Below are 236,857 nucleotides of genomic sequence, written 5' to 3'. Positions count from 1 at the left end.
TGAAAGCAGAAGTAATTTCGCAGGAAGAATTAACTCGTAAGGTGTTCGTGATTCCCCCTTCTCCCCGCGTTCGTGCCTCGCGTTCCCCACGTGAGCGTGGCCCCCTAAGTTTCTAGTAAGTCGTCGCACCGCGGTCTCCCAGGTTGAACAACATAATTCCCCCGTGAGCATCGATGTTACCAAAGGCCAGTTATTCCAGTTTCACAGGCGGAATCTGCAGACGTTCTCAGATTCGAAGCGAGAGGTGGCACGGGGAGGCAGCACCTCAAAGCTTCCCCGACTTGTGTTCCCCAAGCCAGAGAATCACACCCGTTATTAGAACCAAACGTGGACATTCAGTGTTGTGGAAGGATTTCGTGCACGCGATCAGCTCTTGTCGGTTCGTTTTCACGAAAACAAAGAACCATTCGTCAAAGGACCGGGCCCCGCCTTTCGCGTGCACGAGGATACAGATCGCGGTCTCAGGGTCCCTTGCGTGTAGCGATTTGTTTAAATGTAATAAAAGATCCATGCCGGGTATTTGAAATAGGAACAGGTGGAAACGGAATAAAGATCGGGAACACCAATCTCCCAGATCTTCCGATAGAGAATCGATAGGAAATCCTTTATTCTTTCAGCTACGTAATCGTACCGCGCACACTCCTCGCTGCGCCTCACTTTCTCGCCTTCTTTCCTCGACGCTCGCGCCATCTCGTACCTAGCACACCAGGATAATAGCTACATAGTGCATAGCTTTTCTATGTCCAGTGAGAAACCTCCAACGTTCACGGATACTGTCGATGCAATTTTTCATTCAATTCTACGTCCCTCGACCTTTCGAGTCTTTCAATAGCCACGCCTGAACTTTGACAGTCGATTGAGGTTATGTTTGAAACGACAACGCTGCCATTCTGTGGCTTTTATGTTCTGCCATAGCTGCCACTTACGGGGGTAGACGCGGGTAATGCAGCGCTCTGTATACCGACATAATCTGGCCCGAAACATGGGTTTGCGCGCTGACGTTGTTTGTCCATATATGAGCAAATTTTGGGCTGGGCGAGGTCTCATTCGAAAGATGAAGGTTGAATGCAGCCCGCTCTGCTCATGGTTCAAAGAGATTGTGTTGATATGTAATAATATGAGTGTCCAAAGTAGAGAAAAAGTGGGCGAAATTCACTCGCAGATTCCAAGCATTTGTACGTCACTAAAAGAGATTTGTGACTCAAACGATGAGCAGAGCTGGCTGTACTGAACCTTCCTCTTTCGAATGAGACCTCACCCAGCTCAAAATTTGCTCATATAACGACAAACAACGTAAGCCCGTGATTGCATTCCCAAATACGAGTTCCGCCATATTGGCGATTATACAGAGCAAGTCACGTGACAAATTTAGTTCAGATAGTGAATACGAGATGGCGCCTCCTCGGGAGGACTGCCAGCGTGGAATCATAGCAAAACTGGAGCGTTAGGTGGATAAATATGCCACAGTAAAAGCGCGATGCAGTCAATGTATGCATTTTCGTACGATTAGAGGTTAGGTTATATGCATTTTAGGCATACATTGACATAGGAACTGCTGGGAATTGTATACATTTACTAAATTAACGCTTTTATCGTTACACGTACATCACTTGAAATCGCTGTCGTATTTATGTATAGTAATTCAGGCAGTTAGAACAACAACGGACTAACCTACATTAAAAACAAATTTCCTATTGTACATCGATGGCTTACAATTAGTGCACACATATTATATGTCCACTTTTAGCGTTTTTGAGAAAAACAGGTTCAACCATTCAATGGTACTTTATAATTACATAAATACGCTGTAATCCCGACCTGCCGAATCGGCCAGGTCACGTGACGTGTCTACCCCCTTAATAAGGGAAAACTATACGCTTCAACAACGCGTCGGAATTATGAAAATTCATTATAAAAATTCGTGCTCTGTTCGCGTAACGTTTCAACAGCTACGTGGAATTTATGCCGAGAGCTCAGTTCAAAGAATTATCGCGGAATTCGAGGAAACCGGTTCAGTTGCTAATCCAGCAATACCTGTGCGTCTCCGCAACGCTAGGTCGAAGGAGAATATTGACGCAGTTGCTGGAAGTGTGCGTGAGAGCGGAAGCCTCTCAAAATCAGATATGATAACTGATTTTTTTACTCGAATTGGATGATATGGACGTAGACAACGTGTGGTTCCAACGAGACGGCGCCACGTGCCACACAGTGAATGCGACACTAACGTTATTAAGAGAAAAGTTTGGAGATTGTGTTATTTCGAGAAGAGGCGATGTCAACTGGTCGCCAAGATCATGCGATTTAATGCCCTTAGACTATTTTCTTTGAGGCTACGATAAGTCTCGGCCCTATGTCAATTATCCAGCAAGAAGTCACGGCCTGGAGAACAACGTTATTCAAGCCATTGCTGAAATTCAGCCCGATTTATGTGGAAGAGTCATTCAAAATTGGGTCTCTCGGATCGCCTCCTGAAATCGAAACCGTGGAGGCCATTTGAACGATATTATTTTTAAAACATAATGGCACTGAATGCACTTCAATGAGGAATAAAGATTTTCGTCATACCTCACGCACACCTCTTTTTATATTTTATTGTTCTTTCTGTGTTTTTAAGCAGGATGGGCGTTTCAAAAGCTTATTTTTGCTTATATTTTGCCGAACGAACTACTTCTACTATGTCCCCATTTTTTCCCTCCTCTCTCCTTCGGATTCCAGCAGCAGCGCACCGGGAGAAACATGGTCTCCCATCTTTCCCCAGTACACCGCCCCGTTATGCTTAACTTCGGTGATCTAACGAGAACCGGTGTCTGCCATCACGGCTACGGCCGCTGGTCACCTCTTTTTATTCAAGTTTAAACATCTAGCGCCCATATTGAAAGACCCTTACACCTATATAAAACCGTTTTTTTTTAATTTAAAAACCGGTTTTTGAATTTTACAAATGTATAAAAAACCTGTTGTTAAACCTGTTTTTAAACCTGCTTTTAAACCCGGTTTTTAAAAACCAACAAACCCTAGTGGAGACCATTGAAACCATATTATTTAAAACATAGTGGCATTGGATGTACTTCAATCTAGAATAAAGATTTTCGTTATACCTCAAGCACACCTCTTTTTATTCAATTTCAATGATCGAGTGTTCTTATTGAAAGTTAGAAAAAAGTTTAGTACGAACTGTTCAACGTTGCTTCTAACTTACTTTTCAATAATAATTATTTTACAGGTACAGATCTCCTGGAAATTATTCTCCGGATTTTTTTTATGTATGTTCAAAGTAAACTGCTACTACGTTTACAGTGTGAGAGTTTCCGTTACGAATAAGGTTCAAAGTACTTATGTAGAACGAAGGAACACCACCTTCATCGATATCAAAACTTGTACACCTACTCCAACACATTTCAAGTTTCAGATATAACAGTCTATTTTCAATCCAAATTTGTATTGAGACGAAAAATAGTATTCGGCCTTACATTTCCCTGTCTCAAACACTATTTGAAATATGCTTACTTGATCCTGAAATTCAGAATAAAACATTCTTTCAACGGAGAATATAAATCTACCGAAAACGGACATTCAATACCTCCAATAATTTTCGCATTCACCTCGGGTTCATGTTCCTCACCCGCAGCGGGCGGCACGAGTACGCGAGCCCAAACGTGTGTCCGCCGTTTCGCGATGAAAAATCCCTCTCCGCGGACGTACGTCCACGACCGGACGTGTGTCTGCAAGAGAAACAACAGCAGACAGAGAAAAAGGCGCGTCGATAATGACGGGTTGAGAAAAAAATAACAGATAGGAGTCAATCGGAGATCACCGATCGGAGATTACAAATACGCAATGAGTAGCAGTTCGAACGTTTGGAGGATGGGCCGAAAAAACCGGTTCCAGCTGATGATGGAGTACCTTCTTTACAGCCGAGCCCGGTAGATTGTAATGCAGTTTTCTGGTTTCAATAACCCCGCAACAGATTTTTCGCTGTGGCTTTTTTCAGACAGCCAGAGGGATTGGCTACTTCAATCACGGTGAGTATGCTCTTCCGTGTGACGAGCCTCTTTGCTGCAAAAATCGAGCATTCGGAGGACGGGTCGGTGATCGACGCCGAGATATCGGGCCTTGGCTAACGGACGCGTATGCATATATACCCGACGATTCTTCTCGTGGAATCGTCCAAGCGAATCGCTTCGTATTATCGCGAATTCGATTAACGGGAGGGCGACTAAACTCGGGATCGCGAAGTCCGCCGATCGCCACCTTACCCTCTCTGTCTGAGGAGGCGATTCGACTTTATTTGTCGATGCTCATTTACCGAGAGACCCGATTAGAGGGCGCGGCTTGTGTCTCGATTAACATTGACTCCGGCCCCGGGCTTGGTAATCTTAATAAATTTCGCGACATTATATTTGGCGCGGTCGTAAAACGTGGAATGTAAACGAGGGCGGGTGGCGTTTAGGACGCAAGGGAAGCCGAATCTGGCAAACATTGTGATATTATTCGCCGGCCGATCGTAAAGAGCGGAATGTAAAGAAAAGACTTGTCCTCAAGTGACCTGAGAACTTCGCCAAGAAGCTGCCGCGGGGAGTGTTCGCGGAGCGAACTGGGAATCGATGCTCCCGCGCCTCGGGGGACACGATTTTACTTATGTTGGAGCTGCTCGATTCGGCGGGCGCACGCGAGGCATCGCACCTTCTCCGACCGAGCCAGTGGTGAGAGAACTGTGGTTGGCTTTTACACAGTTGGGCCATGTATTCTTTACTGCGAGGTACACGTAACATTATTAAGGCGTGTATCGGGTGAAGTATTGTATTATGTGTGATCAGAATGGATGAAAGGCATGCAACGACTTAAGAAAATAAACAGTTATGGGCGCAAGATGTTGCGATCGCTGTGAGAGGCGGAAAGATGCACAGAAAATGAATCGTTGGGTGGTAAAGCTGTTGGAGTTTGAAATACTTCCTCAATTTTATTTTCATGTTTTATTAGTGGAGAATTCGTAGAATTTTTTTCAGCAAAGCTATGACAGTAGAGTCTACATACAGTGTTTTATCATTTTGACAGCTTTGCGTTAGCTACTGGGTAATGCACTGTGGCATTATTATGTGGTATCGTTATCTAGAAACTAGTGCATTAGACGTTTTAAAAAAGTACTGTGTGGTCAAATGTTATAGCAAGAAATTCTTTTTAAGTCTCACAGAAACAACCTTACTGGCAATTTTAGTGGAAGCATCTACTTATTTTCCACAGCGTATTTGTATTATAAGCTAAATATTGCCTGATGAAGAATAAAGTAATTCCCCTCCACCCTACATACTTCAATCTACAATATTCTTGTATTTACTAAACGATATGTTTCGCATTTTTGAACTTTCGGATGCAAGCAATATGCAAGCGCGCTCTACATGGCTTTTATTTGAACAGAGAGTTAAAATCAGTCGATACGTCTACAGCCAATATCAGCCACTGGAATATTTCATTGCAGTTCGTGTTGGCACAGTTGGTAATGTAGACCGCGGTACGAAATTCAAGATTGGGGCACCGACGAGGTATAGGGTCATCATTTAATCTTGCAACCCGCGCTCGCGCGAACAGGTAAAATGGCAACAGGCCTTCACAGACGCACTTCAGTACAACCATGCACCGGCGAGAGGGATAATTTCCCTCATTTTGCGGCGCAGATTGCATTCCGATATCTTTTATGGTTCAAAAGTTATACGAAAAATACCTCAAAATTCTTCAACCCGGGCCGGGAAATTCCGAATAGCTCTTTGCGACGTTAATTTTAAAGAGACCATCCCCAAATTTTCGAAGCTTTGGCATCATTGCTGTCCAGCTCTCCGAACGCTGGGGCGGTGCATAGTTGCAATGGGATGCGTCCGTGAGGCGCTGTTGCCATTTTACCTGTCGCGTGAGCGCGGGTTGCAACATTAAATGATGACCCTGTATAGGCATCGGCGAAATACCTGGTCCACAGGCGAGGTATAGGATAGACCTATCGCAGACGAGGTTTAGGATAGACCTATCAACCAATGCATTTTTCTGTCACCGGTTTGGGGGGTCCCAGGACCCCCTTACCATTTTAGTGTCGCATGCAACGTTACCGGTGAAGTCGCGAAACAGATTGTAACGCTACGCGTGGTAGCAATTAGAATTCAACACGTGTAAAACTGTGTCATCTGAAACCCGCGATTTACAAATGATTCTGTTAGAGTAACAATTTAAAGATCGTTTTATAAACGTATTCCGTGCAACGACCGAGAAAGAAGGATCACAACAAAAATAAGAACACATTCGCCTTTTAACCTTGCAGTCTTATTCGGGTTTATTAAGCGCAAAACAAATTTATTTAACATAAAAATTGATATAAACAACATAATTTGTGGAAGACATGCTTTTATGATGTAACGTGGAATACCTCGCCAAGGAATTGTAACTTGGCATATTTCAATAACGTGCTGAAGCAGAGAAGACTTAAAAAATTGTCAAAAACCGATCAGTTCCAGTATCTCGCTGAAATATTCCAACTTGCAGTTATTCTTTTATCTTAACACTGTACTCGTTTTCTTAGGTCTGGTAGGAACAATCGAACAACATTTCAAGTTACATATTTTATTCTTACACTCTACCATAAAGTTCCATCGATCTCCCTGTACATGAAACCCTTAGCCTACCAAACCAAAGAGATAGATGGGAACAAAGTTCAATCGATCTCTTCGGTTTAGATATAGAATCTAGAGAACTGCCCAGCAATCACTCGATTAAAAGAAATTCAGCAAAGAAGGAAAGACTACGGGTCAGCATGAAAGGAGTATTGAATGGCGCAGTTCCTACCACCCTAATACAAGAAGCACTTAATGTTTTTAAACGTCCTTCAGTTTCTGAAAAAGTCTTCTAGGTAACGGGTATATCTCAATGGAATCCTGTTAAAAGGCCTCCCACATGTTCCAGTAATCGATGAAATCGATGCGCGAATTTTGAAATCACGAGATAATATGCACTATGACGTGCACACACTTCACTCAACCGATGAATCTCTCAGGGCTAGACAAAATTTTATTTCCCAATGCGAGTTTCAGAAGTAACGCGATTTGCAGTTGCATCCATGCACCCCACGACACTCACGAGTCATGCAACTTTCTGCCAGGCTTTTAAGAATTAGATTTTACTACAAATTTCAGTCTTGCCGGTAAACTAATACTCGGGACAAATAGGATCCAATTATTATTACTTCACTAGAATGATTAAACAGTGCATTGGAAAGTTGCGGGGATGTCAGTAACAGCGTGAATTTTTAATACTTTTCGGCGTACGATACGTGAAAGGGTTCTACTACACGAAAAGTACTAATAAACAATGTCACCTTGCAATTTATATCTTGCATGGGCTTTGAAGAAATTCCATTTCTGAGCGCCATAGTGTCTTGATCCCCGAAGTGGATTTTCGGAGAGAAATCCGCGTGAGTCGTTGACAAACCTAGCCAAAGCATAGCGTAGCAAAAGCCTAACCTCTCTGTCAACCTCTCTCACTAAACAAGTCACACATATACAAGTACGCGAACACCTTTCAGCATTGCAACGCATTTCAGAGTAGTTGCTGAGTTGGACGCTGTTCATGAGCAGATGTCACTACCTTCAGACCTCAAATTATGGGTTGGTAATACAGTTTGGGTAGCGACACGAACATCCATAAGATGATAGGTCTATCCTATACCTCGTCTGTGCCACGTCGGTTCCCATGCTCGCGTATCGACTCCTCTGAACGAGGACCTGCAGACGAGGATCGGTGGCGGAACATTACTTGCCGCTGGTCAAACCAAATGCAGTAGAATGGCAACGCGCAACATGGCCCCTGAACGAATGCAAACCTCAAAAGTCCCTAGGAATCCCTCTGCTCCATCGATCCCGTAGAATTTACATTTATCGACGCGACAGTGGCTGGCAAGGAGTTTCGAGCACTCGACCCCAGGTTCGCTTTGAGAAAATACGAGGCACACTTGCGATATATTTGCGACACTCGAGTATTTTTCCGAGGGGGAATTCCATCCCTGTTTTCCTTTCGAGGAAGGGTGGCAGATGAGCTCGAAGGACCCCGAGGCCGTTGTCGACGAAGATGCGAGGCGGTCTGGCGTGAAAACGAGTTCATTGGTTATATATTTGCCGGGTCGTCGGGGCGTTAAAGTGTTGAAATTTCATTAGGGGTCTAATGAAGCGGACCGCGTAAGGTCTCGCTGCCTCTCTCTTCGTCTCGCTGGCCGTCTCTGCTCCGGCCGGATGTTTGTTCGAGGGTGGATGGCCCTTAGAGATGCGTAAGCGAATTTACATGCTTCAGGGTGGTTCTTCTGTACGCCGTCACACGGAAAATCGGAGCTGCCGCGCTCTCCCCGTGGGGGTTTTTCAGCCAGGATCGTTCTTTTCGCCCCCGCCGCGCCGGCTGCAAGCCGAGAAGGAGACCCTATTCATGTCCGTTTCATTTAACTTCGCGCCATTAACATATTCTCAAAATAACGATCTAAGATGTAGGTACTGCCGCTCTAATTACACTTTCACAAGTTTTCGTATTGAGCCTCACGCGCCGTTGCTCATGTAAAAGGGTGTAAAGCGCGCGCGAAAACACGTCCAATGGGGTGACGTTCCTCCACGCACCCTGGACGCGCTCGGGGCGTCGATTTAGCGGACTTAGCGACCGTTCTAAGCGGATTCCACCCCCGCGTCGCGTGCCCTCTCTCGCCGCCTACACCTGAAGCGAGGGTGAAAAATGGAAATTTAATTTCCGTCGAATTAACGCGACGTCGAATGGGCGCGGTGGAACTTAAGAACACCGCCGGCCACAGTGAATGGAAGAATACGGACTTCAACGCTAATGAACATTAATTGCTGCCGAGACCTGAATAAGATTGTAACGCGATCGTAGCGAATAAACGGCATTCCCTTTCCGGGGCTCGTCCCGCGAAACGTTGTCGAGGGTTTCCTTGGTTCCGTGGCTTCTATGTACCCACCTACTAACGATTCGTTCGTTTGTTGCACTCCGTGTTTCTGAAAAATCGCCATTTCGCTCGCCACGGATTTTTCAGTGTTCCATGCAGTTTTCAGCGGAGTGAATTAAAAAGATTAGTAGACAATGGAGCTCGGTTGTTGAAAAATTTTTAATTTTCCCGTCCTTCCGATGTTGGAGGGCTAACGTGTGCGAAGGGAATTACTAGGGGATACCGGGGTAAAATGAACCTCGGGGAAAAATGAGCTTTCTTAATTTATTCTTTAACAATAGAATATATTTACAAATTTTGGTGACGTAATAAATGTGTGTAATATCACAATGATAATTATGCACATTCAGATATCGATAAATGAAAATTCATTTAAAAAGTTAAAAATTAGGTTTTAGAGACTTTCGATTGGTTTTCATTTCAATTTAGCTTTTTGGATAAATGAGTCTTAAATGTGTTATTTTAACTCCAAATTTTTTCTGCGTGTTTGAAACAAGTTTGTAAATATACATGTACATGCGTTTGAGAAAACATTAATCCTACGATTATTAAATAATTAATTTTCCACTGAGTACATATTCGGGGTAAAGTGACCGGGGTAAACTGAGCTGCATAGAAAAGATGCGCGAGTGATGTGCACAATATCATAAAGCATCATTTTTATGTGAAACCTGTCTTCCAAAAATTATTGATGCCCATTTGAAAAAGAATGTGATAGAACATAAAATGTTTTTGATAAAAAATTTATTTAATTTTCAGAAGAAAATGTGTTTACACAAAGTACAAAGTTACAAAGTACAAATTATTAACGTTAAACGTGTATTAATGAAATATATTTTTTTAAAAATATTTTAAATAGTTTAAAAATTCTAATAAAGTTAATTTTATAATTATATCCTTCATTAAAACTCGTCTTTTATTTCAGCTCACTTTACCTCATATATGGTCGTTTTGGCTTTTTCTTTTTAAGTTAAATTTTAATATACTCTAAATTTATTTTAAGTATTGCTAGTCGTCATTTATCAATAGTAATGTTTAAATTATAGTATAAATCTATTTCCACACGTTTTTATAGAAAGGGAGAAATTTTATTCCACTTCAAACTTTTTTCGTCTCACTTTGCCCCGGTCTCCCCTACGTGGCTTGAACTTTCTCGAAAAATGTAATTAAATACTTACCCTCGAAACGTACCTAGTTATTTTCAAATAAAATAAGAACGATCGTCGTGCAATAAATTGTGAAATTGCAAACTTTGACGGATTGTATTTTTGCAATAAATTCGAAACCAGCAAAATGATGACTTAAGCTCCCCCTAATTTCACGCGGACTACATCATATTCCAAATTCATTAAAATCGGGGGTACCAACAATATTGAATGGCCCATGCGCCACTGAAAAAATTTAAAAAATACGAGGAGGAAGCAAAACTTGTTGTGTACATGCACACTCTAGGAAATATTAATTTCAATTTTAAAAAATGACTAAATTTTGCCCGTATGAATGTCAAGAATTTTTTCCATATCTCCTCATGTACATAAAAAAAATAGCAGAACTTCTAGTCCCCCGTAAATGAAAATAAACAAATATCGAGTGTCTTAAGATTAAAGGAAGGTATCGCTGGGATTCGGTGACGGGCAACAGACATATCGCATAATGTATTTTTTTATTATGTTTATTTTATATATCGACAACAACACGTCATACATTAGAAAACAGAAGGTTTCTTGAAGCAAACTCGAATGAAAAGTTTTGTGGAACAATCCGAGAGACACTATGTGAGTGTGCCGCGCCATCATCTATGGAGTCGTATATATATAATATTGCGTGTCCCTGTGTGTCGTAATATGTCCATGTGGATGTACGTTTTGGGGTGTCCGTGTCCTTGTGTATGTAATGTGTGTATGCATGTCATGTTACTTCCGAGTGTATGCAAACGCGTGTGTATGTATTGTATGTACTACGATACTCTTGTGTCTCCTCTTTCGTTTTCTTTCTTTCTCTCGTTCGCTCCCTTCTTCCTTACAAACTTTCTCTCCTCTCTTTTGCTCCATATCTTTCACTCTGTCACTCTCTGTCGCCCTTTCTCGCCGCTTTCTCTCCTATGCCCAGACATCCCGCGCGCCTCTCTCCCTCCGACCGATGTGAAACATTCTAACCCGCCCCGAGGAGGTTCAATCCTCCCTCGATCTCCATGGATCTCCAGGACACGACGGATCGCCAGGGGGAGGGCGACTCGTCGCGTGGATTTTCGAAAAGCCCGCCGAGGGTTCGAGACGGCGCGAAGTCGAACGGAACTCGCCCGGCTCGGTCGCGTCCCGTTCGAATCGAGACGCTCGCCCCCTATCCATGATCACGCGTTCCCCTTCCACTCGCGTGCTCCCCCCGCACGTTCACTCTTGCATTCGCTCTGCCGTTCTCTCCGCGTTCCAGACGCTCCCGCATGCGCTCCCACCTTTGACTCTCTTGTCGTGAATCGCCTCCGGAAATACGCCACGGTGATGCCGTGGTCGTTAAAACGGGAAATCAACAGTATACCTATGCCTGTGTCGCGTAATCTCTGGATTCCTTATCTGTTCCGTCGCGAGAAATTTCGCGGCGCTAGTCGCTCGGGACCGAACCGAAGGGGAAGAATAGAAATTAATGAAAACGGAATGCAGGCGTAAAAGAGAATGGAAGGCAGTCACGTGCTTCCGGCGAAAGTGATAAAACCTTGTCGAGAGTAAACGAAGGAGATACACGCACGAAGGCGCCCTCCGCGATTCAGCCAGCCGCGCGGCGGAATTTCGCACGATTTCCGTTCTGCCATTTTTGGTGCCTCTATCTATCTATCTATCTATATATATATATAATATATTTATATATTTATATATATTATTTTGTTTCTTCTTTTTTACTTCAAAAAGCGGCAGTGCATCGTCGTCGAATTCACTCTCGGGCTACGAGAAGGGAGGGCGATCGTTATCGTTACCTTTATTCACTTTTCTTCGCGCAAAAATTTTTCTCTCTTTTTTTTTGTTGTCTTCTTCTTCCTTCTGTATTTTTTCTTTGTTCACCTTCGTTTCGCGACGAGACAGCCTAAATGCACTCTCTGATTCTCTTTAAAATTTCGCAATTTCTCACACTCTCTCTCTTTCTCTCTCTCTCTCTCTCTCTCTCTCTCTCTCCCTCTCTATCTTTCACTCTTTTTCTCATCGTTTTCTCGTCCCTCTATCTCTCGTTCTCTCTTTCAATCTCTAGCTCCCGTTTCTCTTATCTTTTGTTTTGCGGTGCCGTGACACATCGTTAGGAACGTGCGAGGCCCTGGATCGGCGATGGCGCGCGCGACGGCGTGAAAGGGACGGGGGGCTGACGCGAATTTTGACTCCCGGTGCCGAAAGAGCTGAGCCCCTTAAACTAACCGCTCCCTCGCCCCCTTCTATTTTCTGTTACGTTTGTTATCTCGTCTTCGTTTTTCTATACAGCGCCAAAGATATACATACATACAATACATATATATATATATATGAGGAAAACTAGCCACGTGCCGCGGTGCCAGCGATGCGACCCCTCCGCGCCTCCTCTTGCAATAATTTATGTACAATTTTACAACCTACCACGCCGCCGACGATATAATTCTTCTTTTTTTTTATCCCCTTAATAGTTCGCCTTTAAATACACGAATAGGACCTAGACATCGTTAATTTTTTTATTTTCTTCATCATCATCATCATCTTTACATACTATACTAACGAAATCTAAACGTTCAATTTTCATTTTCACCACACTAGGAATAATAAATTTTGCCGTATCGTTAGTATACCTTTATAGAAATATGCTTACAAAAATAGAATTTCGCGAGGCGCCGAAAGCGCGTCGCTGCCGGGTGCGGGCGAGTTTATTTAGGAATTTTTCGTCACTTTTCAGCGTGTGTCCGTTTGACTTTTATTTTTCTCCCCCGTTTTGTTCTGCTTGTCTCGCGTCTCGTCTTATACATACATATACAATATAGCGTGTCCGAACGATACCGAAAGAATGTGTCTAAAAGCCCCCAACGGCGCGGCCCATCCCCTTGTCATTTTGCGTTTGGCCGAAAACGTGTCGCCGCGCCGTCTCTACCGGAATATCTCGATCTCGTCCCAACCTCCAACGACCCCCCCGTCCAGCTTTGCCCGCGAGGGATCGCGAATTTCTACCCCCGGTCCGCCGTCGCGCCGATCGCCTCTCGTTCTGTCCTCGCGCAAGTAAATTTAGAGTGTGAATTTCCTCCCTCGCTAATCCTAGTTCTCCTCACTCATCCCCTCCAACGGACTACAACCCTTTCGCGTTTCTTTCGTTCACGTATTTACCTACTTTCACAATAAACTCTCTCCACTTTCGTTCATCCTCGTTCGCTCTCGCTTACATCCCATCTCAATCGAGCAATCTCCTTTCGCTCGTTTGTCCCTTAAACATTCACGCCAGCCCCGTCCCCACACAGTCGTGCAATAAAATGTTCATCACCTTTAAACTCTCCAGTCAATCTCTCTCTTTCTCTCTCTCTCTTCGTTTTCCCTTTCCTCTTCCCCCTTTTCTCCTTGTAGAGTTTTCCCAAGAACGTATATATATATATAGATGTGTCTCAAAATTGTGAACAACTGATTCGGTTCCCGCTGCTGTTTACAATGCACGTACAATGGTAACGATAATAACGACAATCAGAATACCATTAATCGCCGTAGTTAGTAATTAATCGTAATGACAATAACAATAATGGTTAATGGTAATCATAATGATAACGGTCACAATCGTCGCAGAGTTCTCCGTGCGTTCCATTCGTGGGGATGGATGAATGATAAGACGCGAATCGTTATTAAGGTGGAGGACAAATATACTCTCTCTCCCGCTCTCTCTCTCTTTCTCTCTCTCTCTCTTTTTCTTTTTCAGCAATAATGACAAGCGACGGGTGACTGACAATCGTTAATCGCAATAATAATAGTAATCGTATCGATAATCGTTATAAAGATGCAATTTGTAATTCTTCATCTTCGTTATCGTTTTTACTCTTTTGTTTTTCGTATGCACAATAACCTCTTTTGTATTTTTTTTGTCCTCTCTCTCTCTCTCTGTCTCTTTCTCTCTCTCGCTCTCTCTCTGTCACTCTCTCACTCACTCACTCTCTCTCTCTCCCTGTCGGCTCTCACCCTCGCACACGCACTCTCCCTTTCTTGCTCGTCTTTGTCTTTTTGTTTCATATTCTTTCCACCTCTTAAATCATCCACGTGCACAATCTCTCAAGCGCGCTCCTAAAACTTCAAGTTAACATCATCATTTAGACTCGTCATTACAATATTACATTATTAGATATTACATTATATCATAATACGCTAGCGTTTATTCGATAAATTTTACATACTTTGATACGCAGTATGATGGCTTCCAAAAAACGGTCATCGGCCAACCAAATTTTTCTTCACACATCAATACACCTACGCTCAGTAGTCGAAGTTAATTTGTACTTGTAGCCATATATTATAAATATTTTTTTTTAGTAGTTTCCGGCCTCTATCATTTTTTCTCTCTCTCTCAATCTCTCTCTCTCTCTCTCTCGCGCTCTCTCTCTCTCTCTCTCTCTCGCTTTCTCTCTTCCCCGTCATTTTCGTCGCCTAAGTATTTCCTCCCGTTTTCGTTTCTCGTCTTTTTAGTTTCTTTTCGCGCACAACTTTCTCTCGTCTCCCTTGTCCCGTGTCGGTCGCCAGTGTATTTTCGAGGCCCTACAATACATTTTTTTTTTGTCTTCCTTTTGATACGAATATTTAAATATTACTTTACCACCGCGTCTCTCTTCTCCGTTGCGCTAGCATTCTCTCCCTATTCTCTCTCTTCGTCCGACTTTACCTAACACGCGCGCACGAAAACCTCCGTTTTCCGTCTTCCCATGCACTCATACACGCTCTCCGTCTCACTCTTACATTGCATCTTTGTCCTCTTCCGAAAAGTCTTTACAAAACACGACAGCGATGCGCCTTCGCCGTTCCTTCGTAGTCGCCAAACCCCTCGCCGCCTTTCCCCGCTCTTTCGTTAAGCTTAAACCCTTAAATAGTATCGAGATATCGTTGCCAAAAATATATAAAAAACCCATAATCGATTTTTCGAAATCGAAACAAGCGCGCTCCAGTTCGAAATAGGCAAGGACGCCGAATCCCGTGATCTTGGAAACGATTTCTCTTTTCTCTCTAAAAAACGTTCATTCTTTTTTGCTCCCCCGTTACTCTAGACTCGCCCCCATTTCGTTTCGTCTGTCTCTTTTAGTATCATTTTTCGTGTGTTTAGCCGAAACCGGTCGAAAATATATCTCTTCTCCTCTCCCCCTCTCTGTCAGGCGCATCTCGTTCGGGCCAGGGAGAAGAAGGAAAGTCAATTTCAATAATCGAACGCGGCACGAAGGAGGATATTTACAAAGAAGGGTCCTCGTAAGAGACAGGCCGACCGATCTATTTCCCTCGGTCTCGCGCGGATATCCCTCTCCGTGCGGCTCGCATCCGGCGCCCATGAAATTTCGAGCTCGCATCGAGATCGAGGCGCGGTCACCGGGCGACCGAATCACCCCCAAGAATTTACAATAAAATTTTGTCCTTCTCTCACCACTCTCACTCAAGCGCATTTACCTCGTGCCTCCTCTTAACATACATTCTACATCTCAAGTGCACGTAATTCGCTTCCTCACACAGGCTGCATGTCTCCGCGACGAGTCGACCTCGATACTTGTCATCCCTATACAATAGATCTTTCGGCTCTCTCACCTCTCATTCTGCCTTCGCCTCTCTCTTTTTTACAATAATTTCTTTAGAACATCCTAAAAACCACGAGAGGTTAAGGTAAAATTTGTATCTGTCCTCTTTCGTTTACTCTTTATACACCTAAAGTAACTTGCACCCGTTTCGGACGGGGCCGCCGGTGACCGAGCCGCCAATCGCGACACCGAGGGTCCAACCTCGATTTGGCGTATCATTTTTCATTTCCATCGCTACTCCCGCACCGCTCTTGCTCTTGCTCTTTCCACGTACTATCATTCCTGGTCTCGCGCACACTTATAACTTATTGTTCTCGCACGTTCACTCATACCGATCGCCCATCTGACGCACACTCTGTCGCACCCTTTAAACTCTCTGACGTCTTCTCGTTCACACACGCCGTTCCTCGTTCTCGTTTGTATCGAATTTATCATTATTATTATTATCGTGATTCCTCGCTAAAAATCTGCCGCCCCAAATATGGTTATCTTTCCATTTCATTTGCTCGTTTTATTTTGTTAAAGTTTTCTATTCCGTTCTCCAGTTTTTTTATTGCTCGCCGCATCGAACGTCTCCTCATCGAAATGCAAACCGCGACCTTTCATTTTTCTCTCGTTCTCTTTTGTTCACCGTAATGCTTATAAAAATGTACACTGACTACGCTTAAATTCCCGTCAATTGTTTTCCGTTCGTTTCGTTTTTGTTTCCCCATTTTAAGATACAACAACATACTATACGTATATGGCTCTACAGATGTTCGCTTGCACTGCAACTCAAACGTGTGTCATGAATGTCTCTTGGCCCGTCAGTGGCGGCGCAGGCGGATCGGTCCGTCACCGATTTAGTTCACGTCGTTTTAGGCCCATTCGACTGCCGTTGCTTCTCTCGTCCCTCGTTCCGTCTCGACCCGCGTTCTTCTCCGCCTCCGTCACGATGAAGTGGACGGAACCTACTGGCTCCCGATCAAGCTGCCCGCGACCGACGGGCCCAGAGTGCGGATTTAGCGTTTATTATTATTAATCTTTTTTATTTTCGAAAAATTAGGACCTTCCCGCGCGACCCGAGTCGCAGGGCCACTCGAGCGCCACGGGAATTCTTGTTTAGAAACTCCTACCCGCGTTATGCTTCTGTCGGGGTACCCGCAAGCAACACGTCCCCCCTCGTTGAAGAACGAACGTGAGAAACGCTCGTTCCCCCTGCGATCGTTCTCGCTGATCGCAGATCGACGACGGATCTGGGTGTTGTCACTCATCCTTTCTCGCTCACTTTCGTCCTTCGCTTTCCATTCGTTTTTGGGTTCGCTTTTTTGGACACGAGTTTTAATGAAGCTCGATGGGCATAACGGCCTAATGTGAAACACAGGATGTGAATTTCCACGGTGTTTAAAATGTACGGGTTCGTTCGCGAATTCGGTTGGCCAATTCATTTCGCCACCATCGTCGGCCTCTACTACCCATTTCTCTGGTCGATACGAGAGGCGTCTCGATCTCCCACGCGACTGTCTGGCCCCGACCGCCCTACCACTACTCCCGTTCAACGCGTCGAGCATCTCCTTCGGCCCGCGACGGACCGACGTGCGATCATTCCAGCTCGCTCGGCCGCGGGGCCCTCCAATCGCATGGGTATCGACCTCCCGAGGCTCGTACACCGACCGATAATCCGCGTCGTTGCGAGCGGGCAGCCCCGGTCTCGTTTTTCTTTTGACCATGGCGTGGTTCGTTTTAAAACCCCCCGTGTTGTGGTACCAGGCGGTATTACTGTATACAAATATCATTAAGTTTTACATTACAATATATCGGTCATTTGTTTCCTTTCATCATCATCTTCTTCTTTCATTCGGTTAAAGTTTATGTGGCATGTATATACGCATTGTATTCACTGTGGGAAATGAGAACCAGTCTTATGGCGCCTGACTGTAGCGCAGGCATATTCTGTAACGTAAAAATATATACATCATCTGTGTGGTATGTATAGTGCTGCTCTGTAACTCAAGATTTTACATTCAGTTTATGCATTCATCGTTAATCCTGTACAAAAAACGTTTAGCTACGCTTGAGGCAGATTCAGCCCCCTGTGGCGAGGGCCGAGCCGCGGCCTAGTACCCTCGCTCTAATCGTCGCCGGGTGTCGTCGAGCCCGTTCGCGACGTTCACGAGATGGCACGTCACGAGGGAACGGCGCGGACGGTGTGCCCGTCAGCGAAGATTAAGAGGAGGCCAGGTGGGTGACCGTGGCCCCACTCTTGCGGTTTTTTTTTCTCTTTTTCATTCATCCTCCGCGGTCGCGCGCAGGCGAGGGACTCGCGGCTCGGCCTCGGCGGGGCAAGAACGAAGCGGACCCGCGGGTAGGTCGGTTGGTTTATCATTACTGCATGTTTACGTTTTTTTTATTTTATCTGCTTACTTATTTTGTTCACAAACTGCACGGCAACTAGTGTTTCTGTTATCGTTTTTTTCATAATTTCTGTTTTTTTTTTTATTCAGTTATTCCTGTTACGTCTGTCTATTACTGCTGGTATCTGTAGATGTGCGTGGCCGTATGCGCGTTGTGTATACTGCGTGTACGTGGCGTATCCCTTGTCATCTGTGTGTACCGCGTGTGGCTTCGTAATATGGTCATGTGTGTGCGTGTCGATGTCATCTGTACGTCTCTCTCTCTCTCTGTGACTGTCTGTGTGTGTGTGTGCGTGACCGTGTTCGGAGTTTCGTGTCCTTACGTGTGTGGTTACCGGAATAATTACGAGTTTCGTCGCTGTGTCGATCAAAATAGTCGTGTGAGGATGGCGTAATCCGTGTAGTGTCCTACTTTTTTTTTCTGTTGTTCTTTCTGTGTGTGACCAAACGTCTCCCATACCTTATCGTCGTCGTATTATCATTAAATATCATTAGTATACTATATATAATATTATATCGAAAATAACGGATAATACAACACGTAGGGAATCGAGGGTTGCGGAGGCGTGGATATAGGGGTGAGTGGGTACGGCATTAGTGTCTTCTTCTCTTCTCTCGGGGGTCAATTGGGGGGTGGTGGGTGGTTACAGAATGGAGAGGATGTCGAGGGACACTGGTTACGGGGAATCGAAAGGGGCGCTAGCTGCTAATATCAGCTGTGTTTTGTTGTTTCGGGGGTTTCGCTCGTTCGCGTCCGCGATCGCTCGGCCAGGAGGGAGGAGGGTTGGCGAGGTCGGCGCGCGGCAACGGTCCCGATCGCGGTGTCGCTCTCGATCCTCGGTCCCTCGCCTGGGACCAGGAGCTGCGCTGGATCACCGTGACCGGGACCGGGCGGCGCGCGTCCGACCCGCGTTGTGGCCGACGCCGATCGAGACGCGCGAACGGCTCGAATGAGCGGCGGAGCTAAAGTTACATGGTCTCCCCACACGTGTGCGTATAATCGTAAAACGAAGTCTTTGTTTCCACTCTTTAATTACGTCGGTCTACGGAAAAAACACTAATGGGTATATATCGTGACTGTTTTTGCATTTTTTTTTTCCTCCTGCTTAACATCCGGCGGATCATTGTTTTATTACTGGCGGAGATATACTTGCACGGTACTTCTGCTCGGAGGATTACCGTGCAAGTGACGGGGGGGAGTTTGGTTGGGTTGGCTCGAGGGGTAAGGAGGGAGGGCGGCGGTTGCGGAGGATCGAAAGGAAGCTGGGGAGGAATGTCGTTGAAGGGGGACACCCTAGGGGTTACGTTCTGCCGGTTACTTACGTCGAAGGAGACGGATAGATTGGTAATTAGGTCGAGACGATTATCGGTGGAACGGGGTTAAGTAATTGGTTGATCCAGCGAAGGGTGTAAAAGGGATACAGAATCAGGTGTCGGGGTGGGGGTTGTCGTGGGACAGGTTGGTGGATGAAGACCGGTGGGGTGGTGGGATCATTAAAACCGGGCGTTGGGTTACTTTTAATCACTTGCTTATTAGAACTGGACTGGCTGATACAACTGGTAGAATACAAGTTTTTTTTTCATTCGTTTTACATACGGCTATTACTTCGATATACGGTAGGTAGTTAGTATGTAGTTGTCGACACACAATTCAATGGTTACTGGGCGTTTACTGTTTATACTGCTTTACTGCTTGTTTAATTGTTAATAATTAAGTAAGTTTAATTGTAGTTAGTTAGTTAGTTAGCTCTTACGTAGCTTCTCGTCATTCATAGTTAATGTGGTTAAATTCTACGCTTGTATTTTGGGGCTTGTGGGACGGGGGTGTGGTGGGTGGGTGAGGACTGTGGGGGTCGGGTGTCAGGGTGACGTCGGAGGGATCTCGGGGTGGAGTGACGCGCGCCGATCCGTGCTGCGGGCCCCCTCTCGCGGACCACGATCGTCGATCCCCGAGGATCGACGCGACTCCGTCGACCAGGGGCCGCGGGCGCGCTCGCGTGCCAACGGATCAGCCCGCGACTTACTTCGGGGGTAATATGACTTGGGGAGTGGGAGAGACCATAGTACACATATATATTATGTAAGTATACTTATCGCATAGTAATTGCATTTAATCAATATACGTGTGTGTTATCGGTGCATAGCAGCGTTCCGAACTCCTTGCATCAACCAAAACTGTATTTTCTTGGGGCGTGGATGGATATATCTGCGAGCGTGCGTGTATGTGTGCGTGTCTGTTTCACTCCCTGCGCACGGATGACCGTGTCTATGTGTGTGTCTGTGATCCCGCGTACGCGTGCGCCAGGGTGTCCCTTCGTTCACCGGAGACCGTGAGTGGCCTCAAGGAGACGCGTATTCGGACCTGCGTTCTCGGCGACGTCGATATCTCGTCCAGATAGGCGTGCGACGTAAGGTTCTTGGTCGTTGACGAAGAGGTCTTGGTCTCGGGGGGTTGCTTGTTAAGCGTACGCGCGCGGAACAAGGTGGAAAGCACCCCTCAGGGATATCAGTAACCGTGCCAGTAATCGCACCAAGACAGGGGGTATCCCTTCTCGCACCCCATCGTTCTCGCGCGTACACTCGACAACATGACCCCGTAAACGATAAATCTAAAGCTAGGGGAATATATAACGTCTTTTTGAACGTGGTCCCAGAATGCGAGTGTGCTGATCGTAGATCATTCGAAACGTGAAAAGGAATGGAATAGAACTCTACGAAGGCCTCCGTCTAGGATGGTCCGAGATCGTGTCTCCGAGGCAGTCGACGTGAATCCCGGAACAATGATCTCTTTGGCTAAACGAACGCGATCCTCCAGCTCGGGGTGTCATTAGGAAAGCAACGACCAAGACCGTGACGCAGCGCAGCGTCCACTGTGACACCAACGTCACCCAACACGCAAGTCCCGCCGACGACTCCTTCGAGGCTCTTATTCGTGTACGGTGTGCCTGTTCCTGTAAATGTATGCTTCAGATCAGTGACGGATGAGAAAAACGGGCAGCAGGCGAGCATCAGTCTGGCTTTGGGTGGGCGTTCGGTCTATGTCGGGCCCCTTTGTATAATTTTAGTATTTTTTTCGTATAAAATCAACACTGAAGGCACATTCTATCGGACGAGTCGGCCCAGTGTGTGCTGTGAGTGAGATTGGGCGCGGGACCCGATTCCACGCGTCCACGTTGCCGCGGCAAGCCTGGCGATTCCTTTTCGTTTTCATCCTTTCTTTTCTTTTATCGCGGACCCGAAGGGTGGCCTTATGCACCGCCCCCTCTAAACTAACGGGCTATCGCGCCTAATAAAATTATCTGGATATCCTCTCTGGGGTTCTCTGGAGAATCTGGGATGAGAATCTCGGGGAGCAGAAGACAGGCAAGGGAGCAGGAATCGCGGTGCAAGGATAACCTTAATTTCCCATCCTTCTAAAGCGGAAATATCTGGCGGCAGCCGCGGCCGGGCCCCGCGCGAGAAACTGTTGATTCGTGTGGCGGTTATTTTGATCCGGTTGCCTTCCTCTATTGCGTCGGGTTTTGGGGGTCTGTTCACTTTTTTCGCTTTTCGTCGAAATGGCTATTTCAAAATTGAGAGCCGGCCCGACGCTCGCCTGACCTTGCCCAGGGGCGAACTCAAACTCTCTTCGGGGCACGTTCGTGCTTCGAGTCGCATGCAGTACGGCCTAGGTCCGCGATTCAGCCGAAGACTACGCGTCGTCGAGAGGGTCTTTGCGACATGTCGAAATGAAAACCGGTCGCCGGGCACGCCCGACTTCTTGGCGCTCCTGGCTGCTGGCGTCTAGTGAGAAACTCGGGTTGAGTTCACCGAGGATCGACAGGCAGAAATAATGATCATAACGGAACGAGTATGTACACTGAATCGATCATAAAGTTGGTAAATTATTTAGTTCCGTTGCGAAACGCGACAAAGTATATCCTGCGGGCTTTGGAGAGTTGGCACGATCGATCGGAGTATCGACGACGATCGCGAGGTGATCGATGAAGAAGCGAAGCTATTCCTCGCGCGATCCTCGGTGCAGAGTGATTGAAAAATTAAAGCCGGATGGAATCGTTTAGCGTCGATTATCGGGGAACCAGTGAATGGAGCTGATCGCCCGGCGTGGTCTTCGTCGAATAGCAGGGACAGGCCATTCTAACATGGACTTGGAGCACAGGGATCATAACGAGAAGAGTCTGCGTGTTAATCTCGTGTTGCTCGAGCCTGTGATGAGCTCGTGTGTGTTTACGTGTGTTGCGCGTGCGCGTGTGTATTCCATCGTTCTCTGAACTTGGCAGAATTTCGTCGGAGAGGGAAACATTGCTCACTAGTGCGGAAGCACATAGAACCGACAGGAACCCTTCGATCGGTCTGGAATCGAGTTTACGTTACACCCGGTAACGTAAGGCACGGGACATCACCGTGATCAGGTATCGTTACCGCGACTCTGAGCGTCGCTCGTTCGCCACGGATCGATCGAGGGACGATCGATCGCCGAGAGACGTAGCCAGCCCGTCGAACGAAATCGTGAAAGTGTGAACGATCGACGCGCTTGCGAAACGGTCCCACGGATAACCTAGCGCGGCTCCTGGAGCTCCCTAACTTCAATTAATCCTCGAACTGTACGCGATCACCCTCTGATAACGGCAAAAATCTATATATAACATCCGGGTGGAGATCTCCGTGCGATGGCGGATTATTCCAAGCGGTGATCGGGCGCCATCTACGCCTCCCCCGATCTTCCCGTTCCCCGCGAGCGCAGCGCGCCGAGATCCAGCGAAAAGACCGGCTGAATTCGACCGTCGGGATCGAGCCTCGTCCCCATATCTGCTCAACGAGTCAACAGTCGAAATAATCAATCGAGGTAAACAGCGGAAAGTAACTATTTTATCACATACACAACCAAGGCTCGCCTCGACGTCAGCGCACCACTTTCGTCGGGGAAGGAAGAGAGGGCGCGCGATGGTGCACCGTCAAAAGACTTACTAGCAACAAAACGTTGTTAATAAGAAAAAACACGTGGCCGCTCGATCGGCCGTGAAGCGACGACGAACGTGCCTGCGAATGTACAAAGAATCGTGGCAACCGATCGGCGACTCGAGCGCCGCACACTGCAACGCGAACGATTCCTTATTTCCGCACCGGAGGCGCTAGAGATGGTTCGCGCGTGCCGAGAGGGCGCGCGAGTTCCGCGCCACGGTCGCCGTTGCACCAAGAAGTTACTTGCTAGGGGAAAAACGTAAACACAACAATATCGTATGGTTTGGGGACGTCGATCGAAGAGAATCGCTCGTTACGAACGGAACGCTCGCAATTTCGCCGCCGGTTCTCGTCGACGGACGTCGCGTGGCACACTTAGAAAACAGAGGCAGAGGGCTCGGAGGAGTGTTCTTCTCTTTTCTCACGCGGAACTTGTCGTCTAGGCCTCGGTTCCTTTCCTATTCTGCCCGCTAATGGACGATACGTGATCGCGCTGGAGGACATCCGCCTCGTCTATTAATTCTACTAATTTGCGCTAGCTGCTTCGTTTCCGCTTCGCTTTCACTGTACGCTGAACAAATTTACTAGAATGCCTTTCCGTTGTCGCGCCAAAATGTTCTCGCGTTCTTCGATTCGATCGTTTGACTGTCGGGTGTCAATCTGTCGTTTCCACGTGGAATGTGCTCTGTTCGAAGGCTTATCGGGGAGAGGGTGCTGGTCGCGACCCCCTCGATTCTATTGCTTGTCCGTGAACTATTTGCGTCGTCCTGTTCGATTCGAAACATAAAACCAGTTGTCCTCGAGTAATGCTGCTTCATCGTGGATCCCCGCGTGGCTCGAGCCACGCGCGGTGGGTGAAGAGAAATATGTGTCAGAACTGAAAGCCGGTTTTTAAAGAGCAAGAGCGCCTTCTGCGCATCCCTCCATGAAACATTCGCACCCTCAACGTGATCAATTCGAAAATGGTTGAACCGTTCCTGGAACTGTCAAAGGGTTCGTGTGCCGTTTCTTTTCCGTCGACGACAATTTGGTAGCCGGGAGGCCTACCTTCTGCGCGACAGGTAGCTCCCCTGGGGAGGATTAGATTCATCGTTAGCTCCCGAGTTTTTAGATTCCACGTTTTGCTTCCTCTTTGTTTTAATTTTATTCGTTCCTTTTGCTTTAGAAAAATTTCGCGGTTCAATTGGTTTCCATGGTAGCGTCCAATGGTACGTTTATTCCCGGAGTACAATGGGTACGAATCGGTCGACGATTGTTTCAAGTGATACGCGGTTCTTTTTCTTTCCTCTTTCTCTCTCTTTTTTTTGTCGTGATTTGCGTGGCGTTGGGACTGGGGGCGGGGGTTTGGATAGGTGGTTTAGGTAACACGGGATGGGTGGTTCGGGCGGCGGGGATGGACAGCAAAGCAGGGTGGTACGGGGGTGCTTCGTCGGGTAGCATAGAGTTCCAAACGCTCCGTGATCTACAGACATTCAATATTAAACAGATCAATCAACTATGTCGTCATATAATACCACTAGGATAGTTCATAATCGTAAGTTATATCAATAATATAATTATATCATTAGGTATCATTAATGCTTGTATGTGTGTTGTTTGTGTGTTCTCTTGAGTGTCTATCTCGCGAGTGTATGTCCCTTCCTTCTCTCTCGTCTCTTTTCCTCATCTTCTTCCCCCTATCTCGCTCTCGTTCTCACGCACCTTTCTCTCCCTCACTTTCTCTCGCTTTCTCTCTTTCTATTTCTCTTCACTAATTACTTAAGTCTCAAGTTACAAGCTAGCGTATAAATGATGGGTAAGAAACGACCACCTCGACGAGAGGGAGTCCGACGATTGGGAGGACGCGACGCCCGACGTCGGGGAATGCTGAGGGCGTCGCGGTATCGGCCTTGCCCCGAGTCAGAGATAAAAGAAATAGGAGTCGAACACTCGAACGAGGGAACTCGAGCGCGATCGTGTCGTAGGAAAAAGGAAAAATTAAAAATTTATCCAACGTCACGCTCGATCGGCACCGCCCCTTACTTCTCAGGCGGCCGATCTCTAGGCCCCGGCCGGACCGCTTCGTCTCGGTGGACAGTTTGTTAGCCGCCATATTTCACTTTCTCTCTTTCTCGCTTTCTCTCTAACCACTCTCTCTCTTTCTTTCTTCCTTTCTCTCTCTCTCTCTCTCACTTTCCGTCTCACTTTATCGTGGGCTGTCCTCGGTTCACCGTATTCTTTTTATACTATATATCATTATAATCGTATTATCGTTATAAGTTATTATTAGTCATTAATTACCTTTTAATTAATCGTTAGGTATAATTCAATTAATCAATACTCTTAACCCTTTTATCGTTTAATAATTATTGTTAGGTAGTTTATAGTTTTTTTTTATTTAATTAATCCTTATTAGGTTTTCGATAACGCGTACGGATTATTATTATTAGTATTATCATTATTCTTTATCATTATTCATTCTCTTTCTTTTCTTGGAAGCAAGCCTTAATTCCTTGTCGTTTTGGGAAGGATTTTACCGAGGGGGTGGAAGGTGGTTGGTGATAGTGGTGGTGGTGGTGGTGGTGGTGGTGGCGGCTCTCGTCTCTTATCCCGTTACAGCGGCGGTTACGAAGGGGGAGTGGGGGTGGAAGGGGGTCTGGGATGGGATCTCGGAGGGGACGCACCTGTTGTCCCGCGCGAAAATCTGCGAAAAATCAGAAAGTCGAATAGCGAATCTCCAACGATTCCGTGAATTTTCTTTTCGTTCCGTTTGTTTTTCCTCCGTTTTGCTTGTTTTAATTTTTCATTCCTTTCGCATTTTTTGTTATCTCTCCTATTCCTTTCAGAAATCACTCATTCCGTTCTCAACCTTTCTCTCGCACCCTTTCTGTCTACCACCTCGCTCTCTATCCACCTATCAAAAAACAGCTCTCCTTCCCGTACACTCAATCGTTCTCCTCTCCTTTCCTGTGTTTCTAAATTTTTCGCATTCTCTCTTTCTCTCCCTTACATGCACTCTCTCTCTCGCTCTCTCTCTCTCTCTTTCTTTCTAAAACACACATGCTCTGTGGTAGTATCGCGTCGTTTCCCTACGCGATGCGAATTGCTCGGAACGCGACGCGTTTTCAACGAATTGCAAGCGGCAAGGTATTATTCCTCGTTATAACATTATAGTTCCTGATCGACGGAGGAGGAGGTGGAGGAGGAGATGCGTGCCCCTCCTCGTCCAAACCGCGTGGTTGGACGCTTCTCCCCTGCCTAGTCGGCTCTCGAATCTGTCCTTTAGTGTGCTTATTTCCTGTAAATCGTTTCCGGTGTATATGCGCTGCTTTCATTGAGAGAATTCGATCGTGTCGGTCGGCATCTGCCGTGTCACTGGCCGTGTGTCATCCTCCACGTGGCTCCGCTCTTGGGCTCGATGATGATCCTGCTCCGCACAGGCGTCTCGTTCAGGCATGCCCGGCTTCGCGATCGCGGATCGATCGCCGGAAGTACGATGCTCTCTCGCCGCTTCGATTCGTAATGCTGTCCCGTCAGCGAGTCGTGAGACATATCATACATATCTTTCTATCTGTGCATTTGCGTATTTACCTAGAATTCTATTGGGGGAGGTGTCTGTGCTTGAATGATCAAGATCGTTCCAGCCGCGGCACATCGGTCGGCGGCCGCGCCGATCTTAATCCCTGTCTGTGGTAGATTCACCGATCGAACTTGTTGCCGCGCCTAATCCCGCGAAGAACCTCGCCAGCGATATCTCAGAAAGCGACGGTCGCAAGAACTGTGTCCAGTGCAATTGTAACTGTTAAGGGCCGACCACCTCTGCCCCGTATGAGGAGAGACAGAGGTAGCGGCGTTTGAGGTAGAAAAGTAAAACCGTGGCTGAGTGGCCTCTTGATGCCCGCACTGTAAACGAGCCTGTAGCTCCAGCGAGCCGAATAATGCTCGTCAACGATCAAGCGACTACTACTGACCGTAACCGCCGCCCGATCAGGCGTCGATATTACTACGCTCGGGGAGGAGCAGTGCCTCGAAACGAAAACCTGGCGCCGATGTCTGCTCGGCGCGTCTGCCTGTAAACTAGCGGTAAGAACTCTGCGCGGAACGCTGCCGAAATGAAACAAGTCCTCGATGAATCGTCCTGGTTAAGGTACCGGCGAAAATGTTAAGCTTCCTTCCTATCATCGATCGGCGTCGGGGTACGCCGTTATTATCGCTCCTCCGAACGACTTCTCCCCGTCCACGATTATCGACGAATCGGACGAACGAACAACAATTGTCCCTGCGATTATTGCCTGGCTGAATTATTATATCTATCTGTGATAATCGTTACTTATATGTACACTGAAGACTAATCAGCGAGGGCCAGGGTTACTGGCTCCCGTCTCTACTTTCCGTCTCTCTCATCTCATTCCCTCTCCTTGTCCCCGTCTTCCTCTGCTGTTCGTCGGAACGGAGATCCCGAGACGTTGCACGTTTCCGGGGCATTACGCCTCGCCGAGGCTGATCGCATTTTCCTACAACGTTCTCCATTGTCACGGCTGTCTGCTTGCGGGGGTGTTCCTGTGTCTGCTGTATGTGTGGTCGAGCCGCGGCGCGTCGCTTTCCGCGCTCGTTGCTGCGCTATATTGTCTCTTGTGTCCAGTCGTCGGATCTTTCGAACGGGTACTGTTCGCTTCTAACTGTCGGATTGGACCTGGTCAGTTGGATCGTCGCGTGCTGATACTTAGAGGGGCTTGGGGCGGATTTCCATTGGGATCCTGCTTCAAATTGCTACGTACGCGTGCGTACCTGTTCCGCATCCGTGACGAATTCGAAACGTCGTTGACCGGAAAGCTGCCGAAACGATCGCTCCTTTGACGACTGTTGTTTTTCTCTGGCCATTGGCGATTTCTCGCGAACAAGTCGGGTGTGCGAGGCTGGACGAGCTGGCCCAATCGCGCGGATACTAGTCACGGGATCGGCTGAGAGGATTGGAACCCAACATGGGGAACTCTGGATCATTCTAGGTTTACAGCGAATGGCAACGTACGAATAGTTCGTCAGCTTTGAGTATTCTACTTGGTAATAGTGGACATTTCGTAATTTCGGAGAGTAACTCAGGATATCTTCTTCCCTAGTTTCTTAAAGATGCGTTCGGATAAACAAAAGGACGTTTCGCCTAATGGAGTTGAGCTCAGATTCTTAATCCTCGTTTCCAGCGACTCCCCCAAGTCGCTCAGCCGTTCATCTATGCGCAGCATCGTATTTCGCGAATGATCCTCGCCTCTTCGCCTAAGTCATGAGTCGAGTCACTCCGTGATACATCGCACGTTCGGTAAAAAGAAACGGATGGCAAAGAATACCGCGGATCTACGCGACGAGATAATACGTGGTCGATCCCTCCTCAACACTTGAATTCGCCTCCTTTCGCTCGCTAATCTCTCGTCCTTCCTCCTTGGTATCTACCCTCTACGGTAAGCTTTTCGATTCTCTCGGATTTTCGGCGAATTTTCCGTCGCGCCGGCCGCGGGAAACAGCGAGTCGACAGTCGAACCCTGCGTCTACGTTTCCGATTACTCCACGTCGTCCGTCCGCGTTCCCTGCCTGCCCATCTGCTGTCAACAAGCGTCCTCGTCGAGTCCACCCGCTTTCTCCCGCCCGAAGACGAGCGTCCTTCGATTAATTCCGTGCGACCCGTCCGCTCGCGTCCTTGCCTCAGCTTCTACTAAATGCAGGAAGTGTTTTTCTTCTACGTCGTCGTTCACCTCTTCACCGACGCGAGAAAGGAAACGCCATCTCTCCCGTTCGCTTTCTCTCTCGCCCTGACGGATTGGCTGTTTTTTTTTTTTAAACGTATGTGCGCATGGTATACCACTTGAGAATTTCTTCTGCTGCTCTTCGTTCTGGAGCGGACTAAGGGTTCGTTTTCTTGGGGATGAGGGGAGGGTAGGTATGGGCGGGTGATGGGGTTGGAGGGACAAATTGCGAGGGGATATTGCGGGAGCGGGGCGTTCGGGCCGCGCGACCATCGACTGGCGACCTTCCAGCGATTCGAAAAACGGGGTGGCGGAGCAAGGGTGGCTGGTGAAGGGTTTTGAAAGACAGGCCCCGCGTCCAAGTCAGACACGGTCGCGGCGACTCCCGCGCACACTTCCGGCGCGACCCGTTTCCCTCGTCCGACATGGACGCGTACCGTAAGAATTTCGAATCCTGCCAGACGCGGCGGGAACTGAGAAGATTATTTTTTCACTCTCCATCTTCACTAAACGTCGTCATCCTCCTCTTCCCATCTCCTCCCGTTCATCTTAGTTGCCCATTCCCCTAAATCGTTCGATGGTTTGGTGGTTTGCTGAATTAGCTGCGAGGTTTCGAAACTCCCCGCCGCCGGCGGATATAATTCTATATGTATACATATATTTATAATATATCATTTATACAATCTAGAGAAAGAGATTTGGGGGGGGGCGAGGGACGTGGCAGAGGGTGTGGATGGGGAGTTTGAAGCGGGAAAGGTCGCGCGTCGTCTGTCGGCGTGCCTGGAAAAAGTATATACTAAGGCCGATTTTGGTTAAGAATACGCGTTCGCATTATCATCTTTTTTTTCACTTTCTCTCCCTCTCTTTCTCTCGCTCGCTCGCTCGCTCTCTTTCTCTCTCTCCCTATCTCTCTTTCGTCTTCCACTCTTTTGATCAACTTTTAATTTTAACATTAAGGCGCAACGTGATAAACTTGTACTTTTTTCCTTGATGTGTCTTTTTAGATTCTGGCCGAAACTGCGTGTACGTGTGGCGGGTGTCCGTGTGTATATCTGTGCCCGGGTGTACATTGGCCCGTCCGGCCATGTTGCGTATGTTGTTTGTGTCCCTCTACGTCCCGTGTGTCGTTGTACGCGTGTGTGTGGGGTGTGCTGCTAGGCGATTGATGGGACCCTCGCCTTGCCGAGCACTTAACTGTTGTGTGGTTCGCTGGCGAACGGGAACGAAGCCGCGCGCCGGTTGTCGCGCGACCACGTTCCCGCCCGCCATTCGAGCTGAGTTTTATCCTTTTCTTTTTGGTGTCTGCCGAAAAATGGAATTTTTTTCGCTCTACGTCGCGAGGAGGAACGCCCGGCTCCTGTCCACCTTCGAGGCTACTCGGGAACGTTCCCTGAACGAGGCTCCCCGTTCGGCGAAACGATTGGCGGACGTGCCCCCGCGCCACGTCTCTGTGTGTCGTCTTGTGCGCAACCTAGGACAGCAATGAATCGTATCCGAAACTTGTGTCGAAAGCGAACTGAGAAAAACGCCGGTAAAACGTACGAAAGGAATGTCCTCGTGTCGAAAGTGGTATAGTCGTTAAATATCGTAATGCGTGAAAAGTAGGCAGGTTGGCGGGCTGGGACACCACTGCCTCCGTGGTTGGTTCCGGGGGTTGCTGTGATCGAGCGAGGTCGGTGTGTGCACGACCGGCTCATCTATTGCGACGAAGAAACTGTTGCGGCGTTGTCGAGCGACGTGATCGGGGAATATTGTGGGTGTGAATCGAATGCCTGGGGTCGTGGACTTTCCGTGCTTGTCTATTGTAGAGCGCTGTTTCTTAACTGTTGATGAACATCGAGTTATCCCGCGATCGCGTCGCTCGAGGTTCATGAAACGTCCTGTGAACTGTAGGTTCTGGCGTCAGGACCTGTGGTGATCTGCGAAGTACTGTGTAACTGGATGAGGGTGAACGGAGGCAGAGGTTCCGAGCCTAAAATGTACATGCTTGTGGAGGTTGCCCCGACTCGGCTGGAAGAATCGAGCCGACCAGGGCGCAGAAAAACAATTCCCACAATATTCTTACAAGACGTTCCAGCTGACCGGCGCATAACGGCCGTCCATCTGTCGCCGATCCCGTGTCGCTCGCTACCCCCGTTTGTCGGCTTTCCTCGGTGCACCTTTCGAAAAAAATATTTACGCCCGAAACTTTGTTTCCCGCATTTAACGACGCGAAAGTTTAACGACTAACATTTAGCTTTATCAAAGTATTGTCTGGCTTTGGCGTGATATTTTTTTAAACACTATATAAACCCCCGACGCTCTGTCCACGGGACCGACAAAGATGGCCGACGCTATTGCGCCCAGGGTCACGTCCCATTTCTTTTTTTTTTTTTATTTAGTCTATAGTACCCCAATCAGCGGAGGGTCTGCGCTTCTATATTATCTCTGAGGACTTGATTGGACTCAACGCGGCGATCTAGCTCACATCCTCACACATCAACGTAGGTATTTTTTTTTTTTTTATTATTTTGGTTGTTTTATTTTGTCTGTTGCATGCTGCTTGACTGCTTGTCCTCGCTTCTTCGTTTACTAAATAAGATATCTCTCTTTCTCTATCTTCTCATCGCTTCTTCTCCGCGGTTCTTTTTGTTTTTATTTTTTTTTTTCGTCTCTCTTCCTCATCTTTGTATGTATCGTTAACCTTAATACACCTACGATTTCCTACACACGATAATACGTATTAACCTAACGCGACTTGCCGGCTGAGACGTATGCGCAAGTAAAACATACTCCAGGTATACACAGACATTTTTAACGCAAATCGCATTCTCATCATCACGTTGTGTGCTCGCCTCGGGGTACACGCACGTATGTATGTACATTCACCACCCCCCTACTTCCGGCTCCTCGACTCATTTAATGACGCAGGGATCGCAACGATAGAACAGAAGGATTCCCGGTCCACCTGTTTGTCGCGAGATCGCTAGATGAGAGTGATGAAAATTGGGGGAGCAAATCAACGGCGGAGATGAAGGAAGAATTGCAACCAGACTAAATCACCCAGTTAAGATTCATTCTCCCCTATAAAATCTAACAGTCGATGAGAACGAAGGGATGGCATCGTGACTATCGATGCGGAGGAAACACGAGATCCATCTCCACTTATCAGACAGCAGAACGTTATTCTTTGCCTCGCGTGGATACCGATGGTACAATTAATTGACGTCCAGCCGAGAAGTGCTCCTTCTTGCCTCAAAGGGACGAACGACAGACGAATCATCGTAAAATAGAAAATAGAGTGGTAGGAATACCAGGATCTCGTCAAGATTCACGCTTCTCCGCTAATCATTCGTTGCTCTAACACTCGGTGGCTGAAGGGTTGGATGGATAGCGACACCTTTTAGTACCTGCCGTTCTTGGTGCTCTGTGTGTATTGCCTGCTCCCTTTGCAATCGATTATATCCTCCTCGATAGCGCTACTGAGTCGGCCGACGGACCTGTACTGGGCCACTTAATCCCGTCCTCTCTGTCTATCCATTTCTTTAATTTTCCTCCCACTTCTCTGTTCCCGAAAACGGATCACTCTATCCCTCTCACAGTCGCTCACTTTCTATCACGCAAAACATATGACCGCACGTAACCGTCACGTATACACCACGCATATGTACTCGTATCATCGTTTTCTCCAGTGGACTCACGCTCGCGAAAGAATTGCCAAAAGTATCGTGCACGAAAAGGGTGTGGGGTGGGGAGAAAATTCCTCGTTAACTTACACTTACAACTGGTCTAATAATTTCTCCTCTCTCTTATTCTCGCCTCTTCCTCCTAATTTTCTCTCTTTTTTATCATTTACTAGCCTCGTCTCTTTACAATACATATATGCGGACCTCCCGGTAGGCAAGGAGGTCGGCGCTCTCTGTATAATTTTTTCACATTTTTTTTTCTTTTCAATTTTTCTTCAACGCACTCGCTCCGTCGTCCCGTTCGCCCCGCGCACTCGCTCGATTTCACTTTCACCCTTGTCCCCTGTCGCTCGTCGCCTATCACTCCCATTCGCTCCGGTCGTCATTCATCCTCAACTAGGATCGGTTTGCGCCGAACGTCTTTCGTCCGAACTCAGTTCCGAAATCGCGATTCGCCTGGATTTCACCTCGGCCGTGACTTCCTCCCTCGATCTTCCCTTCTTTCCGCGGCCGTTGACACTTTCTCGAACACGCGCGTTTGTAACTTTGGCCTCTCATAGAGAATAAAGCCAGCAATTTAATAGACGTTTAGATGTGAGTTCAATATTTTGTATTCATATATGAGATCGTGTGTTTTGAGTATTTATTTCTTATACAAGCCAGATGTTTCAGATTATTATTCTCATACTTTGTTAAATAAACAGTCGCTCACTGGTTTCCTAGTAAGAGTGACGCGTGAATGAATCCACCGAAGAATAAGTACAGAAGATAATTATAATAAATAAGTTGTCAAGATTCAGAAGGTAAACAAAATGAAGAAATTAATTGATAGTCGCATCGGATAATTAACAGCAACGTGGGCAAATAATAACTTCTACTGTCTACGCAAAAATTTAGAGATATACTAACACATCGCGCACGAAAAGTAATAGAGACACATAACCAACGTCCCTCGCTACTACCCCAAAAAATGCGAATTCCAATCCCCTTGAAGGATCGACATTAAATTCGAAAACTGTCGCGTCCTCGAGGTGCCCTGTGTCGCAGAAATGTCCGACAAAGTGCCAACATCCATACCGTCCCCGGACCGAGAGAAATCACCTGTTGAGATCGCGAGATTTCGTGGTTTCAACGACGGTCGCATCAAGGACACTTGGCTCCCTACACGCTTCTACACCATTCCCGATTTCGACGGTCTCCATCCTCTTGTAACCCCCGCCCCAGCATATCTGCCCACCCACCCGCCCCCCCCCCAGACCCCACCACGACTCGAACGGTTCCTCGTGGTCGCGGCTGACGGACTTCGAGAGGTATACCGTTTCTTCGAGACACTTCCAACCCCCGTGGATTGTCGGCGGAGCTCGAGGAAACCATTCGTCCATCGACAACGCTGGATTCGAGACACCGGGACCTGGGGTTAATCTTGGGAGCATTCAGTGTTACGAGAGCTGGAGTATCGACAGCCTCTCGTTTCGTGGCCTGCAGAACGAAAGATTCATTGGGAAGGTAGTCGACCCGTTGCAGGCCGTTTTACGTTGTTGAAAGGTAGTGCCGTTAGTGGTTTCTTTTTTTTTTTTCTAATTTCGAGGTAGTTGAACGGCGCTCGATGGGGTCGTGTCTGAACGAGAGGGGGTTTGTTCGTTTAAAGGCTGCCCGTCGAACGTTTCAGCTAGAAGGCGAAGCGATAGGAACTTTAATTTAGAATTTTTGCTACCTCTATTAACTTTTCTCATCACTCTCGCTCGCTCAATCTCTCGTTCACACACGCACTCTCTCTCTCTCTCTCTCTCTCTCTCTCTCTCTCTCTCTCCCTTTCTCCCCGCGGAATAGACCTCGAAAATGCTGCCAAAGATATTATACTTCAACTAATTCTCACGATCTTAGACCCTTCGTTCTGCGATATTACTGACTGAATAGTTTCTCACTCGCCTTTGAAACGAACAACCCCGCTCGAATGAAACGGAAGCGACTTCGCGGTGAACGCAATCTATCGTACGATTAATTTAATACCCATAAACGAAGGGATTTAAATGATGATGGCGACGGAAACGAATGTTCCATTGTAACATGGCGGCCTGCCCACGGGTCGAGTCTGTGATCGAGGCAGGAGTCGTCAACTGCCCCGTTTCCTGTCACGGAAAGCACAGAAAAATGTGTCTCGAATGCCGCGGTCGTGGACGAAGTTACATTCCAAGAACAACACTACTCCTCGGAAAGCAAAGAATTAATTCGCCTACGTTTAATCGACGGGCCGGAGTAATCGACAGCTCCGTCGAGTTCCCTGCAACGCAATTACAACACACGAATCGATATTTAAGATACACGCCCGTTGATATGTCGACTGCCGGTGGATGAACGGCTGACCCCCTCCCCCCCCCCTCATCGTCACCGATGAATTTCCCAAAGGGTTCGTAAAACATACACGCACACGCGACACCTCTCGAAATCCTCGACCAGAGGGTTCCGCGCTCTCGTCTCCCTACCCACCCCCCTGCAAATGGATCTCTCTCTCTCTCTCTCTCTCTCCCGTCATTTAAAAATGCTTTTAATCGCTCTCACCTAAAAATCCCCTAACCGAAACGTATTGTAGACTTAACGCGCTACGTGTACTACGAGATTATCACACAGAAAGTTTATTTTTTTTTATGCTCACTCGGTGTCAACAATCAGTAATTTACTTCTCCCCGCTATTTCATCTCCTGCCCCCCGTTAATTTTCTTTCCCTATCCTCTTCCCTTTCTCTTTAATCTTCCCCTTAATATTCCTCGCATACGCACGCGCGCCGTCACGCATAAAAACATTAGGCTTCCTCGGCCCGTTTTCCCTTCTCATTCGCACGATCCTGCCTTTCCCTTTCTCCCTGCCTCTTCTCACAGTCACACAACGAATCCGCGGAATCACTCGAATCTCTTCCCCCTTTACCCGTCCTAGACTATAAAGTTCGAACGTCGCGTGCGCCCGAAAAAACCGAAGCCCGCGATCGGCCTCCCTGCGGAGAAAACGGAGAACGGAAAACGTCTTATATATAATTTCTCATCTCTCTCTCTCTCTCTCTCTTTCTCTCTCTCTTTCTCTCTCACTTTCTCTCTCTCTCTTTGTCGCTCCCCTGTCTCTGTACCGCGCGCGTCGCGACGTCAATCGCCACGTTGTCCCCCGTAAACGCGTGCTTCGCCATAATAAATATACCCTAATTACGTCTCTAATAGTTTGAGGAATGATTATTTTCGATGAACATACTTCGAAGTATTTTCAGCCTCCGTTCACTATCTCTCCCGCACTCTCGCTCTCTATTCCCTTTCTCACGCATTCACGCCGTCCAGCTTTCTCTCCTCTACTACTTTTTTTAAATTTTTTACTCGAATTTCCCCATACATTCCGTGTATCACTTATTCGTACGGTTTATTAATTCTCCCTCTCTCTTTTATCACGACGATTCTCGAACTCGATAGTAATAATCGTAATAATAATATATAATCATACAATAATAATTAGTTTATTAGTGTGTGTGTGTGTTCTGTTTACTTTTTTGCTTTTTTTTGGTATCCCCCACCAGTCGGGTGGGTAAGTCCTCTCTCATCATCCGTTTACTGCAGCGTGATACGACCTTCCGCTCGGTTTTCTTTTAGCATTATCGTTATTATTATTATTATTATTATTATTATTATTTTTTGGTTTTAATTACCTTGAGTTAATCGTTTATATAATAATTAATAGCTTGCAAGTGTTAACGTTAAATACTATTACTTAATTCTGCTTACACGTGGTTTCCTTAACTGTTACGCGTTTAGGTATGTACGTATGCTTATTATTCCCCGTTCTGTTGCCGTCTCTGTCAGCACACTCTTTCCGCTGCCGTATATTTCTCCCTCCTCTCTGCTCGGACAAAACAAAAATTGGAACGTCGTCGTCGCGTTTCGTCTACTATGCCGAACGTTCGCCGTGCATCCCGCACGGCGAGCCGTCCGTCCTAACGGCGAGTCGATCGGCCTTCGTTCGTTCACCCTTTCTTTCGCGGTTTCATCGTCATCCACTTCCTCCGTTTCGTCTTCTTCGTCGTCGTCAAGATACATACATCGTCGGCGCAGGAAGTTATCCCTCTCGTTCCGTACGCCCGTTCCTTCGGTCACCATCCTTGCCCCCCGTTGGAACATCCACGACCAGGAAGGACCACGACGACGTCCGCGCCGTCCTCGGGGCCGACCGTCGAACGACCGCCCTTTCGGGGCCGCGCGTTCACCGGTACAGGGCGCACGGTGCCTCTGTCTCGACCACCGAAACTTCGTCTCGGCCGTCGACACCGCAGCAGATCCGTTCGCCGCTCGGAGGTAGAGGAAAGGGTGCGGGACGCGAGGGCTTCCTCGGCTACGTTTGCTCTGGTCGGGGAGTCGAGCGCGGGTTCGCGATTCGTTACCGTGATCCGTGGCGGTTCGTCCTTCGCGGCGGGACCCTCGATCCTCGGCCGACGTAGAATGAAATCGAAAAGCCTCCACCACCGTCTGCCTCGGGGCTGTGCCAGGGTCTCCGACGAAATGCCTTTCCCAAGGCTAACGGCGAGCTTCTGCTCTGTGGCGCCTCTCCCTCGCGAAGACGCTCGCCGAGCGATGCAGGCGAGCCTCCCCTGTCTCTGCGATGAGAAGGACGACTCGGGATTTTGCGGAACTATGAATTTCAATCGGACGTTCGTCGGTGCTCGAATCGATACGTCGGGTCTCCACAAACTGTCGGTCAACTGTTTGGCGTGCTCCTGCTATCGGGTTGTGCTCCAGCTGCGCGATTGAATCGAGATTCGGTTCGGCTTGAGATTGTACGGATCGGTGGCTATTGCTACTATTGTCGAGCGGTTTCCTTATTCCCAGCGATATCGCTGTGCTTCTGTCTGTTCGGTCCGCTCTTTTATGCTGCTCGTGTTTCTGTGATTGGTTATTCTTTGTCGCAAGTATGGCGGAGCAAGAGGGTGGCTGCTGTTCCGTGCTTCGTAATCGAATGTGAAATGAGAGCTTTGCCTGTTTATCTTTGATGCTTGTGGAATTGAAGCCTGTGTAACGGGTTGCGAAGAGGATGCTTCGTTCTGAGAAAGATGTTGACGCGTGAAGTGGTTCGAAATCAGTTTAATCCACGCATGCGTTCGCGAGTGTTTTTCCGTGAAATCAGAGGAAATGTAGCTTGATTCGTTGATCCGAGCACGCATAATGAAGGACGCGTTTAGCGGCACGTAATGTTCGAAAGTGTCGAAACGAATTCGCGAAAAATAATTTCATTATTCTATTTATACTAATTTCGTCCACCGTTTAAATAATTCATCAGTTACGCGCGTTCGTAACGATCAATTCGCCTAACATTAATAAATCTAATTTCCGTCTAATTAAAGGGTACTTTCATGTTTCTGTCGATCTGTTGTTCCAAGTGCTCGATAAGGTAAATGTTCCCATTATCCTTTTATTTCTCCCGTATTATTGAAGGTCGGAATTCGTATCTAATTCCTCTATTATTTAAGGCGTTTTATCCAATACCAGAATGCTCTCAAGTAATTAGCCAGCTTCAAGAGGATGAAACGGATGTATACTTTTCAACAGAATTTTCTTATATTTGAAGATAAATTTAACTTGAATATTAAAACCACAAATGTCCTGTTCAATTTATCTCGCGTGCCAGTAAAGACAGATTAATTTCCCAACACCAGCAATGGGGCCATTTACCTTAAACAAATCAGAAAGTAGCCAGAACTCTTTCCCCAGCAGCAGATTTCCGTGGGAAATAACAATCTGTGCCGATCGTTTCGCGCATTGGTAGATCAAATCTCCCACGAGATTAACTAACTAAATCATCCTCCTTACGAGCGGTGTTGTCACTGATTGTAGGTTGCGAAGTAACGTAGGAACTGAAACCGAATTGATTACGAGGAATCAGAGCGGGAACGACCCCTTGCAGCCGGGAATCGCGATCTCGAATCGTCGAGGCTCGACGCGACCGCAGGTACTTTATCATCGTTTTCGAAATTTCCTTCCCCTCTAGCTTCCCGCAACCCAATTTCTTCCCCGTTCCCTCCGCTCCTCCCCGTAAACGTTTTAGACCAAAATCTTAGGCCAGCGCCGAAGGAGATACTAATTTTAGGCCACTTCTTTCTAGTTGTCTAAGAATCGAAATATACGAATTTTCCCACCCCCTCCCCCTGTCCCGATACATCATTTTCGTTTTTGCCCCTTCTATTTGAACGAAACGCGGAGCCTCTCTATCCGTGCCAATTTCGTCGCGATTCGATTCGAGGATCGCAGGTTTCCGGCCAGCCAGCGGAAGTCGTCGCCCTGTTCCTCGCGAGGAGAGCTTATTCGCTCGGACACCAAGAAGAAGGTAGGCCGGGTCGGCAGTCGATAGTTCGAAAACGTCTCAGCCCGAGACTTCTCGTTCCTTTTATTCTTTTAATGCAATTTTGAAGCCAGGGGTTGGTGGACAGTTGGGGGTTGGGAGTGAAGGTGGCTAGGGGCTCGATGAACACGAGAACCAGAAGGCGGAACGAAAAAAATGAAGGACAACTCGGGTCCGATGTCTCGCTTTTATTTGTCGTAAATAATAAATAAAATAATAATCAATAAATCGATCGTTAAAATTAAAAAATAGTGACTCGTGACTAGGTTAAGACTCACCGCTTACAAAAAACCGTGTGTGTACGTGTGGTATAGTCGTGTGGGTATTACTCTTTTTTACTTTTCTCTTTGCTGTGTACACTGCATAATGCATGCTTAATAATAATAATAATAATAATAATAATAATAATAATAATAATACAATAACTAAATACAATGGTTAACTAAATGTCAGAACATAGACGAAACGTCGTTGAAGGGGTTCGAGGGGATATATACGGGGTGAATTAACCCTTAAAAATAAAAGGGGGAATATAAACGCAAAGTACAGGGTGTGGGATAGGACAGGGCAATCTAGAACAGGGAACAAGCGAGCTGCTCTTGTTCTCGCGACGCAAAAGGGACGTAGCTAAATAATATTTCGCGATCAACTGGAACCGAGTGACAACCAGCAATTACCACTGGCCACCGATGATAATTCGTCGAATGAAATTGTCACATATCCACATAATATTCATAACAGAACTAATAATAATAGTACTAATAATCGTAATATAATGGTAATGATCATCGTAGCAATAATAATAATAGTTATAATAATAGTGCACGTAATAGCGAGAATAATAGTGGTAGTAACAGTGGTGAAAATAATATTGGCGGTAAAGTTAGTTGGTTAAGTTACAAAGGACTCGCTACCACCCGAGATATATATATATATATAAACATATATATATATTAGTAATTGTAATTATTATACCGTCCGATTGAATTATCTACAAACCGTCTAGCGGGAAAGAAAGAAAAGAACTGCGGTAAGAACACATAGCCTGCCTCGGCACTGATTTCTCGCGACTTATCAGCGTTTGCTTCGTGTGCTTGTCACACCGTGTACGTGTACATGTATGTACGTGTGTGTGTGTGTGTGTTTGTGTAATGGGTGTAGGGTAGAAGAGGAATAAGGGGAGGCGTAGAGGCGTCTAACCCTCTGTAGCGCATCCTTCACGCAATTTAAATCGCGCCCACATCCGTCTTTCGTTCTCGTAAGTCTAATATATATACATATAATTTGATGCCAATTATATATATACATATACGTTTTTTTCTCTTTTCTTTTTAATAGAATCTACTCTGTTATATAGTTACGCACCGGCATCGCGATTTAATCATTAATTTTTTCTCTCCTTTAACGCGTGGATTTTTAATTTATCTTCCCGGCCCACTGTATCCCCCATTCTCTTATTTTACCACAATAACGCTTAAGAAAAACAGCCGGCGCTGGCTCGTTTCTAAATTATCGTTTACGCCCCCTTCCCTTTTTGTCGTCCCTGCTACTCGTACGCCCGTCGCTGCGACTAGCCTAACCTCGTTTAATATATCAATTAACCATTAATTAAAAAACATCTCTACGTAATGTTAGACGCGTAATATGATCGGTGCACCGTTTCTTTTTTTTTTTCGTTCGTTCGACGCAACGCGGTTCACTTATCTGTGCTCGTCTCCATTCTCCGTTTCGTCCCGCTCTTCCGTCGACGAGCGAACATCGAGTGAAGAAACAGAAGAAAATAGAACTCGCACAACGCAACGTAGCGGGCGTTCATACACATCTGGCGGGAAAGCACGCGTTCCGTCGATCACCGCGTTACGCTCGCCCGAGCGGCGAAATCCCAGGCTCACCAGCCTCCCTTCCGCGTCCTCGGGGCGGGGATGCGTTCTAGGAATCGTTTCTATCGAATTACCGTTCGATCGGGCCAAGCATCTTCGCGTACCGATCTCGAACCCGCCCGTTTCGACATTGCACGGTGCGATCATTGAAATAATTCTATGTACAACTTAAGAGAAAGGATCGAGATCCTGGTGGCGATGATTATCCATCGAACGATGCTTGCTTCCGCTCAAAGGGGGAAAAAGAATCGTGTCGTGTGGTCTGTCAGGGGCTCCGATTCCCGTCGATTCGGGCACGAACCGCCATCGTTGGGCTCGTTCGAGAAACTAGAAGGCCCGCGCTCGAGACCGCGTCTCCGAGCGGGCTACGTTGCAGCGATATGATCGTGCTTAGAAAAGGTGGCCGCCGGGGCGACGATCGACGGGCCGCGGGGTGGTGGCGGGCCCGACTCGAGCGAACACGAGGGGGAAAATAGGAAAAAGAAAAGGAAAGCCGACGAGGTACAGCGTGACGAATGCCGTGTGAAAACTGGCCATCGTTGTCATCCTCTGAGCGCGCGGAACGGCCCCGAACGGAGGCCAAACGCGTTCGTTCCGGGCCGTTCCTGAAGATCCACCGAGAAGGGCTCCTCTTCTGCCTCTCAGCCGGAAGCTGCGGAGGATCCGTCCAGCGGATCTCTCGCTCCACCAACGGACAATAGTAGTTATTTTATCGGCTCCTCTAAAATATGGACAAAATGGTACCCGTACACCTCGCCCCTTTCCCCCTCGCTCGAACGATTAAAAACAGCCGGGCGCCGCGCCGCCGCGCTCGCGTCGCCGCGTCGTCGTCGCTGCGGTGCGACCGTAGTCGTTCCTTACTTTTTATATCTCTCTAACCCCCGCGGAAACGAGTGTTCCTTACAAATTAGGCGGTAAATCCGTGAACAGTACGCAACAAATCGAAACAATACTCGACGCTCGAAGCTGTTGTCCGTTGTCCGTGTGTCTGTGTTGTCCGTGCATCCTTGCCGTCCGTTGACCACGCTCCTCGTTCTCAGTTTCGTCTTCGCTGCCTCCCAAGACCGTCGACTTCGATATCGGTGTCGGCCGTCGCGGCCGCGGCGGGTGGACACGGGTGGGGGCCGGTTCGTTGCCTCGCCAGAAGTAAACACGAGGGCTCCGTGGTTCGGGACGCTCGGTCGAAGGAATTTGAAAGGCACGAAGGCGCCGACCTGGTGTCGCGCGTATCCTCCACCCCCGTCACCCGCGACGGCCCCGTTGTCTCGTGATTAGGTCACAGCCTGATCCTCTGTCGGCACTCCTCATCGTCCGCATTGGTGATGATCGATGCCTCCGTACGTCGCCGTTGTTCGTTCGTTCCTCGACGCGCGCAGTATCACGCATCCGAACATTCCTCTCGTGATCCCCCGTTCTCTTCATCCTTTACAATCTCCCCCTAACATTCTTTCCTATCCCTATCTATCGTTCGCATCTTCTCCCCCCTAGCTAGCTGTCTCTCTCTTTCTCTCCCTCACGCTCGTTCTGCGATATGTTAGTTTTTAAGGATACCTGAACGCGCTTTACGCGAAGGACGTGTACCTCCTGGCGGATGCGATCCTTCCTCGCTGGCCGTTCCTTCGATCTCTTGTCTTTTCTTCCGTTTCCATGGTTTCGTTTTCTTTACCGGGAGCCGACGAGCGCTGACGAGCCCGCGCACCACGAAGAGCAAGAGCCACACGACCTCCTGATTCATTCGAGCTGCTCCAGGAAGTTCGGGGTCTTGAAGTACTCCGGAACCGGGTCGTCCAGCCTCGAGATCACCTTGTAGATCGACTTCTTCCAGCTCTGCTCGGTGTCTTTGCCGCCCTGAATCGCCTTGAAGAACTCTTTCAGCGTCTGTTCGACCACGTACCTGAAGTTGCTCGGTACCTGAAAACGCATCACCCTCGTTAGATTAAGCCTCTCAGCTGAAGGGAGTAGCTCTATACTAGGGAACAACTGGTAACTCGATAATACAGATTTTAATGACTCTATGTTGATTCGCAAAGGGGGGGCAGGTCTGATGCGTGTGCAAACTCATTGCTTCGTGTTGACTAAAAAGCGACTTTCGTTATGTTTTTCCAAAGCGACTCTCATCAATCTTGTGGAAATTCTCTCTATTGCATTCTTATAGCTTGATTGTAAAAAAAGTAACTGTTTAGTCAGAACGGGTAGCAGCATTGCCGTGATGGAATTAATTCTTAAGAGCGTCTGAGGCTAATACGCCTAAAACTAAACGGGATATGAAGCTTGGCGTAAAGGGAAATATCATGTGACCAAGTTAATTCTATTGTCTGTAAGCCCTACCAAAGTCCTCTAGATTTCTTTTAGGTGACAACATATGTTTTTAAATACCTGAATTTGCAGCCCATTTCTTGAGAAGTAAAGTGACCATACACCGTTAAGATCACACTGCAATCATAATAGAAAAATAGTGGAATTCGAAAAGCGTTCAATTCTTTTTACGAAAAGGAAGAAACAAGCTTTCAAGAATAGTAACGTTCTAGCATCAATATTAAAATCATCTATTTCACTTGCATTACATTCGCAACACCGGGCGGTAGAAGCGCGATGAGCAAGCTCAGGCGCGTCCACGGGCGCGAGCTACTGACGCGGGTCTGACCACATACTGTCCCCCTCTACTTGCCGCTGCCGCGCGTTTAAGATACCACAGCGCGCGGGCCGAGGAAACAATCTCTCCCACATTCTACCCATTTATTTCCCATTATGACCTTGGTGTGACCTTGAACGATGTGCATTCGAAAACACATATTACCAGAGAAAGGATTCTACATGGCTGTTTCATGATCTACGATGCCACCACCTAAGAAACGCCTCAACTCGATCACACGATCGTCCCCTCGCGACAAAGTGCTCTCTACAATACGGAACAAAACTCTCCTATCCCGTTGAATTTTAAAAACACTAGCCTTCGATGCTCACAAGTTTACATCCCTTAAAACAGAGAGAAGAGAAAACAGAGGGGAAAGAGAGAAACGAGAGCTCGCCAATAGAGTAAATTTGCGTTTCACGCGTAGCGGAACGTGAAAAGAGTCAATCGGCGTGTCGGTTTGCCTGACGCGAAACCCGCAGGAATCCCGACCGCGACGGTAGGGAGGAGGAGGGGGGGGGAGTGTAGAGGATCCGCGTCGCACCCGAGCCCAGAAAGATAATTTCCCGCGCGTTCATTACCGCCCGAAGGAGCCCGCGAATCCGAAGAATTAAAACGATGTTACGTATCGCTTAACGAGCGCGGCGTTGCGCGGCCGCGCCAAGAGTTTCCCACTTATAATTAGTACGTTTGGGTTATTAACGAACACGAGTAATTAATTACGCGTCAAGCGGGCACCCCGCGATTGTAAACGGGACCGGGAAGAATGGCGCCTCGAGGTTTCACCGGAGAACTCGTTAAATAATTATTAAATAGCTGCTTTAAGCGCGTGCACACACGGCTGCGTCGCGCGGCCGTTTCGAAATACAATCGGGCCAGTCGTTACCCGCCAGCGAAAGTAAATTGCTGGCGCACAATGGCCGCGCGCGGGGGATGCACGAGCGAATTCGCGGAGGAGCACGCGTAAACGGCCACCGACACCTCGCGAACGTCATAGTCTCGGATCTCGCGTCGCTGGAAAAGGCTTCGCAGTGTGGAAAGACGCGGTCGGTCGCGCCTGACCGCAGAATAATTACCACGGTTTTACAGCCCTCTCCCCCCACCCCCGGCCCCATTCTCTGTAAACTAGTGTTGTATAAAGCTCGAGTCTTCAAAGCGTTAAGCCTTCACCTTAATGACTCAGCCTTTAAGGATAATATCATATGAAGCTCGAGCTCTCGAAGTTCGAGGTTCAAGCATTGAGGCCCAAGCCTCGAAGCTGAAGGCTCTTGTGTTTAATAGTAATGAAGTTAACTCCAAGTCCTTGATATTATATCTTATTTTGTGCAACCACTATTATTGTAAAACGTTAAAATTAAACACAGAGAAAGATGCTTTTTGATGGTTCCACCAATTGGTTGGATCCGTGTTTTAATAATACAATTAAAGTACAAAACTATACAATAGTATTTTTTTTTGTAAGTGTAGTCATTTGTAACAAAACTCTTTGATAACATTATGATAAAACACAAAAAGAACAACACAATCACTATAATATAAATTTCAGTATATTATTTGGTCTTCTTATAACATTTGTAGCGTTCCTGCTCACTACATTCTTGGTTTGAACGTTTCGCGAAGTACATTGCGCTGACGATAACGGTCATTTTCATTTAGTTTTGTGCTGAGGAACGTTTAAAGAAAGAATATAGTGAGCAGAAACATTATAAATGTTATAAAAAAAAGCTCGTAATAAATTGAAATTAATATAATAGTGGTTGTGTCGTTATTTTTAAGTTGTATGACAAAGTTTTATCACAGCTTTATTGCAAATCAGTAATTGAATAGTATTATTAAGCTTGAGTTAAGACTTTAACAGCTTAGAGTGTGAGACTTAGAACTTCTACATTAAGTTTTAAGGCTTCCAAAACTCGAGCTTTGTACATATTCACTTCACTACATACAATTTATACGACTCGAGCCTTCGAGCTTGAAGACTCGGGCTTTAAAGGCTAGAGCTCTCACGGCTACAGGGTTCGAGCCTTAAAGGTTCGAGCCTTTAGAGTTTGAACCGCGACTCGAGCTCTTGAAGCTCACGGCTCGAAGCTCATTTTAACAACACTACTGTAAACGATCGAACTTTGCGATTTTGTAAAGTTTATCGGAACGCTACAGATTTGTTTGGTGTCGAGTAGGGTGCGGAGGGTGATTCTTAGGTGCATGTCAATGCTTCGATCTTATTTTGTTCTACTGATGTTTCGTCTTATTTCATTTTGAGTTATAGAGCTTGGGTAATGTGTAGAAGGGGGAAGAGGATCCGTGGAAATTTCCAATCCGTTTTGAAGCCTATGATAGGGTTAACTAGGACTTTACGTTTGACAGAATTATTCAAGTTTCTGTTCAAGTTACTCTGACATTCGAAAGTCCATCGATAAGCAGTCGGAGAACTGACATGCAATTGGGAATCACCTCGCGTACTTTGTTGAGAGTGTGCGAGATCTAGTCGTAGAAGCTCTGGACGCTATCGTTAATCATTGATCGCTCATGTGAAATGGAAGAAAGAGACATTGGCAAAGTAGTTACGAGGTACACTTAGGACGTAATTATAGAGCGTTCCTTACCTCGATGTGGTTATTTCGATTGTAGTGGAGGTTGAGAACCCGATAGATTTCCGAGTCACCCCCGACTCGAAGCTCATCCACGTTCTTCACACCCTCCGAAACCGCTTGCCTCGCGTATTTCTCCATTTGGATGTAGTAGAACTCCCTGGAAAATAAACACCAGGTTATCAGACCGCGTACAGAAACCAATTATATTAATACAGTACGTGACATTTTTCGGGAAACATTTTGCTCTTAAAAAGATTTCCTACATGCTAGTAATTCTACTTGCTCCATCTGCATACCAACGCACCACTATCTACATGGATTATTGATAGAGTTTACAATCACGCGCGAACGTTTACTGGTACCAGCAAAAAGAGAAACGAAGTATCATCCAAGGAGAGCACCCCTTATCGACACCTTGAAGCACAGTTCCATGGTGAATGATGGGAAGAGACATTCCCCGCCCTGTGGTCCCCCAAAAGCACAAGCACAATATTTCCTTGGAGGACCGAGCGACGTCACTTTTCTCGACGTTAATTCTCGCGTAACGGCGAATGCTAATGCGCTACCGATAATTAATTAAGGGGGGGTCGATACCAAAAGTGGTCTGACGCAAGCGTGAGAAGAAGGAAGAAGGGGAGAGACTCGCGAAGAGATGTGTACAACTCCTCGTCGGCTGGCAAGCGACGCGGTTCAAAGAGACTATTAAGAACGTGTTACAGTGTATCGTCCAAGAAGATCTCGACACCCTCGTCGAGGCAGCCCGCCAACTTTCACAGAGACAGCAGCCCCCCATGTACGCGCGCGCGCGCGCGCTCTAGTTCAGGCTCGAACGTAGCGGGATCGCGTGATACGCTTTTTCTTCGTTCCTTGCAGCGGCAGAGGAAAAAATCGAGCCAACGGCAAGTTTCCCGTTTACGTTCATTAATTAACGCAGTTCAAACAGGCACCAGCCACTAATTGGCGGGTAATTTGTATAGTAATAGTGACCTGCGACTTGGCGCAGAGAGTAGAAAGGGGGCAGCGCGAAGGGGTGGCTCCCGCTTCGGTGGATCTAACCGAAAAAATAAACGGGGAAAGGAACGCGTCGTGCCGCCAGAGAAACGAATATGTACTTTGAACGACACGCCCCCCCCCCCTCCCCCTTTGTGCTCAAGTCTTTGGGCGCATGCCTTCAATGCGACCTTCCACTGATTAAGAAATTAATTATTTTCTTTCGACTGAAACGCCTGGCAGATTTCGCTTCCGCGCAGAGAGCTCGCTCGTATCGTTCCAGCGGGGGCGAAACCAACTGCATTTTCGCGTTTCTCGATTTTAATCCACGGGCCATCTGTTATAAAAAATTGTATTTTACCCGTTGGATGTTACACGGAAGAAGTTCTCGAAACGTACCACAAACTGTGTAAAGTCTATAGGAGAAGTTTTAGTCAAAAGACATCCAGAAAGAAGACAAATCAGGATATCTTTCACCGATTGCTACTTCACTCTGATCCATGTATCACACTGTTAGATATACCAGAAAAGGGTAAAAAAAATTCCTTTCGATGTTTTGACATTACTGTCTCATGATAATTTAAGTGTAATCTCAGACAGTTCACATTCTTCCTCTGAATTGTCGGATTTGGAACCAGAATAAAAATATACACGGTGAAATTGTTATCTAAAGATCGTTTTTTTCATTTTGATTTTTGATAATAACTTTAAGTTCATTCCTTAGAACCACGTGACCTATTTTAACACATTGTTGACCGGCAATTTTACGTTAGGGCATGAAAACACAAGTTAACTCGTGACTGGTCAACAGTGAGTTAATAGTAGAAATGCTTATTTTCCAAAACAAGGTGAAGGAAATCAAATTTGTATGCAAACTATTTTCAAAAATCTTCTAAAATGAAATTATACTTAATTCATTATTTTGAATGCTTCTTTTTTGAGTGAAAACAGAGAAATCATCACGTTTTACGAAAAAAATACGTAAAAGACAATATTTATGCAAGCGGTATTACATCCTCCATTATGAATTTTATATTATATTTTCGATGACCAGGAAAACTCTAAAGTACTAGGTGTCTGTTAAATTTGATATTTTTTTCAGGTACTCGACCACCATTTGTTTTCGTTTTGCAATTTTGAATCCGCCCAATAAGCAACAAGTTTATTTTCTCCACCGACTCTGTTACCCCTCCATCGAAAGGATCTTATGAAGGTTTGTAGGAAGCGGGTATGGGTAGTCTCTTTCGAACACCCAACAACTAACCACCCCGTTTAGATGTAATATTTTTTTTGTACCTGTTTGTAGTGTAAGATATATGTTATTTTTATAAAAAATTGACTAAGACTTTCTATCCTACATCACCGAACCGGTCTTACATCATTAAATTGCCGTAAGACATCCGGACGTGTAGTGTCGTGGTCGCCAGCAACGGAAGTTACACCCGTTAATGGGATCAAATCCAGATACACGCGTCGGAACAAGCTCGGCTATTTCGGCTCGATACTGCACCAAATCGGTTCGCAAGACATTGGACGTAGGTACTTGATCATTTCGTGGAGTCTGAGGGTGAAAAGTGGAGACGTTTGTTCGATTCGTTTACAGCCCCACCCTCGAATTTCAAATATCACCCACTTCCAGCAGAATCTTCGCCCAAACTTGGATACCCCGGCATTGAAACCAATTTTTCAAGAGGAAATGCCTCGGCTCTCCCGAGCAGGAAATGCAGAAGGCAAGGTGGACGGGGAAGAAAACGGTCCTTCGTATTCTGCCAGTATCGCGGTACGAGCAAGTCGAACGAGGCAAACGCGCGAATGACTTGAGAGGTCGGTGAACGGGCGAGCAGGGTGAGGTCGCTGCTACTTGCCCGGATATTTTTCCATTCTTCTCTCGATCTTTCTTTCCGAGAGGGCGGTAGGAGCGGTAGGGGAGGAGTGTCCCTATCCTCCTCACCCTTAAACGCACACAGAAGTCAGCCGCCCCAGCGGTGGAAGTATCCTAGAGTAGCAGGCCAGAATGGCAGCGAGAATGGCAGTCAGGTTGATCTTGCACTTTGGATCCCGAGAGGATGCAAAGAAGTACGGTTGAGCGGGAAACCAACGAGTCGTCGTCGCCGCTGTCGCGGCTTGTATAACTCGAGGTCCCTGAATGCTTGACAATGTGAGCCAACCGGTTCGCAACCTTCGGCTGTTGCTTGGGTCTTCGCTCGGTGCCGTTGGGAGCAATTTTTAAGATTGCTTCCGGCTGGCAGGCTCGCGCGCGACTCGTCAAACAGAAAATCGACGAACGTTTTCCATATCCGTCGAGGTAGCCCGAGTGAAGCCAGCCGCACCGTGGACGTAGGAACATCCCCGTTCAGCTGGCTTTACCTCTCTGCTTCGAAAGATGTCCTCCCTCTTGGAGCCTCTCTACTTGAACCTCGCCTCTTTGGGATTAATCTTGCTGAGAATTTGTACTAGTTACGCACGCAATTGCGAATGGCACGAGAGGGTGTTCGTCGAGGGATCATTTGTAATAAAAACAGATGTTATCGGGGCACTGTTAGACGCGAATCCGGAGCAAGCCTGCGATTCGACAGGACCGATGACTCTAGGAGTCACTTGGCACAGCGGATAACGAACAAGACCGCGGCGATCGAGAGCCAGGGGGGAGAAGATCACCGGCGGGATGGCACTCGTCGATCGAATCCCACTCGACGCAAACGGAAGGAAACACAATGGGATCTTTCGTGCGTCGCGTCGCGATCTATAGGCAGCGAGCAGAAGAAAGGGCGAGAGGAGGAGTCAGGTGGCAGAGACGCGAGAGGCTCTTCTCATTCGATCACTCCAGATTGGCTCTCTCGCCAATTAAGACAATTTCGCGTGCTCTTATCAGCAGTCAGTCAGAGAAGGTTGTGCACACGAGAGGAGAATTGAAAGAGGAGTGTGTCTCTGCAGAATCCCGCGTGTCCCGCGCCCTTTCTCACTCCCTCCCTCTCTCTTGCTCGTTCGCGTTCACTTTCTCTCCTCTCGGCTGCTCTCCCTTTTGCTCGCGCCCGATGCCCTCTCCCTCCCTCCTCCGCCCTTTCTCTCTTCGTCTCTCTATTTGAACCGTCTCCTTGAACCGTCACCGGCACCCACCCATCAGGGCCGAGCCACCCCCGACTTCAGGCTCTCGGAGGTAACGTGTATGTGTCACCTGCGTCTATAATCCTTACTCAACCACCCATCAACCGCATTCAAGCTCGTCGGATCGCCGAGTATAGGCGGAATATGGTAGGCAGAGACTGGGCTAGGTCTCGGCTGGGCTGGGCTCTCGGTATGGCTTATGTACCTACGTAATACCGCATGGTAGATACGTATATATATCCGCGAAGTGCCTAATTAAAACAGACACCAGGAGACAGAGAGAAAACGGGACGAGAGACGCGGCTGGTTGCATAATAGGGTGTAAGGGCGCGAGGGAGACGGCGCTAGTTCCGTAGTCGGTTTGACAAAAAGCCCGAGTGCTAGAATTGCCACTCTTCGACCACCAAGTGCAGAGGAGAAGAGCAACCGCGAGCGAGAAGAAAGAAGGAGGAGGGAGAGGGAAGGAATCGGGAACGTGGGCGGGATAGAGGGAGAGAGAGTGAGGGACCAGGAGGAAGATAGTGAGAGTAAGAGCTAGAGGGTGAGCCACGGAGTCATTCATTATAGTATTGTATAATTAGGATAATAATAAGCTCTTCAGGGGGCCTCGGTTTTCTTGCGCCCCGTTGCAACGGGGTGACGTCGACGGAAAGAGAAAGAGAAGGAGACAGAGAAAGAGAAAGAGAGAAAGAGAGAGAGAGAGGGTGGGCTGGGGGGAGGGAAAGGAACGAGAGAGACAGAGGGAGAGAGCGTGATCCTCCTGGAGGGTGCCGATTATTAGCATCTAATTATGAGCTGCCTTTGCCACCGAAAAAAAAAGAGAGACAAAGAGAGAGGTGGTGGTTAGAAAGGAGACGAAGATGGGGGGGGGGGAGTGTCTTCGAGGAGGGAATAATTAGCCCTTGCCGCGAACGGAAATCGTTACCTCGCGTTATTCGCGATCCTTAGCTCCGCGAGAGATCTTTCTCTCTCTTGAAACGTAGAGAGACGGAGATAGATGAAGGGGCAGAGGAGGTTTAGAAGTATCCTTCATTCCCACGATTTGTTTCGCCTCGGCAGGGGTTGCAGTCCACGGTTTAATGGACTTCGAAGTTGAAACATTCAGTATTCCTTTGCGTACAGTGGAGAACGAAAGTATTCTTGCTGATGAAGAAATTCTAGTTAAAGAAGTTGCAATTGATAGACGAATATATTTACTTCGGAATGTTTTAGGAGGACAGGATGCCGAGGCTAACGAGTCTCAGTAAGAATTCACGTTGAACTTTTTTTAAAGAGCAGTAGGTACATATTTCATGCAAGCAATTTGATTAAACTTTTCTTTAAACTAACTCCTCGAATTCTGAGGTATATCAATCACTATATTTATTGTCCAACTTTAAATACACGCCCCTTCCCAATTCTATTCCAACTCTATTTGTCATAATTCAATCCAGACTTTATTGCTCTATATCTTTATTCGATTTAAGAAATGTCAGAAACAGAAAACCCGTAACACGTAGCGGTCCAGTCTTCTTACTAGACAAATACCTAGCTACTTATATTTTCCACTCCGTTTCATTCGATCACCGACCGAAATTTCAACGCCTCTCCTCGATACTCGTATATTATCCGCAAACACGTGTCACGTTGAGTAGAACGGTTTCAAGGCACTCTCTAATCTCAGCCAATTCTTCCACCTGCCCTCCTCAGCAGAAAAAGCTGCGCATTGTCACGCGACAGCCACGGATTCGTGAATTCCTTCTCCGTGACGGCGGGTCCGCATTGTGGAGCGGGCAATGCGACAATGCGAGCTTTAGAGGTGCCGCGTATTGAAGCGTTTAATGGCGATGATGGTTGTCGAGGTGACGCCTCCTTCATACGTGATCTTTATCGTCGCGGGTTGCTGTTTCGACGCGTCGCTTTTGTAACCGGTCGCGCGCCGTATAGGCGAGAGTACCAATTAAAAGGGGGAACGTCAGCACTTGGCAGCATTTTTTTTTTCAATTTTGCGCCACTCCGTGCCCACTCTCTGGTCGATTCGTGGAAAAAAGAAACGCGCGCGCGTACGATCTTCGCGGAATGCAATCGACCCCATCGAGACGTCTTCTGGGTGCAACCGACGTACGTAAGCCAAAAGTACATTAACATCTAACTTTCTGTCTCTACTCAGGACAGTGAAATGTCAGTGACTCTGGAATAGAAGCCATTCACATTCTGACTCCACAGGCAAGGGACGAGGACAACAGGGGTGGCTTAAAAGAAACCGAGAGATATCCAATTTTCGTCAGAGACGTTTTCTGGATGCAACTAATGTACACAGGCTAAAGATATAATATATTAATCCCCCAACGCGCGGTGTGTCTCTGTTCAAAGTTTAACCTGTCAGTGTCTTCGGAAGAAAAGCCATTTGCATTCTGACTCCTCAAACAAGGGGTAAGAAATGCAGAGGAGGGTGGGGAAATGCGCGCGCGGTTTTCATACTGCAAAGTGACTTTGGGGCGTAACGACGACCAGCGTCTTCTCGCCTTACGCATCCCCCGTTCCCTACCCCTATTCAAAGATCCACGATCGTGCTTCTTAAGCCAACCAGCCGGCTCCCTTTTAACGGTTATGCCAAGTCGACCGACCTTCGACAATGCTGAACACCTCAGCTCCCCAAGACCGGAGCTGACCCTTAAAGTCTCAACCCCTCGCGCGCGAGCGGCTTTCTTGGCGGAACTTTCCCACGGACGACTCCCTCGAAGGGGAGAAGACAGCTTCAAGGAACGTACCCGACAATCTGCCAAGATTCGCAAAGTGTCGATCACCTTGAAAGCCTCGTCCCCCTCCCGGAGAAACAGCTGTGCACGAACGAACCTCTGCATGCTTCAAATGTGCCCCTCTGGGGTGGGCAGGCATCGATCCTTCGGGATTACAATCGATTTACGAGATCGTTTTCAGCGTCGATTTGCTAACGGCAAGGGCACGCAATGGGAGAAGCTCATCTGTTGCACGCGGCTGTGTTTCGAACACTTTATCGACCGATTATTTTGGAGCAGGAATCCTGTGTACGTAGATAATAATTTTTTCCTGGTTTTTCCACTGTATGTGTTTTTTGTTCATAAAATAATAAGCAAACTGTATTAATTTATCCTTTTACGATATTATATTTATATTTGATTATTTTCCGTAATTTTCATGTCATCTAGTAAAATATTTTTTCTTATTTGTATAATATATGATTTTGTTACATTTTATTTGTAATAGTTATACCTAAAACATATATTTCTAGTTTTTAACATAAATGAATACATTTTAAATCATAAAAATAAAGATTCGTGTTCCGTTTTACCCTACCACTTGAGCGAGGCGAAGATTTCAATACCTCCGGTAAATTTCATTTTCCGTCGTTCCCAAAGATATTTCTTAACACTGGCTTTGATTTTCTTATAGCCTAAGCAGTCTAAGGTCCACTGAAGACTCCTGTTCAAACCCCGCGTCTTTTCCTCCTTCCGATTTCATGTTATCACCCACCAAAGTTAAGCGTTCCGTTATACCCTACTCTCCCCTACTTCTAATGAGGACTACTATCCATGATATGTTTTAAGAGGAATCTGTTGAATTCAAGAAATTTACGACTGCTCATCCTATCTGATAATAAGCTGATCCTTTAATGACGGATTCCGCCAAACACAAGTTTGCACAATATAAAGGAACACACCTCTAGAATCACAACCTACGTGTCTTAAACAGGGAGCGCGACGTGCCAGAGTATCCTACCCAGGAGCGTTAAAAGCGGCCAGAGTATCCTACCCAGGAGCGTTAAAAGGAGCATTTAATTTGCACTAGAAGGAAGGCTAACAACGGGTGGCCGGGCGATTCCTTATTACCACGGCAGCCTCCTTTCACCTTGTAATTATCAGCGGGCAGAAACGGGTCCATTTACAGAACGCCGGGCGCGTTCAGCACAATTAACAGAGAGACATCGCGGGCGACGCTTACTGGCGCATTCAGCCACCATCAGCGGAGATAAATTCACGCGTAGCCGCTTTGTGCAGCCGTCGGTGGCGGCCGATGCCGTCACAGCCAGCTGGAAAAACCGTCGGCGGCCGCGGCGAGGGTGCGGAAGAAGAAGCTCGCAAAGAATTCGAGAGGAACGTCGTGCCACGCTCTACTTTATCCTCACGGGTAACGGGCACGAGGCGTGAAAGTGCATATAACGAGAGAACATTAAGCATCTGTGGTCGCGCGCGCGCCAGCGCACGGCCATGCCCGCGCGTGTGCGCGCGTCTGGTCCTCCTCGCGTCTCGTCTGGCCGCGTCGCATCGCACCGTGTCTCGCGTCTCGCGCGCGTGCAACCGAGCTGCAGACGCCTCCACAGACACGTCTCCTCGCTCTTTTCACTGCGGCCAGATCGCGGCGCTCCCGTGTGTGCGTGCGCCCGCGCGAGTGTGCGTGGCTGCGTGGCTCATGAGCGCGCGGATGGATGGGTGAGTACACGCGTTTGCCCGTCAGGGCGTAAACGTCCATTCAGAGGGCGCGTTCAAAAAGGTGTCGCGCAGGGTCTTGATGCTGCACCCTGTGCACCCTTCTTAATTAGTAATTAACACTTTAACGCCATCTGCACTCAGACTTGCAGCGGCAAACGCGACGACGCTCGCGGCTGCCCCCGGCTGGTCCACCCGGCTATGCACTGTCGCCGTTGCCGACAACGGCAACGCCTGGCGCGACCGTCGCCCGGAAAATCAAGTAATTAAAATACAAGTTAGCAAGTGATTACTCCATTCTGCCCCGCCACGGCCACTCAGCCAAGCACGGATGGTGTTCCGCGCGCCGCAGCTTCCACAGGCGGGCTTAAGGGTCGCCGCGCCGACGGTGTTGTTGATTGTGACCGTCGGAGCGATGGGCGGACTCACCCAAGGGTGCCGGGGGGGGCGAACATCGGCGATACATCCGGTATACTGGCTTTCGGAAGGGGTCGGCTTGCGGAACGATCAAGTTTTCCGCGGAACCCGCCGGAGCCGTTCGGAGCACGCGAATCAGAGCGTTCCCCAGGGGCTGCGCGTGCAGCGTTTAAATTACCGTCGAGCTACGTAATTGCAGTTTCTTTCAGGCAACTGAGGAACTTGGAGGACAGCTGCGACACGATGTGCACCTTTTGTCGCGGCCACGAGGCCGTTGACGGGATTTAGAGATTCTCCGAGTTTTCGGCGTGGAACAGAATGGAACGCTCTGGTTTTAGTTGCGGGGGGTTAAACCAGGGTTTTGAACTCGGCAAACTTGCAATTAGAGGAATTCTACTTTGGTCCTTCCTCGTTGCTAGCGTCTAGGCTCAAGCGTCCGCCTCTAATTCGTAGAGTTTCCTGCCTGCCGATCACGCGGCTGAACAATGGTACAGATAAAGTAGGGTAAACGATACAGTTATTGACCACTCGTAATTTTCGCGCAGAAAGGCCGCGATGAAAATTGATTTAGATCTTTGGAGGCGCGGGGCAATATGCCCTGCTTTTATATAGTTTCCGGTATGAACCTCTGATGACTTCTGATTTTTCATTGGTCAGTACGATAATTCGGAGGTCAAAGGCACTTGACGAAAGAAAAAAAAGCAAAAGAAGAAAAAGAAAGAGGCTAAGAGATGCAAAGAGAAGAAGAAGAAAAAGGAGAAGAAAAGAAAGAGCAGGTGAGAGAGAAATCTAAAAATAAAAAAAAGCAAATGAAGCGAATGAGACCACTGCAAAATGTACGGCATACGTCGTGAAGGGTGCACATGAAACTCACCCTGCCCCAAGACAATATGTCTTTGATTTAATGACAGATGGATTTAATAAAAATGATTTTACAGTAAGAAATATGCGTTTTCTTTTGGGACATTCAATGCGAACTCGGACAGATTTCGGAGTAAATTTTCGTAGATTGCTGAAATTTGAATTTGTTGTAGCCTTTAGTGATATTTAAACGTACCTCAAAGGATTTTTCGAAATTTTGAAAAATGTCGATTATACAGCTGTTTCAAGTTAAGTGCTACCTTTTTTTCAATACATTATAGCTATGGAAGTAGTAAACGGATGAAGATGAGATTTACGGTGCTTATAGAGAAGACATTGAAGTTTAAAGAAAAAATTATTTCAGTTTAAAACAAAAAAATTGAACCATTTTTGTGCAATTATTTTAAACAAATGCAGGTTTTTAACATCGAGCGCGATTTTAAAAATCTGAAAAGAAGAATAAAGTTCTATCCTTGAAAGTCATAGTGTACCATATGAAATATATAGCATTCCATTTAAAAAACTCTTAGGTGGTCAACTATTGTATCGTTTACCCTGACTCCGTGAAAGATCCAAAGGCAGCGGTAATAATCAAAGCTCCGCAGACATCTTGCCAAGGAAGCCAGGGTCCGAATAATCAGCACAGAGATATGCATCGTGCAGAAGTTACGCGCTCGCGTTCGAAAACACCCGTCCCCTTGGTCATCCCTACAAAGGGTAGGGGGGGGGCACACGCCCGTCCGTGTCTCGACCGCGTGCTTGGTTGCCCCGCCGCTAAGCCACCTTTTTTCCAACGAGCAAGTTTCCTAAGCTTGCGAGACAATCGTTGGACGATCGCGCAGCAGATGTGCCCCCGACAATGAGCTCCTGGGCCCTCGCCCTTCATAAAGGAGGGAACTCGAGGAACGGTGGCACGAAAAGGCAGAAGGGCGAGCGGGGGCCCCATCGCCTGAAACACGAGGGGGGTTCCACGCTCAGGGCACAGACTTAGCTCGGGCGAAGGCTCCGCGTGCCGCACGCGCCGATCTTACAATGCGAGCGTACTCTTCGTATGCCCCTTGCTTTTCGACTCCCCTTCCCCTCCATTCTCCTCTGTCTCTCTCTTTTTTTTTGTCTCTTCTACATCTGGCTGCCTTAGACCCGCGTCCCCCTTATTCTACCCCTCGTCGATCCTCTCTCTCTCTCTCTCTCTCTCTCTCTCTCTCTCCCCGCTAACTCGTTTTCATTCTCTTGGCCATCGGACGGGTAGCATCCCGGTGCCCGTAGACAGATAGGCGAATAATTTCGCCACACGCTCGACCGATGCAAATCACTTTGAATTTATTATGCAAAGAGTATTAGCACCGGGACACGACGCTGGAAGAACTTGTTCGCGCTCGGGCTGGTGCTTATTGAAATCGAGCAGCATTTGCATATTTGCCCGGCGCGGTGTTCTCGTAACCGATAGCGCGCGCGTGCGCTTCTTTTTATGCCGTTCACCCTTTTCAGCTCAAGAAAAGCGCGCTGTGAAAGCGAGTCGCTTCGGATACGTCAAATATGAACGCTGCCGCGCGCACTTCCTTTCAGTTTCGATTGTTCCATCATCAATTACGGGTAAAGAGTTGAATCAGCTATCGATGGACGCGACCGATCATTGGTTTTCCGTGTTCACGGGGCGGGGAACGCATAAAGAGAAGACTTAGGGGAGGGTTGCCTATTTTGGAACACTTTTTTATTTTTCACTCCTACACGGGCATAACACATTGCAGAAAGCAAACAGAAACGGGAAAAAGATCTACATTTTATGTAGATTTTATCACGTGTTTAGTGTGTTGATAAAATATGCGATTAAAATAATATCTCAAAGAAACTAAACCAATGACTTCGGTTCATTCCAGGCAACCGGTTTCGTAATTTGTACCACCGGTTTCCTACGTTGGACCGCTTCTTAAAACCAATGAATTTAAATATTTAATCTAAAAACCAATGAATTTAAATATACAACCTAAAAAACACTGATCAGGGCATTGCAAAAAATAGAAATGGAAAGAAACAAGTAAGGTAAATGTCCCAATTAGCGACCCAGTTCCAATTATTTACACTTTATCCTTTATATTTAAATATGAATTTTTTCAATTCGGAACGGGCGGTAAAAGTATTGAATTCGATTCGTGAATATTCAAAGTATCTTGCTGATGGTTTCGCTAATGCATATCATAACATATAATTAAGTAACTAATAAATGTTTTCACGTGTGTCAGCTACAAATCGGTGAAAAAGTAGTTTCTTGTTACCGAACTTAAGAACGGCCAAATTTTAGGTATTAAGTATTTCTTACATGAGTATATTAATGTAAGAAATCTATCAATCTAGAAGCCGGTCCAATAAAGGCAACTCTCCTCTATGTAATAGAAGGAACTAATCAGGGAATTTAGAATTTAGTCTTCTGGATTCTTGGCCTAATATCGAAAAAGTACTTGGAAACCTAGTGCTTCAACCTAATATTTCGTAAAAACGGATCACCGTTGACGGGTCAGTATTTTAGGCGCCAATTCCTTCATCTCACTCCCAGTTCGAACTACGAGAAGGTCTAAGAAGCCCACCCTCACCGACCCCCCTAAAGACGTCGGGATCACCGCAGACGTCGCCGTTTCCGCACGGGACGGAGGATGAATCCGTGGATACATAACCCGGTTTCTTGCGCTCCGCATGGAAAACTCTTGCCGCGCGGTTTTCGGGCTCCCTTAAGGGTGATGGCGAGCGAGAAGGAGCGAAAGAAAGCCGAGAGGGGGCCAGTGCAGGGCTGCACGATCCGTCCAAGCGGAGAGGGGTGGTTTTCAAAGCTACGAGAGGAGCAAGAGAGAGTGGAGGTTCTGGGGTCGGTGGGCGCACAGCCCGAAGCGAGCCGAGGATCAGGGGCGAGGAGGTGGCTGAAAGGTTGGACGAGAGACAGAGAAATGGGGGACGAGCGAGAAGGAGAGTGATAGGGGAGGTGGGGGGCAGCTGCTTTGAGCGGTTTCACTCTTCAATGGTCCCGGACTATCCCTCCTTCTGCCAGCGTACTAAGCCCCCGTCCGCCTTCCACCCCTCCTTTAAACCTCCGCTACACCCCCTGCCATACACCCCACTCGCCTCCCTTCCTCCGCCCCCCCAACACACGCCGTCATCGTCCTCGTCCTCCTCCGCCTCCGCCTATCGGCCGCGATTCGCGTCCTCGTCACACGTCGACATCGGCCAAGCATTTTTTTATCCGATCGATTTTCCCTGACGGCCGTGCCACCGCCACCGGTGCACCGGCCGTTGTTGCACTATGCATGTGCAGCCTCGTGTGCATAAGGTGCGAAAGCCGGACTAGACTATTCGGGTGTGCGCCGCACCAAAAAGACCGAGGCTCTAACGTGGATGCACTTTCAGCGGGGAACGCCGGCAGGCTGGCTCTGTCGCTGCTGCAACGCCGGCGGGGGGATGTCAGACGCGGGGCCAAAGTGCCCCACGGGTCACTTTGCCTTTAAAAGTATTCTTTGATTACGGCCGGAGCCGCTGGATCGAGCGAATTTTTAATGGTTCAATTAACGGGTTCCGCTACGGTGAATCCACGAGCGTCTTACTTGACCGTGGCATCGGGCTTTACGTATTTGGCCAGCGTTTCGAGGCCTCGGGGATCAGACGTTGCTCGGTTGAATTATTCGATGGTAATTGTGTTTGGCTTGCAATGCTTCTGGAGTACGCTTTCAGTTCGACGTATTGGGAAACGACGAACGAATAAAATCGGCAATGATTTTAATGAAGAGCCGGAGGTGCACCTTTTGAACGATGTTAAGATGAGGAAAGATTTGAACTGGTTGCGTCTTTGTAACACGTTTTTCCACAGAATGTGTCCCACGAAAACTGAAATGACGCGAGGACCTTGAACACGCGATTGCTTGTCACAACGCACAGTGGGGAAATTTTGCGATTTTATGGCCAAAACCACAGAAATGAAATTTTGGAATTTTACAAATTTAATACAAATGTCAATTGAAGAACTATATCCATTTTCGTGGTTAAATCCTCAAAACTTATTTTTAATATATAAAATTCGGCACTTTCACGTTCTAAGATATGAGAAACTAAATTATCCGAAAAACAGCACTTACAAAAATTACGAACGATATAGATTTTTTTATTATTTACATTTATACACTGTTTTCTTTGTTAGAGCATGCAGCAGTGCAGCAGGGCATAGCAGAAGGGTTATCGCTTCTGACGACAAACAAACATACAGAATACAAACAATCAAACAGAGGATCGAAGCTGAATAAAATCGTTTAAAAAAGAATAAAAAGGTTTGTAATGTATAACAGGTGAACCAGTCTCGGTCAGAGTTATGTCGTATGTTAGAAAAGACACACTGGGTCGTGTTTAAAAAAAATGCATATAATTACAAGATTAGCAACTATTAGCAATTAATAATTGCATTTATAGAATCAAAATAGTCGAACGTAAAATAGGAATGAAAATCATTACAAGATATTATGGGATTGATAACTATTTTATGTATTGAAAATTGATTCTTATATGAAAAGGGTATTTCTAAAACGCTACTTTAAAAATTGTATAAATTACGTATTAAAAACTGAAACAATTATTTTGAGGACAAAAAGATATCTTACGCACCACCAGGAATTGAATCCATTGCCTTGAAATTATTTTCAGATCTTTGGATAACACAATATAAGTGTTTGAAGCAACTTGAAAATCTGGATTAATTCTTTGCGATCAGTCTAATCTCGCATGAACATAAACATTTGCTAGTCTATACGAGCAGTGTATTAAAATATTTAACAGTAAAATTTTATTGGTGGCATTTGATACTCATATTAGTTCTTCAATTGACATTTGCATTTATTTTGTCGAATTGAAAAATTTATTTTTGTGGTTTTGGCCATAAAATCGCGAAATTTCCACACTGTGCAACGTCAGATGACTACTTAAGTGCCAATATGTTAAACTGTCCAAGCTATTCAATCGCAGAGGCGGTATAGCATGGACATAGACAGATCCTCCACCTTCGTTGCCCTTTTATCAGACCGTCTAGCTTCTTGTTCTAGTTGCACCACGTATCCCCAAGGTGTCCGAGTATTACCTCAGCGGCAGGGTGGCGCGAAAGACGCAGCTGACAAATACCTCAGCGTGTTTGCGAATCGAGACCGAGGAGACGCGTCGGTCATCGGCCCTCCATTCACGCGAGGAGCAAAGGGGGCTGGGGGAGAGAACGTCACTGTGAGAATCATGAAAGAGGTTGAACGAACGAGTGTGGCCGGGGTCTCGACGTCACCGACGATTTCTCTGGTATTCTAACCTTAAATTTTGCACATCTGTCCCGAAGCTCCGATGACTGCTGGGACGACAATGAGGCAGTTAAGTCCTCGGTGCATCGGCTGAGTACACACGGCGTGCGGGCAGCGAGAGACGAAAAAGGGGGGAAGAGGACAAGCGGAAAAGGGAGCAGGAGAGACAGAGAGAGTAGGATGAACCCCTGGCACACACACACACACATGCGCGCCCGCGCTCACGCACCACGCATACAGGAGCGTCGGCTCAGGGGCAAGTACGCCCACGGTGTACGGGCACCACATGGAGACACGTACACACACTCGAAGCGTAGGAGAAGGGTTACCTAGGTTAGGGACTCGGAAAACATCCTTTGTCGAATACCCTACCGGGACCGCTCAACCGCCCAGCAACTCGTTCAACCCGCTCAGAAAAAAATCAATAATTCTTTGTCGTCAAGTTTACCTCCTGTCATGCCACGCTAAACCACATTACGAGCGCGGCTCCGCAGCCTGAAAGAGCTGCAAGGCGGAATAGAGACGCAGGTCTAGGTCGCGTTTTTCGACGGGGACCCCTGTCAGGTCTACCACTCCTCCCACGATACTTCCTGGCTCGCGGTTTATATTTCACCGACGTTCCCAGAGAAAGCATTGACAGAGGTCCTTGGTGACGTTAAAATTGGGAAGCTTTCTTCGCTACGTGGCTGGAGAATTTGCCATTACCACTGGAAGCTTAGGAAGGCCGAAAATCGGGGGTGAATTTTTATACACGTGCTCTTGAGTATAAATTCTTTTTCTCCAGCTTGGTGGGTGCCTCAGGTCCGTGGGAATCGAGGGACTGCTTCGGTACCTCGACACTTAACGAATTAGATAACTCGAGCTCGCAGTCGTTCAAGAGGGAACGTCGATCGATGCTGCCTATTCGTTGCCGTGGTGTTCGGGCCGATTACCAGCAGAATCGAAATGGGGGTGCATCGGGAAGAGGCGACAGCAGGGGGACGGTTTCCGTGGCACGAGAAACCTCGGAAAACATAATCGCCCTTCGTCGGTCCCACAGAGCGCGGAGGGTATCGTGAGATCGTCGCGTGATCCGATCTATGAAGGACCGTTACGCGTGCGATGAAAGATGGCGACGGACAGAATGGTGCTTTAGAAGGGGGGCTAAGCGAAAAAAAGCAAGAGACCGTGTGCGGCTGGAGAGAGCAGGAGGGAGACGTAGAACGTGCGAATGCCCTGGCGAAAGAAAGAAAGGAAAGATACGAGAGACTCTTTCAGGGGGTGAGACTCATGGCAGTGGGGCAGTAGGTTAGCTAGGGGCGATAGGCACCCTCCCAGCATCTCTAGTGCGCATAGGCCGTTGGGTAACAGTAAATAGGATTTGCTAGACAACTGTCGACCACCAGGGATGGGGGCTGAAGCTACCGTAAATATTCGACCGGCTTACGTTTATGGCTCCTAAGTGATCCCCGTTCTGTCGAGGCCAGGTACACGGGGCCCCTTGTCGCGGCCGAGAAAAGAACGCTCGAATGGAATTGTTCCGAGGTACCACACGGCTGTATTCGATTTCACGCATTCGGAACTCTCGATTAATTGGCCTTGAATGATTTGGCGCGCCACTCTCTGCGAGTGGAAACTCAGAACCACCGAGAAACCCACCACCCAGTATTTCTTAACACTATTCCTACCGACACTTCACGTATACCTGTAATTCCTACCGTTGTCTTTAGCACAACTTATATTTTTTAATATAGAATGAAAATAATAGCCAATTTGACAGTGTAAAAATATAGTTTCTGATATTCAGAAGTATATTATGTACATATAGTGTTCCTGATTTCTCCATATTTTTTGTTTCTCGAGAAATCAGAAATGAGATCATATTTCTTGAGAATTCTCGAGAAATTGAAAAAATATTGCAAACATTATATTTTTGGAATAATGTTGATAATATTTATCAAAAACACAAGAAAACTTTAACTAAATGATTATTCCTGTCTAATTTACATCAAATTTGTGTAAATGAAAAAATAGATATTAAATATAATTGGTAAATTTATTTATTTAATACAAAATTTGTACAAAGCGAAACATTACTTTTTGGTTTTAAAATTTATCTTTAAATAGCGCAATGTGTCTAATGTAGTGTTAGCGTATCTATTTTTTTTGTTGCGGCAAAATCTGTTACTCTTATATTTTGACGTTTTATATATAGCTATCTGGACTGTGAAAAAATGCGTCTGTTGACCATTTTGGAAGAAATTCTGGATCATGCAAAAATACTAGCTTCTGATGAGAAATATCTTTGTTTCTTTACGTGAATTCCACAACCCACCAGCATAGATTTGTATAAACTAAATTCCTAAAGCAACAATGCTTCTTACATACCCCAACATTCACCGATTCCTCTCAATCATGATTCTTCGAGCATCGATGTCACCCAAATGGATCAAGAACACCTCCAAATAATTTCTACCAAAGCCACGAGCTTTCCCTCCATTCACCCACATGATCGAGTCCCCATCAGGCCAAGACGCGGCCCCCAGCGCGGCCTGCAACGTTTTTCTCCGCAGACACGTTCGAGGTTGCTACTCCTTTAACGATGTCGGCCTACTTGTCGCCCGTATGCCGTGTCGTAAGATAGCCGTGCTTTGCGTACTTCGTTTGCCCGCATGCTTGCCGTGTGCTTAAGAGTCGACTCGGCATATGGGCGATTTACATACGACGCCAACAAGAGTCCCGTTTGGCGACCATTGCCCAGAGTCCGCGGCCTCTGTCGTCCCGATCGGCTCTTATGCAGGGCCGACGACTTAAAAGTGCCGCCAGACCCGTGCTGAACCTTTCAGGCGAGTTTACTAGCAGCTCCAATGCAAAGTTCCTGTGATGCAACTGGTGGTATGGACATTCGTAGAATGCCCAGTAGTAGGGGAGACCGGGGTAGGTTGTAACACGGGGTAAATTGTAACATAAGTAAAATCTGGTAACCCACAGCATGCGAGAGCTGCTTGACGATATTAGGAGTCATGAAGCGGACGGTTTCGAACGCGAAAACGAAGTGGATCATTCGATAAATCCTATCCTTCGAGCGTCTCTAAATTTATACCCCGCTCAGGAGCGGCGTTCCTAGCGTCGAAAGGCACTCGATCGACGCCCGACTGCCGGATAGGAACGAGAAAGCGCAATGTGGTAGCAGACGACGCTGAGGGAAGAGTAATATCCAGGGACGAATACCGTTTGATCTGGCTCGGAGCCACGGAGTAAAGGACAGATGCAATTTGCCTGATATCGTTTTACTGACAAAAATATCGAATGACGTGGCGCCGGGGACCAGTGATATCAGCCCTCTCTGGCCACGTCTTTGAATGGACAAGGGATATTATCGGGCCAGGGGACCGATCGTTGTTGGATTTCCTATAAATTCTCCTTCCCTTTCTTTCTCGTTTGTTTTTTCACCACCCGGCCCTTTCATTTAACCTCTCGCCCGAGCTCGACGATCGCCCCGGTTTTATTTTGCTCCTGGGCGGCATCATCGAGTCATTCGCGTTCATTGATCTCTTTGGCTCGCTCAAGGTTCATTGATCAACCGGAGCCTATCGGCGGGGCTCGTTGAATTTTGAACTAACCGCGTTGCTCAATTATTCTGCAATTCCCTCTTTTGATGTACCGCGAGCTGTAACGTTTCGCGTTCTATCGCTGACCGACGGCTTCTCACTTCTCGATGAGATCTTTGGCTGGATGCATCACGGGGTGCATCTCTGCGCTTCGTGATAAAGTTCCGCGTACCGGGGCAATTATGCAGAGCTCCGTGTGAGGTGATTCAGAAACGAGTGATTAATCTTTAGAGCAGGGTTGCCTCTGCTGGACTTAAGAAATTACAGAGTGCTGTTCGATCACATTCCTATAACGAGGCATCTTGTACTTGGATGAATTACCTCGATAGTTCATTATGCGTGTATATGTTTTGGATTATTAAAACTACCATTACAAATGGGACATTCCATCGTCTTGACAGTCGCTTTCAGATTGGGTAGTCAAATATATCCTAATTCCTAAATATATCCTGCATTTGTTTAAAATAATTCCACAAAAATGGTTAAAAAAAAATTTTTTAAACTGAAATAATTTTTTCTTAAAACCTCAATGTCTTCTCTGTAAGCACCGTAAAGATCATCTCCATCCGTCTACTACTTCCATAGCTATAATGTATTGGAAAAAAGTTAGCACTTAACTTCAAACAGCTGTAAAATCGACATTTTTCAAAATTTCGAAAAATCCTTTGAGGTACGTTTGAATATCACTAAAGACTACAACATGTTCAAATTCAGCAATCTACGAAAATTTACTCCGAAGTCTGTCCGAGTTCGCATGGAATGTCCCAAATGCCTTACAGACTTCCACGATTCATAGCAATTCGAAAAGCAAGCATCTCTAGCCCCACGGTTCCCCGAACTTCCTCGTTTCTTTCGCGCATGGAACTCATACCCAAAGCTTCGACCGACCAGCGCGAAACACCCTCATTCACCACCTGGTAATTTCGAAACGGAGTCGGAGATGAGATTCTACGTGGGCAGAATCGTTTCGCGATCGCCCGTCGAAATTGCAGAAATTTCGAAAGGGGCGCGCACAGTGTAGCCCCGTTATTGATTGCAGGTATCACTTTCTCCGCTCGTGTGTCGGGTTGCCCCGACTAATGAGTCTCCTTCCTCTCCTCGTTTTTTCGTCGCCGTTGCGGAGCGCGGACACGCAGATGCGACCGATAGAAAGTGGCGCGGATCGAAATGCATTTTGCCCGGCCTGTACGTAGGCGTCGCGGACCCCCGAACGAGATTTCAGCGCGGAGGGAGGGCGAGAAAGGGGTGCGGCGGAGCGGCGGGAGGGAGAGAAAGCGCGAGAGTGGGACACGCAGGTAGGACAAACGGGAGGAGAGTGGACAGGGAACGTTGATGCAGAAGGGAGAAAGGGAAAGAGGAGAAAATCGAGGGTGGCGAACAACGATCCGTTGAGAGAGCGAAACGAGGGGATGGGGAGGTGGGAGGGCGGTGGGTGAGCGACGGACGCAGAAAAGGTAGGAGGCAGGGAGGGCGGCGGGAGGGAGGAGAGGGGGATGGGATTTCAAACGAAATCAATTCAGAGTCGCTGTCCAGTCGAACGTTACCCCCGCGAGCCACGGGGTAAATGTTGGCCGAAACAGTAATTTTACGCTCGGTCCGCGCCGATTTCGAATCCCGACGCATTGCCGCGAAACGTCACAAGAGGCATCGGACCGATTCCCCGCGGGATTAGCGGGAAATTTAAAGTCACGCTCAACGAGCAGCCCCTGTGAGTGAGGCGTTTCACGCGTCGGGGGTCACGAGTAGTGTTCCTTCTCGAGAATGCTTGCTCGAGAATTTCTCGAGAAATTTTATAATTGCTAATTTCTTATTTCTCGAGAAATACTATAATTTCTCGAGAAACTTAAGTCTAGGAAAAATATTATAAATGTCATTTATTTTCGTAAATGAATGTATTACTAGTTAATCGCGAACGTATAACCACATCTACAATTTATAATACAGCGAATTAATGACATTAGAACCTATATGAATTTCCAATAGAAAATCACAGTACAGAAGATTCGATATTATTAACTGCTGAAGGTGCTCTTAAATTCTTATTAAAAATTTAGAAAAATTGTATGCTGAATTTTGTATCTAATGAGTTTCTTGTGGCTATTAAAGAAGAAATATAGAAAAGAGGAGATAAGACTATTGTATCCCGTGTACAATTTTTGCATGATCCAGAATTTCTTCCAAAATGGTCAAAAGACGCATTTTTACACAAGTTTTGTATAAATTAGACAGGAATAATCATTTAGTCAAACTTTTCTTGTGTTTCTGATAAATATTATCAACATTATTCCAAAAATATAATTTTTGTAATATTTTTTTCAATTTCTCGAGAATTCTCGAGAATTCTCAAGAAATATGATCTCATTTCTGATTTCTCGAGAAACAAAAAATATGGAGAAATCAGGAACACTAGTCACGAGCGTGACCGTCGCCCCTCTTTCGGCCGAGCTTTCCGTCCTCTCCCCGATAATTCATTGAAACGTCGGCCGCGATGGCGGTACATCGCTCCGGAGGAACGCCAAGCTTCGGGAAGCAAAAGATGTTAGAAGATGGCGCGATCTGCGATTCAGGCAACGAGAACGTTTCGCGGACGTCGCCGAAGGAACGGAGAGTCAGTGGGGGGTGGTCGGATAGTGAGTGTATATGGAACGAAGTCGGTGTTTATCGGGGGAGTAGTAAAGGGACCCGACAGAGGGTGGGGGAAAGTCGCGGCGCGATAAATGGCAGAGATATGAAGTACTCGCACGAGCTAAGAGGTTTTATTAAAATATACTTAAGCATCGTTTTAGGAGCGGTGAATAAATGATGCACCGCCCGATAGAGAGGTGGAAGAATGGACATGCAGAGCCGAGGGAAAGAGGGCGGCTGGCGGGCGAAGGGGAGAGACTAATTCGAGGGTATAACGAAGTCGACGGTAATCCATGCACGGACAATTTCATTTCTGCCGTCGTGAACCCTCTTTCTATCCCGCACCCCCTTTTCCTCCAGCATCTCTGCCTCCTCCGCCTCTCGTTCCCCCGCCGCCTGCCCCGTACTCTACGCTTCTCTCTCGTTTTAGCTGCCTCTCCGCTGTCGGAGCCTGCGCGGTAACTTTTTTGATAAACTGTTTTCCGCGTTTTTCGCCGGTGGATGTAAATTAAATCCTCCATGGAGGCCGTAGGAGGCTTGCATCTCCCAGCTGCCCCCAGGATCCCACCGCCACCCTCGTCATCCACCCGCCCCGCTTGCAGTCTCGCCTGGTCCACCAGCCATCACGGCGGATACAAAGCCGATTAGGCCGGGATACGGGGTACATTATCATTTCACAGTTTCTTTTTTTTTTCCTCTCTCTTTTTTCCTTTTCCCGTGCAGAGGCTGCAGAGCGCCCAGTATTTCGCCCGGCGACGATCGCCGGGTCGCTCCTGTATGCGCGGATGCACGGGATCCTGCGCACCTGTCGGCGGGGAGGGTGGCAAAAGGGTTTGGTGGATGGATGCGCTCGGTTAGGCGCACGCTTTTCCACGGATATCCTTACCAACGGCGTGGATGGAAAATGATGCTCGACGGCTGGACTGCGGCTGCTGGGCGAGACACGGCGGAATAATGGATTGCCCGACGCGATTATAGGATTCATTTAGAGCTCCTTTGACTATTTCGCTGTGTGCGTGCGCGTACTACGACTGCGCTGCGAGCAAAAATCCAGGGAATGCTGAACGAAGTGCCAGGCACGGAGGTGGCTGATTCCCAGCTCTTGGTTAGATGATTAAAGGTATTGCTTGGAGGGTTTGATGAATGAGGGTGAACGTGTTATTAGAAACCTACTGGAAACTACCGATTTGTAAATTCGATTGTCAGACCTGATTGCGGGTTGTTCTGCGGAGGGTTCTTGCGAGGCTAGTCAGCCTCGATGTAATTCTTTAGTTAACTTCAGGAGATGGTGGGTAATCGAGGAACAGAGATTTTATGCTTCCGTTAAACTCGGAAATTTACCATTGACAGAACAATCTGACGTGCACTGTTTAAGGGGTTATACCTAGTCAGGCGGCCGAAAAGAGGCGAATGTTTGTGAATTTTTTTTTAAAAAGCGGAAGCATATATTCTTACAGAACTTTTTACGTTTCAAAGAGCAACATTTAAAGAACATTTGGTAATTTTTTCGTGGAAAAATATTGAGGTTTATAATAAAGTAACAACCGACATCCAAGAAGCATTTTTGCAAAAAATCAGGATTTCAACTTTAAATAGCCACCATTTTATTTCAAATTAATATTTCGGAAAATTCCCTCCGTCAACCTGAGGATACATTAATATACTAACGAAATCTTTCTTGTTTTTTGATTTTAGATAATCTGGTTCCGAATGGCAGTGCTCACCGCAAAACTAAATTTTTAAAAATGCTTCTTGGATGTCGGTTGTTACTTTATTATAAACGTAATTATTTTTCTACGAAAAAAATACCAAATGTTCTTTAAATGTTGCTCTTTTAAGCGCAACAAATTGTGTAAAAATATACGCTTCCGCTTCTTAAAAAAAAATTCACAAATATTCGCCTCTGTTCGGTCGCCTGACTAGGTATAACCCCTTAAGTGCTGTAGCTAAACAATATTACTAATGACGGGAGATGTGATAGAATTCTGCAACATGCCTCTTAACCCAAAATTCATCCAAGTTATCGCTTTCCACGGTATAAATTATTCAAAGATTAAGTATCTGCATCAGATCACTCATCACTTATCGGAACCACTTGATTGCACGAAAATAAGAAAAATAAACGCTCTACAAGTTCCAAGTTTCCTCGGACAATACTATCGCAACTAGACTAACTAACGTACACCCCATTCTTCAAGACATCCATCCTGCGTGTTGCACCTAGCCCACTACGACACGTCTCAAACAATTCCCCCGCTTTAATAACTAAATGCTGCAGCGATGACGCGGCAGCATCCCCGTGGCTGGAGTTAATTTGCTTAAAACGCACGTCGCTAAGACCTCCTATCCAGAGAACTAGTCTACGGTCTTATAGTTCCGGAACTTCCTCTGCCTGCTGCGGCTGGAAAAAAGAGCGCTCCGTCTCCCTGTGCCGCGGAAAACAATTACGGAAGCAGAGCCGACGAGTCCGCGTGTACTTAACGACGAGGTGGAGGGGCGTTAGGGGGCGGGAAAGGGGTTCAAGGAGTAGAATCAGTGTCGCGGGAAAACCGAGCCCGTCCCGTTAATAACCCGCTCGGGTCTCTCGTCTTAAGGCAGCAAAGAAGATATTCGTGTCAGTTGGCCTCTCCCGTTGCAGATGAAACAAAAGGGATCGCAAAGGAGAACGATCAATATTTAGTTACTCCGAGACGCGGTCAATATCGCATTTTAATACCCCCGCGGCGGAACAGCGTTCCTTTTGTGCCCGCGGCCAAGGCGATCGCGTTGCACGGGGTTATAAAAAAAAAAGAGGAGAAAAAGAAAGAGGGGCAAAAGGAAAATGGAGAGGAAAAAAAGGAGGGAAGAAAAGAGGGAAAGCGCCGAGCTGGAGACGGGTGCATTCATCGGACGATGAATTTTCCGGGTCTACTTGGTGCTTGCACTTGCCCGCTAAGTAATGCATCGCAAGTAGCGCGCATCCAGGGCATAGCCGCCGAGAGGGAACTAGGCAGCGTGCCAAGTGTTTCCTTCGCGGATCGGCCAACTATTTCCAATATTTCTTAGGGACCACCTGATACCGTGCTACCGGCCGGGAGATGTTTCGGAGTAATTTGCGCCCGGCAGGAATGCATTCGTCGAACAATAGGGGGACGGATAACGAGCCCTCGGACTCCGTTGCGACGTGCAACGGAGCCTGGGACAATGAAATTCTTTATAACCAGTCACCAGCATTTTTCTCGAGATATTAAATACCCGCGGAAATGACGAGGAACGCGGAGGCTTCCGCGTAATCAGGCCACTGTGCAATATCCGTAGCCCTGTCGCGATCTGATCTATCAGTCCCGCTACCCTTCTTGGGTACGCGTAATCGACCCTGCCGATTTCATTCCGACGAGAAGAATCTCATTGGCTTGCCGAGATATCCTCCAACGGCTAAGTTCGTATTTTCGGCGTTGACATTATTCACTGTTTATAGTGACCGAAATCACTTACCTACGGTGCTTAGGTTCAGTGTGACGTAAGAATATCTGATCCCCATAAAGAAACTTAAAAAAAAGTAAAAAAATTACGCCAAGTACATGAAATCAAATAAATCACAAAAGAATAGAAGAGAATAATAATTAGAATATAAAAAAAGATGTGAAGTCAAAATGAGCTGCAAGTACATAAAGGTGATTTCTAACTGCGCTGAAGATGACGCAACTACATATACACAGCTAAAATGCTGTGTTCATACATTTCATTACCCATATCGCGGACATTTTAATTATGTGAAGATAAAACGTAACATCTAGACATTTGCCTAGATGTCCGCGGCCTGGAAGTCAAGTACTTGGCGTGGCCAGGCAAGGTCAAGGTGTCGATGAATAAGAATTATTTAAAACCGCAAAATAATGAGCTCTAGATACGCAAATATGTGTCTCTAGCATGATCTTCAAGTGTTCCTTGCGAAAAGAGTTTTCTGATTCTTTTTCCTGATCTGTTATCCTCGCTCCTAGTCGGTTGCATTCGTCGATGTTCGCGTTAAAGAAGATGAAGCTTCTCGTCGGAAGCTGCCTTCGGCGTTACCCATCCATTCTTAATCCTTCTTATCCATCGTGAGAGAAGCAACGAGGAAGCAATATCGTCTTTCGTCCTTCGACGTGCTTTCTTTCCTGGCAGGGTCAACGAACCGTTCCGTTCGACCAGCAGGAAGACCCGGAAAGAAGACTCCCTCAGAGGGCGGGGAGAGAGGGACAGGAGGCGGCCGAGGGGGTGGGCAGGGAGAAGAGTCTTTGGCAGGGAGTGTACCGTACTCATGCTGCAAGTAGCAGCTCATAGTAGCGGATTAGCCTTGCAGTGGCGATGCTTACATCCCCTATAAAGTCCCCTGGCATCACCCTCCGCCGCCCCTTCTCCCACCCGCACCCTTCCTCCTTTTCTCTCCCCGCGCGCTGAGGCTCGCTCCCATCGAAACCCTGTCAGCCAGCCCCCGCCTCCTTCGTTGTTTCTCCCGCGATAACCCTGCGGCCACCGCATTGTCTGCCGCCCAGCCAATACCCTTCGTGTTTCTCCTACTTGTGTTCATTATCAAAAAATTCGAAAAGGAACGATGCTGCTGCTGCCTGGCTGCCTGCTGCAACGCCAGCATAAACCCCTTATGTTGCGGCACTGACATTTCGCGAGGGTTGGTAAGCTAGCTCGTTCGCTCTCTTACTCATCTGCCTGATCAGGACTCCTATTCTATCCGATCGTTCGCGGGGCGAATTGCACGGCTGAGGTGTTGAACGAGGAATCCTCGTTCCAGCTGGGGATCCTTTCGAGTTTCCCTACCGGAGCAGGCACCTTGATCGGCCGCGGAGGCGCTTGATCGCTGGGGACAATCGGTGCATGGATGAAGGATTCGAGGTAGATCGGTTTTAATCACGAAGACGATGATGAAAATGGGTCTAATAGTAGAAGCAGCTCGATTCGATACGGTAAATGGCCCGAGTCAACCCCCTCGAGCTATCTCTGAAGGGGGTAGAGAGAACGGAGCCGACCGCCTCGAGAGCAGAGGTATTCCGAGATTCTCAAAGATGACTCCGCGGTTCGTGTGCCCGTCGACAAAAGATTAATCCCGGCGGAAGCCGGGTCACGGAGGAACGCAGAGGCAGGGGTGGGTCGTCGTTGCGTGAAAACCGGGGAAGAAAACCGAATAAAAAAGAGGAATAACGTTAACCGGAAGTTTACGGCGCTTCGGGTAACTCGTTGCTAGTCTGACTTCCGGCGTGCAACGGAAAGAAAATGGGGAGAAGGGGGAGCAGCGTCGGCGGTTGGATTGTTGGTCGGTGGTGAGAGGAGAAGGTGGAGGTGGAGGTGGAGGCGGAGGAGGAGGAGGAGAAAGAGGAGGAGGAGGAAGAGGAGGCGAAGGCCTGGGGGTAGCTGGTTGCGGCGGAAAAGAGAAGAAGAATGCGAACCAAGACAGAGATTTCGCTGCCGGCTGGCTGTGAACGGAGTGCAGAAGCGAAGGAGGGTGTAAGAGGAGATGGAGGAGGCAGCTAACGGACGAGAGGAGGAAGGGCGAGAGAGAGAGAGGGTTGAAGGAGGCCGTGGTGTGGGCGGACCGAGAGAGAAAGAGGGAGGTGGCAGCGGTGCCTAGGCAGCCGCGGTGCACGAGCGAGAAAGAGCCAAGCGCCACTAATTAGTGCCAAGAACGTAATTAAGTAATTTTTAATTAAGTGACTGCCGTTTACGCGCACAACCACCACGCACGGGGGTAAGCTGGCTCGATGCAGGGTGCTTCATCCCGGCTGCACCGCCGTAAGCCGGATTACCCTTCTTCCGAAAAATTCACTTTCTCGTCGCGCGCGCGCGTCACACTCTTTCGAGTCGCTCCAAGATATTCTCTCAAGAAATGCTCGATGAGCCATGGTAGGGGGATGGTATCGATTCAGCGTCCAACGTGCAATATTGACAATTGATACGCTGGAGTCGGAAAAGTGAACCCCCACTAGCGAGCGAATCGCTCCGGGTGCCAGCCGGTCCAGGTGCCTAGGAGGGGTGTGCGCTTGGTGCATGCGTTACGTGCATGGGCTATATAGCATTCTATTGTGCAGCTCGGAAGAAGTCTCCGGTCTCGTAGGTGTATCGTTGAGAGTTGGATGAAACTTCAAATATCGCGGGTTCACCTCGAGCGGCTTGTTAGAATGACGCACCCTGACTACCCTCGAAGAGGCGGCACACAGTGGGCTGGAGAGGAAAAAGTCTTAAAATGAAATTTGTATTTTTGTATATCCATCACTGTATCTTGATAGCCAATCGACCAACGTATCTAACCTATATGACAGAGATGTCATATTCATGTTAATTGCGAAGAAAAATTGATCTGAAGTTGACCTTTCGTATTCTAACGGGAAACGTGTCAATATTCGTACCAGATTGTCGATTTTTTTCTGAATTCCCCTAGATATTTTCATTTTTGTACCTCATGTATTTCGATTGTGTATAGTCTCAGCTTATTTGTGACATGAATACTTTTCGAAAACTCTTCACCGTAATCCCACTGTACACCTTCAAATGAAGCTACCTAGTATTCCAAGTTCTCAATAACTCCTTTAGGTTTATAAAAAAAGCTCCGCCTTCCTGCGGGCTCTAGATAGTATTAATTCAAAGCAGATACCATCTACTAACGGCCCTCCAAAAATTTGTTGCGTTTATTTGCGACTTTGGCTGATACTAATTCATAATCACTGTGCATGCGATTTCGCAGAAACTCATCATATCAGCATTTCTCGCTATTTTTGCATAGTTTCTATTTTATATTACTTTTTGATAGCTTTAGTTTCAATGAACAGGAATATTGACAACATTAAATAAATAATATTAACAACATTAAAAAACAATAAAAATAACAATAAAAATTATAAATAAAGTATTGTTACCATAATCGATACAGAGAAAAGATATTTCATAATTATTTACTAATACTTATGTAACATTCTTTTTTTCATTATAAATTAACATTTTAAGATTTTAAGATTTTAGGTTTATAACCACGGATAGGAACCCTAACCCGTACTCGGTTCGGTACTCACAAGGGAAGATCACGAACCCGAAAATTCGAAAGATTCTGAAACTTTGTGAATATGTAGGGAATTTCCTCCTGATTACAACGCAATCTTTTTTGCTGCCCAAAATCGCACTAAGGGGGTGAAGCTAACCTCTGAAGATTCTGCTATTTTTCGATTTTATTTTCTAACTCACAATCTGTAAGAGATAGAAAAGAAATTTCAAGACAAAAGTTACTTTTTCAATTAGATCTATCAAATGGTCAATGTTTTATCATTTGTTTAAACAATTAGAAAAAGTTATAAACAAAAATATTAATGTTTTCTAAAATTCGTTGTTTCACGTGAAACCTGACCTGGATGTTTAAATAATTATGAAGCACAATGTTTACGGGGTTTATTACTATTTCATTTGTTAAAAATGCTTCAATTTTATTAATGTTCCTGTCCATATAACCGTTGGATATTAACAAACAATATAAAAAAAAGTATTAAAAAATATTTGTTAACACCGAAGTTATGAGATTTTTTCCGCGAATCCTATGTTACGTGCCCCAGTGTGCGGCAGAGGTCTGCTGGTGTGGGGTAGGTCGGTACTGCAGGCACCTGTCTACAGAAGGCAATCGTCAGCAACGACGGTGGTAGCAGCGGTAACAGCGAGTTGCGGTGCCCAAAGAGTTGCCACTCCATTGTGCCGTGCACTGAGTTTTTAATTAAGGAGCTGGCGCGAATTCCTCGAGATCTCGCTCGGCTGCCTATACAGAGGTTCGACTCTCGCCGTTTACGTCCACGCTTGTGCAAGTCTTTGCACGCACACACGCGCCCGTGCAGGACAACCCCCGCGCGCGCGCGGGCACGTATATACAGTCACGGGAGAGGAACACGAGGATCGTTAGGGGGTGTAGGGAGAGGGCTATCCTTTGTGGACTTCAAGGGCCTCGCGGCGGCTGAAGAGATCACCGGCGTCTTCTTCTTTTCCATTCCTTCTCGTTCCCTTCGAGAGGCAGGTATAGCCGTCAGCAAGGCCGCAGCCCGAAAGTCAAAGACCAAAGTTTCTTTCTTTCTATTAGAGGGTCCTGGCTACGGGAGCCATGCCCGCTATATACCCCTGTCTCTCTACCCCTTTCTTTTACTGCTGCTCACCCCCTCGTCGTCATCGTCTTCTCCTTTCCGTCCCTCTTCCGCTCTCTCCGCTTCTTGCTACCGTATTCCTGCCATCCCCGACTCTCCTCCATGTTCGATGTATTACCTCTGGCCCTGCCACCGCCTCCTTCCTACCCTCTCCATCTCTCTCTCTCTCTCTCTCTCATTCTTTGGCGGCTTTTGTTTCAAAGAACTCGTACTTGCTCATTTTGCCCAGGATCCTTTCTTTTCATTCGGGGGCCGGACTGATCCGCGCAGCAGGAGAAGAAAATCGAAAAGAGAACTTTTCTCAGACACGGGCACGGATCCTCGGGGGAGAGAGGACGCCGTTGGTACACGATGTCAACGATCCCGAGAGGATGTGCCACCGTCCCTCCCGTCCTTCCTCGCGGGACGAGCATCGGCTGGGACGCGGGGTGAGAAGAGAATTGCGAGCTCGAAAAGAAAAATAAGAGACCACGATCCGGAAGTCGCTGTGGGATGGAAGATTTATCTATCGTTCGACGATCCAGTTCCCTGAGAAAATATCCCCTCCGAAATTTCAGAGTTTCATAAAGTTCCCTGGACCTCGGTGGTATGCTGTTGCGCTGCTTATCGCCAGAACGAAACGAAAGGGGCATCCCCAAGTTTCTGAAGAACCAACCCTCGCGTCCAGGAGCCGCGTGTATAGCAAAACGAGCCCAATTACAGTTGCACGGGCGCGTGGCACAGTGGGGAAATTTTGCGATTTTATGGCCAATACTACAGAAATGAAAATTTTGAATTTTGCAAATTTAATACAAATGTCAATTGAAGAACTATATCCATTTTCGTGGTGAAAACCTTAAAACTTATTTTTAATATATAAAATTCGGCACTGTTACGCTCTAATATATGAGAAACTAAATAATTCGAAAAACAGCACTTACAAAAATTACGAACGATATAGATTTTTTTATTATTTACATTTATACACTGTTTTCTTCGTTAGAGCATGCAGCAGTGCAGCAGGGTATAGCAGAAGGGTTATCGCTTCTGACGACAAACAAACATACGTAATTTTTAAATCGTTTAAAAAAGAATAAGAAGGTTTTTAATGTATAACACGTGAACCAGTCTCAGTCACAGTTATGTCGTATGTTAGACAAGACACACTGGATCGTGTTTTAAAAAATGCATATAATGACAAGATTAGCAACTATTAGCAATTAATAATTGCATTTATAGAATCAAAACAGTCCAACGTAAAATAGGAATGAAAATCATTGCAGGATATTATGGGATTGATAACTATTTTATGTATCGAAAATGGATTCTTATATGAAAAGGTTATTTCTAAAACGCTACTTTAAAAATTCTATAAATTACGTATTAAAAACTGAAACAATTATTTTGAGGACAAAAAGATATCTTACGCACCACCAGGAATTCAATCCATGCCTTGAAATTATTTTCAGATCTTTGGATAACACAATATAAGTGTTTGAAGCAACTTGCAAATCTGGATTAATTCTTTGCGATCGATCTAACCTCACATGAACATAAACATTTGCGAGTCTCTCCGAGCTTTGTATTAAAACATTTAACATATAAAATTGGTGGCATTTGATACTCATATGAGTTCTTCAATTGACATTTGCAATTATTTTGTCGAATTCAAAAAATTATTTTTGTGCTTTTGGCCATAAAATCGCGAAATTTCCCCACTGTGCGTCGTCCGAAAAAAGCGCAGCGACGCGCGCGAGAAGACAAGCCGGAGGGCCGAAAGGCCCGATAAAACAACGGAACAGGGACCGGAGAACCGGGCGGTAAAGCTGAAAGAGGAACACGCCGGAAGAACCGAAGCGCGGGACGGGCGGGGCAGTGGGTGGGCCGGGCGAGAGCGGTGGTAGAAAAGATTACGAGGAGCATAGTAATTACAAGGCTCGCGGTTCTTCCGGCTCTACCCCCGGAAGCTCACATACTCCACGGGAGAACGGTCCACTACCTGCGAACGTAAGCACGCGTTCACGTCTCCTCCAGCCTACCTGCCGAGCGTCTGCATACGAGCGCGAGACGCGTGGTAAACGCGGCCGTGTGCGCTACCTCAAGGCTCGAATTTTCTCCTGGCTACCCTCCCCCTTTTCTTTTCCCTCGGTTCGCGAGCCAGCTTATTCCTCACAATAAGAGGGAACCGCGGGCACGGCCGTCATCGTTACGCGTATGCGGTGGCACGCGACGTGTACGCCCGCATACGCGTGCATAGCAGGCACGCGTGATGCGTGCGAGCGAGTAGGTAGACCGGTCTCTCTAGCCTTTCTCGCTAAATGGTCCTCGCCGGCACGCTGTTTACCACGCAGTCGCCCACGCACGCCTTCCACTGCCAACCTGTCTCCCGTCTCCCTCACCCCCCTCCGCGAATCTTGTGGGATTAAAACGCGAGCCGCCGTCGTCGAGGAGTGAACACACGCGGCGGTCCCGTGCGTGGAGATTGCCTGCAGGCCTCCACGGCCCGTTTGCAGTCAAGATTTTTGGTGAACCCTGGGCGACCGGCTCTCTGCACCTCTAATTTCACTTTTTGATTCCGCGCTGCTTCTTTTTTCTTCACTTATTTCGGCTCACCCTTTTCATGACTAGTATTGCGTTGGCTCTGAGTCGTTGGACTCAACTGACGCGGAGTGGCCGATATAGGCTTCCCATTTCTTGAGAAGACTGTAGAGAATTTCCCTTCAATTGCTTGGAACGTGTCGGGGAATTGAAGATCAACCCCGTGCAAGTATACTTGTCAATTCATTTTAATAAACTACCCCGATGAAATTATACGTCTGCCGCAAACATTCGATCATCGCGCTAAGAATTCTTTCGTTTAGTAGGGAAGACCGGGGCTAGTTGACTAACGAGGTTAGTTGACTAATTCCCTTTAATTGTTGTGTTATGTTATAAATTATGCTGCGATTCGCGATATTTAAGCATATGGATGACCAGCTTGCCTTTTAATGTGTCACCGTGACAAAAACTTGCGTGTTCTATCAGTGAGAATGAAAAATCTAACAAGGTCGGCGGGAAGTAAATATTTCAGTTTCGACTATTTACGAATTTTTGTCCACTAAGTGGCTTGATGATTTTTCATGAATGTTTTGTGGAAACGTGATAAATTGACTATAATTTAGGGAATTTTATTTTATCCGGTGCGCGGGTTTTTGTAAGTACGATCCTTAACATGTTGACAATGTCGGGCGGGGTTACTTGACTAAACATAGGAATACCACTAAAAATTGCACTTTTTATCCTCAAGATGCAGTCGAGGCAAAGAGTTTAGCTGCTCACATCCACTTCCCCCACCACAAATCCCTCCAAACTCACCCCTACTAGTTTTACACCCTATCCTCACTTCAAACTCTCAGGCCTTCCAAATAGACCATAACAAACAAGTAGGAAATAATTACAGTATCTAAAACCATGATACTCAATAAAAAAAATAACTGTGTGAAGGAGTGAACAAAAATAAAAAAATTGCTGCGTACATATACGCGTTTCGCAGGCAAAGGTTGAAAACTGAAAAGTAAATATCAAGTCAACTAACCCCATCATATTTGTTAACTAACCCCACAACCGGGGTTTGTTGACTTATTCGTCGCACTGCTCTAAATATAATAAAAACTACGACCTAGACTCAATTAAAACAATTTTAAAAATTATGCCTATATACCTAATGAAATTTGTAAACTTTTCGTGTGCAACAAGTCAGCAAAATACCAATGGTCTATTTAGAAAAACTAGAAATGTTAAAAATTAGTCAACTAGCCCCGGTTTCCCCTACTTATTTTCCCAGAGTCGAAGTGAATATTCCATGAAACCGTCCCCGATAGCAGCGGAGTGGTCAAGGACTTCGAAGGAAGCCAGTACACTATGTAGAAATGGCAAGGAGACGAAGAAAAGTAGACGCTAACGACTAGTCACGTGCTCGATCGGGCAGCCAGGGGTTGGAAAAGGAAATTCCAGTTTAGAAAATTGCCGCGTCATTACCCTAACCAGCGAGGGGTCGGGGCGACGAGCCGCCTGGTAATGTCCAGCGCGATAGAGATCGTGGATTGATAGGGGCGAAGGCGAAGAAGGAATTAGAAAGAGAGACGGCGTGCCCCCGTTGGAGAATTATCGGGGATCCCGAGACGATAAGCAACCCCTCCAAAGCGTGACTGGGTAAATTCATCGCCGACTTCATTATTCGACCGCTCGAGAGCTTTCGATTCTTCGTTTATATCGCGCACCTCCTCTTATTATTACTTCGCCCGCGCTCTAGACACACTCCAGGCGAAGCCGTTAACACGCGTTTACTTTTTTTCCCATCGAGCCACGCTTCTCGACCTTTTCTCGCCGAGCGCGCCGCTGCCCTTTTCCACGTCTTTGTTTCTTTGGGTTACGGGGTTTCGGCGGAATAGCCGGAGAGGGTGAAATACACACCGCGTTATCAAGTGTCCGTTTAAGCAATCTCGAGCGGGAACAATCGAATGTGACAACAGCGCATTGCGAAATTACGCGACCATGCCATAAAGTCGGACATTAATATCGTCCCGGTTTGTCGATGGCTCTGTCGCAGCGAAAAGGAAGTTTAGAAGGCCGATGATAACGAAAATATCAAGCTGTCGAGACGGATTTCTATTCTCCGGAGTAGGCTAGCGATAGAGCATGATTAATGGCTACAGTACACTATTTAAATTCTCTCTCAATCATCACTTCGCGTGTTACTACTTAGCTTCTTATTATCCATCCGAATACCTTCTCTCAAACTAAATTAACAAATCCCCGTGGTATGTCCGGAGTAATTTCGAACCGTTCCCTTCCACCGTTCCCTATCTTCGAACAACCAGGCACGAGAGAAACTGGGAAAGAATCGCGGCTGGATCTTCGTTAGCCATCGAGGAACCGTGGCGGCTAGGCGCGAATCCATCGTCTAGCCTGGTCTGTGTCGTGCACAGCCGCTGTCCATTATACGACATAAAATTCCTTCCATCCGGAGAGATAAGATCGCTCGCTCCGTGTCGCGTGTCCTACCGTAGGATCTGATAACGCGGTAGTCCGCGCGGATCTCACCCTTTCCTTCTATCCGTGTCTCCCTTTCTCCCTGCCCGCCCCCCCTTATTTCGCGCACAAACAGACAGACGGAGGTGGAGATGCAGGCAGATAGAGAGACGACACGTACAGCCGCGCGAACGTGAAGAGTGCGGCGCACGGACGCACACAGGCGCGCGGAGGCGTCGTCGCAACCCTGTCATCGACGACCCCAATCATCCCCCCCGGGCAAGCTTCATCGAACGAAGGCTGTCAATATCGTCGTCGGTATAAGCAGATCCGATGATGTACGCTCGACGTCAACGAGTCTCCGTAAGATATCGGACGCGCTTTCGATTCGACGTGCGCGTGAGAAAATAGGGTGCGAAGAATCGCTTTGTGAAACCTCGCCACACACCCCCCTCCCCTTCTGCTGCGCGTTCCCCGCTTCGCACCCCCTGCCGACGCTCGTCCACGTCCCTTTCCCGTCGCGCCTTTTCGCTTCGCGACCGATTTCCTCGACGCGGAGGAAACTGGCGATGGATAACGTCGAACGGATTCTCTGCCTGACTTTTGGGGCTGAATGTTGCTGGTTTTTTAGGGGGGCTATTTTAAGATAGGCGATACGAAAGGTGGGGAGTATTGGAGGGTAATATGATTGGTAATCGAATGGTACCACTTTCCTTTGTTTTCTGAAAATTAGATCGTTAAGGTGAACGTCCCAATTTCTGCTCATTTAAGAGGTAACTCGTCATAAAGAAGGTGTAAAAAAATTGTTTGTGATTGCATACAGGATAGGAATTCTTCAGATGATAATGATTGTCTATGACTGGTTTGATTGGACCTTTTTAGTGAAAGCTGGTCGAGAGAGAATCATCCCAAATGTCTAGATTTTAAGGGTTAGACCCAGGAAGACTGCAGCATGGTTGATCTTCACTACATATGTCATACTTTTAATTCGGATTAGGTGAAATTTAATACCTATCATTTAACTAAATACACAATATCAAAGAAATGTTCAAAGCTAGTTATGCTTTTTACCTTTCGTTATTTAAAATTTATTTGTTTTTATCTTTACATAAAATATATTTATTTAAATGTTTCCTTCTAGGGTAAACCAACCAGTGAATGATCGAATTGTTGAATCTATGGAACTTTGAGATTAATACTTGAATATATTTATGTATAACAACAAAGCAACTGTTGAAATTGCATTTAAATTTATTTTTCTTGAAATTCCTATAAAAATAATTACTTATTCTTATCGTAATTAAAAAAAAAAACAATTATAAAATGCAAAACGTGTAGAAGGCCAAATGACAGCATACTTTTAATAAGAATTGTACTTATTAATGTTTGCTTAATACGCGTAACTAAAAATATAGGATATGAAAAGTGCAACTACACTCCGTTTATAAACATATAATAATGTTTAAATTTATAATTGACATTTCTTTGCCTAATGGTCATTCACTCGTATGCGGTCAATTACTGGTTGGTTTACCCTATCGTTTTTTTATAATAAAAAATCCTATTTTGCGACAAAGTGTTTTTACTTAATTCTCCTGAAAATAATTAGTGTTATTTTCGTCCCCACGGTATGTTACTTTCGTCCTATCCCTGCAGGACAAAAGTAACAATGACAGTCACTGTGGAAAACTGCCATAACTTTTTAACTACTTATCACTTAAGGCTGAATGTGGGCTCAAATGATAGACCAAGAAACATAGTATCTTAAGGCATAATTTTCATTTTTGTATCTTCAAAAGATAATTGTAGGCTAGGCCAAATGTAAAAAGTGTTACTTTTGTCCCCGCTCTACCCTACGATATGGGAAAGTTACATCTGAGTGGAAGGGATATTATGAAGACGATATAATAGATAATTAGGGGCACGATTTCGAGTTTATAATCTCAGTAGCGATAGTAGTATTGTCAAAGGTTAGATTTCCGTTTCACTACTGAATACGAAAGATAAATATCAACTCCTAAGAGCTCAATAGATTAGAAGGACTTGGGAAAATTCCAGAGGGAAATAACGCGGGTGACGCGTCTTCGCAGGCTTTACATCAACCATCGATATTTACCCAATCAATCCAGAAATTCAGTTGTCCGACAGTTCCTTATCTGAATCTTCACTATAATTCACTTCGTTGGAGGCGATTTGACGGTTAAAACGTGAGGGAGCAGGCAGGAGATCGATCGATCGATCGAACAAGGGCGTATTTGCGTTACTGATTAATAGTTCGACTAGGCATATGTACATACAGTGTCCGATTATCGAACTGTGCAAAGAAAAAGAAGAAAGTGTACGAAAATCAAGACAGTAGAAACATCTTCTCCCATTACAATCACCTACTAATAATATCCAAAACTACAATAAGGTCATACACAACTTAACTCATAAACGGAGGCCAGAGAGCCTTACCAAATATTCAAAGAGACTTAAAATTATGACAACACATATTATTAAGTTAGCAGAACATATTAAAAGTGTCACTGATGAGGATGTTCTTCAACAACCCTTTCTCACCCTGACAAGCACCCCTCGTTACTTGTACCTACCCCGACACAACAAAATCTGCCAGTTCCTGTCGAATTACACACGACCCCCAAACCCCATTGCCAGTTTAGGCCCCGACGCAAAGTTAATACACCATTCTCCGCCTAAAACCGACAAACGCCACGGAGGATCGGGAAAGAGCGCAGCGGACGCGGCAGCACGACCGTTCTCGTGACAAAAGTACAACGTCGGCGCAGGGAGTCGGGAAGAAGGGGTGAAGGGTGGCTGGTACAACGTAGAATAATGTGGCGAGGCATTTCCGCATAGGAAGCCGTGCATTAGGCTATCAGATCGGGCACGCTCGGTAACGACTGGCAGCGCCGAGCCACGAGGAAAAAGTGTCCGGCGTCGGGGGTAAACCCTTACGTGATTAGTCGTCAAAGGAGAGGGTCCGTGGGGTGAAAGTGTGGCTAATGAGCCGGGAGATTGGCACCTTCGTGGCGTCCTTTAATCGCCGTTTCACGGGAAAACTTGTACGAAACTAATAATGCAAGGATTATCCGGAGGAAAGTTTCAATTTCTCCCTTTCAACCGCTAGGGGTGCCCGCGCGGCCGGGGGTTAGACGTACGGGAATTATTTATGGACGCTGCGGCTAGAAACATTGAGATTATAACCGGCACGGTTCGAAGGGAGATCTCCTCTTTTTTTCCCTCCTCGTCGGTTAATTCTCCTCGAACAACAACGGTTTATCTGTTCGCGAACGGTCCAACGTGGTAATTATATCTCTCGGTCGCGCCCGGTTACATTCCTCCGCATCGTTCCAAGGAGCGATCCGAACCTTCTCCCGGTGTGCACGGGAACGTTCGCGAATAGGGCCGACCCGCTACTGGTTACGATCCATGAAGGAGAGAACCGATCGTACGTCCCCGTTCGTGGCTCGATTTACTTTGATTCCGCGGGACGAAATTCGAGGAACGCCAAGGGTGGACAGGGGTGCTCTCGGCTCTCGGTTTCGATCGTCGTTGAAAAGAGATTACCGGAGAACCCTCGACGTGTTTCGTTCGTTCCGTCTGGTTCGTCATCGGGAGCACCGGGAGCACGGGCAGAAGGAGAAGAGAAGAATGAGGGGGTTGGGGGTGGGTCGAGGGAGACAGAGAGAACGCGCGCGCGCGCGCGAGAGAGACAGGGAGAGAGACCAAAGACCCCTCCGGCCGACATGACAAAATGTAGCGAAATGTATATATATATTCCAGCCGGTAATTAGCTTTGTGCTTAACGCCGGAAGCCGGCTCCCGATGCAATTTTCGCTGGACGTTTGAAACTTTCGGTAACACAATCCGTGCCCTCTCTTGTCAACCACTCTAACCGATTCTCTTTCTCGCTGACTGCCGTGGAAATGTTTCGGGCGAACGGCGCGGAGGGGGCTGACGCGGGTGGACGGGGTCGAGGGGCGGAACACGAGGAACAAGTTCCACGAAACTGGCTCTCGTACCCTTTGCTTTCCAGCCGGGGACACGCATCCCCAGATTTTTTCCTCCTTAAGCCACGCACAGTTTCGTCCGAATCAAAATCTCGATTGAAAATGCTGGGGGCGGCAGAGGGGGTTGTTGCGCGTACGAGGCTGACTCGATGTCGTTACGCCGGGTGGGACAAAATTTTTTGAACGGCGCTTACTGCTCATTTCTCGCTGGCGGAATTTTATGTGTGCCCTTTCCACATTCCCATGGGACCGTTTTTAATGGACCTTTTTCTGCGTTAATTAAATTTCGTGGCCGATGTACCTGGGTTCGCTCGAGTGCCTCGAATATTTCGGATGAGATCGGCGGAACGGCCCGCTGTGACGGACGTATCCAAAGTCGATGATACCTACAGAGAATGCACCACGGTATTTCAGAGTGTCAGGTTTGCGAGGGATTCTGCTGCTCCTAACGTGCGCGTTTTCAATGGGGGAGGCGATTAACGCGAACGCGCGACGCGTGCTTCAGCGATCGTTCAGAGAGGCTTCTTTTCTGGGTGGAATCGGGCTTGGAAAATGGGGGGAACTTTGATATTTGTTGATAATGGTTAACAGTTATTGTAAGAAAACAAAGTTTATGTGTACAAGTCGCCCTAAGGATTTTGATAGAATAATGTGGAGCAATTTCTTGTGCAGATTTTTTCTTCTATATTCCAATAATCGACTCCATTTCTTATAAGAACCCTTAATCATTAATACTCATCGACTCCCGCGTGACAACCTCAATTTCACCCACAACTTGCCCCTTCTAACATCAAACACCCAGGTCTCGTAAGAATCCTATTTTAAGCACACTCTACACCCCAATTTTAATCTAACGTACCTTCCGATTGCCCACCCCAATACTGCTGTATCTCCCTTCACATCATCTTACAAAAATTAAACTTCCAATTAATCAAAGCTTTCCTCCCCTCGCCACGACAGATTCGTTTATCCGAAATTTCCCCTGTACGCGCGAATGAATAAAGAGGAACCCGAGGCGAGAATGGAGACGTCGTCGACGTGGCTAATGCCGGGGCCCCAGGTGAAAACTTATGGTCTCGAGGAGCACGGGGCGATAAGAAAGCGGCAATAACGCAGCGAAGCGTGGCCACGCGTGCCCTCTTCGACCGCCTTATATCTCGGATCTGTACTGTACTCAGGCTAATTATAATCAGGCTAATGCCTCCTGGCCGGTACGTGTCGGTACCTATGGCCTCCTACGCTATCCACCTGCCGCAATGTAGCCACGTTACTTATCCCCCGGCCTGAAGAGCGGGTAATTAAGATTCGGACACACCCATCGTGACTCTCGTCTCTTGGGCTCTGACCATTTCTACGTAGGGAGTGGTCGATCCCTTGGAAAGCTCGTTCTCGTTTGCATACACGGAAAGGGATCGCTGGTACCAGAAACGTCTTCCACGATCGCGCCACTTCTTTTTCACCGTTTCCACGGGGAACCGTATGCAAGGGAGTGGCGACACGTCGATCGAGGGGGGCGTAACAATTGGAAAATTTACAAAGTCCACCGCGATCTCTCTCGTATCTATCTTGGAGTTTGGACACGAGCCCTTGGATTCCCGTTCGGAATCAGATGTTATGCAAATCGTCGTGCATTTACACGGCGGGACAATTGCTTTTCTAGCTAGCATGCAGTTGATGAAAGAAGACCAAGGGTTGTTTCGGTTCTCAGCGATCGAGTTACTGAATTTTGTAATTGGAGGTAGCAAAGTGCCGGGCCATTTCTTGGGGCCAGAGGGAAGTTTGAAAGTTCGGAACATCCCTTGGTCGACTTGGTAGTCGTCAATAGTCGTTGTATCGTGCTACTCACCGGAAGTTGGAGAACCACTTGACCAGCTGCGCTGTGTTGTTCTTATTGAACTTGATGTCGGGGAAGTACATCTTGAGGATGGACGAGGACGGGTACCTGACCCAGAAGAACATTAGCTTCGCCTTCCTCAGATGCATCGGCGTCAGCGTCGACGAGTTCACCGTGGTTAAGGAAATACTCTTTTGCTAGATGATGGTTAATAAGTGTTAAAAGTACATTTCACGGGCCAACTTTCCGCAGACTGCCTTTACTATCGGCGAGTGGCGCGGGCTGGAATAAGTGAACGGCGGCCGTCTAGAAGAAGGGCGTTTCGTATCGCAATCTGTTTCGGTCTGTACGCAAATATCTCAAACTTAATCGTGTTTCCTTCGTATCAAATTGGATTAGAAATCGTACAAGCTGTGGATGTCGCGAGGGTAGTAGGGGTCTAACGATCTCGCCGAGGTTGATCCACGATTGGCCGTATCCTCAGCGGAAGCCTTACCGACTCCTTATCGGTAATAGGATCTCTTCATGTGGTTTCATCGCATTCTTATTCGGCGGATTCGTGTGTTCAATCTCTGGGGGATCGTCTGTGCCTTCGACCGGCTCTCAAGTAACCCCGTGTCATCCCTAAGAGTCCCACCTTTTCCCGCACGAAGACGCAACTTTCCAACACCTATCTACAGATAGTTTCGTCACCAAACGTCTATTCCCTAATTCAGCACTTTATCAATCATTATTGCCTATGCAGAATTCCTTTCATCGCATCCAAATCTAGTAATTCAACCTTATCTATGTCGAAAAAGTCTGTACAAGAACCAACAGAAACCTCAACTTCGCGAGACGTCGACATTAGACACTTCCTCCAAAACCTGCCACTGATAAAGTGTTAGAAAATTGATGCCAGAAGTTCCGGCAAAGGGATACTTCCGACGATCGTTCGAAATTCACGCGAACAGCTTTCCACGCGCTATTCGAGTCGTTCTCGGTGATTTAACCGGCACGGCGGCGAATGATGGGGGAAAATCGGCGCGCAGCGTTTCACGCGGACACTCGATCCGCTGAAAGCCATCTAATTCCGTCGGGGCAAAGAGAAAAATGCGGGCCGTTTGCAATTTTCACGAACGCCAGTCGCCGTGTCGGCGTTACTGCTGGCGCGAGAACTCTCTGAGGCAAGTCGTCGTTCACGAGCGAGCGGATCGACGAGTGTAGATCGTTCCCGTCAAACACGTGCGCGTCGCATTTTGCGTTCGCGGGCAACGTCGATGGGCGATAACGAGATGCCAGACTACTGTAATAAGGGTTATTCCGTCCCCGTAGTCACCCCTCGCATTATCGAGCCGTGGTCCTTCCTCGTACCCTCTTGATGCCACGGCCCACGCGTCTCGAGCTTATTATGGCGCGTAAGCGGCGTGCAGGTTAAAAAAGAAGCAATGCTCTTTAGGGGCTGTCGTGATCATTATATCACGTGATAATTAACGTGCGACGATTCTTCAAGGAAGGCAGCAAGAAGACTTTCTGTCGCTGAGAGCGAATTCTTAGTGTAACGGAGAAAGGGGTGGTTTCTTGTACAGAAATAAGCCGAAGGTGAAGAATAAATGGGGCTTGATTGAACATCGTGTATAGCATGTATAGGATTTTTTGTATTTTAGTAGAATGGTAAGAAAGTTATCGAACATCGGTGCTGAATTAATTACGATGAAGAGATAAATGAAGCTGCAACATGAAGAGACTGGATTTTCTTAATTTCTACTTGTGGAGCTATGTTATAGCTACAGTGTTTTACGAAGACGATTAATAAGAGTCGACAGATTCAGTAATTACTTAGATATTGAAATCCTTTTAATGAGTAACAAACATCCCTTCCTCAGTTACACTACAAATTTACTCCCATTTTGAATAAATATAATTTGAATTCTTTGAATTTCTTCCGAGAAACAAACCTAGTCCATAGCAATTGCCCAACATTGACCTATGCATCGGAATTATTCCCTGTCCCCTCGCGTAGTGACCAAACCCCTGCTTTAGCGTTCAGCGCGTATAGCAACCCCGTCCGTGGCGAACGTAGAGCCGGGAAGGAAACTCGGACAGCGTGAAAAGCATATTCGGATACGTCGAAGGCACGACGAGTGACAGGCAAGGGTGAATCCAGAGGAGAGCGGTGAACAGCAGCAGGTTGTGCCACGGCCATGCGCTCGACCTATCCCAAGAGGGAGGGAGTGAAAAAATGCGCCATTGATTTTACATCAAAGGCCGGCTAAAAAGGTGGCAAAGAACGCCGCGCTGCCGATCGAACGACCCGAACCAACACACCACCGGTGCAGTTTCCGACGTTCTATCGTTGTCGACGCGTTTGCATACCCCCGCGCAGACACACGTCCCTTAACCCAAGCTCGATACCTTTTACGAGTGCTTTCGATTTTGATAAGTGGGAACAACGACGTCGCGAGCTGCTGGGGGTTACGTGTGATAATCGAGCTACCCAGGGATCACCGTATGATAATTAAGCTGCTTGGAGTCACGTGTGATAATCGAGCTACTCGGCTTTCTGTGTTCACTGATTACATATGAAGATAATTGAAAAGGGCTGCCTTTAGTTGAGAAGCTAAAGGACATTATAGGATCGAAAACACTAATGTTTCTTTCTCTAGAACTTGTGAGACGAGGCAGTGCTGCCTGAGAATATTTGATCAACACTGTTCCCCGAAGAATCTCCAGTGCCTCCAAGGGGATAGAGGCAGCGGATGGAAGTGGAGAGCGAGGAGGTACGAGAAGTGCAACATCGATATGGACCGTGAAGTATAAGGAATCCAGTTGGCGGGAAGTTAACCCCCGTAGAAACGGAGTTCCGTGGATTCTCATACGGCTGGAGAAGTAGTAGAAGTGGCTTATCTACGATAAGTCGAGGAGACGCTCGTGATGGAAAGTTCACGGGCTGGCTGTACTCCCTTTCTATCTCCCTCCCTCTTGTTTCCGCGGTTGAATTCCGAAATTGCGGGACAGATTATTGGCTTCCGAAGTTGGGTGAGACTCGAAGCCGAGGGTGGGCACCGAGTAGGCAAAGAACTTTCGACCTCGCGCGTTGTTGCCGGACAAACTCTACTCGTAGGTGCAGCCAACATTAGCCTAACTCCCGTGGCAAACTAATCTAACATTCGTCCGAGCTTCCCGCCCTCCCCATTTCCCACCCACCTGCCACCCTCCCTCGCCCTATTCGCCCGCTGCCATTCTCTCGACTTCCTTCTTCTTGCTGGCGGGTCGGCCTTTTTCTCCCGCGAAACTCGCCGTTGTTTTTTCGAAGTTGCACGGGTCTCGCGCTCCCCTCCGCGGCGGGGGAAAAAACATTCCTAAGCATCGTTCGTTTTTCGCCCGTCGCTTCTACCATCCCTTCTCCAGACCTATCCCAGCCGCCGCAACGCTCTTCTCCGCTTTAATACCGAAAGTTGGCCGTGGCACTTTCTTTCGGAGAACGTTCAGACGCGTGTCCATCGTCGCGATATTGCCCTCCCCCTCCGAAACGGTATCGAAGTCAACAGGCACCCGTTGCACTTTGCTGCGGCGGTAACAAAAGCCACCGTCACCCCTCCCTGTCCACCGGAGCTCGGGAAACTTGGACAATCCCGGGGCGGGCGCACGGTTCTGGACATTCCACAGTGGGGAAATTTCGCGATTTTATGGCCAACACCACAAACATCAATTTTTGAATTCGACAAAATAAATGCAAATGTCAATTGAAGAACTAATATGAGTATCAATTGCCACCAATTTTACTGTTAAATGATTTAATACAAAGCTTGTACAGACTCGCAAATGTTTATGTTCATGCGAGGTTAGACCGATCGCAAATAATTAATCCAGATTTTCAAGTTGCTTCAAACACTTATATTGTGTTATCCAAAAAGCATGGATTCAATTTCTGGTGGTGCGTAAGATATCTTTTTGTCCTCAACATAATTATGTTTCTGTTTTTAATACGTAAAGTAGCGTTTTAGAAATAACCTTTTCATATAAGAATCAATTTTCAATATGTAAAATATTTATCAATCCCATAATATCCTGCAATGATTTTCGTTCCTGTTTTACGTTGGATTGTTTTGATTCTATAAATGCAATTATTATGCTGCACTGTAGCAGAGGCATGCTCTAACAAAGAAAAAAGTGTATACATGTAAATAATAAAAAAATCTTTATCGTTCGTAATTTTTGAAAGTGCTGTTTTTCGGATAATTTAGTTTCTCATATCTTAGATCGTAAAAGTGCCGAATTTTATATATTAAAAAAAAATTTTTAGGTTTTGACCACGAAAATGGATATAGTTCTTCAATTGACATTTGCATTAAATTTGTAAAATTAAAAATTTTCGTTTCTGTAGTTTTGGCCATAAAATCGCTAAATTTCCCCACTGTGCGTTCTCCAACTATCCCGCTGAACGACAGTAGTTTTTCTACGCTCTAGTATTAGAAAAGGATATTGTAGGCTGAACTCCGTCGTAGCTAATGTCACCAGAATTGCAATCGCTGACCCGGTCGTTGCTGTCCATCCTGAGGTGCCCGTAGTCAGGGCTGCCGTGCTGGGCAGCCGCCAATAAGGCGGGATGCAGCATGGCTGGCGGATGGGGCAGTGGAGGGGAATCCCTGAGTTCTACACCACCGCCCGGAGGACTGGCGGGCAGGTGATGCGGACCCGGGGGTGGCACCTGGCCTGGATGGCCCGTGTGAGGGTTGAAGAACGGCGAGTACGGCGAGAACACTTGACTCTCGTGGAGGCTTGGATTCGGTATCGCTACGCTGGTTGGCAGAGACACTGGCAGCATCGGTGGTGGCGCGTGATACGGTCTCGGCGGTGGCGGGGGAGGTGGACTCTCGCAGCCACCCTGGGAACCGCCACCCTCCTGCGCCAGGATTCTGGACACTGTCCTAGGCGTGATCCTCGTGTCCGTCACCTGTGAAGGGAAATACTAATTGATACCTTGACTTACGATTGTGAAATTCAGAGTTTTACTATATTAAATAGAGGCAGGCGCAACGATAGATATTTAATCGACGATCACAAGCGCACCACGATTATTCGCGAATTGTTCCCCTCTGATTAATCATTGGACGAAAACTATCCGGAACGGATAGTGATCAGGAAAGTGAATTTTTCATGGCACTTGCAACCAGGGCCTGAAACGGCTGCGAAAACAACTGTTTAAAACTGTTATATAAAGGTTCTGATTAAAACGGTTATGGAGAACTTTTATTCCAAACAACTGTTATGAAGAACCGAAATTTTCAACTATTATCTGTTTCGGTTAAGGTTCCTATTTCCCTGTTCATATCAGTTCCATAACCGTTATTTTTTCGGTTCTATATCGGTTCCGAAACGGTTCCAGAATGAATTCTTATATCGACTTTTCCCTAATTGATATCATTCATTATCGTAGCTATAGATTGCTGTAGATGTTCATATTTTTTACAAAATAGGGAGAAACTTTTAACTTCCTATTCTGAATGATATAGTGTGTGTGAATGTAAAAAATATGTAGCTGATTTATTTATTTTACAGTTTTATTATACATTATATGTATACATGTTTCTTCTTTTTCTATAAGGATTTTGTAAAGAATATGCACATGTACAGTAATCTGCAGCTACAATAATTAATGATATCGATTAGGGAAAAGTCGATACAAGAATTGATTCTAGAACCGTTTCGGAACCGATATAGAACCGAAAAACTAACGGTTATGGAACCGATACGAGGAAGGAAATAGGAACCGTAACTGAAACAGATAATAGTTGAAAATTTCGATTCTTCATAACAGTTATTCAGAATAAAGGTTCTTCATAACCGTTTGGAGAACCGAAATCGATATTATAACAGTTTTCAAGCCCTGCTTGCAACAGGTTTCGCTCCCATTTCACGAGTAAATATCTATGATGGACTACTCGCGTTTATTATGCAGATCGGATAATTACCTTATGGCGTTTCTTCTTGGGGGTCATGACGAGCGAGAGGGCCTCGTTCTGCTCCGAGTCTCTGGCTTCCCTCTCGTCGTTCCTCATGTTGCAATATTGGTCGCGTTGCTGCTGTTCTCTCTGCTGGTGCTCGCGTTGCTGTTGGTGTTGCTGCTGTTGCTGTGCCTGCATAGAGGCCATAGCGTATATCGTCGGCGGTTTCGGCGTCTGAAATATACCGCCAGCCCTCACGTGCTGGGGCAGCTGGTTCATTTGATTAAGGTTGTTTTCCGTGGGGCCAGTATGTGGACCATGGGGCCCACCACCCATGGGCCCGATTTGAGGGTAACCCGTAGACTGTGGAGGAGGGGGCCCGCCATTGTGGGGCCCCCGTGGCCCGTTTGGGCCAACCGGTGGTTGTGGTGCTCCTCTGTCTACTACTTTCGTCCTCGGTGACTTCCTCTCGAGTATCTGATTCGCCAACAGAAGATCCTTGTTCAACTGTTCCGCGGCCGCCTGCGCAGCCTCGCTCTGTTTCCCAATAAACCTCCTCTGTTGCACGAACCTGGTCACTATGCTGTCGATCAGATTCGTCAGCGACGAGGTGATCTCCGTTTTCAGGATATCGGCCAGGCCTTCCAGGTCCGCGCCAGTGATATGGGAGCCCGACGAGCCGACCGCGGCAGCGGCACCTCGAAACACATTTAACCTCTCTTGGAAGTCTTTATGCTGAAGAGGCGTGCTCGCGGTCAGCATTTGTGGCGTTTGCGGCGTGGACGGGCCGGTGTTGCTTTGACTCTGTTGCTGAGCTTGACTCGGAGGTGGTGGAGGTGGTGGTGGAGAAGTTTGTCGTTGGTGTTGCTGCTGTTGCTGTTGCTGTTGCTGCTGCTGCTGCTGCTGTTGCTGCTGCTGATGTTGCTGCTGCTGTTGTTGTTGTTGCTGCTGTTGTTGTTGCTGCTGTTGCTGCTGCTGCTGTTGCTGCTGCTGCTGTTGCTGTTGCCTCGCCGCGGCCTCCTGGTGTTGTTTCATTCTTCCGAGCGCAGCATGTTGCTGTTCGAGGTAGGCTTTGTGTCCCATGTGGTATATAGCTGCCGTGGCATGCGTGTGTTCAGGAGGGATGGCCGGGAGGCCGTTGTACGGTGGTGGATGAGGTCGTGGTGGTCTGGGTGGCGGTGGTTGAGGTTGATGCTGAGGACTCGCGGGCGCGTCTCCGCTCTCGCTCGTGTCCGGCTCCATTCTGCTGGAAAGCTCCATGTACTTTTGCTGCATCACCGCCAGCTGTTCGTGCAGCAACTTCAGCTGACTCTTCAGGTTGTCCTTCTCCTCGCGTTTTTGCCTGATCGTGGAGGGGTCCTCTTCCTCCTCGCTCTCCTCCTCATCGTCTAGCATGGTGTCGTTGACACCGTGCTGGAGAATATGATGCACGGTCTGCTGCTGTGGCTGGTAGAGCTTGCGTTTCTTGCAGCCGTTGACCGTGGTGGTCTGAAGGGCTGGACTACTGCGCATCGTGCTCACGATATTCTCGACACGGGCACGCTTGATCTCTGTGGTTGGCGAGCTGGTCTCAGTTTTGGGCACTATCGGACAAGGCGAATGACTAGGGCTACGCTTGATATTCAACGAGTCCTGTATCTCCTCCTTGACGGACACGGACCCTGACCTTGGGTGCGTGGGACTGGGCGGTAAGCTCTGCTCGCAATCCGATCCGTCGAGATTGGCCCCAGGCTCCATACCAGCTTCGGCGAACGCCTCCTCCATGGCACGTGCGGCCGCAGCTGCGTCCTCGGCGCTATCCTCAGCGTCGCCCGGCATCACCGTATCACGATCACTGTGATTCGCGTTATTCACGACGTTATTCCCATCACCACTGTCTTCCTCGCCACTCTGCACTGTTCCACTACGCGCACTATCACTGTTCTGTTGCTGATGCTGCTGTGGGCTCTGTTGATGCTGCTGCTGTGACTTAAGTAAATCCGCTGTGGTGTTGTTGTTGTTACTGTGTATGCTGTTGTTGTTGTTCGGCTGCTCCTGTACCGCGAGCGCCGAGAGCTTGCGCCCCTGAAGTATGTCGCGGAGCATGTGCTGCGTGAGCTCGGCGGTGGCGGGATCGTCGCAATTAACCACTGCGCCCGATTGCAAATTCGCAGCTGGGTCCATGCCGGCGCCAGTCATCCCGTGGCCGCCCTCTGGCGGTGAGCCACCGGCGTCACTGGCCTGTTTGACCTGTCGTCCGAGCAGCTCGTTCAACATCTTGGCGGGCCCGTAACCCGGTGCCCCGAAGAAGCCGAATGCCGCGTGGGCGGAATGCTGCTGAGCGGTAGGACCCGTCGTAGCTGTACCTATGTGACCTTGACTTCCTGTCGCTCCAGCCTGTTGTTGCTGGAGCTGTTGTTGCTGCTGTTGCGACTGCGACTGCGGCTGCTGTTGCTGTGGCGGGAGCGTCGGCCCGTTTGCACCGAAGATCGAACCGTACAGACCACCGCCGTGAAAGGATGGCCGGGAGGTGAAATGCGGTATACTCGAGTAGTTGTTGCGCGGCTCGCCGGCGTCCACGCGCTGTCTGGTGCGCTTCTGCTTCTTCTGGAGTTGCTGTTGCTTGCTTTCCGTGGTTGCTCCGTAGGGGGCGAAATACTCGGTCTCCTCCCCCGATGACATCATCGGCCGTCTGGTTGGTCGGCCCCCCGAAGGCCTCCGCGTCCCCTCCCCGCCAGGTTTCCTTCTCACCCCTCCCCTTCTCGCTCAAATAGCCCCTCGTGGTTCGGCGGCGCTGCCGCTGCCGCTGCCTCTGCTTCTCTACTCGGTACTCTCACCGTTTCCCCTACCACAGCCGCCTTTTCTCCTCGTTCCTTCTACCTTGTCCTCCCCACTCTGACCTCCGACACTCGCCCCACTCCACTTTCTTCGTCTTCGGCGTCACCGTCTCCTTCTCCTTCTCTTCCTTTTCCTCCTCCGCCTCCGTCGCCTTCTCCTCCTCCTACGCAGTGGCCTCCTCTTCTTCCTCTCCTTCTCCTTCTCCTCCGCTGCCGCCGCCGCGGCCTCTTCCTTCTCCTCTTCTTCCGCCTCCTCCTCCGCCGCTGCCGACGACGACGACAACGTCGGCACCCTTCTACTTCCCAACGAGCGCCTGCTTCCTCTTCTTCGTCTTCTTCGTCTTCTCGCGCACCACCCACCACTTCCTATTTTCCCGTCGTCCCTCGACTTCTCTGCGCTTTCTTTTCACTATTCCTCGCCCCGATCCTTTCGCCGTGGAGCTGACGGCAACAGCTGGGGCTTCTCGATCACACGCTGGCGGCGGTTCGTCCTCGTCACGGGATCACGATTTCTCTTCGCGGGACGCGGCACGTTGTCGGGGCTGTTTCCGCTGCTACCACTTTTCCTTACGTTCCTGCTACGATGACAATCCGCGCCGCCGCTTCCGTTACACTTTCTACCGTTGTTACGCTCGTTCGCGACAGTCGATGCGATGCTGCCCCCGTTAATGGTTACGAGATGTGAGGCCGGTGCTCTCGCGGGTGGAATTCTCGTGCTCCCGCCTGGGAGCTGCATCCTTCGAGCTCACCAAAGGGCTGGCTGCCCCTCGTTCCCTCGTCTCGATTCTCGTCGTCGCGATTCCTCTTATTTCCCTGCAACAGAAATACCGCCGTGCGAACCTTTAGTTACAAATCGAAAACTGCCCACTCCAGGCTTCGAGGCCGCGCGCGACCAACGAAGCGGAGATCTAGAGACGCGGTAGCGTCTCGACGCCAAGTACATGAAAGACACCCTCTATATATATATATATCGACTGTCGCTACCGCTATCATTTACTCGTCGCACGGCTATTCCAACCTAACCTGAAACTTATTTCATTAATATCTCATCACGTCTGCAATATTTTCTAAATTTAAAGGAATTTTTCTCATGTAAACCGCAAATGAGCTTTTGAATAAGACCAAATTCAATAAAATCGATCCACGCATGACAGAGATATCATAATATCGTCTCATAGATCAGTCGGAAATGGTAAGATTTTTCTTGTAATTCTGATTCTTCAAGCCAGATTTTCGTCAAACATAATACGTATACGCGTTACACGCACACCTTCAGCCAAAAGAAAGACTAACACATGTCTCTTTCGTTGATTCGTCGACTCTCGGGACCATTCGGCAGGGATCGTCGTCAGTCATTGTACATATATACCTAAGTATATACCGAGTGTCAATCCATATTAACCTGTCAAGTGTCAAATAATGTAAGTTGTCCAAATTTGAAATGGCACGAGTTTTTACACTACATAGGAGACTGAATTATTGTCTCAATTAACAAGGTAAGTCGCCAAAATTGTTTTAATAGATTTCTTATGTAGAGTCACAGACTTGGAAGCCGTCCGGAGAAGGTTCAACAGAGAAGCATCTCCTTTCGCGCAAGTTTCTGGTAATTTGTCAAATAAGGTAAATCAACAAAATTTGTCAAAAGACATAGCATTAAGAATTATTAAAAAAATAGATTATATGGTGGACTGCTTGCAGTGTAGAGCAAGTCACATTAGTGAAGAAAGTACGCTGAAAACACATCTCCCTTGATGCTTTTCAATCTTTTGTGAAAGACATTCGTAATACTTTAATAAAATCCACAGTAGTTGCCACGCTATTCATTATTAAATCATTAATTTTTTAGATTCCCATTGACAATATTTCAATTCACCAATAAACATACTAAATTAATTTTATTCCAACACCAATAAATTACCTTTTTTTCGGTTTCGCAGCGCCAAGTATTTTGAATAAAATATTTATTCGTATTAAAATATTTATTTGTATAAAAATATATGTGGTTAATATTATTTAATAAATTTTTTTCTTTGTATAAATAGCCATTGTGATAATTGGCGCCATTTTTGCATATCATTAGTTTTGTGAAGATTCTTTTTGATTTCACATTTTTTTTTATATTGTAATTATTATTACCTTCTATTTATTTGTGATACTGTTTTTCGTCCTCGACTTTTTCATGTACTTGGCGTAATTTTTTTACTTTTTTGAAGTTTTTTATGCGGATCGATATCTGGCGTAAAGTTAAACCGTCCACCGTATTTTATTTTAGACGTGCCTATCTACATATATAGAGTTGCTCGTACACTTCCGTATATAGAAACGTCTGCGGTCTTGTACAACTGTCGTTGACTCCAATCTATGACATAACTATACGCGGGGTAATTTAATTATACCCCGGTGAAACGGTTCGATTTCATATCAAGAATGAACACTTTTACCGCCAGACACAAAGAACGAGTACTTATATTAAACCACAGTTCTTAGTCAGAGGGAAATACGCGACAGCATATTTTTACTGTCACCAATTTTCCTTCTCCAAGTATTTACTTTTCCGAGAGAAAATTTTGAAATATTCACCTCCCTCTGCTTTATACCGTCACGATCGCCGATCCTATAAAATTTCGCGATCAAACATAGGCGCTTCTTTCTTCGCGGGTTTCTCGGTAAAAGTGGATCGAGGAAGTGTATCGGTTCATTGCTCGATGGTGTAATAGGTACAATGCCAGGAAACGCGGAGGGAGATGGCACTTGTTATCGGTTAAAAATACAGTAATCGACCAACGGCGACAAGGCGAATGATAGGCCACGGGGCTAACGCGGGTAACATGTTTTAACTTGGTCCGATGTCTTGTCCGTGAGTTCAAGTGATGTGTACCTGAAAGTATAGTGAACTCCGTGACGGTGGGATTGGGTGGAAAAACGGGGGCTGGCCTGCTGTCGCGTAGTGGCCATAAGAAAATTACTTGCGTTGAATTTCTTATTCAAAACGCAGCCAGAGCACCGCCAAGTCGACTCCTCGCCGAGGGATTACACTTCGTCAGTGGTCGATAGTCGGGGGAGACGAAGGGGACACAAAAAAGTAATTGATAGAAAATCCATGGTCGCTAACCGGCGCGCCATCTGGCCTGGTCAAACTCAGAGGGGTGAAATAGTCTAGGTTGTATCAGCCTTCGCAATACGTCTTCCTCAATTCGACATCTGATCGTCACTGCACGTGCTCATAAATATCGTCTAAATTTACCGAAATTCAAGAATTATCGCGAATTTAAAACCACATCTGTACTACTCGTTGATTTCGATGGCCTTCGTCTCAACCCTTCCACCTTCCAGCATACATTCCACTCCGAGGACTATAAAACACCCTAACGAGAACAAATCTACACAATACGGGGACTTATTAATTAATTACGCAACATCTAATCTTCCAAACAAACTACTTTACCGTAATTACAAAAACGAGGTCAAGCCTGAGACGATCCTTAAATAATTCTCCCACGTACTTTCGCACGCATAGAACGAAGCACAAGTTGTAAATCTGTTATTAAAGCCCATCAGTGCGCTCGCAGAATTAACTTTCCTCCCCTGGAGACTCGTCTTTGCTATGTCGTTCCTCGCGATCGGCCTGCAGGGCCATAGATCGCGATCAGCGGTCCTTGGGCGAACTTATTAAGCGTCGGTAGGGCTCGATCGTTTCGTGATTCAATTGTCGGCGCGCATAAGTGCACGGGAGTACACGTGACTCGGCGTTTGCACGCAGCCAGGCCCTATACGCCGTTGCTTAGCCGTGCACCAACATAAACGGCTTGGGCTTCGTGTGTCTGCGTGAATGTGCACGGGATTCGAAGCAACAGCTGAGCAGCTTAAAGCACCTGCGCTCAATAGGCCGACATATTCCATAGTTTGCCTACGCACGAGCCTGCCTGCGTTCGAGGACACGAGTAGTACTCGTCCCTATATATCGGCGGAGCGACTAGACGCGCGTATGTATACGGCTCATGAAGCAACAAGGAGGCTCAAAGAGAAACGGCGTATATAGCAACACGTGGCAAAAGCAGCGAATTGGCGGAAGCACAGGGATCGTTGTACACCCCCTTCTTTTTTATCTCTCTTCCCCCTCCCCTCACTCTCTCTCTCTCTCTCTCTCTCTCTCTCTCTCTCTCTCTCTTCACCCGTTACCGCGATCGCGCAAGGAACACACTGGGAGAGCACGAAATGGTCCTCTGGAGGATGCAGCTAATGGAACATCGGTCACACTTCTGTGCATAGATCCAAGTGCACTGTGAAGTTTAACGACAGCGGGACGAAGTTCAGTGGGAGATTCGATCAGTTTTCTGTGAAGGTAGTGTTATGTTGGGCCGTATGCATGAAAATAAGAAAATGCTTGAAAGTAATAAGTATAAGTAACAGCAAATACTAGATTTCGTATGCACAATCTTCTACTGGTGCTAGATAGTAAATGATGGAAAATTTTAAGTAAATACTACTAGCATTTGCTTACAAGGGAGCACCGCGAACTCGCGCTCACTGATTGGAACGCAACTTTGTGGGTTTATAGAGTGACTCAAGACAAGAACAAGGGTGTGCTTCATTCGGGTCATATCGCCATTTAAGGGGGTGAAAACTAATCTCAAAGTCAAATAGGCACTTGCACTTTTTTCCCGTATAACTCCCAAAGTACAACAGAAAGAAAAAAATTTCCAAACAAAAGTTTAATGGTGCAATAAGCGCTGCAAACTTCCGTTAACAAATTTTTTTAAAAAGCTTTTTTCTTAAAACAAAATTTTTACCTCGCGTTATTTACAATTCCGCTCTACTTGTGGATATTTTCTGTAACATGCGGCAACGTCTCGCACGGGAACGTTACACGTGTGTACAGTCTAAAGCTTCTGTGCACCACGAAAAATTGAATTTTGTCTGCCAATCTCTTTTGACTTTTTCTACTTCATTTGTATTTTTTGGAAATCTAATCCAGTTTTGGCGTTTTCACCTTGGGGCACAAATTTGCATGAACAACGCCATGATTGCGATTGAGCAGACAATTTAAGACAGACGACTGACATAAAATAACACTAGCATTTACTTGCAGTTTTCAGCAGGGCTTGAAACCGTTGTTATAAAGATTTCGGTTCTTGAAAGAGTTATGAAGAACCTTTATTCGGAATAACCGTTATAAAGAACCTGAATATCAGACTATATAAGTATAAGTTACGGTTCCTATATAGCTCTATAACTTTTATTTTTTAGGTTCTATAACTTTTATTTTTTAGGTTCTATAACTTTTATTTTTTAGGTTCTATAACTTTTATTTTTTAGGTTCTATAACTTTTATTTTTTAGGTTCTATATAAGTTTCACATATTTACTGAAAAATAGTAAAAACTATTTCTAATAAATACTTCATCCTTTATTGCATACGGAACTGAGTATTTCCTTGAAAAATCACTAGTAAAAGCTTACACTTGCTTTTATGCATACGGCCCGTCATAGAGTTGCTTTATTCCAGTCCAAATTTTCTGTTCCTTAATCAATGGTGAGGTATTCTTGTTCGAATTGAATATATCGAATAATATTTTTCGAAGGTTTGGTCTAAAAGGGAAGATTTCGTTCCGAGATACTGCCCCCTGGCAATTATTTGAGTTGAGGGGAATGTACTCGTTTGCTGGAAAGGGTGACATATGGTCTCGGGCTCGATAACGTCTACGATCGTACCTGCCTCGAAGAGCGTGCGTTCTTCGAGGGGGGTCGGGGACTTCTGTCTTTCGTACTTTTCATCGGCACACACTTCCCTTCTGTGCCGTCATGCGTGGGACAGGGAGAATAAAAAGCTGCCCCACCGGAAATGGTTTTAGGAACTCTCCCACTGTTACCTCGACTCGGAAGTAGACACACGTCGGGCTAATTACACACGGTAGGAACGCGTTCGAGAATGCTTCGTGGCTTTATCGTCGATGCCCCCCTGCCAGATGCATCGCTGAATTTTTTCACGAAACGACATTTCGTTGTTGTAAAGCTGAATTTGGGAAATCTGACTCGGCAATCAAATTCGAATTTTTCTTATTCAAATGTCCTGTTGGTTCTTCTTCCCCTTGCACAGTGAAATTGCAGGAGAATTTTCCTCCCAATCTTAAACATTTATCAATTTATTTTTAGTAAAGTCATAGCGTGTGTTTGTATTAATTTCCATCGGTGATGAAATTTCGGAGATTCCCCCAATTATATTCCTATCCAATGCTAGTTGGAGTAAAGTAAGGGGACAGCTAGTGGAAATGGTTATCAATGAAGTTTAGTCAAAGTAGTACTATTGTTATAAACTTACATTTATGTATTATATATGCTTATGGCACATACATTATTTAGTCAATAATTGAAATTAATATTTACATTTCTGTAGAAGTAAATTGTGTATACTGAATAGGTACGCGAATTGCAGAGGGAGAAAGGTAAGTGGACACGTAATAAAATACGTACTAAATAAAATACATAATAAAATTAATACTTGGTATTGCCGCTTCTTGTTCGAATTACTGCTTACAAACGTCGTAGATTACTGTTTATTAAATTTTCAACATAATCTTCACTAATATTTTGGAATGCCGACTGTAAATGGTTGAAGAATGTTTGATTACAGATTACAAGGCTCCGATGAAGAATGCAGCATGATATTTGCATAATTCAAGACTACATTGGTCTGGGAATAATAAACGTAACCTGGGCGTTACTGACGACACATTTCGTAGTGTAATGACATTCGCATCGATCATTTTCGAGCGAAGCGAAAACAGCCTGATGAACCACCAACAGCCATTTCCTGTGCGTCATACGATATTTGCCGTTTAAGCAGGTGACTTGATTTGAGGGGGTGATTACAGGTCACGTCGGTGGGGTTGCGTTACGAGATTAGAAAATCGCCGGTTGAAACCGACTCGTGGAGCGTCGGGCGTTCAATATCATAATCAGGAATCCAGCCGAACCCAATAAAGGCCTGGAGGAAAGGCAGCCTCGCGCTCGACGAACGTCGATGAAAGAGAATCCAAGGGCGGCACAGAGGAACGAAAGAAAGAGAATTAAGATCGAAGGGTGGGTGGTGCTGCCAGATAAATTAACTGTCGATTTACGAGTGGAAATGAAACGGGAAGCTGGCTCGTAATTCCGTCGACTTCTCCCGAAGACTTACGCCGTGAAGGGGTTAGGATCCAAGGTAGCCATTGTTTCGAGCTATCGGCGCTGATAACTCCCACCTATAGTTTGGGTAATTAAGGAAGAGACCTGACCGCGAAAGAGCCCTCGGGCGAGGAAGGCGTTCGTTAATCTCTTGCCATCGATCGCGTTGCTTTCTATCGGTTGAACCGACCTTGCGTGATATTCCAAAGGGGCGAAGCCAACGGGCGAGATTTTTTAATGAACCCCATGAGTGAAAAGAAGGAACCCTGTCCGCTGTCCCTCCGCGACTGGACAGTATAAAAATCGATATAGAAGGGACAGAATTACTATCGGTGCTATCTATAGCCAGCAAACTTTCTTACCTCTAGTCTTCATCGCGGGAAGAGCTTCGACCCTCCGCAGCGATATAAAACCACTCGCGCCGAAAACGGAAGTCACCGTGAAGAACTAATAAATTCGCCTGCATTCGATCGTCAAGTTTCCCATCGACCGGCAAGCAACCACCGCCGCTAGCAGTCGCGGGCGAATACGAAACAATACTTCTACTTTGCGGGCCCTAACGACTTCCTTCCGGCGGCGAGGCGTACAAGTAGACAGGGCAGGTTTCTACGACGGACGTATCACATGGTGCGCGTACCCCACATGGCGTAATCGAGGTAACGGCATGTGCATCGGAATTCCACCCCCTGTAGGTGTCATGTGGCGAGGAGTGTTCGCAGGGGGTTGCATGGGAACCCGACTATGGTCATCAGCCCATGTCCATCGCCACGAGAGCTGCACGCATAGCTATGCGGCCGTCCTCCCCTCGATATAAAATTATTCTAACATTCGTTTCATTATTATCAGCGGACAGGCACGACCCACCCTCCGCTGCGACGCGAGCACGGGAGAAAGGTGAGGTTGTGCGCGAGAGGGTTGTAGCTCGCTCTGACGCCAAGACGGAGGATATCGGCGGTGGGAAGCGTTGCGATCAGTGAGCTCTATATTTCTACGACTATTTCCCTTTAAAGGCAGTTCAAACCTTCCGAGGAGTCTAAGATTTGTTATCGCTATAATAGCGCATCTACATTCGAACCGTAATTTTCTCACATACATGAGCCGTTTATTTTGAAACTGGCGTAAGTCCATTTTCCAAAAAAATCGAGTTAGCTATCTTAATAGTTACATTTTTACATGATCCTTTTCATTCTGAAGCAAATTGTTACTAGTATATTTAAAATCATTAAAATTTTGTAAAACGAAAATATGCTGGTTAATGAAGCGATGAGAAAGTTTATTTTGAAAGTGGCGTAAGTCCCATTGTGAAAGTTTCAAATGGACACGCAGTAAATTTTTTTGAGATCGCAGCTTTATGTTTAATTATCAAGGTAGCAGTTTCATTATCAATGTGCAATGAAGTTGTTATAAACAATTTAATCTCAAATTTCACTTTCGATCCGCTGACGGATTCATACGGATCTCCGGATATGCCCTTGTAATTTTCAGCAATTTGTTAATAATTCGTTTACAACAATTTAATTGCATATTACAAAGCAGATGTCTGCGGGACATAATACAGTCAGAACTAAAACTACAGCAATTAGACGAAAAGACACACAGACACTACAGAAATGTACGAAAAATGTATTGAAATACGCGACTTGGACGCAAAAAAACGAGACCGATCACACACCTAAAATATAAGGACTTAATGGATTTATTATATTATATACCACCTGCACACCATAATTATTTTAAATCACTCCCGCATACAAAAACTGGAGCAGACCGAATAAAAATTAATAAAATATTATTAATTTTAATGTAAAAATTACTTAACAAAGAATAAAAGTTGAATATTTTTTTTGATTTTATACCAAAAGTGTATACATTTATTTTTATTTCAAGGGAAACTTACTTTTCCTATGGACTTGTACTATCTTAATTGGGGTGATAAATTCGACACTCTTGGAAACCGAGAAACATTATACTACTATGTTATCTGTTACCCATATTTTTAAATTTAATCCAACGCAAACCCTTCGATATCTCGATTCGAACATAAATCGACTTCCGCCAATTTCAAAATAAACGGCTCACATCATGAAATACTCCCTGACGTACTCATTTTTCGACATGACTCGAATTTCACGAAGAACGACGCGCAGTTCGATCGGCGAAGAATATCGCAACAGCACCGCTGCGTCTTATAGAAGGCACCGGTGCAACGCACCCTTCCATCGAATCGTCTCCGGCCCCGCATACCGCAGAGCTACAGGCCGTCCCAGTTTCTAGAATCAGCCTGTAAACACAATAGTACACGCACACACCAATGCAGAGGCACGGCGAGCGGTGTGTGCGATACACACACACAGGGTTCACACGCGTTCCGCATATTACCGGGCCGCTGCGATGCAACAAGTTGACCGGGTGTCAATTGATGTGTTATTAATTGGAGGTTAATTGCGTTAATGCGCTCCCGACCCCGACACCCCTCCCCCCTCCCACCTCCTTCTTCCCACACACCCCTCCCACCCCCCCGTGACCTCCCCCCGCAACCCGTCGTCGCCGCCGCCCCCGCGACCAGCCTCACCGACTGTTTTATTATTATTTTGCATTCGAATCGTTTCGATTCACTGGCACGCGCCCAAACCAAACTTCGACGAGTGCAACAGAGCCGGGACGCGCGCGGCGCGGAGGGGAGGTATCATTTAAAAGCGGGCCGCCTGTCACCGATTTTCATAATTCACAGCTCGTTAAATTTGTTTCGCTTTTTACCTCGTTCCCCGCGATTACGCGAGCCAGGCCCCATTAATCTGCGTTCGGTCGTTTTCAATGAGCTTAATCGCGTTTCAAAAACAATGTGGGTCAACGCCACCGCGGCTGTGTTATTCATGGCACGCGAGCGCCATGACCTTTCCTCCCGGTTTTCATTTCGATTTCGGTCGCCATTCATGCCTCGGCGTTACAGATAACACGCGGCCTCGATATAATGAGCGACGTCACTTTTACGAGTCCCCCCCCCTCTCCTCCTGTCCTCACCCTGTTTCCCGATCGTGTGTGTACACACGCCGGGGTTTTTCGGTCCGACAGGATGAATGGAGGTGGCCCGATCTGGCCGTTACACTGGCGAATCCTCCAGGCATCGTTGGAAACTTTCGTAGGATTTAAGGTCGATTTAAATTATCCGTTCAGACGCGGAACGTTTCCATTCAGACAGCAACGATGTAGTGTTTATACCATCAGTTCACATTCGGCGACGACAGGCGACAGGCGTCAGAATAATATATCTCTTGCACAGGGGTCATCGTTTCAGATTCTGCCTGAACTAAATACATATCATACCAGTCTCCGTTCAAACCACGGTTCGAAACACGTTCCGACGACTTCAGTCACGTATCGTTTCAGTCGAAACATTCTTCTCGAGAATGTCGATCGTCGTATGCCCGAAGCGCAAAGTACTGTCACTGATCGCGACGCTGCGTATAAACATTCGTGTCCATTAACCCGCAACAATATTTGTATGAACCGAAACGTTCCGTGTCTGAACGGATAATATAAATCGACCTTTAAAAGGGGTTGGTACGTTGGACTCGAGATTGTTTGAGATACGAGACGCTCCTTTCCTCGGAGTGGAAACGGCGGAGCCTTTGGGAACGTCTCCGAAATGCTCGACAGCGGGACGTTCTGGGGTGGTGTTTCGTGTGTGGCGGGAAGAAGGGAGCACGCGAGGTCGATCGTTTGGGGAAGAAAGAGGATTCCGAGGTACCTCCTTTATATGGAAACGACGGCTGAACGGGAAACTTCCCAAGGTGCGATCGCAAATCTCCGAGGAGAGTTTTCACGGGACGCTTTCTCTCTCTCTCTTTCTCTCTCTGTCTCTCCCTCTCTCTGAGGGCTGCATGTGTTCCCATGACTTCTCGCTGTGGGAAACGCTAACGTCTAATATTGAAGGCTACAAAAAATCCTGCGGCGCCCTTCGTCCTCCTTCTGGAAAGGAAGTAGGAACAACGGTCTTTGCCCTCAGCGGCGTAGAAGTCGCCTTGGCCAGGGGGCTGTCGTTCGAGTCCCGTGGGGTATTTAAACCCGAGACTTTCAGCGCGCTTTTGGGCGTTTCGCGAAGTGTTAGCGTGCGAAAACGATTGTGATTACTCATTCTTGTGTCTGACGCGTTATTCGTGGTAGGTATGTACATGATATGTTATCTTCAAAGTTTCACTGTTCGAGGAAGCTTTTAGAGTGCAGGCGAATATACCTTATGGAAATTAATAATTTTAGGATGTGTAATATTATGTGGAAGAATGTCACAGTTTTTACGTATGATTTATAGGACACGTTCGGACATATTGGGTATTATAATGTGAGTTGAAATTGTCTGAATGAGCAGCCGTCTATTAGTTTGTTTGCAGCATAGGTAGGGGGGACGGGGACAGATTGTAACAAAAAAGTTTTCACAGTTTTTTCTCTAAAGTGTTTTCCTCGATCAGGAAATAATTTGCATGACTTGCTGCTTACATATTTGGTGAACTAATTGCGCGAAAGTACGTGACAAAATCTTGGACACTTAGACATCTAGCTTCATCTTAAACAAATCTGAACCTTTGTTACAATGTGCCCCAGTCCGGGGTAAATTGTAACACATCTGTTTCACTTATTTAAATACAGATATGAACGCAAATAAACATTTCTAAAAAATATAAATGAAAACACAGATCATTATTAAACATTTGATATAGGTACATGAGTTAAACAATCATTGATTATTCATCTGATTCTATCAAAATCATCAAATGAAAGTGCTAAGACAACATTTACTTACGTGCACTAAATACTAAAATTCTGGGCTATAACCACAAAATGAACATATAACGCTCGTTTGTGTCACTAAAACCGACGGTGCTAATATCGTCAAGCAGCTCTAGCATGCTGTGGATTACCAGATTTGTCGTTCAAGAGATTTTACTTATGTTACAATTATTTATCCCGTGTTACAACCTACCCCGGTCTCCCCTACTAATAAAATATACATCTATGATAGAAATCACGTGGTAAAAATTTTTCCCACATTTAAAACTTCATTAGCCTTTCTATCCTTGAAAACACCATACTGAAGGAAACCCTCATACCTTTTTCCAATCTATATTAGCGAGCATAGAAAAAACGCAATTTGAATCACTCCAAGACACTTCCCAGAATCTATCACGCATCTTTCATCCAGAAATCTGCAAATTCATCGATATCCTGGGATCAGAATCGAAGGCCAATGCGGTCCCCCGCGTTCGCCGCTGCTGGCAAGATCAAGAAGGCCCCCCTCGCTAGTATTCAGGTGGTTTTGCCGTGCGGTGTTCCCCGATTTAAATGTCCAGGTATCCCCTCGGCTAGGATTCAGGTAAGGTAACTTCTCGAGACTGGTTGTGCTCCCCCTATCTGCCTCCTTCGTCCCCCTTTGGCACAAGACGGCGGAGAAGGGCGAAGAAGGCAAAGGAAAGGTCTCCTCGGGGCCGTGAGGAGCGCGTGCCAGCTGCCGTTGGCAAGGCGTAACCGACGTTTCGGCTTCTTGTTGCCATTGTTGGCGGCCCCACCGAGGTCGCCCCAACGTCTTGGGGCACAAACGAACCCCTGCATTTCCAACGTCTTAAGAATGACGCGAGACGGCCGGTTGACTCGTGCCACCGGCTGGAGTAACGGTCTTCGCATTTCCTTCTCCGACGTATGACGGTATACTGGATCGCCCAGATCCGCTCTAGATAAGGGTGGCACAGGCCACTGTAGCGTCTTTCGGGTTGACGGTATAATTGCGTTGCGTGGAACGAAAGAGACTTTGGCTCGGGGACGTTCTCGGGTAGAAAGGGAGAGATTTCGAGCGCGAAAGTGGATTTAAGTGCTCTACGCAGAATGCCCCTTCTGCGATGGTGTGCAGATTAGTGGCCGTTGAATGGAGATGAACTATTTTCAGAACTCATGTACAGGCCTTTTTACTGAGTGGTCGAGTCTGTGCTTTTTATTGAAGAGCTTGTAATGTTTTAACCGTAGAATCATGGATAATTTGGTGTATTATCGCCTCAGTATCGGAGGATTCATCGGGATTGAGTTATGAAGATTGAGAAACGAGACATAATCTGCAGGAAGCATAGATAGGTGGATGAAGGAAATGGTAAGGTAGACTGGGGGCGATAGTAACAGGGCGATTGTAGCACGCTAAATATCTCAAAATATATGATAGACATTAACACAAATTTTGGATATATGATGAAAAATGACATTTCGAATACACACATCCATGTCCTAGCAGTAAAGATACACAATAGACATGCATAGTGAAGAAAATAACTTTTCGATATCCTGAAGTAACTTTTCCTTACTGATTTAAAATTGTAATATAAATACTCCATTTGCAAGTACGTGTTCTCTCTATTTTTCAATATTTAATCTGGCCATTTTTAAAGTAATACTGATCGTTACTTATCACTTTTAAGTGTCTCGTTAATAAAAATTTATAATTTAAGTTCAAAAACCTGGACGGAATAAACGGAATAATAACCGGAATCTAGAGACGTTGTAGCGTCTCGACGCCAAGTACATGAAAGACACCCTGTATATTTCGGCTGTCGCTACAAATTATCTTTTACAAATTATCTTTGTAAAAAGAAGTGAGATCCCCATAAAAAACTTAAAAAAAGTAAAAAAAAATAAGCCAAGTACACGAAATCAAATAAATCACAAAAGAATAGAAGAGAATAATAATTAGAATATAAAAAAAAGATGTGAAATCAAAATGAGCTGCAAGTACATAAAGGTGTTTTCCAACTGCGCTTAAGATGACACGACCACATATACACAGCTAAAATGCTGTGTTCATACATTCCATTACCCATATCGCGGACATTTTAATAATGCGAAGATAAAATGTAACATCAAGACATTTACCTAGATATCCGCGGCCTGGAAGTTAAATACTTGGCGCGGCAGATAAGTAAGTAACATTTTCGTAAAAAAAGACTGTTGTTGTAACTGTAATAGTTTTGCGTGAGCGTATTCCAAAGTCAAAGTGTTACTACCGCCCCCGGTCTATCCTACTTACGATTAAAGAACAACTTAGAACGAACTTCGAAGGTGCTCCAAAAGACTTCACTTAAAATTCACCTCGTCCCCGAATCAGACACGCATTCTGCCTCGCGATTCAACAGAAATGAAACAAACACGCACTAATTTCCAAATCATCCCCCAGCGGAACGAACGTAATAAAATCGAAGGTAACAAACTTCTCTCATACAAGCATACTTTATATCGCATTCCGCGCGATGGATCCTGTGCGAACCATGCATTATTTATCCGGAAACACTTAAAAGTTTCTGCGCGGCTACCTAATATCAGGAAAGCAATAGGGAAACTAATTCCAATAGCCGCGTCGAGTTTTAATTAAAATGTACAATAAATAATCGAACTCGCCCGTCGCGAGGCCCCGGCAGCGTCACCCTATTTTTAACTTATCCACTAGTCGCGGAAGATCCTGCCTTCCCATCGATCACGCCGCTGGCTGACGCTTCGACACTGCTGAGCATCCAGTTTTTAGTATAAGAGGCCACTCCTCCTTTATACCGTGCCAAGCAAGAGTCCCAGATTCGCGCAGTAATCAGCGGAGAAGCAGATCGAGGAGGCTCGACGACAGCCTCCCTTGGTCTTTCTCTGTTTGCTTTTTTATTGGCCGGCGGGCTACTTTTCCGTGGCAGTTATGTAGATACGTCCGCAGCATATTGGCAGCCAGGAGCGGTCCAGAATTATCGGCATTATTGTCGCTGGCATTTCGAGGAGAGGTCTCCTTATGGCAGCCGGCCAACCTGCTCCCGACGCTTTTCTGCCGTGCTTTTTCCCTTTTCACCGGTGGCCAGGCTATCCGCGCGGTCGTACCGAGATTGCTTAATTATATTCAATTGCCAAAGTTCCCTTTGGTCGCGCGTTTTGGCACACGACCGGCGTCTGGAGTCCCGCGGCCCCGAGAAAGTATGCCAGAAGCCAGAGAGCGACACTTTCGGCTCCTACCAGCTACATTATTTACGAATATATCGTTCCGGGGGACCGAAGTGTGCCCCGATCGCGGAAAGAGACATAAAGGGAAGACGCATTGCAACCAGGCTGACGCGGAAGCGTGGATATACGTGCGGCCGTCGTTCAGGGCACACGGATATATATTATACGTGCATATATGTGGCGGGTCGCCGCATTGTCCATCGAGGAAAAACGTGGAAAACGAACGGCGGACGGTTTCCACGTCATTAAGGTGTCCGTGTGTCGGTGAGCCTCGATCGCAGATACGAGTCACGAACGCGGGACCAGCGTCGTTTCCTGATAATCTGTTTCGAATGGGCGGAATAAAAAAAAAAAGAAGAGGAGAGATCCAGGCTGGAGATGGAAAGTCATCTTCTGGATCTGGCGGAACAGATGCGAGGATAGATAGACACGAAATGGGGTCTGCGCTGCGGAGAGCGCGCCCGTGGCTTTTGTTGCAGCTGGACCTTGGTCTACATTCGAGCTCCTGGAAACGGGATGCACGGGACACACCTTTGATCCTTCTCGAAGCTAGAGACACACCTGGTTACCGCGAATTAATTCGGAGGCTGGCGATTCGGGGAATCCGTGCGCGGCGTTTTTATTTGATTGATTTGACTCTTAATTAGCGTATGGTCTGCGGCGCAAATATGAGGCAGGGATATAATGTTTTCCTGGCTCAGAGAGCTGTGTGGGAGTTTTGTGTCAAAGTGGTTTAGTTGCTACTTTCATGGCTATACAGTTATGGTTTTCTTAAGACGTTCCGGGTGATTGTTAGAATTTTATTGATGATGTGAAATTATTAATACTTTAACTGCTAAACTAGGTTAATTAAAAGTGGCACAGAAAGGAACACGAGGTTCTTGGATATATCGAGAAGAAGCGTTGAATTTTCGATGTGCCTATGTTTAGGCGCACACGGAGCAATGCCACGTACATGTAGCCGGCAATAGCAGTTCCATTTACACTTATTGCAAATGAAACCTAAGCTTCTCCCAACTGTTCGATACAAAGCGAACCCAGGGCATCCTGTACTCTCCCTATAAGCAACCGAAAACCCAATGTACCAATTGCCTAGATCTCGCAACCAGCTCCAGGTTTGCCAAAGGAGGCTCCAGGAAGGAGGAGGTTGGTTTGCCAAGAAAAGCATCCCAGGGTAGAGCGGGATCTCTCCTTTCTTGACGCGACGAGGCCCGTACGCGGCACGTCCGCGCGCGAATCTCCGTGGAACGGCGCGCGGCAAGCGGTGGTCTGATCGTTTGAGCCAATCACGCCGTGATTGAGTATAATGGACTTGCGTCTTGTCCCCCAGGCCAGCGGTTCTCGCCTGCGTCGGAACGATCCATGGTCCGCCGGACCGACCGGCCGACAAGTCGAGTGGCCGGCACTTGGGTTGGCCACCCGCGATCCGTAAGTGACTAGGGCACAGGATGAAGGCTGTGCCCGAGTGAGCGAGCCAGCCTGTTGGTATGATAATGAGGAAGGTGACTTCCGACGATCCATATATCGCGGAGAGCGAACGCGACAGAGAGAAAGACAGATCTGCCGGTCGGGTGCAACGAATAATAAGGGACGAGGATCGGCTATGGGGGCCAGGAGGAACAGAGACGCGGCTAGGTGGATGGGAGTGCGATAGGATACGCGTGTGGACGCGTGTGCGTGGTGCGCGCGTCATACAGATGCACGAGGGAGCACGGGTCAGCCAAGGAACGGACACTCCAATCCACGCAGCACTCCCCCGATCCTACGATTTAACGTAAGCCTCTCGGGGGCCACTCTCCTCTTCGGCCTGTTCCTCCTCGCGTCGCCACCGCCGGCCCGCCTCCTCCTCCTCGCCCGCCGTCTCTTCCTTCCGCGGGCCCTCGGCCGCAAATTGACATGAGAGACAGGACAGAGGAGGACGATGTGCGTCACCCGCGTCACGTGTGCTCCGCGAAACTGGCTCGAGGAGCGGAAGACACTTCGTTCTCCGCGAATCATGGCGAAAGAGGCTGGACGCGCGAGGGACGGCGTGGGTGGAACGCGACGCTCGATGGGTTATCGGAAAGAGATGGCCAGGGGGGTGGTTGGAGAGGAATAGCGGCAGGAGACGGGAGGTGAGGCGGGCGAGGAAAACGGCTGACGGAATAGGGAAGACAAAAGGGGGTTCTCCTTGTGAGAGCGGGCCTCTGATGGAGCCGTAGCGCGAACGGGCTGGTGGACGAGGCAATTTTCCCAAACGCCGTCAATTTAGCTAACCAGCTAAATTCGCGAACGAGGCAACCGGGGCCCGGGGGCAGGGGGGGGCGGGCTGAGAATAGGAGGAAAAAAAAGTAGCAGGAAAGAAGGCGAGAGGGAGAGACGGGACTGGAATAACGCGACTCGTATTTGCATGAGAAGCAAAGGACTGGCTCTCTCGCGGATACGGTGACGCCGGAACAGGCCGGTTCCCAAGTGTCGGGTGAGCCACGGCGCGGTTAATCCAATTGAGTCAATTTGGGTTAACTTGAAGTCGTCTAAACAGCTTGTTTAGACGACCCATGATGCATGCGTAACCGCCGTGTATCCGGGCCCCTCTTCCTTCCTATTTTAAACGAGACCTTTACAGCCGCGAGACATCGACACTCGGCACTCCGAAACGCTCCTCCTGGCAGGGGGAGGGCTCGCGCGAAGGGAAAAACGTTTCGCTGAATGCGAAATGAGAGCCTCGCCTACGTCCTTGCCTTCGTCGATTTTTCTGTGTTTCTTCTTTTTGGCCTTTGGTTGTTGATTGTTGTTTGATATCGATGGAACGGTAGGGTGTCAGGGATGGTGACATTTTGGAAATTGCAGGAACTTGAATGTTGAGCGAAGTGACTGTTTTAGGAGAACATATTTTTAGCATTGCTTGAGATGGATGTGAACACCTCACGCGATATTAATTCTGGTACACACCAGAAAGAATTTCAGGCAGGATATATTTCGGAGCGATATTTAACGGAATGTTGGGTGTGTTGATTAAAAGGTTGAATAGGAGGCAAGACAGTTTAGGCTTTCCTCAATATCATACATTCTGTCAAAAGAGTACCGGGAATCGATCATTTAAAAAGCTCGCTTAAAGGGATTGTTGAAATTCTTTTTGTCGCTAAGTTGGCACAACTGTCCTCTATACTCACGCGGTGTTTGAGCCTCACTTGTCATTTAGTTTGTTTACAGTGCGCCATTACATCAGTTCATCTCAAGTGTGCTTTGCGATTTTTACAATGGATAAAAATATCGAACAAAGAATCTGTCTGAAATTTTGCTTTGCAAATGGAATGTACATCTATTGTAAGAAATATTCTTGAATTATCCTGAGATAAAAGACGGATAAAATATACAATCACCAAAAAGTATAGGTACCAATTTATCAAGCAACTCACGATATTTCGTGAGTTCTATAGATGATATGCGTGACGATTCGAAAGCTCCGCGTCTTTGCAGCATCCGCAGCGTGCGATTTGAGGAAGAGCCGGTCGGGCGCGTATATTTACTACAATACCGTCCAGTATTTGCAAGCCGGCCGTTTATTTCACGAGAAAGAATCGATTTCGATGACTGTCTGCCCGGATGGGGCAAAGGCGCGTCTAGCTAACCACCACCTTCGTGGATGATGTAGTCATTGAGCTCTATGCTGCTCTAGTGCCGAGCACGCGAGTATTTGCTCAGGGTACACACTAGACTCGCCTCCCCAGCTGACGTTGATTGAAGGAATAAGGGAAACGGTGAGCTCTCTCAAGTACCCCACCACTACCACCATCGTCATCACCACCACCGCCGCTCACCACCACACCATCGTCAACGTTACGACCACCGGTATTACCGTCCTCTCCCTGTTGCAACCCCTGCAGACCGACCTCTAACCATTTACTCCTCCGCCGTCTCGACTGTGCGCCTCCCATCACCGACGTAGGATCATCGCAATGCGCGCTCGTACCTTATGCACCCGCCGGTGCAATGCGCCGCTTACATCGAAAATTCCTCCTCTTTCAGTCCACGCGTTAATTAAACAGAGTTTACGTGGTTATAAAACGAAACCTTGCGGCAGGACATGAAAGAAAGGGAGCCACGGGGCGGACGGCGGTGGCCAGAGGGTGGGAGGGTTCGGTCGGAGGTGGGTGGTCGGTGCGGGTAGCGAAAGGGTGGACGCGCAGAAAAGAACAGGAAAAAAGTTTCCGTACAACGTGGCGGATGCATGGCCAGGAGATATCGTCGCTCGTGTCTCAGGGGATCGTGTCCCAGGGAGAGAGAGAAAAAAAAAAAGCGTTCCGGCAGAGGAATCTGTCGAGTGTCGTCTAGACGGGATCCAGCGCCGAACCCGCGGATGAGAAGCGAGGCGTTGGCGTATCGAGTGGCGATGTTAATGAGGTTACAATGCGAACACCCCGGGCGTGAGAATAACAGGGAAATAAAAATATTGTCAAACCGCGGATGTTAGCGCGATGACAAAGGGGCGTGCACGAGACAGCCGGGATAGAGAGATCCAGAGAGAGAAGGCCAGAGGGGTTGCCAGAACGAAATGCAAGGAGTGGAGTGCAATAAACCTCATTAAGAAATTGAATGCACACGCTCGCGGTGCCGCTGGAAAATGAATTGATAGCGGACTCGCACGGCGGAGGTTCGACAAAAGAGCGCCGCTGTATCTACGACGGCGTGCAGGCGGGTATCTCAGATCCGGAACTTGTTGACAATGCTACGGAAGGCGATACACCTGGATGATCGCGTGAATCGGGCATTTATTGACCCGTCACACCTGCTGGACGCCGCTTACGCGCCGCGACTATACTTTCCCATGCGGGCGCGCGGGTGTGCGCGTGTGCCTCTGTGTGGTCAGTGAAGCTCGTCTCCTGAAAGAGACAGAGGGCCCAGCCATGGCTATTCGTGCCGTGATTGCCGTCCGGCCGTGATGGCGCGATTATTTACATTACTTCCGAATTGGTAAATAAGCAGACTCGGTGTCGGGGACTCGGAAACACGACGTGACCGCCTCTTTCCGCAGGCGTCCGCTCGCGCTGCACCCTTTTGTGCCTGGGTTCTTCTTCTTCTCCCTTTTCTTTCCTTTCCTTTTCTTTTTTCGAGGCCCGCGTATCCCCGCATACCGCGGCAGAGCTAAGGACTAGCCAGCGTAGGAGGAAAAGCCGTTTTTTCAATGAGAATGCTAATTAGCGGGCTGCACGGCCGCGCTTGCACGTATATCATACGAGAAAGAGTATTTTTCGAGGCTTCCGCTCGCTACGCGAGGGTGCTGGCTTTCAGCTGTAATTCCACGGATTTAGTAGCTCTTCTGGACGTTGTAGCGAAGGAGTGCTGAGTAATTCAGATCTCTTATCGATACGTGATATGAAGGCTGTGATTTTGGTTTGCTGGGGAGAAGTTTAACGCTGCAGACGTTTCGGAGCGGATCTAGGCACTTTTAAATACATTTAGAATTCTTACTGGAAACTATGACCATCTGTCAAGGATTTACTGATGCAAGTACCTAATAATTTATGACCCTACTGTTTTTGCAAACGAGTAACAGATTACCACTAAAAATGGGGTAGGTACTTTATCCAGCCCAGAATCTATCCAGTCCATTGTTTATTCGAAGAAGAATATTAAAAGGTTTATTCTCTTTTTCTCGAAGAGTAAAAACATTTAGATAATCGACTCACCCCCCCCCCCCAATTGTTTTAAAACTAATTTCCAACCAAATACTGTACAAAATTTTACCATCAACTTCAAGCAGGGGGAACCGCGGCAGATTGTAACAAAAAAAGTTTTCACAGCTTTTTCTCGAAAGTGTTCTCCTGAATTAGGAATTAATTCGCGTGGTTTACTACTTACATATGTGGTGAACTGATTGCGTGAAAGTACGTGACAAAAGCTTCATCTTAAGGGGGTATTCTAGTCTAGACACTCGTTTTTTGAAGGTGATATTTGAAAATTAATTCTGGAAAATAAACATTTCTAAAAAATATAAATGAAAGCACAGATCATTATTAAACATTTGATATACATGAGTTAAACAATCATTGCTCATTCATCTGATTCTATCAAAAGCTTCTTCTTCGATTTCTTTACTTTTGTCTTTATACTTTTTTTCTACTTTTTCCATTCTCGATTGTTCTGTCGCTCGTCTAGAGCATCTTTTTCCGAGGTGTCAGCAAATAGCTTGCTTTATCACCATTTAGAGCAGAGTAAGTAGTAACCTGTTACAATTTACCCCGAGCTTGAATTTTTGCGTTTTATCTCAGCAGACGAGAAGCTAAACATCAAATTACTAAAATGCGTACACGCATTTTAAAAAAATTCAAACGGTTTCTAATGACGGTTAATTGAAATGAAAGTGCTAAGACAACATTTGCTTACGTGCACTAAATACTAAAATTCTGGGCTATAACCACAAAATGAACACATAACGCTCGTTTGTGTCACTAAAACCGACGGTGCTAATATCGTCAAGCAGCTCTAGCATGCTGTGGGTTACCAGATTTGTCGTTCAAAAGATTTTACTTGTGTTACAATTTACCCCGCGTTACAACTTACCCCGGTCTCCCCTACACCGACCCCATTAAGGATCACTTTAGCGACACATGCTTGCCAGCAACTGTTTCCAAAATTCGTACCATCGAGGGGAGTGGACTCAACGCTTGCGCGACTCCTCAAAAGGTTCAACCATGTCTGAAAGTTAGGTGGAATGCAGGATATCAACCTAAAACGGGGGTGTTTAAATCTAAGGGCGTATAATAGCGGTGTCGTGATAATAGGCCAGCACGATTTGACAAGCAAAGTGGCTACGAAGACAAATCACTCCTTTAGTCCGTGCCTCCGCGGTCATCGATCGTCGTACGACCTTAAGCTCGATCCCCTCCTCCCTCGTCATCCCCTCAAACTGATACCTTCGACGTCATTAAGCGCGTCGGTGTAGGAACTTACCGCCTGGCTCTCATTAACGTTTAAGTCGAACATAAGTAAGACGCGGCAAATGGTGGTGGGTCGGTGTTAATGACACGACGTTTTTATAAATTCAAATTACGAATATATATATTATCGTCGCGCGATTAAATGGAGGAGGGTGGCGCTCCCTCCGGACCGATATAAAATCGATTCAACAATTGTCATCGTGGGCACGGTTGAACCACATAGTCTGTGAAATGTGGCCTGGGTAAGATACTGGTTGAAATATCGCGATACTCAGTGGGAAAATTTTACGGAGTTCGTCACGGAGCGGCGCGTGCAGCAGAATTCTTACGGAAGCTGGTCACATGGCCAAGTTAATTATCTGGCGACGCCAAGGTTGCTAGGAGGCGTAGGAGGCGTTATATCATCACTTCGTGATTCGTCGTGTCGTGTAATTTTCCTGCTGTGCTTGCGCGTACGCCGACTGTGTACGCTTTTAATGAAACTCATGGGACACAAGAATCAGCAGAATGAACTCTGGAGAATTAGAAAATAACGCTTGTTACGTCTGCGTAACTCGAGCACCGCGAGCATCATGAATTACGATGAATTTCTTTGAATAATCATGAATCATCATCCATTTCTACCAATTCCATTTCTCTACCTCCCGACATCAGCCTTACTCCCAGGAACCGGGCAAATCTCTCTCGCGAAAATTCCTGAAGAAATATCGAATGCAACGCTATACGGCAGAAAAATATCAGAGTCACCGGAATCCACAGAGTACTGCCTGCAAGTAGCCGGGTTCAAGCCGCTTGACAGCAAAGGAATGCCAGAAATAACTTTTGGCCGACACAGAGGCTAGATAGACACCGCAGAGCTCCGCCGATCACACGGTCGCTGTGCACGGAACGAGGTTCCATTCGGTAACGGCATTCATCTTCCCATCCCTAATAGCCCCGGCCCTCGGCGATTCACCTCGTGACCACAACAGCCGAAACTCTTCGGCATCATGCAAACCGCTTATGCCGAATTGACCGCATACTGGCTCACCTATCGTCGCGCGTGCGTACCCCATTACGAATCTCCGATTTACGAAATAAGCCATTACGGGCGGCCACGGCCAGCCGAACGTAGCCCGACCGGCGATGTTGTGACACGTCGGACGACGCTGCGTGTCTGTGTTCCCCACATATATGCGCAACACATATCCGGGGGTCGGGTCAGTTCTCAGGGCTATCATTGCCTGTCGGCCGGAAGACTCACTTAGACCCGTCTTGAGTTACCCCCCTTCGTCCCTGGCTATCGTCCCTCGACAAACTCACGATCATAATCCCTCCTTCCCTTTCCCCCGTCTCTGGCCCGCGTCTCTTTCTATCCTCGCGTCCTCTCTCACCCCTATATCGTTTCTCTCCTCCCGGAGAGCCCGCTGGTCGGATACCGCGCGACCCTTCGCACCTTCTTTTCGCCTCTGGTCAAGACACTTGCCCTGTGGGCTACCGCGAGAATCGGGACAAAGGGAGCTGCAGGGAGGAGCTTCCTCTGGCGCGTCTTCGCAGGGACACGGTCGGCTGTTGCGCGGGCAGGCAGGATGGATCGCCGAACGTTTCCAGCGAGGAAGCTGCTGCGGCAGACAGCGGGGGTGCGCGCGTGTTTTAGGTCTGATGGTAATTAGGAAGTACAAGTGTGCAACGATTAATTTGACGCGCTCTGTGCATCGGTCAGGCCCCCAAGAGGCCGCGCCAGAAGCTGCATCCGCTGAGAGGTCTTCTTGTTAACCGGCCTCCCCCTCGATCTTGATTGATTCAAATTCGATCCGCGCCCAGCTAGCCGCACCAGCGACTCTCCTAATTATTTTTATTCCCGTCTTGTGTCTGTAATTACGCTGCCAGGGATGATCAAGGGACAGCCAGCGCCTGTTTATTAATACGCATGCTGCTCCTTGTTATTTAATTTCCCGCTGCCTGCGCCTCAACATTCATCTTAATTTGTATTTCATTAGCGGCCGCGTGACTTACGCTTCGATATCTTCATTATTATTACGCGGGCGATCAAACGATCGTTGCTGGTTCACAGATTTTCTTCATTCTCTTTTTTTTTTTTTTTGATTATATCGGCGTAGCCAACTGGTAACGTCGACTCGTTTCCTATTGATTTCCGCGAAACGCGTCGAACAATCGCGCGTCAACCGTTCTCCCCGACGCGATGTATCGATAATTGAACGATCCAAGGGCTGTCGTACATAGCACGGTTTTATCACACGCCTTTTGCGCCGTTCCTTTGATGACGCTGTCGCTTCCGCGGCTTATTTATGTTAAAAGCGTACGCCAGCTTAATTAGCGCGGCCGACGCGCGAATAATTGGTTTCGAGCCGATCCTGCGCGTGTCACTGCTGCGCGATGCTGGTGAGAACAAATATTTCCTGGACAACGACCAATGGAGCAGCTTTTTGGCCATTCGACAAGTGCTGGATCGGCTGAAAGCTGGATCGTGCAACAGAAGGCGCTTCCTATTTCCTTTTAAATACCCTGGACCGTATTTGAGGCTCACCGATGCTCTCAAACTTTCATATACGCACCTCTTTTTATTTTGCGCTGGTGTATCCGAGAATTCAATACGTGAAATTAAGTCTCGCGAAATTCTCGCGAGAATAAAATAATGGTAACAAAAGATGTTCCACAATTTTTTCACTGCAATTCGCAGTGCTACAGGTTGCAATGCTCGCCGTAGGAAACGCGGTATGGGAATACGTTTTTAAATCAAACTTGCACGGTCGTATTACCAATGGGTTTAACAAACTTTCGGAGTATACAATCGTCCATCAAACTCTGCTAAGTATGATAATGTATCATATTTATGAAAAGTAACTCCCAAAGGAAAAGAGCCCCCGAAACGCTTTCCCGTGCTACCCGGAATTTTAAATTAATCCCCAATTTTTAATTAAAATCAGCAGCGAAAAACCCTCTCCTCCTCTGTCCATACGTTGAAACTCGGCGAAAATATATACCGAGACAAAGGAGAGCCGAAAACTGCGAGGACGGTCCTCGAAAAATTCGCGACTCCCCTTGACGAGGCGGGGGGAGAAAAAAGAGCCGTGGAGCAGAAGATAATGCGAAGGAATCGCGACATTTTCACATGCTCCGCTCACATGTCAAGCGACGCGATGACTGTCCCAGAGAATTCTCCCGAGCGCTTTGTCGCTCTAAATACGTAATCACGATACATTAGACCCACCCAGTGAGCGATACGCGGAGCGTCCGTCGCGCAGCAAACTTGTTGCGGATTCATGGGGCACGACGACGACGGCGAAGGAGACGATGAACAGAGAAAAAGCGACGAGCAGCGTGTGGGAGGCGTACGCGGGATCCGCGCCCGAACGCACGTACGTGCACGCGGGCACACGCGTGACTCAGCCCAGCGCTGGCTGGTAATTGCACGAGCGGGACGCGTGTGCGCGTGAGCCATTGTGCGTTTCCGTCGCGGATACTGCTCCGTTTACCCTTTGTTGGGTATTCGCGCGGGTATCTGCCGTGCTGAGTACCGTTCCGCGCGCGAATCCCGCGTCGAGACGCGGCAATTCGGCGCAGATTACGGAAATTACCGAGGGCCGAGCGGATTAAAATGGATAGAAAATTCGGGGAAATTAGGGGGATCCGTGTTGAATCGGATGATTCAGAAATTATCTCACGAGGCCAATGTGCAGGCAGTTGAAAGAAGGATGCATTGTGGTAGAATATGATTAATTAAAGGGCTGTCGAAGAAGGTTTATAAGATAGTAGTGTAACTTTTTCCAATATATCAACGCAAATGGGAAATTTCTTTTATAATTGAAGTTCTTGCAATAGAGCGGAAAAATCGATTCCTCTAATGAGTGAGTTAATCTTTTCTGTAGTCTATAATTTCCTGAATTTCCTCATATTAGGATTCTCCCTTGAGGGTGACACTAAACAAGAACAAAGTGTTTTTGTGATACCTTTCGTTTTGGAAGAAATCGTCAGCCTCGACTCGAGTCAATAAAATTTTCCCACCCCTCGATTCATCTCAAACAGCAACAGTTAGGAGTTCCTCCAATTACAGCTCCTGCGCGACTCCCCCGCTGAAAATTTCAAACGCGAAGTTTCGAATAACTGTCTGACCAGTCGGGGAAGTAAAACGAACACCGGTGTGTGTTAAAGCACAGTCGTATCCGACCGAACGATTCCTGTAAAAGGGGAAGAAAGCAACATCCATGCGAGTCTGTCCCAAGTATGCTGCAACCCCTGACGGGAGAAGCGTCGTCACGTCGGAAGGAGGCGCGTAAAAATTCGCTGGCTGACACGTTTTCCCGCGGACAATAAAATGCTTTTATAATACTTTGTTACGTAGCCGGCTCGTTATGTTTCTCGCGAGTATTACGACCGCCCTTTACTGCCTTCGAGTTTCACGGTGGACAGTTTACGTTCCGTGTTCTCGCGGTCTTCGGAGCGTGCAACCAGCTCCGGGGTGGTAAAATTTTTCGCCCGGGTCGTAAAGGCACGGCTTGAGGAAGAGTCGCGCGACGAACCGAAGAAAGCGCGCGCGAATTGTGGGCGCAATAAATGGATTATGATCGATGGAATGTAAATCTCAGGGGTAATTAATTTCTGCCCAGGGAAAACGGGGGATGTTTGTTTGGAAATCGATGGGTCACAGAGCGATGGCGTTTCTTTTTTTACCGTTGAACAGTGTACCTAATATAATTCAATTTCGATGACAGTCCATCGCGGAATATCGAATGAAACCGCGACCAATTTGTTAATCGAAGCGAAGTGTACATTACACGAGCGATAAGCTGAAACGAGGATTTACTTGGTCGTATGGTTCGTATCGGTTATTTATGGTAAACTCTTTCGAGCATTCCCCTTTCCCGCTGCTTACTGTACTCGTCTGGCCCCTTTTTTTTCCAAGGAGAGAAGAACCGCGACCAAGAACGGGTTAATATTTCATCCACTCGCTACCCCTTTAACGTCCTCCGTCGCATCAATTAGATGAGGTAAACGCAAAGGTCGCTGGTGCTCGTTTGAAATAATAAACAGAATTGTACTTTGTAGCGAGGGGACCGCGCAACTCGCATATTTTGTTGGAGACATTCTTTCCTTTGCACGCGTAATTGCTGTTCCGAACTTGATACGGTAATTTAGGAATTTACTGTTTAGTTTTAACAGCGAATAGGGCTGTACATAAAAGGGGCTGTAAAGTTCTCTGAAAATTAGACTTGCTGCTGTGATCTTCGCGAGTCCTCTGTTATATAACGGGGAAGTTACGGATGGTCCGTAATAGTAAGAGAAAGTTTCTTGGATTTATTTGTGTTTGAAGTTGTGTATCTCTAAATATTTAGAGTGATGATCGAAAGGGAGTTTGATACAGGCTATGTTTTATAGTTTCCCCTTGCCAAGTAATAGCAGAATAGTCACATTACAAACATTAGTTTAAAGCGGCTCCAACACGATGAGGTTTGCTTCGAGACATGTCTCGACACAGGTCTCCCTCTCTCTCCTTCCCTCCACCCTACTAGCACGAGACATGAGACCCCGTCTCGAGGCATGCTTCAAGACAAGTTATTATCCTCCGCGATAATAACTGTGGAATGAAATTTCCTTTAAGGGGGTAGTGGACTATTTCAGCCTCAAAAAATCGATTATTTCTTTCTATTGATTTTGACAGTATTATCCTTTATGAACATTTTAAACAAAATTTCATTAATAAATAATTGCAGAAGTTATAGCAGCGAACGTAATTGAGTACACCGTCGAGTAGCGTCCCCGAAGAACGCTATTGGCATAGGGTACTTAACTTTGAACGTTTTTCTCGAAACACCATATTCAGACGCGGTGTACCTACATCATAACTCTTGAACCAATGAATATTTTCACTTGAAATTTTTACTGGACGTGTAGACTTCCTTCCTTTACAGGGAATTCCCGCATCAATATTGGATGCTTCTAAAACATTTTATAACTGATTAAAGACGATTTTCTTCCGTAAAAATGTGGGGGGAAAATTGATTCGTGTGTAACTTCCACAATTCTTGTTCAAATTCATTGGCAAAGTTCCACGCTGTAGATTTTGGTGTATAAACCACATCTCTATGTATTTATGTATATATCTCTTTCTTTTTTGTTTAAGGCAGTTATTATATATATATATATATCTTATTATATGTTCCACTCTTGTCCCGTAAAATAAATAAACAAAAATAAACAAATAAGACGTCAAAGTTTGAGCCTCCAACGTCATCAGGTACACCGAGCCATTCACCCTCAATCTCCCTACAATCTTCCCGTCGCTTCCGTCTCGAAATCGCGACGCGGACCAAAAAGAGCAGCGCGTCATTTTCCATTTCGAGCGTCCACCTCTCTCTCGAAACTGGCTCTCCGTGTAATCTGATAACGAGGCCCCGATGAAGCCTGCTCGAATCGAGTCAATCTGCGATCGGGCCAATTCGAGGCGAAAGCGTCCCAGCGCTACCCCGGCCCTGTCGCGCTCGCGTCCACGTCGAGGAGAGGGAACCGGCTCAATTAAGACATCATTTCCGGGGGCCCGCGTACAATGATGCGCCCACGGAGGCCGAAACACCGGGGTTCCGCACCTTTCCAGCGATCGCGAGGCTGCGTCCACTCGAGCCGAACTCCTCTTCCACCCTCTCCCGCCGCCGCGCCGGTCACGACTCACATCCTGCATCGGTTCCTCCTCGTGTCGGTATGCCACGTTACAACGCGTGCCGATACCGCGCAGAAGCCCACGGATACGTGATTGCAACAAAACAACGGACGTCCGGACGGCAGACAGTCGCACAGGTATCGTTCCACGTCCCCTTACGTACGGCACTCCTCTCACGGGGCCCGCTCGTTCCCTTTCCCTTCCTCTTTCCGGCTTTCTCCAGCCGTCCCTCCGTCTCTTTCGCTCGAGCCATGTCCCTCCCTTTGTCCGCCGATACCACCCTTCCACGTTCGTGTTCTTTCCACCGGTCACTGATCAGATCTCCCACTCTCTTTCTCTCTCTCTCTCTCTCTCTCCGCGACGTTTTTCTATGCGCCTTCGACATCAGCGTCCCTCCTCCTCGCGCCGCCTGTTGCAGGGAACGACGCGCTACGGCCCCAGTTTCCTCTGGAAAAGTGGAAGCTTCCAGGCTTGAACCGGGGCTGGAGGGGGTTACCTGGTCCAGCGCACACGGGCTTCCGGTCACGTTTCGTAATTTGCCGCGCCGCCAGCGTCTCGCCCGCCGGACCCGGAGGGGCTGGTCGGAGGGGATTTTCGGAGATGGCTCGTCGATAATTGGCGGCTGTTATAATTAGGCGCGGTTAGGGGCAAGGGGTTCCAAGGGTTACGATCGATTTTAATGAGAGCTCTGTCGTATTAGATCCGTGCACAGGCGGCGGCTTTTATTTGCTTAATTTTCCCTGGTCGCCGGCTCCTTTCCTCTTCGCGGCTCGCTGGCTCGCGAATTTCGCGATGAAATCCTTCCGATATTCCGTTATTATGCTCCGCCCCGCTATCAAGATTCATTTGTTCGTGAACATTCTGTTTTGATTAATGGATATTCGAAGCCGCTGCGCTACCAGCGTCGCGTGCGAGAGTCGGGCTCGATTTGGCGGTGGATGGAAAGTATACCGGGGATATTCATGTCTATTTTAGTGGACGATTGCGAATTTACGCGGAATCTTACAATGAGAAGGAAATTTCTTCGCCGACTTGAGTTTTCGAGAATATAATATTTATGTTTGTATATTTAGTCGAGATTGACGTATTATTCACCACATTCACTTTCGCTGTACCATTTCGTCACTACATAGAAAAACAATAGGTAAATTTTACATGGCAAATGACCAACCTTACACCTGCTCACTAGTGGAAGAAGAATTGCAACCCTTGCATCATCGACCAATATCCCTGTAACATCTTTCTTTCCTGCAATGTCCATCTCGTTCACCGAACCGAGTCGCTCTCCAAAATTTTTCCCAAGTTTAAGATCATCTTTGCTAAAAGCTTTCAGCCTCGCGAGCCATAAATCTGGACGTTCCGCGCCGCTACGTTATTAAATTACCACGCCCGCGTACGTCCAGTCGTGCGCGATTTTCACCCCCTCCGCCCACAGTGCCCGAGTAATGCTTTACAAACATTCGTGCGCTCCCTTTTACCGCCGCCCGCGACTTCCAATATCATTTTTCGTCTTTCCGCCGGCAGAGATCACGGCATAAATATTTTTTTTCCCGCTACTCTAGGCCCGCGCAACGTTCCCAGCGTGGCGCGGCGGCTTTGATTCTTTCAAAGTCCATTATCCAATGTTTTCCAGTCGGATCCCCGTGCCGCAGAAATTTGATCTAATGTAGCGTAATAAAAACTTACACGGCGGCTGAAAGATCGAACAGCCACGCGAGATAAAATTATTTTCCCGCTCGCGTTTTCGCGCAGCCCACCCTCTTGAAGGGGGGTGAACTGACCATCGTCCACTCGAGACCCCCCTCCCCAGTGGAGGTAATTATAAATATAGCGAAGGAAGAACAGGAGGGGGGAGAAGGAGTGAATTATTTCGTACACGTCGATGCTCCCCGCCGCGTTCATATCGAGACTTTATCGCGGCGAGAACGGAAGCAGCGAGAGGTCATTTCCTCCATGAAAGTGGAAGCTTCCAGTAAGGATACCTGGTCCAGTGGATACGCACTTCCTGCGCCTATTTGTCGCGCTTCGGGGGCTCGAAGTATCGCAGAAAATTATGTTGCCTTTTCGACGTTTGAACGCCGTTGGTGACACACCTCGTAATATATAACAGGCGGTAATATATACGGCCGGCTGCAATTAACCTTCGAATCACTTCCTTCCATGCCTCGAGCGCTTTTCACGCAGGTAGACGTTTGTCGCGGTGCCCTTTGTAAGCTGCGAGGATTTTAACGATGCTGTCGATGATTAGTTGCGGAATTTTTATGTAACTTCTTGCTTCGCAAAGTGATAGCAACGTTCGCTTTGAAATAATTATTATGGAAGGAAGAGCAACGATTGAATTGAAAGATAAGTATTCACTTTCATTTACTGCTCACTAACGTTAGAGGTAATGTTTATGTCAATGGAAAGTATTTTCAATCGTGTTCTATTTAATCTCGCTGTTAGGAATCTCAAACTTCTACCGTAAAATGGGGGATTGGCACATTCCGGGGTTACATTGGCACCTATTCGCATGAACATATAAAGTCGCATTCGAGATCGAGATTTTAGGTACTCAATTGTATCAACGTTTGCGGTTAGATATCCAATAATTTCCTTATTTTCTTACTACGGTGCATACGTAGGGAAGAAATATAATCTACTAATTTGTATATAATATAATTACATAATTTGTAAAGAGACTGTTCATAGGTCCCACTTGGTTAATTCCACTTAGAACACCAAGTAGAAAGAACAGAACGCATTCCCAGCACCGACGGATTGCAGCCATCTCCGTCGTCATTCGTCGTGTCGCTCCAGAGTCATTCACTGTCCGACATGAAAGTCCGCCAGGTAATTGCCCCGAGCACCCAGGACGACAGTTTCTTTAGGTGCGAAAAGACGTTTAAATAATGACACCTGAGCGTCGGGCAAGAAGTTCTTGAGGACGAGGCGGCGAGTGGAGTGGCTAATAAGCTTGTCGGCCCTGGCGACAGGATGAAGGTGGTAGCGCGGAGAAGAAAGAGACAATCTTCACTTCGCGCCACTCGAGCATATTAAGCTTTTCTTTGACTGGTGTGTCTTCTCCCTCCCTCTCTCTCTCTCTCTCTCTCCCCTTCTCTCTCTCTCTCTCTCGTAACCACCTCCTTGTACTTGGTCCGCGCCGTCGTCGTCTCGGGACCCTCGGGCGACAGGCAAAGGGGAAAAAAGGGAAGAAAAGAGAGACAGGGAAAATAAAGGAAAAAACGAAGAAAGAGGAAGGAAGCGGTAAAAAGCGTGCCTTCTCGACGCATTCAGCGTCGCAGCTTTCTTGAATTCCTGAAGGCGGCGCCCGTGAGCACCACCTCCCCCCTTTTCTTCCAGCCGCCTCGCGCCAAACGAGAACCCGGAGGAACTTCCGCGAATGCCGCATCTCTAACCGGCCTCGCGCTGCGTTACTTTTGTCCTTTCCGCGGGCGTTCCTCCTCCACCTACGCGTCTTTTCTTCCGCGTAGAAAAGGAGAAGGAGCCCCGGCGTAGGAAAGGAAGAAAGGCGAGAGTGGAGGACATTCAGGAGCCTCCTCTCTCCTGCCGGGGTCCTCTCATCCTCATCCTCCACTTTCTCCTCGTGTCATCGCGGAAGCCAACAGACGGAGTGGTAAAAGACCACTGAGGGGTTGCCGGAACGAGGAAACCCTGGCAGAGAGAGAGAGAGAGAGGGAGAGAGAGGGAGAGAGAGAGAGAGAAAGAGAGAGAGAGAGAGAAAGGGAAAGGAGCGGAGGGGGTAAAGAGCGAGAAGGTAGGAGAGTGTTTTTTTCGCCATTGTCCAACGCGCATCAAGAACAAGAAAAGCTCTTCTGACGACGAGTAAGCGTGCACTCGACATTACCGTCGGAGTTCGAGGCTTCCAACGGGCTGCCTCCTTCCACCGGATACCTCTTTTCTCTTGGTCTTCTTCTATTTACGACGTAAGTAGCACGAGGATCCGTATACCGAGCCGCGCTCTGATTTCTCTAAGTAGCACTCTGCCGATGGAGAACGACAAAGGAGAGAAGTACGACGACGACGACGACCGCGACGGCGTAGACGTAGACGACGGTGGACTTCTCTGTAAGCCCCGTCGACCGAAAGAGGCCGCCCTTATAAGCAGGAGATGAAGAAAGACGGGGAACGACGCAGGAAAGTGTTTCGATAGGAAGTACCTGCTGCATTCGACCGTCTCTCGCGACTCTGTTCTTTGCACAGCATCCAGAGAGAGAGAGAGAGAGAGAGCTTGCGCCGGAATTACTCGTATGCAGGAAGCCGAAGAAAAGCTTCTCTGCCCGGGGAAAGGCTATGAATGCGGTATTTTAGCTACCGACCGAACTAGACCCCGCGAAAGCATCAATTTGACGTTGCGATCAACTCGACGGACGAGAGGATGATGGAGAGGAGCTTTAATCGCGGGCTTCTTCGTCTTGTGGAGGGCTCTGAAAAGAAGATCGCTCTTCAAATGAAATCTGCTTATTTCTGTTGAATATTGTCGAATGGGAACAGCGCTAGAGATCGATCAGGCTATCTTTCTTTTATTTCGTCAGCGGGACTTGACCCCTCGCGCACAGTAGAGGAGATCGCACAAATGGGATGAAGAGACAAAGTGATCGGTAAATCTAGGTGAAAACGTCCATCTCCTATACGCAGTAATAATCAAAAGAAACTTTAAAAGATCGAGCACGGAAAGAATTCCTAGAGAAAATCAACCCGACTCCTTTTCTAACCACAAGTGTACGTCTCACTAACAATTATATCGTCGTTTCCTCCGAAAACAAGATCCACATCCAAGGGAAGCACTTCCGCGGCTCGAGGCTTTATCAAGCCACTCGAAAGGAAGCAACCCGCCTCCCCGGTCTGGGGCTCGGCTCTGTCCGCGTCGAGATGACCCAGTAAATCTTTGAAAATAATTCTCGACGACGGTCATCGCGCACCCGCCGGATGTAGCCGAGGCGAACTGGGTCGGAGACGGCTGAGAAACTTTACGGCCAGCGAAGTTCTCACCGCGCAACAAGGCTTGAGCGTCTAGCTCTCGTCTGAACGGGGTCTCGATCAAAGAACCAGCGGCCGTGGGTGGTGAGGGGCAGGGGCGGGGAAGACGTCGACGAAGAAGGATGGGAGGGACAGGGAATAATAACGCGATAAGGGAACGCGAGATGAGGGACCGTCCTCTCGAAAAGTTCGTCACCGTTACGGCGAAGGGATTCCACGTACACGGTGCCTGGCGAGAGTGCCCCTTCCGTGACTAACATCTTGGTGGTAAAGTGGCGTAAGAATAAGGTTTACGCCGCTCTCGTTGTAGACGACGCCTCGATGCTCGAGGATACGCCGCCGAGTCTTCTCCTACGGAACGGAGGACGGAGGGACGGTGGATTGGAGGAAGATGGCAGAGATGGAGGAGGAGGATGACGTTGGGCTTGTAAGCACTCTCGCAAACGATGACTCCACTTCAGCTCCAACCGCCCAGCCCCGAGAACGCGCAAGGAATGCTGGAGTGTCGCCGGTGTATCCACCTTACAAGGGGTGCTCAAATATCCCCTCGCCAAGGAAACCGAGTTACACACGGGCCCACGTATCGAGCAGGATGAAAAATCGAACTGTACGATTCGCGGAGGAGTCGCGCGGGCAGGCCCCGCAACACGAGCCCATCCCGCTGGCTCCGGACGGTGGTGCTCTCCTTTGCGGCACGTGTTGCGTTGATATTAGACGGGACACACGATCGGTTCGCTATTATTTCGGCATCAATGGGAGATCTCGTTTCCGTGGCGCGTCAATTACGCTTGTAACGTCGTAATTTCAAACGGTCAATTATGAGACGGAGAGACGGCGGCCGAGGACCGCCGCTAGAGCGGACGGCGGAGGGACAGCGGCTGCCGTGAATCGCAAAATGATCTATTAGAAACACAGTAGCCTGGTGGCCAAGCCACGGCAATTTAAACGGGCCGATAACGGAGAAACGAAACCACTCGCTAGGTAAAAGCAAACAGGCCACCGCGCTGGATGGTGACACGTCAAAGTCTCTCCCCCTCCTCTCGTTCTCGGTTACGCCGGGTTCCTTTGGAGGGCCCATTAAACGCAATTACGCGTCCCGGTGTCATCTCTGGCGATGCTCGATCGGGCTGGTTGCGCCGAGTTGCGGCCATAGACGCGATATTCGGGAGCGCGTAGGGTGCAAGGGTGATCAAGGGAGACAGATAGACAGGCTGATGGGACATTCCATGCGATCTCGGACAGATTTCGGAGTAAATTTTCGTAGATTGCTGAAATTTGAATATGTTGTAGTCCTTAGTGATATTTAAACGTATGTCAAAGGATTTTCCAAAATTTTGAAAAATGACGATTTTACAGCTGTTTGAAGTTAAGTGCTAACTTTTTTTCAATACATTATAGCTATGGAAGTAGTAAACGGATGGAGATGAGCTTTACGGTGCGTATAGAGAAGACATTGAAGTTTTTTTTCAAATACTTACCATTTTCGAGAATCCTGTATAAGAATATTAGGTATAGCCGCTTGGCGGCTGTGAGTACCGCGATGCTGGGCGACGCAGCGTCAACTTTCGACAATATTTACAGGGCCAATTTTAAAATGTCCACATTTTTGAAAATTTGTCCATCAAGGGGAAGGATAGAACAATATTCTCTTTTTTCAGATTTTTAAAATCTCGCCCGATGTTAAAAACCTGCATTTGTTTAAAATAATTGCACAAAAATGGTTGAAATTTTTTTTTTAAACTGAAATAATTTTTTCTTAAAACTTCAATGTCTTCTCTATACGCACCGTAAAGCTGATCTCCATCCGTTTACTACTTCCATAGCTATAATGTATTGAAAAAAAGTTAGCACTTAACTTCAAACAGCTGTAGAATCGTCATTTTTCAAAATTTTGGAAAATCCTTTGACATACGTTTAAATATCACTAAGGACTACAACATATTAAAATTTCAGCAATCTACGAAAACTTACTCCGAAATCTGTCCGAGTTCGCATGGAATGTCCCTGATGAGAAGGGACAGAGGGCGATGGAGCGAGGGAGAGGCGCATAGAGAGCGAATGAGCGAGCGAGAGCGCGGAAGGAAAGACGCAGTAAAAGAGGAGCAGGAGGAAAGAAAATACGAGGGTGAGCCGAAGCACGGACGTATTGAGCGGCCGAGTTTTCGGAATCTTCCCTCCGTACCCTTCATCCCTTCACGGGCATTGCTTGAGGAGCCTCGAGTGCGCCGAGGGTGCGTGCATTGTACGTCGCCCATCTTATATGCACCACCCACCCGTGCCACCCCCCGGAGCTAACCCACCCCTCCCCTCAACATCCTCCTGCCCCCCCCTGCCCGTCCACCTTATACTTGCACTCTTTGTTCTTCGCGGTTCCCCCTCGTCCTGGCCCTCGTCCTCCTCCAATTCCTACGCCGTGTACATGCTCATACGACTTCGCACCCCTTCGTGTATACGTCTACGATGGGAGAGACAAGCTTCAGAGGCCTGTCAGGGAGACGCTCGAAGGACAGGGAAGAAAGGAGTGCGCGTGGATTCTCGAGGACGAAGGGGGCTACCGTCTGCGCCAAGGGGGTAGAAGGATGTTTTTAAGGAAGGTGGATTCGGGGAGGGACACGTTATTCTTGCCGACGTCGCGCTCGCACGCTCGATTTACCTGCCCCCGCCACGGCTTCACCCGCCACCTCTTGGTTATTCAGAAGGCTCTGACCGAAGGGAGGATCGCAATCTGGGCGAACGCGCCTTTGGATGGACTTTGAAGATTGATTCTATGCAAAGAAACGCTTGTACAAAATGTCTATGTCGTGTACGAGTGAGATGTTACGAAGATAAAATGCAAACCTTGGTTAGTTAGGTTCACAATGGTACAGAATTTTGAGCTTCTATTAAATTTCTGTCATGTTCTATACAATTTATACCGTGTAGAGATCAAGTGAAATAATAACGTATATACATTTAAGGGAGGTCACTCAGGTGAAAATGAACTACCAGTTATTTTATAGATAAAAATTTGAAAATATGTATTTCCATATTATTTTTTACGCTGACATGAATTATGTAAGAGTTAATATGTCGGAACATGTCATTGATCGGGACATGCAATCTAATGTCCCAATTAATGACTGCATCGGAAAAGGATATTTATAAAATAATTAGTACAGAACAAAATAATTTGCAACAGTTTTAATGCTATTACCAGATTTGATATCTTCCAAAACATTTTCCAATTGTTGTTGCAAATAGATTTTACGTCGGTTATATTCTTTAGTCTTTACTAGCCATCTTTATTAATTACTTAATTATATGTTATGATATACATTAGCGAAACCATCAGCAAGGTACTTTGAATATTGACGAATCGAATTCAATACTTTTAACGCCCGTTCCGAACCGAAAAAAAATCATATTTAAATATAAAGTATAAAGTGTCAATAATTGGGACTGGGTCGCTAATTGGGACATTTATCTTACCAGCGCAGTACCGTGAGCTTATTTAGTCACCTTCGTAAGACAGCTGCAATCAATGTAATTTAACATTCCTTCGTGCGATTCTCATCGCTTGACTGGACTCATCCCTAAATTCGTACTCCCGTCCCTGAATAATACCTTCACCAGCATCCCGGCGTTCTCATCATCTCGTTAAAAGAAAGCAGAGCTCTCCGGCTACCGCGGAACCGGGTAGAATATTGCAGGCTCGCGGAGCGGATCGAGAATCCGACCTCGGGGGGATGATCTAAAAAAGCTCCGAGTGGCGGGCGCGTGGTGGGGAGGCATCTTAAAAGAATCTCATCCGGTGTCCTGATTTCAGCGCGTCAGAACTCACGGGGAAGAACGGCGCAGTCAGCGCGGCGAGGCGTGATTAAGAGGAATAATGAAAGAAATCTGCAACGCAAGAAGCGTTCTCGTCCCCACCCGTTCCTGAGCCCGCCACCTTGGTCCCCGGCGCCTGGGCGCAAAAATGAAATCTTTGTTCTCCGGAGCCGGCGGCCCAGGCTGGATGGATGGAAAAACGGGGTAAAACTCGGGCTGATGCTCGTGTCCCGAGCGAGCAGGAGCCCCGAGACGGATGAGGGAGGAAAGGTTGGGGCTGCGCTGAGAGGGAGGGGCGGTGGCGGAGCGGTAATCGGAATAGATAAAGACTTTCCTAGAGACAGGCCAAGGAGAATGGGCCATTCATGCACGGGAAACCGAGAGCGACTTGGTGGTTGGAGGAGCGCTGGATTGTAATACGTCTCCGGATCCGTCGTGGAGATTACGTCTCTGTGTGTCCCGCGGGGCTGCAATATCTTGCACCCTCCTACCCTGTCCTCCTCCCAACGAGCACCGTCGCCTGCACCCTTCTTCGTCTCCTCTTTCCGCTACGCCTTTTCCACCAACCTGTCCATTTCCACGTCCGTCTACGTCCTCTTACGCCGCCTCATCCTCGTCATCGACGACGATGGTCGCGGCCGTCGAGGATAAAAAGAGACGGGGTGAGGGAATATCCGGTGGTGCCGTGCTCGGAGCGGGGGATGAGAGCACGGAGGACAGCGGGGCGAGATGCAGGAAAAACTGCATCCGTCGAGTCACATCCGCGAACCCCATCGGGTCTTAAGAAATCAATTAAACGAAGAGGGAGGCACGGGAGGGTAACCTGCTAAGGGACGGTGGAGAAGGATAGACGAAAGGGCTAGAGAACGGGCGGAAGAGGGAAGGCAGAAGAAGTAGAAGAGAGCGTGAGAGAGAAGGAGAGAAGGAGAAGAAGCAAGGTAGTGGGGAGAGCAGGAGGGAGGCCGCTCTGTCAAGTGGATGAAGCGGGGAAAGACGAAAAGACAGACGGCGAAAGACGGAATTCGCAGTAATCAGGGGATCTCCAGATATATATGTATACATATATATACATACATATATATATATATACATATATATATATATACTCTTCTCTCCTCCCTCTACTACCCCGCTCGGTTTCTCCTCATCTATTCCGTCGCCTGCAATCCTATCCCTTCCACCCCTCGGTTCATCCGGTTTCTTTTAGCCCCCGTCCCCGTTCCTCTCATACTCAATGCCTCTCTCTCTCTCTCTGTATTCGTTTCTCCTCTCTGGAGCATTCATCAAGCGGAGGTTCGCTAAGGAGGATAACCGAAGTTCAGGCCCCGTGGCAGCGAAAGAATAATATTATTGCGGCAAGAAAAACCGAACACGTTCAAGTGCAAAAGCGCCGGGAAAGTTCCGGGCGCAAAGTTATCGCTTCCTGAATTAAATGGAAGGGGAGTGGGGTCGATACCAGGAGCTGAACTGATGTTTTTGTTTTTAAGAGCATTGTTAAACTCTACAAATTCAAAAGGTGAATCGAGAAAGTTGTTTTCGCCACAGGTTGGTAAATAATTTGGGTCGACGGGAACTCATGGAGGACTAATCTTGTTTAGTGCTTCCTTCATTTTGTTCTCTGACTGGTGATTCTCTGAAGTGTGAGAGGGTATTATTTTGGTTCATTTAGTCTTAAGGATTTTTCTGATATTCCAAATATATTTTTTACTAGTACTGAAGTTTATATTTTCAGCAAATTCTTTAAAATTATTTTTTTTCTTTTGTTCGAAAGTTTTCTTAGCTAGAGCCACAGATTTTTTGTAGTCAAAGTAATCTGCGAGGTTATTAGTGAATTGCCGTTTCTTGAAAGCTGTCCTTCTGAGCCTTTTAACACTCTCTCATTCAGGGTCCCACCACGGTACACGATTTCTATGTACACGATTGATCACAACTCTTTTTTTTTGGTGTGTTTGACAGCGTCCGGAAGTATGTTCGTAAAGAAGGAATATTTCTCACCAGCATTTAGTTGTTCAAATTCCGGGAGCATGAATTTGGAATAATTGTCATTTAATAATACCCCTGTTTTAGTTATCCCCTTGTAATGGTGGAAGGTGAGGTGCCGGAGTGTTAGTGTTACTGACGACTGTGCCAACACTATTCGTGTCTGTAGCATTGATTGCGGCTCTTTCTTCGGTGTAGTTGGGACATGCCTTCGCTATGTGCCCCTTTTGTTTACAAATGAAGCAGCATGTTGAATCGGTACTAAGGTAAATCCAGTATGTCTTGTCTTCGTAACTTATTTGAAAACAATAAGTTGCACATCTTCTTCTTTAACATATATTTGTCGACGAAATGACAGAATGTGTGGGCGACCAGTTAAATATAAATTAATACTCCTGGACATTTTCAATGAAATGTTTAATAGTAATATGTATCCAGCAGAATGGAAGAAATCGTACGTACACTTCATAGGTAAATCGGATGGGAAGGGTGTTAGGCCGATCTCCTTATCATCCTGCTCATGTAAACTTTTCGAAACAATGGTTAAAAGCAAATTGCAGTGGTGGATCGAACATAATAATTTTCTTTCCAAAATTTCAATCGGGGTTTCGAAAGGGCCAGTCTAGTATTGATAATTTGACTAACCTCGTATTAAGCGTTGATAAGGCTTTTAGCAATAAAAAAACACCTTCTGGCTGCATTTTTAGATATCAATAGTGCCTTTGACAATGTTAATATAAACATCACAGAGTCAATATGCAAACTAGCCTACATGTACCTAGATGAATGTAACCTGGCGATTTAAAAGATTACTATATTATAAATAAGGGTGTAAAAGAGCTTGTAATGGGTATGGAGTGTCTGGTAGAATAATCCCTTTGCGGAGATTGAAACTGCGTAATAAAAAAATAAAAAAAAGGGGGAGTGGGGCAGGTCTGAGGGCGAAGCTGTGATACAGTTAATTCCAAGGCTCGTTGGAACGCGAGTCATTTAATCAACAAGCAGATCCGTGCACGGGTTTCATTGTTCCGTTGGCGGCGAGTTCCTCAGTTACGGTCCAGGATTTATCGCGCGAGAGTTGTACTTGCACTAGGTACTTACAACTAGGTCGCATGGTACAGCTCCTCTTCTCCATCAAATATGGATCATCAGTAGAAAACGATGTTGCGACTCTAAGCTACGCAGAACCGAGAAATCGCGGCTTCCAACGACGATGCGTCGAGCAACCCGGGAAAAGAAGCCACGATTCATCCCCGTCAGCGCGCAATCAAAATTCAGTGCCGCGAAATCGAATCAGCTCGCTAACAAGCGGCATCATGAGTTCGACGATAACGCTTCATTAACCCCCGTCTCGGATCCCCCTGACCCTGACTGACTGATCGACGAGGACGATTCATGCAGCTTCTGGGTGACCGAAACGGATAGGACGGAACCGGGAAGAGAACGGGAAGAATACTGTGGGAAAAGGAAGAAGGAGTGAAGTAGAGCGGCGGGGAAAGGGGGTGCAGGGAAGACTAGCAAAAATAACCGAGTAAAATATCGCGAGAGGATCAGGAGAGAGCTGGCGGGGGCCAGGCGGGAGGGGGAAGGACGAGAACCGTGGTCGAAGCGCGTGCAGGGAAGTGAGGCGGAGGAAAAGGGATAAAAAGTAAGGGGTTGCCCACCCTAACCAACCGCGTCTAGTAAGAAGCATTGGAATCGATATCATTGCAACGTGGGCTCCTCCATCCAGTCTACTCCACCTCCCGACTACGCCACCCGCCGCCACCTCCACCACCCCCGTCCGACCCCTCGCCCTCTCCTTCTACTCCTCCGTTACGCCCGTCATCAAGCCGACTCTTAACTCTTTCCTTCTCCGTCTCTCTTTAAAGGGTTCTCATCGTCGGTGGAGGTCGTCGAGTCGGTAGCCGACTCCTCAGACCTTCTCGCTCCTCTCCTCCACCTTCGTTTCTCCGATTCTCTCGTCTCTCTCTCTCTCTCTCTCTCTACCTCCCTCCCACCGCCGGCCGTTCGAATCCATTTCTTCTCCGTCTTCCACCGTTTCTTTCGCTTCTTCCACCCTCCGTCAACGGCTGTTTCTCCGGCTCTTCTTGCAACTCGTTTTACTCGCATCTTCCACTACTTCTCCATCAGCCAACCCCCCACCCCCCTCATCTCCGGCTTCCTCGCCGCTTCGAGTCACCCCTTTCGAATCAGAGCTCGTTTTCGCTATTAAGAAAATTCCACGTCGCGGACCGATTTAATGCCCGACGGTGAATATCGGGGCGGCGCGGCGCTTCGTCATCCTCTTCGCCGATGCGTTCGAGGCGACCGCGATTGCGGCGCCGGGCGACGAGCGAGCTCTGTTGATTTTCTTGGCTCCGCAAGTCGAGATAGGAGAGGCCGCGCCGCGGATTTTTGCTCGAACGAGAAACCGTGAAGTTTGAACGATCCTTATTAAAGTTCCCGCCGCATGACCCCGGAGGGGGTTGGATTTCTCGGATCTGAACAACAGCCCATCGAGGGACGGGTTACATCTTGAATCGACGCCGACAGTTACAGTTCAAACTTGAAGCGGAACTATGGACACGAATCAAGGAGTAATGGTGGGATATTGAACAAAATATTATCACCGATGTAATAGAAAGTTTTGTCGAGGGGATTGCAAGCAGTGGTAAAAACCCTGAGTTTATAAAGTACTATAACGTTACAAAGGGAGGCGTCGATGTCCTCGATGAGATGGTTGGCACGTACCGATGTAAGCGTAAAACAAATAGATGGCCAATGGCAGTTTTTGCTAATATGTTAGACATATCAGCATCCAATGCTTTCGTAATATTTACCTCACTCAATGCAACATGGAATCAGAATAAAAAATCTCGTTGACGCCTTTTTTGCATTGACAATGGATATTCTCTGGTTACAATCCTATATTACGTCACGCACACATCTCCCGCTGGGATCTAATGCGGCAGCACTTGTTGAACAAATACAAGGTATGCCACAAGTGATTGTACCGACTTGTCGTAATAGTTTAACGTATACTCCACCCACAAAACACGAGCCCGAAATCATATGTGCGAGAAAAAAGCGAAATGCAAATGTACATAGTGCCCGTTGTGATTCTTGTAAACAAGAAGTATGTCCTGCGCATCTTTTTATTTTATGCGAAAATTGTGACAAATCTAATATGTAAATGTTAACTCACTTATTTGAATATAGAAATTTCGAAAAATAAGCGTTTACCTCGTCATTTCATCGATCTTTTACCACTGTGTCAATTTGACACCGAGGAACCGATTCAGTTCGTGAAACGAGGAGCGGATGAGGGTTAACGAAGATTCCACTGTATTACGTCAAGACGCTAATACAGAAAACTTTCTCAGCTATCACGAAACCTACTAGTTACATTCCACTCCATCCTGTATTCCTCGAGCTAGCCTAGTCTGTCTGCAAGAAGATCGCGATGCACAACCGAAGGAAACAACGGGCGAATAATCGACGGATAATGCGCCCGGCTGTACGCGTTTTAAAGCATTGAAGGGCCCCGATAAATTCGTCAGTCTAACGAGTTTCCAAGGAGGCGAGATCCCTTTCCCCAAAGCCGGGTAGCCACGGCTCGAGACGAAGTTAGAGGCTTGCAGGCAGTCGGCGAGCGAATCGTCGGAATCACCCACCCGCCCCCGCCACCCCCTCGTGCCCACCCATCGAAACCACCCCATTCGACTGAAGGACGGCGAGCTTTAAGTCATGTTCGCAAGGAGGGCAAAAGAGGGAGCCGGAAGGATTCGGTCGAGAGGGAAGAAAGACTGGAACCCTTCTTCTACTCCGGCTCACGAGGGCCGAACCAGCGTCGGAGGTAAGTAGGATAAAACTGAGTTTGAGCGAACGAAAAAGATTAAAGTGCGCATAAACGCGGCGAGGTTAAGGTAGGTACGATTCGGCTTCGTCGGGGGACTCGAGGAATCGGTTCCTTTGGGGGGAGCGGGACGGAAAGTCCCTCGCCCGCTTTCCAACTTCGATTTACATTCGCTAATTGAGGAGCGCCAGGTCAAATCCTCTCTATTAAGATTTTTTTTTGTAAACAAACCCCTCCCATTTCTTATTTGATCCTCGTCTGATCAAAGAACACCGGACCTCCGGCGACAGTTTTTTGTTATCGATGAGGGGTCTAACGAGGCGCCGAGACACCCGAAACGAGAGACTACGGAGGAAGCATCGGAGTGCATTAAGTTAGCACACTTAACGGAGTCGTCGAGGTTTCTTTCGAACGAGGAGAGAAAAGGGGGACGAAAATGCGCAATGGGCATCCGAGTCAGTCGCTCGCCGAGGGTGCTCCTTCGAATGACGAAAACACCGAAATTGCAGCGTAGCATGGGGCTGCATCAGCGATCGATAAACCCAACTTCGCGAGCGCTGAAGGGTCAGAAGGGTCCACGAAACTCCGAGGGCCGGCCGCGTATACGCGCGTTTAACCTAACATTCGGCAGATTGAGCGTGCCGTGTTAGCACACGCGTTTTCTATGTCCGGGAAACGACTAGAGGCGCGTTGGACGCGGAAGAGGGTGGCACGGCGGGGCGCGCAGAGGTGGACGGGTCAGATAGACCCGGGACCCCGTTTAAAAAGGGAACTTTTTCTACACGGCAATTTGGCAAACCTACGTGCACGCGAACACCGGTTTCGAGGACCTTCGAAACTTATGTTTAATCCCCGCGGCGGTGCCTTTTTTCTCTCGCGAGTGACGCTTGTAAGCGGCCCCGCTGAACGTAATATGGCCATGTTAAAAAACTTATTCCCGAGTTAATACGGTATTGCTGGCTATCCGGGCGCTTTCATCGTTCGCGAGAATTTTATTCCCCGCGCTCTTCTTTCCCTTTTTCCGGGCGTTGGAAATTTAAGGGGTGAAGATTAGTCGAAGAGCTTCGGGGACATTCAGAGGTTGGAAAGATGCGAGAGGTATCGACGAAATTCTCGTAAAATGAGACAGTGGTGAGTCGCAAACGCGAAAGTGGCAATCCATTATGGTATTCGAATTAACGCGCCGCTGAGCTCGCGAGTTGCCCCCTCTGGAAAAGGAATTTCTATGTGGTTGGGGCATGGGAGTGTCCTCCTTCAACGCGAGGAACAGAGCACCGAGGATCCTGGCGTCGTGTATGTAAGAACGAAGAAACGAACCGGGGCTCCGTAACGATGGAACAAGATAATAAAATTCAAATGGAGAAATAAATAAGCAGTAGGGACCCTCCTTGAAGCATCCTCTCCGGGAGGGAGTGCCGCCACCAGCCTCGGTTGGGGTGATATTCTGCCCTCTCTTGGTGCGCGCCTTACTTGCCCGATGCAACCCTTATTTTCAGCGTCGGGGATCGGCCCTACGATACCTCGGCGGAGAAGAACAGGGACCCCCAGAGACACGATCGGATAAAAAGTACGTAAGAAGTACACACCGAGGGAAAAGCTTGAGACTGTTCTCAGTCTGGGCGAAATTGTGACGATTGCAGTGGCACGATTTAAGTTTTTAATTATTTCAAATTTTGTAATTTTTAATTCCACATCGCTGTTGTATAACTGTTGAATGTTGGGTTTTAATGAGTCAAAGGTAATCCCCATAAAAAAACTTCAAAAAAGTAAAAAAATTGCGTCAAGTACATGAAATCAACTAAATCACAAAAGAATAGAAGATAATAATAATTAGAATATAAAAAAGATGTGAAATCAAAATGAGCTGCAAGTACATAAAGTAGCAGGCGGCTTTGATCAAAGGCTCTCGAGGCTCGCCCAAATGTATTTCAACTTCGAATAATTTTCGAAGGAAAATACGATTGAACCTGAGAGAATCATTCGAAGCTTAAAATGAATTTCCGTCGAATAAAAGAATCATGAGGTTGCCGTCGATTAAATTCCGTCGAATAAAAAAGTGATTTGAGGCGCTTCGAATAAAAGTAATCCAAATTATTTTTATTCGACGACTAATAAAAATAACCGAAATTATTTTTATTCGACGACTAATAAAAATAACCCAAATTATTTTTATTCGACGACTAATAAAAATAACCCAAATTATTTTTATTCGACGACTAATAAAAATAACCCAAATTATTTTTATTCGACGACTAATAAAAATAAAGTCCCTTTTATATGATACATTATTTAAATAACCTTTTATTTAAATAATGCCCATCTCTGATTGGAGGAAACAAATGTTTAGTATAAAGTGGCAGTTTAAAGATGGTGTGTATTCCTACTTTTCTAAACATTCCTTTTATATCATTTGAGATGTTGTTACTAAAAGGTATGACCACCGTGTTTTTCCAACTAACTGTTCCAATTTTTTTGGTTTTTGTCAAGTAACGGATGACAAATCCCAGTGAACATATAGGCAAACGTTTAAAGACCTACAATGCTGTCGTACCTAGGGCGTACGTGCTTCCAAAAACGCATAAAGAAACCTTGTCTTCGAGAATCATTTTTTCATCTATTGGCGGTCCTACTTACAAACTATCTAGTTTCTTGGCTAAACAAAGCAATTCAAATTTCGGCAACTTACTTTGTGTTTGAGACTGCATTTTGGTTGCAATTCAATGGTACATCGCTACATATTTGTAAAAACACGTTTATAACTTGGTTAGAACTTGACGGTAAGCTGTCAAAATTTGGAGTAGATTGCATAGTGAAGATAGCGACTACCGAACGAAACATGTGTTAGTGTCTGTTGGCTTTCAGGTGTGCGTGTAACGCGTATACGTATTATGTTGACGACAATTTTGACTGGAAAAGAAGAAGAAGAAGATGCAGGAGAAAAATCTAACCGTTTCCGACTGATCCATGAGACGATATTACGATATCTCTGTTATGTGTGGACCGATTTTATTGAATTTGGTCTTATTCGAAAGCTTATATGCGGCTTACATAAGAAAAATGCCTTTAAACTTAGAAAATATTGCAGGCGTGATGAGATATCAATAAAATTATTTTCACGTTAGGTTGGAATAGCCGTGCGACGAGTAAATGATAGCGATAGCGACAGTCGACATAGACACGGTGTCTTTCATGTACTTGGCGTCGAGACGCTACCACGTCTCTAGATATCCATGCGTCTGGAAAAATCATACCTATACTACATTCATAATGCTATAATTATTCATTGTAAGCGCACTCGAATTGAAGGAAGAAATAGCAAAGATATATAGATTTCCTCACGACCATTAAATGCGACACATTATTCACAACCACCCTTAAATGATTTAATTTCCCTTCAGAATATTAAATTACCCCCTAGACCGTCGGACAATCCGCAAATCAGTCTACGAAAACGCTCGCGCCATCGACTTCCCACCCAGCTTCGTACCGAGCTGGGTATCGCGTGCTCGTCATTAACGAGAGACTTTTTCTAGCAACAGTCTACGCACAACCGCGCAAAGACCCCGTTCCTTAGAATTCAGCGACAGTCGAATTTCCCAGGCTGGCCAGGCGGTTCATCGCTATCGAAGCCCCTGCCAAACCATCAATGCCCATCCACCGCTGAAGATCAGAGCCGGATCGTGGAAAACGGGTTCTTGCCGATCGCGCGAGCCAGACGCCGCGCATTATGTTCTTTTTCCGCAGGATGAAGGGGGTGGTGGTCTTTCTCATAACGCGGCCCCGTGGCGCTAAAAAGGAGCCCCGGTGAATCGCGCGGGCGTTCCGTAATATTATGCGAACCGCGAGGCGGGAGGCTCGAATGGCTCAGTACCATGTATATGTGCTCCCAAAGCTTATCAAAGCTTGCATGTGTTCCGTTCGGGGATTCGCACGCACGGCCCACCCCCGTTTCGACCCACGTGAGCCGTCGCTTGATATATCTTCCAAACCGCCTAACCATCCCCTCCGACCCTCCCGGCCCTTCGCCTGCCTCATTCCATCGGCGCAACTCGTGTCCCACCACCTCCACATAGATCAATTTAAACTTGGCCTCTGTCCTGCGCGTGCATTAAGATCCTTTTAAGGCTGCAACAGGATCCACCACCTTTTTACGCGTCGAGCTGAATTTCGACGACCCTCCGGTCACGATCCGCGTCACTTGCCGGCGAAACGTTAAACCTGGGGGGATAAAAATCGCTGTTCGACTCGACGTGTTCTTCCGTTTTTCCTCCTACAATTAGTGATCGAAACTGAATTTTGTTACGATTTCGTAGAAGATCTTTCGAGGGTTTCGGAGCATCGGGCGGAGTAGCATGGGAGGTTTTAATTCACTTGATGGCGAATGTACCTGCGTTTTCACTCGAGATACTTGATTTGGTATAACGAGAATTTGGAGTGGAATCCTCTCGACAGTAGTTGTGCCACGATTTTAGGCTCGACCTGTGCATCGGAGTCTCTTGCTTAGTGATAATTCTGGATGGGTGCTCGTGAAGGCGAAGAATATGGCCTGACGGAAGGATTCGCTGTTTTGGAAAAGATTCGGAAAATGGATATCGAGTGGGAACGATACAATTTCCTGGGCGATATATATCGCGAGATGTGCTTAAAGCAATACGCACGAATTCGTAATTCCCGTGGAGACGAAACTCGATTAACCAGAAACTCTCACCCTCGACCTGTGTTTTCCGTAGGAGAACCACCCTCCCTCTCCCTCTCCCTCCCCCGAACTCCGCGCACCCTCTCACCGTCACGCCTTAACCCAACCTACCCCAAACCCGTACGAGGGAAGTTTCAACTCCAATTTGCCATTTCGTGACTGCAGCGAATCTTGCATTTTTCTTTCCCGAACAAACGTCTATCATTCTATCACGAACCGCGAAACTTTTGTTCCCCGTGTCCCGTCCCACCTTCCACCTTGCAGCCCGCGCGGATCGGCCCCCGTATCATCCGATATTTCCTTCGGTCGAGATATATTCTTGCAGGGCCGAGAACCTAACCGTTTCAACGCCTATCATGTGCACTCCGGCGGAACTTTGGCTTTTTCGCCGATCGTTTACGTGTGAATAGTGTTCAGGCTTGCCCGGCGATATCATTCGAGAAGAATTTAATCGATCGTATGCAGCTCTATTAGTCAAACGACAGTAAGAATGTTCAAATTCCTCGGGTTGTAATTAATTCTTTTTCGTTCCCTCACGAAGTGCCATCTAAGTCCGCGCAATGTCGCGGAACCGTCCCCAAGTAAGGTGTGAGACTTATTACGTTCTCACTTGAACGTCGCCAGGGTAACGGGCGATAAGCTCGAACCGTTTCGTCATCCGATTGAAGCCTCCGGGTAATCCGGTGCCGCGAAATCGCGGGTGCAAGGACGATCGTGCCGCTGCCGGTGAGTTGGCGAAATAAAAACGCGAACATGGCCGACCGATCGAGCGACAGGGTGGAGGGCGCAAATTCAAGGGAGAGTGAACGATCGACAGTGGGCGCCGCGCGCGGGAGGGACAGAGACGGGGGGTCTCGCGGCGATGGACGGGAGAAAGAAGCAGCGGGAGGAGGACAGGCAGAGATTCAGAGACAAGAGGCGAGAGAGGCAGAGGGACGCGGAAGGGTGAAGGGAAAAGGCTCCTATTTGGTCGTTAGCCAGTTGGCTAATTTCCAGTAGAAATCATGAAAGCGGGGTCCACACGAGGGCGGCTGGGTAGAAGCAGGAAAGGGGTGGCCTCTGGTCATTCGATGATCCACTCTGCCAGCGTCGGGCCGCAGTCATCGCTTTTCAATGATTTTTACTCCCTTTTCCGTCCATTCAATGACCGCGCACCGGTAGCTCGTTCACCCTGCACCACCCGGCAAAGCGCCGGGCTTTTCGATGATTCTCCTGCCGTTCCCTACACCGTCCGCGCTGCCGTGCAAGCTTTCCAACGTAAGCCCTCGATTGGGGTAGGTTAGGCCGGGCTGGGAGTTCTTTCTCCTTCCCCTCCCCGACCCCCACCCCCTCTCGCTCGTTCCTTCGCGAGCGCGAATTTCACCCTCTCTATCTCTAACGCCCGCACTCCAGCTGCTTTATATCTGTATACTCTTTCCCTTGTCCTCCCTTGCTCCTACGCTGCTTTCTGAATTGATTCGCCTCGGTTAGGGCTCCCGGCATGCCGACTAAACAGATCGGCGGCCAAACGCGCTAGGACACCGTGTCGACTACTCGTGTCTAGACCCAAAATGTAGGATGGGTTAATTACTGCGCGGAACGGGGTGCATTATCGAGGAGTTTCTGTCGCCTACCGCGAGATAAGCACTTGGATCGGCACGCCCAGGTGCATCGGAATGCCAAGGATACACATTTGTGTGGGAGTTAAGGATGTATCGGACGTACAATATTAGACAAAAGTATACGAAATTTGAAATACAAGAATATCTACGTCTTACGCGTAGTAAATCTAGATGTAAGGAACTCGAACGACAGTTGCAGTCTTATTTTTACTCGCAGAGAGGGATTTTTCACTTTACAAATGCTTTTCAAGCATTATCTGTTGAACTTTTCGCAGTGAAAATGCCCTGAATTCACAATTTTCTCAAGTAATAAATTATTTCCTTAAAACGGTGTAGTGAAAACAATTGAAACTCGGCAGATATTTATGTAGGTCAGCAACCCGATGGTTTTTTTAATATAAGTAGCGCCAGTAGTGATGTTGTTTTACGTTTGATAAAGCCTATTTCAAAATCTGGTAGAAACATAACAATGGATGACTGGTTTTCTTCGATACCGCTCGCTAAGAAGCTTGTAAGGGAGCATAATTTGACTTCAGTTGCTACCCTGAGAAAAAATAAAAAGGAGATACCTCCTACATTTATTTCTGAAGGAACAGATGTTCATTCCAGTCAATCTGGATTTGCGAAAATATGTCTTCAGTTTCTTACACACCGAAAAGAGATACACGTGTATTACTTTTATCTACAATGCATCATGATTATCCCAGAAAACAATAACAAACCAGAAATTATTTGTTATTACAATTCAACGAAGGCAGGAGTTGATGTCGCAGACGAGATGAAAGGAACATACTCTGTTGCGAGAAAGTGTAATAGATGGTCACTAAGATTATTTTTCTCGGTTTTGAATATGGCTGGGATAAACGCACAAATAATTATTAAAACTAATAATAAAAAAGATACCTCGGTGCGACGTTACTTTTTAAAAGAACTAGCATTTAATTTAGTGGAAAAACATATATGTGCTGGGTCAAAAATCACAACATTACCGCTTAGTGTGAAATACGAAATACAAAATATTATTAAAAAAACAAATAATGACCGGGGATCGGTACATCCTGGAAGATGTTATTTTTGTAGTACCAAAAAAGAAAATAGAAAAACTGGAAAACAATGTACTAAATGTAACGCATTCATTTGTAATGAACATACATTATACTTTTGTAACGAATGTTGTAATGATACGAGCAACTTTGGTTTATCAAGCGAGGAATAATTAGTTACTTATTTCATTGACAGTTAATTATATTTATTTACTTTATATTTTATTTTATATTATATATTTTTATATTCTTTCATTTATTATTATGTATTTGCTTAACAGATTAATATTTATTTTATCATAACAAATTTAAATTATTTACGTATAACGATTCTGAAGTAAGTAAAATACTTAATTAATACAAAATGAATATTATTTTAGTCATTTTATTAAGTCATTTCTCATTACATTACCATCGGTCGAAATGACTGACGCGTGCCTACTCTCGGGTTAACGGTATTATTTTCTAATCGGAGACGTTAGGAATTTCCTTAATTTAAAATCGATAAAATTCAAGTACGAGAGTGTTGCAGAAGGGTCAGAAATCAAACTCAGCGAAAGTCACCCTAGAGTCGAGAATATCTACTGTTTTATTACCCCTTTTCTATAAGCTGCCCCTAACCCTAATTATAGTGGAGCATCGATCTGTTAAAATTGGCTGAGCTGACATTAAAAATAATATAGGTCCATCAGAGTCTCGGGAACCGTACGCGCTATATTTACCTTGAAACCGAATAAATTCACGAATCCCCTGTTCGACAGATTAGCTTCATTAAACAGTAAAATAGGCAGGCCTTGATCCACGTGCTTCTAATCTCTACATATTGTTATATAATTCACAAGCGGTACCTGTTCATAAAATGCCAGTCCGGTGTGCTCCACGTGGCAAGTCGACCTTTTCAAAACGAAACGCCCATTCTGAATACGCAGAATGGCAGTTTCGAGGGTTAAACGGCCAACGTGGACGGCTCTCCTTTCACCGCAGACCTGCCGCGCGACGACTCGAAAACGACTGCACGCGCAAGAGAATATCTTTGGGACGGTGGGCTGGGGGAGAGAAAAAAAAACGTGCTGCAGAAGACACCGTGCCTCTAAAGGCTGTCCGGGAACAAAGAGAAAATATCAAACCAGTAACATCCTCTCGCGGCGCGAAGAACCGATGAACATCTCCTTTCTACCCTCTCGCATGGAAAACTCGGCGCATAATGCCTGGCAGCGGCCGCCCAACCCCCCTTTTCCGTCGAGTCGTCACCTTAGCATAGACACGGGACGCGCGTAACCATTGACGCCAGCCGGCGTTTCGCAGGGGGTTGGTGGGCGAGGGCGGAGAGAAAGCTCGCGGGCTCGAAGGAGAAGCAACGGGAAAGGAGGAGGACGCGAGGAAGCGCTGCCGCGAAAGAAAGAAGAGACAAGAAACCTGGCGGATCTGGAGCGCGAAGTGCGAGGAATTTTCACCAGTCGCGTTTACCGTTACTTCAATAGACACGGCGGATATATACTACGAGGGGGGTTAGCTCGACGGGGAGGAAAGGGGGATGAGCGCGGGCTCCGGTACTTTCGTCCTGAGGACGGGGAATGTTTTGTCGCCCGGCCACGAGGCGCGGTGCGCTGCCGCGACCGGCGACATCCGGACGACAGTTGTTCGGCCGCGCTTAGAAACCCGTACACATTGTAAGGCTTTCTTAATGACGGAAGAAATTCTATCATACACACATCCGTTTAGGACGCCAACGGTGCAGGGGGAGCGTTTTGTCTCCCGGGGGGTGTGAAGCTAAGGATCGAGTCGAGTGTAGGCGGCGCTGACGCGCGGGGGGACCGGTGCATCATTAACGGCCGTGACGGCGTGTCATTGGCGTCGAACTTCGCCAGTTTGTGCGCGGAAAGCTCTTCGGGGTGTAAGGGTTACCGGCGATTGACTTTAGAGGGCTGGCTGCGCGGAGCATCGGCCGGGGATCGAAATTTCCAGAGGCTACGCGGGAGGGGGTGGCTTTGACCCCGCGACGCTTCCTTTTTTTCCGTCTCTTCTGCCCGTAGCGCGGAGGTGCGTGGTGGGAAATGTCGAGGGGATCTTTAAGATGGAACAACACGTTCCGGATTTTAAAGGATGTTGTCGAGGCGTGGTATGGTGGGCGCTGATCACTGGACTGTATGATAGGTGAGATGGTACAGTGGTAAGTGACACGTTGTCTGGTAGATGTTGGAATAACGTAAAATAACGTAAACGTGGTTGAAACGTAACGCGAACTTGGTGAAAGATCAAGAAAGAGAAAATTGAATTTTTAATAAAACTTTGGGTTGCACAGTGGTCTGGAGGGTTGCCAAAATTCAATTTCTCAACTTCAACTTTACAATGTCATTTTTTGTTGTTGTATCAATTGACAACTCTCCAGAGCTTCTAAATCCGCATACATTTCCCTTTTTCAGATGATTCTTTGATTAGATATAGGGGAGAGTCGTACAGTACTGACCAGCTTACAGTACCGACCACAGCTAGTTCCCGCTTCTTCGACCAGATATTAGCACTTTATTTGGATTCAACAAATGAAAATGACAATTCTCTGCAACCTATTTCGGGGTCATATTGTTTACTCCATTGCTCTTGATGGTCTGAGGCATTGTCTCGCAGAAAAATAAAGTAAATAAGGATATGTATGATAACCTAACAAACAGGAAGCTTGGATTTAATGAAGAAGTTATCCAGTGTGTTATTTGCAAGCACAGTTGGGAATTAACTAAATACAAAATTATGTAAATACGGTTCAACCAAAAGTTACTTTAACTTTAGATTATTCGACGAATAAAGTTAATTTTTTTATTCGATGAGAATTTTGGTCCCACCATTTGGAACTGAATTTTATGCGAAACGATACCTTATGACGAGACATCAATCACACGAAATTTTCAAGTTGTGGTGACAATTAGTTTCTGATACATGGGAGGTCAAAGAAGTGAAAATTTGTTAACGCGTCAGCCCATACGCTTCGATGTACGGACTTTTATGTCAGTCCAATAATTTAAATAATTATTTCCAGGGGTTTTGCTGACTGCTAACAACGAATTTAAACTTAGATTTTTTAAATTCACAATGGCCGATTCAACATGGTGGGCGATATATTAAGAAAAGCACCCACTACACAGACATTTATATTTCTTGCTTTTTATTATTTTTTTTTCGTGAATTTTGAAAATCTAAGTTCAAATACGTTGTTAGCAGTCAGTAACATCTCTGGAAATAATTGTTTAAATTATCGGAGTGACATAGAAGTTCGTACATCGAAGCGTATGCGTTGACGCGTTAACGAATTTTCACTTCTTCGACCTCCCATGTCTCAGAAACTAATTGTCACCTCAACTCGAAAATTTCGTGCGATTGATGTCTCATCGTAAGGTATCGTTTCGCATAAAATTCAGTTCCAAAATCGTGGGACGAAAACGAGGCTAAAAGAGGCCTCATTTTTGGGTCACTCTTTACCTATTCTTGTGACGCAACAGATGTTATCAGATATATAATTAGCAGACGTACAGTTCGAAGAATCTCTCCCTACGAGGTACAGATCAAGCGACCGGCAGTTTCCACAGTTCCAAGAGCAACGCCAGTAATCAGAAGCCTGAAATTCCCAGACAACTCATGGACCATCAGAACTTCATCCATCCACGCAAAGGAATCGCGTGCAAGCATACGGAGTGACGGATCAAACGTAGGAAAGTCCTCGAAGCTGCACCTGGCCGCCTTTACCTATGATCCTCCTCTGACAGATCGTGGCCCCGACAACCGCGTACGTCCTGCTGCAGAAGCACGTGAGCAAGAGTCGCGAGGAACGAAGCGTGGGGTAGAGCGTCGGCGTGGAATACGCGGAGGAAACGTCGGCTACCAATCGCGAGGCTACCGAACCCGCGAAAAGAGGGCAGAGCTGACCGGCGAACTAGTATACGTAAAATCATCCACCGTCATCGATTCCCTCCCGGCGTCCACCCTTTTGTAGGTGGACGAAAAGAGGGGTTGGGTCGGGGGTCGGTGTGCGTCGGGGGGTTATGGCGGGCGGAGGGTGTCGGTTTTCCGGCCGTTGGCCCTCGGGTGCACTACTCGTCCCCTTCCCCCGCCGTCGGTTGCACCCTGGCTCATAGTTGCACCCTTCACCTCCCGGGCCTCTCTTGCCGCCCCGAGGTCATCAAACACCCGACGTCAGCCTGGGCAGAGGCGGATGGGCTTCGAACCGGCCATTTTTTGTCTGGCCAGTCAGTGAGTCCCAGGGATCAGTGAATGTGCGCGCGGGAGGACGGTGGGTTGGGGCGGTGGGTGGTCGGAGGTGGTGTAGGGTAGCCGTCGGGGGTACGGGTACAGAGAGAGAGGTAGAGGGTAGTAGATGCAGGGGTGAGTGCAGCAACCATCGATCAGCCTCGAGGCTGGACCGCGCAATGATTTTTACCCCTTTGTCCCACCCCCCATCCCCCCGGTTGCCCCACGGGCCACGTTGGCTATAGTTAAACGCACACAGCGTCGTTCGTTACGTGCGTGCCAGCACATACGTGGCGTGGTGCACGTACGTACGAGCTATTCCACGTCAAAACGAATAGATGAAAAATTTAGTTTCACCGATTCTCTTAAAAATTACAGCATTTTTCGATAACCTTGCAAAAACAATGTATACCGGATTTCAACGGCCTATGTCAAATAGTTTTCGAAATATTTAATGTTAAAGTTTCGAAAATTCGAACAAAATCAGCCGACGCGTCGTCACTTAAACTGTAATATCTCGGTCATTTTAAAAGATAATGCCACCGTCTTATATTCATTTTAAAGCTGAAGGAATTCTTTCTCAAAGCGTATATAGAATATTTTGCTTATTGTTAATAAACTTAACAGTAATCGATGTCAAAGATTCAAATCACGATTTGACATCGTTCCCACCCACGCTCCGGCTTGAAAAAAATACCATTCGATTCGTTAAGTCTTCAACTAATAAATGCCTTTTTCAAAAAAGTGTAGAGATTTTGGGAACAGTTAACAAAAAAATAAAACTTACGATAGTGCACACCGCTTGGAACTGCACGGATCCCATGGTCAGTCCGCACGCACGCATTTTCAAAACAATAGCCTAGCGTAGGAAAGTAGTTACATACGATTGGTTAAAACAAATTTTTCTTTCAGTGTTTTCGGTATTCTCGAGAAAAAAATAGGAATATCTGCTCACCATACAAAAGATTAGGAATAGTAGGTAGCAGATATTCCTACTATTTTTCTCGAGAATGCCGAAAACACTGAAAGAAAAATTTGTATTAACCAATCGTATGTAACTACTTTCCTACGCGAGGCTATTGTTTTGAAAACGCGTGCGTGCGGACTGACCATGGGATCCGTGCAGTTCTAAGCGGTGTGCACTATCGTAAGTTTTATTTTTTTCTTAACTGTTCCCAAAATCTCTCCACTTTTTTGAAAAAGGCATTTATTAGTTGAAGACTTAACGAATCGAATGGTATTTTTTTCAAGCCGGAGCGTGGGTGGGAACGATGTCAAATCGCGATTTCAAACTTTGACATCGATTACTGTTAAATTTATTAACAATAAGCAAAATATTCTATATACGGTTTGAGAAAGAATTCCTTCAGCTTTAAAATGAACCGAAGACGGTGGCATTATCTTTAAAAATGACCGAGATATTACAGTTTAAGTGACGACGCGTCGGCCGATTTTGTTCGAATTTTCGAAACTTTAACATTAAATATTTCGAAAACTATTTGACATAGGTCGTTGAAATTCAGTGTACTTTGTTTTTGCAAGGTTATCGACAAATGCTGTAATTTTTAAGAGAATCGGTGAAACTAAATTTTTCATCTATTCGTTTCGACGTGGAATAGCTCGTACGTATGCACATGTCGCGTGTGCATCGGCACAGACACATACGAGGCCGTCTTGTCGGGCCACGTACGTGCACCACATGGATACGGTGCATCTATAACTTTTTCTCGTCGTTCCCTCTCTCTCCCTCTTTCGTCGTCCTCCTCTGTCTCTCTTTCCCTTCATCCGCGTTACCTCTCTCCTGCGTCCACATTCTCTTCGGCCTCTCCTTCTCCCCTGTCCCTCTGTCCCTCTTCCACCCCCGTAATCCGGCTTCTCTGTTTCACCTCGCCAGACCGTTCCTCTTTATCTGGCCTGCTCCCGCGAGTTCTGGTACCACGGAAACGCGCGGCTCCTCTTTCTCTTTCTCGTTCGAAAACCTGCCAGAGGCCGCCTGGCCACGCCCTCCACCCCCGACCCACCGGCAACCCTACCCCTCCCCCCTCACGTCGCTACCCGCCCCCGCTGCGCCTCCTGCCCTCCGTCCGTCACGAACCATCCTCGCCCATCCACCTCCTTTTTCCTCCACCTGCTTTTCTACTACGCAGCATCCGTACGAGCCAGCCCGGTCCGGCCAGCGCGCTTTTTTGCATTATCTCGTTTTTGCAAAAATATGCGGACACTAATTCGCTGCGGGCTAATTCGTCCTCCGCCGTCGTTCGGCCGTCCCTCGCTCCCGCCACCGCCTCCCGGCTCCCCGGCACCCTCTGCTCCATCCGTCCATCCGGTCGCACCCCGTCGTTTTCCCGCTCGTCGCTGTCCTTGAGCGTGGCTCGTCTCTCTCATTAGAATACCGGGACTAGGATAAATCCCGCACGCCACTCGTCAAAGCTTTGAGGATGTTCGAGCGTGATCGAGGATGATGCGTGTTTACTACGAGATCGCTTGTTCCGCGGTGATTCTTTTCTTACCACCCTACCGCCGCTCCAGCCGCGTATCCCGTTTCGGAAGGAAATTGGTTTCATTCCGGAGGGCGGAGAGGGCGGGTGTGCACCCGTAACGGGTTTCTGCCTTTCCCGTAGCAAATAGAGCGTTTGCTCGGGATCGTTTCCTCATTAGTTCTCTCTCGACTCGCCCGAATCGAGATTCATCTTCCAGCATTCCTTTTTTTAATGTCTCCTTTTTCGTTCGCCGACTTTCATTTTTAAATATGAAATCGTCTGGCAGCGCGGGAAGATTCGTGGATACGTTGAATTTTTTAAACGAGCCAGTCGTACCCGGGGTTTTTATGCACATTATGCGTGCACGTAACATACGGGGCTGCGCTTCAAGCATTCGCTATCCGTTATTTTTTTATTAATTTCTGGAAAATATGCGCTCGCCAGCGCATGGAGTTAATTTGTCTGCCGTCGTCATACAGCCCGTCCACCCTTCTCCCTCCCTTTGGCCCTCTATCTGTCTCGCTCTGTCTTTCTCCCTGTGTCTCTCTTTTACCTTGCTTGCTCGTAGTATCTTTCAGAATAGGTATTTGATTTTTGTTGGGAACCAGTAATTTCACTTTTTTTTGTATCTCGAGGAGGCGACCTTTCACGCGATAAGTTCCCTTTGCGCAGGAGTATTTTTAACCTCTCTAAATTCACTTATTTATTTCTGCGCTCTTTGTACTATTCGAATGAATCATAGGGTCAACAAACCAGTAATTGACCGCATATCAATGAATGATCATTAGGCAAAGAAATGTCAATTATAAATTTAAACATTATTATATGTCTATAAACGGAGTGTAGTTGCACTTTTAATATCCTATATTTTTAGTTACGCTTATTAAGCAAACATTAATAAGTACAATTCTTATTAAAGGTATGCGGTCAGTTACTGGGCTGCTACACGTTTTGCATTTTATAATTTTTTTTTAAATTACGATAAGAATAAGTAATTATTGTTACAGAAATTTCAAGAAAAATAAATTTAAGTGCAATTTCAACAGTTGTTTCGTTGTTATACATAAATATATTCAACTATTAATCTCAAAGCTCCAACAATTCAGTCATTCACTGGTTGGTTTACCCTAATCGTTTTTGACCGAACCCACCATGTGACTACCAATGGACTACCTCGGATTCTAATAGCTTCCAAATAACGCAACATTTCTTTGGTCTCACAGGTTTATTTCGTTGCCTAATATGGCGTATAAAATGCTTCGGCCTAGGTCGGCAATACTATATCGCTGGCAGCCAAAAGCTACAATCTGATAAGATCTTTTCGCACGCCGCAACTATTACCCGAGCCATCCTCAGCGTGGAAAAGAGCTCGATACTCGATGGTCGAATAACGAGCCGAGTTCCGTCGATTTTAATCACGAATGTCTGCATTTTTTACGGCGACAACGTGTACCGAATATCGCTAACCCGGGCTCAGGCGTGTCTTCGATCGCACGGGGAAAAATCGTTGTTACCATGCAGCGAAATGTCAACCGTTTCTGGAATTACATCATCGCCCCGCGTCGTCCCATTAATCCTATCCGCGCTGCATGGCGTCTGTTGTGTCCCTGCGTGCAAACAACGCATCATCCGTGTTACCACCGGTACGAAAGGACGCTGTGTCGCGCGCGTTGGTCAGACGTAACGAGTATTAATTAAAAAGCACCGCGCCACGCAGGCAACAAGGCATTAATGCCGACAGCCACCGGGCAAAAGTGATATCCGCTCCGCCCGTTCCTCTCGAGCGCCGGACAGGATCCACGGATTACACCTTCCCCCGAAGGCGGACCTGCAGCACCGTCCTTAATCCCTTAATATCCTTAGCGCAGCGTCATCGAGCTGGCTGGTCGTTGCGCGTCCTTACGATGGCACCAGTGATGGCGGGCCCTCCCCCGCCCTTCTCAGCCGTTCCACTCATCTTCGGCTAATAACGATAATAAACGTTGGTCCCGGAGCTTCCATGTCCCGCTCGAAATGATTTTTCAGCGCCACTCACGAATTCTCTCCATCCTGGCGTAATCCAGCGCCCTGTCACGCACATGCACGCACATCCACGGAGCGCTGCCACGGCGACTGGCCCCCTGCAACCACCCCCTAACCGTTCCCCCCCCTCTCTTTCTCTCTCACCTTCTCTATCCTTGCCCCCGGTCCTCTCCCCGCTCGCCTTGTCTACGTTCGTCGGCCCTACCCGATGACAACTGCGAAAAAGAGGGACGACGGATAGAAAATGCGGAGGGAGGAGGAAGAGGAGCAGTAGGAGGAAGGTTGCGGGGTGAATGGGCACGGAGAAGAGATAGAGCGATAGAGGCAGGGCACGCGAAAAGGAGAGGGCAGGGGGCTCGCCGGAAGGGCGGATGGGTCGGTGAAAAATACGCGGCAACGTGACATCTGCCACTCTTTCACTTGGCCGGCTTGGGCCGCGAATCGCGATCGCGGAAAGAGATTATTTTATGCAGGAAGCTCGGCCGAGCGTGGCCCGTGCATTATGCAGAATTCACGACGGCATTTCTCGATTCGACGATGGGTAGGACGACGACGACGAGAGAAATTCCTGGCTGGTTCCGCGGCCACGGGCTCGGCGTGCACTCCGCGCCCGCCTCTGTGTGGGAAGCGCGCCCGCGCGCGGACCGTGCGCCAGCGCGCGAACCTCGGCACACAGACGGGAGAGCGCACCGATGCGGTCGTTGGCACGCGTGTAGGTGGATATTCGGGCGAGGCGAGCGCGGTTCGGTGCGTGCGGATACGCGTTTCGGCGGGCGCGCGCTGCCTCGTCGGAACAGTCTGCCGGACACGCATCAGCGGACGCGAAATCAGGGGAAGAATGAGGCCTACGGCTCGCGGGAAAACGAAAGCGTTGCAGTTCAACTGGAGGCACTTTAAACGGTGCTCCTTAATCATGGAGAACGCGGCTCCCTCTTTAGGTATGCTTATAACTCCTTACGACTATAGCACCTGCTGATGGGTGGGATAAGTCCCAGTAGATGATGAGTAACTGTTATTTGGATATCGCCGTGCGAGATTCTGGAGCTGAGACATTGGAGGTGGTGTTAGAACGTTGGTAGTATGGGGAAGTGTATGGATATTCTGGAGGACCTCTCTGTCGATGTGTATGGGACGTACTTGGAAATGTGAGAGAGCCTCGTGCCCAACGCACATTTTGATTAATTCTTGTAGGTTTAGAGATCTGCGTGTAGTAAGGAATATGGGTCTTGCTGCAACTGTGGCAACTCGTATTTAAGGCTGGCGATATTAAATAGAAAAACGACGAGAACTGGCGAATCTTATTACAATGGAATTAGGCTTTGAATTACAAGTTGGTATCTATGAGTATTAGAAAATTCAACTGAGATGAAGGAAAAGATTGATGTGATCGAAGGAATAGGGTAAAGGCAGGTAGTATCGAACGGCACGTAATATGGAACTTCGTGAAATTTCGATAAAGAAATAACGAACTCTTCAGGCAATCCTGTATACTAGATTCCTAGACATAATAGACGATGATACTGACAACTGAGTATCAGTCGGGCATCCACTATTGAAAGAGAAACGTTTATATTTTTTGTGGGGCGTAAAAGTTTCTGAAAAGTGCATCAAACAGTTAGATATTGTAGTGAAGGTATGTTACAAAGTATTATTTTGATATAATTTATCATTAAATATGTGTGTTCTTGATTATTCAACAATAGTTTATCCATAAAGTTACTTTCTTCTTAGTATAATTGTTAATTTCTTGTCGGAACATGTGTGTACGTAATATGGAGCATACCGAGTAACGTAGATGAAGTTGATAATGACGATGACGACGATGATGCGAAATGCTTATTTTGCTATGGTAATTATAAAAATAATGACAATGAAAAGTGGACAAAATGTATTCGCTGCTTTCAGTGGGCACGCGAGGAATGTGGGGCTTCTGACGTATTATTCTACTTAATAAATCTTCATTTTTAGTAAAAAAAAGTAAAGATTTTTTACTTTTATTTACACATTTACTAAGTGTTCCATATTGGGACCCATTTTTTTCGAACGGCCAATTTTCACTCTTTTCAGTTTTTTTTTTACTATAATTACAAAACAAATGGATTTTCTAACATTTGGCGATGTAAATATGATTATGCATTAGTTCCTTCGTCCCTTCATGTCAGTTTTATTAAAAAAAAAAAATTCCCCTACTTTTGACAAACTTTTGAAATCAGATGTTCCATATTACCTGCCTTTACCCTACATATCCTCTTTCAGAGTTACTACAAACCTGCACTACGCTCGCACGTCTCTCACTAAACTGTAGTACTACAAATTACTAAATACTTGAAATTGATATAAAGAACAGAATAATCTCCTTTTCCTTTATAATATCCATCGAAATTCACGACACACCTATTACAAGTCCAAATGAAACAAAACCCCGATACTAACATCCTCGTGTTCACGTCAATCTTCACCTACAACCTTTTCTGCGAGCTAATTATGAATCTTCCAGAGCACCGCTCGCAACTATTCCGTAGTGAGCCGTATCCGCGAAAACATATAGGGGGCGCCGGATTTCAAACGTTCGCAAAGCGATGGAAGTCACGGGGCAACGGTTGCGAGAAACTGATTACCAGGTGAAGGAAGCTTTTGCGACCGGAGGAAAAACATTCGCGTGAAATATGAACGAGCACTTGACGGCGGATTCGATTTGCAAACGCGACAAAAGCGTTTTTTCGCCCGCCATAACGAAGAGAAGAGGAGACTTCCTGCGATGTGGCGCAGGCGAGCGCGCGCGGCCCCCTCCGCATGTAAAATTCACGACTCGATTCCGGGATCCGGCCGGCGAGAACGCGCGTCGACGCGTGTCGATCGTTTTTCGATCGAAACAAATGGAAAGAATCTGTCGGGCACGTCTGGTGCGCGTCCACCGAGCGTTGGATAAAAATCTGACAAAAATTAGGCGGCTGCCGCGAAGGGAAATGCATTACCGGCTTTTTGCATCATTCACGACGGCCTTGCGGCCACTTCATTGGCATTAAATCACTCCCGATTCCCCGCAGCTGTTGCACGTCCCTGTCGCCCGTGCAAAATAACTGTGTGCCCGTCTAATTTCGTAAGTTTCGATCCCACGGACGACAGCGCCGTGCTAGTTACGCTGTGCACGGTAGAATGCAACACACAGGACGTGAGAAGGAATGGGGAAATAGGTGGTGATAAATTTCAAACCAAGTGTCTCGTAAATGAGGGCTGCTATAACTAGTTAAATCCACCGGAATAAATTAGAGGAGCCTTGTCTCTAATTATTCTCCATTATTCTACGATGTCTCTCCATTCGTCGAATACCAAGGCAACACCTTGCATCTTCCGTTACCCCACCACCAACTGGTGCGGCTTGAAATTCGCAGAGCCAGAGCTGCTCCTCTGGCGAACGTTCTGAGAACACAGGCTCCTCCTTAAACGACGATGATCGTGGGGCTTGGCGCGAACCGCTACACTATAATTACTCCACATAGCACCTGCTATTATAGTTCCAGGAGGAAAGCGTGGCCCCTGCAGACCCTAACGGCGCGGCTCCATGGGGTGCGCGGAACGGGAGGCTCGCGTGGCGGCCACGTGCCAAATGGTCCAATTTGATGAACGACAGTTGCGTTTTCCAATTAAAAATTATAACAGTTTTTCCCTCATCATTCCTTTTCTCCCCGGCGCTGTCTGCCTCTCTCTCCCTCGACCTGCCGTCTCTCACGGCGGATAACGTAATTAGGACGTGCCTTCGAGTGTGCGGGAAGAGGGCAGACCGTTCGTTCTCTGCACCCGCCGCGGCACGATGCTTTTGATGTACACGCTCGGAAGGGTTTTCGGGAAAAGGCATCTTTTTTCATCCCTCCCGCCCCCTCCTCGCTCCGACTTTCCTTCTTTTTTTTTTATCTTGCTCCTTTAACGCGACAGGCGGCAAGCGCCCCCTCCGATGGAAAACTGTCAGCCGACGAATACGACGCCTAGCGGGGCCGCATTGGCAGAAGTCAGGCTTTTAATTGGCGACGCACGGCCGCGGAGGAGGAAACGCGTAAGTAATGTATCTAAAAGCACGACACCCCGGCTGGTGGTTTCTTGTACTTTAACCTGCCGTTGAATAAAGCGCGCATGAAAAACACGTTACCAGCAACCTAGTTTCGTGTAATTTGAGGTTAATAAGTAAGGCCTGCCACTTCAGAAAGGAGAACCCGAGTTTCTAAGCTCTGTTAACGGGCCGAAGAATCGGCCCCAACGGGGGTGGGATGGCTGCGCATTTAATTCCATTTCTCTCTTGCCCTCGCCGTCTCCCTTCCCCTCTCCGCGCACCCCTTTGAGCGCCGGTGTCCCGTGAATCACGGCATAGAGGCGCGAACGTCGCCGTTACTTAACAAATTTCTAACGCGCCGCGCAGCAACGAAACAGGACTATTACGCAAGACGCGAACGGACACCGCGGCCCTCGTTAACCGGAATCCCGCTTTTTATTAAAACCGCGCGACTGATGAGCCTTCTAATTATGCTCGAGTCTTAAGCGGGAGGGAGGCGCCCCACCGCCCACCGCCCCTTAAAACGGATTCGCGTTTGCCGGTGAACTGCAAATTCGATTTGAAGATCGGCTTCCGCGAGTTTGATGGGATGTCCGGCGCTCTCCATTGTCGTCGCAATTACTGAAAATTGCATTCACGTCGAATTATATCGGAAAAGAGAGAGAATCCAGGGGCTAATCGAGTTATACGATGAAAACCACTGGCGGTCAGATAGCTTACCGCCGGGGTTTGCATCCTGCATCACGAAGCCAGCTCTCGGTCCACGGAAGGGTTGAAATAAATCGGGATGCCGCGTTCGCGGTAACTTCCACGGGCGCCGTCGCTGTGCTTTATTCCTACGATTTCCACGATCGTCCGTTTCTCTTAAAAGGGATCAACGCGGATTACTTTCGCCGATGTTTCCTTTTATCTCGGGCTTGAGACGTGATTTGCTCCTGCACTCGATCTCACAGCGTCTACTATGACACCTAATAAGCTACGGTGCCCGAGCAACTCAAAGTCGCGTGTTATCGGTAATTGTCGGTAACACTGGCTCTTGTCAAACCTCAGCGTGTTTATAATTCGACGAAAGAACCTTCCCAAGAAACAAGCGTCCGATCTGCATTTCAAAATCGAGGTGTGTGGGGAGGTGAATCCCCGCCCCCTATCCAACACGGAATTCATGTTCAAAACTTTCTTTCAACCATCTCATATGTCATTGACTCTATCCAACGGGACATTCCACGCGAACTCGGACAGATTTCGGAGTAAGTTTTTCGTAGATTGCTGAAATTTCAATATGTTGTAGTCTTTAGTGATATTTAAACGTACCTCAAAGGATTTTTCGAAATTTTTAAAAATGACGATTTTACAGCTGTTTGAAGTTAAGTGCTAACTTTTTTTCAATACATTATAGCTATGGAAGAAGTAAACGGATGGAGATGAGCTTTACGGTGCTTATAGAGAAGACATTGAAGTTTTATGATAAAATTGTTTCAGTTTAAAAGAATTTTTTTAACCATTTTTGCGGAATTGTACAAATGCAGGTTTTTAATCAAGGTTTTTAAACAAATGCAGGATTTTAGTCAACAGCAAGGATAGAACTACATTCTCCTTTTTCAGATTTTTAAAATCGCGCCCGATGTTAAAAACCTGCATTAGTTTAACATAATTGCACAAAAATGGTTCAAATTTTATTTCTTTAAAACAGAAATAATTTTTTCTTAAAACTTCAATGTCTTCTCTTTAAGCACCGTAAAGCTCATCTCCATCCGTTTACTCCTTCCATAGCTATAATGTATTGAAAAAAAGTTAGCACTCAACTTCAAACAGCTATAAAATTGTAATTTTTCAAAATTTCGAAAAATCCTTTGAGGTACGTTTAAATATTACTAAAGACTACAACATATTAAAATTTCAGCAATCTACGAAACCTTACTCCGAAATCTGTCCGAGTTCGCACGGAATGTCCCCAAAGAGTCCTAACATTCCCTCAAAAACGCCTGATCGCGCGAAGCCAACGATATCCCGCGGTCACCCAGTGCGATAAGAAAAAAAAAAAAGGGAAAACAGAAAGAGAACGCGCCCGAAAAAAAGAAAATCGACGCGGTTCCCCGAGCAAACAATTTGGCGACGTAATATCGTGCGTAGAGCGGCCCGATATTTGCGCCGCGAAATAAACAGACAAATATGTTTGCGATCGACACGGCTCGCAATCACGACGAACATCGTGGCATGGTACGGGTGGTCGGGCGCGCGGAGATCGGCGACTTTTTCGATCGACACGCCTGCCCAGGACAGAGGACCGTCGACCCGGGGGAGGGATCGTGTCGCGCGAGAGGACCGGAAGTTAGCTCGCAGCTACTAAAGCACGGTACAAAAGTTTATGAGTTGTACACAGGATGGGGGTTGAGTGGGTGGTGGTCAGAAGGGCGGCGAAAGGGGGTAGTTGGGCAATGTGGCGGTTCGCGGGGGTTCACGGTGGGGATTCGAGCCGGGACGGCCGGCGAGGGACGCGAGGGTGGAAGAGCGGCAGCAGCAGCAGCAACAGCAGCAACATTCGAGGAGGAAGATAGACGCTGGCGAGCTTTGATGTACGAGCTTGCGCCGCGGATAGAGAGGGACCGAGAGGCAGCCAGGAGGAAAGGAGAGACAAAATTTTCGCCAGCAAGGGGATGAAATACGATTTTATTTGCCGCTGGGGCTCCCGGGCTGTCCACGATGGGGTTCGCAGTCCAATTGTCCAGTCCGGCTACTGTCCAGCGCTTTGCGTCCTGGATAATGAATAAACTTACGTCTTTTTCAGAGAGAAAGGAAGGCAGAGGAGAACGGGAGGCTGGCGACCGTGCACGGCCGGGAGGTGGGGATGGGGGAAAAAAGATACGCAATTATCATTTTTTTTCGCCCCTCCCCTCGCCTCGTTCCGCGTGTGCTTTTTTTTCGCATGATAACCGGACGCAAGCGTGTCGCGGTATTCGCGAGCACGTAATACGTTATAAATTTTGCATTCGCCTGGCCGCTGCGACGGTTTCCAGGGGAACGCTTTTTACGGGACTGCCGCCCCCTCCGCCCTGGCCCTCCCTCCTCCCTCGTTGCGCCTGTGGCGGAGCGATATATACGATATGGAGATACGTAAAACAAAATTCTGAAGAATAACAGAGCAGGAATGCTGCGCGGAGATAAGTGAATCTCTGAAAATATTGAAACACCGATACACACCCGGCTCGGACTGCAATAATTTTTACGGAATTCGCGATATCCTTTCCCTGAATATTCTAATGCGGACTAACTGCGAATATCGTTTGATACCGCTGCCGCTGCTGCGGAAGCGTTTACATCGGATAATCTTTCGAATATGAAAGATTAATGTTCCTCTTTATAGAGCGGACCCGTCATTAGCTTACGCCTTCGTTAGTTAAATGCTTCGCTCTGCGAATGATCTGCTATTTTGGCGGTCTGTTTTTGGAATACGTACAGCGCGATCATATTTCCTCTGTCTTATTCAAACAATTTCTGATGATTAAAAAGTGCTTGTGAGAGTGGTAAGAGAACAGTAACGCGAGCAAAAGTATAGGTATGCTACTGAGTCTTCAAAATGATGAACTGAAATTCATTTCTTTGCGTTAGCTTCTTTCACATTTATATTATACTAGCTTTAATACTCGGCTTCGCCCGAAATTTAGATTCTGATTTATAAAAAATTTTTTTTTAGTTTTTTTTTAAATAGTCACATTCATCTTGATTAGTCGAGCATAATGAGCTGAGGCACATTTTGTGATCCCAGAGTTTATCGGTCGAAAGTTTTTAGGCGACAGACAAACACACAAACATATTAGAAGTTTTCTGCTTTATATATTAAGATTAGGCTGGGATAATGAAGATTCTGCTGTGCATACTGGCACAGTACTTTCGTTGGCTTCCGATACCTGATTTCCAGTGAAACAAGACTGAAACTGCGTTTAAAAGTCGGCAACATATCGCTCTCACGAGAGCAGACACAAAACGTTTAGTCTACATGGATCCACAAATCAGCATTGACAGAGGGACAGGCAATTCAAATTGTTTGTGAAGCCAACTGTGCGCAGACTATGATGCGACCTGACACACAGTTCGATCTGCAATATCTACCTATTTTATTTATCAATATAATTCAACATCTACGCTCCTCAGTTGCGTTGAGACGAAAGGAAAACTCATAGAAATTCTTTAGAGAAAATTTCGTCTTCATGGTTGAATTATGAATTACCAGCTATACATACTATACATTCCCAGCCTACGTTCATTAGACGTTCTTTTAGCTCCCCAAGTATTGCATAAACACGAGGCCTTAATTTATCGGACACTTTCATTTTTCTGCCCATTTCTTACCCACCGAACGATCAATAATACAAACGATTCGTCCGGCGATTTTCACCAGCTCCGAACGGTCCTCGCGGACGAATCAGCATCGATTGGCTCTCAAACGGCGATTCCGATGCTTCACCCCGAAAATTCCTCCCCTCGGAAGACACGCCATCGGCGGGAGGGGGCCGCGAGCGTGTACTACGCTTCCGGTTGTTTACGGCCGCACGCTTCGCAGCGGGTCGCGATATTACTCGAAGGTGCGTCCGTCACTTTACGTGGAAATTCGCATTAGCCCCCGGGGTCTTTGTTGAAATAAAAGTGCACAGCGGAACAAAAAAAAAAAAATGGCGAAAGAGAGTGGCGGCTGGACGGAGCGAGAGGAGAGGAGAGCGAGCCACCTCGGGTGCATACACGGAAAGGCAACGCTCTCGACACAGCGCATGCACCGACTCCGCTTCTCCCTCTTTCTCCCTCGCCCCTCTTTCCTGCGCTCGCTCTCTCCCTCCCGCGCCCATACTTTTATCCGCTCTGTCCCACGCGCACGTAAGCGTCAGTGAGATTTATCTGACGATGCGAGATCGCGAAACGCGGAGGGTTGCGCGCGTGCAGGTGCATGTGGGATGCACATGCATCGACGGTGACCGGCAGCACGGCCGTGTGGGTGGGCGCGACGGGGGTGGCGACGCGGACGGCACGGCCGAAGGGCGGGTGGGAAAGAGAGAATGGAGAGAGCGGAGGGGGTGGACCGCGTGTCCGGCTGAGTATCGAAACGAGACGGGAAGGATAGGGCCAGATAGGCCGTTGAAGGAAGACGGAAGGAGAGAGGGTGCCGATCGGTGTGCGAGCGGGACACAGCTTCCAGTCCGTTTCTCTCGAGCGCGAAAGGGTGAGTCGGATCGAGGGACGAGAAGGACCGTGCGCTGGACCGGCCGTCGGAGGTGGAGAAGGACGATAACGGGAGAGGAGAGACCGACCGGAGGGTACAGGGTGCGGAATGAGATATGCAGATAGAGAGAGGCCCCAGAACGAGCCGGGCACCGGCAACGGGGGTAGTCGGGTAGAGAGGTCGAGGAGAGGGCGGCAGAGGGACCAGAAGAGAAAGAGCGTGACGGACGGTGGAAGAAGAGAAGCAGAGGGTGCCGGAGAACCGGTGGGGAACGCGAGAGGGACAGAGGTAGGACGTCGGCGTTCGAAGGGGGTCAAAGCGAGAGGAAGCGAGGCGCAAAGGAGACGGAGATGCAGGCGGCGGTGCGTCGAACGAGGAGGAGCAGGAGCTGACCAAAAAAAAAAAGGAGAAAAAAGGAAAAAAAAGGACGGACGCTTCAATTCATTGATCGCCCGACGGTCCGAGCGGCGACGCGCGGGGTAAAATAAAAAACGCGGCTAGGCCAGGCGGGTGGGGGGTGCGGGCTTGCACAGGTGGAGGTGGAGGACGAGCCGAAGGGCGTTGCGAAAAATCTCCGCGCAAAAAGTGCGCACACCGCCCGCCCGCCTCTCGTCCTCGCGTTCCAGGAGCACGATTGCCGTAAAATGGAATTTAGCCAGCGGAACCTACGTGAGAGGGGTAGGAGGGTGGCGCAAGCGGCTGGTGGGCAGAAGGTGTCGGTCGAAGGGAGCGGGAGGAAGCCGAGGAATTTACGTACGACAGAAAATCAGCAAACTCGATCTAACGCGTACTCTCTTTTTCTGGACCGTTGGATCTGGAGACGCGGCAGCGTCTCGACGCCAAGTACATGTTTCGACACCCTGTATATGTCGACTGTTGCTACCGCTATCATTTACTCGTCGCACGGCTATTCCAACCTAACCTGAAACTTATTTCATTAATATCTCATCGCTTCCAAAAACGTATAAAGAAACCTTGTCTTGGAGAATCATTGCTTATATATAGATATATATATATATATATAATAGATTGTGCCATCTTACTTTCTGACCCTGAATTTCGACCAGCTAACTTGCTTCTTGTTAAGGGTACTAGGCAGTCGTACCTGTCTAAAATGAAGCATTTCTGTTTCAATTAATTGCAAAGAAACCAATTGAAACTGAGACTTGTTCTTTGGCATGAAGTTTATTAACATCATAAGCTTTAAAAAAATTGTTTGTGGAGTCAAAAATATGCATTATATATTACGCTACAGATGGATCATTAAAAAGGCTTTTTAAAAAAAGTTTCTTTTGTTTTGCAGTGATAACTCAGAAACGGAGGTTCCAATCGATTCAAAACAAATTCGAGGATCTTCACAAAATGTGTAGTTTGGGTTATAATTGGGGTTATTTTATAGTTATAATTTGGGTTATTTTTATTCGAAGCGCCTCACATCACTTTTTTATTCGACGGAATTCATTCGACGGCAACCTCGTGATTTTTTTATTCGACGGGAATTCATTTTAAGCTTCGAATGATTTTCTCAGGTTCAGTCGTATTTTCATTCGAAAGTTAATCGAAGTTGAAATACATTTGGGCGAGCCTAGAGACCTTTTCATCAAAGCCGCCTGCTTCCTGAGCTGATCTGAGTATATCTTACCTGGCTACGCCAAGTATTTGACTTCCAGGCCGCGGACATCTAGGCAAATGTCTAGATGTTACATTTTATCTTCGCATTATTAAAATGTCCGCGATATATATGTAGTTGTGTCATCTTAAGCGCAGTTGGAAAGCACCTTTATGTACTTGCAGCTCATTTTGATTTCACATCTTTTTCTTATATTCTAATTATTATTAACTTCTATTCTTTTCTGCTTTATTTAATTTCATGTACTTGGTGTAATTTTTTTTTACTTTTTTGAAGTTTTTTTTATGGGGATATATGTATATGCGACCGTCTGAACGGCGAGACTACGCGCGATATCGCGTTTTCTTCGTTGTTTTTCGCAATTCCAGAGCTGTCAGATAATACGCGCGCGCGCGCGCGCACACGCCTATGAACTTACGGGGCTGAAAATCTTTTTTCATCTCGATAATCGAAATGCCAGATAGATATTGTTACCGCTGATCTCTTTCCGCTATCCAATCCCCCACCCTGTCCCTTTTTTACCACCCCCTTTCCGTTCCCGTTACCTTCTCTTTTGCTCTGCGAACGCGCGAGATATCGTTTCCCCTGTTTCTTTCTTCTAATCACCTCGCTCCCACCCGCCCCCCCCTGCCCCCTTCCCCGTCGCACACGGACGAACGTTAATCACGGCTGCGGAACGGTAAACAACGTTTAACGCGAATCGACACTCGATGCAGAATATTTTAACGATGATAAACGCGACAACGATAATCGCGACGCCGTGCACAGCCGCCTGCCTGCTCTAACGACGGGAATTACACATTGGGAAGAGCTGGCCGAGTCGCGTAAATCGCGACGATGGTCGGGTAAAAATGATCAATTGATGAACTTGACGATCGGGGGATGATTAGCTGCGTTTCCAAAGTACCTGCCTCTCCGCGACGCAAGGTGCGTTTCCGGTAAATTAAAAAATTGGAATCTGATCGGCGAAGCCTCTGAAGTATGTAATTAGTCGTAAAAATATAATGTTAACGATGTTACATTTGCTAATTTGCAGGAAATACAAATTCTGATTTATCCGTATTTTCGGTTTGGCTGTGAAGTATAAGAAAATAAATTTGCATGAAAATAGATGAAGATTTACAAGAATTATTTACAAAAAATAACAATTTTTTATGTATTATTTAAACAAACGGACTTTTTGAAAATCTGGTGAGTTAGTCATATTTCAGATTCAAAGACACAAAATTCGTCCATTGACACTATTCCCCTATCTCTAATAGTTCTCGAGATATTCCACAAAAATGATTTTTCACCCCTAACTTTGAACGCAGTTTTCACCTCCCAAATATGAAAACGGGGAAAAATAAAAAAACACGTATTTCTTATTTTTCGGTCCTCTATAACATATCCAAAAATCAAAATGATCGGAGGCGGACACCTAAAATACTCTCCTTGTAAGAGACAACGGGGGACGATTCGTGAAAAGTCCTGCATTTTGCCCTGCCAGAAACGCTGGGTGTAATTTTCGTTCCATGAAGATCGTTGCGGATGCAGATCGGGGGGCCCGAAGAATTGCTCGATAAACGCGATTTCCCTGGTTCGGCAGGGCGAGAGCAGGTGACGCGTGGCTGCACCTGGCCAGGCGAGAGGGTTGAGATTCCGTGGTTCGAAGGAACCAGTCAAAGGTGGAAACGAGAGTCTTGGAAGAGGCCGGAAAACGCACAATATCCTATTTTCCGTTCCACTCGAGCGGCTGGCGGGCCGCGGACGCCCGACTCGCCACGGAACATCTGTATTTTGGGAAAAGGCCTTTTTGCATTTTCGGAGACAGATGCAAATGAAAGGGTTCTTCCCGGATGGAAGGATGCAAAGGAATCGCGGCTTTGCTCCGCTGGGCCCTTTTGCGAATCCTTTTCATCGCAGCGGCTCACATTCTCCTCGTATATGATGCATCTGTCTTGCAAACAATATCCAGCGATTTCGCTCTCAAATTCACTCGTGATTCGCCGCGGTCATTGTGCTCCCGTTCCTCTGTCTCCCTCCCCTGCCTCTCGCCCACCCGCTCTCGCTCCCTCTTGGAGCCGTGTCTTGCGGAATAACCCCTTCGTTCCCCCTTGTGCAACTCTTTCGGTTTGAAAACACCGAGACAGGGGCGAAAATGCGCCGCGCGGATTGTTTTCGATTAGGTGGTCGATGGTAATGAGTTCTTGGAGGAAGGGGGGGCGCCGAGTGTCTTTGAATAGAATGATTTGTCTGACGGAGCTGGGCTGAGGATTCGGCTAGGTTTGGTACGAAAGTTGATTTGAAGTCAAGCTTTTAGAAAGGGGAGGAATTTTGATACTGTGTGGATGCGTATTGGGGGTAGTTTTTAAAAGTGGTGATGAATATGAAGACGTCCATTAGTATTGAAATGGTGCTTGGATTAATTAATTGCTTAATTTTCCAATTAAGGAGTATCGCACAATTTTTATTGTTTGTTTTTATTGTTTTCCTGTATTTTAAGCGGGATGGCGTTTCAAGCTTATTTTTGCTTATATTGCCCAACGAACTATAGTCCATTATTTTTTATTGTTAGATACATACTTCGTAAACAACGCCTTAAGAAATCATGTTATCTCCACTACATTTGACTTGTGGCAATGACACAGTTTGCAAAAATATAGATACTTCGATCAACTCTACTGGTATATTTATAATAGTTTACACTAATTTCCAATTTATATATTATTATCTTCCTATACTCTTTTTCTTCTAGACTATATCTCTAAAATACCCCTGCTATTTCAATGCGGTAATAGCGCCTTTATCATTTCAAGGTGTGAATGAAATATGTCCAGATCCATAACTAGACACGTTATTACCACTCTAAAATAAAGGTGTCCAATTAATGTCCGCTGAATTATTCAACTAACATCTAAAACAAGGAATGAAAATGTATGTCACAGCCATCCGGAAGATTGGAAATCCAAATGCCAATGAGACGAACATCTTCGTGTTACCGTGTTCAAAATATCAAGTCCGAAATGTTCGGAGCAAAGTGGACAGGAATAATTTTATTTATGATCCGAAGTTAAAATACGAGCTGCGACACATTTACGTAGACGTTTAAATATTCAGCGGCCTCGGTAGGGGTGGAATAAGTTGACACAGAAAACGTAATGTTAAGTCGGCGGGCGAGCACCGGCTTTGATCCTCTCGCCTGTAGCCGAGGGATAAACGGACGGAAAGAGTACCCAGAATTTAGGCTCTGTTTTGGGCAAATTAGTTTCGTCCAATTGAACCAGCAACGCTTTAATTGATCCCTTCCGAAGGGGAGGTGCAGCTTGTGGATGTGCTGTTTTTTCCCTTTCGGGGCCTCATCTTTCAAGTGCAAGGGCGATTCGCGTGCCCCGACAGATGCGAGGAGATGGGGAGCGATAGAACGTGGAGCACCCTCAGTCAGGGGCGCAGAAGAACCATCAGGTAATAATAAGGATCCCCTAGCGCGATTCTTCGGCAAGCACGTGAATTTTCGCCTGGACGTGACTTATTCAAATGTTTGCCTATTCAAATACAATCGTCCAGCACGAGAATGAATACAAAAATATGTATCAGAGAAATAAAATTGGACCTGGCAGTTTCGTTTTAGTATTCAAAGTATTTCAAAGGCTTATTACAGAGTATCGAATCATCTTAAATATCTTATCTGCCGTTCTCGATCCAGCGAACGACAATCGCGGGGCGAGCTGCTTATCGCGACGTTCGAGCTTCTTCGCTGTAATCTCCGTTGAAAGCGGGACAAAAGGCGCGCGTAGCATGGCGAGCCTTGGACAAAAAAATTGGCAAAGACAGTGGCATCCGTGCTTTCATTAGCGTGTCTACTTGGGAGATTAGTGCGCTTTACCGCGTGCCTCTGTCTTTGTCTCCTTTCCTCGGTCGTTTTTTTTTTCTTTTGAGAAGAAAGGCATGCACTCGTCGGCCTGCAGCTTTGAGGATGGACTCTCGGACTTTGCTTGCCAGGCCTCTGTGGAAACGGTGGAGGGCGGCCGTCAGTGAAAAGGAAGCTGGATCGAGGCTTACAGGGTATTCTCAAATGGAACGCGATATTTTCGCAAGTTATCAGCCGGCCAAGTGAAACTAGCTTCTAGATGCTTAAAAACGACCTGTCCACCAGCTATCCGCTCACCAGAGGCTCGAATTCCTCCAGCAGAGCGTGCTTCCACGGAAATATAGTCAGAGGAGCAAGGAATAAACCCCAAGCTGAAGCTCGAAAGAAGTCAAACTCTCTGTCCCCTATTAGCGAGATGCCTATACCGTGGAGAGTGCAGCTCTCCCTCAAATGCAACCACCCCATGTTCTTCGGGGACGCTGAACCCGAGTTGGACGCGAGCCTGGGCTTCAATTAGCAGCTAGGGCCCCGTGCACGCGATCACGGATGATAAATCTTCGATTTTGGCGGGAGGACCTCACCTTAGGTGATCAACGGGAGGGGGGCTCTCTCTCTCCTGCGAGACGGAGGGGTGTGCCCTACGTCACCGTGAGCGGCAGCTGCCTGTACGTCATACTTTTTCTTTGTCTCAAAGGACCCTTCTCTTCAGTCGGTGTGCTCTTTGGGGCACGAACGGGGGCCACGCGCCCCGCGGCAGATGTTCCGTGACGCATGCCCCCTTCGCTCCTGCGAGTATTACGTACTTATACTTGGAGCCCGGTCGTGCAAGGCGCGTAACACGCGACCAAACCAGCCCCACACGATCGATCGATGCATATGCACGATTCACGACCCGCGCCTCGAAGAATGCCAGGGACGATTGAAGGAGGGCACGGTCCTTGACTCTTTGACGTGTCGCACACGCATGCCAGACTGATTCCGAGCGCGAGCCCGGGTTTCCCGCGCGGGGACCTACGTAGGTGGAAGGCTTGTATTTCGATTTGGTAAGCTTGAGATCTGGATGAGTGTCCTTTTCGATGGAATCGGGTTTAAAGTGTGAAAGCTGATGAATAGCAACGACTTGTAGAATGTTGGAGTTCGTGATCGACCGGTTCTGCGAGAAAAAGACTTCGGAGGCAATTTTGGGCAGGGGTAGTAGATTTATTGGTTAATTTTTTTAATCATTTTATAAGCTGAGAGTGGGGATAGATCTCAGTTGAAGGTTTAGATATTTTGAAATAGAGAATGCTTTTGAGATATACACGCGCAGACTTGATTAGGTACTAGGGCCCGTGGAAATGAACGAAAATGTTTTACTAAGCGTACAGTGAATCCTGAAATTCTACGTACGGGAAAGTAAACATAACCGAAGCAATGCAAATTAAATTTTGCGACAGCCTGTCACTGACAGGACTACGTGAACGTGTGTCATATCAGATGGCGTCACGGTAATATTTCCTCACGAAATAGAAATGTTCTAGACGAGAATCGGTGACTTTACAGTGTCCTAAACCATGTTCATGAAACACTGTAGAATGTTAGCGATGAAAAAAAGCCGACCCTAGTAAGCTCGAATATATTCGAATCTCGATCGGCCACAATCGTTTGAGCTGTGTGTACATCCATCCATCTTCAGCAGAATATAGTACCCAGAATTACTGACTTAATTTTGACGCTAAATATTTATACAAAAAGTAATATTTAACAGCGAGCTTCGTAATACGTTTTAATAGTGTTGCGTCGTTGATTGACTGGCCACTTTGGGATGGATGTCGACGCGGGAAAGCCTGGCTATCGTCTCTGTGAACGTGAATGTTCCTTGTAAACGATAGATATGACGCGCAGGCTTTCTGGGCGTACCGAGGGACCAAGTAAGCGTGCGCGCGTATATCTCCAGAAGCCGCCCAGCACGATAACACCGAGCCGTGTGATAAAGAACAATTTAACGGTCTTGTTAAAGATACGAAATACGCCTACTGCGATAGAAGTGAGTCGTAGTAGACTGGGGGGATCGCTCGGCTATAATACGAAGAGAATCGAACGTCCGATTGGAGCAGTTTACGCCTCGAACGTATTCGTTGAAGAATTACAGTAAACAGGGGTATGAAAATCAATTGAACTTAAGAAAACGACGAATCAGTCTAGAATATTACAATTAACCAATTTTATCTGCTTCTCCGCTATTAAAAAAAAATAAATCGCAACGAAGCTTTCCAAGAAACGTATCCCCTCCATCGCACAGTGGGGAAAGTTTGCGATTTTATGGCCAGAACTGCAGAAATGAAATTTTTGAATTTTACAAATTTAATACAAATGTCAATTGAAGAACTATATCCATGTTCGTGGTCAAAACCTCAAAACTTATTTTTAATATATAAAATTCGGCACTTTTACGTTCTAATATATGAGAAATTAAATTATCCGAAAAACAGCACTTACAAAAATTACGAACCATAAAGATTTTTTTATTATTTACATTTATATACTTTTTTCTTTGTTAGAGTGCAGCAGGGCATAGCAAAAGCATACAGATACATAGTAACTGTCACCTGAAGTCTAAAATTTATTGTGATTGATGTCTCATCATAGGGTATCATTTGGCACAAAATTCAGTAGCAAAATCGTGGGCCCGAAAGCATCTCCTTCCGCAAGAAAGAGAATTATGGCCAGGAATAGCTTGCAGGAATTATATTTCAGTATAATTTAGGAAACTCGACATTTACCCCTACCCCGTGGGAGTTCGTAACGTACTGAAGCGTTGAACGGCCACAAGGTGCACGTGACTCGAAGCATTGGCCCTCGAAAATTCGCGAGTTCGTGTAGCCTCGTTTCGCGCACAGGCTCGCGAGTGAAAAGCATCGGCGAGCGAGGCTCGATGACGACCGATCTGCGAAATAATTTAATCGTATGTGCACGAAGAATGCCTTTGCGCGGGCACGCTTCCCCATTTCGGGCCCGGGTCTCAGCGGTACGATACAAAGTTTCGGCGGGTCGGATCGATATGGGTAACCGTCGAGCGTGAACTTTCCAATCAATAGGGCTTGACGCGCGCGGCCGGCTCGCGCGGCCCGCAAAATTAATTTCGCGAATTGAAAAAGCGACCCTTCAGACGCCAATACAATTAACCGTGAAACCGAAACTTCATATTTTATACCCCCTCGCCGGGCGGACACGCTGGACAAATTGAACGAGACAATTTTTGCGGCGGTCGCAATCGCGGCAAATGGACGCCGCGGATAAACGCGCGGCTGGCTAGGCTCGTGAAAGGAGGGGCGGCCGGGCGCACGGATCGAGGAGAGTAGGACGCGGAAGACACTTCTTGTTCGGGGCACACACGTCGTCACACCTGACGTCACACACTCGTTAGGGGGCAGATGGCCCCCCTCTCAAGCGTGACGTTGGGCCCACAGGGTACCTGGCGGCGTCTGCCCATGGGGCCTCCTTCCTCTCTTTCCTCTCCTTCCTCTCTCCTTCCTGCCGCCCCCTTTCTTTCTCGCCCTTTCCTCCCTGCGCGGCCCATAAGGTGAGGCAAAATAAAATAAAACTTCTACGAAGGGAGCCCCCCTTCCCCTCGCGCGCGCGCAGCTCGTACACACGCGCGCAGCTGCTCAGGTAGCACGAGCTACTTCCACATTAGAGAGGACGGAACTGCTGTGGGGTGCCACGGCGTGCCCCATTGAAATTCCGTCTGGCCAGACGCCCGGCTGCTCCCTCGCGCGGTGTGTACGACACCGTGAACCTGAGGGGGGACGGGAATCAATGGGGAAAAGAAAAAGATTATTAAGGTGACGAACTTTCGATCGATTTGTCGTGGCATTAGGATGCCCCCTACCACCCGGTGGTCTCCCAGATGGATGGTAATAATTTATTTTTTGAAGGATCACGAGATACGGTGGGGAGAGTAGTATTGGGACAATGGAGGAATGCTTATCGTTGATTCGACCATTCGACTTAGGGTTAGGGTTCCTATCCGTGGTTATAAGCCTTAAAATCTTAAAATGTTGATTTATAATGAAAAAAAGAATGTTATATAAGTATTAGTAAATAAATATGAAATATGTTTTCTCTGTATCGATTATGGTAGCAATACATTATTTATAATTTTTATTGTTATTTTATTGTTTTTTAATGTTGTTAATGTTATTTATTTAATGTCGTCAATATTCCTGTTCATACAAACTAAAACTATCAGAAAGTAATATAAAATAGAAACTATGCAAAAATAGCGAGAAATGCTGATGTGATGAGTTTCTGCGAAATCGCATGCACAGTGATTATGTATTAGTAACAAACAAAGTCGGAAATAAACGCAGCCAATTTTTGGAGGGCTGTTAGTAGATGGTATCTCTCTTCAATTGGTACTATCTAGAGCCCGGAGGAAGGCGGAGCTTTTTTATAAACCTAAAAGAATTAATGAAAACTTGAAATATTAAGTAGCTTCATTTGAAGTTGTATAGTGGGATTACGGTGAAGAGTTTTCGAAAAGTATTTATGTCACAAAGAAGCTGAGACTATACACAATCGAAATGAAAATATCTAGATGAATTCAGAAAAAATCGACAATCTGGTACGAATATTGACACGTTTCCCGTTAGAATATGAAAGGTCAAGTTCAGATCTATTTTTCTTTGCAATGAACATGAATATGACACATCTGTCGTATATGTTAGATACGTCGGACGATTGGCTATCAGGATACAGTGCTGGATACACAAAAATAAAATTTTCATTTTAAGACTTTTTTCCTCTCCAGCCCCACTGTGCGCCGTTGCGTAACAGGGTTACGGGATTCGAGCGAGAATGTATTTCCTACTTTAGGAAGTCGACAATGATCCTGCAGATCTGAACGATATCATTGTGCTTTTCCGATGAATCGGGCGAGCAGGCTTTTGCCCCACTAACTGGCGACAAAGGAGCCAGAGGAATATTAAGGAAAACTTCCTGTCCACGAGCCGCAGCGTCCGTTTGGACTCGGGAAAGGATCCCGACTAATTACGTCGGGGCCCGTAAAGATGGTACAAAGCGAGAAAACGAGACGGCGGCGAGCCGTCTCATTGTCCGCCGTATTTCCTGTAAAGTGGCTAAGGGCGTCTTAAACTGTTGCAAAATGGTCAATAACGAGAAGGACCCGGTCCCGCTTTAACGCCTCGTCTAAAAGAGAAGTGCTACAAGGCCGATTTGTCGTCGCTCGTAAACCCGTCTTGATAATTCTCAGCACGAGACATCCGGTCTAGTGGCGAGGCGTTGCGGGGGTGTTTCGTGTGGTAAACATAATGTCGAGACCGTGAAACCTTTTGTCTGCACCGGTGTACCTTTACCTTTCTGCCGTGAACGCGTGCCGAACGTGTCCTTTTCGACCGTCTACACCTGGAAAGTTTGCCAAATTGTGCCTGGGCCCTGCCCCCAATTCGGGGGCTATTTATGGGAATTATTCCATTTCCTTTTTGTCCCTTTCACATTCTGTATCTCCATAGTATATATATCTCCAGAGTATATATCAGACACGGATATACATATATATATCTGTGTCTGATAAAGCTGAATCAGAATAGTAAATTATGGAAGAGGACAACCGATATCTGTGCGATTTACGAGGGACACTACCCACGTCTCCAAAATTAATTTCGTTCTCCTCCATTGTACTCGTTTCGAAACGACAGAAGGAAACGAATTTCGACTATTCTACAGTAGAGCCAGCTTTCACGCCATTCCTTCAAATATTCTTCCCTCGGTGTAGGGCCCAAAGAATCCTCGTGCCTACTAAACATTTGTACCGTTTAGAATACAGATCGGTTCCCCCACGTTTCTCCACCGCTATCGCTCGCGTACGTACGCCTCTCTCCGAACATCTGCCCGCAGAAGTAATCCAAGGAACCATTCCAGACGCCGCCTCGCCTCTCGAAGTCATAGCCCCGTTACGCATTCGATTCGAGGGTGGTCGCGTGCCCCAGGAAATTCATCATCGCGGAATCATGCCGGCGCAACGGGCCGTCGAATAAAGTGGATCCGAGCCACCCTCACGCGCACTCCGGTTCAGGTGATCGCGACAGATTGGCCGGCCCTCTCCACGATATCCGGCCCCAATTTCGTGGCGCTCCTCTCTAACGGGGCCCGAGCAGTGTTAGAGACGAAGCCGCATTAAGAGCGTTCCCGATCGAGGAGCCGTCTTTTTGCCCGTGCCGCGCACAATAACTTCGGAACATATGTCGAACGGCCGAGTTCCTCCCGGCCGCATCGAGACGCGTTATTAACGCGTGCTGGAGGATGGAAGAAGTGGCTCTTTCGCGGAGGAAACAGTGGCAGACAGCGCGGAGGAGGAAAGAGACTGCGATGGAAGGAAGGGGGATGGAAGAGGCATTTTTCTGTCGAGACCGGTTTCAAGCTCCTAGGCACGTGGGTGGAAGAGGCAGAAGGACGAGAAAGGTGGGATAGGTCGAGCCATCTGGTTCTTTCCCTCGTGTATGTACACGACCACCTTGAGGGCCTTTTAAATCCACCAGAGACATGCACCTTGAGACCTGTCTGGGCCAAGGACCCTCGAACGCTCGGCCCTTTAAAGATAGACCCTGAAACGAAGACACCCAGCCTGTACCCTTACTCTTGGCTCTCGCCTTAATAACCTCGAGGGTAACCGCACCATGAATGGTCCGGTTCCCTTTTATTTCTCGATATGCTTACGCGCAGTCTTCTGTTCCGTCGATTTGGATCATATTTCTGGGAGGAGGCTCAGTGTTTGGTTCGTGACGGGTTTAATGGACACTGTGGATCTCGGCGAACTGGGGCGTATACTGTTTTTAATTCTTCGGGCTGTGATAGGGGGGGGGGGAGAATGTTTCTCGTTTCTTTGTTCAGTCATATCGAATTGTATCGTTTTGTGAATGGCACATTCCATGCGAACTCGGACAGATTTCGGAGTAAGTGTTCGTGGATTGCTGAAATTTGAATATGTTGTAGTCTTTAGTGATATTTAAACGTACATCAAAGGATTTTTCAAAATTTTGAGAAATGTCGATTTTACAGCTGTTTGAAGGTAAGTGTGACCTTTCTTTCAATACATTATAGCTATGGAAGTAGTAAACGGATGGAGATGAGCTTTACGGTGCTTATAGAGGGCCAATTTTAAAATGTCCATATTTTTGAAAATTTGTCTATCAAGGGGAATGATAGAACTATATTCTTCTTTTTTCAGATTTTTAAAATCGCGCTCGATGTTAAAAACCTGCATTTGTTTAAAATAACTGCACAAATATGGTTAAAAAAGTTTTTTAAACTGAAATATTTTTTTCTTAAAACTTCAATGTCTTCTCTATACGCACCGTAAAGCTCATCTCCATCCGTTTACTACTTCCATAGCTATAATGTATTGAAAAAAAGTTAGCACTTAACTTCAAACAGCTGTAAAATCGACATTTTTCAAAATTTCGAAAAATCCTTTGAGATACGTTTAAATATCACTAAAGACTACAACATATTTAAATTTCCCGAATGGCAATGTCTAATGTCACTATGTAATTTTCAAAATTTATCCAAATATACGATTGCAGGAGAGAGTTCCTAGATTCTTCATAATTTTGTTCCCTATTTAGTATCTCCCCCCTATTGTCCTTCAACGTCGAATCGAAGAAAGTCATCTTCATCTCCCATTAGCTCCCAGTTCAATTATATCAAACAATGTTCAAACCCAACTGCGCTTATTAAAGCGAAGTATTTCCTAATATTTTCTGATAAGCCTCAAAACACAAGGGGGTGCCTTTCCACCCCCATCTTCAGACTCCCTATTTCCACTCTACCAATACACCTACATTACCAAGTCGTAACTACTTCTTAATACAAATCTGAAGAAGATCGACCCAAATCCATCCTACCGTATGAGACGAGAATCAGCTGGCCAGATAGCAACGACTATGAGTCGCGCACGAAGGCGACTGCGGCGCGCGTAATCTTCCAGCAGGTATCGGGGGGGATGAGAAAAAATTGCAACTCGAAATGCTGCTACGGCAAGCATTTCTGACCCGTATCTCGCAGTAGAATTCTCGTTGCCCCCGCCGTGCGGAACCCGCTACTTTTGTCTTCTTGCACAGCGGGCGTACGCTCGATCTCTGTCGCGGGACACGAGTGCGCGCAAGGGTGCATCGCGCGCGGACCCGGTTAGTACGCTCGCGGGTGCACACATGCACTTTTGTCTACGCGACGCGGGTGTGCGTCGACTTGCAAGCGTGGAGAAGCAGCCAGAGACGGTGGATCTCCGCGCGGGGGGTTTGACGGGGAAGAGGGGGTGAGATACGACCCGTTGGGGATGGGCTGACAGTGAGACTTTTATTAGGGAAGGAATCAGCAAGCATGATTATGTACCTTAGAGCGTCTCCACCTCCGTTTACCAGTTCCATCCCGCCTCTCTCGCCCCTTCCCGGCTGTTCGTCCATCCCTCCACCCCCGTACGTCTAACCGCCATTCTTCCCACTTTCGTCTCCGCCACCGCGCTATCGCCACTGACATTGCACGACGACGACGACGACGAAGCTGCCACCCCGTCGCAGCTGCATTGTCAACCCCTTCCCTCCGTCAACCCGTTCCCTTGCGCTCATATATGCAAGCATTGGCGTAGAACGCTGAGAAATCGACGACGATGCACAATGGCCGATCGCTGCTCTCCCTTCAAGGTGAGCACCGCGCGCCGTTCATACGGGATCTACGTGGCGCGTGTGTGCGGCGGACCACTCGCGATTAACACGCCGGGGAAAGGGTTGAACGGTGTTCTTATCGGTAGAGTGTATGTTTTGCGAGAGAATTGGGTACTTACGATGAACGTTGCCGTGGCAATGCGAAAGATGCTGTCCCCTGGAACAGAACATAGAGGGAAATGAAAATCGTAAATGGGGCAGGTGGATGAGTAAAAGGATGCTTCGCGTTAAAGTGAAATGATTTTCAGGACGATTAGTCATGAATTTTTTGGGGCCCGACTATCCAGCGAGATATTGCGTTATGTAAATCGAGATTTTGTGTTCAAGCTATTTAGTTCGCCCTTGGAACTGTAACTTAGAAATTCTTTCTCTGGTGGATGGAAACATTAGTTGCGTTTAGATAGACCCCGACGAATCGAGTCGTTAGAATGCATCGTAATATTACCAAATTCATCGTCCAGGAGTGAGATGAAAATACGCAGAGAACAGAGCCGTCCTCCACGAAATTTGCATTTCTGCCTCGCCAATGCCGCCCAAGGCGATATCGTCGTCACAATGAAACCACCCCCCAAAGCTCGCCACCACCCTCGATACACTCTCCGACACGGCGATGTCATGTGCGCGTGTCGCACTCGAACTTTTGCCTCGAACCAGATGCGCGAAACTTCGCGAATTCTGATCACGCATACATCGGCGGCCATGGTAAAAATTTTATCAGCCTTTTTTAACCCCCTCCCCCTTCCTCCCTCCCTCTGGAGTTGTTCCACCCTGGGAACACTGAAATCCTTTTGAAACGCGCCGCGCTGCCCGAACTTGCGCCGTTGGAAAATTTGGATGCAGATGATCGCGCTGGCCACGTTGAACTTTTTAATTCGGGATTGCCGCTCTGACGCGAGTTCGGTCCCTCTTTTTTTGTATTAGTGCATGAAATAGTCGTCCTCCAGTCGGATTATATGTTAGACGAGATATAATGTCTGATGTATTTCAAAAGTGCGCTTAAAGTGTGCGGTAATATGAGGCTACTAGCCTCACTACTCGCCCGAAATTTAGATTCTGATTTTATAAAAACAATTTTTGTGTGAAAATAATCGCGTTCGTGTGGATTAGCTAAACATAATGAGCTGAGACACACTTCGTGACCCCAGAGTTTACCGTTCGAAAGCTTTTAGGCGACAGACAAACACGCAAACACTTTCTGCTTTATATATTAAGATTATATAATTATTATCCTGCTGCAGAACTTGGTTCAATTTTAATACAGAAATAATGAATTGTCTTCCCCTTAAGTAGGGAAGACCGCGGCTGGTTGTCTCAAGGGGTAGGTTGACTAATTGTTAATAACTTTGTACCGACATATGCTCTACTGCGGAAAGATACAGTGTAGAACGAAGTCACTTCTACTATGCCATGCATTTATGTCCGAACCCGCGATCGCACGTTTTTTAATAGTTATCAGCGTTTGTCGAAGAATTGACTGCGTAAGTAAATATTTTTTCTTAAAGAATTTATTTTTTCACGCTCTATATAGTTACAATAGAAAAAATGTTAAGGGACTATTTTAAAGTTTGTTTATTAGAGTATCTACTGACATGGTGTTTTTGTTTATACATAAATAATTGAAGGTTACATAGATTATTGAGATCAAGATGATCGGTCGGGGCTGGTTGACTAATAACGTTAACAAGGTTTAAATTGTTATTTTGTTATTCAGAAAGCGATTTTTATTTTTTGTTTAAATCTCACTATTAGTTGTCCAAAAAATCAGAATAAATGTTGGTATCGAATTGGGTCTCCTCCACCCATTGGATCGAAAAATGATGAATTTAAATTACGATCTGATAATAATATTGCGATGGCTCCAGCTAATACTGGAAGTGAAATTAGTAAAAGAATTGTAGTAATAACGTAAAACATAAGTTATAAATACAATATAATTTATGTTTAAGTTGAAAAAATTTTCAGTTTATTATTAAAATATGAAAGAAAGAAATTAATATTTTATAATGAAGCAACTCTTGTGACATTGTGTTATTTTATTATCACTGAGATAAGTTACTAATAACATTTTCTTAGTTGATTGTACCTATAGTCAACCTACCCCGTACTGTAAGTCAACGAATCCCGATCATGGGGCTGGTTGACCAGCATGGAAGGTGTTAGAAAAACATTAAAATACCTTAATCGTTTTCACATTTAGTCAACTTTAACAATTTAATCAGATAGCCAAATGTATGCCCTATCCTTACTAATATATAAAAGTGAAACGTTGTCTGTTTGTTTGTCCTTCTTTCACGCCTAAACGGTTGAACGGATTTCAATAAAATTTTGAATAACCATTAAATAAGCCCTAGATTAGATTATAGACTATTTATAAATATGCTATGTAAAATAATAAATAATAATAATAATAATAATACCCGGGTGAAACCGGAAAACGGGTCAGCTAGTCAAATATATAAACGGTTTAATATTTCGTCCACATAGTTAATGAAAAATCCAAAACTGAAAAACTGGCCTACCAACTCCGGTCTCCCCTACTTAAGTCACTATAAAATAATCAGCCTTCTAGTGTGAGAATCAAACTTGGTTTCCCCGGAATTGGAATTCTCTTAATCTGATAAAAAAAAGCATTGCACATAGGAATCCACCGAAATTTCAATGGCAGCCTCATTAATTATAATTCAATCTAACCTCTCCACATCCAACGAACTACCTATACAGTTCAGTTCCAACGTATCATCAATTTGCCGCGGCAGAAACGAATTCCGCGAATCAGAATGCGTGTTTGTGGCCCCTATTCAGCGTCCTAGGCGAAGGATGCACCCAGACAAGGCGTCGGTGTAACGGTGGGTTAGGAAGGAAGAAGGATGAGACCAAGGAGGTCATAGGTGTGAGGCATAGTTCGACGCCAGTATCTGAGACAGTTTCGGCGGGCAAGACTTAACAAATAGGCAAAGTTTTGTCCCGAGGATACCGGGGCTGGCGGATTCTCCGGGCGTAGCCACGACATCCTCTCTCCTCTTTGTTCGCAAGTTTATGATGTATTAGATGCTACCCGCCCGCTCTACCGCGTTCCTTTCCTTCATTCCCGTTCGCTTTTCGGCTGACCAATTTATACGGCACCGGGAGTTAAGACGAAACTTCCGCCCAAGGCGGAATTAACCAGCCCCTCCAGACGCGTTCCACGGAGATTTAGGGCCATCAAAGGATATTTTGGGCGCGATGACAACAGTTGCATCGCTCCACTGCCCGTGGTAACAGACGATCTCAGGTATTCCAGGACTTTGTGCTCGTTGAAGGTGGATGGTTAGCACTGTCACGGAGCCCCGCGCAGGGATCTTTCCAGTCTATAATACATTTTCACGTTCTTTGCTGTCTAAGCTTGAGACGTTTGCCATCAGTGTACTCAAACGAGAGATAGCATGAAGGTACACAAGAGCGTATCGCCTGAAAATGAAATTCACCCCAAATAATTCCGACCCATTGGAGTCGACCGTGAGCATCACTATGCTCGCGGTGTCACCGATATTCACACTTTCTCTGCCCTTCGATCGGCAGTTAAAGCACCCACCCAGGGGATCTCCGTCGGAAAGGAAGACGCACCTGCAGCTAGCGGCGGCGAACAGGGCGAATTCCGCCAGCGGACCGATATGAAAAGTCTGATATCACCGCGTGAAACACGCGCTCCGCCGTGGCTGGGGCCACGCAGACGCGCGCGCTGCCCCTCCCCCCAGGATTAATAAACTTTGTCGCGTCTCGGCTTACCCCGTTGGCATGACTCCGTACGAGGAAAATCAATACCCGATACACATACGAATCCCCCGTGTCGGCCCGCTTCCACTCGCCGCGCTATCTCTCTTTTTATCTCGATCGTATCTGATCGTATCATCGTCGCGCGTGAGAACACACGCGTACGCGCTGTCTGTCCAGACCAGGAGTAACGGAGAGAGATAAAGGGCGGCCGGGAGAACGAGGAACGTCCACAAACACAAGTAGGTCGTCTAAACGACGCTGCCGTAACGCCCACGCCGGTGTCCCTGCACCCTCCCGATCAGAGGACGCCGACTCTTCAGGGTGACAGATGGCCCGATAGACAAAGAACTCTTGGCCGGCTGCCTTCCGTTGCGTTGCGTAACTCGATAAAAGGAGATCCAAAGTCGATCGTCCGGACGTCGAGCGGCCCGCGAGCCTGGCCGCCCGTCAAAGGGACGATGGGGTTGAAAATCAAATAGTACGTGACGTCTCGATGGGAATCCTCCGCCAAGATTGGACACCCTCTCTTTCTCTCTCTCTCTCTCTAACTCTGTCTCTCTCTCTCTCTCTCTGCCCCTTTTCTGTTGACCGCGCGCCGTACACTTCTTATCTTTATTCGTCCCCCTCGATTCGTCGATTAGACGCTCCCCACGGAGACAGCACCGGGAAACCGTCATCGAGGGTGCTTTTCGCTGTGTTCCGACGACGATTAGACGATTAGGAGAGCCCCTTCCGCGGAACCTCGTTACGACACTCGGTATTGGGGCGCAGAATTAGCTTTCGGGGATTACGCGGTTGAATGCTCGGATGTTTTCCCGCGGATCGCCGTTGTGATTTTTCCCTGCGAGCGTTTCTGCTCAATGGGTATACTGCGTAACCATGATTGCCGTGTTTATACTTCCCTTTCGCGTGGAATGGGTATGCTCTCGTTAATGGTTCCTTTTGTCGAGGAGGGTCGTGTTGGATGGAGGTGTTGAAGAGGTGAAGCAACAAATTGTGTATTGGAGAAGCCTGTGTTTGGGGAAAATTAAGCTTTTGTTCAGATTTTCTCCTAGAGAATACGATTCTAAGAATTACACTTAGAAACTTCGTTTTTATCGATGCAAATTTTACAACGAACAAACGATTCGTTTGGAACAGTTTTAGAATATGTGTAATTAGTATTAAATAAACTGTAGATTGCGCCTATTTTTCTTGTCAAATTTAATTCCTGCTTTTCGTGCAATTAATAAATCCCGTTTCAATCGTGTAATAATTCGAATGTGAGGGGGCTGCCATTACAGGTCTCTTTCTACCCCTCGTACGCAACAGAATATTTCAAGAAACTGCTATTAAATTTGCGAAAGAAGAAAGCAACCATGAAATTACTGATTCTGCTGGATCACTATAAATTCTCGTGAAATGCAAGTTCTGATTTAGACGACGCGATCCTGTATTACAGTTCTGCGTCTTATGGTCCACGACCGATTAAAGCACTGTCATGCATGAACGACACGCACACGTGCACGCATATAAGAGGGGCGTTGCGTGGATGGGTGGCACAATGGGCACGTGGCAGAATCTAATCATCTCACAAGTCTCGGGGAGGGCATGTAATTTTTTTCTTCTCCTTTTTTTCTAAGCTCCGTCATTCATCGCGTTAACTCGGTGGAAATTCATTAATTCGCGCTGGTCGATGGACCGGCTACTTTTGCGTCGCGCAACTGGTAGTTGTGCAAACGTCTAGATTCTAGATGAATGATCGTGCTTAATAGATTTGTGAGCCGACCATCTATATTTCTCAGGTACCATATTTGTATTTTTATAAATTATAGAGGCCTAGTAGAAGGTGCAAACTTGAACAGTTGGATCTTCTGTTACATTATATTCCCTGCAGAGGTTTATTAAAAATAAAAATGCCCCATTTCTTCGTCCACATTCACTTCTTTACTAGGTATCACAATAAAAATCATGTACTAAATTTGTTCTTGTTAATTTATAAACGACAGTTAGCTACAAGTGGAAAGAATATCTTCACTTTCAGTCTACCAATAAATATTTTTTATTACTCCATCAAATCCGATAAATGATTTTTATTATACATTGAATTAATTGTGTTTTATCTTTGTGACGAAGCAAGCGTATTTCTCAAGAGCACGAATAAATTCGTTTCCATCAATTACGTGTCCGTATCTGAAGTCAATGCTCGATATATCGCGCAATCGATTAAGCCGGGTGCCATGGGTGTAAATTGTTCGTGTGTCTGGAACTGTGCTAGAAACACGTGGCCCCTGCCTCAGGAGACGCCCCTTTCATCTAATCGTTGCACTGGTAATGGATTATTCCAATCAAAGAATTGAGGGATCAGTGGCGTCCTTAACACGGCCATTATTGCGTACCAGTAATTATCACGTGCAAACCCTAATAAAATATAATTTTCCACGTTACCCTCTTTCCTTTCGCTACCTTATATTCACCATCGTTATTTACGTTCCCGTTCAGATTTTCTACTCGAACCAAGGAACCGTCCATTTAGATGCCCGCGTCACTGGGAGGACTTGGAAAAATTTATATCTCGGAGGAACTGGCCTAGTTCACACTTTCCCATCGTCCAATTGCTGGGCAGAAGAGTTCAAGATCAAAGTTCCGCAGGATTTATCCATCTACGATAAGTATCCTGAAACGGGACTCCGAGCTCCTTACAGGAAGGACGAAGCAACAAGTGGCTTCTTAGTTCGAGCAATCTTAGCTCGATGTTCAACAAGTGTTTTCCGAATGGATGCATGTCCTCGGAATTTCACACAGGAAATTTAGCAGAAGCACCCACTTGGCACGAAACGTCTCCTCCATTCCCATGTATTCTATTTCAACAATGCTTTCTATATTATTCTGTATAAATTTCATCGAGATCTGCTTAACTTTCGCACAGCCACGTTGCAGTGTACTGTTCAAACTTTAAATACAGTCACACATTTCCAACGAAAGATCGTGGCGACTCAGACTCTGAATTGGAATTATTTTAATGAATTTAAGTTCGCCGGCAGATACAGGCAGAAGTTGAAACGACAGGGGTTCGCCTAAAATAAACAAGTTAGAATATACCATCGGCTTTTATGTTCAAGTTAACTGCACTATTCAGCTGGTACAAAATTATATTCCATAGTGCCGATAGTGCCGGAGTGACAGAGACGCCAAGAATAACATTCTTTTATCGCGAAATCCAATATGCGTCAGTTGTGTTTCCGATAACTACATATTTCGTACGAGTAACGTGGTTGCGCTACAATTTCCATCCCCGTCCATCCCTCCCCGATCTTTCGCGTTGGTTTCGTGCGAGTCAATTCTCCATTAAAGAGGACACGAAAAAGAACAAGGGCAGGGGAGAGAAAAGCGGTCTCCGCGGTGAAGTGTATCATGGTTTCCTCGTATTATCGCGGAACAAAGCGTTCCTAATCCACGAAGGAGTGGAGAAAAAAAGAGGGAAGAAAGGAACGACGACGAGGGAAAAGGGGGATCGTGGGTTTCGCGTGCCGTCTCTAAATAATAAAATAAAAACCTCGACCCTCTGGATCCTTGGCCCACGCTCAATCCCGACAGCAACAAGTTGATATCTTGTTCCCTCGAGGGCGCCTCGGGGGTAGGAGAACGTGGACTCGAGGCGGAGGGGGTCGGTCTGCTTCGGTATCGTCGTAAGAAAACGCTTTTCGTTTCTTTTTCCCACCCTCATCCCCCGGGGTTTGTCTCGTTCCATCAACAGGTTCCTTATCCGTACCCTCTAGCCCGGAAAATCTTCGAGGGAAGTTCCTTCGCCCGTGAAGGGGCTAAGAAAATTGGGTGGGTTGGGGGAGGGTGGGCTTCCTTGAGGCTCAGGAAGCGACTAAGATGTAAAGGGACGGTGTTTCCTTAGGGGTGGCAGCCGCGAAGACGATTCAACCTCTCGGCGTCTTGTAACCTGTTGGAGTCACCCCCGTGGAATAGGATAAAGCACTTTCTTAGCGGCGAGGGTGATGGGAGGCTGTTTTATGGTTAGTGAACGGGTGTTCAAGCTGTATTTACGAATCTGCTTCCTGTTTTCGGGAATAATGGCGCGACGCGCTGTTGAAAATAATTGGCGAATTAGTTAATCGAGTGGTACTTATTATATATTCGGGTAGATGATCGATGATTGTTTTCCCTAGATATATGATTTCCTACTGTCAAATGCTAAGGAAATCTTTTAAGCTCCACTGTTAGGTGACTCGTGGTGTATATCAATGTAATTTATTGAAGAACTAAAGAACTATTATCAAACATCTACTCATTATCACACTGGAGAGAATAAGAGGGATGAAAAATAAAATTTGCAAAAAATTTCTTTATAACCTTTGTCAAAGTTTGATACTGTTTCTAAAGTTTGCTGTTCATTAAAGTGACAATGATGAATTAATTAAATAAACGTGGCCACACGAGTATGTTAGAAAATTGACCTACGCGGGTGCACAAGAAACTAATGAGGCGCGCTCCAGGACAGTTCTAGGGTAAGTGCCGTGTCGTCCATCACAGTCCTCTTACCAGAAGGCCAAGCCTTCCCCACTCCGTGGCCAGATCCTCCAGGAACAGAGTCCCTATTCATTGCCAATACGGCATCGGGCCGATTTTTTCTTAAAACTTCAATGTCTTCTCTATAAGCACCGTAAAGCTCATCTCCATCCGTTTACTACTTCCATAGCTATAATGTATTGAAAGAAAGGTAGCACTTAACTTCAAACAGCTGTAAAAATCGAAATTTCTCAAAATTTCGAAAAATCCTTTGAGGTACGTTTAAATATCACTAAAGACTACAACATATTCAATTTTCAGCAATCTACGAAAACATACTCCGAAATCTGTTCAAGTTCGCATGAAATGTCCCAAAAACTTCGATGCAATTTTTTGAAATAGTAAATTTACAATTATTTTTTAACTTATTTGAATATATTCTTCTTACATTAATATACTCATGCAAGAAATACTTAATACCTAAAATTTGGCCGTTCTTAAGTTCGGTAACAAGAAACTACTTTTTCACGGCTTTGTAGCCGACACGCGTGAAAACATTTATTAATTACTTAATTATATGTTATGATATACATTAGCGAAACCATCAGCAAGATACTTTGAATATTCACGAATCGAATTCAATACTTTTAACGCCCATTCCGAACAAAAAAAAACATATTTAAATATAAAGGGGAAAGTGTCAATAATTGGGACTGGGTCGCTAATTGGGACATTTACCTTATCTAATTCAAGAAGTACCTCAAATTACAAAGGAAACGGAGATTTGAATGAGCAACTTTTTGCAAATAGGCCCAACACTTGTTGTAACATAAAGTACAGCCCAATATGAGATAAGTTTCAATATGACGATGTTCATAAATATTCATAAGCACTCGCTTAAATGAAATTCACCGAAAGAAAACGCAAAGCCGCGAAAGAACTGGATAGATTACTTTCCCCGGCGCAGTGTTTATCGGCCATGTAATGGTTAACAGGTCGAGAAAATCAGCACGGAGGGTGCTGTAATTAGCAGACACTTCCCGTAGGCTAAAGAAAACCCTCTGGAAGCAAGGGGATGAGTCCTCCTTAGGGGTGGGGTGCCTCTAAGAAAAACCAAACTGCCGATGTCTTGTAACCTGTTGAAGCATCCCCCCAGGAGATAAAGTGCTTTCTTGGCAGAGTGAAGAAGGGAGGCGAAGTTTAGCAGGGCTGGAGGCCGAGAATCTTGAGATACTTGGGATAAAATCCATAGAGCGACATAGATAGAGCCCGGAGGAGGAAGGACCGAGAAAGAAGGGACACGAGCCGTGATCTTTCAGGGCGGAAAGACGCGATAGAGCGAATCCCCCAAGAGGGAAAGAGTGACGCAGGAGCTAAGAGCTCTTTGAAGAAGTGACACCTTTGTTTTCCCAGAGGAGGCTCGAACGTGCGACGAAGGGTTAAGCAGTCTCGAGGAAAATTGGCGTTACGAGGAAATTACGTGGAAACGAAGATAAAACCCCCCGACACCATGACGCTGCTGCTCGTGCTCGCACGAACTTATCGATTTCGTGTCTGCGGGCAGTCGGAGATTCACTCAACATCCGATTCTACTATACAGTTTCTACAATTCTGACAAAGACATATTAACCCAGGAACTGCTGAAAACACGAGCTTTTCAAACACCACTTCTGCTTCCTTAATACAAAGTCTTATCTCTCTAACTACACTGTCTATTTCCAACCATAAAAGCGAAACAACTCCATCAAATCTCCTACGTGACACATCCGCTCGTTCAGCTTCTTCTTTCCCAAAAGAACGCCCCTCCTCAACTAACTCGATTTCACCCCAATTCCCCGACTCTGCCCACAGAAATACGACGCCGATTAACAGTATCCGCGCCCCGAAAAAAAGGACATCACCTGGAGCTTCCGGGTCCTATCGTTCTTCCCAATAAAACGGACCACCTACGCTCGCGAATCCCAGCTTCTCAGCGGCGCGTGACTCTTAACCGGCTGCTGTTCTTTTTGTGCACGACGATCCTCGAGGATCGGCCATTGTGCCATCCCCCACCCGGGTCGGGATAAATATTTAACAAGCCACCGGTGTGTCGTGCCGCTGCACCGATATCCTCGAACAGCGTGCATCCCGACGCGTCCTTCCGGCCCAGGATGGGGCACGCCGTGAGACGCGCTCGATCACGGTCGTTCCGCGCGGAGGAGAAGGGCCGCGCGGCGCCAGGTCGAGGAGCGGAGGGCACGGCTCCTTTCGGATATATTCAAAATATGCAGAACACCGGCGTGTCGCTCGGGCGCACACCGACAAAAGGTCTACGTCAACCCGCGCAGAGATAAAGGGAGCTTTCGTTCGGGGCACGCTCGAGCGGCGGGGGTGTAGCCGGAGAGAGGGGATGGTGGGCGAAAATAAGCAGCAGGAAAAGTGGAGATCGTCGATTCTGTTTGCCCACAAAACGCCGTAAACACGAGACGGGGATGGGGGCATTATGCGCTCTGGCTGCAGACAGACAGCCACCTACAAGCAGATGATGAACCGTCTTCTTTTTGGGGGGGGGGGGTTTCGGATTAGCGACAGGGCGGACATTATACCGCGGCCACCAGTCGTGGGAAGGAAGAAAGGAGACGACGGTGGTGGCCGCCAGTAATTCGAGACGATGCTCCTGTTTCTCAGCTGCCATTCGGCAGATGTCGAAATTGCTGCGGCTCGCGGAGACAATACGGCGAAGATAATGGATTTAAGTCGAGAACAGGGCTTGGACATCTCCGAGAACGTATCTGTCGAGTCTCGAAGTAGGTCGAACGATATGGGGGCTGGGTGTTTGGGAATGGTGGTTAAGGGGAGGACGCGCGATTGATGGGATCGTTTGACAGGGCTGTTTGGTTGCTGAATGGGCTTGTGCGGGATGACGAGTCTTGATTCGTTTTTCAGGACGAATGGTGCATGCGTTGATGGTGCGTAAGATGAAGTTTCTTGAAGCTAGCAGAAGGCATTAAGCACTAGCTTCGTAGTTGATTATGGATGGAGGTTCGATTTTTGGTGACATTTTGCGTCTATTTAAACGTCCTTGCTTTTTAAAAGAGCGATACTAGCAAGAGTAATGAGAAGGGTTTAAATGGGGTTCTGCACTGTTTCCTTGACAAAGAGTGACCGCGAAACTTTGAATAAATGATGAATAGTGGGTAATAAATTCTGTGAACATAATAGACGAGGTGGACATTCAATACTCAATTCATTTAGCTTCCAGTAATTCCACAAAGCCTCCTCTACATTAAATTAATTTCACTGTTTCCGTGTACGGTCTGGATAGAAATAGCTGTTTACATATTCAGACGGATCATTGTCGCCAGTTTTTAGCGCTGATGTATCATTCACGTGGCTGTCGCGGTGACAGTTATCTATATTGGAAGCATAATAAACGTTTTTAGATAACGTTATCAAAGATTCAACAGCCTTATTCCTGTACACGTGCATTTCGGAATGAGCGTGCCAACAAGTACCAGCGAAAAACCTTCATCCCCTTGGCACGTTGGAAATTAAAAGAACATCGAGCCGAGAAAGAATCGCGACGGCAACAATGAAATAGAAGGAACGTAGTGAAAGGAGTGTTCCTTCTCGAGAATTCTTTCTCGAGAATTTCTCGAGAATTCTATAATATCTTATTTCTCATTTCTCGAGAAATTACAGTATTTGTCGAGAAATTTAAGTGTAGGAAAATTATTATATTAAAAGATTCTCCTGAAAATATTGAAAACCTTGTAGATCCTGAAACTGAAGAATTATCTTAAAAAAAGCAATTGGAGTTATCAATCGCAGATATCCTCCAAGAATTTAGTGTTAACCAAGGAGACGATAAATTCCAGACTCTAGCAAAGGAATTCCATATTTTTGAGTCCACTGGGAAAAGGACATCCAATTTACTACAACTTTTGGATGCTCTATGTACAATTAAACCAACATCTACTCAAAATGAAAGGAATTTCTCTACACACGCGGATTTTGTCACAAAAAAGAAGCAGTAGATTGGCTGACGCGACATTAGACGCATCGTGCTTTTAAAAAAACTATTTTAAAACAAAACAGTAGTTTCGCCTTGCTCACATTTTGTATTAGATAAATAAATTTATCAATTATATTTAATATCTGCTTTTCATTTACACAAGTTTCGTGTAAGTTAGGCCCGAATAAAAATTTAGATAAATATTATCAACATTACTACAAAAATATGAATTTTGCAATATTGTTTTAATTTTATGAAAATTCTCGGGAATTCTCGAGAAATATAATCTGATTTCTCATTTCTCGAGATGCGAAAAATATCGAGAAATCAGGAACACTACGAACCAGCCAGCGGAAGAGGAATCTAGTTCCGTTCCAGTGACAACAGGCGGTGAATTCTCAATATGCGCGGGGCTTTTTAAAAATCGAGGGTCTTTTGTCGCGTGCAAGTCAGCTCGAACGAGATTACTGAAGTGTGGTTATATGTTATGTGAAAAGAGACTCCGCGGAGCGCACAATCGCAGGATAAACCGAAGACATAATGGCACGTATGACGCGGTAAAACTTCTGTGCCACTTCAGTTAACTTCTGAGGGAAGGCGGAACAAACAATCCTGAAATTAAAGTCACGGCGATCCCGCGGCGTGCTTCGAGGGAAGCTGTCAGGAGATAGAGTCAAAGGATCTCGTCTGGTGCTGCGCGGAGGTTGTGCCGTATACGTGTAGGCGTACGCGCGTATATCGGGGTCCGCGGCAGCAACCCTCGTCGGTGTTGTGTCGCCGGTTGTTTCTCTCTATTTACCATCGAGCGGAGAGTTAAGGGAAAGAAGGCGTACGGAGGTGGTCGGGAGAGGAACGACGAGGAAGAAGCGGCACGCAGAGGCGCGCCATGGCGGGACGAAGACGAAGAGCGGCGGAAACGGGAGGAGAAGAACCGGGTGAGAAGGGTGGGTACGGAGAGAAAAAGAGAGGCGACGACACGGCGGCCCCACTTCTACCTTCGGCTCTTTTCTCGAGCGCTCGTTTTTTCCCCTTTGTCCCGAAGCACGGAAATTAAGAGACTTCTCCCAGGGTAGTCCAACCCCTTCGAAGGATCCGCGTACGTGCACGACACCTACACAGGGGCCCCGGGATCTCTGCGACGCGCACGCCCGCCCTACACGGGCACGGGCACACAGCCGAGATCGGCTCTATCCACGGGACCATGCATGTGCAGAGACGCACAACAGGGACGCGAGTCATTGTCCGCGGACACCTGTGGACTTACGTGCTATGCACGATGTAGCCACTTACTTGAGCGCCGAGGAGAGAGAAAAAAAGGAGAGCTCTCTTGCGCTTTTCTCCGCTTTTCACACCGGGCGGACTAAGCGCCCCCTAGCCCTATGTCTACAAGACTCGTCTCTCTGTCCCTCTTCAGCCGGCCCGCGGGTCCTATCGCGGTGTCTTTCTCAGCCGCGGCACGCTCGGGGTTCTTAGCTCTTCTAGCATCGTGCTTCGTTTCCCACACCACCCCTCCGTCCACCCGGCCCGTTGGGGCGAGAAAGTCGTTCAGGGCTTTAAATCGCCTCCGTCTCGCGCGCTGCTTTGTAAACGGCCTCCACCCCCCTCTCGAGGATAAGATAATGCAAAGTGCCGCGGCGCTACCTTACGTCACGTTAGCCGCGCCGTGTCGCCTAGCTGTTCTCTCCACCGTCAGAGTGGTTCCTTTAATTAAAAAAGTTATTATCTTGGAAGAAAGAGGAGCGCGGGCCCGGGCATGGCCTGTTTATTCTTCTCAGTGTTTGCCGACTGTGAGAATGGGATACGCGAGGAAAGGAAAAAGTGGAACCTTGCCTTCGAGCTTCGGGCAGGAATTCAAGGGTCAGATGCAATAAGGGGACTAGCGCTCGAAAATGCGAAAAATTATTGTCCAAACGCTAAGAAAGATTGGAAAATTAAATGTCGTTAAACTGAATTTTAAAAAATATAGTGTTGTAAGGCTCGTCACGACACACATTTTTTCTATTTGCAGTTTGTTTATCCAATCATTAATATATTTACTTGAGTAAATATTAACGAATCATTAAACATAAAACTCTAGCGAAGCCGTAAAATGTATGCACAAAACCCTTATGTTAACAAATGTAATAATATTATTAATATAATATAATTAATATATCTTTCTTAGCGTTTGGACAATAGTTCTCCCATTTTCGAGCACTAGTCCCCTTATTGCATCTGACCGTTCAATTGTGGTATCACGTTAGGAAAGGAATGGTGGATTTTTATACAGGCAAGCGATAATCGAGGGTAGTTGAATTTGACGTGTCTGATTTGATACCTGGTTTTGATAACGGTGCTGAATTATCGTGTATTAGTTAAATTGCGGATTTAGATGGAGGTAAGCTTGCCCCGTCTTTCAAGGGTAACCTCACCACCCCAAGTAAACCGCACGGGTTATTACCGAGGGGGGTGACTACCATCTGCCTTCCACTACTTGCCAGTTCGTACACCTGGATGCATTGGCGCCAGTCCAGGGTTTAGGGTCCTTAACAGCGACCTGGACGCCAAGCTTCTGTTCGGATTACTTGGAATCGCGCCTAATAAGAAAGCTGCAAGTGCTGGAGGATTTTCTAAGCGATCGAAGGTTTACTTTTAGCGAACTGATTCTAGTCTATCCACTGTAGAGCAGAGGGAGTCTAGAATCTTCTATCCTGCAATATCAGAGTCGGCCTGGTTATAAATATTACGCTTCAGCATGTCGCGCAAGATGCACATAATATTCAGGGCAGTTCTCATCAAGTTTAAGCACATAAACTACGAGCCTGATATAGCTCAGACGAGTACCTCGAAACAGATCGCATGAACGTATAGATAGAGCAAATCAACAGTTGCACACGTCTCCTTGACATCAGCGCCCGTACAAAATTCAAGAACCCAATTCGACAAGAAGGAACGCTATTGATCACCATTTGTATCCATTTTCGAATCCTCTGCGAGAGGGCAATGAACCACGTGGTTCCGCAACTAAATATTTCGCAAACGGGAAATCAATATCTCCCAGAAGGAGCCGCAGCAGTCACCTCCGTGCCCGAAAAAAGCGCCAAGAGACGACCGACGTACAGAACCCTCTCGACGCTTTAAACAACCGGATTGTCCGTGGACGAAGTATCTACGCCGTCGTCGGCCAGTGTATTTGATGAAATGCGAAAAACCATTGCTTAATTATTCGTAATACCCGCGGCAACGAGTACCATGGGCCGTTGAGTTCGCACGGTTTGAGAGAGCGAGGAGTAGCGGAGAAAACAAAAAAAAAAAAAAATTCATACACACCGGTACGCGTGCGTGTACGCGTAAATTTGTTCAGTTTTGTACACACGCACACTGACGCATATTTCATACGTGCCTGCGTCCCGGGGGTAGGGGGTGTGGGGCAGGGGAGAAATAGGAAGCGAAGGAGAGAGAGAGAGAGAAGTGGAGGGGGAGAGAAAGAGAGAGAGAGGAACAGTAGGTGTCCAGTCGATCTGGTTGGCCAGGCAGTAAAAACAAAAATCGAGGCCGAACCCGCAGATACGCGGTTTTTGCAAAATTACGGGACCCGCCTCGTGCCTTCGCGCGCCCCCGTAAATCAATCGCCGCATCGACGTTTGTATATATTTTCCGTTAATTATTTTTATTCACGGTGCTGCGCGTAGGAACGCCCAGCTCGGCCAGAAGGCTCGATACGCGTGCACCGACCATCGTGCTCGATTTTTCTCCCCTGGCGAACGCACCCCCCGGGTCGCGTCCAGGAAAATTCCGGAATACATGGACGCGTGTGCGTGCGCCCAGCGCGATGCCGTCTTCATCTCGCCACCGCGTCTCGAAATATCCTCCTCTCTCTCTTTTTTTTTTATACCGTCTCCCGACGCACGTTATCCACACTGTCCACCGTGCGTGCACGAGCGCGTCTCCTGTTTTCCAGCGTAGAAAGGGTGTGCGCGAGGGGCAGGGTCTGGATTCGTGAAATTTGCACATTTATTCGTTTACCGGCATACAATCGAGCTTAAAACTCGGCTGAGTTTGTATGAATGCGTGGACACTGACGGCGTATGCGCGCCGCCACGCAGGAACTTCATCCCTTATTCATAACCCTTCGAAGGGCTTGATGGAGCTACGCGGCTCGCGCAACGCACGGACCGTCAATCTCTTTCTCTCATCCTATCTTTTTTTTTTTTTTTTATTCAGGTCGCTCGCCGTTGTTTTCGCGCACGACGCGCGGAGAGGACCGCGCGCGCGCTCTCCCTGAAACGCTTCATTTGTCGCCCGACATTGTGTAATATTCTTAACAATCTTTCCGGCGCGATCGCAGCGGCGGTGCAGGGATAATTCGGGGACGGGTGGTGAATCCAGTGCTCGGTTGACCGGGGTGTAATTTGAATCCGCGAGGGCTCGACTGTGACCACCGTGCGTAGAGCGAAGTTGGAAGGATACTTTTCTTCAGGACACTTCTCTTGCACTTTCTGCGTTTTTTCTTTATGCGACGATTATCCCTTGTTGGCTTTGTACGCTCTCGAGTGGGAGGAGTTGAAGTTAAGTAAGTGATATGCACAACTTGCAGCATTGTTAGGGGGATTGCTGATTGAAAAACGCTTGTGGTTGTGGATGGTCTCTTCACATGTGAATTAAATAGGAGGGTATAATACGTTAAGCAGAGGTAGAATAGATGGAAGTGGCATGAATATACTTGATCGACATTATTCCACCGAGGGAAGAAATTGTTTCTTATAGGTACTTATGTATATTCATCCATTGCGCTTATGGTAACTCGGGGTGTATGCCACCGCAGGTAATATGCCACTTCTCGATAATTTATATCTTTATCAATTAATTTACTAATTCCGTTCAATTTAGTGTAGCTGCTAAGACGACAATAGATTTTGGTTTTTACCTTCTTTTGTTTTCAGCACATACTGGCAAGTTATAAAAGTGTCGTCTTGATCTAATTTCACACTGTAACTAGAATGCAGATTATGTAATTGTGTGAACAGTTCTACAAAAAAACAATAGATTATGATAAAGTATACTAACAAACGAATTTTGTAACCTTTGACACGTCCGTTAAAACTATGCACTTTGTGAAGAGATTTTCAATCCTTTTTTTTATGGCCGTGTGGAGTAACGTGCTGATTCTCAACAATTGGAGTGATTAGTTCGCACTTCATGGCTTGTGGAATATTACCTCAGACCTTGTGGCAATTTACCCACCACTTGGGTAATAGGTATGCCATTTTCGAGGACTTTTGTATTTGTACGTTTCTCATTGAACTGTATAAAAGTTACATATCTGTACTTATTAGTCAATACGCAGAATTAGTTACACTTTCATATGGTTTTATCTTTTTCCCTGTATCTACTTATACTTGCGAGATATCGCGTTTCAAAGTTAACTGTGGCATATTACCCTGAGTTACCCTATTTTTAACGACGTGTCGTATGCCTGAATCTGTGGTTTATTTGGTACACGACTCTGCAGAGGACTCTGAAGTCCCTCATCAAGTTATACTCTTAGTAAAAAGTTGCTGTCACTACAAAACTATCAGAATTACACCTTTCATAAAGATATAAAAATATACTACTTAGAGTGTCGGCTGATGCATCGCATAACTGTTTCCAGAAATGTCGAAAGAGTCGACACCGAATTTATAGCGACGAGTGTGGCCAGGTCGCCTTAATTCGCGAAGGGGGGCGAGGGACACGGACGGCAGCTGCTAATTAACGATTCAATCGTTCGCACGGTCGCCCCGATAGTTTAATTGATTCCGAAATAGTTGCCAGCGCGGACGGGCCGAGGCACAGCTCGGAAATGAACCTCCGCGCCACCCTCGTCAGGCATCCTGTGGTCAGGAGATCCGGCAAGAAATAAATTACCGAACAGTGCACGGCTCCCAAGAATGTCCACCCTTCTTCACGACCGCCGGCGAAATCGCTCGCGAAACAATCTCGACGCAGATCGAACGACTCCTCGTTCTTCGTTTCCCTCCAATCACCCCTTAACCACTTTGATGGGGCGACGACGAAGACGAGCTTCGATTGTCACTTCCGCACTTTGCGACAGGGGGAGGAAAACACGGAGGGGAAGAACCATGCTCCTGGGAAGGGTAATCGATTTAGTGCATGTACAGAATTTCAAAGTCGATGGCCAAGGGTTTACGATTGGTTCTTGCGTCTCAATGAAGAGGAAGAGCAGAGTCTTCCGCGAAAACACATGGTGGATGGAATTTTTCTTTTTCATCGTCTAATCCTGCTCCGTGCAGTGTTCCATGGATATTCGCTAAAATAAAAAGGACCCTCGACCAAGAAAGTTTGCGGAGTGCCGCGAATTGTAATATTAACGAATACCAGGTTGCGTTAGATCGCAATGTACCGCGAGCAGTATTCCTCTCTAACTTATCATAATTAAAAAACTAGAGCCCGCACGTCGCATTCCTTTTTCACGTTCCCTGCTCCAGATTTCGCCATTTGGAGTATCGATACAGAGCTACGGAGTCGCCCCGCGCAGCCGAAAGGAGAGACCTCTCGGCTTCTCGGCGCGGGCGATGATGTTAGCCGGAATATTTGGGAAATCTGACGAGCACTCGAACGATAGCCGGCGGTAACAAGGCCTCGGTCTGAAGGGGCGAAGTTGGTCATAACACACGTGTATCATTACACGCTGGCGGAGTTGCTCGAGCTTTTTCGACTTTTCCCCGGCATGCACGAGAGACCACACCTTGCCCGCCCGATTCCTCCCGACTTTCCCTCATACGTGGCCTATCGCTCGGTGCGCGAAGCAATCGCGGGTCATAGAAACGTTCCGCCGTTTTCTGTGTACACTTGGAGTCCACTTCGTGTACCTCGAGGCGGAGAAGTATCGCGGCCAGGCCCAGAGATATCGCGTGCTGGGCTACACGATACTTGGACGTTCACGGTCGAAAGCGTATTTCTACTGCACAGCAAGTAGACGAGGTTTAGGCTTTACAAGGGCGTTTTCAAAGTGAATTCCTCGAGGTACTCGCGATTCCGGCGAGGATCGACGATGCACCCTCTTTTCTGGATCTCTCTCGTCTCCCGCGCTGGCATACAGCTCTCTCTCCCCCTCTCTCTCTCTCTCTCTCCTGCTCCCTTCGCTCAGACGGCCTCCCGTTTTCTCTGTTTCTCGGCAGTCCGCCATCTCTTCATCGCCTTCAGACTGTGTGCCCACGGTCCCGTCGCCGATCGCATCGGCCATCGTTGTTTAATAAAGCCGCAATAAAGGCGCTGCCCGAGACGAGTCATCTGATCTACCGAGCGTAATTGCGAATAATCCAAGTGTACACAACGCGTGTGTTTGCGAGTATCTGAAGAATGCCCGCGCGTACGTGTGTGGGTGGGAAGGAACGTATGAGCCGTGTTGCCGAGCCGAGGCCTTTGTCAGCCGGCTCGGTGATATTAGTTCTCAAAGTTTCCGCATACCGTTTGACAGGCTGCACGGCCGGGAGCTTTAAATATTACTAAAGTTGTCCGACACTTTGTTTCGGGCGACAAAAAATTGCCTCTGGCCTCTGCGCAGCCTGGGTTCTGCGACGAATGCAGAGGTCGTTAGGAACGGCGTCGCACAGTGGGGAAATTTCGCGATTTTATGGCCAAAACCACAAAAATAAATTTTTCAATTCGACAAAATAAATGCAAATGTCAATTGAACAACTAATATGAGTATCAAATGCCACCAATTTTACTGTTAAATGTTTTGATACACTGCTCGTATAGACTAGCAAATGTTTATGTTCATGCGAGGATAGACCGATCGCAAAGAATTAATCCAGATTTTCAAGTTGCTTCAAACACTTATATTGTGTTATCCAAAGATCTGAAAATAATTTCAAGGCATGGATTCCATTCCTGGTGGTGCGTAAGATATCTTTTTGTCCTCAGAATAATTATCTTTCGGGTTTTAATACGTAATTTATAGAATTTTTAAAGTAGCGTTTTAGAAATAACCTTTTCATATAAGAATCAATTTTCAATAAATAAAATAGTTATCAATCCCATAATATCCTGCAATGATTTTCATTCCTATTTTACGTTGGACTATTTTGATTCTATAAATGCAATTATTAATTGCTAATACTTGCTAATCTTGTAATTATATGCATTTTTTTAAACACGATCCAGTGTGTCTCGTCTTACATACAACATAACTGTGACCGAGACTGGTTCACGTGTTATACATTAAAAACCATTTTATTCTTTTTGAAACGATTTTATTCAGCTTCGACCCTCTGTTTGATTGTCTGTGTTATGTATGTTTGTTTGTCGTCAGAAGCGATAACCCTTCTGTTATGCCCTGCTGCACTGTAGCAGAGGCATGCTCTAACAAAGAAAAAAGTGTATAAATGTAAATAATAAAAAAATCTTTATCGTTCGTAATTTTTGTAAGTGCTGTTTTTCGGATAATTTAATTTCTCATATATTAGAACGTAAAAGTGCCGAATTTTATATATTAAAAAAATAGGTTTTGAGGTTTTGACCACGAAAATGGATATAATTCTTCAATTGACATTTGTATTAAATTTATAAAATTTCAAAATTTCATTTCTGTAGTTTTGGCCATAAAATCGCAAAATTTCCCCACTGTGCGTCGGCTGAATTGTACATTATACCTGGGGTATAGGAATTTCGTGCGATTGCCGAAGGGAAATGATACTGAACATAGTCAGACATTAAGCTGTGCCTCGGGACGCGAAATAGACCATGCATTTTCGAATTATTTATTCATCTAAAGACACCCTTCTTACTCTACTACCAATACTTTCTTCTTCAAATCCCATAATCCCCTGAAATCATCAACCACGCCCTCGCGACGTCCACCACCTTCGCAGACATCATTCCAGAATTCATCGAATTCACCAATACGAAGGCGCGCAGTTCTACGGTGCCTCGGATCGTTCGATCACGGAACGATAGAAAAGTTTTTGATCGCGCGCCGCGGCCATCGGGAAGCATCGGGAGACCGGCGAAACGGTTCGAGACGGTCTGCAATAATTATCGAGGGGGGGTTGGACCGGGGAAGAAGAGAAAAAGGGAACGGCGAAGGGAGGACGAAAGGGCAACGGGAAAGGGACAGAGAGGCTGGCGCGCGCGGACAGAAAAAGAGAGGAAGGCGGATAGAGAGGCTGCGAGGGATGATGAAAAGTTTGACCGGACGCAGCGAGCACAATGCACCGTGGTCCACCCTCCGCCACCACCCTCCACCTCCCCTCCCCCTCGACCCATCCACCCCATAATCCCACCCGCATTGTACGACCAATCAATATTGTTTTATACCGCGAGTCATGAGACGAGCCGGCCCCGATGGCTCGACCGTTCGTTCGATGCTCCAACTCTTTCTCCTGCAACTGCCGATGCACTCGCTGGCCCTCCCTCTCACCCGCGCGCGCCACTCCTCGCCACCGAACCCCGGCGAAATTCCTTCGTATTCGACGTTGGATTTTCTTTCCCGATCGAACGCCCCTCAGCGCTCCGTGGTTCTTACTTTAGAATTTCAAGACTTCCCGTATCTGGACGAAGCACCGTTTTGTTCCGGGAGGGGATTGATCGGCGGATACACTTCAGTTCTGGATACTTGGGGCGCCCGGTTTTCCTTCCCCCATCAATCTCCCCCCCATTTTCCTTTCGATTCCCGTCGATCCTTCCTTCTCCCATCATCGAGACGCCCCTTGAATCTCGCGCACGTCTCGCTGCGGAATTACCGACTTTATCATCGCGGTATCGGCGGCGTTTCACGGAGCCGACAATATCCACGGGGTATTGAGCAAAGAGCCCCGCGAAAACAGGCGATTCCGATCGATAAACCGTCCAGATGGGTAATTCAATGCGCCGCGGGCGATTGGACAGGCGCTCGATCGAGCGTCTTGTCCGCGGGGGCTGGATCGACGGGAGGACGAAAGAAAACGCGACAGCCGCGCGCGGAACCGGGCCGATAGTAGCGGTGACATTGGGTTTTCTCCGTCGACGCGCCTGAACGCGAGCTGGCTGGTTTGTCTTTATGGCGATGACGAGAGGACGCGCAAGAACGGCGCACAATGTGCATCCGCTTGGCTCGCTCGACGAGGAGGATACGTTTCGCTCGCTCGATGACGCTGATTCAGGATTAGCCTCCTCTCCCTCTTTTAATTATCTTGCCTCTTCTCCTTCCTTCGCTCGTGACGGCGTCCGCGCCGCCGTCTTTTCTGCCGCCCCGGCAACGGGAACGGACAGAAGGTCCGGTGCTCCGCCGCGATAATGAATTATCTTCGAGAGCACGCTTCTTGGGGCAGGAACCGGAAATATCGCTCGACGATAGCGGCGATATCTCGCAAGAACCGTCCAGTTCTCCGCGGCGATATTCTTCTCGGGCCTTTTTTTTCGAACACCTACGGACTCTCCGAATGCGTCGATATTTACCCTCGGCTCCTTGCCGGGTTTCGTGGTCGAAACATTTAGCGCGATGGATGGGAGATAAGTGCTCGAACTGGAATGAGTTCCGCTCCCAATTGTGAAGGAATATTGCCAAAGAACAGTGCGATTTTGTAATTCGGAAGCGGTGTTTCTCGAGAAACAGGCGCGCGACTGCCGTTTGGCGATGACGGATTTCAATCGATCGATGAAGACGATAGGCGGAGGAGTCATCTTCACGTGTCCGATACTGACGACTCATAAGCCCACCACCACATGACACACGCGTCACGTAATCTCGGTTACATGCTGAATAACCGTCTATGTATGAACGCATTTCTCCCTCATACCGACGCAATTCTCCGTTCCCTCCCTCCTAAACACACCCTCGGTGCCTAAATAGATTACCCATCTAGGAACAGTAGTCATCATACGACATTCGTTATACCATCGTCTAAGCACTCTACTTAGTTTCACAAGTTACCGCGTGTGTTATAAACAGGGCTTGAAACCGTTATTATAAAGATTTCGGTTCTTGAAAGAGTTATGAAGAACCTTTATTCGGAGTAACCGTTATAAAGAACCTAAATATCAGACTATGTAAGTATAACGTTACGGTTCCTACATAGCTCTATAACTTTTATTTTTTAGGTTCTATAACTTTTATTTTTTAGGTTCTATAACTTTTATTTTTTAGGTTCTATATAAGTTACAAAGCGGTTATAGAACCGATTCTTGTAACGATTGTACAGAATTTTAGAGTAAATGAAATCAAAACATATTACAACTATAAGTTAATCTGTGTAACCAAATTGTTTGATAATTATTATAAATAAGTAAGCAAATATATATTATGTACACATTTGTACATATGTATATGTATACACTCGGCGGTATGCAAGGATCACTTGTATACATATGTACAAATGTGTACATAATATATATTTGCTTACTTATTTATAATAATTTTTAAACAATTTGGTTGAACAGATTAACCTACAGTTGTAATATGTTTTGATTTCATTTACTGTAAAATTCTGTACAATCGTTACAAGAATCGGCTCTATAACCGCTTTGTAACTTATATAGAACCTAAAAAATAAAAATTATAGAACCTAAAAAATAAAAGTTATAGAACCTAAAATATAAAAGTTATAGAGCTATATAGGAACCGTAACTTATACTTATATAGTCTGATATTTAGGTTCTTTATAACGGTTATTCCGAATAAAGGTTCTTCATCACACTCTCAGTTAGAACCTTTATATAACAGTTTGAAACAGTTATTTTCGAAACCTATTCAAGCCCTGGTTATAAACCCTGACGCGCACTCGATAATTCCACCCTATACTTCTTGACCTCTAGTTTTTCGAGTTTTATGTTAGGTGGGTTTGCAAAACTGGCTAATCCAACTAGCCGGGAACGAAGTAGATACCTTGAAATGAATTTTGAACTCTTCATTTGACAGTGAAAATACTTCTTTGTTATTCTCCAAAATGTGGTAATAAATTTCTTGAGATGTTATTAGACATTACACGAAATCTTCCTTCGCGAATGAAATCGAATGCCCCCTAAGTTTCACAAAAAATATAATAGCTTTCACCAATCAAGAGTAGCAGTGGGATCAACTTCAAGAATATCAATGAAGACTATTCAGACTACGAATTCGCCAATCTTCCACTCTCTCTCAACTTCACTGTAACCCAGCAACATTACGTCATTCCTGCGTTTATCCTCCCCCCATCTGTTCATTAAGAAGAAAATACACTTACTATCCCGAAGGAAGCTTCTTGATTACAATTATATCGATTTACAATACCCTTTGCCCGCCAATCAGCTCCGAATCGCAACAAGTTAATCTATCAGTCATCGAGGGGCGTCCCATCGGTAATCAATACAGAGGAAAATACCCATTAGCCAAGTAACCGTCTCCGAAATTGCCGATCAAGTTGCCCGTGCCTCATCTTCGGAAATAATGCACTCTGGAGTATCCAGCGGTAATATCATCGCGGGGGCGTAGTATTCGATTGCGCGTGGCCGGGATCGATTCTTCGGCGTCCATCTCGTAAAGGACTGGCCGCGCTTGCCAAGCGGCTCGCGTGCAGGCTGCGCCGCAATTATCCGGATCCTTTATACGTTGTTTCGAAAGTCGCGGATGGAGGTGGAACGGGGACGACTCCAGGACCCGATCGACCATCTATGGGGGCCCAGAGACCGAAGATCCGGCCCCGTTCGTGGCAATGGGCGTACGAACGACGCGGATAACGGCGATCGCTCCGGAAGAACGCGCTCCGATCGCCCATTGTCGCGTTCGCCATTCTCGACAGTCATTCAGCGTGCATTGGCTCGCCTTCGTTCCCAAAGCGATTCCACGCACTTACACGCCTTCACCGTGTCACCGTTCCGTTCCCGTTCCTCGGCAATGCGAGTGATGTAAGCGCCCCACCTGTCTGGGATTCAGCGCGTTACCACGGGGCCGCTGGTACCTTGTCACTTCCGGCGGTTGTCTCCTCGCGATCGGAGTTGTTGAAGGGGCTGTTCAAGGGGTTTGTTTTCTGTATATGTACTGAGAGAGTGGGTGAGGTGTTTCCTGGCGTTTTTGGCTTGAACAGGTCGATTCCGCTGGGTGATGGAATTGCTATTGCTTAGTCTTTGTGTTTAGGTTTCTTGTGTAAGTAAAAATGATTTGTGGGCAAAGATAGAATTCATGGGAGGATTGCGCCGTGTTGGGTCGAAAATAGGTATTTCTTTGCAAATTTTTGGCACGAAAACGGTTCGACAAATTAATCTGAGGTTTGGCAGGTTATTTTATTGTATCCTCAACTATTGTTCTGAATTTTTGTGTGACAGTGAGAAAAAAGACGTGGCAGATACAGAGAGAGCGTTGGAAAATGATCGGGTGGCCCTGGCGTTGACGAAAAGTACTGTAAGGGTTATCCGAAACACAGAAAGGAAAAGAGATTCTTTATCATTAAGTTTGTAGATAGATAGGGCTCAGACTTACTGTGATTTTGTTTTGATAAAGGAGAGAAGTTTGGTTTCTCTGGAATAGAGATTGTGTTGGGAGTAATGACAGTTTTGTCGAGTGTTTAGTGGAAGATTTAGGATTAATGATGTTTTGGCAAAGAACAGCTATTAACATATTTGAGATTCACTCTTTCCACTGGCACAGAAGATCATTAGAAACTCTCTAACTACGCTTTCGTTATAAGAAGATGGTGAAACATCAGCATTCTGTACAACCCACTTCCTTCATCCTTCGTGCCTGATCCACTTTTCAGAACACTCCCGAAGTATGATAGTTCGCCTGTAATTTTTGATCCACCAGAAGATATTTTTCAACCACTTGTGCGTCGAATCCTTTTAATGGGGGCTTCGAAGTGCCTTACAAATTGGGGCTCCAGTTTTGTTCTCGCTTGGACCACAGTGGCAATCGCAAGCGTGAAAAACGTTCCCTCTGCAATCGTTTCTCGAAACGGGCGGAAATTTCAGAAAGCCATTAACCCTGTCGACCGGTTGAACGACACAAAACAGGGGTTGCGTTGCAGGTATTCACTCGTCCCGCTGTTTTACGATACATTTCGGGTCGAGGAACAATAGAGGTGTAAATCGATGTATTTCGATATCAGAAATTGCGATCGGAGCAAGGTCGTGCGGCACTAGACGAATCTTTATATTCACTTTCGGGGTCACTGTCAAACTCGACGCGCTGCATTTACAATCCCCTATCAGCAGTGGCGGATTTAACAGTGCCGCTGATGAGCAATTCCCGCCTAGGCCCCTGCAAGAGAAGGCCTCCTCAGGGCCCCATCTCAAAAAGAAAATTATGATTACGTATAGGATCCAAACACTACATTTTTTTTCGTACTACTACACTTGGCCTGTTTTTAGTAAACTACCTCTTCATTTCCCCTCCAAAATGGGCCCCTCAGAACGTTTGCCACCTGGGCATTTTTTCTTAAATCCGTCACTGCCTATTCTTCGCCCCTCCACTTTCTCCGAGACATTAAATTTGGGAATAATTTCTGCCCTCCTTTCTTACCCCATTACAAAAGAAACTCCTCGTTCGCAATGAAATAAATGGACACCAAAAAAAACAGATTACACATCCCCTCTTCCCTACATCGATGCTCTTTCGGGACCAAATTCGGGCGCGCATAAAAGCCACAATGACCATGCTGTGTTCCACGCCCTCTTTTCATGATCCACCGATTTTCGTTGCTGAACAAGAGACCAAGCGATATTTCCGCGATATCGCCGAGGACTCTCCGCGATCGTTGCCTGTTTTGGCTCGTCGTAATAAAATTTGCCACGGTCTCCGTGGCTCATATGCATAATCGACGCGAATCGCTTTTACCGAGGGTGCGCGCGCACACACGCCGCGTTAACGATGCCCGACGACGCGTAAAATCAGGGGTGATAATTTGGAATTAACCGAATTAGTATGTTATGGCTTTGTAATTGCGTTACAGCGCTCTGGGTGTGCGCGTGCGCTCGCAGGCGGCCGTGTAAACTCGATAAAAGAAAGTGTTGTTGTGAACTCGCCCGTACAGCGGATTGTCGCTTTTGAAAACGTGTGCGGCTGTTCGAAATTCGCGGGACCACTTGGCTGCGGCCAGCGTGTTATAAATTCGATTATTTCATTAACCTTGTTGGACTTCCACTTTAATTTGCACACCTGCCCCACCGATACACGGGTTTTTTAGCGGTATGTCAACCGCTATTATATTTATGCAAGCAATGTGGAGTGGAAGATGTAATTGCAGACGTGTTCCGCAAGCTTTCGCCATCCTTCAGGTCATTTGCACATCTTACCCTCTGTTTTTGTTATTAGGGAGCGCAGATTGTATAGGGGAGAGCGAGGACAAACGTAACGTCGTCATGAAAGTAACACACCTTCTTCCCCCTCCCACAAACATTTCCAAAACGTTTGCTTTACACAGTTACATATGTATAGTGTCTATTTTATTGTACCGAGTGACGCTGAGCAGTAACACAAATCGTATATTGTGGGCAAACTAAAATTGTTATTTAGATCATTCAGGTAAGTTCCTGCTATTTGTTTTTTTATTTGTTAATATTCGTAGTTAAACTATAGATATTAAACCAATTATTTGCTAGCGCGTTCTTAGATAATGTCTTTAGAAGTTCCTGTACTTGATTTGATCAAGGAATGTTTCCTTTAATGTCAATTTTGTAAAGTTTCGAGTAAATGAAAGTGTGGAGTTAATCAGGTAAATGCAGTAAGTGGTTTAATAAATGTGTCCAGTTAAATTATAGGGGTTTTTGTTGGATTATTGAAAAACCGTCAAGGTGCACTAAATTTTTTTCTTAATATTAATGGTGGTTTCTTCTTTGACTGCAACTTTCAAGTAGTCTCATTCAGAGCTACCTGGGTATATCTTTTTACATCTGTCTGATTTTCCAATAAGAACTCATAATAAGGAGTGCCTTATTATTTATCAAACTGCCAGCCAGTGTTCGGGACGCTTAATGCTCGCTGTCCTGGTTTCGATCAATACTTCCTGCTCAGTAAACAATCCATATTTTATTCCCTGTTACCAGTTACTTAAAAAAGACCTCTTGTACTGCTTCGATAAAGAATAACCTGTTGGAAGTCTGTTTACTGAATACTGTTCGATTAATTTGTGAAAAGCACGGACATTATTCTACTTGTTTATTGTTCAAAATTTCTTTAAGTTGAAGGAATCTAATTTATACAAAGTGTCTATTATCCTGAATATCTTAAACCCCCTATTATCGATCGTTTTCAAATAATTCACCATGCTTATGAATATTTCATCCTTTAGAATGAAATCGCGGTCCATAAGCATCTTCTATTATTCATTTCGGTCATAGAATGTTACTGAATGTACTTCGTCGCCTCGGACTCGAAACTTTGTAGCTCTCAAAATTAATGCACATTTCGAGAAGAAAGTGTAAACAGAAGTAGACAAGATTTATGAGATTCGCTTCTTTACTTTATTTAATATGATTTCTAAAGCAATTTTATGATTCTACTTGATCGTGGAAATCAGATCTGAATGAGAAACGTTTCAAGGCAAGTTTCCCACAAAACAATAAAGCTATCACTCAGCGTAATGAATTCTTTAGTTTCGTGTAAGCTAAGGAGATCGTAGAACTTAAGTACAATTGGAAGCTGGGAACGTAATCGAGTTTGAAAGCGACTTGTACGTCGATCTGCGAATCTCCGGGGCAGAACCCTTAACGAGAGTTTGAGAAATGTTACATACGTCCGGGTCAATCGAGGGTGAACCGTTTCATCTTAGGCAGATGTCGATGTGGGACAGGAGAGTTGTAACGCTAATCCTTCGTCTCTGGGAACTTCCTGTGACTAATCGCGGGTTTCTGCGATCCTTGGGAAGTTCTATCGTGGGAACAGCGAAGTGTCATACACTTCGTGAATTTCCTATAAAATATTACTTTTTCGAGTGCACTGAACCGAGCTGCACCGAGTGGTTATTCATCTTCAATTGCCCCAAGCCCATCAAAATCAGAATATTAAAACGAGTAACTTCTAATTTGCCAGTAGCTACATAGTTTGTAATTAAAGGGAAGCGTTTGTGATCTAGAGTCTCTCTGCGATCTGGAGCTATTAAGGAAGTGGGTGGTACAAGTTCATCAAGAAAAAAGATCTGCACGAGCTAACTGTTTAAGTGAATAGCCAAGTGAAGTGAGCAAGATAAGCGTTAGGGATGCAACGAGACATTATTTCTATTAACGAAATCGAGCTTCAGCGTCACTAGTAGTATACAAGAATAATCTACTTCGTGGTTTGAAGTAGCAATTTTAGAGTACACTGAAATAATTGTACTCCCATTTATACCTGCAAGTAGTATGGAACTACAAAGACTCTAAAAGAAGCCTAAATTAAAAAATAAAGATTCGAAAGATGCAGGAATATAAACCTACGTACACAAGAACACCAGCCTCCAAACGTTGCAATGATCTTCACGCATATCAAATGAAACGTTCAGGTATTCCTCAAGCAAAGCCACATAATTCTCAGAAATCAGCGTCCACCAAATTAAACAGAATATTTCCTCGAATCTGTAAGAGAAACCTCAAAGCACGGGTTGACTATGCTGTGAAAAAGTGGACCAATTTAATACCAATCGCTCGTCACCGCGGAACGCGTACGCGCCAGAGGCGCCGGCGAATAGAAACTTGGCTGGGCAAACAACTCGCGAGCAAATTGTAACCAGCAACCGCGAATAATGTATTGGGAACAAACAAAAAAAAAAATAGAGAGGAACTGAAGGACACGAGCCGAGGGATTTAATATAACCATCGTCGGTCGCATTGAGTAGGCAAACGAGCACCGATACTCGGCGAACACCTCTCCCTCGACGCGCTGCCGCGCAGACGAGAAGCTGGCCCGATAATTGAAGCGCGAAAATCCTTCGACACCTCGCCTCTCCTTTAATCAGAGACGCTCAAAAGGATCCCCGGTGCTCGACGGGGAGAGGAGCCGGCCCGATGAAATTCACAGAACCGATTCTTATTCCTGGAGGAAGAGGCGAGAAAAGCCCACACCCGCCCACCCGTCCGGCTCTCAGGCCAGCCGTTGGCCCGGAGTTCCTCAGCCGCGGGTTTCAGGAGGCGCAGAAACCCCTTTGATGTCGAACAATCGGCATAGCCGTGGATGATCGCGCTCGTGGGCGTGGAATTCGGCGCCTGACGAGTGACCACTCGTGGAATCGCGACGAGTGTCTACCGAAAGCAAAGGGAAACACTCTTTCCGCGTCGTTTGGTCGTTTCAGCAGGTGATCGCTGCGCGTCGAGGGGTACACGGGCTCGGGGGATGGCGGCCAGAGCCGTGCTGCCGCGGCGGCCGAGAGGATGGGGCCGGGACAGCGGAGCGGGCGCCGGGGGGAGGCTGAAAGGGGGACGAGAAAGAGAAAGGGGTGGAAAACAATTAAGGGAAGGCGAGGAGAGGGCGCCTTGTATGATAATGCGTTGTAACCTCCAGCAGAGGAGGAACGATACGATGAAGAAGGAGGTGGAGACGACGACGACGACGACGACGACGACCACCGCGGGAGGTGGAGGAGCAGGTTGTCGAGGATGAGGCCGGATGAAGTACGGGAATGGAGGGGCGGCCGCGAGAAGGGGGTTGGCGGAGGTCGTGGTTCTTACTTTGCATTCCTTTGTGTGTCCTCCTGAGCCCTCCATCCACCCTACTACCCAGCCGCGGTTCGTCCTCCTTCCTCTTCAAGCTTGAACTAACGCCCGAGGTTTTAATGCACTTGTCTACTCCACATACCGTTCATAAAGACATATATGCCGTCTGTTGAACGAGTGGGCCGGAGGACCGATTCTTGGAAAGAGGAGCGAGACAGAGGGAAAGAGATGGGGGATGGAAAGATAGAGGAACGGGCTGCACGTGGAAGAGGGCGTGGGGCGGCAAGGGGGCGCGCAGAGGATAGGGGGTGGAAAAGGGAGACGGGCCGCGCGGTCGGTGCGCGAAGAAGAGGGTATACGGTGCCCGGCAAAAGAAGAGCCACGAGAAAGAGGACGGGTGAGCGTAACGATATGAAATGCATTTTAAATTCTAAGCATCCGCCCGCGTCATGGAAAGACCTCGGCTCTTTGCTCGCATAATCCTACCGGCGATGTACAAAAGTCGAAAAAGAACGGCGGAGAGCGCCGAAGAATTAAAGTGTACTGGTCGAATCAGACCTTTTCCGGGTGCCACCGCGGCCTGAGGGCAAGAAACTTTCGTCCGGCATCCCCTGCCAATGAGATTTAACTTGCAACTCGTTGTTACATGCCGATTTTCATTGCAGCAATACAGTTGATACACATCGTGTGTTTGTTGCTGAGATAGAGATGCAACGTTTGGGGGTTGATAGAGGGTGTTAAAGGGATAGTAAGAAATTTTTCGAAGGGGCTCGCGAGAATTTTGGTTAAATGTTTTGAAATGAAGTTGGGAGGAAAATGAACCTTTATACTCTAGGGGTTGCACAGGTCGGTGCAAGAGTAGCTAATATATTTGTTTGTTGGAAAGCATTAATATATTATTTTAGACGTTTTATAGACATTATAGTAGTGTCACTGCATACTGTTGCTATGGATATGTATTTAATTGTTTATTGATTATAAGATAAAAAACTTGTGGCACTTCTCTAAACTGATTGATTTTTGTAAACCAAAGCAGGGTATTCAAAGATACTAGGAATATTATTACACAAGGAAATATAAATGTAGATGTCATGATGATCACGTAACACAAAACCAACATCGAAACAAAAGCACGCATACGTGGCAGTGGATGTCAAAGAATTATTATCAGCATGTATTTTAATATTAAAGATGTATCAGTTACGTGTAAGGAAGTATTAATGTAGGTACGAATTAAAAGATGGAAAGAGTAAACCACAAGTATGTCCACTGGAACATTTGCTGTTTCAGTCAACAAGTTTCATCAACCCTCGAAATTCGTACCGACAAGCTGTTTACATCCCCCCAAAATAGGTCAATAGAAAATATTCAAGCGTCGAAGGGACAAGTGGAGCCGGAACATTCGCAACAGGAATTGCGAAACTTCACCGCGTGTCAGAAAAGTGGAGAGCCAAGCACGAAAGGAACAGAGGAGGCAAAGTATCAAAACATCCAGACAGCTTTAGCCAACGAATTCCTTTGCGCGCGTCAGATACATGTACATTCCGCTCGCGTGTGTCAAGGCGATACATATTTCATCGAATATAAATACTTGCACCCTCGTTTCTTCACAGTCACCGTAATCAATATGCATTCACTTCTCGCGGGGATTTTTTTTGGTCGCTTAATTTCATGCTTGCCACGCGCGCGATGATTTCCCGTCAATTTCCAAAGAACGAACTACCGTAGCTCGACAATTCGGTTCCGGGACTGTACTAGTTTAATGGAAACAAGATTTTCAATATTCTACAAACGTGCTCCTTCAAATATTAGGCAGGCTCGCGATTGCTGATAAAGCTATTGGAAACACTCGAATCCTCAAATCTTGAGAAATAAAAAAATGCCCGACGAGAATAACTCTTGAGTGTATAATGGGGTAGGGGATGGTTTATGTAAAATTCTGAAATTCCTCGTTTTGCCAAAAATTGAGCATAGCTTTGCCTTGCGAAAGGAACTAGTTATCTTTTAAATGATTAAAGAAAATACTGATATAATGCATATAGAAACACGATGGAAGAATTAGCTGACAGTTACATATCGAGGCATATTCTTGCGTCCTTAATCCTCGCAACTTAATTGCCAATTCATACACAAACATCGAGGAAAGTAATTCTGTAAAATGTTTTCACTGTTTAATTATAGATCGACTCACCACTTGTGCCCGAGTATCCGCGCATCGGCCAGCACTCTGCTAGGGCGTCATTCGTCAATCTAGAAAAACATTAAAAAAAGAGCATTTGAAAAGGCCCGTGTCGGAGGGGCGCGCTTTATTTCTACCGCGGCACGGTTAAAAATCCGTTAAACTGTTTAATTACGATGCAACAAGGTCAAGAGCAGCGGCATCGGAATTTATAATAATTTCGATTTTATCGAAAGCATCGCACATATTTCACTGAGCCGCATAAATTAATTTTGACGCCCGGCCGAGTCGGGTAGTTTTAATTAATTTCAAGTAATTTCTATTATTAAACCGTGTCACCATCCGTATTATGCAGTCGGTGACCCCCCGTTCCGGCCGGCCACTTCATTAAAATCCGCGAATATTTATACGAAACAATAACAAAACGCTGAATGAATGGGGACGGGCACAATGACGCGATAACGAACGGGCCCCGATTATCGAGACCCTGTTACCGATTGTGCGCGACACCGGCTCTCGTTGCTCGTTCCGCGGTGCACGCGTGAATGCAACCGATTCGCGCTTCGAGCATCACTCGCGACTCATCCAAGGAGAAGAAGTAGGGACGAACGGGTGAGTAATTTTTCCCATTTGTTTTTTTTTTCTTCAGAAAGGCACCGTCTCACACGCGCCCCGGAATACAATGGCGAGGGGTAGGGTTACGTTGTACGAACTGGTACACGCCGATTCAAAGGAGAGAGACGCGCGCTGCGGGAAGAAAGAGGAGCGTGGAAATCCTTTTCATTCGGGGAAAAGAAAGCGGGCGCGAGATTCGCGCTTCATTCATGGGCCAAGTCTATGGGGCGAAAAAGGGACTTCTTCTTCGAAATGTAATTAGCATGTCTTCGCACAACGGGCCAGACAATGCTGCCGTTTAATTAGTATGCGTCTCCGCGCCGAGTCCGTTCCTTCCCATCCCTCTCGCCGCATCCTCCCTCGTCGCTGCACGCAACCCCCGCCGTTGTGATACGGTGGTGTCCTTTACCCTCCCGCGGCGTAGACGACAAACGTACGTATAACGTGCTAGAACGTGCACACCCTCCTCGCGCAAATGCACCAACGAACCGTGCACGTGTGTGTTGACGCATCGCACGTTACCGCACACCGCACGCGTGTCAATACGCGCGTACGCAGCACGTACCCGGCGGTCGCGCGTCCGATCGCGTCGCTCCTATCGAAAGACAGAACCACCCTGTTCGCGCGTCCTCTCCGCGCCGATTTAAACCGATTCCCATGTAGGATAAATAGGGGAAAAGACGGGAAACGCGTCTCGCCCGTTTCGGCGGGCCACTCGAATTTTCCGTTCAGGGTTCTGTGTAGTTCGCTGGGCTCGGCGCGAGTTGGCGGTGGAAGGGTGGAAGTTCGTTTCCTCTGGCATCGCTGGGGCTATCAGGGAACTGAAGAGTACCGATGGTGCATGCCGCGAAAAATATGGTCATTTCGTTGGAGTGATGACGTATGAACATTTGTCTGATGATAGTCAGGTGTGTCCGCATCGATTTAAGGATTCCATAATAATCCAAGGTAATTGCAAGCTCGCTACGAATCGATAGATAGCAGACGGTTATCTGCGGATCACCCTTGCAGGGGCTAGAAAATGCGGAGCCAATTTTGCACGTCACGCGCAGCCTAGCGACGCTGAAATATCCTTACATGCGTACTATAATTAACGCGATCTTGACGTAAACAGGCTGCTACGACCGCGGTGCGCGTTATTGAATCGTTACTTTTTGTTGCGGCGAGAACTGACCCCCGCGGCCGCGGTGTTCCCACGCTTCGAAGACTGCAGCTTAATGTCAGACACCGTGCAGCGAGCTGCTAGATGACGTGACGCGCGACTGTGACGCATTAACGCGACACGTCGATTCGCAATTACCGTGCGAGAATCCGTTCGCATCCTCGAGACAATTGCAGGGGCTGGCGAAGGACACCAATTGCTGTTGAGCCAACGACAGAAAGCTGCGCGACTTCCGGGACGGTAATATCTGGCGTTAGATCGAGCGGCGTGCGCAATCATGCGTGATAAGCAGCATCGTTATCAAAGGAAAACATGAAAGCCTCTTTAGAGGCAGATAGAGAGAGAGAGAGGAAAGAGCGAATAGAAAAGGAGAGGGGATGAGACAGAGAGGGAGAGACCGTAGTAATCAGTTTCTAGCCGCAGTGAATACTAAGAAACATAATTAGGCTACTCGCCACTTCCTTTGCAATTTAGACTGCAAGTATCAATTCCTTGCCTTCGTCGCAGTGCCAACAGTTTGCTTCGCACCGCAGTACGGGCGACGCTCGAGGGGTGGTGAAAAACAAAATTGCCAACGAATGTGACAGAGCGAATCGATGGTGAGTGTTTACAGTCCACCAGCGTGTTACCCTCCGCTCTCAAATCCCACATTAACATCCAAAGGAATTCTCAATGACACAAAGCCTCTCGCTGCCTATTCACCCTAAGCTCAAACGTTTACACAAGCCATCTACGCCATCGCTTTTCAATCCCGGCGATCGCTGGCGGTGGCAAAAGAAGGTCGCGGCATAATGCAATAACCCCAACGCGGCTGGGAATTTAATTGCGAGGAAAACGAGTGCCGGCTCCGGGGGCAACGACACCCCGAAATCGCGCGATCTGGGTCAATGCCACGATTTAACGCCACCAGCCTTTCCGGGCGGGATCGAACGAATATTGAAATTGCGGGGACGCAACGAACTTTTGCATAATGAGTTCGCGGGCGGCGCGACCGCGGGGGCAACGCGTGCACGTATGTACACGCTGACGCACACCGGCGCCCCCCCCCCTCCCCTCCCCTCACCCCTACGAAGGCCAGCTACGCGCATGAATATTTTCATTTGATTGCGTTAATTAAACTGGCTGCCAGCCGATGACCTTTGAAGTTTACCGGCACGCGACACGCGCACACTAATTACCGATATTATTAATTGCAACGCGTTTCCCATTTTCGGACGGCGACCGCCGCTGGTTGTTTTTCGTGGCCGCGGCAAGATAATTGAAGAAGCGCGGGAGCATCGAGCCCAGCGGCAATGAAGGGAGGCTGTTTTTTTCCCCACTCCCGAACCGAAAGCTCTAATTTACTTGCAGTCGGAGCTCGGCCACCAATCAAATACACTTCTACTTGGAATTTTCAGTTTTTTAATTAACTCCCGAGCCCTTCGACGCACTACCGGCCACTGCGCGCGTCCCCGCACGCAGGGTGGCTCGAAATTCCGTGGTAATGTTCTAATGGACGCGTTTGAACTGCACAAGGGAACAAAAGTACAAACTCTTCTCGCGTATAATAAGACTTGGAGAAATGTGTGTTCCAGATTTATTTCCAAGACTTATTAATTAATAATAGACTTCTCACTATATGTTCCAAGTGCGATAACTTCGGCTCTATCAATTTTATAGTATCGCGTTTCTATGCGAAAGGGTGTATATCCAAAGTGGCAATAATTAAGAAAAACAAAAATGATGCTAGAACCTAAAACTGCCCCAGTAACACGGTAACCTTCCCTGGAAAAAGAAGTCTAATGAATATCGTCTTTCTCTTGATCCGTACTCCATCGGAGAATTGATTTTCTTGCGATTAGCGGAGGGCAATTAGCGGCTGATAGCTGTCGCGTGTAGGTCGCGGTAAAAGTGATTTTTATCGAGGGAAGAATATTCTGCGGTCTGTTTTTAATTGTCAACGGAAGTGGAAGATTGCCGGGTGACTGATAAAGGCGATTTCTCAGCGTGTGACGCGCGTAAGGCGATTAGAGTGTCCTTACGCGATCGCGTCCCCTAATCAACGCCCGACAACTACACCGCTTGCCCGCGCGCAGCGCTGCAGCCCGACCGTGCATTTCCGGGACCCGTCTATTCCAGCATTATTCCTGATTTTCCGATGCAAATTTCATGCCCAACGATATCAAAATAAAAGTACGGAGAACATTTTCAACTGGGAATCCTTTCAACATTATTTTCCCCAATTAACTCGCGAAATTGTAAAAACGAACGCGTAACTCTGATACCGAGCGCGGTAAGAATTTCTACGAATTCGGTGATTTTTTTCCGCCCGGTTTTCCGACCATGTCAATGAATAATAAAATGATTTCCCTTCCGAATAATATTTATTTGGTAACCGAATATTTTTGTCGGCGTGAAATAAATTTCCACGCGGTTTCGATCTCAGGGGGACAAAATAACGCGCATTAAAAAACGGTCATGGGGGGGTTGGTTTGTGGGAGGGAGAGAGGATAGTCTCACGGTGATAAATTCTTTCGACGCAGGGATTCCGTCGCTGGTTACACCCAATTTTCGTCTCGCTTTCGAGCTCTCACACCATCGCTTCCTGTTTCTCCATGCGACCAGCCAACCAGCGACGTTAGGGCGAAGCACTTACGGCACAATGAGTATGCAAATAGGCCGGCATTCGGCTACATTTGTTTCAACGAGCTTAGGAGGCCGCCCGCCCTTCCCTTCCTCCATCGCGCGGCGGTTCCTTCGCGGAGGGTCATAAAAGTCTACCGCGTAGCCTCAAATCTTTCAAAAACAAGGGGAGCTGCCCTTTACCCTCCTCCACTTTTATTGTCACGATTTCATTTTCACGGCTATGCTGCGTGAATGGTGTTTGCGAGACGCCGTCGCCTGCCGGCAGATATTTTGTTTAAATATCTTGGACTCCGAGGACGAACGAGAAGACTTTACGAGGGTTGCTCAGAAGTGGGGGTAAAAGTGTGAAGAAAGTCGCCTGGATTTTTCTTTTCAGTATTTTCTCAGCATTACTGTGCTAATACGTGCATCTGGGTTTAGTTTTCTAGCGTGCTGTTATGTACTTGGTTCCCAAGATGATGGTTTCGATTGGAACATGTGGTTTGACAGAAGTGTCTATTAAAAAGTAGCTATTAAATTCCTTAGAGTATCAGAACCACTATTTTATTTAATGGGGAAGAATTTGCTGAGAAATATATGCTTGAAAATTCACGGCTCAGAATGAAACAAGATATTCTGCTTTCATATCAAAGAACGGTTGTGAAGTGAAATAAGTTAATGAAACGATAATAAATATTGTATTTTTTTTTTAGTTTTCTGGCAACGATGTCGTCAGTCACTGAACAACCTTCGTTTACCTTGTCCTCTCTGTACTTGACACGAATCTAGCACTTGTCACCGGTGGTCAGTAAATTCAATTATTGGTATCGATCGTAGGTCTTAAACCAAAACCAGACTCAGCCTAACAGGATAAAATTGATTCGGGTCCGTATAATTAAAATTCTACCCTGTACGGCTATCTTTCAAACACCATTCCCGAAGCTCTAGTTTCTACTGCAGTGAGACGTCAATTACCAGAAATTCGATTCAATAATTTATCAAGTCTTCTTGTTTCGTTTGAATAATACTAAAATTAACGCGTCAACGTATTAAGATTGTAGCTCAAAACTATAACTAAATAACTGATTCACGCATTCCTTCCTACATAGTTCGCAATTCCCGATTTCCAAAGATGATTTAATCGCCTCCGCACCCCCAAGAGTTTGTTCGAAACAATTGCAGCTCCCAGCGACAGATCGAAACGAGATTTTCCTCGAAACAAAAGCTGCCTCACCCGAATCTACTCGATTCGTATGCAATCTGCCTCGCGACTTCTTTACATCCCGCGAGATTAGGCCCGACAATCGCTCCCCGACGAAACTTTCGGCTCGCGTGGCGTACACCCCGATGACGAGGAGACGTTAAGATGCGTCACGGTGCGGCAGTCCAAAACTTAGCAAATCCTGACAACGGCCGCCATTTGGGAATGCCTACCAGGGTCGTTGTTCCCGACACTTGCCAAGGCATAACGCGGAATAGCGATTCTGAAAGCTTAGCAGCCCTCGATGCAACGAAACGCGTTTGGAAGCTTGCCTAATCGTTCGATCTTTCGCCGCGTTGCCGTGAGTGGCAAGATATCGGCACGGGAAATCGGTGAGTTCGAATTTTAAGGTGAAACGTGCGTTTCCATATGCTACTTGTCATATTTCTCTTCAATTAAATTGTGGAACGTATAAAAGAACTCAAGAGTCTTGTATTAGTAAAAGCTGATATGTAAATTTCCTTTCATTTCTTCCATAATGCTTTGGATTTGTATGCCTCCTCTGTTTTAACTCGACTCAATTGAAACGAATATCTCGCCCCATTTTACGCTCACAATGACACTAAGGAAAAAATTAACCGAGGGCTAATTGCTGATATAACAGTGTTGAAATGGATGTGTCACGTTGGGGAGCGAATCAACAGCGCTGCCAGTTCCAGTGATATGATAATAACAATCGCGCGCCTACAATGGATCTGAGAACTCGGAGTTTAAGTTAGATTTTCTCGCGGCGCGTCTCTTAATCAAGGCACAATACAAAAGTGTCGCCGCGAGTCACTTTGCGTCCGACGTTTCGCGGAACGTGGCGGAAAGTTAACCCCGAAAACAGAGCCGAAGTTTCACCGGCGAAGTGAACGAGAACTTCGAGGAACGCGTCGCACCCCGTGGGGATTCCTAATGGCGGAATTCTGAGATTTCATTAAGCAATGCTCGATCGCGGTTAAGCTCGCGATGCCTGCCTCGAAAAAGTTCCACGGCCCTCGTGTAACGGAGATTTGACGTGATCCTCGTGGCAAATTAGTTTTAGAGAAATTAATTAAGAACCGAAGCACCACGGACGAGGAGAACCAAGATCACTGACGATGGAGACGCGAGCCTAAACTCTGGAAAACCGAGTACTTGTCTTCTAGTAAAAGAATGAAGAAATTCTTAATTTCTTTTTATTTTTTCAAACGATCGCTCAGTATTTAGCCTCGAGATTTCAGCACTCTTATCTCTAAAAGAAATGTTGTGATACTCGAATTCCCTATGAGACAGGGCAAATTAGAAGCACATCTGTCACCACAAACACTGGTCTCTTCATACCATAAAAACATTGAAGTCCCATTATCTGAAAACTTTCACTAGTAAAATCAGCCTGCTACGAACAGACCAAGTGACATTTCAAACGTATGTACTTTGCATTCGATATCAATTAACTCCCCGTTAAATTCGAACCCACGTTATTTGTCCTCCGCAAAGCTCATTGAACGAGAAATTATTTGAAGCGACAGAAAACGCCAGAAGCCACGTATTCCAGTGTCTCGATGCTAAGGAATGTAGAAACGGCCTGGAATACAGCGGAAGGTTACCAAGTGGAAGAACGATACGAGCTGACGTGCCGCGAAGAAAGATTCGCATGAATTTATCGCTAAAACCGAACGGAAGCTTTCGCGTGTGCTCGCAGACGCCGAGGCACGGTTAACGAACCGGTGAACGATCGCGAGCGTTAAGGAGCCTGTGCCGTGTGGGAATGCGTAGTCCATTCTCTCGCTGACAATACATCCATTTGATAAAAGTCACTCGATCCCCCTTTTCGACGGGGAACAAATATTGGAAGGAGTGCTCGCGATAAGCGTGAAACTCTGAATTCGAGGCTGTCGTAGATTATGCTGGCGTCGGCGTGGTGTGCACGCGTGCACGTACACGCACACGCGGATCGGTCCGCTTTACGAGGCAGATGTTGATAACGGGCGACAGCGACAGAGACGGGGACAGTGACAGCTGCCCCCTATTGTTCGACACGTTCGCTGATTATAGGTCAAAGGCCCCTTACGAATCGAAGAATTGTCGAAGGAAGGGCTCGAAACACTTTTTCTAACGCGCGAAACTCGCGACCGATCCCGCGCTGATCCGTGGAACAGTCAATGCGACGATAACGATCATTCACGTTGGAGAAGCCTAAAACATGTGGATCTCGAAACGACAGCCTCTAATAATTTTCTTGAAAGACTCTTCGTTGACTTGAAAAGAAGACAAGCTACGAAGAAGCCTTCGTGGATAATCAACGTCCCACTTCCACATAGTTTCTTCCAAATATAACGAGTAGAAAGTATTACTTGCAGGTAATTTAACGGAGCTTCCGTTCTCTGGTTCCCTGGTTAACGAACCTGTCGAAATGTGACAAGGAGAAATAATTCTCGGTTCGAAACGGAGACGCCTGGCTAAATTATTGAAGAGCGAAAAACAACTCGAGTTTTCCGTTCGCGATGAATAAACCAGCGGCGGTGGTGGAATCAATTTAACAATGGTGGAATCGGGCATTGGATTATCGATCACCGCAAATAATTTTCTTCATTGAAACTCTATGGCCATGCAAGGAATTGGCTCGAGTTGTCGGGCGCGAACCGTCCGGCTACAATTGTCTGACCCGGCACGTCTGTTACTACTAAGGGGAATTCGCTGCTGTGTAACGGCGTCTGGAAGTGCTCTCTCTGTGCGCGGTTCGCGATAAATATTGAAGATAAACGAGTGAAAGTTGTGAGATTACACTGTTCATAGACAGGTATTGTAGAAACTCCTCGGTCAAAAACGATTTCTGAGCTTCACGGACTGTAACAGAAATGGTTGAAGAATTCAAGGGAGAATCAGTTGTGACAGCAGATGGGACACAGAGTACCGGTCTTTCTATTAGCTGACACCATAATTTCGATGGATTATCGGACGTTCAATGCGGCACTTTACGACGGACGAAAATCGAGCGGCGATAAACGCGATGCGCATCGGAGATCGAGACTGTAGCGAAAGACTCCCGACGGAGGGGACGTGGAGTGACGAAACGGGGATGGAAATGATTACCGAAACGTCACGCGTCCCTATTCTTCCTGGGTGTCGCGGCAACGCGCTTGTTCCCGTGCTAATTAATCGTTGTTACGGTGCTCCCATCCCTTTTTTTTTTCTTCATTTTGTGTCGAGTCGCGCGGAACGGTTTTTTGTCACTCGACACGGCTAGCTATTGAAATTCCAGCCCCGTGGAACAGTCGTCGCGTAACTAAAGTCACTCTAACTTATTGTTAGTCTAATAACAAAAATGAATGGTAACATAGGATAAGAAGCTGTCGATCGTGCGAGTTCTTTTCTGTTCCCTTGATGATTCTAGCGTTACACGAGAACGAAGAAATAATTTTTTAACGAGACAGGTGTCGGCAAGCAGCGAAATGAGAACTTGCACGATCAACGTGACACGATAAGGAAACAAAAGGATGAAAAAGAAATAAATAAAAACGCAACAGAAATCATAAATTGTATTTCATAATAAGGATTTAGGGCAACGAAAGTGAAACACCAGTTGCACATACACACACACACACAAACACACACCGTCATAAAGCGCTGCTCATTGACAATCGCGATGAATAATGGAGGGATCAATTAAATCTCAATTGAACACCGACCAATAATACGAGCCGCTGCTCTTTTCAGCCCTGCTCGATAAACGAACGCAATTTTTTTGCTCTCTGTTAAACACCGGGAGCGTGTTCATTCAGCTCGATAAACAGCACGCAATCACTCCCGAACAACGAATTCGTGCGCCAAGGCGGCTTCATTAAAATTACAATCCGCGGGCCCATTGCGAGCTTTCACTATAACGATTCTTTCGCCGACGAATTTCAACGATGCTCTTTAATAGACTCGGCGATACTGATGATCCGATTCGTCGGCAGGCATGCGAATTTCCATTGAACTGTTTCATTACGACGCACTTAACGATCGTCTGCGAAAGTGAATGACTCCAACGACCCTCTCGCGAACGGCCCCCACATTCTAAGAGGGTGTCCGATGCTTGTAAAAATCTGTTCGACGAGGATCGACGAACTCGACGAATGGAAACTCAGTACAGCCGAGTCCTTAACGTTCCTAGACCACAGAGACGATCGACCAACGTCCCTCCTAACGATACACACAGGTCGACCAAAGATAATCCCAGGATCGTATTCAGATATATCACCAGAACCACTTGAACCCGTCCGATCGGTGAGCACAATATCAACAGACAGACGGTCACGGTGTATTACCTTATTTTCGACGCAGCCACGTTATCCGGATGATAAAAAAAAAATTACACGTGTCACACTGTGCCACCGGGTAGAGTATAACACACGGGCTTGTGTACGAAACAGTCGGGGTCGCACGAGATAAGAGGTTACGTAGGAACACAGTCGAGCAACAGTCTCAGTCGAAGGTCGACGAAACACTGGACCGACGTGACGAAGAAGCAGAACGTTCTGCCGCCTTCTACCGGGCGGCAGCCTCACAATGTCCTAGCACACTGTACTCGATCTTCGCGGTACTGTCCGGTCATCTTCGCTTCATACGATCCCGCGCATCGTTCATCCACGAGGGGAGAAAGAACCCGTTACGTGTTCGAGACTGTCCACGAGCGTTCCCCCGTCATGATAACCGACATCGACGACGGCCACGATGAATGGCCAACGGCGACGACACACAGGCCCCTTCTCGCTCCGTTCCCCAAGGTTCACGCGTCCAGCACTGGCAACAATCACCGTCCTTCACCGACTCCGGGAACGTCTCGCGGCAGCGCGACCTCACCCCCGAGCACCTCTATCCGAACCCTCGTGCACCAACTTCGCGTACGCGTCCGTTGCACGATGTTTGGATCCCTCGTGTCCTTAGGGCGCACGTACGTAAGAGCACCGGTGGCCGAGCGTATCGTTCCTGGCCGTACGCGCCGGTGTACGCGTGCATGTATCCACCAATGTCCGCGTGTTCGTTAGCACGATCATGTGCAGGTTCGGCGTGACTGCGGTACGGCCCGGTTAGCTCGGCAGAGTTGTGCGAATGCGAGTAGGAGTGTTGGTGCAGTGTACGGGTTTTATATATACATATAGTATTTGGCCGTGCGCGTGCGTTCACATGTGTGTATGTATGTGTATGCGGTCGTGTACATGTGCGATTCGTCGGGTTAAGTGTATGTGGTATGTATGGCACGCGTGTATGTGTGTAGGTGCAAGCGACGCGGGAGCGCGCGCGCGCGCGCCTCTACGGTGGTTATATTACAAGGTGTACGCGTCTTAAGTGATTTCGGCCTGGCTGGTCGGCCCCGGCAGCTCCGTATGATGAGGCCGCCGCTTTGCTACTGACAGACCTAAAGACCACCCTAACCCTGCAGTCGGGGGCGAGGGGTTCCCCACCCACGTCGTGAGCGGGCGAGAGAGAGACCACCCCTCCGCCGCCAGGGACTGGGGCGAATAAGCAACCCTTAGCACCCGATGCCACCTCCACGGTGGCGGCGCAAACGCACTCCTGCCTCCGAGGGTAGTCTTATCCCCACCATTTCTTCCCGTAGGAGCGAGACTACCATCCCCCCACCGACCTCCAGCCGGTCCAGCACTGCCACCACCATAAAACCCCTATATCCCGCGACGCACGCCGCTCCACGCCGCCGCTGTCGTTTCTACCCCTCCAGCCGGACTACGACGTCGAGAAGAACCCTTTCCAGACCCACCACCGACGGATCCCCTTCTTCTCGGCTCTCCTACGCGCGGCTTCTAGTCGGAGAGTCGTCTTAAGATAAAAACACGGACGATGGGGTTTTGCAGTTAACCCACTCACCCTCGCGCTCCAATCCCTACCACCCGGCTGACTTTTCTTTCCACCTCCCACCACCTCGTTCCACTACCACTATCCCCTTCCCTCTTCGATACAAAGCTACCCCTTCTTCCCAGCCTCTCCTCTTTCTCTCTCTCTCTCTCTTTCTCTCTCTCTCTCTCTCTCTCTCTCTCTCTCTCGCTCTCTCTCTCCCTCTTTCTTCCCTTTTCTATGTACTAGCCCTTGCAAGCAACCACGACCCACCCCTCGCTTTAGCCATCTCGGTGGTCTTTCTTGTTCCCTCGATCGCGCTTTCTCCCCGACCCGACTCGGGATTTTCGATTCTTTCGCGGGCAACCTTCAACCCTCTACTCCCCCGCCCCTCCACCGCGCCCCTGCCAACCCCTTTTTTCCTCTCCTCGGTCGACCGATACATCGCGTGTCGACCTGCTCGACGTTATCATACCGTTCACCCTCGGAACACACATATCCCCCACCTCAGCCTGCCAGACTCCTACCAACGAGAGACGACAACAACGGGAACGACCTCGTGCTTTTTCATAGGGTCGGTATATGTTATTGTCACTGTGCTGTTTGATTTTTTTGGTGGAAGACTTTTTTATGCGCATCGATCTTTGACGCGTACCTATCCTGCCCTGGGGTCGCGGCAGCGTGACGCGACCGGTAAGATCACTTTCGCCCCCGTTCCTTCCGGACAGGACTTAGCGGCACGAGGACTTCGTGGTTCGGGAGATTTTTCTGGAGTCGATTTCTCGGGCAGTCGTGACATTCGTTCGAGTAGAGGTGAAGGATTCGAGACTCTTGGGATGTAATTATACTGGACATGACGAGGGGCGGTTGGAGTTGTAGGGCAGGTTTAAAAACCTGGGGCGGAGGTTCGCGAAGAGTGTTGCAAGCTGGTTCGAGGAATGAACGAAGGGTGAAAGTATCTGGCTTCGGTGGGAGCATTGTCATGCAGTTCATAGCGATGCGAAAGATGAAATTGACGTTGGATGACAGAGAAACATGAAATGTCGACCACGATTTACATTCTACCGCTCGCTGGGGAATTTGTATAAAGAAGAGAATTTTAGTTTTGACGTGGTATTGAAAGGTCTCTGAATCTTTGAAATATCCAAGTCCTTTCAACAAAATCAAGATGAGACGATTGTCAACACAACTTTGAAAGATTCTAAAACCGAAACGAGTTCGATCGTAATATTTACGACATAGGGAAATAGACACAGCTAGGCTGCTGCGTAGACAGAAGACAGACCCCGAAAGCGAACGAGTCAATATCGCCTCGTCGCAACGCGTGACTGCCCTCCGAATTCGCACCCCCGTCACAAAATAAGACGAACGAACGTCAGCTATGTAACATCCCTCAGCGCGGCACGCGTGAATTTTCGAGACGCGTGCAATCTCCTCTGCGATCTAATAGAAACAAGAACAAACGCCAGTGAAACCATTCAGCACGGAAGCACCGTTCAGCTTTTCAAAGGAGCAGCACGAGGCCTGATCAAATGCTCGTTGCACCGCGCAACGACGCTTCAATGCGACCTACGTAAAATCTGCGCGCACCCAATGATTCAGAAATCGCGCCGCGGCGCCAAATTGATGCCAATTAATCGTAACGAACATCGTCATCGCGCGTTTGTCTTCTCTCCAGCACTATGACGCGGGGATGATCCATCGAAAATTCAGGCGGCACACGGAATTAGAAGGGAGACGCGTGGACGCACACGTGAACGTGTCGCTCGAAGTTAGAAACAGTTAGACGTTGACAACGTCGGAATAAAATTCCCATGCATGTCCAGCTTTGCCTGCGCTTTTCGAAGAGAACCGCCCGCTCCCCTCTACTCGTGACCGTGCCACCCCACTCCCGATCGAAACTCATTTATACTTTTACCACCACTACGCCGCCCCCACTGTGGGATTGTTTATGACACGATTCGTTTGATTATTAGCTGTTTATATACGCGGTCATCGATCGAGTCGCGCTAACTGCCACGCGGCATTTCGACAACAAAACGCTTCGGAGCCGCGCGTTCCGCCACTGAACCCTTCCTGCGCGACTGCCTGGCCGTGTAATTTTTTTTCCCCCAACCCTCTCGGTAACGGACCGACGAAACTGGTTCTACTGGATTCGTGATCGAAGCCCGGGATACTCATTTTCGGACCCTCAGTTCCACGGGGATGCCGGCAGGATCAGGGGTCTTTGTAGTATCGCGGAAGTGCCTAATTTTTCGCATTCAATAGGATTCTCGGTGATTACGGCGAAGAAAATTGTGCGCTGCCTTTTTCAGCGATCCGGTTTGTCCCCGAACACAGAGCGGGCGAAATTTGTCGACAGATTAATCGGGATACGATTTAAACAGTCCCGGGAGGCTAACACGCTTTGGATCGATTTTGTCGTGCTTTGGATGTTTCTGTTGCGCTCGCTGAGTCGCATTGGAATTTTATCGTTTCATTATTTCGGAGGGGCGAGAGAGGTTGTTTTATTATTAACAATTGAAATGTGTTGTTCTTGAATTACTTTTGAAATTTTTAATGAAAGATTGCCGCGCGTTATGTAGCAAGGATACGCGGACACGTTTACCGTTGGTATTATTCGCGATTTTAAGATAATTAAACATTCGACCCGCCTCGATTTTCTAGTGGCAACAATTTCTTCACTATTTCAAATTATTCGTTCGCTTCGATATGCTCTAACCGCGTGCCGTCGGAAGAGAACCAAGAGGGAAGCCTCTTACGTACGTCTGATAAGATTGGACTGTTTCTACTTCGACGCAGAGAATTTACAGTTGCTCCACTGGCCACATGTTTCACGTGTCATTCGTTTTATAATCTGGATCCTTTTTAATATTCATCTAAGATTATTCCTTTTGTGTAGATTCGGAGCTAAGAGACGGTGTAATAGCAATGTTCTAGTACACATTTAAGTCATAAAGTCGATTCAATTGCTACATTATTTTCATCGAAAACGATTAGCCATGTGCTCGTACCCTCCATCGAATGGAATTGCCGACAAAATTTAATGAAAAATGATCGTTACTTCTCGCAGAATTCGTCCGTCGTTCGGTAGCAAAGTTATTTCAGCGTTTCATTAATGTGTGCTCATTGTCATGCCGCGGAACGAAGTGTGAATAGATCGCGAATAAAACGTTCGTATTTGCGATATTTTAATTAAGCGCGCACGTGACTTTGATTTTCATTTTATCTCCGCCACCGACTGCTTTCGACTCGATAATTTTATATTAATTTTGTAACCGTCACTTTATTAACGGTCATTATTTCGATCAGTTTCATCGCACTTATTTTGCTGCATCTGTTTCCAGGCGAATTCTCGAAATCGAGCATCACTTCCACTGTTCCGTAGATCACCGGATCATCGCGCTCAGATTAATCGCCGTTTAAAACATGTTTTACGCGCTACTCGGTCGTCATGTTGGTTAATCGCGTCGTTTAACCCACAATTAGCACCACCATCACTGCACAGAATCACTGTAAACGTCGTCGCAGTAGAAGACGTGCCTTGAGAAGTACCTAGGACAAGGGGAATGTATCCGTGGATGACAGACAAGGCAGCCCGACTGAAAGGGAATTGCTTAGTCGACGATGAAAAGCGTGCCCTTCACCTTATTAAAATGTGCATCACTTTCCCATTCGAAAATAAAAAAAAACGAAACAACCATCCAGGAATGAACCAGTACTACACAAACTTTCGCGTCAACGTTTCCTGAGTGACTACAGGAGTTTCGTCTACTGATTCGAAAAATCCCAAGTAGAATTCCCTATTTGAGCAAATATAGTCTGATACGATCAACGTATGACCGCCACTAAACCTCTCTTGCGAGCTATAATTTCAGTTTCACGAAAATACGAAGGAAATAAAAGAAACACTGAAAATACTGCAGATACTTTCCCTCGTTAATAATGCTCGAAAAAACGAAGTCCAGAATTACGCGAAACTCCTTTGGCTATTCTGAAGAGCGACGACACTCTGTGCCAAGACGATCGACTAACGTGAAGGACGAATCTCCGACCACCAAAACGTAAAGCTGTTTAAAAAGCTCGAGGGATGCACGACAAAGCAGTGTTTCTCTGTCATCGATACACTGCGGTCGAGAGAATTTTCTGAGAGCCTCCCACGCGATCCTGCTCGTCGACGACGAAGTGCGCGGAAACGATAAGTCGAAAGGAAGAAAACACCCAGCAAACGGAGGAAATAGTTCCCAGCTCGTGGACTCACCTGTTAAATCGCGTCGATCCCAATAAAGGCGAGTTCGAGGACGTGCGGGTAAACGGTGTTCACAGAATAAACAAAAGAACGGGCACACTCGAAGGCGGTTCGTGAAATCCTTGTTTCGGTCACAGTCACTGCGTGGTTGTCGCGTTCATTCGTTTCCTTTCCTCCCCCTTTCAGGAATTACTCGCGGGTCACCTTTTGGCCGAAGCGCGCGCGTTCGAGTGTTCGTCTCGCCGCGGAGCCAGCACCAGCGTCGCCGGGACGTTCACCTTTTGAAAACACAGCGAACGTAAGAAAACGGAAATACTGGTCGTTGAAGTGTGCGGCTTCTCGCACACCCCCGCCACGGCCCCCGGTTTCGTTTACGGTCGAAAAAGTTGAAATAACAAATCGTCTCCTGTACTTCTCTCGGCTCGCGCGCGGCCCCGTTGCCTTTTTGCGTGGGGCCCGGCTGACGAACGTGGCCGATCAGCGCGCGGGTAGAGAGAGCTTGGGCTGCGTGGCGGAGCGCGAACTTGCGGGCTTGCGGGCGCACTGGCGCACACCGGTACACTCGCACCGCGTAGGCGGAGAGAGGAGAAGCTCCGGCGGATGCTGTAAGCCGAAGGGAGAGAAACACGCGCGCCGGCCAGCAGCGGAGGCAAGCCGCCGGCCCCTCTTGGCCGCTGCCCCGTACGGTGGCTCCTCTGCCGTCCAGCCGGCAAAGCTCGCCGCCTGCCTCCGCGAAACGGCCTACGAAAGCCGGCCGCGGGTGCGACCGGACCCGACGTCCGGAAAAACAGTGACGGGGCGCGCGGACGCGCGACAGAGAGTCACCTATGCGCGAAGACACGCGATAAAGAAGAGGCGAGAGCCGAACGAGAGAACATGACCGCCCCTTCGCTACGTACGATCTGCGTGGCCCGGCAAAATTCAAGATTTATGCGAGACGGTGGCTAAGTAAATTAGGCCCTCTTCGATTCGCACCGCTGTCAGTACCGTCTTTCGTTTTCGCCGATTAAAAACGGACTGCGGTAAGGGCACGAGTGGCGGGCTAACTTATTAAGTGATAAGATCGAGACGTCTGGATAATTATTATTGTATTCGAACAGACGCACAGTGGGGAAACTTCGCGATTTTATGGCCAAAACCAGAAAAATAAATTTTTCAATTCGACAAAATAAATGCGAATGTCAGTTGAAGAACTAATATGAGTATCGAATGCCACCAATTTTACTGTTAAATGTTTTAATACAAAGCTCGTATAGACTCGCAAATGTGTATGTTTCATGTGAGGTTAGACCGATCGCAAAGAATTAATCCAGATTTTCAAGTTGCTTCAAACACTTATATTGTGTTACCCAAAGATCTGAAAATAATTTCAATTTATTACGTTTTTAATACGTAATTTATAGAATTTTTAAAGTAGCGTTTTAGAAATAATCTTTTCATATAAGAATCAATTTTCGATACATAAAATAGTTATCAATCCCATAATATCCTGCAATGATTTTCATTCCTATTTTACGTTGCACTATTTTGATTTTATAAAATGCTAATCTTGTAATTATATGCATTTTTTTTAAACACGATCCAGTGTGTCTTGTCTAACATACGACATAACTGTGACCGAGACTGGTTCACATGTTATACATTACAAACCTTTTTATTCTTTTTTAAACGATTTTATTCAGCTTCGATCCTCTGTTTGATTGTTTGTATTATGTATGTTTGTTTGTCGTCAGAAGCGATAACCCTTCTGCTATGCCCTGCTGCACTGTAGCAGAGGCATGCTCTAACAAAGAAAAAAGTGTATAAATGTAAATAATAAAAAATCTTTATCGTTCGTAATTTTTGTAAGTGCTGTTTTTCGGATAATTTATTTCCTCATATATTAGAACGAAAAAGCGCCGAATTTTATATATTAAAAATAAGTTTTGAGGTTTTCACCACGAAAATGGATATAGTTCTTCAATTGACATTTGTATTAAATTTGCAAAATTCCAAATTTTCATTTCCGTAGTTTAGGCCATAAAATCGCAAAATTTCCCCACTGCGAGACGGAGTAAATGTAGGGGTAATATTTAAATTTGACGCTCTTTAAGGATGCAGATGGCGCTTTTGTGGCGAATAAACGACCCCCATTTGACGATATTAGTTGAGAGTAGGTGGAAAAGGATCAGTGATTAGGTGTACCTGTTTCTATGGGATTCCTGTCGGGACTATTGGAGGGAAGCTAGCTGGGTCCATGGGGCAACGGGAGTCCAGCAGCCGGCCCTGAATGAATTCACAGGAAGACGATATCAACGGGGGAGTCGTTTGGTGCGACGAGGAGGATCTCGATCGTGGAAGCTTGCGACGGAATCGTCGGTGGTGGGTGAACAGGTTACGCCGCGTAGAAGGGGATAAATCGCGAGAGGAAGACGACGCGCCGTGACGGTGGCGGGCGCGCGACGAGGACGATTGCGAACGACACGAGCATCCCCGAACTCATCCGAGACGCACTCGACTGGCCGGTGTTCGGAAGACGGAGACGGAACTCCCGGTGCGGCCGTCAGAGCGACGGGGACGCCCCGCCGCGCGGCTGATCTGGACGGAGACGAAGAGGGCGATAGAATAGACACTGTTGGAGAGACGGAGAAGCTCCTCGCGAGCTGACCACGCGCTCGTATATGCTTCACGACGGTAGAAAGGGACCGATAGATGGGCTGCAGCCGGCTCAGGAGGGACAGAGAGCTTTTCTACTTTATCACGCTGCTTTCGCCTGTACGTGCGCAGGCCTGTGTGCATGCACGTCGAGGTGTAACGGGGGGGTATTCCAGGCGATGGTACACGCTGATATCGGGGAGGCTGGACACGGGCAAGCTTCGAACGAGTGCAGCGGAAATCGAGAAAGCTAAGGACGTCGGTGATGTTTAACCCCTCGCTACATGAGTTTCTTCTGGGGGGATGAAAAGGATTGATCATACGAGAGATGGCAAAAATTATTAGAGAAACGCTTATACACATTGTTCTACCATGATCCGAACGAACATGTAGGAATAAGACGAATAATACTGTGTTATATGTATATGGCAGACTGTAGGGGATGATAGTTTTGTAAGAGGTTTGTTTGTAGTCGAATCTCGCTGACCAGTGCCAATGGTAATGATCTAGTAATTTCGTGTTTGTTGGAAAGAGTGGTCTATTTGATGCTGGTTGAATGAGAGCAGCGCGAGAAAGAGCGCAAGTGATTTCGGTCATGCGCGATTCCACAGAAGAGAGAGGGCAGCTACCCCTTCGGGTGTGCGAAACGAGGATACGCGCAACCCCACTGATGCACGGCTGGTATCGGGGTGGTGCGACTCGGAGACGGTGTGTTGGTGTTTCAAAGAAAAATCACCCCCTCCGTCTGTGGAGTCGTGTCCGCGTGTGCTAAGGGGTTAAAAGCTGCTTGTGGTAGTGAAAGGGTTGCTGGACAGTGGCGAGCTCTTGCTTAGACGGTTGATATTGGAACTAACCGTAGGAACGGGCTGAATCAAAGACCAGTGGCTCTTTGTGAGCGTTTCCGTTGCCGCGATCTTCAATTCGGGGTATTGCATCTTTTATATCTCGTAGAAAACACTCATTTTGCTTATTGGACTCCTCATACTCGCGCAATCTGTGAAGCACTATTCAAAGTTCGTGGATTACACGAAGGTGGTTTAAAATTTCCTTTTCGAAAAAGCAATATCTGTAGAGAATGGGATTTGAGATAGTTTTCTTGGCACTTGGATGAAAATTAGGAAAGGTTGGTATGATCGCGATTCCGTTGTCGGTGCCTTTAATTTCGATGACAATTTCGACCCCCTGTTCTATCCCCAAAGATATGCGTCGCGAGGTGCACGCTTTGCAATCGCCCATGACGTCAGAAATGGTCAATAAAGCAGGCTGACTTCTAATTTATCTATCCGCACTACCCTCCACAGCGTCGACCATCAACCCTTTTTACATCTAACCCCCCAGAGCTTCCTCTCCGAATGATCTCGCTCTCCTCTTTGAGTTCGATTGAGCCGTGTAAAACTCTCGATCAGCCGCTCGTATTTTTACCTCTTCGCGCACGTTGAGGTCACTTGTTGCTCTGTAAGTACACCACTCTAATCGAGTTTCGCTTATTCTTGCAAAAGGGTTTCTCCACTCTCGTTCTCCCTCGGAATTACTAAGAAGCTACCATATCGAAGCAGAACATAATTATTGCCACCAAAATCTCACCTACCCACTTCGCTTCACTCTTCCAAAGTTCACCAATCGATACCTCGAACACCCTTTAAATTCGATTAAATCTAAAACTCCTTAGCAAACCTCCCAGTAGCCTATCAGACCTCGCAGCATTCCTCGCGAAAACTCCCCAGCGTCTAACGCCCCAAACCACCCTCGCTGTCGAGTTACGTTTCATTTTTTACATATCCAATAGCCGAAAAAGGAAACAAGGCGATACAGAGCCGTCCGATAGAACTACCAGGTCAAGTTAGCCGCGTAAACGATTGGCAAAAATTTCCTTCCTATTGACAGGAACAACGAAACACCGCGCGGGCGGAGGGCGGTGGATGAAAAAACGAGAGCACAACTGACATTGCCGGGGGTACCTCCCTCTTTCTTTTTCTTTTTTTTTTTTTTTTTTGGTATTGTTGCCAAAACTACGCTCGCGGTGTTTACATGCAGCAACGGGGTTGCCGGTGGTTCCTTGGCACGGCGAAGTGCACAGGTTGCAACCCCTTCACCCCCGCGCGCCAGTACGTCCGTACGGTTGCAGCTGCGCACGATACCCGATCAGTGGCCGGTATTTTTATTCACAGATTTTAAGGTCACTTGTTGCTTGTTTAGTTATGTCGGTGTACACACGTTCAGTCAACACGCGCCCACACAATCGAGGGTGGCGGCGTGCGTGCACGTGCCGGCGGGCATGTGTACGTGCCCGTTCCACGTATCGCGACACACGTGGAACAAAGCGCCGCTGCACGGTGTGGGGGTGGCGTTCCGTCTGTGATCGTGTGTTGTATACGTGCCATCGGACCGATAGGTGGACGCCCTGTCGATTTCATTTCCACCCCCGCCACGGCGGACCGTCGTGGCTGGCAAGGAGAAGCGGTGGGGGACGGGTTCACTATTTTTTCCCGTTTTTTTTTTCCGCTCGTCCTTTTTTACAGACCGTCCGGGTTTCTCGTTGCGGTTTTTTTGCCCAGCTTTCGCTAGTCGTGCGTTGTATGTATCGCTTTGCTCTCTTCGTCCCTTTCGATCTCTGACACACTGTCTCTCTCTAAACATACCCTTCCGAGCTTTCTTTGCCCCCTTTTCCTTCGCGCTCCTGCTTCACGATATTGTCCTGGTTTCCTTCGTCATCTGTTCCCCTTCTATCGGTAAAGACCGCTCCTCGAGAATTTGCCCAGGCAAAGCTGTTTTCTCATCAGTACTGATTATGGCGAGAGTGCTAATTGTAAACTGCGAAGTATGACAAACTATTTGTAAAGAATTCTTCTATAGATATAATGTATATCTGTATATGTGTATATATGCGTCACCTTGCGTGTATGTAGTAATTAGTATTTTTCAAAGTGTATAGAGTAGGTTGTAAATTAAATCAGGCAGAAAGTTTCTTTATTTTTTTGGGGGGGCTTTTGAAAACAAATTCCATACGTATATGCATTTCAAATTGATATTCGATTTTCATACGAGGACGACTTTTTACGCTCCCATACGGTCCAAGGACCCGCGCGTTCCTCGCCGAGCCAGAAAAGCTCGAACCGTGCCGTGCTACCGGCAAGGGTCGCATTGAAAAATTGCAAGTTGATGGGGCTGTACGGTTGCGGTATATTTATAAAGTCGTTCGCATTAATTAGGATCGTTTTGCTTTTAATCGTGCAGATAAACTGTGCAACAAGAGTTTCAGCTAATGCACGAGGCGGAAAACATTTTTTTTCGTCGAGGAAACATATCGCGGCTTTATTGAATAACTCGAAGCACAGTTTCGCATCGGTAATTTTAGGCTGCTTGTACGTTAAACGGAGTTTTAATTAAAATCCTGCTCGCCTGTAACATGAATATGTTATCTCCAGTCGCGCCCCTTGCTATTAGCCATAATTACGCGACATCGATAAGTACGAGCAATCATTGCTCGACACCTTTGCGTCCTCGGCGATGAATAAAGTAAACGGAGCCGAGCGTGTTTAAGCAAAGGGGAAATACAGTAGTAATAGTTATCGGCCAGTAACGTACACAGAATAAGCGGGAACGTGTGTGGTAGTTGATTTGTGGGCGTCCAAGTTTCATAGATCAATCGAATTGATAGCATCGACTCCCTAGGGTCAGTCTTTTCCATCTTCCTACTCTATCAGCCTCGAGTGTATATACATACGACTGGTGCACAAATTGATCTCACCTAACGTGTACGTGTCAGGGAATGTAGGCATGCATTATCGACAGTGGAAATCTCGCAGTGTAGTTGGAACAAGTATCGATACCTTCGAGATTTCAGGAATCGACGGGAACGTAATAGAATTCAATGTACCTACGTTTAATGGTCATTACGCTTTAGTCACTTTTTTGCTAAATTCTCTACCTATAAGACCGCTTCTGTACAGCCTGGAAGCATAAATCGCAGAAATAAATTGTGCAACGGATAATCGATACGAGCGACAGGGATGCTCTCTGATTCCTCATCGGTGATAATCGAGAACTTTAATTGGAGGTGTCTGTATCAGCTCCATCTGCGATACTCGTGTAACAATAAGTACGGTCCCGTTCCATCTGATACCTTTAATCACCTCCGTGCAACTCGTTCTCTGATTACGTGAAACTTATCTCCCCGATACTCCGCGATTACTCAATTAATCGTCCCATTTGAGCTTTGTGACTTCTTGCTTTGGTCAACGATTACTGACTTGTCTACGGCAAAATCGGGTTAATCCTGCTGCGATTTCCGTCACGGAACAGAGTGCAGGATTCTGCTGCGAATTGTGCTTAATTGTGCACGTTGCATTCAACTGATTGCAAATTGTCCAGCTCGAGAAATCTACAGGAATATCTCGAATAATTTTCCTTATCTTTTATTGCGCGAGAGAGTATTTATTATTCTGAAACAGTCCTGTATATTAAGACGACGATAAGCTTGCAAGTTTTAACTTTAGGATCACAATTTTTCGTAATCGTTTTAAAGAATAAAATCAAACGATAATTATCTCGAGAAAGTCTCGTGGAATTTAAAAAATCATTCATTGTACTATTCATAGTCCATTACCTTCCTGTGTTAATATTATTCCATACTGTTATCGAATTAAACTCTTGCTCAATTCGTGTCTCAATTGCATTCAGTTTTAGATTTAGTTTATGAGTTACTAGCTTTACTACTCGGCTTCGCCCGAAATTTAGATCCTGCTTTTTAAAAAAAAGTTTTTTAATTTTTGTTGTGAAAAATCATCGGGATCAATTAGGCATAATGAGTTGAGGCACATTTCGTGATCCCAGAGTTGATCGTTCGAAAGTTTTTATTCGACAGACAAACACACAAACATATAGAAGCTTTCTGCTTTATATATTAAGATGACGTTTAGGTATTTTACTTTAATTTGTTATAGCTCCTCTATTACCGAACATCGCATGTATTTTCCCAAAATAACGTGTGAGAAAGGCAAATAATAGTAATAATTATTTTCCTTGCCTAGATTTCTAAACATTATGGTTCCCATCAAGAATCTCATTTCTAAATAAATCCCAGAACTCTGCATTCAACGTTCGTCCAAATATTGTATCCAACGAGCATCCCAGGTTCGACCTGATGGTCCCAAATCTACGGGCAAATTCTACTAGGCCGTCGCAGGCACGCATAAGGGGGCCATTTTTCCGCGCGACTGGAAATTCACGGCTGAAATCTATTTCCAAGCGTCAGCGTGCAGGATCGCAGGCGTTCGATTTTCACGTAGGGCCGGTCGTCGGAAAAGTCTGAAGCTGGTCGGACGGATTGGTGGTCCTGCTACCCTGTCGGTGACAGCCACGGTATTAACATTCCTACTCCGAACGGTAACTACTCATACGCACCGAAACACGGACACGCACAACCCCATGACCCCCGCACACACGGCTACCGGTGCGGTACATTTGAACGCGGACCGCCAACGGAGGATATCAGGGTGCTTTCGTACCCGTTTTACCATAATAATTCGCCGACGTACAAGTACACGCGTATCTACGTTTGCACGGAGGTCTGCTACGTCGGTTGAAAGGTACCGGTTCAACTTCGTCCTTCGCCCCCTGCCCCACCCCCCTCCCCGCGGCCCGACGTCATCCCCCGTTGCTCTTTTTCTCTTTCTCCTCCATCTAACCCCTCCGCTGGTCCGCGTTTCTCGCTTTCCCTCGGCTTGCAGGACCGCTGCAGTCAAACAGACTCGGCCCGCTCTCCACCTTTGACCAGCCGAATTAAACCTTTTAACTGTCGCATTGTTTTTGATGGCTCATTTTCTGCCGTGAAATTGTTATTTAAAGTCCACGCGACGGGGGACTTCGCCCCCGCCATCTTCGTCCCGTTTATCATATCTGGAGCCACGGGGTCTGTCTTCGTCGCTTTCGAATCGATGTTGATCGCGGTACTTTGATGTTCGGCCGCGGTTAATTTGGAATTACACGATTGTTCTACTTGTGGTAATCACCTTGAATCTACACGCTCCTTCGCGGTGGGAATAGGAGGCAGGGAATTCGATATTACGAAGTTTTGTTTGTAATTGGGCTTCTTTTAGAATAATGTTGTAGTTGATAGGTATGGCAATTCTTAGGCACTGTTGCAACGTGATTTTTTAAATTGGTTTTGAGTTAAAGTCGGGGTCTCTTTAGAGGGGGCAGTGAATGTAATCAGCAGCAGATCTTACTGAGGAATTGTGAAGTATTGCGCTCTAATTATGTACCGAGGATAACTTCGAAGTGTTGAAAGGTAGATAGTGTCACAAAGAGCCCTGCGACACAAGGACAGCAGGTAGAAGCGAATTTTCAACACGACGTGTAACAAATTGTGTCTTTCAATAATTCAAGCATCTATAAATATAGGGTAAACCAACCAGTAATTGACCGCATACCAGTGAACGACCATTAGGCAAAGAAATGTCAATTATAAATTTAAACATTATTATATGTTTATAAATGGAGTGTAGTTGCACTTCTAATATCCTATATTTTTATTTTCAAACATTAATAAGTACAATTCTTATTAAAAGTATGCGGACATTTACTGGGCTTCTACACGTTTTGCACTTTACAATTTTTTTTTTTAAATTACGAAAAGAATAAGTAATTATTTTTATAGAAATTTCAAGAAAAATAAATTTAAATGCAATTTCAACAGTTGTTTTGTTGTTATACATAAATAAATTCAAGTATTAATCTCAAAGGTCCATAGATTCAACAATTCGGTCATTCACTGGTTGGTTTACCCTATATATTACCAATTGAAATCATTTGGAGAAATAATTACTCAACTATTTCCTGGGGGCAGTGGCGCACCCAGAGGGGGCCCAAGGGGCCCTGGCACCTCCCAAAGAAGGGGCTTCGTAAAAAGGAAAGAAGACTTTAAATAAATTTTTATAATCACCCAATGAATTTTATTGAAATCGCATTAAAAATATTTTTCTCCCCCTCAAGATTAAATCCCGAGTGCGTCACTGTCTATAGGACATCTCAATCCGAATTATTCTTCCTTAAACTATACCAACTCACATCGAAATTGCCATCAATCGCCTGCAGCTTCCAGAAGAAACATAATCTTCGCTATAAATTAGAGTTCACGTGAAGTTCACCGCAAAGAGAATTACCTACAATCTAACGCAGCAATGCTCCTTCTGGACTCGTAATCACGGCCAGCATTGTATCCGTGTCCCTTCTGTCAACAATTCAGCGCAACGTCTGTTGAAGCTTGTCATTCGACTTCCCGTCACCGTTCTTGCGGTCTAAACCGTGCCGAATCGGGGTTAGCATGAAAGCTTTCAGAATAGGCAGCCAGTTTACAATATTAGCCCTGTAGTTAGATTTTAGTTTAATGATTTCCGCTGGACAATGCACGTGGTAATGGCGTCCGAATCCTGTCTGCCCCGTTCTGCCCGGGCGCATTCTCCGAATGGTTCCGCGGCGCGAATCCGCAACACGTTCCTCTCTGCACTCACGATCAGACACCCATATACGCGTTCACCATTATCAATGGATTCGCAAGAGACACCGCTTGTCTCTATCGAAACGTTCGCACGTTTCGCTATCGCGCGGTTCGTCGAAGAGTCTCGCGAATTTCGCGCGGGGTGGTGTTCGAGTGGAATTAACGCTCCGCCAGTGTCGCGGCTTGTTCTG

General features: G+C 46.8%; 1 protein-coding gene and 2 long non-coding RNA genes across 6 annotated transcripts; all 3 read right to left on the bottom strand.

Moving 5' to 3' along the window:
- Nucleotides 1-11,921: 11,921 nt before the first annotated feature.
- Nucleotides 11,922-33,702, bottom strand: LOC143368421 (uncharacterized). Its single transcript, XR_013085233.1, has 2 exons — nucleotides 21,914-33,702; nucleotides 11,922-21,874 (listed from the first exon to the last, which is right to left on the bottom strand). It is a non-coding gene; the product is annotated as an uncharacterized LOC143368421 (long non-coding RNA).
- Nucleotides 33,703-38,990: 5,288 nt separating this feature from the next.
- Nucleotides 38,991-95,394, bottom strand: LOC143368418 (homeobox protein prospero). Of its 4 annotated transcripts, none has more exons than XM_076811119.1 (6): nucleotides 92,196-95,394; nucleotides 90,707-91,192; nucleotides 86,254-86,408; nucleotides 45,935-46,079; nucleotides 43,079-43,135; nucleotides 38,991-42,613 (listed from the first exon to the last, which is right to left on the bottom strand). In XM_076811119.1, exons 1-6 carry the CDS (start codon nucleotides 94,830-94,832, stop codon nucleotides 42,434-42,436), a joined length of 3,660 nt encoding a protein of 1,219 aa, XP_076667234.1. In that variant the 5' UTR covers nucleotides 94,833-95,394; the 3' UTR covers nucleotides 38,991-42,433. The 4 variants fall into 4 exon arrangements, with proteins under 4 accessions (XP_076667234.1, XP_076667235.1, XP_076667236.1 ...); XM_076811120.1 differs by having other exon boundaries at nucleotides 90,707-91,177; XM_076811121.1 differs by lacking the exon at nucleotides 43,079-43,135.
- Nucleotides 95,395-95,747: 353 nt separating this feature from the next.
- LOC143368420 (uncharacterized) lies at nucleotides 95,748-227,117 on the bottom strand. The gene is made up of 4 exons (XR_013085232.1): nucleotides 226,547-227,117; nucleotides 210,857-210,915; nucleotides 177,986-178,023; nucleotides 95,748-95,797 (listed from the first exon to the last, which is right to left on the bottom strand). It is a non-coding gene; the product is annotated as an uncharacterized LOC143368420 (long non-coding RNA).
- Between the last annotated feature and the right edge of the window lie 9,740 nt (nucleotides 227,118-236,857).

The sequence above is a fragment of the Andrena cerasifolii genome, chromosome 4 (assembly GCF_050908995.1).
Source record: "Andrena cerasifolii isolate SP2316 chromosome 4, iyAndCera1_principal, whole genome shotgun sequence".
Classification (NCBI taxonomy): domain Eukaryota; kingdom Metazoa; phylum Arthropoda; class Insecta; order Hymenoptera; family Andrenidae; genus Andrena; species Andrena cerasifolii.
The sequence above is the reverse complement of the archived record's forward strand: the minus strand, read 5'-3'. Positions and strand labels throughout refer to the sequence as shown.

Excerpts from the sequence above, each read along its gene's own strand:
- LOC143368418 (XM_076811119.1), bottom strand. The coding sequence starts at position 94,832 with ATGATGTCATCGGGGGAGGAGACCGAGTATTTCGCCCCCTACGGAGCA. Across the intron at positions 91,193-92,195 it reads CCAAGAAGAAACGCCATAAG|TATTTCCCTTCACAGGTGAC; the intron begins GTAATTATCCGA and ends GGTATCAATTAG. Across the intron at positions 46,080-86,253 it reads AAGTGGTTCTCCAACTTCCG|GGAGTTCTACTACATCCAAA; the intron begins GTGAGTAGCACG and ends TTTATTTTCCAG.